The sequence below is a fragment of the Haliotis cracherodii genome, unplaced genomic scaffold (genome assembly GCF_022045235.1).
Source record: "Haliotis cracherodii isolate W230 unplaced genomic scaffold, xgHalCrac1.p SCAF_15, whole genome shotgun sequence".
NCBI lineage: Eukaryota > Metazoa > Mollusca > Gastropoda > Lepetellida > Haliotidae > Haliotis > Haliotis cracherodii.
Window position 1 is genome coordinate 1,591,629 of NW_027266270.1, and position 288,358 is coordinate 1,879,986.

General features: G+C 41.9%; 5 protein-coding genes across 8 annotated transcripts; 2 read left to right on the top strand and 3 right to left on the bottom strand.

Annotated features, from left to right (window-relative positions):
* Window positions 1-236: 236 nt before the first annotated feature.
* On the top strand, window positions 237-11,445 carry LOC139461700 (uncharacterized). The gene is made up of 9 exons (XM_071243160.1): window positions 237-595; window positions 1,486-2,206; window positions 3,034-3,080; window positions 3,533-3,600; window positions 4,482-4,596; window positions 4,811-4,940; window positions 6,993-7,118; window positions 8,268-8,401; window positions 9,069-11,445. The coding sequence occupies exons 1-9, from the start codon at window positions 237-239 to the stop codon at window positions 11,443-11,445; spliced, it is 4,077 nt and encodes a 1,358-aa protein (XP_071099261.1).
* Window positions 11,446-16,371: 4,926 nt separating this feature from the next.
* LOC139462611 (sperm-specific sodium:proton exchanger-like) lies at window positions 16,372-65,514 on the bottom strand. The gene is made up of 27 exons (XM_071244445.1): window positions 65,391-65,514; window positions 63,947-64,207; window positions 63,109-63,246; window positions 61,163-61,279; window positions 59,793-59,954; window positions 59,126-59,234; window positions 57,068-57,211; window positions 54,478-54,649; window positions 51,651-51,732; window positions 50,471-50,573; window positions 49,787-49,865; window positions 38,687-38,830; window positions 38,070-38,167; window positions 37,334-37,394; window positions 36,587-36,844; window positions 35,071-35,265; window positions 34,481-34,682; window positions 33,448-33,596; window positions 32,486-32,611; window positions 32,062-32,160; window positions 30,857-31,021; window positions 29,966-30,106; window positions 28,216-28,330; window positions 27,456-27,538; window positions 24,553-24,741; window positions 22,576-22,703; window positions 16,372-17,621 (listed from the first exon to the last, which is right to left on the bottom strand). Exons 1-27 carry the CDS (start codon window positions 65,512-65,514, stop codon window positions 16,814-16,816), a joined length of 4,452 nt encoding a protein of 1,483 aa, XP_071100546.1. The 3' UTR covers window positions 16,372-16,813.
* Window positions 65,515-95,603: 30,089 nt separating this feature from the next.
* On the bottom strand, window positions 95,604-236,168 carry LOC139462168 (myotubularin-related protein 13-like). The gene is made up of 41 exons (XM_071243703.1): window positions 236,056-236,168; window positions 165,194-165,279; window positions 159,523-159,780; window positions 158,221-158,323; window positions 157,236-157,352; window positions 156,415-156,547; window positions 155,824-155,941; window positions 152,058-152,171; window positions 151,117-151,194; window positions 149,977-150,090; window positions 149,153-149,281; window positions 148,047-148,145; window positions 146,899-147,053; window positions 146,318-146,483; window positions 145,226-145,444; window positions 144,057-144,257; window positions 143,621-143,737; window positions 140,093-140,289; window positions 139,274-139,440; window positions 138,569-138,642; window positions 137,754-137,949; window positions 136,344-136,477; window positions 135,286-135,461; window positions 134,883-135,064; window positions 134,276-134,465; window positions 130,252-130,332; window positions 128,855-128,964; window positions 128,043-128,297; window positions 126,504-126,521; window positions 125,111-125,224; window positions 119,778-119,947; window positions 118,663-118,833; window positions 117,972-118,076; window positions 116,226-116,411; window positions 115,355-115,669; window positions 114,353-114,580; window positions 113,108-113,411; window positions 112,206-112,361; window positions 111,504-111,661; window positions 105,571-105,702; window positions 95,604-104,155 (listed from the first exon to the last, which is right to left on the bottom strand). The coding sequence occupies exons 1-41, from the start codon at window positions 236,108-236,110 to the stop codon at window positions 104,063-104,065; spliced, it is 6,174 nt and encodes a 2,057-aa protein (XP_071099804.1). The 5' UTR covers window positions 236,111-236,168; the 3' UTR covers window positions 95,604-104,062.
* Window positions 236,169-244,948: 8,780 nt separating this feature from the next.
* On the top strand, window positions 244,949-261,502 carry LOC139462169 (uncharacterized). 4 transcript variants are annotated; one of them, XM_071243704.1, is made up of 10 exons: window positions 244,949-245,137; window positions 248,649-248,755; window positions 249,531-249,590; window positions 250,026-250,100; window positions 254,080-254,154; window positions 254,768-254,838; window positions 255,341-255,419; window positions 255,774-255,808; window positions 256,527-260,286; window positions 260,767-261,502. In XM_071243704.1, exons 2-10 carry the CDS (start codon window positions 248,689-248,691, stop codon window positions 260,772-260,774), a joined length of 4,230 nt encoding a protein of 1,409 aa, XP_071099805.1. In that variant the 5' UTR covers window positions 244,949-245,137; window positions 248,649-248,688; the 3' UTR covers window positions 260,775-261,502. The 4 variants fall into 4 exon arrangements, with proteins under 4 accessions (XP_071099805.1, XP_071099807.1, XP_071099806.1 ...); XM_071243706.1 differs by having other exon boundaries at window positions 255,344-255,419; XM_071243705.1 differs by having other exon boundaries at window positions 248,656-248,755.
* Window positions 261,503-264,927: 3,425 nt separating this feature from the next.
* On the bottom strand, window positions 264,928-274,232 carry LOC139461701 (uncharacterized). Its single transcript, XM_071243161.1, has 10 exons — window positions 274,202-274,232; window positions 273,092-273,153; window positions 270,027-270,102; window positions 269,600-269,671; window positions 269,082-269,141; window positions 268,605-268,660; window positions 267,765-268,130; window positions 267,113-267,325; window positions 266,544-266,685; window positions 264,928-265,205 (listed from the first exon to the last, which is right to left on the bottom strand). The coding sequence occupies exons 1-10, from the start codon at window positions 274,230-274,232 to the stop codon at window positions 264,928-264,930; spliced, it is 1,356 nt and encodes a 451-aa protein (XP_071099262.1).
* Window positions 274,233-288,358: the final 14,126 nt, after the last annotated feature.

Below are 288,358 nucleotides of genomic sequence, written 5' to 3' on the forward strand. Positions count from 1 at the left end.
AGTCTTCCCCCAAATTGTGTTGTTATTTTGACACGATTTTAAGACAATGTATACAGACACGATTATCATCATGTTTTGTGGCAAGAATTGTTCTCCTGAATCTCACGGAGGTGATCATCGAACTTGGGCTTCTACGTCAACGGGAACCTTACGAGTGTAGAATATGACGTCATAATCGTATGACGTCACAATCACAGTCCATCAATAATGATTCCGGTGAGGTGACAATGTATAGCATGACCTGTAGATTCAACAAATTTACAAACAACGCAACTTGGTTTATGAAACATCGCATCGGGGGACGCTCTAAAGCAGGGAAAGAAGACAGGACGGGCAGAGTAGCCAAACTACTCAAGCGTGGTGACTACCCGGGGATGTCCTCGGACATTGTCCTGGAAGCGCCCTGTTTCCAGCTGCGAGAGGACGGAGAGGTGGACCGCCACGTGTTTCTGGGACTGACCACAACAGATTGTGTTATGGCCGTACAGCGTCTTCCAGATTACAAGAAACATCCTGGCGTGAAGTACAGAGCGAATGTCGACCTGGATGTGGAGGGAATGGAACTCGTCAGCTCGGCTCCGCTGAGGTTTATCAGGTATGACACAATATGTCTGGTTAGTTTGTTTAACACCGCACTCAGCGATATTTCAGCTATATGATGGCGGTCTGTACATAAACGAGTCTGGACCAGAGGATCCAGCGGTTGACATAACGAGCATCGATACGATGGCATGCATCAACCAAGTCAAACAGTGTGATCCCGTTAGCCGCCTTTGCGACAAGCATACTCGCCTGTTTCGGCAAGCATTGGTTGCTGAAGACCTATTCTACCCCGGATCTTCACGGGTCATATGTTTGGTTGTCGTTGAATGTAGCAGTCACCAGTATCCCAGCTATATCACGGCGGTTTGTAAACAATCCAGTCTGGTAATCAAACAGTGGTCCTATGTCGGTCAGAAATCAGTTAAACAGCGCTGGTGGCGAGAGTAGTTGGATGGGGGACGTGTTTGGCAGCTTGACTCCCGAGTTTCTAGGGCTCTGACCATGCACCCCACTGACCCATTGACCGAGGTAATAATGTAGCGCCCTGAGCAAGCATGCTTAAGGGTGTGAATTTGGCGCATTGTAACATATACATCATTGATAATAAATGGAGATCTCAGCAGACGTTGTCTATAAATTATGTCTATTGTTTGTGTTTGTGTACACACTTGAAAGCAGTTCTTCTGATCATACACAGAGTTTCGTCCCTTATGTGTATCAGAAACCTGTGATACTGGGTTCGAATCTAGACTCGCCCCAATTATGAACCTAGGTTTATCCGCACCATACCCGTACTCGTGCTTTACCAATGTTACGTCTTAGACCGACGCAACATCACACAACAAGCTGACATAATAAGTGCTATAAGTGGAATACTGTTCAGAGCTGCGTACTCACTCACTCACTCTACTGATATATTTGTATATTTTCATATATTTCCAGGTTTTTCCTGATTGACACGCGGTCCCGGAAGTTCGCGATCTGCACAAGTCTCGGCAGTGTGTGGTACTTCGAGATGTGCAACTCGGCCGATGGCTCAGACGAACTGTGGACAAACTGGCTGGAAATGATCCACGCCCAAGACCATCCCGAGTGGTTCGGATACCGGACGTGGACAGTCGGTCGGAAGGATGCCATGGACGCCAGAAAATCAGCATTACCCAGAGGCACCAAGGGGGAAGACGGGATCCTTAGATTCGTCAAGAGACCATTTGCATTCTGTGCTGTAGATAGCGTTGGCACCCAGAGCTCCTTTGCGAGTCTCCATTCCAAACAGCCTGGAAGAGCATTCCGAACTTCAAACGCTGATCCTCATATGCAGAAGGATTCTCCTTTTAAACATGTCAAATTTGTAATCCCACAAGTCCGAAAGTCCCAAACAAGAACAAAGTGTGATGAGGTGCGGCAGTCTCAGTCTTCCACAGATCTTTCCGCACCATGCACGTGCAGAGGCAAGCGCCACGTGGTCAGGAAGAGCCAATCAGAGTGCATGCTGGGTGGCGGGTCAGGGTGCACCCCTGGCAGCGGCCTGTACTTCAAGTACACGACCCTGGCCTTCTTGAGCGAAGGCCTACGGGCGGAGCCTCACAGAGCCGTTGACATCGCCGCCATCCGTTATAACAAGTGGGGCATCACCAAGACCTGTCTCAACCAGCTGCAGAAAGTAAATACCGTATTTCCTCTATTTAGAAATCAGTGCTTTTAATAGAGGTCGACCTATATTTCACGACCATACCTCTAGATTCGACCTCTAAAGACCATACCTCCAGACCCAACCTCCAACAGAGAGAGATTGGCCCATACCAAAAGTCGTTAAAAGATGGTACTTGTTGTTACCCTGCCTGGCGCTCGGCATTAAGGGGCTAAAACAAAGACTGGTCGTTCCAGAGTCAGTATAGTGTGTCTGAGTGGGGTATTCATGTTAAACTGCAGCATGGTATCTCAGTGGGCTTGCACTATAAATCTGCATCAGAGTGGACTATTACACGGCCACACACACGTGCATGCACGTCGCTACAATTGCAATAATCTGGGACGCGACATTACACCCCATGTCACCTGACCTCAGTTCATATACCTGTTGAAACCTCACACTACTCAAAGAAATAAAAGCGACAAAACCCTTCCCGTAGTAATACATGTTTCGATTATCTGCAGAAACAGATTCCATTGAGCGTAAAAGGTAATATTGTAATACAAAGTTTATTAATGTATGTATTCTAACCCGGGTCGTCTCTGTTGTTTACATTATTTTTGTACTGTGACCTTTGGGTGTGTTGGTTTTATGAAGATCCACCTCGTCCATACACAAGGCACATTATAGTCTTCATGGAACGGACCTAGGTTAAATTGAACACAAATAATCGACTTGTAGGCTATGTATTAATTGTTCGAAATAACAAAGAATTGGTAGTGTTGCCTTTGTGTGCAATTCGTTGGAACTTGACTCTATTTTTATATACACTTGTCACTATGTGACTTTTGTTTCAGATTTGGAAAATGCGGAATGAAGAGAGATTAGCAAGAGAACGCGAGATGTAGGTAGAAGTATATCACAAACGGTCGTGTTTAAATACTAGTAATAAGAGAGATGTGACATCTTACAGATGCCTGGAATAAAAGGCATCGACAGTGTTTTGTTTGTTGTTTAACGCCGAACCCAGCAATATTCCAGCCATATGACGGAGCATGCTAATAATCGAGTTTGGGCGAGACCATCCAGTGATTGATATTGTGAGCAACGATTCACGTCGTCGGGGTACAATGACACGCAATCAACCAAGTCGCCGAGTCTGACCATCCGAGCCAGCATGGTTACTGGGGACCGATTCGAATGCAGAATCTAACAGGTGCAGGTTTACAATGAAACCTTACAACACATCACTCAATAACTCGACTCATCAGTTTGCGATGATGTAGCTTATAATTATACACCATGGCCTCGTATTGGCTGTGTTGAAGTGAGTAACTTTATTGACATTTTTTTCAGGGAGCTCAATCGTGACTATTCCGATGACAGCATAACGGATTTAGTCCAAGAATTCGCTCAACCAAAAAGTAGGTCTTATTTGTACTTGGCATACAGTCGAAAGGTTGTCTCTAAGTTCATTTTGATGTTTATTTAAGGAAGAGGCAGGATATGGGCCCTTTTGGGCCACTTGGAAAGTCTATTGTTATGTAACAGAATCTTATAAATGTTTTTGTCCTAGTTATCTGACTTTCTGCTAACTTACAATAACATGGTCAAGTTTATAAGTATGGCGAAGATGAGGCTGATTCTTTTTGTGAACATCAAATGATGGGCAAGTCCATGACCCAGGATGATTTTTTTCTGTCTTTATCTACATGTCCAACGAAGACGGATGGTCGGGTAGCCTAGTGGTTAAAACGATCCCTCGTCACGCCGAGGACCTGGGTTCGAGTCCCACTTGGGTACCATGTGTGAAACCCATTTGTGGTCGTCAAAGTCCCCGTTAAACATACACACGTATACTCTGATATTTTATTTGATAATTGCATCAAAATTCTTTTCCATTTTTTTATTGGGTATGTTTTAACGTAATCACCAGTACATTGGAAGAAAACATGTGTACAGCTGAATGCTATTTCTGGCTTAGTTTACTAGACAATCACACGGTAATCTTTATCCCTGCATACAAAACAATGCCTAGTATAACATGAAATACAATCAAAATGGCAAATCATCATGTCTAGTGATGTTTAATCGCAAATTTCACATTTCCATGGAACAAATTTGTTATAGCGTTGTTCATTCACCTGAAGCAATACGATGTTGTATTTTTGACCAACAGAAAAAGAGTTTGATTAAAGTGTAACCTTTACATAAGCCGACCCCTTTAAATATTTTTCTTGGGCGGTATTCAATTTATCTACGGTCATATACGGTACCTACACTGTCACTATAACACCTGTTGCAGGTAAGTCCGCGTCCACCAGATGGAGCAATCTGAAGAGTCTGGGAGTTGAGCGGACTCCAGCACGAGATGCCATGATCAGCTTAGCCGTGTTTGAAACCTATGGATCCCTCAAGAGGTATATCAGTGTTAGTTTTTGGCTGCCTTTGTCATTATCATAGGCGACACCGATACAGATGTCACACATTGTTCTATGTGGACATCAACCAGACGACCAAAGGCACTCACCACTGTACTACTCAAACGTCGCTGTAACGCTTGAGACGATGGCATAGTTACTTTGATTTGATTTTATGTGTAAAATTAATAAAATGTCAGTTCATGTTTTCCAGGAAGGCGAAGCGTTGGCTATATGGGGCGACGCCGGAGACCTTCGCCTCTCAGTTGACCCAGATTCACATCGACCTGTTCAATAAAATCACGGAACTGGAAATCGTCAACTTCTTTGATAAACGCAACGCAGTAAGTAAGGGGGCCTGTGGAAGGCTGGAGGGATGGGGTTAACGTCGCACTCAAGATCATTGTACTTATTTAGCGACGTTGACTTCTCTTTGCCGCTGTTTAACATGAATATCCTACTCAGACACTGTATACCGACTCCAAGTCCCTTTTGTATCCGACCCGTGAAGATACCAGGTAGAATAGGTCTTCAGCAACCCATGCTTGCCGTAAAAGGCGACAATGCTTGTCGTAAGAGGCGACTAACGGGATCGGGTGGTCAGGCTCGCTGACTTGGTTCATACATGCCATCAATCTCAATTGTGCGGGTCGATGCTCATGATATTAATCACTGGATTGTCTGGTCCAGACTCGATTATTTACAGACCGCCGTCAAATAGCTGGAATATTACTGAGTGTGGCGTTAAACAACAAACCAACCAACCTTTTTGTATCCCCCAATCCCGAGCGCCAGCCAGGACTTCCAACAAGTACAATCTTTTAACGTCTTTTGGTATGATGCGTCCATGGGATCGAACCTCTTATACCCCCGGGCTGAGACTCTATCCACTAGACCACAGAGACAGTCGTGTATAGCGTATTGCCACGATGATGGGTAGAACGACTTGAATTAACCCCCAAAGAGACACATACTGGCTTCCATCTGTCATATTGGTGTTTCCGCTCTCCTGAAATTATCTTCAGCAACCCATGCTTGTTGTACGAGATGACTAACGGGATCAGGTGATCAGGCTCGGTGACTTGGTTGATGCATGTCATTGTATCCCAATTGTGTAGCTCGATGCTCGTGATGTCAATCACTGGAGTGTTTGTCCCTGACTCGATTATTACAGACTGCCGTCATATAGCTGGAATATTGCTGAGTGTGGCGTTAAACAACAAACAAACAACACATAAATTGATAGTGCATGTAGACATAAATGTTAGGTTGCATTTTTACAATAATAGGTTGCACTGGTGCTGCAATAAACAAACAAACAAACAACACATAAATTAATAGTGCATGTAGACATAAATGTTAGGTTGCATTTTTACAATAATAGGTTGCACTGGTGCTGCGATAAACAAACAAACAAACAACACATAAATTAATAGTGCATGTAGACATAAATGTTAGGTTGCATTTTTACAATAATAGGTTGCACTGGTGCTGCGATAAACAAACAAACAAACAACACATAAATTAATAGTGCATGTAGACATAAATGTTAGGTTGCATTTTTACAATAATAGGTTGCACTGGTGCTGCGATAAACAAACAAACAAACAACACATAAATTAATAGTGCATGTAGACATAAATGTTAGGTTGCATTTTTTCAATAATAGGTTGCACTGGTGCAACGATAAACAAACAAATAACACATAAATTAACGGTGCATGTAAAATCTGATTTTTATCGTTGTCTACACTGTGTTTATGTTAATGATTAGATAAACAGACTGTGAAGTACTTATTGTTTTGTGTTTATGGAGGTAGAGAAACAAAACCCTTAGTGCAGGGTCTGCATCCTACACACAGAGTTGCATCCCTTGGGCGTGCCAGAAACCTATGATTGTGGGTTCAAATCCCAGTTCGCCCCGATTATGTTTGTTGGTTTGTCAGCACCATACCCGTGCTCGTGGGTTTCACCGAAGTGGTTAACCCCTAACCTGCATCACTTCGGGCTTTCCTTCCACATTAAGCTGACACGCTGCGATATAACTGGAAAACTGTTAAAAGCGGCGTTAAACCCAACTCACTCACTTTACTATCTCCCCTCCTGCCCATGCAGGAGTCTAGATTTTCCACAGATTCAGGTTCTGAATCCCCCATCTCACTGGGGCTCCTTTTCAGTTTAAATGGAGTTGTTTGTTTCTATAAAAATTATATATTTTTAGAGGCTAAGCGTTTGTTTAACAAGCAGTGTGCACAGCGCTGTTACGTTTATACTTCAATAAATACCAAACATATCAAAACCAATTCTTAATCACACATAGCATGTACTTAGAGCTTATTTTGAAAGACACGGTACAAGCTGGACATTGTAGCTACCTTGTTCACTATTTGCAACCAGGCCCGTCCTTCAAAGTTGATGAAGCTGCTAACCTTCTCCAACCATGCCAGCAATCTCGTTGCCATGGAGATAGTCAAGTCCAGCACGCACGCAAACAGGATCCATAGGGTCAAGTTCTTCATACAGGTGAATAGTACCAGTGACACCTTAACCTTTGTTTGTTTGTTATTTAACACTGCACTCATTTCAGCCATATGAGGACGGCCTGTAAATCCACTGGACCAGGCAATCCAGTGATTGGTATTGTCCCCAACAATCCACTCCATCGGGGCACCATGACGTGTATCAATCAAGTCACCGAGCCTGGCCACCCACTCATTCGGTCACCTCTTACACGGAACTCTCCAGGGGAACAATCGTAACTGCTCTTATATCTTTAGAATTACGAAAGCCTATAATGATTCCACTTTGGTAGCATATATGTGTTTACTTTTAAATCGAAATTTCTCGTTATTTCAATTATTTGTTTATATTATTTAAATTTCAAGTTTTTTATCTCGTAATTTCGATTATATTTTTGTAAGTTCAATTATTTTCTCGTCACTCCAAGGTTCTTTCTCGTAATTTAGATTATTTTCTCGCAATTTAGATTATTTCTCGTTACTTCAAGTTAATTTTTAAAAATCGAGAATTTGATGTTTTTCTCTCGTTATTTCAATTATTATCTTGAAATTTACGGGTTTTTCTTGTTACTTTCATTATTTCCAATAATCTTATTTAATAAACTCGAAATTTCCCCTTCTTTTTCGTAATTTCAATAACTTTTCTCGAAATTACAAGTTTTGCTCTCTTTATTTCGATTATTATCTCCTTATTTCAAGTTTATTCCAAAATTAAAAATTTTAAGAAAATAATTGTAATAAATAGAAAATAAACGAAGAAACAAAAAAAGAATCGAAGCAACTGGAAAATATTCATAGTAACGTTAAAAAAACACTCGAAATTTCGAGAAAGTAATTAAAATATCGAGAAATTTCGATTAAAAAGAGGAAGAATGCTACCATTAAGCTTTCACATAGAATATGGGTCGCATCGAAAGTTGCCATGATTCCTGGTGGTGAGCTCCAATCCCATATTTGCCCTCACTCTTACCATGTTTTTTCATCAACATGTCCTGGTTGTGGTTTTAACCAACTGACATGGTCTTGGATTATTTATTCCCAAATTGGCAGTACCGGTAATTATAAACCTTAGGCAACAGGACCACACATGCTCGCTGCAAGACGTACACGTACTCCCTACTGCGACTTACTTCCCCTTGTACTGTTGGTGCAGGTCAGTGAGGCGTGTCGAGAATCGGGTGACCTTCATTCCGCGTGGTCAGTGATAACTGGACTTCAGCTGTTTCCAGTAGCTAGGCTGACTGGCACATGGTCTGACGTTTGCAGGAAATTTCCCGTCATTTACAGGTACGAGCTCATACAAACCACAATAAGACAATTTGTGTTCCTGGAACTGGAAGACCAATAGTCATGGCTTACCTTGCAGATTTGTTGTGAAGAGAGTACGAAGACGCGTTAACGTAAATGATGTTTTTTTAACGAACCCATCAATCCTTTTTGTGAGTGAGTGAGTGAGTTGGGTTTAACGCCATCTTTAACAGTATTTCAGTTATATCGCGGCGTGTCAGCTTAATGTGTAAGGAAAGCCCAAAGTGATGCAGACATTTGCCACTTCTGTGAAACTCACGAGCACGGGTATGGTGCTGACAAACGTAGAAACATTGTCGGGGCAATCCTTTTCGATTCAAAGTATCGCAAATAGACACCGTATAGTGGAGGTACTCATAAAATGATGTATACAACAAACAGGAAGAGTGAGTGAGTATGGTTTTACACTGCATTTAGCAATATTCCGACAATATCAAGGCGGGGGACACCAGAAATTGGCTTCATACTTTGTACCCATGACGGGAATCGAACCCGGGTCTTCAGCGCAACGTGTGAATGCTTTAACCACTAGGCTACCCGACCACCCCACAAACAGGAAGAGGAAAGTTATATGATAACAGGTTATCCTGCTAGACATTTAGGTTGTTTTTTTCCTTTCTTGAATACATTTTGTCTAATTACGTAGGGACTACGAGAATCTCTGCAAGATGTTTGCCTGCTTGTCTTCACCCAAGTACAGAGATGAGCTTCAGAGGTCCTCACAGCACCCTCCATATCTCCCTTGGCTAAACCACTTCCTCTGGCATGTAATGAAGACACTGTGTCGAGATTTCTCCAGCCAGATTAACAGTGATCACAGGAAGGCAACAAGGTCTAGAAAAATATCTTTTGATTGGAAACTCTGTTGGAGGATGAATAGTTCGATTCAAGAGAAAATCTTAAAAATATTTGCGAAACCCGAGAAGGAAGGTGGCAGTAAGAGGGCTAAACTTCCCAGAGACCGTAGTTCTCGATCTGGGAAGGGGAAACAGAGGCCTGGTGGTAATCAGGGTGTCCAGCAGCAGCAGCTTGGTTCAGTCAGCAAGTCAGTTGACAGTATGGCAGATGACCTTGCGGCCCAGATAGTCACACAGGCCATTAGTGAACACTCCAGGGTTCACCAGTCACTTCCAGCACACAAACAGGCGGTGTCCTCTAACCATAGATCTGATTCTACTGTACACCGTAAACCAGGTACTTCCCAAGTAACTGAAACCAAAGATAAAATAGTCGAAATTGATGAAAGTCCTTCTATGCACGGCCACCATCCCATGTCTTCCTTTGGTACAGACCAACTCACAAAGGACATCCAACATGAAGACAGGACTGAGAGAGCGCCTGTGGATCGTCATCAGCAAGGCTCCTCTGATGTAGCCCGTGCAGTTCCAGAGCCAACTGATACCGTACATGTCCAGCATGATCTTACAACAGATGCTTCAAACTTAGAATCTTCAGGAATTGTTGGGCAGCATCAGGAACCACAGATCCCCAATCCTGTTTTCAGATCTGTAGATGGGACAGCTTCAAACAAGAACAAGAACGATCCTTCCCATTGCCACTTTGCGCAGCAAGATGAGGAATTCATGAGAGAGAAGGATAAAGTGATAGACAAAGCGATCAAATTCAAGTTGAGGCAAACCAAGCGAGGGGAGATGTTCAAGGACTGGACAGGGGTTGAGGAAGACGCGTCTGATGAGGAAGAAAAACAGGCATCCGAAAAACCAAACACTTTCTCAGGTAGGAAACAATCATCAAAAGATAGCATGGATACTAAAGAGGCAAAGGTTGTGAAAATGAGACCAGAAAGGATGTCTACAATGGCTAAATCACCCAAACAGGACCCTAAACGTGGCCTTGTAGCTGTGGGTGGAAAGAACAGTTTAAGTAAAGGCAATTCAAAAATATTGAAGCTTAAATCCACAAACACTACCAAAGGAACATCACCCATTTTGGATAATGTTTCTGGAAATTCCCAGGGACATTCAGATTACGGTAATGTGTCTCGAACAGAGGATCGACCACAGAAGGTAGTGCGGTTCCTAAATCATTCACAGAGCCATAATGAGGACGGGAACTTAAACTGGTCAAGTTGTAACCCTCATACCAGTCAATATGAATGTTCATCCTGTCACTGTGAGACTGGTGGGGAGGGCGATGGAATAGCTTGTGGTGGCATGATCATGAACATCGCCAATAGACAAGATCTTGACAGGCAAGACAAGTTGACATGCCAATGTGGACAGAGGCTGATGGACAATACGGAATCTGATTTGACAAAGTGCACATGTGGAGAAGCCACTTGTGGACATTGTACAAGAGATGAAAGGCCAGATGCTTGTCACTGTCACAGTAGGAAGCTGAACAATATTAGTTCTCCAGACATAAATTGCACACGACATCCTTTTGCCAGATGTGTTTTTTGTACAACTGCTGAAAGGCCAGAGAGAGATACCTGTCCAAACACAATGTCTCAAGAAACAGTCAGAATGAATCATGATTGCATGAAGACTAGATACAAACTAGATGACCAGAAGCTTCACCCTGATGTCAGGAATAAGGCGGATATGTTGTGCCATTGTGTAAAGTTCCTTGACAGCAGTCTGAGATATGCTGCTTCCTGTAAGAACCCTCAGATCAGTGGTGTTTCGTGTGCTGTTGCCGGAAGTCATGACCGGGCTTTAAACACTGGGTTAACATGGATGAACAGGAACCGGGAACACTGTCCTCACTGGAGCCCTTCTGGCACCATGTGTGATATTGATACATGTGCTCAAAGTCATGATGCATTAGACAGGAACTGGTCGAGTTCAGGTCGCCTGTCGTCATGGCAGTGTTGCTGGACGTGTGACATGGCTGACTGTGTCCTGCACAACTCCGGCCTGGAAACACTGGTCGAGCTGCAGCAGGGATGTCTGACCTTCCACCTAAAGTCCAACAGCAAACTGAAGACCTACATCACTAACCAGCATCAGCGTGTGACACAGTTTCAGATCCTGAGGGCCACTGTACCCATCACATCCTGATTAAAACAACAAATATTTGTAATTGTTATCATTTTTATACTTATCAGTAGTCTATATGGCTGAAATAATGCTGATGCAAAGTTGCTTTTTAACTCGCTCACTGTCAGTGTATGGCTGAAATAATGCTGATGCAACGTTAATTTTTAACTCACTCACTGTCAGTGTATGGCTGAAACAATGCTGATGCAACATTAATTTTTAACTCACTCACTGTCAGTGTATGGCTGAAATAATGCTGATGCAACGTTAATTTTTAACTCACTCACTGTCAGTGTATGGCTGAAATAATGCTGATGCAACATTAATTTTTAACTCACTGTCAGTGTATGGCTGAAATAATGCTGATGCAATGTTAATTTTTAACTCACTCACTGTCAGTGTATGGCTGAAACAATGCTGATGCAATGTTAATTTTTAACTCACTCACTGTCAGTGTATGGCTGAAATAATGCTGATGCAACATTAATTTTTAACTCCCTGTTAATATGATTGGCAGTTCAAACAGTTAACTGTTTTCTTCATCAATGACTGAATGAATGGGTTTTATTTCGTGTTGAGCAGTATTGCAGTCATATCACACCTTGTCAGCTTGATGTTTCTGGGCAGATCAAATGGGCCTTACTGTTGCGTTGTGTGCATGGACCTGTGTGTGTTGATCATACACCTGCCAGTAATATAGTGCTAGGCTACTAACATACCTAAGATAGCCCACTAAGATACCAGTTTAACATGGATACCCAACACAGACACAGTACACTGACTCCGAGCCGATCCGTCCTTGTTTTATTCCCTTAACTGAGTGCCAGGCAGGGTAACAACAAGTAATATGTTTGAACTTCTTATGGTACTATGCGGTCGGGGATAGAACAATGGACTTTCCAATCTCTGGGCTCTATACACTAGACCACATAGATGGTTTGTTTGTTTGTTTGTTGTTTAACGCCGCAGTCAGCAATATTCCAGCTACATGACGGCGGTACATAGATGGTGAAAAGCTCAAAGTGACATAGGTCATAGACGTGTGTGGATATCACTTTGGTGGACCCCACAATTTAAGGCGAGTGAGAGTGATTGAGCATGGTTTTACACGGCTTTTAGTAATATTCCAGCAATATCATGACACCAGAAATCGGCTTCACACACTGTACCCATTTTGGGAATCGAACCCGGGTCTTTGGCGTGACAAGAGAACACTTTAACAATTAGGCTACATCACTGCCCCCAGACTGACCAGACAGACAGGCTAAGGATTAGAATCTGGGATTCGAGTGAGTTTAGTCAAATCACTTTGAACCGAATTTTGCCACTTTGAAGAAACACACGAAGGCATGGTGTTAGATTAGATGTAATTTAAACCAAAGATAAGCAGATCCTGCCACTACTAAGGAGAGCAATTGAAGAATATCTGAATGGCGATACGCTTTCCTACACTGGAGATTATATGAACCAGTTTGTTAAAGTCCCAACATAAAGTATTGGTGATCATAACCACTTTTGATGCTTATTGCAAACGTGGTTCTAGTTTTGAAATATCAAAAACAACCCTTAACCAAGGCCCTAGAGATTTGGACTACCACTGTGAACATAGTCCCAGTTTGAAATCTTCTTCCGATTGGCCCAGTACCACAAAGCAATCTTGGCAAGAGTGGCAAAGACAATAATTAGTCACTGTTACAGAACGAGTTACCAATCTCAGCATTAAGATTGTTTTATGGAATGAGACCAAGGACATAATGCCCATACCAGGGCTTGATTTAAGAAACTTGATTTAACTTGCACAACGTTGACATGAAAACCTAGTAGCACCAGACAAAGCCAAAATGTAGCAATGTTGAAACGATGAATATGGCGTCACACCGCTTTTAGCAATATTCCTGCAATATCATGGCAGGGGACACCAGAAATAGGCTTCACACAATGTACCCATGTAGGGAATCAAACCTTGGTCTTCGGTGTGACAAGCGAACGTTTTAACCACTGGGCTACCCAAACGCCCCTGTTGAAACAGATGCATGTTGTCTAAAGGCTAAAATCTCCGATCTCTGATGACTGTATAATGATTTTACATAAATTAATGACGTATTGCTGTAAAACGCAATAGGAACATATGCACAGAATCTTTAAGTACCCACACTTTGATGACATCAAGCCCAAGAAAGTACACAAAATACACTGATAAGTGATAGTGTGTTCAGGGACAATCTCATTAAAATCAGATCTTATATTGAACAATGCAACCTAATATTTATGTCCACATGCTCCAAAGTGAATGTAAAACATTTTCAACTGTGTGTCTGACTGAGCCTTACTTTTACACAGAGCAACAATCTCTGAATCAATCTCATTAAAATCATATTTTAGTTCTCGCTATCGCTATACAAAGATTTGAGGACATCCCATTACGGGTCACGTCAGACCGACCTTTCGCAAACTTTGACCGACCAATGTAATGACTAGAAGTCAGACAGCAGCTTAAACAAACTATGCGGCACGAGTTTCAAACTGGCGACTACACTTCGAAAAATATTTTGAAATACACTTAATCAAAAAATTAAAAACTGAACAAAAGAACATTCTTGAATGGCTAATGGATGGTCTAGATTGTATGAATACAGACAAAGCCCAAAACTATCGTTCGGAATACCCTGTGTGTTTTTTTCGAGGTTAAACGATCAAAATTCACATTCCAACCGTCACTTTCATGATCTGATAAGCGATGCTCTGATTGGTCCTCAGATCTTTGGGTAGCGAGAACTAAAATATGATTTTAATGAGATTGATTCAGAGATTGTTGCTCTGTGTAAAAGTAAGGCTCAGTCAGACACACAATTGAAAATGTTTTACATTCACTTTGGAGCATGTGGACATAAATATTAGGTTGCATTGTTCAATAGGTTGCCCCGTGGCATGTTATATATAGTGAAATCGAGCCCTGCATATACATTCAAGAAATATTATTAGAAGATAGGTGGTGCCTTTGATGACTCCCGGATAGACTGCTATGAAGTCTTTGACAGGCGGGTAGAATAATGTGTGATTATGTTTTTCATTAAGTGATAAAATGTTTCACTTCACTCCCCGAATCAATCAAGGACTAAATCCATAAATACAAAAGTGGTTTATTGCAAACAAAGATGCATAAATAGTGTACAAGTATTTATAGGCTAACAGTTATATACAACTGACTGGTAGATACTAAACAAGGACAACAATATCAGGTAACTGTATAGAAGTAACAATGGTTACACATGCACACTACAAGCTAGCGACCCTGGAGGAACAGTGGGCGCCTTCAACCGACGAGCCATACACCTGGACACAAGTTAATCACCACTTTCTTCATATTTCAATATAAAAGTCATGTCTTAATATCCTAGCCTGTATTACTTTTCCCCACGAAACATTTGTTTTTGCTTCAAAATTGACACTTGGAAAATACAGAAATCAATTATCTGTTTACATTTTGTAGCTGTTCCCAGGAGTTGTTATTTGCCCACCCTTTCAATGGTCTGTATTCCGGTCTGCGATATCTCCAGGGATTGTAATTGTTGCCAATCACGTGACACAGGACACCTATCAGTGATCTAGAGATATTGCAACCCATCTCCAAATCACTACACTCCCATTATGTTGGTAATCGGAGGATGTAGACTTTGTGTACGTATCTAGACGTTGCCATTAGATGCACAACTGTGGGAACCTAGATCACTTGACTGTGACCTTGACACTCCCTTTTTGCGTGTCCTTGTCACGTGATCATCAAATCGAGAGGAAACGTGTTTCTCATCATATGATGTGACCATCCTGTGAATCCGTGTTCTCGTACTATCTTACACATTGAGATCAGTGGCATGAAGACGTCCCCAGACCCCCAGGATAGAGGAAAACAGAGGTGGTGCTTGACTTTTTTCCAGGTGTATAGTAAAGCCTCCTCTAGCACTTTCAAGAAATATGGTTATCATAATTGTAGGATAAAGGTTTGAGGCATGAAACGATTATTGACCCTGCAACAAACAAAAGCTCTACTCTATGATGAATACCCAAAGAAAAGCATCAGTACCCAATGTGCGCAAACACTGAATGGCTCAAGGCACTATCTTAAGCCCAGCTTTGGTTATACATTCAAATGGCATGGCATCATGGCATTCATTATTTGTCTCAAACAATGTTGAAACAAGGCTCTGTCACACAGCATTGCGTACACCCATTGGGAGACCTGCAGCACATTCAGCACTTGGATTACCACCATGTAAGTAAACCATTCTGATTAACGGGCAGCTTTAATCACAAGAGCATCTTGAGGAGTGTGTATACACTTATATTTCAGGAGTGGATGTAAAAATGAGTAAAACTTGAGAATTTTTCAGGAAACCTATTCAAAAGTTGACAGAAATGTATGGACAGAAATATATATTTTCAATGATGGAACATTTTTCAAATTAACTTGAAATGTATCACAATTTCTGTTATTCGTAAAGGATTGAAAATGAAAACAGCTGAAGTGTTGACATGATTCGCAAAATAACACATTCAAACAAGAAACTGATTCCTCCTGGTGTAGAATCCTCATTTCATACACTGTCTCACTACCAATAACAGAAACATTGGCTCGGAGGTGGAAATATATCCTGTATGTCCTATATATCCTCTAGCCGTTCCTGTGTATACACCTGGACACATGCTATATAGTGCCATATACAATAGCAATGTTTTAAAACTGTATCTTGTATTTAATATTTTGAAATATTCATTTTCAGTTATTTTGAAACACAGAAACCAAAGCTGAGTTTTGAAGGATTTTTTTTTGTATCTTCCGAAACCGATGCCACAGGGTGTACAATGTAAAAAAGTGATGTCAATTCTAAGAATGGATCACTGAAAAGGGTGTTCATGAAAAGGGTAAGCATGTCCTGCTCTACCAGTAGTATCTGCTACTCTGACAAATGTGAGCATTGTTTGGTTGCCTAACGCTGCATGCACCCTTTCAAAGTACTTGATATCGTATGAAGCTACATTGTTCTTGTACCAATTTTACATCAGGCATTGGTAACATCTGTCAAAACCACGTCAATGTCACATAAAGACATTTCTGAATAATCCATGGAAGATCAGAATATATGAAAACAAACAATGAATGGAGGTTATTTTTCATGATGTATACATGTTTCAGACTCCTTAAAAAGGCCAAGCATTGCAAGTATTTACAGTGCACCATGTACTAGCGAGTCATCCTCTAGTGTGTAATTACCCCGGTAGTATGATTACATTATTATTTGAAGTATGTATCCAGCATATTAATTTTGACCAAGTCTTGATGAAAAAGTCATGCTGCCTGACCTCTTTAACAGTTTCGACAAACATCTCCTTCCTACAGGTTTGTTTCCTCTGTGTGTGGTAGATCTAGCTGATGCACAATGATTTCAACTCCAGTGGAGCTCTGGGCTGGCCCCAACAGTTGACAGGAACCTTCACCATCTAGCTCCATCAGCTGACTGGAGCCAACACCATACCCAACAGCCACATCAACCTTCTTCACGGATCCGTTCTGCTTTACAATTCCATTCTTTCTCACAGGACCATTCCTCTTCAAAGATCCGTTATCCATCACAGGACCATTCTGCATGCGAGGAATATCGTCCTCCACCTCCTCGAACGCATCATCCGAGACATCCGTCGATACTGAGGCATCACACTGTTCAAAATGAGAGCCACTTCCGCCTCCAAGTGCCCGCTGTGGTCTCTCCTCTGTATCCACAGGCCTCTCAACTGAACATGTGTCACTCACATCGGATTCATTTTCTTCCATGGTTGTGGGAAGGGGACTCAGACGGTGGTCATGAAGAATATCCGAGCTCCTATGCTGCCCGAAGCCGGAGGTGTCATTGGGGTCGATGTCTGAACTCCTCCGAGGGCCAAGGGGGAGATGGTGCCCCCCATGGAGGATATCGGTAATAATAACTCCACTGGAACTGCGTCTCCGACCGATGTTGGGTGTGGAGGTGTCTTCATTTGTGATGGACCCGGCGGAGCCTGGAAGACTTATGGTGTCGTCTTCACTGAGGTAGTCTTGGCTGGAGTCCGGCAGCGGCATGGATGTGCTGGAGATGTTCAGGAGGGCTTTCCTCTGGTGGGTTTCAATACATGCCGGCGTCGACATTCGTTTCCCGAGCATTGATCTGGAATGCAAAGGATCAGACTGATGCCACAACTTGACTTACTGGTTTCCAGAAACATAAGGCCTGGGGACCCATTTTATTCAGTGTGAGAGAGAATGTCATTTTCACTATTTCAATTTTCTCCCTGTCGCTAGCATGTATATGTCTGGACACACCAGTGACTGAGAGCATGTGCATTATCCCACACCATCAGGGCTTCATGACATGCAATCAGTCACAGCCTGACCACCCATGCCTCTATAGTCCTGTCACCCATGCCTCTACAGTCGTCACCCATGCCTCTACAGTCCTGTCACCAATGCCTCTAAAGTCCTGTCACCCATGCCTCTAAAGTCCTGTCACCCATGCCCCTACAGTCCTGTCACCCATGCCTCTATAGTCCTGTCACCCATGCCTCTACAGTCCTGTCACCCATGCCTCTACAGTCCTGTCACCCATGCCTCTACAGTCCTGTCACCCATGCCTCTACAGTCCTGTCACCCATGCCTCTATAGTCCTGTCATCCATGCCCCTACAGTCCTGTCACCCATGCCCCTACAGTCCTGTCACCCATGCCTCTATAGTCCTGTCACCCATGCCTCTACAGTCCTGTCATCCATGCCTCTATAGTCCTGTCACCCATGCCTCTACAGTCCTGTCACCCATGCCTCTACAGTCCTGTCACCCATGCCTCTACAGTCCTGTCATCCATGCCTCTATAGTCCTGTCACCCATGCCTCTACAGTCCTGTCACCCATGCCTCTATAGTCCTGTCACCAGTCCCAGACCAGTTCTACGATTGCGCGATTGCAGAATTACACTGCAGAATTACAGAAAATTCTAAGAATTTACTTAATTTTATCAATCAGTGCACTTATTTTTATATTTTCAAGCTTTTCTATCATATTTTGCCTAAACATTGCTAAAACATTTAAAAAATGATTCAAACATACAAAATATGACTTCTGCAATAACACAAAAATTTTGAATAAATAATTCTCACTTTTATATGTTCTTGTTGTGTTATGACATAAACCATGTTGGAATCTTACCAGATATTGGTGACTCTATGCGTATGTCTTTTCCAATTTGTATGTCTTTTCTTTTTCCTCTTTATAGTTATAGTTTGGGGAATTTGGTTTCGAGTTTTCGAAAATGTACTTTATATCAGTATTTGAAGAGGAAATAGTTAAATTTAACCACAGAATCTACCACAGAATTTTGTAATTTTAGCAGAAGAATTTTGGTAATATTACTGCATAATGTTGATATTTTACCACAGAATTCTTCTTGGACTGATCCGGGCAAGCATGGGAGACTTTGGGAGTTATTTCCCCCCTGAAAACCTTACAGGACTCATACTGCTCAGGAAACTAAATGGGGTTAGTTCATGGCTGCTTGATTTATAGTGCAAGCCCACTGAGATACCATGCTGCAGTTAACATGGATACCCCACTCAGACACTGTACACTGACTCCGAGCTGACCAGGCCTTGTTTAGTCCCATTAATGCCGTGTGCCAGGCAGGGTAGCAACAAGTACCATCTTTTAATGTCATTTGTTATGACTTGTCCGGTGTTTGATCCACAAACCTTCCACTCACCACCAGTCCATGGAGTTGGTCACCTTTGAATTGGGACAAAAGCCCAAAGTGATGCAGGTTAGAGACGTCTACCACTTGGATGAGTGGTTGAGTAGGTTGGGTTTTATCCCACTGTCAGCAATATTCCAACAATACATGGCTGGACACCAGAAATAGGCTTCACACATTGTACATCTGTTGGAAATCAAAACCAGGGCTTTGGCGTGACGAGCAAGCGCTTTAACCGCTAGCCTACCCAACTGCCCCTTACCACTTGAAGAAACCCATGATATGGTGCTGACAAATAATGAAACATAATCATGGTGAACCACAATTCTGTGACACAACAGACATGATGACACACAACAGATAATTTTACACACAACAGACAACATGACACACAACAGACAATATGGTGCACAATAGACAAGATGACTCACAACAGAATGTAACACACAACAGACAATATGATATGATGTACAACAGACAAAATGTCACAACAGACAATATGACACACAGCAGACAATATGACACAACATACAATGTGACACATTGACAACAGACATGATGACACACAACAGACAATATGACACACAACAGACAATATGACACACAACAGACAATATGACACATTGACAACAGACAATATGACACACAACAGACAATATGACACATTGACAACAGACAAAATGACACACAACAGACAATATGACACACAACAGACAATATGACACACAACAGACAATATGACACATTGACAACAGACATGATGACACACAACAGACAAGATGACACACAACAGACAATATGACACACAACAGACAATATGACACACAACAGACAATATGACACATTGACAACAGACATGATGACACACAACAGACAAGATGACACACAACAGACATTATGACACACAACAGACAAGATAACACACAACAGACAAGATGACACATTGACAACAGACAACATGACACACAACAGACAATATGACACACAACTGACAATACGACACACAAACGATACGACACACAACAGACAATATGACGCACAACAGACAATATGGTGCGCAATAGACAAGATGACTCACAACAGAATGTAACGCACAACAGACAATATGACACATAACAGACAAAATGACACAACAGACAATATGACACACAACAGACAATATGACACACAACAGACAATATGATACACAACAGACAATATGACACACAACAGACAATATGACACACAACAGACAATATGATACACAACAGACAATATGACACACAACAGACAATATGACACACAACAGACAATATGATACACAACAGACAATATGACACACAACAGACAATATGACACACAACAGACTATATGATACACAACAGACAATATGACACACAACAGACAATATGATACACAACAGACAATATGACACAACAGACAATATGACACACAACAGACAATATGACACACAACAGACAATATGATACACAACAGACAATATGACACACAACAGACAATATGACACACAACAGACAATATGACACACAACAGACAATATGACACAACAGACAATATGACACATAACAGACAAAATGATACAACAGACAATATGACACACAACAGACAATATGACACACAACAGACAATATGATACACAACAGACAATATGACACACAACAGACAATATGACACACAACAGACAATATGACACACAACTGACAATACGACACACAAACGATACGACACACAACAGACAATATGACACACAACAGACAATATGGTGCGCAATAGACAAGATGACTCACAACAGAATGTAACGCACAACAGACAATATGACACATAACAGACAAAATGACACAACAGACAATAAGACACACAACAGACACTATGACACACAACAGACAATATGACACACAACAGACAATATGACACACAACAGACAATATGACACACAACAGACAATATGACACACAACAGACAATATGACACACAACAGACAGTATGACACATTGACAACAGACAACATGACACACAACAGACAATATGACACACAACAGACAATACGACACACAAACGATACGACACACAACAGACAATATGACACACAACAGACAAAATGACACAACAGACAATATGACACACAACAGACAGTATGACACACAACAGACAATATGACACACAACAGACAATATGACACACAACAGACAATATGACACACAACAGACACTATGACACACAACAGACAATATGACACACAACAGACAATATGACACACAACAGACACTATGACACACAACAGACAATATGACACACAACAGACACTATGACACAACAGACAATATGACACACAACAGACAATATGACACACAACAGACAATATGACACACAACAGACAATATGACAGATGCTTGCTGTAGCGGGATGGTCACACTTACTTCCTCCTCTGACTGGCTTGAAACATAAGAAGTGAACTTCTATATAGACACCATTAATAATGAAGGATGAGTGAGTGAGTGGGGTTTAACACAGCTTTGAACAGTATGCCAGTTATATTATGGCGTGAAGTGATGCCGGTCTAACACATTTACCACTTAGGTGAAATCCACAAGCATGGTTAAGATGCTGAAAAAAAACTAAAAACATAATCTGGGCAAACCAGAACATAAACCGTTGATCATAAGTTTCTGGCATGCCAAGGGAGAAAACTCTGAAGAGCAAATTGTGGCGCCTTAGACAACTGGGCCCCCCTTACCCCCTAATGAAGGCTGACCTACACACACCTCACCTATTGCAAAACATGAAGGCTCCAGCTGTAATACTTATTTGCTTTTTGACATTACTGCCAAAACACATTCCATGACATACTAAAATACTTCAAAAACGAATATCCACATTTTTTAAATATATATTTGGCAAAATGACCACAAAAATCAAAGAACGTTGCTCTGCGTATTTGGGCATGAAGGCATCAAACACAACAATGTCATCATTCATATTCAAATTTTGTTTGATGTGTTTGGAGATGGACTTGAGCACATGGACACATCATGTCTGATGCTTGAAAACATGATGATGAGTTTCATTGTGTGTCAGTGAGTGAGTGAGTATGGTTTTATGCCGCTTTTAGCAATATTCCAGCAATATCACAGCAGGGACACCAGAAATGGGCTTCACACATTGTACTTATGTGGGGAATCAAACCCAGTCTTCGGTGAGACGAGGCTACCCCAACCCCCATTGTCTGTCAGTGTAGATCCACTTGGCTTACAGTTCTGGTGAGCTACAATTAATAACCATGAAAATTAAATAATTTCTTACTTCAAACCCACATAAAATTTACAGCTGAAAAAAGTTTGAGCTAAGAACATTAACAACAAAGATTGCATTCTCTGCTTGAACCCACCTGCATGGAGTCTCGCCTTGACTATAACCATTAGCCAGCACATTGACGCGGTTGTCTCCCTTGCTTGAGTCACGTGATAACCGTCGGGACAGGAATTGCGTCACGCTGTGTCTGTGACCAAGAGGACCCTAGGAAATGAAACCAATGACATCCATTTAGTCCTTGATGTATGGAGAGGCCATGAGGGATTGATTTGAACAAGTATGCTCTCCATGAGGTTGCTGTTGCTGTGAGAGTGTGATCAGGTTGGGGACTCAGCATGACTCTAACAGTACTTCAGGGCTTGGCAGCTTAATGTGGGCTCAAAGCATCTTTTATGCACAATTGTTTGTGACTTTAAACCATATACTTTTAGCTGTCAGTCATTATGTATTTAAAAAATTTCTTTTATATTTTTCAGCTACAGCTACAAAAACAGATATTGTTTTTGTTTAAAACTTCAAGCCAGATCTAAAAAAAAACAACCTTGAAAAAATGTTATTTTTGTGGCAGGCAATTCAGTTTTTTACAACAGTCCTCATTGACCTCATTGGCCTTTAAGTCTGAACCAGCTCTCAATGCTTCAATTCTGCTATAAAATGGAACTTAATTTAACTTACAGAAAATGTAAACATAGAGCGCGTTGCAAAAAGCCAATCACTTGCAAGCAATGAACAGCAATCTGCCTGACAACAGGACGCTATCTGTCAGCCGCACCAGTCACTGGCTGAGGTTGCATCATTCTCAAACCAAAATGGCAAATGAGGGAAATTTGAATTTGACAGCAGGACAAGAAATTCTTGACTGGATCGACTGGGAAGTGGGCAAAGGCAGCTAACATCCCATTCTGTGACTTTCTACATTAGGGCAAGGCAACCAAGCGGTAGTACGCAAGTGCTTCAAGGTGATGCAGGCACCGGGATCAGCAATTAATTTGCTTACTCTAAGTGATTCGTGGCTTGCAACGTGCCCATAGTAAACATTTCTGTCAGCATGGCTAATTAAATATTTTCTGTATATGAATATAAATATGAATAAGAATATGAATATGAAGACTTCATGTTTACACTGACAGCCATGCAACAACCAACTGTATCGCGGAATAAAATAGTTCCTCAAAAAGAGATCGCCGCGAATAGTTGCAAAATTGCTGATGCGGCGTTAAGCAATATTCACTAACTCACTCACTCAAAAAGAGAGTAGACATGTATGCAAAACTTGTTCTTAAAAAATAATCTTTTTTTTCGACAATTGTTGTATATAATTGTTTCACATAAAACACGTAAAAATATCAACGATTTGAACAAAATATGATGTCAGCTTCCTGAGTCTGGCAATTTTAGGAAAGATATTCAAAGCGCCATAAATGCACTTTGAGAGAGTTAATGAGGACTACAGAACATTTTTTAGCAGAAATGGCTGAGCTGTGGCCATAAACAATTCTTCACTGTAGATGCTGTTGAGGCCATATGGAATGTGTCTCAGTCAAAACTCGTGAACAAATTCGAGTGTCGTCATTGGTGTTACCGAGCATGTGAAGTTAACGACAGCTTCACTGGTCAAGTGGATGCCGAGTTTATGACGGGTGACTCATGATTTGTGCTTGCAACATGCACGCTGGCAGCCATTATTTATTCCTGACGATGTCTTGAACAAACTACAGAAGGTGACCATCTCACCCACCAAGTTTCAGGCCTCTCGCCCTTTAAGTTTCTGAGAAGAGTATATATTTTTTCTTGTCCGAAATGAAAGAGAAGTACCTGTCAGCCATATTGAAATTCCAATTTTGATGCTGAAGCCCTCTATAGTTCAAACCAACCACACAAAATTTCACCTGAATCTGTCCAGGTCATTTCAGCGAAGAAATGTAAAATGTAAAATGTTTATGGATGTTGATAGTCTTGTGGTGACATAATTAAACTCACATGGATTTTCAGGCTAGATGTGCTAAAAATAGTAACTGCTCCTCCTGAGCAGGAATAGTGGAGAGAGTATCACCTTTTTATCCATTTCCATGATGTTGCGCTGGACGGAGGCGTGTCTCAGGCAGAGGCGGGAGAGGGACGAAAGGTAAGCCCCATGTTCGCTGCGGATGTCGTGCGCTGACAGGCGCCGCTCTGCTACTGGGGCGACTTGGCCAAGCTCACTTGGCACCACCAGGACAATGGGAGACGGACCTTTCTCCGGCTGTAAACACATCCATCTTGTAATCATTCAGAACAAGTGACCAGAAAAACTGATGGAGTTGTGCTTAACTGGTTATTAATCACAGTTTGATTTTCAACCAAGGAAATCATAATTCTGTGATTGATTATTTTCCAGTCATACTACTACTACTACTCAACTTTTGATAGGGATATATCCTGAGATTGAGGGATCCTGGAGATGTAAAATGGTGTGAGATATTGCCATGGCAATGATACACTTTCAGCTTCTTTCCAATTAAGATTTAACTATTTTATGGGTGTGTGTGTGTGTGCATACCGGTTTCTACATTAATACCTCTATAAAAGCAAAATCATCTTGAAATTAATTCTTCTAAATATGTGAACCATGAGAGTAGTGTGTGGTCCACCGAGTGTCGTAGTAGTGTGTGTGGTCTACCGAGTGTCATAATAGTGTGTGGTCTACCGACTGTCGTAATAGTGTGTGGTCTACCTGAGTGTCGTAATAGTGTGTGGTCTACCTGAGTGTCATAATAGTGTGTGGTCTACCTGAGAGTCATAATAGTGTGTGGTCTACCGAGTGTCATAATAGTGTGTGGTCTACCTGAGTGTCGTAATAGTGTGTGGTCTACCTGAGTGTCATAATAGTGTGTGGTCTACCGAGTGTCATAATAGTGTGTGGTCGACCGAGTGTCATAATAGTGTGTGGTCTACCGAGTGTCGTAATAGTGTGTGTGGTCCACCGAGTGTCATAATAGTGAGTGGTCTACCGAGTGTCATAATAGTGTGTGGTCTACCGAGTGTCATAATAGTGTGTGGTCTACCGAGTGTCGTAATAGTGTATGGTCTACCTGAGAGTCATAATAGTGTGTGGTCTACCTGAGAGTCATAATAGTGTGTGGTCTACCGAGTGTCATAATAGTGTGTGGTCTACCTGAGTGTTGTAATAGTGTGTGGTCTACCTGAGTGTCATAATAGTGTGTGGTCTACCGAGTGTCGTAATAGTGTGTGGTCTACCGAGTGTCGTAATAGTGTGTGGTCTACCTGAGTGTTGTAATAGTGTGTGGTCTACCGAGTGTCATAGTAGTGTGTGTGGTCTACCGAGTGTCATAATAGTGTGTGGTCTACCGACTGTCGTAATAGTGTGTGGTCTACCTGAGTGTCGTAATAGTGTGTGGTCTACCTGAGTGTCATAATAGTGTGTGTGGTCTACCTGAGAGTCATAATAGTGTGTGGTCTACCGAGTGTCGTAATAGTGTGTGGTCTACCGAGTGTCGTAATAGTGTGTGTGGTCCACCGAGTGTCATAATAGTGTGTGGTCCACCGAGTGTCATAATAGTGTGTGGTCCACCAAGTATCGTAATAGGGTGTGTGGTCCACCGAGTGTCATAGTAATGTGTGTGGTCCACCGAGTGTCAGAACAGTGTGTGTGTGTGATCTACTGAGTGTCGTAATAGTGTGTGGTCCACCAAGTATCGTAATAGTGTGTGTGGTCCACCGAGTGTCATAGTAGTGTGTGTGGTCCACCGAGTGTCGGAACAGTGTCTGTGTGTGATCTACTGAATGTCGTTATAGTGTGTGGTCCACCGAGTATCGTAATAGTGTGTGTGGTCCACCGAGTGTCGTAATAGTGTGTGGTCCACCGAGGGTCGTAATAGTGTGTGTGGTCCACCAAGTGTTGTTATGGTGTGTGTGGTCCACCAATTGTCGGAACAGTGTGTGTGGTCCACCGAGTGTTGTAATAGTGTGTGGTCCACCGAGATTCATAATAGTGTGTGTGGTCCACCGAGTGTTGTAATAGTGTGTGTGGCCCACCGAGTGTCGTAATAGTGTGTGGTCCACCGAGATTCATAATAGTGTGTGTGGTCCACCGAGTGTTGTAATAGTCTTTGTGGTCCACCGAGAGTCGTAGTAGTGTGTGTGGTCCATCTGAGTGTCGTAATAGTGTGTTGCCCACCGAGAGTCGGAACAGTGTGTGTGGTCCACCGAGTGTCATAATAGTGTGTGGTCTACCGAGTGTCGTAATAGTGTGTGTGGTCCACCGAGTGTCATAGTAGTGTGTGTGGTCCACCGAGAGTCGGAACAGTGTGTGTGGTCCACTGAGTGTCATAATAGTGTGTGGTCTACCGAGTGTCGTAGTAGTGTGTGTGGTCCACCGAGTGTCATAATAGTGTGTGGTCCACCGAGTGTCATAGTAATGTGTGTGTGGTCCACCGAGTGTCAGAACAGTGTGTGTGTGATCTACTGAGTGTCGTAATAGTGTGTGGTCCACCGAGTATCGTAATAGTGTGTGTGGTCCACCGATTGTCGTAACAGTGTGTGTGGTCTACCACACTCGGTGGAATACAGATTTGAAACGCAAAGACCTTCCATAGCCCTTGGGAATTACTGCCATACAATATCAACCTTCTATTAGACATTCCAGAACTTGTTTTGTTCAGTTTTCAAATTTTGAATCAATATTTTTCAAAGTGTTGCACGGAATGGAACTCGCCAGTTTGAAACAAGCGCCGCAAAGCTTGAGAATGCTGCTTTCTGACTGGCTAATGTCGACTTCTTGTTAGTCATTCTGTTCTGATGTGACCCATAATAGGATGTTCTCAGGTCTTTCTTTAGCTGTAGCAAGAACTAAGATCTAATTTTAATGAAATTGATAATAATATGTTTTGACCTCATGTAGTCTATAACTAAATAATGTCTCCGAAGGTTTGCTGTGGTGGAAAGGCGAATACTGACCTGTAAGTTGAGCTTGAGCACTGTCCAGGGGATGTAGCATGGCCCCAGGAACTGCTCCCGCGTGTAGGCGTTCTGGGCAAAGCCTGCAACCAGAACTCACCCAATTTGTTTGTTGTATAATGTCGCACTCTGCAGTATTCAAGCTGAATGACAACAGCCTGAAACTAATCGAGTCTTGACCAGAATGACAAGGGGGTCGACATGATATGTCACACGCTGTCTGGGTACAATAAATAGCCCTGCTTCAATAAGCGCCCCCTGACCAAATTCTAGACCAAAATTTATAAGCATCCCTACCAAAACAGAAAATTTACACGACAGTCTGTTTCTAAAAACAGTAGCAAAGAAGGGGTAAATAACTGCCTAATAACTATTATCAAAAGGATTTTAATTAAAAAAAAAGGGTTTAAGTAAGTTTGTTCACCTCTGCTCAATCTCTGCAAACAAATTTAACTCGGGTTTGATCTTAATAACTTTCTAAGCACATGGGGTGCTTATGGTATATAATTTACAGTTAATATGGTTTATAGTCTAATACAGGCTTGTAGTATCACTGCAAACGCTTTAGGCTACTACAGCCAGGGGCTGAGGACACCTGGCCGTCTCCTGCCATCACACAACACCAGGAAGCAGGACTTCACAAACTCTCGACATGAGCTATATATCTGAAACTTGTTATTCTCTTTCTTGTATTAAAGACAAGCTGGCCCACAATCTAAAGGGTCATGTCCTAACTCCTGTTGTTGGACACCGGGTTTACCATTGATAAGCAACACATCAGCCATGGAGGAGTCGATGGAGAAGGTGATGCCGTCTCGGATGTCGGTCAGGTATGCGTTCTCCAGTCTCAGTTTGATCTTCTCCTTCGTCAGACCCTGCAACAGATGCCAGATAGTCAGCACTCATAAAAAGGTCATTTGTTTGTTGTTCTTGACCGCAGTCAGGAATCTTCCACTTATATCACTATTGTTAAGATGCTTCTCTAAGGCCCTGACTTCATTCTGCGATAATACTTCACGATGGGCTGACGTCATGAGCCTGTTCAAAATACCTCCCCGTGATCTAAAGTATCCACAGTAACACTGTTCTATCATTAATGTCAATCTGTGACGTTAGCCACTAGTCTGAAGCCCAAGTCTAGTAATACTTTGTTTGGTCTAGTAAGCTCAGGTAATAATAGTCCATACAATACGGCTAACTTCTCCAGGAATCTATGCTAAGAGCAATGTTAAGGCTGGTAGTCTCAAAAGGTTTTAGACACATCAAGGTAACACATCCAGATCAAATATTGATGAATAGTTTCTTTAAACTTAAACAAATAATTGAAATTATTCTCTGGGAAGAAATATGGCAAGACGATGACAACTAAACAAGCGTCCTTGTGCTTTAACTAGAATAGGTCAGGGCTAAACTATATTTCATTACTCTATACATGGGGCTAGAGAAAACTTTATGTCTTATATAGAATATGTAGAATCTTTGCCAGGCAAACAATTGGTGTACGATCCATATCCAACACAATCAGGATACGACGACCAACAATCAGCAGAGTGGGACCACCCAATCCTCATTTTATCTGGCTCTCACAGCCAGCAGCGGTATTACGTTTTGAAGTCAGTAAATTTGGGTAGTCAGCTTTATGTAGTACATAATATTAGAAGGCAATAATATTTCACTTTAGCCAGAGCATCATGACGTTCCGCATCATGACGTTCCCCATCAAGACATTCCCCATCAAGACATTCCCCATCATGACATTCCCCATCAAGACATTCCCCATCATGACATTCCCCATCAAGACATTCCCCATCATGACATTCCCCATCATGACGTTCCCCATCATGACGTTCCCCATCATGAACTTCCCCATCAAGACCTTCCCCATCATGACGTTCCCCATCATGACCTTCCCCATCAAGACCTTCCCCATCATGACGTTCCCCATCATGACGTTCCCCATCATGACATTCCCCATCAAGACATTCCCCATCATGACATTCCCCATCAAGACATTCCCCATCAAGAGGTTCCCCATCAAGACATTCCCCATCAAGACATTCACCATCATGACATTCACCATCATGACATTCACCATCAAGATGTTCCCCATCATGATGTCTGCATCGTGATGTTGCCCCTCACAAAGCTGTCCCATATGACAGCCGATATATAAATAGGAAACTCTAATGAAAACAATGCTAAAGGCCATGTTCTTGCCACAGACCGTCCATCACTACTTTGTTTTACGAATTATCCCCTTATCGTCACAGATGGCAGAGTAATGATGTACTTCCTGCAATCCCCGCACTGTGTCCAAACAGTCATGGTCCATTGTCGAAACATACAAGATCGGACATTAGGTATCCTTGAAGCACTTAACGAGCTGACATTGTGTTTTTAAGGCCCTGCATCACAACACAATCCCTGATCTGACACTAAGGAGAGTCCATGTTATGGGAGTGACAGCAGTGAGGAGAAGACAACTCTTGGAGTCCTGGCGGACATCTCACCTGATACCCGGGCTGGTCCATGAGAACACCGGTAGCAAGACGGATTGCACAGACCTTCCACAGACGGTACTCCAGCGACGGCTCGGAGTCGGCAAACTCTATAATCCCCTGTTCCATGTCCTCCGAGCTGATAAACAGGAGCTGGGAAAACAACATGTCAGTCTTGTTACTGTAGAGTAAAGACACAATCAGAAATGTGAGTGAGAGTTGATTCATGCCACCAACAGCAACATTCCTACGATATCACTGCAAAACAACTAAAAGAAACGCGAACCCGAAACATATAGAGAAGTATGTACGTTAAGAAGAGGTGTTCCCAATGTGAACCAATTAATGACAAAACTAAAAATCAGCCAAGTGTTACCACAGAGTGTCTTTATTCTTATAATGATATGCTGCACATGATTTCCAAACTCTGCACGCTCATCCTGCACGAGACAAATGGTGCATGTCAAGTCATTGTTCTACGACATCACATGTGATGAGTTCATGAGCGTTGGTTCACACAACATACCAGTATATTTGTTTGTGCATCGAACCAATCGAATACCTCTTGTATATGAGTAATTCTTCATATATTAGACAAAATGTATGGTATTTGTGTTTCTTTTGATGCTGAGTATATTTCAAGTTTTAGGAACTTATCATCTCAACTGATACCAAAATGTTTCGGTAAAATAAGGGTAAACCTAGTGTGTCACATGCATCTGTTTCCCAGCATTAGTTTACATTTGGAATCTCACGCTTCACAGTCAGTTCCCGATTCAGTTCAGCACCACCCATCTACAGGTAACATAGCTCTACATTGAAACAGTATGTTTACCTGATACATGACTCGCACCGGTTTTAACTGTAAGTTGACTTTGGTGAATACAGTAAGTAATATCTCACCTGCACAGCTGTGTCACATCGGACTGTTGCCACTCTCTGTCTCTGTGTCAGGAGGCCCATCTCTCCGATGATGTTGCCGGTGGTCATGAAGTCTATGATCTTCGTCTCAGAAACGGGGTGTATCTTGTGTGAAGATGTGGCCTTCTGCTTGATGCTGGTCTCAAGCTGCAGGCAACAACACATGCCAAAGTGTGAAATCAGTAACTTGCAGCCCTCACTACCCTCATGCCTCCACAATCCACACAGTACTTCATACGATCATAAACTGTGAGGAACATGCTGAACCCCTCGAGATTGAATTTGGCTGGGACGATACATCGATGCATCGGTGCATCGCGAATGTTTACTTCTCGATGATCAGTCTCACACATCAGGTATTTGGCATCCTGTCTATGAAAAAGATGGCCTAGGGACTACAGATAAGAGCACACGCATGGATCATGATACATATCAGATCGTAAGTAAGGTATTGTTATACGTATTGGATCACACATTTGGTGTGTCGTCCCAGCCCTAGTTACCACAGATACCTAATCAGATGCAGGTGTCCAGGGTGCAATTACCGAGTAAGTGAGGGAGTGAGTGAGTATGGTTTTACGCTGCTTTTAGCAATATTCCAGCAATGTCACGGCGGGGGACACCAGAAATGGGCTTCACACATTGTACCCATGTCGGGAATCGAACCCGGGTCTTTGGCGTGACGAGCGAACGCTTTAACCACTAGACTAACCGACTGCCCCATTAACAAGTAAGAAGGATGTGTGTGTGAGAATGTGCACCCCCTCCAGCCTGGATCCAGGGGAAATGAGTGAACATTGGCCACAAGAAGCTCAAGCCAAGCATTCTCTTTGTTGGTGAAAGCTCAGCTAATAATAATCAACATAATAACACAATCTACTGAAAATGTTGCTGAGAGCCAAGTTCAGGCAAGTTGATTCAAAAGGCTTTGGCACCGACTGATATTGTGCAACTTAGTCAGCAATTTTTAAGCTATACCAAATAATCAAACAAACCAGTGCTTGATAGCATGAGCATCCATGGAGCCAGAGAACCATGACACCAGTCAGGTCACATAATGTAACATTCCAATCCTCAACAAGCATGTAGCACGTGGCATGTATGGCTTATCTGGCCTTGAATCACCACGGGCAGGTATATGATGAACCAGACAAAAAATAAAAACTATAATTGTGTTTACCACTCACCCTGACCATTCCCGACACAATGATGAAGATGCCACTGGTGGGGTCTCCCTGCTTCAGAATGATGTCACCATAATCGTAGGACACCAGCTTGGCTCGACTCTGTCAATTGTATATAACAGAATGATATAATTGTAGGACACCAGCTTGGCTCGACTCTGCCAATTGTATATAACAGAATGATATAATCGTAGGACACCAGCTTGGCTCGACTCTGTCAATTGTATGTAACAGAATGATATAATTGTAGGACACCAGCTTGGCTCGACTCTGCCAATTGTATATAACAGAATGATATAATCGTAGGACACCAGCTTGGCTCGACTCTGTCAATTGCATGTAACAGAATTTTGGTCAAAGGACACCAATCAGGCTCAAGTCATTGTAGTGGAGTGGTTTATGTTGTCAATGTTGCTGCCAGACTCACCTTCATATAGTCGATGAGTTTCTCATCGTTATGCATCCAGGTGACGTTGTTGAGCATCTTCTCGGGTTCAGGGAGCGGGATGGTTGGCGGGGCATTCAGCAGCCTCTTCATCTTTATCTCCACCATCTTCAGCAATACACACATGTCATGGGAGTGCACTTTCTTACAACAATGTTATATTTAACAGAGTTTTGTTTAAAGTTCATTTTCTATATTTTGGTAATGGTTTAAGTTTCATTTATTTAAAAAAACCCAAAGTTTTTCTAAGTTAAATATTTGGTCCACTTATTAAAGTCATCTTCATTTGAACCTCCTCACTTTGGCTCAGTGGATAAAGTGTTTCGTCCTAATATGTCACATGGAACCTATATATTTTGAGTTCAAATCACCATTTCTCAAGAAATTTTTGCGGATAAAATATTAACTTGTTTACAGCCTCAATTTCATTAGAAGTCACATGATCTAAAAAACACATGTTCCCCACACAATCAGTCAAATCTCAACTTGTTAGGACCACGGTTGCATTCTCAACAGTATAAAGCAACACAAATTTTATTTATCAAGTGTTCAATGCACGTATAACGTCAATTCAGTAATTATTTTGCAGTTGTAAGTTGTATTTTGAAGTCAGAGATTGGCTTCACACATTGTACCCATGTGGGGAATCAAACCCGGGTCTTCGGTGTGACGAGCCAACACTTTAACCACAAGGCTACCCCTCCACCAACAACATTTTAGATAACAGTTATCACACAGTTATTTACCCCCTCTAAGACTTTGTTTTCTGAAATAAAATCTGTAATGAACACAAGAAAATTTGGACTGTTTATGTACCTAGTGTTCTGATATAAACAAGAACTAACATAAAACTATAACGATTTGAAAAGCTAATCCCACTACAATAGTACAATGAAACACAACAACACTACAACAACAGTAAAAACAACAGTAACAACAACCACCTTCTTGAGTTTCTCCCCCTCTGCTTCCTGCAGGATGCCGTCCTCCCACAGCTCATGGATGCCGTCACGCAGGTTGTTGAGGACGCTGCGGATAGCCTGCCGTGTCTTGGCCGACAGCGCTATGTCTGGGTGCTGCTTTTGCAGATGCCCTGAAAGATTCCATAATAACTGAATGAGGGGCTGCAAGGATAATGTGAGGACAAGTTTGCTATTGAACACAAAACTACATGCTTTAACAAACCTACCATGCATTAGAATACTCTAATTTTCTATTGGGATTTTGTTTGACAAATAGTTTTTTTCCAGATTGTCCGGCATGCAATATTATCTCAGGTCATAGTTAGGACATGCTGGATGTTTTGTGAAAAGAAAGATCATTTGGTTCCTCATTTCAGAGACAAGATGACACGCCAAGCTGGTGTCCAATGACAATATTGTACAATGTTGTACAAAACTGTCGTACTGAGATACTGCACAAACAGGAACCAATCAACTAGTGAACATACTGCTTTGGTTTTGGCTGCATTCAGCAATGTTCCAGCTTTACCACGGTGGCCTGTAAGTAACCCACTTTGGGTGCGGCAACCAACAATCCACACCTCCAGGGCTCAATGACACACGGGCCCATTGCACAGTATGACAACACCAACCTTATTAGTTTTGGCTTTTACAGGCATGGCTTATTGTGATACAGAACCCATACAAGAAAACACTACAAAATTAGCTTCCCACATTGTATTTGTCACGAATTGACCTGGGTCTTTGGCATGAAGAGTCAACATGTTTGTTTGTTGTTTTACGCCGCACTCAGCAAAATTCCCGCTATATGATGGCAGTCTATACATTATCAGGTCTGGAACAGACAATCCAATGATTGATATCATGAGCATCGATCCACGCAATTGAGATACAATGACATGCATCAACCAAGTCAGCGAGCCTTTCACGGCAAAACTAGGCTCCAGCAGTGTTTCCAGGGATGGAATCTACTTGGTCAAGGCATCAGCCTCCAATGCCTGGAGAAGACACTGACCGAGACACCTGATGACCTCCAGCCTGCAGTCATCCACATGTCCCTTCAGCTGCTTGGCGATGTCCTTGCTGTCTACCATGTGGTCTATCAGCTTCCGGACCTCGTCCTCCCCCGCCACAAACCCCCGTCCCAGGTCATAGCCATAGCTCAGATGCAAGCTGATCCTCGTCTTGACCATCATCAGAAGCAAAGGCAGCAGCGGCTGGACATAGGGCAACCAGAGATTACCAAAAGGTGGGGACTAGAAGCACAAGGTTATCAACACAAGCTGCAAAATACAAGTTTGGGAACATATGTTGTGGAAGTTTGGGAGAAAAAGATGCGGAATGCAAGCTGTCGAATACAAATTGCGGAACACAAGTTGCAGAATACATGTTGCAACAAGTTGTGGAATGAAAGTTGTGGAGCAAGACCATAACAAAAGAACAAATAGTTTTAAATGAAGGGATGGTTATTAAATGTAACAATTAGTCGGTGCGTCCTCAGCAACCACCTTCTTGTAATCGTATCGTGTGAACCTAAGTATCAATGATATTGTATGTATCGGTGAACCGTTATAGCCCTACTGCTCCTGATGTTGCCCGTCCTACCTCTACAAGTCGCAGCAGCCTGACAGCCCGGAGGATGATGAAGACAACCAGTGTATTCCGCACGGGCTTGTTGTGGCCCGTGTCCAGTGATGCTAGGGAAAACTGCAGGACGGCATCGATGATACCATGGCCAATGATGAAGAGACTGAGCACCTGCCAGATGATGCTGAGGAAGGATCTCCCCTGTGGTATCAGCTGAAACGGGGAGGAGTGAGATTGCGTTACTGCTGTCTGTGAAATAGCCTTAACTTCCTGCATTAGTTCAGTCAGCACTGGGCCGTAACATCACTTCCTGCATTAGTTCAGTCAGCATTGGGCCTTATCATCACTTCCTGCATTAGTTCATTCAGCATTGGGCCCTCACATCACTTCCTGCATTAGTTCAGTCAGCATTGGGCCTTATCATCACTTCCTGCATTAGTTCAGTCAGCATTGGGCCTTATCATCACTTCCTGCATTAGTTCAGTCAGCATTGGGCCTTATCATCACTTCCTGCATTAGTTCAGTCAGCATTGGGCCGTAACATCACTTCTTGCATTAGTTCAGTCAGCATTGGGCCTTATCATCACTTCCTGCATTAGTTCAGTCAGCATTGGGCCCTCACATCACTTCCTGCATTAGTTCAGTCAGCATTGGGCCTTATCATCACTTCCTGCATTAGTTCAGTCAGCATTGGGCCTTATCATCACTTCCTGCATTAGTTCAGTCAGCATTGGGCCTTATCATCACTTCCTGCATTAGTTTAGTCAGCATTGGGCCTTATCATCACTTCCTGCATTAGTTCAGTCAGCATTGGGCCTTATCATCACTTCCTGCATTAGTTCAGTCAGCATTGGGCCTTATCATCACTTCCTGCATTAGTTCAGTCAGCATTGGGCCTTATCATCACTTCCTGCAAAATTTCACCCACAGAACTAGGCCTTCACATTACTTTCTGCAGTATTTTAGATACAGAATTAGGCCTTAATATCACTTCCTGTAATATATTGGACACAGCATTAGGCCTTCACAACACTTCCTGCAATATTTCAGACACAGAATTAGTCCTTCACATCACTTCCTGAAATATTTCAGACACAGAATTAGGCCTTAAAATCACTTCCTGTAATATATTAGATACAGCATTCGCCCTTCACATCACTTCCTGCAATATTTTAGATACAGCATTGGGCAGTACCATCACTTCCTGCAATATTTGAGATACAAATATTGACCTTAACATCACTTCCTGGAATATTTCAGATACAGACATGGGCCTTTACATCACTTCCTGCAATATTTCAGATACAAATATTGACCTTAACATCACTTCCTGCAATATTTCAGATACAAATATTGACCTTAACATCACTTCCTGTAATATATTGGACACAGCATTAGGCCTTCACATCACTTCCTGCAATATTCAGGTACAGATATTGGCCTTAACATCACTTCCTGCAAACTCTCCGTCATGGCAATAGACCTCACATCACTGCCTGCCATACTTCTTTCCCAGTCTGACACAAGCACTCACCTTCAATATGACCTCAGTAATGTACACAAGGACCAAGAATACATTAAAAAGCTGTAGAATAATCTTGTAATCTGCGAAGAGGAGGACGTATTCGGCCACGATGGCAAGCGTGGAGCTGATGGTGTCGAAGCCGATGAGGACATAGATGACTACGTTGAACACCCAGTGTGTGGTAATCTTGTGCAGCACCTGCGTGTGGGGAACGTCGCCTCGGATGTTTACTGGGCGCTTCCGGATCACCTCCTTCAGTTTACGTTTCTGACAAGGTATTACAGCATTCAGTATTTTATGAAATGAAGAATACTTGAAACAAGCTATTATAAAAAAAACCCATTTCCTCTACATTTGTTAATTGAAATATGATGCCTTACGCCAAAAGCAAATAATTCTTTTTACATATTCCACCGGATGAGTGTAAACATAAGATCTTTTAAGATTAAATTATTTTTTTTGTTATAACTGTGTAGGTATCTGAAGAAATTTGTGAAATAGTGCTTGACTGGGATGGGATCACACTGTTTGTTTGTTTGTTTAACGCTGTACTCAGCAATATTCCAGTAAATGAGGCCTGTCTGGATATAATAGAGTCTGGACCAGACAATCCAGTAGAACATCAATCTACGCAATTGGGATACGATGACATGCATCCCACCCGGTCCCTTTAGTCGCCTCGTACGACAAGCATTGCCGGGGATCAAACTGTAACAATACACAACTGGACAGGAACCAGCTGACAGCGGTACGTACAACTCGGATGAGAAGGGACGGTACTTCCCACGACTTCTTCACCTCATCCACGTCAATGAACCTGAAACATAACATGGTGTACGTCACACAATACATGAAATACATCTTAATTAACAGATTAACAATTAATGTGAGTGTCGACCCTCAGCCTGAAATGCATCATGAAAGTAATGTGACTGGCCCTGCCTTTGAACTTTAATTAAAAAACTAATCAGCAAATGATAGCTCCCAGACTGTAGACTTAGAATTCCTTGATATCGTATGGGATGACAGCAGTTCAATGAATAATATCATTTGCTAACTGAATTTCAACTGCTTGACATGTGATCCATGAAATCAAAAGCAGGAACTTCAAATAATGCATATTCAAATGACATAGGTCGGGTCACATACAAGAATATCCAGGTTTCAAGTGATTTTACACAATTTAGCCTAACCTTTTGAAAGACTACTACTCCAGAATAATGCCGGTTTTATAACCACTGAGACAACATGCCACAGTTTAACATGAATACCCCACTCTGACACTGTATACTGACTCTGAGCTGACCAGTCCTTGTTTTAGCTCCTTAAAGCCAAGCACCAGGCAGGGTAACAACAAGTACCATCTTTTAACGTCTGTTGGTATGACGGGACGGTGATTGCACAACCGACCTGCTGCTCTCCAACCAGACACTATTGGCACTTGACCACGGCAGTTCAAACTAAACGGTAAGCAAATGATGGTGCCACCTACATCCCCTTCCCATCGGCGGCACACTCCGCACACTCCTGCAACTTCTGCACCGCCTCCCGAGACAGCATGCCCTGCTCAAACTGCCTCCAGTAGCTCAGCTGGGGATCAGACAGACACACAGACAGGAGTCAAAATCAAGGGCCGGTCCTATCTCTTGAGAACTACCAGTATGTGTTTGCTGTGTTGGATCGGATAGTCGGATCAAGGATTTTTAAAAATTCTCAAATCGTTTGGGTGGGGGTTCAAATGTTGACAGTTAACCTTCACCGAGTTTTGGGGAAGTTTACTGACAAACAACAAATCCTAACTGGCACAACCTGTGACCTTTGGATCGGTGCTTGAAGGGAAGACAAACTGGGCAGAAGAACTGACCATTTGATAATCTCTTTCTCCTCCCCAAGTGACTCTCCTCATGCTTGTTAATTGTTGCTAGTTAGATGCCACACTCAGCAATATTCCAGCTATATCACAGCAGCCTGTAAATAATTGAGTCTTGGCCAAACAAACCAGAGGCCGATATTATGAGTAATACCCCTCCCTATCAGGGTAGAATGAAACACAATCAGCCAAATTACAGAGAGAACACCATGAGAATAGGACAGGTATTGTTAGCTAACCTTTTCTGCTTTTAACATTCTGAGTATTGCCTCGTTGGTCATGTCGCGAAGCTCCTTCTGTGTGGGTTGACTGGGCAGGGAGCACTCACACTCCGGACACACCGAGTTGGGGCGGATCTCCAGCAGGGACTCGTCAAGGTCAGCCTGCAACAGGGGAGATAACTCTCATAACACTTGCCCAAACAGCCATTAGAGGAATCAGGCCCTCTGTGGTCCAAGTTACTGCAAACCGAAACTGGTCAAACTTGTTTCACTATTAAGTGGCATCATTTTTCCTAAAGACAAGTAAAGGATTTTCAGACAACAATCAATTTCATTAACATTCTCAATAACAGTTCCACTTTGAGAAACATTTTAACCAAAGAAAATACCTCTCACTGCAAAATTTCTATAAGTAAATGTATAAAGGTCTTTGAAAGGCATTTAGAAGTGATTCACATAAGGAAGAGAATATATGGATGTCAACTTCGAATTCTTTATACTCCGGAAGCATTTACTCCGAAACGTTGTGTTCCTCATACTAAAGAAGTTGACATCCATATATTCTCTTCCTTAAATGTGTAAAGACTAAGCATAACGGCATATTCCTATATTTAAATCAACAGAACATGACATATTCAGAATTGCATAAAACATCGGAGGAAATGTAATACATCTTCAAAAACAGCTGAGAGAAAATGTTAATTATTCAAAAGGATCAAATGAGCTTAACTGTCGACAGATACATCTTATAATGGCCAGCAGTGAACTGGTGCCATTATTCTATCACGTATAAATATTTTAAAGAATACCCTGATGAAAATGAATTTCAGTGTAAGATTCAGCAGGCAGACGATATATATTTCAAATTTCAGTGATGTGGCATCAGTAACACTTATTTGGGTCAGTATAGAAAAAAGTGTGAGTGAGGTGCTCATCCTGAACGTTGAATGTCATCTTGAGGTCTGTCTTCGTCTCACAGTTGAACGGAGCAAACAATACATGGTACTCGGAGCATTGCAGAAGTTTCATGCCGGATAAAAAATATGGGGCTGGGTATTTATTGAATGAGTAAACATTATGTTGTACCAGCATTTTGTTTTGTTCCATTTATGAACTACAATTCATACCTCAATGTATCAGATTGCTTCTGAATTAAAAATTTAGAATTCTACAATATATGTTGATACGTATCGCAATACAGCCTTGTGCATCGCAAAATATTGTGATACACTTTAAACCTCCAATACCCATCCCTAATAGTAATATGGAAGAATTGGGCGATTCTTAACTTTTTGTCAGTACATGTAGTATATGACAATAAGCAGTCATATTTATTAATTTAACTGTAAATTCCCTGAGAAGTTGATTTTGTGTTGACTAGGTTACTGGCAGATCTGTTGATGACTTATGTATGTGAATGTAAGGGTTGTGTTTAGATATATACACGAGGCAGTGAAGAGACGGAATGTCAGCATGAATAGATCATGAGAGACAAGAGACAAGTGACTTTCACATTGTGTGAGTTAGCTGGACTGAGGACTTGAACTAACAGTACATTACAACCAACAGTGCAGTCGTTTCAGGAAAATGTGCATTTTGTGATAAAAGCATGAAACTTGGCACAGAGGTACGCAATGACATTTCAAATATTTTCAGATATGCGGCCGCCAAAACATATCCAACAGAGGAGTGAAATTCTTGTATGTTACATTTGAACATGACCCACAATCTTAATATAAGAAACACGTCATCGGGAAAGTAAATAGCTATAGCTAGTAATAGACTATTTAACTTGACTTAGGTATCTGTCACTATAGTACAGATGTACAAGGAGAAGGGACATTTTCCCTGTCAGTTAGGGGGTCGCTCGAGGACCCTTATACCATGTGAATCTAGGGACACTGTGTATCACTGAGCTGTTAACATTAGGGCTCGGACCCCTTGACTCTCAGTGAGGGAGGGTGTTTGGTTTAAATTTGTTTTGAATGGTATTATAGCTGTATCCCAGCGTGACAGCTTGATGTGACCTCACACAGCCGGACCAACTGTCCCAACTAAGCCTCCTCATACTTGAATGTCCGAGTTTGCACCAGACATTAAGCATACCAACGTAACAGGGAAATATTCAACCATTTATATGTTTGTACTACTTAGTTTTATTATGGCATTGTATATAGGTACATGTGCTTGTTTAACAGACAACTGCTTGTTTACAACAAGGGTTATAATCAGTTGTCTGTCTATCTTAGTCAGATTATAGGGTCAGTTCATTTTTGTTTTAAGGGTAGTCAGGTTATTCTGTTTTAGTATCATTGTTTCACAGTAAATACTCCCTCGTCAACAGAAGGCATGTCCCGGGGCTGGATAGAAGGGTATGGAGACTTATTTTGCTCAAATTTGATATGAACGTGCTCAGCCTCACGTTGGTGCTAATGTAATTTCCAAGTACCGGGATGGGATTTGAACCACGGACCTTCTGATCCGAGGTTGGATGCCTTGTCCACATGACCAAAGAGATTAACCCCTCCAGCAACCTGACAAGGTAAGGATATCATCTGTGGGATGACTCCAAGCCCTGCTACAGCAGTCACAGAAACCAACTACGGAATCCATTGACCACAAATATTGCCATCAGACAAGAATATACCCAAACTCCCTCCCACTGAAAAGAAAGTGATTGTGGAAACTGGTGTTCCCTCTCCCAGCATGAGCCACTGCAACGGGTGCCACAGAGCAGCATCCTCCTGTGTTGGAAGAGGAAAGGAAGCTCCTAGAACAAGTCGACGTTGAAGAAGGTCATTCTGGAAGGGAACTGGAGTCAGGACTGAACATCATCACTGAGTTTTCCAAAGGGGATGATGATTTCGGCCACAGTACTGCAGTACAACATCAGACCGCATCAACGTCGTCAATGATATCCCATTCAAGCAGCCTCCAGCGATGCATGATGATGAGTCTACAGTGACCTTCAGCAACTGCTGGAGTGATAAGACCATCATATAGTCCTTGGGCATCTAATGTCATCTAAGAACACAAACACAGTGGAGATTTGAGAGTATGCGTGGATTAGCGCCAGCCAAAATACCGCCCCTGGTGGAATAATTGTCAGACTGTTGGGCGGCATGAAATACTTCTCTTTGGACTTTGCAATGCCCCTGCAACTTACTAGCGCTTAATGGAAAACTGCCCCTCAGGATTACATCTGGAAATCTGCCTTGTCCACATTCAAGATTTGATTATTTTCTCCAAGACTTACGAGGAACATCTGGAACGCTTGGAATGTTGGAAAATGGAATTGAGGCAGAATAAGACAAAATAGAAAAGATCCAAAATTGTCCCACATCAACAAATCAAGAGGAAGTGAGAAAGTTTTTACTATTTGCCGGATATTATAGAAAATTTGTAAAAAGACTTCTTCAAAATTGCTTGACCTCTTTTGAAATTGATGCCAAAGACAAATTCAAAGAAATCAAGATCATGGAAAGACAAAATAAACAGAGTACAGTGGATATGAGGACCTCTTCAGGAAACAGCCTTTCAAGAATTGCAAGATTGTCTGACACCACCTCATATTCTGGCTATGTTGCATACTGTGTCTGTGACATCCCCTGTGGTCTGAAAATGTCTGCTACACCAAGGTAAGCATAAACCCTGAAAACAATTTGAAGATAAAAAGGGTCTAGGTGATCACAAGAAAGGGATAACCCAGGGCTGTCAGTATTTACGTCATTTTTAGAATACAGTTTCGTGAAAAACTTCAAAATATGTCATTTCTTCGCTTATGAAAGTCAATTTCACGGTCATGTGACAAGCCTCTCATCCACTTAGAAATCTTGATATTGCGTATACTTCATGTTCAGAAATTATGATACTTTGGTTTGAATGACACAAGATGTATGCCAGTTACTTCAAATCAAACTGTTTTATTACATCACCGATAAAATCTTCCCACTGCAGTTTGTTTGTCATTTATGAATGACTTTCAGTGTAGATTTTAGGTTAAATGATACAATAAATAACAAAACTTGTCCTATATTTTTGTACCCAATATACAAGAACACAAAAAAATTGCAATATGTAATGTTTGAATTGCAAAGCTGTATAGCGGTGAACAGGCAACAACATGCTGTCCTATGAGTGACATGGTACACAGCCGAGGCCATGTTTGTTTCATGGACTCTCTTGCCCAGTGTGCCAAGATGCAGGAGGCAAAGACTATGTGAGAAGTGTCTATCAAGCTTAACACATGCATCAAGTCAAAACAAAATACACATTAATAACCAGAGAAAACATGATATTATTTTGAAGTTCATGAAGTAAACTGAACATAAAATTATTAGACAGTTAAATTGAACAAGGCAAAAAGTACCCCTTTTTTTCACTCTGGACTTCGACATATTTCAAAGTTCAAAACATGAAAAAAGCAATATTTTCACAGAATATACACATATCAAAATCAAACTTTGCACTGCACTTATCCTATTCTCCGATTAGTAAAGAAAATGTTCTATAAATTTGAAAGGAATCCATGAAGTAGTTTTCAAGTTATAGGTCACAAAAATGTTTAAGTAAAAACATTCTGAGCACCAAAATGAAAAATAGCTGTATTTCTTTTTGAAAATCCAAATATTGAAATCTTTGCACTGCACCTCTCAGTCTTCACCAAGTGTGAAAAAAATCTATGCAGTAGTTTTCAAGTTAGGTCCCAGAATAAAATGTCCTCGGAAGAATGGATGGATGGATGGATGGATGGATGGATGGAAGGAATTCCTTGGTAAAACTATATAACCCCACCCTTTCAGGTCAGGGGTAAAATGAAACCTGTGCTAACCTAAGTGGTCGTGTCTGCACACTAAGCATGTCTTCTGCCTGTGCCAAGCAAGCCATTAGGGGTGACTATTGGTCTGGAAAGCACTATTGCGTAACTATTAATATTGAAAGAAACTATTACTGAAGTTACTTATTTGTTTTTTCTTTACCCTAATAATTTAAGAAAAAGAAAGTTCCACATTACAATGTGTAAAATACTACCACTCATGACCAACAGAAAAACAAATTTGAACAGCATTGCATGTACTTTATTGATATGGTAAATATAATCAAAACTATCAATATTCCTAACTGAAATCGATACTATTGATCTGAAACTGATTTAATCATCAATTTATTGATTTTAAGTGCTTACCAATAGCACTATATACATATTTCGATTTATCGAGACACCCTTACAAGCCATGCTGGAGAAAGCACTTGCCATGTTTATAACAGTAAGCAAAATAATGATATTTAATATTGAGGTGTGTAATCTGAAACAATTTCTGATGTGTAATAATAAGTATAAAGTGTACAATGTGTTGAGGTGAGGTAAAACGGGGTTGAATGTCGTGTTCAGGATTATTGCAGGCTGCTTGTACCACTCCAGACATGTGTTAGTACACTGAGATACCATGCCGCAGTTTAACATGAATACCCCACTCAGACACAGTATACTGACTCCGAGCCGACCAGTCCTTGTTTTAGCCCCTTAATATCGAGCGCCAGACAGGACAACAAGAAGAAACATCTAAAGACGTCTTTTGGTATGACGCGGACGGGAATGGAACCCAGACCTTTCGCTCTCCAGGCAGATGCTCTATCCACTAGACCATTGAAGCGATCACAATGTGTAGTAATAAGTACGATATGTAGTAATAAGTGCCATGTGTAGGAATAAGTGAGTGAGTGAGTGAGTTGGGTTTTACGCCGATTTTAACAGTTTTCCAGTTATATCACGGCGTGTCAGCTTAATGTGGGAGGAAAGCCCGAAGTGATGCAGGTCTAAGCCGTTTACCACTTCAGTGAAACCCACGAGCATGGGTATGGTGCTGACAAACCCAGAAACATAATCAGGGCGAACCGGGATTCGAAAACACAATCATAGGTTTCTGGCGTGCCCAAGTGACGCAACTCTGCACAGCGAATCGTGGCGCCTTAGACGACTGGGCCACCCGTGTCCCCCGTAGGAATAAGGACAATATGTAGGAATAAGGACAATATGTAGGAATAAGTACAATATGTAGTAATAAGTGCAATGTGTAGGAATAAGTGCAATGTGTAGGAATAAGTGCAATGTGTAGGAATAAGTGCAATGTGTAGGAATAAGTTTGTTTGTTTTTTGTTTAATGCCGCATTTAGCAATATTCCAGCTACATGACGGTGGTCTGTTAATAATTGATTCTGCATCAGACAATCCAGTGATTGACATCACGAACATCGATCCATGCAATTGGGATATGATGACATGCATCATCCAAGTCAGCGAGCCTGACCACCCCATCCCGTTAGTCGCCTATTATGACAAGCATTGTCACCTTCACAAGCATGGGTTGCTGAAGACCTGTTCTAACTCGGATGTTCACGGGTATGTCGGAATAAGTATAAAGTGTACAAATGTGCACAACATGTATTAATACGTACAATGTGTCGGAATAAGTATAATGTGTAGGAATAAGTACAAGCGAGTGAGTGAGTGAGTAAGTGTTGCTTTAAGCTGCATCAGCAATATTCCAGCTATTTACGGCTAGAAAACAAAATTTCCTTTAGACAACATTATATAAAATGCTGACAAAGATCACTAAAACTTTAGTCCCTTATCACAGTAAATAGTAAAAACTGACATTCAAAATTTAAAATCTACATCTTTTCATACAGTTTAATTTCTTTCAAATAGGCTAAAACTAAGTGGTTAAAATGGTATTGAAAAGTTCAGAAATAGTTTGAACAGTATAAAAGCGTTGCAGAATAAGTGCAAAATCCACACATTCCAACAAAAGGTGCTTGATAGTCAAAGGACTATGGCAAGGAACACATTGAGGGGGATCCCTTCAATAAAAAAGAGTGAGTCAAATCACTGTGTCCAATACGACATCGTCGGATAACAACTTCATCTTGACAACTTAATCCAGTCGGTGCATGATTTCCAATCAAGGGTTGTATTGCATGAAGCTTATTCAATACTTATTTATTCCAGTTTTGCTGCCACATATTTCCAACATATTGGCAACTAGCAGGTTTTAGGTCAGTGTATGGGAAAATACCCATTGAGAACGATTTCCCAAGAGCAGCTTTAGCTGCAGAATCTGCTTTAGCATTTCCACTGATGCCGACATGACTGGGGAGCCAACAAAAGACTATGTCATTATTTGCCACGGACAAATTCAAGTGACATTTCAAAATTTCAACTAAAAAGGGATGGTCAGTTTTACGGTTGTTGATTGCTTGTAAACAGGATAAACTATCAGAAAAAATAATAAAACTGGACTCTTTTGAACATTCAATAAGTTGCAAGGCTAATAGTATAGCCTTAGCCTCCGCAGTAAAAACTGACCTTCCATCAGTTAATCATAATGATAGAGTGCCATCATTTGTAACAGCTGCAGCTGACACCTTATCACCATTTTTGGTTCTGTCAGTGTATATGCTTGTATACCCTGCATATTGATCACAAGATTCTGGCATGCCTAAGGGAGGCAACTCTACTGGCCCTAAAGACAAAAGGGCATGAATAGCTACTAATTATCCATCAATATATGTTGTTTGGACAAAAAAGAGACCAATTTCATCTCCACATGCATATCATATTACTGCCAGGATACCAAACAGATATTACAATTAGATTAGGTTTTTATGAATGTTTAGGAAACAAATTTCAGGATAGTATATTTACATTTAGTACTAACTACTAAATGACTTTATCGCGCGTATCCAAACCGTTGGCTAATTACGTCTGTAACCCAATCACCCCTCGTAACTCAATCACCCCCGGGTCACCACTCTGCACCGTGCCCGGGGAATAATCCCGTGCAAGCATCATCCCGCCTTTTGTTAAAGTCCATCATTCGCGGACAGTCCTTCTTCAAGTACACACGCGTGTGACTGTATCTAATCGCTTTCCCACCCACCCACCCAGCTTGCCACTCCTTTTCTTTCCTTTTCAGCCTGACGTGTCCTCTTCACCTGGAATGCTCATCACTTCTTTTCGTCAGCGTTTATTCTTTTATAGGTACCAGCAGAGCAGATTGTATATATGTAAATAAACCTGTACATATGTAAAATAGGTTTTCAGGGTGCTTGTATATATGTACATACCTTTTAAACGATTCTGATATATGTAAATAAACATGACTTCTTAATAGCTGTATATATGTATACATGCCAATACCTGTCTCAACAATAAACTGTCGAGGTGTGCGGGGTTCTTGTGGGCTACACTGCTAGTAACAAATTAACTTGCTTCCAAATTAATACTCGTGCTTAAGGCTACCTGCTTTTTAGCGGGAACCTTTCCGGGGTTACCTGCTTCTCAGTGGGAACCTTGTCTTTCCCGACTTTTCAGCCAGGGAATCGTAAAATAACATACGTTGGGGCAAACAATTGCCACGTATATGGGCCCGGCGTCGGAAGTCGTCTTGTCAAGCGGTAGCTGACAGTTGGGTCCGCGGCGGTAGTCGCATGATGGTTTTGCTAATGGGGCCAGGCAGTGGGATCTGCTTTGGCCGGCTACCTGGGGCCGGGCAGCGGTAGTCTGACTTAGACCAGCAGCGGGAGCTGCTTTTGGCAGCCTGGGAGTTGCCAAGCAATGGTAGCGTTTAAATATGCTACCGTGGGGGCCGGACAGCGGTAGCATTTTGGTATACACAATTAGCAGCTTAGTAGCCCACTAGTACCTGCACACCCTCGGCCATTGAACCCAATCTCATCTTCCGTTTTTATTATAGGCACGGGCATCCACGGCTCGGTGGCCCGTGCCTCTCCTTGGCATATCGCGGGATAATGACAACAGACGCTGTGCCATTGTATAAGCTCTATTGATATTTTACCACTTGAGCTCAAATTTAACCTTGCTGTGATTTTCTGTTGATAAGCAACAGTTGCATCCCAGTGATGTGTAAAGCAAACGTTATTCATAATCACGTGATGGACATATTCCCTGTGATGACAGATCTGGCCTACAGTTGTACAGCAGGTGTACATTATACATAAAGAGATCGACATATCTGATGTATATCGGGCCTACAGTTGTACAGCAGGTGTACATTATACATAAAGAGATCGACATATCTGATGTATATCGGGCCTACAGTTGTACAGCAGGTGTACATTATACATAAAGAGATCGACATATCTGATGTATATCGGGCCTACAGTTGTACAGCAGGTGTACATTATACATAAAGAGATCGACATATCTGATGTATATCAGGCCTACAGTTGTACAGCAGGTGTACATTATACATAAAGAGATCGACATATCTGATGTATATCGGGCCTACAGTTGTACAGCAGGTGTACATTATACATAAATAGATCGACATATCTGATGTATATCAGGCCTACAGTTGTACAGCAGGTGTACATTATACATAAAGAGATCGACATATCTGATGTATATCGGGCCTACAGTTGTACAGCAGGTGTACATTATACATAAATAGATCGACATATCTGATGTATATCGGGCCTACAGTTGTACAGCAGGTGTACATTATACATAAAGAGATTGACATATCTGATGTATATCAGGCCTACAGTTGTACAGCAGGTGTACATTATACATAAAGAGATCGACGTATCTGATGTATATCGGGCCTACAGTTGTACAGCAGGTGTACATTATACATAAAGAGATCGACATATCTGATGTATATCAGGCCTACAGTTGTACAGCAGGTGTACATTATACATAAAGAGATCGACATATCTGATGTATATCTGGCCTACAGTTGTACAGCAGGTGTACATTATACATAAAGAGATCGACATATCTGATGTATATCAGGCCTACAGTTGTACAGCAGGTGTACATTATACATAAAGAGATCGACATATCTGATGTATATCGGGCCTACAGTTGTACAGCAGGTGTACATTATACATAAAGAGATCGACATATCTGATGTATATCTGGCCTACAGTTGTACAGCAGGTGTACATTATACGTAAAGAGATCGACATATCTGATGTATATCGGGCCTACAGTTGTACAGCAGGTGTACATTATACATAAAGAGATCGACATATCTGATGTATATCTGGCCTACAAGCGTACAGCAGTGTGGTTTGCATGTGCATTAACATAGTGATGGAGAAACAGTCATGGGACATAAGTCTTCATCAGTTTGTCCTCCCTCCGCCCCCAACAACATGTATTTTTTAAGTTGCTAGAGGTATTCTTATTTCATTCGTACAAACCATACTATTTGGTCACATTCCCTTTCATCCTAATCACTTCCTGTAATGACCTCTATCAGCTCTCTTTCAGGAAGCGAAAATTGTGCACTATCGTCTCTGCCATGAACAGATTCTTTCTTCCCCTTCATAATGCATTTTCAACAAAACCCTAGAATTTCATCATACTGTCAGTGGTTTTCCATGTAAGACTCAGCCAATTCAAACTTATTATTCATCTCTCTGGAAGTTTTTACAACCATTTCTTGGACATCCACACTAAAAACTAAACTTTTCCAATCCATGATTTCTAAAGAGTAGACAAGAACCTGCAGATGACAACTTGGCGAAGATCAAGTGACCGTCACATGCACAGCATATCTTGACATTATTAGTTACCTCTGTGGCAGTGTGCAGCTAATGATCGCACCGCATCATCCTACATCCTACATCCTACAGTAACTGATGACTACTTGTGCCCCCTGACTGTCCATCCGGTGCTCATGTGCTTCGTACCCACACCTCTGTGCAACCTCCTCACAAACATACCTGTTTCTCTAGGCATGAAAACTGCACAGGGAAAAACTGAATATCATGAAAAATAACATGTTTTATGTAAAAAAACATATCACAGCTACATAACAATGAGTGCTTATCACTTAAAGTGCATCACCAATTTTGCATCTATTTGTGGATAAGTGAAAAGAAAATCTAAATGTAAAACCATCTCTTCTAGTATAACCATCTTTGAAACCAACTTCATTACCCACAAATTGTATCATGACAAAATATTTTTCGAAAAAATCCTTGAACCCAAAAGTGGAAAGTTTTGAATGTCTTAAAACGCAGATGGACAAACTCCACAATGGCAGCAAGTCGAGAGTGAAATGTTTGTGAGGGCCGTGTGCCTACCTCCTCCCTTGTTGTTTTGTAAGGGTCCTCAATCTCACACGCCTTCTCCACCATCTCCCAGTCAGCGTCCGCCAGAAACCTACACACACAACACACGAGTCATAGGCCAGCAGGCTACACTTCCCTGCTAATTGTTCTAAATATGCACACAAAACCTGCATTGCTTGTCATGATACATTTTCCCTTTTTCTTAAATCTCACTTACCATATTTTCTTGAGTCTAGTGAGCACCCAAGTATAATGCGCAACCCCCTCTAGTGGATTCGGTATTTTGGATAAAAAGATTCCAATATTAAGCGAAGAAATAAATTACACCGTACCCCTTCAGCGAATTACGGTAAATGAACGGTAGATGAACGGTCTTTTACTCTTAGACAGCAGACCGAGTCTTATCCGACCAGTCCTTGCTTTATCCCTTAACGCCAGGCAGGGTAACAACAAATGCCATCTTTTGATACGATGGGAATCGAACATCTCAAATTCTACTCACTGACTCTCAAGACGCTCTATCCGCTAGACCACGGCGATGTGCCAGCTATAAATACTCGTGCAGAGCACTGACACATGGTAGTGTCAAGACCATCACATACATGTAGAGTTATCTGTCCTTTGACCCTAGTGCTGATACTCTATTGACTGAAGCTCTATTGGAGTATTGCACTGAGGTTGTCTATGTATACAGACCTGTCAGTTTTCAGCATGTTCAGTGTCTTCTGTCTGAGGTCCTGTATAAAGCGCAGAGCACTCGCCATGGCCATCCTTTTGGCTGCCGACACGTCACTCATGCCTGCAACAGTTTACACATTTATTTGTCTGAAAACATAACAATATGAGAGAGTGCAGGATGTTCTAGGCCTGCCCTGAGGCTGATATTCAGCACAAATCTGAAGCAATCAGCAGCAGAAATCCCAAACTGGAACTAAATACCTTCCCAATTCATGTTATGTTCCTGTAGGGGCTTGTACTTCACTGATAACGTGGCCAATTGACACTTGTCAGAGGGGTACACAAAGTTTGTGATCAAGACTACCAGATGTCAGACTTTCATTTTTGTTGAAATCTCGGTGGCTGAGTGGGTTAGATTGCTGACTTTGTGTGCTGGCGATAAGTAGGCGCCTCACTCTGAGAGCGTGGGTTTGAGTTCCAGATTGGACTCAACCCCAAAAGTACGAGAATTTGTACTTTACAAAGAAAATGTTATCAAAATTATAAGATTTGTTACATGATTAGTTGTTGATTACTGCATTGAATGCTGAGAATACATTTCAAATACATCTGAATTAAAGAAAGGAAGATCTTTAAAAAGAGTGAGTGAGTTGGGTTTAACGCCACTTTTAACATTATTCCAGTTATATCACGGCATGTCAGCTTAATGTGGGAGTAAAGCCTGAAGTGATGCAGGTCTAAGCCGTTTACCACTTCAGTGAAACCCACGAGCATGGGTATGGTGCTGACAAACCTAGAAACATAATTGGGGCGAACCGGGATTCGAACCCACAGCCATAGGTTTCTGGCGTGCCCAAGGGACGCAACTCTGCACAGCGAAACGCGGCGCCTTAGACAACTGGGCCACTCGTGCCCCCCTCTTTAAAAAGAAATAATAATGAACAAATTAAGGATGTTATCCAAATTTGCCTGCCAAGTGCATATTGTTTGGAATTCTATACAACACACTGTCTCGTTATTTACGCTGAACACAACATAGGCTACATCAAGTCGGAGAGAGGAGAGGCGCAGGTCTCCAGATTGGCAAATTTGTGCTTCTGTTACTAGTCAAATGTCTTGTCACTGATTCCATGGCCATTACCCTTTGGGCCCAGCTTACTCAGGCAGTGTATCTCCCCTCATCACAGATGTCACTTACCCAGGAGGCGGAGGAGAGGGTGGATGGTCGTAGCGTTGATGAGCAGCGTGAGAAACACAACCCCAGCCACATGGATCAGCACCTGAAACACCATCACAATACACACTGACCGGAGTATCACATATTGGATGGCATCACCTCAGTTATTACCGACAAACTAATCTCTCAATGAAACCGTAAATCAGGATGTCCACTTCTCCATGGTAACTCAGGGAGCAGGGAGTGTTCTGGATCTAGAGACTGACTGGCCATGATACTTCTGGCAAGTAAAAGTTACCGAAACCACACACTTTGAAAACATAATGCAGAAAAGAACAGGTTATAAATCTCTTAACCTTCCTCTAGAATGGGGGCGGTCGGGTAGCCTAGCGGTTAAAGCGTTCGCTCGTCACGCCGAACACACGGGTTCGATTCCCGACATGGGTACAATGTGTGAAGCCCATTTCTGGTGTCCCCCGCCGTGATATTGCTGGAATATTGCTAAAAGCGGCGTAAAACCAAACTCACTCACTCCTCTAGAATGAAATTTACACAGCTGGATCGCTATGATAGGGAGCCCATGCAAAAGTGGAAACAAATTCAGTGTATGTTTGTTTTATTTGGGTAAACTGTCCATGGCCAATGCTTGAAATATCTCTGACTGCATAAACGAATCAGAGCATTAACTGCAGCATTCTAGGCCATATTGACACCATGATTCAGCTTGCCTTGCAATAAATCAATGTAAAACATGAGATGTTGCCTGATCTGCTCCACCCACCTTGCGTCTGAGTGATATCTGCTCCACCCACCTTGTGTCTGAGTGATATCTGCTCCACCCACCTTGCGTCTGAGTGATATCTGCTCCACCCACCTTGTGACTGACTGGTATCTGCTCCACCCACCTTGTGTCTGACTGGTATCTGTCGCACCCACCTTGTGTCTGACTGGTATCTTCTCTACCCACCTTGTGTCTGACTGATGTCTGCTCCACCCTCCTTGTGTCTGACTGATGTCTGCTCCACCCACCTTGTGTCTGACTGGTATCTGCTCCACCCACCTTGTGTCTGACTGGTATCTGCTCCACCCACCTTGTGTCTGACTGGTATCTGCTCCACCCACCTTGTGTCTGACTGGTATCTGTCGCACCCACCTTGTGTCTGACTGGTATCTTCTCTACCCACCTTGTGTCTGACTGATGTCTGCTCCACCCTCCTTGTGTCTGACTGATGTCTGCTCCACCCACCTTGTGTCTGACTGGTATCTGTCGCACCCACCTTGTGTCTGACTGGTATCTGCTCCACCCACCTTGTGTCTGACTGGTATCTGTCGCACCCACCTTGTGTCTGACTGGTATCTGCTCCACCCACCTTGTGTCTGACTGGTATCTGTCGCACCCACCTTGTGTCTGACTGGTATCTTCTCTACCCACCTTGTGTCTGACTGATGTCTGCTCCACCCTCCTTGTGTCTGACTGATGTCTGCTCCACCCACCTTGTGTCTGACTGGTATCTGCTCCACCCACCTTGTGTCTGACTGATGTCTGCTCCACCCACCTTGTGTCTGACTGGTATCTGTCGCACCCACCTTGTGTCTGACTGGTATCTGCTCCACCCACCTTGTGTCTGACTGGTATCTGTCGCACCCACCTTGTGTCTGACTGGTATCTTCTCTACCCACCTTGTGTCTGACTGGTATCTGTCGCACCCACCTTGTGTCTGACTGGTATCTGCTCTACCCACCTTGTGTCTGACTGGTATCTGTCGCACCCACCTTGTGTCTGACTGGTATCTGCTCCACCCACCTTGTGTCTGACTGATGTCTGCTCCACCCTCCTTGTGTCTGACTGATGTCTGCTCCACCCACCTTGTGTCTGACTGATGTCTGCTCCACCCACCTTGTGTCTGACTGGTATCTGTCGCACCCACCCTGTGTCTGACTGGTATCTGCTCCACCCACCTTGTGTCTGACTGATGTCTGCTCTACCCACCTTGTGTCTGACTGGTATCTGTCGCACCCACCTTGTGTCTGACTGATGTCTGCTCCACCCACCTTGTGTCTGACTGGTATCTGTCGCACCCACCTTGTGTCTGACTGGTATCTGCTCCACCCACCTTGTGTCTGACTGGTATCTGTCGCACCCACCTTGTGTTTGACTGGTATCTTCTCTACCCACCTTGTGTCTGAGTGATAACTGCTCCACCCACCTTGTGTCTGACTGGTATCTGTCGCACCCACCTTGTGTCTGACTGGTATCTGCTCTACCCACCTTGTGTCTGACTGGTATCCACCCACCTTGTGTCTGACTGGTATCTGTCGCACCCACCTTGTGTCTGACTGGTATCTGCTCTACCCACCTTGTGTCTGACTGGTATCTGCTCCACCCACCTTGTGTCTGACTGATGTCTGCTCCACCCACCTTGTGTCTGACTGGTATCTGTCGCACCCACCTTGTGTCTGACTGGTATCTTCTCTACCCACCTTGTGTCTGACTGGTATCTGTCGCACCCACCTTGTGTCTGACTGATGTCTGCTCCACCCACCTTGTGTCTGACTGGTATCTGTCGCACCCACCTTGTGTCTGACTGGTATCTTCTCTACCCACCTTGTGTCTGAGTGATAACTGCTCCACCCACCTTGTGTCTGACTGGTATCTGTCGCACCCACCTTGTGTCTGACTGGTATCTGCTCTACCCACCTTGTGCCTGACTGGTATCTTCTCTACCCACCTTGTGCCTGACTGGTATCCACCCACCTTGTGTCTGACTGGTATCTGCCCCACCCACCTTGTGTCTGACTGGTATCTGCCCCACCCACCTTGTGTCTGACTGGTATCTGTCGCACCCACCTTGTGTCTGACTGTGTCTTGATTCAACCTAGGGTCCTCCCACACCAGCAGAGCTAGGGTGAGTCCTATTGCCCCTCGCAGCCCGCTCCATGTCAACACCAGCCCGTCCTGCCATGTCATCCCGTAACCGATGTGTTGCAGTAGAGGACACATCAGACCTATCACCAGACCTCTGTAATATACACACAAATACATGTCAACACCAGCCCGTCCTGCCACGTCATCCCGTAACCAATGTGTTGCAGTAGAGGACACATCAGACCTATCACCAGACCTCTGTAATATACACACACATACACGTCAACACCAGCCCGTCCTGCCATGTCATCCCGTAACCGATGTGTTGGAGTAGAGGACACATCAGACCTATCACCAGACCTCTGTAATATACACACACATAGACGTCAACACCAGCCCGTCCTGCCATGTCATCCCGTAACCGATGTGTTGCATATTAAATGGCCCGTAATGTCAAAGAATATGATTGCCAGGAATAGGTCAGCATTTTTGTTACTGTATCAAACATTATGCAATCCTATTCCCATTTGGATGATAACTAAGATTCATGAGAAAACTAGCTGGTGCATGCTTAGTGCAGTGCTACTGGACACTGGTCTGGCCTGATCAGCTTCAGTTGCCAACTGAAGCTGATCAGGCCAGACTGGTATCGGATTATGACTTCAAAACAAGCATTTTCCCCACTATTTTTTTTACAGCCACAACACTTTTAATTCCTAGTATTGTCATATGACAGTGTATTTTACTGTGTTACATTGATTCTGTTGAGATTTGGTAGATGCTCATTGCATTGTATTTGGGCAGAGATTAGTCGTCAGGAATGTAGTGCAATTTAGTCGAAGCAGTCATCAAGAAGTTACTATATTTAGATGCTAGTGTGGTGTGTAATTTACCTCCGGAAATGGCAAGACTGATCCAACATTGTATAGAGCCATACAGTATTGTCTGGAAAGTTCTGGAAGCTGGTTAGACTGCATATATAGTGGGACAAGAGTGAGCCTGCCTCATCTTTCGCACACATTTTGTCTTGCACGCATTTCATCGCTTAGGAACCAGCTGGCACATGAGGATCCCTCATTATCCCTGATTCCCTGCCAAGGCCCATCTCGGAAGCCTGACCACTGTCTCCGCTTGGTGACTATACATTATTATCGCTGACTTTTGCCATCACCACTATATTTTTGTATTTTATTTATTTGATTTTCATATTATTTCAAATACCACTGAATATTGTACTACCTTTCTATTGTTTACTGCCACTGTAAGTGCTGCGCAGTAATTTGTACTGACTTGTAAACTTAGTGAATTTTGTAATTGTTGATTGTATACCATTTGTTGGTTTCACACTAGGTTCTTTTACGTACAGATTTCTTGATTAATATATTGTTTCAATTTGGGAATCCACACATAACAGTATCTATCATAGCGACCAATTTGAGACAACCTTTGTCTGAATTAACATTTAATTCCAAAGGCCTATTTTCCTGTAGCCATATATTCCTACAATCACTTAACTGCCATTACTTCTAAGATGCTTATCCCAATTGCTAATCCCCATTGTACTGTACAAGGAATGTCAGCTGTCATTCTTGTTGTTACTGTTGCTTATATTAATGACGTAATCTGTGTCAAATGGCTTTGGATATATAAGCCTTGGTTCAGAGAAGAGAGAATAGGAAGGCCTCACCCTTGGCCTAGCTTTGGCTCGGTGAGGTGAGGTGAGGTGAGGTGAGGTGCTCCATAGCAACACCAACACAACAACCACGATGTACTGACCTGACACATGGTGACTACTTGTGTAAAGTAAACTTGTCTATACCACAAGCCATCGACTCAATGTTGTCACTTCCTACTGAGATCCAGACACACCCCCTTTGCATATGGGAATATGCAGATAATCTCATCAATGTCACGTGGGACTGCAATGCATGCTCTTTGCCCGTTGTTATATCACCTGCAGTTTATTCATTGTGGAGCACAACTAATTCTTTAACTATTTACCCATGTAACCCAGATAATGCTCACTCCTTGTAATAAACAATGTATAAGCATTCATCAAAAGAAGGAGACAAAAGGTTTGGTGATGATAGAATGTATTTACACTTTCTTCCTGTCTGAAAGAACCTGAATATACAATCAATAAACAGATCTCATCAGCCTTTAATGGACTTCAAACATCAACCAAAGGAAAATGTCAGACAGTGTCTGGCAAATATCAAACTGATTTCAGGTCAAGATAGGATCCTGTGTATCGTATTTCTGTGATTGTTGTAGAATACATCCTTTGTCTCTTTGTTACAGTGAATACCCAGCAACGTGATGTTAAAAGGCAGTCAAAATAGTCATGTGACCACAGAAAATGTGTGTGTGTGTTGTGTGTGTGTTGTGTGTGTGTTGTGTGCGTGCGTGCGTGCGTGTATAGAAGTATGTCCAATTAATAGTTTATAAAATTACGACAAAGTCTTATTGCCATGGGTCCCTAGAAGAATTACTGCATTAGGGTCATATCAAGGTCACAGGTCACCTCATCGGTGGTGTGTGTCTACAGTGTGATGCTGTGTAGGTTGTTTACCTGATGACGTTGAGGCCGAAGTAGAGAGCGAACATGAAGAACCAGTCAGTGCCGTGTATCTTGTAGATGACCTTCTCCGAGATGATCACACCCACCAGGATGAAGATCAGAGTGTTGGCCAAATAGGCCAGAGTCTCCCAGAACCTAAGATAGAGATGGTAAGTAGCAGTAGAAACTAACAGTTTGAGTCCACTAGTCCTTATAATGATACTATATAGCAAAACCCTTAAAAATGGCATATTTCTACTAGTCCTTAGGATACCTTACTATTGGGCAATTTGGCAAGGACTATAGGACTAGTGCCAATTTCTAATGTAGTAAGTGAGTGAGTAAGTACATGTTGTCTTATCCCCTAGTCAGCAATATTCCAGCAAAGACTCCTGTAATAATAAGTCAAGTCTGGACCAGGCAAACCAGTGGTTGATAGCAAGAGCATTCCAAAACCTGAAATTATTTACAGAGTGAGTGCATGTGTTAATGTTGTCTTATCCCTTAGTCAGCAGTATTCCAGCAGACACCCTGTAGATAAGTCTGGATTAGTAAAACCAAAAGTTGACAGCATGTGTGAGCTGGGCTGTATTTTCAAGTACTAATTATTTTGTTTATATATGGAGTTTGGTAGCACAGAATAACTTTATGACAGACATATACTTTGTTGTTTAAACCACAGTCAGCAGTACTGCAGCTACATCATGGTGTCCAGTCATTAACAGAGTCTGGACCAGACAAACCAGTAGTGGACATGATGTCCAGTGTCCCCCACAATGTATACAGTCACATCAACAGCAGCCCAAAGGAGGTTCAAGTCAGGAACATAATAGGAACAAGTCCTTCCTTCTCCCCTTCTCAAAACAACAAAGTGAGATATCTATCCTACAGCAGTAGAAACTCACATTTCTAGTGCACTAGTCATTATGATGATAACATATATAATAGCAAAAACCTTAAAAATGGTAAATTTCTACTAGTCCTTATGATGATAACATATATGAAAACCTTTTAAAATGGCATATTTCCACTATTCCTTATAACAAAAAGCAAAATCCTTTAAAATGGCAAATGTCCACTAGTCCTTATGATAACATATAGCAAAATCCTTTAAAATGGCAAATTTCCACTAGTCCTTATGATAACATATAGCAAAATCCTTTAAAATGGCAAATTTCCGCTTATAAGTCCTATTGAGCAGTTACTCAAGGACTATAGGATGAGAGCCAATTTCTAATGCTGTACTGTTATTGCCAGAAGCAGTATGATGAAATTAATCTAGTTCCCTCATGATTTTATTGTTTGTATATCTATCACAGAAAGTGCCCGATACCCTTGCATGTCAGTGTGGAAACAAACAACAAAAATTGCTAAGGCAGCCAATTACATGTCATGTAATCTTTTCAATTTATTTATACTCACCTCATTGTTTTATCTAACATATGTATGTACAACTGGTGTCACTGCATCAACTAAAACAAGTATTTGTCACAAAGTGACGAAATGTCCCCCGCCTGTATATACACCATAGTACCAAATATGAAGACAATCCAGCGATTAGTTCTTGAGATATTGCGGCAACACCATTTTCCAACTCCAAAAGCAGATTTGCCTGCTGTGACCTTGAAAATGAGGTCAAGGTCACCAAAACCGACTGGTGTGTGCGGTGTCTGTATATACACCATACTTCCAAATATGAAGACAATCCAGCGATTAGTTCTTGAGATATCACGGCAACACCGTTTTCCAACTACAAAAGCGGATTTGCCTGCTGTGACCTTGAAAATAGGGTCAAGGTCACCAAAACCGACTGGTGTCTGCGGAGTCTGTATATACACCATAGTTCCAAATATGAAGACAATCCAGTGTTTAGTTCTTGAGATATCGCGGCAACAAACGGACCGTCGTGAATACTATATCCCCCGCTTCGCGCTTTCGCGCGGCGGGGGACAATAAATAAAACACAATTACAGGGTCTGGCCACCCGATCGATGTAGGTTGCCCTTAAGATGAAAAGGCTGGGACCTATTGTGACCCAGGTTCCCGTGGGGTACTGACGAACACACTTACCGATGAAGGAAAGTTTCCACCTCGGGGCTGATACTGGTTCTCTTGCTGCTCATCACAACTCCCAACACCACTACAGACAGAACTCCAGACACACCTAGGAACTCCTCACCTACATACAGACCAACATGGCATCAATACCACTCACCTTCATCTACGGCAATATTGATGTGTCTTTTTTAACTGTATATTGTTTGTTTGTTTGTTTGTTTGTTGTTTAACGCCACACTCAGCAATATTCCAGCTATATGACGGTGGTCTGTACATAATTGAGTCTGGACCAGACAATCCAGTGGTTGATCTCATGAGCATCGTTCCAGACAATTGGGATACATTGTGATGCATCAACCAAGTCAGCAAGCCTGACCACCCGATCCTGCTAGTCACCTTTTACGACAAACATGGGTTGCTGAAGACCTATTCTACTCTGGATCTTCAGACTTACTCCTGAACCTGATCATGTTTCCCAAATTTGCAAGAGTACAGACTGCGTCCTCATCCACAAATGACAACATTTTATTTAACACGAAGAGTGAGTGAGTGATTTTAAGGCTGCTTTGCAACTTATGTAAAACCCAGGAGCATGGGTATGGTGCCGGCAAACCTAGAAACATAATCGGGGTAAATCGCAATTTAAACAAGAAGACCTTCATTTTTCAGCACAACTCACCAACGTAGAATGTGATGTACGTTGATGCAAGTGTAATGGTGATCTCGGCCAGAGCATCATTGAAGATCCGAGACAGCCAGAACAGGGTGAGTTTGGCCATGAGTAAGCCGAACGCTGGACCTCCCAGTGCCACTTGCAGAAAGGACAGGACTATCTGCCCACCTGCAGGCAGAAACAACACACAGCTTCAAACTCATGGCAATAAGTTCAGGGCAAGACACCCGTCATCTGTCAAACCGACGACCAGTACTAGATACAAGGGAAACGTAGGGACATGTTGGGAGAAATAGGGAATGCTGGGAAATAGAAGCGAAATTAGAGTACAGGGGAACATAGAGAAATTTGGGGGAATATAGAAAATATAGGGGACACCATCTTTGCATGGATGGCTTTTGGGGATGGCCCTCTCAGTTGCAGATACTTGATGACATTGCGGTAGCCAATTATGTCTATTTTCATCAACAGGGAATAAATCATTTTGATGCCTGCAGATGTATGCTGCCTGGTTGTGAATTTGGTTTAAATGCAGCCTGCAATCAAAAATAGTGTATATATGCAAACTGTTAACCGGTACTTATAATACATCCTTTATAGTTTGGCTCAGAATATTTCAAACACCCCTCGTATCCCAGGTCAGCCAATACCAAATAAACGGAAGTCGTAAGTACCGGATGGACACCAAAATTAATCTAAATATTATTGAATCAAAGATTGATTAAAATGAATAAAATAGATTACGAAGATTACAAACATGAGTCGAGATATACAACTAAACCCTTTATATAACCAGGGTGTAACAACACAATTAACTTGTGTAATTCAATACGGACTTGTTGATTTTCTATTCTTATGACAAATCATGACGAGACATAGTTTTCGGTTGGAGGTCCGGCTTATCTACCGCACATAATATACTGACACAGATTTCAAGGACCAAGTTAATACCTCGGCTTATCTATGAGATCGGCTTATCTATGAGATCGGCTTATCTTCATTCATATACGTAGTATTTGAAAAATATTGTTCATGCGTTCTAAAATCTAAATTTTCTGGAAACTTGAGTAAATCTTAATTGCTACAGTAACCTTTCAATCTTCATTTATAATTAACAAGTCGCACTGCTGGTGGCACACAGACAATTACAGAGTATTAAGTAAGAACTGGAACAACTGATTGCATTAACTAACTAAAACACCATGCATTTCACATGGTACTCCATAGTCGTGAAAATATCAGCTGTATTTCCCCTGATCTCTGTAAAACAAGTAAATGAGAATGTTTGGGAAGTATAATAAAGGTAAATCTGTCACTCCATCACAGGCCTTTTTCCATCTTTACCTGGGAGTATTGAGAGCAGTAAATACTTTTACCGTTACTAGGTGTGGTTGATGTAGCCAGGTTGAGGAATACTTTGAAAAGGACGATGGCAGCGCCATCATTCAGAAGAGACTCCCCTTCAGTCACCATGGCCAGCTTCTTGGAGGCACCTGCAGTGAGTGAGTGAGTGAGTGAGGGGGTGAGTGGACGGCTTGGTGAGTTGATTGAGTGAGGGGGTGAGTGGGTGGGAGAGTGAGTAAGTGAGTGAGTGAGGGGGTGCGTGGCTGGGTGAGTGAGTGAGTGAATGAGTGGGTGGGTGAGTGAGTGAGTGGGTGAGTGAGTGGGTGAGTGAGTGATTGAGTGAGTGAGTGAGTGTTTGGTGAGTGAGTGTTTGGTGAGTGAGTGTTTGAGTGAGTGAGTGAGTGAGTGAGCGGGACTTCTAGATTCATCCTGAATTTTCTTGGTTTGTCAGCACCATACCTTTGCAGTTGTAAGCATCTAAGACCTGCATTATTATACAGCTTTCATCACATTAAGTTTAGACGATAGTTATATAACTGATAAAGCGGTGTTAAACCCACTCACTCACTCACTCACTCAAAATGACATGTAAATAATACAGCCCGGAGGAACATGTACATTAAGTGAATCAGGTACATAAAGCTGCAGTCATAATAAATCAAATATAGGGATTATTGGGTTTTGGGAGATCAGTGAGTGGCTGAAGGAGACTGAGATGAGTGAGTGAGTTAGATCAGTTCTTTTAGCAGTACTTTCATTTACATCAGCATCTCACTGCAATGTAGGAGGATTACCCAAAACTGTAGTTTGTTACTTCTGGAAAACCAATGAGCATGGATAAGGTGCTGACAATATGTTATCTATCAGGACATGGCCATGGTACTGACAATATGTTATCTAACAGGACATGGCCATGGTACTGACAATATGTTATCTAACAGGACATGGCCATGGTACTGACAATATGTTATCTATCAGGACATGGCCATGGTACTGACAATATTAAAACCAAACTCTCTCATCATGTATTCCATGACACAGAAATGTGACAATTAGAACATAACTAATTATGTTAATATCAGACATGTTATTATTTGAAGAGATAAGGAGGGGTTATTTGTATTACTTGTTTGAAAGATTTATTTGTTTGTTTGTTGTTTAACGCCGCAGTCAGCAATATTTCAGCTATATGATGGCGGTCTGTACATAATCGAGTCTGGACCAGACAGTCCAGTGATTGACATCATGAGCATTGATCTATACAATTGGGATACGATGACATCCATGAACCAAGTCAGTGAGCCTGACCACTAGGGCTGCAACGAATACACTATGAGGCTAATGCGATTCGTATCACGAATATAGAGTAACGAATACGAATATTAATTCACAAATACAATAACAAGTCAGAAGTTGATGTATTATTTGTTATATTCAGTGAAACAAAAGCAACACAAATTATTTGACATGGTTTGTTAATTATTAACATATTATACATTCATATACTGCACTTATCCAGGTGCTAGTATCTGCTCAAATGCAACAATGACCAGTGACCACATTACTGTCAAATGAAATGTTATAAGAGTGTTGTCTTTCACGAAATCTATGAATATAATATGTTCTTATGGATATGTTTAGATACAGGGTATGTAAATGAACATGACTGTATATTTATGAATATTCAATTCTATTGGTCACAAATAACGAATTCAATTCATGAATGGATACGGTTCAATTCACCGAAAACGCGAGTGAATCGTAACAGCCCTACTGACCACCTAATGCCGTTAGCCGCCTCTTACGACACACATGGATTGCTGAAGACCTATTCTACCCAGATCTTCATGGGTAAGTTTGAAAGAAAGAAACATGATGACTAAATTCACTTCAGATGGAAGCGTGTGTCTTTGGAACAGTGTTAAACTAAATGACCTATTCCTACTGGCCTTATGAATCCTTCAAGAAACCTACAAACCAATGTCTCGGAGAATGGCTACGACTGCGATAGGGTCTGTTGCGCTGAGGATGGAGCCAAACATCATGCCGATGTTCCAGTCCCAGCCGTAGGTGAATAGGTACAGCGCCAAGATGCAGGTCAGCAGGGCCATCAGGGCTGCAGGGCAACCAGGGCAGGCAGAGGGTTACATTGAAAACACAAGGTCTTTGCACTTACCATAATGTTAAAGTTTTAGGGTGTTCCCCAGACTGAATACAATAGCAACAAACCTGATGGACCCAAGAATGCCCTTTGATTATACTATACACTGTGTCTACAATGAGAAGCCACAATCACAGACTACATAAAATAAGGTCAGCAATGTTCATTGTGACACACAAGGGACAACATGAACTATTGCATACACTATTTATGAATCTTTCTCCTTTTTAATGTTATGAAATCGATATTATACTTATAAATACTAAATAGACTTATTGATTTCGTTTATACTCGGGTATATGAACTTCAAATGTCATGTGACACTTACTGTTGCTCAATATTACTGATGATACAATGAAGCATACAAAATTTGGGTCAAATAATATGCTAAAAGTTTGTATTAGTAAAACTGAAACACATTTGTGATAATCCCATTAAAGAGTAATCAAAGCATGATGTTGTGATTTTACATTTGTGGATGGTAAGAATTTGTCTGTAAACTACGGAACATTATATCATCTTTTCCCCTTATTTCGGGTTGTCCAGAATGTATGAAAAGCAAATTTAAAGAAAAAAGGAACGTATATATATATATATTTATTCCTGACAATTTGTCTGCAAAGTAGCTGAATTATGTAAATGTTGGTGTACTCACCAAGCCCTGGCACTGCCAACAGCAGCACTTGGAAGAAACATTTCTTGAATGTGTGCACCTCCATGGCGAAGGCCGACTCAAAGATAAGCACAGGCAGAAAGACGAAGAGAATGACATGGGGGTTTGTATCCACAATGGCCACATAGCGTTGCAATACGGGAACCTTTTTGGACACAAGGCCAAACAACATGCCCAACAGCAACAGCACCACGGTGTATGGAAGAGCAATCTTTATGCTCCGTATAATCTGACGGACAAGTGCTGTTGTGAGAAAGAAATATTTTTTGTTATTATGGGTTTTTTATGAGCTCTTAAGGTTTCTTCCTATAGTATCTAATTGTTTATCTAGGGACACTTCAAATTAAGTGACTGTTAACATTAGGGCTATGACCCCTTCACTCTCAGTGAGTGAGTTAATGCTGCTTTAAACAGTATTTCAGTTTTTTTCACTCATGTTTGGTTCAAGTGGGATGAAATCCCAAAGAGATGCAGGGCTTAGATGTTTACAGAGCACACAAATTGATGACATTTTTTAAAATTAATCACTTCTTACAACGAGCATGAAGTGCTGGGAACCATTCTAAGCCAGGTCTCCATGGTGACACACAAGCATTCAGGCATCCAGGTCCCATACACCCCATTCTTAGTCCTCTTTCAACACAATACTGTGCTGGAATCACCAAAGATTTAAGAATCAGGAACAGTCTGGAAAGGAGTGATATTTTTTCCTGCAGCAATCAGCAACATAATAACTGTATCACTGTATCCTGTAAATAAGGGACCTGTGAAGATCCGGGGTTGAATAGGTCTTCAGCAACCCATGCTTGCCGTAAAAGGCGACTATGATTGTCGTGAGAGGCGACTAACTGGATCGGGTGGTCAGGCTCGCTGACTTGGTTGATGCATGTCATCATATCCCAATTGCCTGAATCGATGCTCATGATGCCAATCATTGGTTTATCTGGTCCAGACTCAATTATTTACAGACCACCGTCATATAGCTGGAATATTGCTAGGTGCGGGGTTAAACAACAAACAAACAAAACAAAACAAATGTAAATATGGACGAGCATGGGGTAATGAGTCACTGACTGCCGCTTCATGTCCACAGCAGTTCATATTTTGACAGAACTACAGCTATAGGTCTAGTGTCATGAGCCCACAACACAGTTTCGTTTTGGCATCAGCCTAATATAGACCCAGTGTTAAGTTCTTTCGATCAAATGATTATCAAATTTCTAAAATATAACTTTCAACAGAGACCATTAAATAGATCGTCCAAAGACGTATCCGTGGATCGTCTTTGCTTTCAGTAATTTTACATTTTACATGAAGATCACAGTGCATATGGTAAAATCCATAAGATCAAACAAAAATGCCTACTAGGGCCCCTACCATATTTAGCTGTTGCAATAGCATGAATACTCAGAATAGTAGATCTTACCTCCAAGTGCACAACTGGCAAAAATAAAAAGTATAACGTCTGCGCTTCCACCGTTGTCATAATTGGCCCTGTGGTCCGTAACATTGGCCACTGGGTCGCTAATGTTGTCGCTGGAAACATTCATGGCCCATTCCTGCAAAATTAGAATCCCACAGACAAATCAATATATTGAATGCGACGTTCAGTCGCCATTTGTTTCATAACCGGAAGTGCATACGTGACGTAATAAGATAACACGATGACGTCAGAAGAGTTTCCCGTGGAACAACGTAGCTGTGTTTGATACTCACTTGATAAGAGTGTCAAGAGATTGAAATTGTTCACCAAATTGTTAATGTTTACAGTAGTTTCAAGTTAATATAGTCGGGAAATAAGTATCTTCAAAATATATAAGTTGGTTATCTGAACCAAGTCGATGAGTTAGTTGTGTGTTATACGTACTCCACCTTGAACAGTATTCCGGTATAATATCACGTCACTCTGGGCCTACACCTGCATTACTTTGAGGAAAGTTGGAAATTTTGAAAAAAGTTTTTCATATGTAAATCAAAACTTTTAATGTCCTAGGTGAAGCAAATTTATTCAATATTATTAAAAAATATATAATTTTCTTAAAATCGGACTAAGTGTCTGTATCCCCACCTATTCTATTATTAAGTGAGTCGGGTTCGGACAGCTATAGGAGACTACAAGTAGCATTATCACTAGGGCGATCTGGGATTCGAACCCCTGGCCAGTTGATGACGTCGCTTTAGGCGACAGAACCACCCAAGTCCCATTGATAAGGAAAATCCGTTAAAGAAATAACTAAAAAGGTTGCATGCCTTCTACAAGACGCGATTCTGAAGGGAGTGTACCACTGATGTAAACCCACATCACGTATTTGCCCACGTTAGGGAAACACGGCCCGGGGCAACGCTTTACAACAAGTCTTCAAAGAAATAGCTCTTGGACAAAAAAATTCACCTTTCTGTACGACTTGTTTACTGTTTTACTTGCGTAACCCATGGTAACATTGCAACGCCTTCCAGACCATGGACTGGTCGGTCCACCAGGCGGCGCAAACTACAGATACTCACTCCTACACTGTGTGGTAGCTCTGAAGCTTCATCAAATAAGTTAGACTAACATTTAGTCTCTGAAATCTTATATTACACAATATCCTTCTTGACTCTAAAAATAAAAAAATTCCCTATGCTGATTTCAGAGTGGAATAGAGCTAGTTTGAGCTGGCTAGAATTGCTTTTGTATGCATTTCTAGATTATTATTTTTTCATAAAATAAATATATTCCACGGTCATGGTGCAGGACTACAAATAAGTTAGCACGACCGGTTGTGAATATATTACTGGAATAAGGAAACTGACCCCAACAACTAGTCAAATACTATTCGTTGATGGTATAAAAAATATTTAAAACGCCTCTTACTTACGTAAGCATGGTCCGTAGGTTACTGAAGACGGATCTTCGCGGGTCCTTTAGAAATGAGCTCGGAACACAGGAAGGACCTTACAAAAGTTGAGTATGTGTTTGCTGACTGTCCACATGGTTGTTAATATTCAAGTGTCGCAGCCAGATTGTCGGGAAAAAACAGTAGGAATGTATTTAAAGCGTCAGGTAACCTGCAAAAACCTTCATTCCCGTCGCCCAATATGACGGGTACACCTGTTTTGACGGCTTTATCCCGAATAATGAGTTCCAAACCTCGCCAGAGGCGTGTTTAGCGGGTTCCAGTCGGGGGCAGATTTTGAAAATTTTAGGAGGTGATGTGAAACGGGGTCACCCGCGGAGTTCAAGATGTGAGAATGGGGTGAGACGGGGTCACCCGCGGAGTTCAAGATGTGAGAATGGGGTGAGACGGAGGCGAGTTCAAGACAACTGCATGCACTATTTTAGCGTGTGTCTGTTTGTACTAGTCCGATCTAATGCAGGTACTATAGTGCTAGTCCACTGAGATACCATGTCACAGTTTAACAAGGATACCTCACTTACACGCAATATACCGAGTCTGACCCGACCAGTCTTTGCTTTATCCCTTAACGCCAGCTAGGCAGGGTAACAACAAGTGCCATCTTTTAAAGTCGGGTTTTATAGTGGTGGCCCAGGGAGATACCATGCTGCAGTTTAACATGGACACACCACTCGGGCACAAGACTCCGAGCCGACCAGTCCTTGATATGGCGCCTTCATACCGAGCGCCAGGCAGGGTAACAACAAGTACCATCGTTTAAAGTCGTTTGGTATGACGAGGCCGAGGATCGAGCAGACACTATCCAGTAAGCCACGGAGGCTGTCCTCAACGTTATGACAACATGACTACAAGTCCATGTGGCTCCAAATGTCTCTGTAGGGTTCAGATCGCAGTGGTAAGGGGTAAGTCGTAAGACGGTGTGACCTTGACCTTTGACGTGATTGTCAACCATTTACACCGGGATCAGGTTTGTTAGATTCAATGATTTCATAGAGTTGTGATTTTTTAGCCCTGGAAGAAGGTCATATTCATCCGTTGTTGCCACGTCACCATATCTCCTTTAAGGACATCAAACGTCGGGTCCTTGGCGTCTGGGTCCTGCATACTGTGATACGTAGCTTTGTCCATGATAAGAAGGGACTTGGCAGGCAAAGCAGGGACCAATTTACTTTTCACCCATTCCAGAAATACATTGCCGTTCATATCTGTGTGGTACTCCTGTTGTCCTTGGCTTTGGCTCGAGGTCACATCCGGGAGTAAAAGCCTGAATAGCACAGCCAGCATGGAGAACGATAAGTCCTCTACTTTTTCCCATTGTTAACTTTCTCCCAGACTCCTTACAGTCCCCACCGGGTACCCACTGACTGCTGGCTGTGTGAGAGGAATTTACCCACGTTTCATCAAGGAAAACAGGCTCATATATACTTCTTCACGTTTCTGCTTAATGGTTCGAAGATAATGATTTCGGAGACGAAGGATGTCAGATCGTTCACATAACACAGCCCTATGTTCACTACTTATCTTTTTGTTTCTGTATCCAAATGTACGCAAAAATTGCCATAGCTTTTTTTGTTGAATCATGTTAAGTTTCAAGGTATTTCTTCAAGAGTCTAATACCCCGTTCACATACACAACATTTACTCACGTAAGTAATTTTACACATGTGTCACTATACATTCGTGTGTATATGTAAATTTACTATGCGTTCACATGAAAAGTATCTTAGGTGTGTAAATAAAGTATGTAAATTGTGTAAGGCACACATATTCGACAATCTGTTCACGACTTTCGACACAAAACAGGTTGTTTTCAAATCACAGTTGAATGAGAAGAGAGTTACTTCACCGAAAAGCACCGACTTCGCGTGAAGCAACATGTGTTTGATTTAATTTGTACACAAAGTTTTGACTCCTTGAAAATAAAAGAAAACACCGTCCGCTCAACTCTGAATACCGGGTTATACGCATAAAAGTTGGCAACTGTTGACAATTTGTTTGGTGTTGGCAAAAGAATAGATTTTAATTAGATCATCCTCTTACGTTGACATAAACGTTCGCATTGCAACATATACACACAGTGCAAAATTATCTTTACATTTGCACCTGCTCCAGACATGATGCAAATTTGCTCCTGGTGTAAATATACACACATGAGCAAACATGACAAGTATACTCACGTATGTATTTCTACACACGCATGCACATACATATACACACATGTGTATAGAGGCGCGCGTGAACGGGGTATTAGAGACATGTACTTATTTTCTGAATACAGTTTAGCTGACTTATTTTTCTGAAAACTGTCTAATTTATCAACACTACGTGATTTTGATATGCTCCCCACCTCGACCTGTCCAGTCGACGGACAACATTTTTCAGCTTGTTAGGGGGCACACCAAGATCTTTAGAAGTTCCTTTCAAGTATTTAGTAATGGTATAAAATGGTTTCCTCTCTTCTGCTTCACATTGAAAGAAATAATACGCCTTAAAAATCAGCTGTTGCACATCAGCTGAGTAGAGCATCTCGTCAGTCAACAACGAAGTATACCACATGTAGCACGTGCAGTACGTGTTTGCGCTGTTCCCCTTAACGTTGTGCCCCCTCTGTTCAAGATGTCAACTAGTACACATAAAAACGTGATCTAGTTTCTTGAACAACATTTTTCGAGTGATGGGAATATAGATTAATATTGTTGGGTACAGGGTATTCATTGCCGTGAACAGTATTGACATTTAATAGAGTGTTCCCGATTCTGAGTTATTGTGCACACCGTTCTCATTTGGAGCTAAACGCATGTACAAGGTGTTGAACGCCGTCATGGTATATAAGCTGGACACACCACGCCCAGATTCCTGCAATACGTAGAGTGAGTGAGTTGGGTTTAACGCCGCTTTTAACAGTATTCCAGTTATATCGCGGCGTGTCAGCTTAATGTAGAAGGAGTGAGTGAGTGAGTTCGGTTTAACGCCGATTTTAACAGTATTCCAGTTATATCGCGGCGTGCCAGCTTAATGTGGGAGGAAAGCCCGAAGTGATGCAGGTCTCAGACGTTTACCACTTCGGTGAAACCCACGAGCACGGGTATGGTGCTGACAAACCTAGAAACATAACTGGGGCGAACCGGAATTCGAACCCACGATCATAGGTTTCTGGCGTGCCCAAGAGACGCAACTCTGCACAGCGAATCGCGGCGCCTTAGACGACTGGGCCACCCGTGCCCCCTAATGTGGGAGGAAAGACCGAAGTGATGCAGGTCTTAGACGTTCACAACTTCGGTGAAACCTACGTGCACGGGTATGGTGCTGACAAAACTAGAAACATAATCGGGGCGAACCGGGATTCATCATAGGTTTCTAGCGTGCCCAAGGGGCGCAGCTCTGCACAGCGAATCGCGGCGCCTTAGACGACTTAGATAGAGTTGGAGTGAGTGAGTATAGTTTTACGCCGCTTGAAGTAATATTCCAGCAATCTCACGACTGGGGATGTCAGGAATGGGCTTCACACATTGTACCAATGGGGAAACAACCCCGGGTAGGGGTGCTATGACCCCAAATAAGCTTATATATATTTTCCATAATGACAAGGTTCATACAGGCTTGGAAATGCCTTCGATATTAAGGTCCCTCAAGAAAAGCCTTGACTCTTAGTAACAACCTTGAAAAACCTTAAAAATCGCCAAAAAAGTTTGAAAAGCCTTGAATTTGTACAAAATGACATATAAAGGTACTTGTTCACAACAGTTTAATATTTATCATAGTGAAAGATGTGTGTGGCTGTGACCACGAAGAATTCATGACAAGACTCAATTTAATTTATTTGTCGGTGGTGAAAATAAAGTTTTGATAATTTACACTGCTTTCAGGTCTAAAGACTGATATATAGTGTGCTGGATTGAACATTGACAGACTGAGGCTAATAACCCAACTAAAGAAGCTTTGACAACGACAGATGGAAGCCTTGACAACGACAGATGGAAGCCTTGACAAATTTAGTGTTCATGTATGTATGATCTTTGTTTAACCATAAGGCCTCCCTACCATTCCGGGGATGAAGGGAAGGGCCGATAGGACTGACCAGCAAACCATCCATTTAATTTCGTGGGAACTAGAGTGACCAGCCTTTACGAGACACCAGTCTGCTTGATGACGTCACGGGCCGCCATGCCGCATTCTAATGCGGGGGATCAGCTTGATGGAGTGGAGTCCACCACACACGCCGGCCCTGGCGACGTGAACACAGCGCTGGCACGATGTGAAGGACATTAGTTTTAAATCTGGAATCACGCATACACTAAACTGACACATCTAACAATATATCATGTAAGTAATGGCATGTTGAGATGAGTATATGGGTATCATATGCAGACCATTTTACACCCATCTTCCTGAGTCAAGGGAATTAACTGACGATAAAAATCCAGTTTCCGCTTGCCTCGGGAAGATGTTTTACGCCAATTCAAGAAGATGGATATCAAGATAAGCTGAATTGTTTGAACGGCAACAATTGAAACTGCTTCTCGGTCACGACGAGTGACAACTTTGTCCACTAAGCTACCACACACCTTGACATGACCTTTGGTACACCTCGGGGCTTTACTAAAAGCTCAGACCAGCAGGCGCCCTAAAGACTCACTTACATACTTGATACTAAGACCCGTGAAGGTCCGACTTAGAATAGGTCTTCAGCAACACATGCTTGTCGAAAGAGGCGACTCTGCTTGTGGTAAGAGGCGACTAATGGGATCGGGTGGTCAGGAAGTCATCTTATCCCAATTACGTGGAACGATACTCATGGTGGCAATCACTGGATTGTCTGGTCCAGACACGATTATTTACAGACCGCCGTCATATAGCTGGCATATTGCCGAGTGCGGCGTTAAACTACAATCAAGCAAACAAACAAGCTTAATACTAAACACAGAAACAGAAATCATGCCTTTCACCGAACACCGAACTGAGGTATCTTCTGTCGAAGTGGCCACTGTCTGTAAATAATCGAGGATGGAATAGACAATCCAGTGATTGATGTAATGAGCATCGATCTAAATGATACTATGACAAGGGTCAAACAAGTCAGCGAATCTGACCACTCGATCCCGTTAGTCGCCTCTAAGACAAGCACAAACTCGGGCTTTGACTTGACAAACGAACGTTTTAACCACTGGGCTATCCATTCACCCATATAATTTACATGGCAATTGGCGAACTGGGCAGTTGTTAATATGACGTGGCGGTAAATTAATCTCGACAAGTGCGTGAGTGAGTTAGTTGGATTTTACGCCGCTTTTAGCAATATTCCAGCCATATCACGGCGGGGAACACCAGAATCGGCAATGTTAACATAATTTAATGCCTCGAGGGGTCGTTTTTGTGCTCGACGCTCTCATAAAACACAAAACAGATAATGAAAGCCACGAGGACCACAATAAAGGCGAGATATATTGGTTGTGTAAAGTTCCCTGGATGATTAACTTACATTATAAAGACATGCATGTACGTGTCATGTGCCTTGATAGGTCCTGTCATCCCCATACACGATGACTGATGAGAAAGATTTAAAGGGGGACTTTGTTTAATGGACGTTCTACACCTGCAGTTAGTGCCTTGAGTGAGTGAGAGTGCGACAGTTGTACTGAAGGCGGCTGGTGTATTGTCTAAGGCGCTGCAAGTCGCCATCACTCACTCACTCTCACAATCTCAGCTGTACCATGGCGGTCTATAAATAATCCAGCTCGAGTGAACACGTGAGAGAATGTTGTTTCATGCCGCAATCACAATCCAACACATCAAGGGGTCGATAAGTATACAGCCTGCGCATCAGCTTCCTATCCGCATGTTATACAGACACAGGCGACTGTAGGCGACTGCAGGCACCAGAGGATCGTGTCTATCAAATGCGGGGGACATCAAAGGACTGAAGCTGCTTGTGATGTTGACGCTCCCCTGGAACATGCCCAGTGCACGCGTGATGCCCGGATGGTGCAGCAGGATGGAGTATGCGCCAGTGAATGATCCTGTTGCGTGTCCTACTTCCCTGTATGACCGCACCCCCGGGGCGACACCTGTTTCCCGTCACACTCTCGTTAATTATGTCTTGTGTATTGCCGCTAGAATATCGGTGTGTGTGTGTGTGTGTGTGTGTGTGTGTGTGTGTGTGTGTGTGTGTGTGTGTGTGTCTACTATGGAGAGTGTGTCTACTATGGAGGTTGTGTCTACTTTGGAGGATGTGTCTACTATGGTGGGTGTGTCTACTATAGAGAGAGTGTCTGCTATGGAGAGTGTGTCTGCTATGGAGGGTGTGTCTGCTATGGAGAGTGTGTCTACTATGGAGGGTGTGTCTACTATGGTGGGTGTGTCTACTATAGTGGGTTTGTCTACTATGGAGGGTCCGTCTATTATGGTGGGTGTGTCTAATATGGAGAGTGTGTCTACTATGGATAGTGTGTCTACTATGGAGAGTGTGTCTACTATGGAGGGTGTGTCTACTATGGTGGGTGTGTCTACTATGGTGGGTGTGTCTACTATGGAGGGTCCGTCTATTATGGTGGGTGTGTCTACTATGGAGAGTGTCTACTATGGTGGGTGTGTCTACTATGGAGGGTGCGTCTACTATGGAGGGTGTGTCTACTATGGAGGGTGCGTCTACTATGGAGAGTGCGTCTACTATGGAGGGTGTGTCTACTATGGTGGGTGTGTCTACTTTGGAGAGTGTGTCTACTATGGAGGGTGTGTCTACTATGGAGGGTGTGTCTACTATGGAGAGTGTGTCTACTATGGAGAGTGTGTCTACTATGGAGGGTGTGTCTACTATGGTGGGTGTGTCTACTATGGTGGGTGTGTCTACTATGGAGGGTGCGTCTACTATGGAGGGTGTGTCTACTATGGTGGGTGTGTCTACTATGGTGGGTGTGTCTACTATGGTGGGTGTGTCTACTATGGAGGGTGTGTCTACTATGGTGGGTGTGACTGCTATGGAGAGTGTGTCTACTATGGAGGGTGCGTCTACTATGGAGAGTGTGTCTACTATGGAAGGTGTGTCTACTATGGTGGATGTGTCTACTTTGGAGAGTGTGTCTACTATGGAGGGTGTGTCTACTATGGAGGGTGTGTCTACTATGGTGGGTGTGTCTTCTATTGGGTGTGTGTCTACTATGGAGGGTGTGTCTACTATGGAGGGTCTATCTAATACGGAGGTTGTGTCTACTATGGTGGGTGTGTCTACTATGGTGAGTTTGTCTACTATGGGGGTGCGTCTACTACGGAGGTTGTGTCTACTATGGTGGGTGTGTCTACTATGGTGGGTGTGTCTACCACGGTGGGTGTGTCTACTTTGGAGGTTGTGTCTACTATGGTGGGTGTGTCTACTACGGTGGGTGTGTCTACTACAAAGGTTGTGTCTACTATGGAAGGTCCGTCTACTACGGAGAGTATATTTGGGTTCTGTTGAGATGTACGTCTGCCAAGATGACATTTTCCCGAATCGAGTCGGTAGAAAAATGAAGCCGAGGTTTTTTAGAAAGCCGTCATCTGATTGGCTCAAAAACTCACGCATCATTTATTTTAATTGTGCGGTCAAAGTTCGCCCAGGGTTCAGCTGACGCGCCCTAAAATTCTCTGGATGTGTCATGTCTTGACGCAGAGATGTCACTATAAAACCCCACATATATTACCTCACATGTATTTTTCACACACAAAAAAACCCAACAACATATTTTAAATCACACACGTATTGTTCCAGGTAGAGTACGCCCGTGCAGGAACGTATGTATTCTGTTTTAATTGAAATGAGGGACTGATGTGTAAGCTAGGTATTAACGCCGACGAACATTGAGTGAATATGGTTTTACGCCGCCTTTAGCACATGATTCCAGCAATAGCACGGCGGCGGATGCCAGAAATAAGCTTCACATTTTGTCGTCGAACTAGAGCTTCCGACCTGATAAGAAACCACTTTTACCCCTCGGCTACCATAGAGGAATCCCTGGAACCGGTCCACGATCGTTTAAGTACAGAGAGCGATCCCTAACGCTATCTATTCCTAACGCTATCTATTCCGGAGCCAAGTTTGAACACGTTTATCTAAAGGACGGTAATAAATTCATATTATAAAATTTGTTTTTCAAATACCAAACAGAACAGATGGAATAAATTAAAAAAAAACGATCAAATATGAGCTCGCCCCTTTGATGTGTATTTTTAGATGATTTACAATCACCTATTACTCCTCGGTGAGCGTCCGGTGTGAATATATACTCTTCAAAAAAAGAAACTTGACATAGATGTAAAACCACTTTTTGCCAAATATCTAAAATAATTACATAATATCGGTGGGCACAACCGATACTGACATTTCCTGTACCCCTGTGACATTACCTGTATCGTATACGTGTGTCTAGGTGACACGATTAATGTTGTGAACATTTTGTACATTGATCTTCAAACAGTGTTTCAATTATGGTTTCTGTGTTCTATTTTGAAACAATCGCATTATATATATTACATTTTGAAAGTCAGTGTCAAGTTTCTTTTTTTGAAGAGTATATATCATGATGATGGGGCAAAGTGGGCAAACAATCGTCGTCATGACGAAGTACCGGGTTTGATTCCACACATGGGTACGGTGTATGGAACCCTTTGCTGATAAAGTGAGTGAGTGTGGTTTTTAGGCCGCTTTCAGCAATATTCCAGCAACATCACGGCACGAGACACCACACAGCTTCACACATTGTATCCATGTGGGGAATCGATCCCGGGTCTTCCGCGTGACGAGCGAACGCTTTAACCACAAGGCTACCCGACCGCCCTGGTGCCATATATATCACTACAGGCGTTGTACAACCCAACCCATTCTGTCATCTGGTCGTCACGTCATCATGGATACCAATCCGTATAGCAAAAGGTATTAAAATGGTGATGTTATTAGATTTCATGGTAGAATTTAGAAATAACTCGATTCTAAATGGCCAATTAAATCACAATAAACCCCTCCGGTTGAAACAACTGGTTTGGGGCCTCATCACCGCGGAAGGTATACGTAATATTCATAGAATAGGACTTTTTTCATTTAATGTCGGTAGGCATATCTAAATAATTAGATCTATATCTACAATTACAAGTTATGAAATGCAAAATTGCGGTTACTACAATATTCAAAGGATATGTGGCAATACATTTCGTGCAGAAAACAGGATAGAAATCAACAAAGATAATGTATTTAAGTTTTAGGGACAACAGAGAACTTGGAATTTGGCGATTTTTTTTTAATACGACATATCTTTTGCGTCACAATAAGCGATATGACGTCATAATGGTGACGCGCGGTGTAGAACGAAAGCTTTGCCAAGTTTTCTTTGACCAAGTTTTTTATCAATGTTTTTGAGAGTGTAACGGAGGCTTTAGTTTTCTTTAGGGGTGCCGACCTCATGTTAGCTCTCCAAGTTGCCGTGCTTATATGCTTTCAATGCCTGTCATATGTTCGAGTGACGTATTACGCTGTAAACAAACTGTTTGAGAATATACAGCGCCATATTTTTTTTACAGGCTGTTGTCGGTGAATCCTAGATTCACTTAAGGATTGAAGTTGTATTTGTTGACGTTCATCAGCTGATGAAGACAGTGCCTCACGTGAGCAAATTCCATGATGCGCGAAGCAAGCCCTATGCATTTCACTACCCAAGAATGGGTATAAAAACATGTGCTTTAACGTGATTCCATATATGCATTGTTTAGCATCGTGCTGACAACAACCACTCAGAAAAACAATGATTATGATGGGTACGGTTTAACTGAAATAAGAAACTCTGGCCCTCGATTGGCGATATGAGGCGTACATGTCCACAGATGTAATTTTAAATGATAGAATGGGAACTTAAAGACACGCGGAGAAGCTAACTAAAAACTAAAACATTCTGGTGTGGCCCAGAAGAAAATATAGTTGGTAGTCACGTGACTGACATGACATTTGCTAAATTAACAACTTAGAAACCTTATAGAAAACGTTTGATAAAGATGGCTACTGACTTAATAGTCATTTGAGGTATTTGACACATCATTTGAGGTAATTAATTGTACATTACATGGTGCTTTACGTACGTGTATGTATTTTCTAAATGTGGCAAATATTTATTTCTTTGGGAAGCAAAGGGATCGCAGATAAACAGAACATGGAAGTCGTGTACAGTGGACCCAGATTTACAATATGTACAGTAGTATTTGAATGGTCCATGTCTCTGTTCTTCCTAATATATGTATCTTGCGTTTAGAAGTGTAAAGCGACATATTCGTAAACTCCTCCAGCCGTCTACCGGGGGATATATTTCACCCGCTATGACAAGAAGTGCTACAATTTAGACCCCCCCCCCCCCCCCCCCCCCCCCGATCTCAATGGGAGCACTCAGACGCTCTAAACTACAGGAACCCGACCACTGATATGAAACATTAACTTAACTACACATAGAAAGTTATAAACGTGTCAAAAAATAAAAAAAACCCCGCTGCTTATATACGACTTAAATACAGATGCCACTTTTGTGCAAGTAATGATGGCAGGCTAAGGATAACAACTGTGGCTAATGTTGGTTAGAAAATACACCGGATCCTGGCATCCAGGGGAAGCAACTCTGAATAGTGCTTAGAAGTAGTGAACAACACGTGATATGATATAACAGAGTGAGTGAGTTATGTTTAACGCCACTCACCAACATCTCATATGTATTCCAACTTTGTATAAATAATCTGGACCAGACAATCTAGTGATTGGAAACCTGAGAATCGATTGACAAGACATGAAGGTACATTTTCTCCCCCGGGGAGTTACAGATACTACGTTTGCCACTTGTCAACTGGAGTGAGGATGGTTTAACGCCGCGTTTAGCAATATTCCAGCAATATCACGGCGGGGAACTCCAGTTACCGGCTTCACACATGGTACCCATGTGGGGAAACGAACCTGGATATTGGGTGTGACAAGCGAACGCTTGAGCCATTAGGCTACCCGACCTCCTACTTATCAGATGGAAGTCACTTATAAATCATGAACCAGTTGTTTCAAAATGTATCGGACCCGTAAAGATCCGGGGTGGAATAGGTCTTCGGCAACCCATGCTTGCTGTAAAAGGCGACTATGGTTGTCGTAAGAGGCAATTAACGGGTGGTTAGGTTCACTGACTCGGTTGATGCATGTCTTCGTATCCAAATTTCGTAGATCGATGCTCATGATGTCAATCACTGGATTGTCTGGTCCAGACTCGATTATTACAGACCGCCGTCATATAGCTACAGCAATATAATAGCGTCTTCACAAATTGTACCCATCTGGGGAATCGAACCCAGACATTAGACGTGACTCACGAACTCTTTCAACACGATAGGCTACCCACCACCCCGGAAATATAGAATTATTGTGATAATAAACGTGGTACTAAAGTAACGATGAAGTCCGGCTTCAAACATATTTATGCAGACATTGATGCACTTTGTGTTTCGTCCCAACAAATGACTTTATGTCATCTCAAAGGCTTGTATTGTGCATGTGAAGGTCTGACTTAATCAAACCAACATTTGATGGTGTACATAAACGCAGTTTACTGCGCAATTTGTGCATCATCATACACGGGTCAGATTGCAGTCTCTATGGGGTGGTTTTGGTTAGTTGTATGGCAGTATTTAATGCAGACAGTTTTAATGCTCAGACAAAGGCTGGTTTGTCCCATATGCGGTTTATAAAGTCTATAAAGAAAACAGACCTTGAGATCTACACATTGAACATGTTTATGGTGTGTTTTTCTAGCTTATCTTTGTTGTTCGATTCGTTACAAAGGTCAGATCACTGCTGGACGGTGTGTACGGGATGCGTGGCTGACTTGCGGTTGGGGATACAGTCAGCCATCGCCACGAGAAACAGCATCACGAAATATTGCTGTTATAATTAATGGAGATAGCTACATGTGTTCTGATACTTATAAAGAGAAAACATTACAGTGGATGCGTGTCTCTCTCTGTCTGTGTGTGTGTGTGCATGTGTGTCTGTGGTGGTGTTTGTGTGTGTGCATGTGCATGTGTCTGTGGTGGTGGTGGTGGTGTGTGTGTGTGAGAGAGAGAGAGACTTTGTGTCTGCCTCATAATGTATATGTGTGTTCCTGTGTGTGTGTCTGTACGTGTGGGTGCGTGCGTGTGTCTGTGTTGGTGTGGGGGTGTGGGGGTGAGTGTGTGTGTGTTTGTGTGTGTATCTGTGTTTGTGACTGTGTTCGCGTGTGTGTGTCTGGGTGCGTGTCTGTATCTGTGTCTGTGCGTGCATGCGTGCGTGCGTGCGTGTCTGTGTTGGTGTGGAGGGTGTTTGTGTGAGTGGGTGTGTTGGGTGTTTTTGTGTGTCTGTGTCTGTGCGTCAGTTCCTATGTCTGTGTGTCTGCGTATGTGTGTCTGTGTGTGGGTGTGTGGATGTGTGTGTCTCATTCTTTTTGATTGAAAGGAGGAAGACAATCTATTCTTTGAGCCCACAACGTGCGAGTCTTTAGAACCTCCAGCATGTGTAGTGGTCGACTGTGGGGACACCTGTGGACATTTATTTCCACCATTTTTGGTAACAAATGAGTTTCTTCTAGTAAGGCAGTTTTATTGATGGAGACATTTAATCCAAGTCTCCATCATTAAAGCTCTCTTATTGTTCGAGACAACGGTGGAGTTGACTGTAGGACGCGGACGGGTAACTCGGGTACTCGGGTCGGGTAGGTCCTGATTAGGACCGAGTCCCCACAGGACTACCCGGACCCGTGGTTAGTCACGTGATATATTGTTTAATGACAAAAACTCACTACAGCTCAGTGGTTACACCTCAAGTCGCTAATGTTTGCATTTCTTTCTGACGATGCACACATTCCTTTTGACTGGTATATGTTTGAGTAAAGATTAAACTTCAGTCAACTTCAGTGTATGCATGATCTGATTGTTTGATACATGAATCTAAATGGTTTTGGCCAGGGCTGCGATAAAACATTTCCCAATCAGACATTTTGTTCCCAACACTAGAGACCTGCAGTGGGTACCCAGATAGGGCCGGGTAATAGGGGATCGGGTATCCGGGTATTCGGGTAGTCAATTAGGAGTCGTCCCAGCCCTAGTGGACTGCAGCATCTTTGTCGTGAATGCCGTATGCATGTTCATAGTCACAAATGACCGCACCTTACCCTCAGGCTCGCCTGACATTAACCCACGTCATTCTCAGTGAAATATGTGTTTACATCGCCATTTTGTACTCTTGAGTGTTTGCATCTGTTTGTTTGTTGTTTGACGCCGAACTCAGCAATATGACCACCCAATCCCGTTAGTCGCCTCTTATGACAAGCATAGTCGCCTGTTACTGCAAACGTGGGTTGCGTAAGAACTATTCTCTACCCGGATCTTCACGGGTCGTGCTCCCGAGTGAGTGAGTGAGTTGGGCTTAAAGCTGCTTTTAATCGCGAAACCACGAGCTGTTATGGTGCTGAAGAAAAAAAGTCATAATCAGAGCGAATCTTGGAATATTAAACACGAGTGAATTTGACGACTGAGCTACCCGTTACCCCTGTGGTTCCTGAGGCCTTTGAAGGTCAAAGCAGTGGTACGAAATAGTCGGAAAACGCAAATACATTCCTACTTCATGACGCATTGGGCGCGGTGAAATTAGGTTCAGTGCCGATGTGTGTTTGTTGTTTAATAACGTCTAACCTTTGCTTCAATGCTGAAACTGAATTATTGAAATGTTGAAATGACGAATCGAATTTTCATGAGGCAAAACCTGTGGATTTATGATTGGATTGTAAGCCATGACAATATATACACCTGCTGAGACGAATATAAACATCTTACTGCGTGATATAGAGATTGAAACAGCCATCTGCATCTGAATAAAAAAATCTGTGTATTTAGCTATTACTATTTCATCAACAACCAGACCTGTTCATCACGGGTGGAACGAGCATTCATTGAAACAGCCATCTGCATAATTCTACCCCTGCGTCACAGGGCCATATGACACAGTTGAACCAATCAACTCAACTCGAAAGGGTGCACGGGAATCACGCACGCACGAATACGGTGTTAGCGTTGGGCGTCTCAACGTGCGTGATTCCCGTGCACCCTTTCGGGTTGAGTTGATTGAGTCAACTGTGTCATATGGCCCTTTGACGCAGGGGTAGAATAATGCAGATGGCTGTTTCAATGAATGCTCGTTCCACCCGTGATGAACAGGTCTGGTTGTTGATGAAATAGTGATAGCTAAATAGACAGATTTTTTTATTCATGCACCGATTGTCTTTAAATGTAATATCCAGTTATGTATGACTGTTTACTTATCTCATACCAACTTTGACTGGAGTAGGTCCTATAGTTTTTCAGATATTGTAGTAAACGTCGGTAGCTTAAATTACCTTCCAGATTATTATACTCCCGGTGAGATGGATATAAGGTGAGGTGAAATGGGATTTAACGTGGCGTCCAAGATTATTGCACTTATAAAGCGACGTGCATGCACGTATGTGTGTGTGGCTGCTTGTACTAGTCCGGACTGATGCCGATTTATAGTGCTAGCTCACCGAGATACCATGCCGCAGTTTAACATGAATACCCCATTCAGACACAGTATACTGACTCCGAGCCGACCAGTCCTTGTTTTAGCCCTTTAATGCCGAGCGCCAGACAGGGTAACAACAAGTACTATCTTTTAACGTTTTATGGTATGACGCGATCGGGGATCGAACCCCGGGCCTTCCGCTCTCCGGGCGGACGCTCTACCACTAGACCACGGAGACGGTCCGAGATGGAAATAAAACTTCTTTCAGCGAAATATAAACTGAACCGCAAAAGAAACGTCACCATGGATAGATAAATGAGAAACATCATTTGCTCAAACACATTAAACATACTTTGAGACATACTAAAAAGATGACACTTGGCAAAACTGATCATCAATGTTGAAATTAGTGTCAAATGTTTCTTAAAGTGAAACACAGCACTAGTCTCTGAGAAAATGGCATCACAAGTCAGTGTCTCGTGTGTCCGGCATGTGCATTGATGACTGCCGTCCAACGTCGATACATGGAATGAATGAAGCGGTTGTTGAAGGCCATAGACACTTGAGCCCGCACTCTCAGGAACGCCTGATGCAGTTCAGCTGCACTTGTCGGCCTTCGTCGGACGCCATTCAGCCGTCTTTGAATCTCGTCCCACAGGTGCTCAGTGGGATTTAAATCGGGACTGAGGGCAGGCCACTGCATGGTTCTGATGCCATTCTGCTAGAGGAAGTCTCTTGTTGCTCTCGCAGTGTGGGCACTGACGTTATCATGCTGAAACTCGTGGTTGCGGCGACGTGCCAAATGAGGTATGGCGTGTGGACTTGATCAATGTACTGAGCTGCTGTGACACCATTGCCTCTCCCTGGACCGATGTTGTGGAAGACCACAGGGTCGACCATCTGTGCAAGACCAATTTCATCCCACACCATGATGCTCGGATCACCCCACGAGTCTCTCTCAACAACACAAGCATCCGAATAACGTTTCCTAGGGCGTCGCCAGACTCTCTGCCATCTGCTGTTGAGATATAGTAACGGCTCTCATAGGAGAAGAGGACCATTCTCTCCTGCTTGTGGCACCAATGCTGGTGCTGTGTTGCCCACTGAAGACGGTCCCGGTCTGTGTTGTCAGAATCGGTCCTCGGTATGGCCTGTGGCAATGGAGGTGTCTGCTCGTCAATCGTTGACGCACGGTGTCCGCACTAATGTGTCGCTGGTGTGACCCCATCGTCTGTCGAGAAGTTTCCGCAGCAGTATCAAAGAGATCTTGAAGATGCTGTCGCACAATCTGACGATCCTGACGTCGGGTGGTGACCCTTGGTCTTTCACTACGTGGTCGGTCATCTGTAGTATTGGTGGTCTGGTACCGTTGCTGGAGCCTGTATATGGTCCTTACGTGGACTTCAAATGCATTGGCAACTTGCCGGGCGGTTTGTCCAGCTTGCAATCGCCCAAAGGCTTGGTGGCGCTGATTTCTTGTCAATCTTCACATGTGGTAGCAATTCAATAACGAATGAATGTTATGTGGTCTGTGTAGATTTTTATAGGGCAAGAAATCGGGGAACGCATGTGCTTTTCAATTTGCACGGAATTCACGTGAATCGGGTTACCGTGGCCGTTGCCGTGATTGTCATCGGTTTTATTGTCATCTGCTTTGTTTTTTATCATCAAATTTCATTTTTCCGGACAAGGTAAAGTTAATTTTGAGAAACTTTCACAAACATTACCCAGATATTTAAATGACTTTTCATGCAATGTTACTTAGGGTGAAGTTTCTTTTGCGGTTCAGTATATATCAATCTTTGAGGTAGATATCTATACTCCCGGTGAGATGAATATATAACGTCTTACAGCGTAATATATCGCAATACTTGAGGTAGATATATATACATCTGGTGAGACGAATATAAAATATTTTACAGCGTAATATAGATCAACACTTGAGGTAGATATATATAAACCTGTTGAGGCGAATATAAAGCATAATATACACATCAATCTTTAAGATATATATACACCTGGTGGGAAGACTATAATACTTCTTACAGCGTAATATATACCGAATATAAACAATTAGGGATCATGAATTTATTGGAAGACAGTATTATATGGTGCAGACTGAGCACATCATCCCATGAATATATCCCCCCAAATAGTCATGATTCCTAACTTCGTTGAGGTAGAATAGGGCAATGTTTGGACATTTGAAATGCCAAATTTCAAAGGTACGGAAAACGTTCAGTGTTGGTATGGACAATATCAGATGCTCAGATGTCTCACGTCAAGGGACAATCTGACGACGAAACAAGTCCGCGAGGAAATATGAATGCTCCTACCATATATTGTGTTGTTTGAGACTACGTTTGAGAAACTTAGCTTACGTCGTCGACAATGACAATGATGTTCAAATACAAGAACAAATTATTCCTGGAAACCTTTACAATAATCATCCACATTTAGCCTTACCTCTACGTTTAGCTGTTTAGTCCCAAACATAGTGAGCGAGTGAGTGAGTATGGTTTTACGCCACCTTTAGCAATATTCCAGCAATATCACGACGGGGGGACACCAGAAATGGGCTTCACACATTGTACCCATGTCGAGAGCGTGACGAGCGAACGTTTAAACCACCTGGACACTCGACAGCTCCGCGAACATAAAAGTGGTGAAATCAACAAGTCCTAATCAGCATTCATGTGAAACTATTTGACAAATTTCATAATCTTTCGAAAACGGTTTACTCAATTCTTAAATTATGTAGATTCCGTGGGCTACAAACGGCCCTTACCATACCCGGTCTCTTGAAGCCTACAGTTACACGAAATCGTTTATACAGTGACAAACTAGAAGTTAAATCAAAAGAAGTTCAACCTTGATATGTCCTGGTAATGTACAGCATGGCTGTAAAGTGATTATTTAGGTTCTGTGTAACCGTTACCTAATCAGACTTGCCCCGTGGACAGGTAAGAGGTGGCTAAAGATCCGGCTTACCTTGCTTGCCCGACCGGTAGGTATGCTGTGTTCTCCGTTCAGGTGAGATCAGCGTTCTGACGGAAATACAGCAAGACACTCGGTCTACAATCCTTGCACCATGGACCGTCTCAAAACTCTCATACTGATTTAATGTACGAAATGTTGAGAAAAGCACTTTCATTGCGCCATCTAAGTAATGTGAATTGTCAGCAAACCATTTGCTTAAGGGTTAAAAAACATTAGAAGTGTTTCTTGTACAATGGAATAACTGAAATTAAAAAGCGGTAATGTTTAAAGTCGATATTATTACGAGATGACATAATTTTAATTAATTTGTATTTCAGACTTTCCATTCTCACGGGTGTCACGCTTGACATCACATGTTTTTCACGTGCTGAGCAACTCGCCTTGCACGTGCTGTACGGACTGAGTTTCGAATCAGTTACTCGGCCACGTGATGCACCTGCAGAACGTGCTTACTCCCGCTGTCATTGATTTTTGGACACGTCCCCTCATGGGGTGAGTGAGTATGGTTTTACGCCGGAAACGTCTCTGTATATCCTAATTGGTAACGTTTCTGTATGTCCTAATGGGAAACGTCCCCTCATGTCCAAATTGGAAACATTTCCGTATGTCCTATTGGGAAACGTTTCCGTATGTCCTAATGGGAAACGTTTCTGTATGTCCTAATGGGAAACGTTTCTGTATATCCTAATTGGAAACGTTTCTGTATGTCCTAATGGGAAACGTTTCCTCGTGTCCAAATTGGAAACATTTCCGTATGTCCTTATGGGAAACGTTTCCGTATGTCCAAATAGGAAACGTTTCTGTATGTCCTTATGGGAAACGTTTCTGTATGTCCTAATGGGAAACGTTTCTGTATGTCCTAATGGGAAACGTTTCTGTATGTCCTAATTGGAAACGTTTCTGTATGTCCTAATGGGAAACGTTTCTGTATGTCCTAATTGGAAACGTTTCTGTATGTCCTAATGGGAAACGTTTCCGTATGTCCTAATGGGAAACGTTTCCGTATGTCCTAATGGGAAACGTTGCTGTATGTCCTAATGGGAAACGTTTCTGTATGTCCTAATTGGAAACGTTTCTTATGTGCTAATGGGAAACGTTTCTGTATGTCCTAATTGGAAACGTTTCTGTATGTCCTAATTGGAAACGTTTCTGTATGTCCTAATGGGAAACGTTTCTGTATGTCCAAATTGGAAACGTTTCTGTATGTCCAAATCGGAAAAGTTTCCACATGTCCTAATGGGAAACGTTTCCGTATGTCCTAATGGAAAACGTTCCCGTATGTCCTATGAAATAAATCACGCAGCGATAGTTACAGATGATTCAGTTAATACATATCCTACAGATAGGTCAGTTTGTATCATTCACACTGGTCATATGGATCACAGAATCAAAACCCTCATGTATCAAATACGATTCATTTCCCTTCTTGACACCCAGTCTACATGTTCCCCACCTTGACACACCCTCTCCGCATGTTCCCCACCTTGACACACCCTCTCTACACCTTAACACACCCTCTACATGTTCCCTACCTTGAAACACCCTCTCCGCATGTTCCCTACCTTGACACACCCTCTCCGCATGTTCCCTACCTTGACACACCCTCTCCGCATGTTCCCCACCTTGACACACCCTCTCAGCATATTCCACACCTTGAAACACCCTCTCTACATGTTTCCCACCTTGACATACCCTCTCCGCATGTTCCACACCTTGACACACCCTCTCTACATGTTCCCCACCTTGACACGTCCTCTACATGTTCCCCACCTTGACACACCCTCTCCGCATGTTCCCCACCTTGACACACCCTCTCTACATGTTCCACACCTTAACACACCCTCTACATGTTCACTACCTTGACACACCCTCTCCGCATGTTCCCTACCTTGCCACACCCTCTCTACATGTTCCCCACCTTGACACACCCTCTCAGCATATTCCACACCTTGAAACACCCTCTCTCCATGTTTCCCACCTTGACACACCCTCTCCGCATGTTCCCTACCTTGACACACCCTCTACATGTTCCCCACCTTGACACACCCTCTCCGCATGTTCCATACCTTGACACACCCTCTACATGTTCCCCACCTTGACACACCCTCTCCGCATGTTCCCCACCTTGAAACACCCTCTCCGCATGTTCCCCACCTTGACACACCCTCTCAGCATATTCCACACCTTGAAACACCCTCTCTACATGTTTCCCACCTTGACACACCCTCTCCGCATGTTCCACACCTTGACACACCCTCTACATGTTCCCCACCTTGACACACCCTCTCCGCATGTTCCCCACCTTGACACTCCGTCTACATGTTCCCCACCTTGACACCCCCTCTCTACATGTTCCCTACCTTGACACCCTCACTAAGAACGTTAATATTCAATTCACTAAAACATCAGTTGTTTATTTAACCCTAAAAAAATAAGATACCATGGGTAATGATTTAATAACCCGGAAGTCCGTACACAGACACCCTCGCTCCCGAACCGTCATCGGAAGAAGCAACCTGCCCTGTACTGAACCATGGCCTTCACTTCAACCTCTGGGCCACCCATCGCCTACATTATATTGTTTGTTCGTTCGTTTGTTGTTTAACGTCGCACTCGGCAATATTCCATCCATTTGACGGCGGTCTGGAGATTATCGAGTGTAGACCATACAAATTTAGTGATTAAAATGAGCATCGATCCACGCAATTGTGATCGATGACATGCATCAACCAAGTCAGCGAACCTGACCACCCGATCCCGTCAGTCACCTCTTACAACAAACATAGGTTGCTGAAGATCAATTCTGCCCCGGCTCTTCACGGGTGGCCTTCATTATGTGAACAGGCTCAATATAAAGAGTGTGTCCTTCATCGTCCGTACTGGCATTACTGTAACAAGGACTTTGTTTCCAGATGAACCTACGTCTGTTTTTCTTTGCATTTCAGCTACATGACGTCATCTTATAGCTAACTGAGTCTGGACAAACGAACCAGTGGTTGATATCAGGAGGAATGCCCCATCGTCGGGGTGTGATGAAACACAAGTCACCCAGTCTGACCATGCGATTCATTAAGTGACCTCTCACGACAAACATGGGACCTTTTCTATCCCCACAATACACGCGATCAACCAATGACAGAGCCCGAACCACCTGTTACAGACAAAGGTTCGTGGGGACCTTTTCTAACCCGGATATCTCAAGACAGTACTCAAAAATGAACTAATATCAAGGCAGAGTGTCACAACTCATTGAACTGGGGAAGTGTGTGTGGGCTTTACGCTACACTTAGCAATATTCCATCAATATCACGGCGGGGGGACGCCATTATTGGCTCCACACAATGGACCCATGTGGGGAATCGAAAGCGGGGCTTCGACGTGACGAAAGAGCCCTTTAAATGGTGAGGAGGGGCATATTATCACGTTCAAGATTATTGCACGTATATATAGCGACGTGCAAGTGTGCGTGTGAATGCGTGAGTGTGCGTGCGTGCGTGCTTGCCACGAACCTTCCGTTCTCCCAGACGCTATATCAACTAGACTAAGCAGGCCATCTTTCAACCACCACCCTACCGGTCACTATTAGCAGTGTCAGAAGGTTACATGAGTAGAAAGGGGTTACGGCTACAGTAACGTCGCCTGGTACTCCGTGACGACGTTCACCTCAGTCAGCCCCGTGTGTACAGCATGGGAGATAACATGAAGGTACATGTAGCGGGATAAAGTCCGGTACAAGCTGGTCTAATTAGAAACAGTTGTTCACAGAGCCCAAATAAAAACAAGCATTAGCGTTGTCAGCGACATATCCCGCTGGTACCGATATAGCAGCCACAGTTGACCATTTGAACTCCGGGGAGCTGGCATTCAACATCAGAACACGCTGCTCCTTCAACCGTGTTACTCATTGTACTACTACTACTACTACTACTACTACTACTACTACTACTACTTTTTCTACCACCATAACTACTACTACCACTACCAGTACTACTACTACTACTACTACTACTACTACTACTACTACCACTTCTACCACTACTACTACTACTACTACTACTACTCCTTTGCCCGGGTTCATAACTTTAACATAACTACGACTACAACTACCACCACCTTCACCACGACCACTAGTACTGCTACCATCACCACCACCTCCACCACGACCACTACTACTGCTACCATCACCACCACCTCCACCACGACCAATAGCAACCGTCGTTATTACCTTCATTATTGTTATTGTTATCTATTGTTAAATTGTTATCACATACCTGGGTAGTGTTAATATCTAGTTTTACACGGGCATGTGACTTGGTGCCTGAAGAGTATTGTCTTGAAAAGCATGAAATACTAAACCTACTCACCAGTGATGTGGCACCTATATTGTCCCAGGAATGCCGGAGACGCCCAGATATCACATATCTAGTCCGGAACTATACTGTTGGTTCGTCCAGTACAAGAACAAAAATTGTCGAAACCAAATATTCAAGCGAGGACATCTGACTTTACGAGACAATGAAATAACATGTCGACAGCGGCACCATCAAATCGGAAACCTCGGTGGATTAATATTTAATAGATTATAACCTCCAAGATGGATCCCCTCTGTAACGTCATCTGTAGGTCGGGTTTGTGTAAGTGAGTGTTGTTTGTTACATTGAGGAAATGTCAATGTGGTTTCAATGCGTATGTAAATATGCAAAGTGTACGGCTATGTTTCTTGAAATAATATAGGTCCCCGGTAACCTCTGCTTGTAGGAGGCGACTAACGGGATCGGCTGGTCAGGCTCGGCGACGTGGTTGATGCATGTCATCGTATCCCAACTGCGTGGATCGATGCTCATGATGTCAATCACTGGATGGTGTGGTCCAGATTCGATTATTTACAAACCCCCAAACCCAAATTATAAAAGATTATGTTGCTTGATTGTTTCATGTTCCATGCATTTATGTGACTTGGAAATAATCCGTTAATTAATAAGGAGATAGATCCGTGAATATCCCGGGTTAGAATAGGTCTTAAGCAACCCATGCTGGTCGTAAAAGGCGACTATAGTGTCGTAAGAGGCGACTAACGGGATCGGATGGTCAGGCTCGTTGACATTGTTGATTCTTGTCATCGTACTCCAGTTGCGTGGATCGATGCTCATGATGTCAATCACTGGACTGTCTGGTCTAGACTCGATTAATTACAGACCGCTGTCATATGGCATTTATATTGCTGAGTGCAGCGTTAAACAAAAAAACAAATTATTATGTGGAGTCTCGCATGTGTTGTGATATAGATTATAAAAGGTGAGGTGAGGTGAAATTGGGTTTAACGTCGCGTCCAATATTATTGCACTTATATAGCGACGTGCATATACGTGTGTGTGTTTGTGTGGCTGCTTGTACTAGTCCGGACTGATGCCTGATAACATGAATACCCCACTCAGACACAGTATACTGACTCCGAGCCGACCAGTCCTTGTTTTAGCCCCTGAATGCCGAGCGCCAGACAGAGTTACAACAAGTACCATCTTTAAACGTCTTTTGGTATGACGCGGCCGGGGATCGAACCCCGGACCTTCCGCTCTCCGGGCGGACGCTCTACCACAAGACCACGAGATTATAAAAGATTATGTTGCTTGATTGAGGGTTCAAATGTGTTTGCTTGACGGGTGGGTATGGAGTCTAACTAGTATGATTGACGGGTGGATATGGAGCCTAACTAGTATGATTGACGGACGGATATGGAGCCTCACTAGTATGATTGACGGGTGGATATGGAGTCTCACTAGTATGATTGACGGGTGGATATGGAGTCTAACTAGTATGATTGACGGGTAGATATGGAGCCTAACTAGTATGATTGACGGGTGGATATGGAGCCTAACTAGTATGATTGACGGGTAGATATGGAGCCTAACTAGTATGATTGACGGACGGATATGGAGCCTCACTAGTATGATTGACGGGTGGATATGGAGTCTCACTAGTATGATTGACGGGTGGATATGGAGTCTAACTAGTATGATTGACGGGTAGATATGGAGCCTAACTAGTATGATTGACGGGTGGATATGGAGCCTAACTAGTATGATTGACGGGTAGATATGGAGCCTAACTAGTATGATTGACGGGTGGATATGGAGTCTCACTAGTTTGCTTGACGGGTCGGTCGGTCGGGTAGTAACAAAACCGAAAATGATAAAATGGCGACGTTCTAGTAGAAGCAAACGCCAACCGTGAAATGAATTTCAAGTCAATCTTCCGTTATTATTTTAAATTATATTCTACCTTTTTCTCTCATCATAGGCGGAACGGGTGACCCAGTCGTCGAAGGCACCGCAATTCGCTGTGCAGAGTTGCGTCCCTTGGGCACAACAGAAACTTATGATCGCTGTTTCTAGGTTTCACAGCACCACATCCATGCTTGTGGGTTTCTGTAAAGTGGTAAAATGTCTGAGACCTGCACACTCCGGGTTTCCACATTAAGCTGACACGCCGGGATATCACTCGAAAAAAAATTCAAAGCGGCGTTCAACCCAACTCAAAAACTAACTAATTCTAAACACATGAATAGATGTGTATTTTTTTTATATCCATACCAGAAATACCTATACTTCTCAACGTTAGATAGGGATATTGAGATTATTCTTACTGTACGAGAAATACCTATACTACTCAACTTTATATAGAGATGTTGGGATAGTTCATCCTGTAACCCCTGGTGAACGACGGGTGGACGTGTGTGTCGTGGAGTCCGCCCCACAACAGCCACTACTGTTGGTGCAGATGCACCTGGTTACTCTGAATCTCCCTACCAAAATATGAGTAGCATGTGTCCACGCATCTTCCCGAGGCAAGAGAGTCAACTGACTTTAAAAGTCCAGTATCCACCCTTGCCGAACTAGGCTGGAATTACTGGGCTCGATCGTAGCGCCACCAGTGTCTATTACCAGTTATGGCCCTTCTAAGTCTCTCCTATGGACCAATCAGATTCCACTTCTCGTATCACTTGTGTTTGCTTCACACAAAATGGTGGCGCCCAGTCAGGACGATCTGATCGATAATCAAGATGTATATTGTGATAAAACGGGTCTTACATCGCGAAATGCCTCAAATCACGTGAGCTCCTTGATTAAAACCATGAAAAGATTTGGAAAATATCTGTTGACAACGAGTTGGCGGTGCACATGCTTTGCAAATCCTGCAATCAACCGAAATCTGTACGACAGTTTACGAACCGGATTTCGATTTCGGTGCGCGATTTTGATTGGACTATGAATAGACTCGTTAGCCCAACCAAAATGTAACTCCATAATACCAGCCTAGTTCGGCAAGGGTGGAAACTGGACTTTTATAGTCAGTTAACTCTCTTGCTTCGGGAAGATGGTGTCCACGGGTATTGTTCCACTGTTGCCATCATCTCTTCTGCTGCTATGCATAATAGAATACCTTTTTCGACCAATGTATTATGGATAGTAATTGCCTTTGTTAAATAATTGTGTTATCTTTCCCATGAGTATCGACTTTCGACCTTGTTCCGTTTATGTCTGTCACATGACCCTTGATGGTTCTGCGTTCTTACTTCAGTTAAAAGTGAGCGAGTTTATAGCTCAGTTTAAAGAGCCATCTTGAGTCAACGTTTATAGCTCAGTTTAAAGGACAACTATATTAACAACGTTTATATCTCAATTTAAAGGACCACTATATAACAACGTTTATATCTCAGTTTAAAGAGCCACTATATAACAACGTTTATATCTCAGTTTAAAGAGCCACTATATAACAACGTTTATATCTCAGTTTAAAGAGCCACTATATAACAACGTTTATATTTCAGTTTAAAGAGCCACTATATAACAACATTTATATCTCAGTTTAAAGAGCCACTATATAACAACGTTTATATCTCAGTTTAAAGAGCCACTATATAACAACGTTTATATCTCAGTTTAAAGAGCCACTATATAACAACGTTTATATCTCAATTTAAAGGACCACTATATAACAACGTTTATATCTCAGTCTAAAGAGCCACTATATAACATTTATATCTCAGTTTAAAGAGCCACTATATAACAACGTTTATATCTCAGTTTAAAGAGCCACTATATAACAACGTTTATATCTCAGTTTAAAGAGCCACTATATAACAACGTTAATATCGCAGTTTAAAGAGGCACTACATAACAACGTTAATATCTCAGTTTAGGGAGCCACAATAAATCAACGTCTGTTTCTCAGTTGAAAGGGGCAATTTGTAGTTTATAGCAGTGTGAGTGAGTGAGTGAGTGAGTTAGGTTTAACACCGCTTTTAACAGTATTCCAGTTATATCGCGGCGTGTCAGCCTAATGTTGGAGGAAAGCCCGAAGTGATGCAGGTCTCAAACGTTTACCACTTCGGTGAAACCCACGAGCACTGGTATGGTGCTGACAAACCTAGAAACATAATCGGGGCGAACCGGGATTCGAACCCACAATCATAAGTTTCTGGCGTGCCCAAGGGACGCAACTCTGCACAGCGAATTGCGGCTCCTCAGACGACTGGGTCACCCGTGCCCCCCAGTGTGGGTGAGGATTCTTTCAGCACCACAACTTTACGTTGTTCGACTGTAATCTTCGAATCACATTTTTGAAAATTGTTACAAAAACAGAGCTCGACATCCACCTCACGATTCTCGCACGAAACATCGAGCAGTAGATGGACACCTTTCACGGGTTGACGGGCGTGATATAGAATTACATATTTAAAGTAATAAAGGCGAAATAAACCTCTTATTTCATTTCAAGAATAAAGCATAATATCATTTAATTATGGATGATGAATTAGCGAATACCACGTGAGATAGTATCTTGGACTGATATAGCTACTTTGATGACGCTCTGGTGAACAAAGGTTTGAGAAGAACTGTCCTTATCTCGTCGAAGTTATGATCCAAGGACGATCTGTCGTCTCTCATGAATAAGAGACGAACCCCTCACATATCCTATATAGATATGACCTGAGAGTGAAGTAGCGGTATAACTAGTACATGGCATCTGTAATCCAGGTTAGAATTGTTCGTCGGCACACTATACTTGTTGGAAGACGCGACTAACGGGATCGGGTTGTCAGGCTCGCTGACTTGGTTCATGCATGTCATCGTATCCCATTTGCCTGCATGGATGCTCTTGATGTCAATCGCTGGATTGTCTGGTCCAGATTCGATTATTTACAGACCGACGTCATATATATGTAGATATCGCTGAATGCGGCGTTAAACAAACAAACACATTGGATGGTGGGTTCGAATTTAAAATATTCGCCCTGTTAATGTTTCTTGTTTTTCGGCACCTCACTGTGCTCTTTCAAGTAGCCTAGGACTTCTTTCATTTCCGTCTAGTGGTAGAGCGGCCGCCCGGAGAGCGTAAGGTCCGGGGTTCGATCCCTGGCCGCGTCATACCAAAAGACGTTAAAAAGATGGTATTTGTTACCCTGACTGGCGCTCGGCATTAAGGGGCTAAAACAAGGACTGGTCGGCTTGGAGTCCGTAAACTGTGTCTGGATGGGGTATTTGTGTTGAACTGCGTCATGGTTTCTCAATGGGCAAGCACTAAAAATCGGCATCAGTCCGGACTAGTACAAGCAGACACACACACACGCACACGCACACGCACACGCACACACGCGCTATAAAATTGCAATAATCTTGGACACGACGTAAATCGCCATTTCACCTCCCCTCCCCTTCCCCCATCCGCACTGGATTATCTGGTTCTTGCAGGTCTCAGTCATATAGATATGTTTGAGGCGAGGCGAAATGTAGTTTTGTCTCACTTATTTAGCGACGTGTCTGCAGTGTGTGTTTTGGCTGCTTGTTCCAAGTTCTGACTTGTGTCAACTTATATAGTGCCAGCCCATTATGACACCATTCTGCATGGAATGTCCACTCAAGGCACATAATACGGACTCTGGCCTTATCTATCCCTTTAATGCCGAGCGCCAACAAATAATCTTTTAACGTCTTGTAGTATAACACGACCTGGGGATCGAACCACCGACCTTCCGCTCTCAGGACAGACACTCTCTCCATTACATCGTACAGGCGGCCACAGGAAAACCACCGACCTTCCTCTCTCGGGACAGACGCTCTATCCGTTACATCGTAGAGGCGGCCACAGGACAACCACCGACCTTCCCCTCTCGGGACAGACACTCTATCCACTATGCCATGTAGGCGGTTTCGGGATCTAACCATGGTCAAGCAAAGACTGGCCCAGTTGTGATTTAGTGTGACAACTCTGCTTTGAACAGTATTTCGTGTCAGGGGGCGGTCGGGTAGCCTATAGGTTAAAGCGTTCGCTCGTCACGCCGATGACCCGGTTCGATTCCCGACATGGGTACAATGTATGAAGCCCATTTCTGGTGTCCCCCGCCGTAATATTGCTGGATTATTGCTAGATGCAGCGTAAAATCAAACTCGCTCACTAGTCTGTCAGCTTGAGGCAAGAAGCAGGCTGGAAGTGATGCAGGTCTTTGACCTTGAAACCAACGCAATGATGCTGGCAAACCTAGAAACATAATCAAGACGCCAGGATTCGAACCCAGATCATATGTTTCTGGTACTCATAAGAGATGCTACTCTGCACAGCAAAATGCAGCACTTTAGATCTATACTGATTTCATTCGCAAGAATAACAGTGTCACCCCAAGTTTGTAAGCTGATGTAAGCTGATGTCCCAATGATTTTTCAAGGCCTTAGAACATGAATTAAATATCATTGTTTCAGATCTTGATTTTCAAATAATCCTGCCATATAATGTCTTCTACTGAATACATGCAACCTAGATTTGTCAGTTTGTTGTTTAATACAACATTCTGCAATATTCCAGCTATCTGATGGCTGCCTGTACATAATCAAATGTAGACCTGAAAAAAACCCCAGTGATTGAAACCATGAGCAAACCCCTGCTGTCAGTATATGTTGACACACAATCAACCAAGTCACCCAGCCTGACCACCCCATTCCAAATCCTAGTGTTTGGGGCCTTCTGTAACCCAGAATCAATCCACGCAGAGTCATTGAATTAGACAGACAGGAATATATATGATGCAGATTTCAAATAAAGCTATCATCTTTCTTCCAGGGAATCTATAGAAGTCTCATATAGACGACTTGACTTGATAAAAACAAACCACGCGTTTCTTATATTTAATATTTTATTCCACTTTCCTGGCTTGCAAAAGAAAAAAAAATATGATGAAGACATGACGGGCGAGTATCGCCAGTATGAAATCCACTGAACACTGTCAATATTAAAATGTTAAAACCAGTAAAATATCTACTACCTGTACAATGACTGCTGTACTACACATAGGACTCACAGAACATATGACAGACCACAGACAGGGGGATAACAGTCATATACCACTGATGATAACACTGTTATACACTTGTCATACATCCAGCCCGGCAACATGTCACACACCTTGGAGGAAAACACTGTTACACACCTAGGGCAATGACACGTCACATACTTTGGATGATAACACAGTTATAACCTAGGATAACAGTTGCACAAGTCAGCAATAACACTGTTACACACCTTGGATGATGCCACTGCTATACAATTCAACTGGGATAAGAGTCAGTAACAATATGTATGATCAAGAGTTCTATGGTAAAGTATTTGTACCACAATAACAGTTGGATGACTGACTACATGAGGATAACAGGTTGAATAACATGGTTGATCAGGATGTGTTGAATGATAACTTAGATGAGGTTGTCATCATGAGGTGTATGATGTTGATGTGAAATTATGATGAACATGACCAGATATGGAGTGGGATGGCGATGACATGACAATTAGCTTGATAAATGAGAGGTGAAAACACAAAGTCCATGGTCTATTTTCATGCCTCCTCAGGAACAGATTTAACACAAGATATACACTGAAACCTTGTTAATCCGACCAATATAAACAAGATATTTCCATACCAAATGATGAGGATGGAGTCCCCTGTATATGTAGACATTCCCCACAGTACATGTCTGGAACAGCAGGTTTCTGGACTAATGAGGTTTCACTGTATTATCTCCCATGGTTTGAAACTGAGAGAGATTACAAACATAGGACAATACCTGCATTTCTGCTGCCCTGACAAAGGCCGTTGGCATTCATCAATGTTAACACATGTTCCATTTTGTGTTTTGTGATGGTAACTTTGCCATCAAAAAACAATTTCATTGAGTGGCCAAGAAAACACTGTTCATCAAATATTACTTAAAGAAGCCCCTACTGCTGCACTGTTTTGCCTATGTAAGAAATGACACCATTTAGTTGAAATCTTTAGTTTAATTGATTGTGTTTCTACTGTATAATTTTTCATACTCTGCTAAATCTACCTTTCCTGTTCCCCTTTTTACCCTCAACTATATCTACATTATTCTTATGCAAGATAAGAAAGAATTTCTACAAATGCCCAAGTAACTCAGCCCTTAAGTGTGGACAATGTGTGACTGTAGACAATGTGTAAGTGCCTGCAGCCTGACCTGTGATAAAGGTCGTGGGGGTTGGTGATGGACTGTACACTTAACACGGACATCACATATACAACAACCTGCCTGTCAGGCCAAGTGGGCAGCCGGTCAGCAGCCAAACACAAACATCTACAATGCACTTGATTATCTACATGGCTTGGAAGGGTACATATGTGAGGGTTTCTTCTTGACTGTAAAGGTACACATGTGAGGGTTTCTTCTTGACTGTAAAGGTACACATGTGAGGGTTTCTTCTTGACTGTAAAGGTACACATGTGAGGGTTTCTTCTTGACTGTAAAGGTACATATGTGAGGGTTTCTTCTTGACTGTAAAGGTACACATGTGAGGGTTTCTTCTTGACTGTAAAGGTACACATGTGAGGGTTTCTTCTTGACTGTAAAGGTACATATGTTAGGGTTTCTTCTTGACTGTGAAGGTACATATGTTGGGGTTTCTTCTTGACGGTAAATGTACACATGTGAGGGTGTCATCTAGTATGTAAAGGTACATATTGAGGTTTTCTTCATGATGGGGAAGGTATAGGGAGACATAATGATAGTTTTCAATAAAGTAATTGCCATCATGTACAGATGAGATGTGACTTTATGTAATGATTGTCATGTCCTACAGACGAGAAAAGGTTTGATGTAGTGATCTTCATGGTCTAAAGACGAGAAGAGGTTAGATGTAGTGATCTTCAAGTCCTACAGACGAGAAAAGGTTTGGTGTAGTGATCTTCATGGTCTACAGACGAGAAAAGGTTTGATGTAGCGATCTTCATGGTCTACAGACGAGAAAAGGTTTGATGTAGTGACCTTCATGGGGGTGGGGTGGGGTGGGTATTGGAACTGTTGCAGTGCTGTTCTTCACACACAATACAGCTTTCAGCCCCATTTCACCTCACCTCACCTCATCTTCCCATGGGGGCAAAGTCTCTAAAAGCATGTGACTAGTGTATTGAATGCAATAGTTTACACAGAAGACTAAGGGCTGGTGGGATCAGAAAAGAATGATTGGCAGACAAGTTGACATGGGCTTGACATAAGAATGGTGGAGTGGGGTAGGTTGAGGAGTAAGTGGTAATGGGAGAGGGTTTGAACCTGGAGGGTTTGTAGAGTTGTAGAGGATCCTGCTCCCACGACCATGGTTTGTTGTTGTCAATTTTCACTGAAACCTGTCACAGTTTTACCTGTGCTCATGCCAAACAATATTACAGATTTGTAATAAACTTTCAAAATTCTTGATCAATATGGCTCGAAAACAGAATTAAGCTATACCACATGATTTAAGGAGTGGAATTCCAACACTGGCTGTAATAGAGAGCAGGCACGTCCTAAACATGAATTTGTAAAACAATCACAAATAGTTCAACTGAACAGCTATATTAGTTCTTGCACAAATCTATAAAAACAATCATGGCATCTCAGTTCTGGGTAAACATAGCCTTATCAATATATTTCCCCAAACAAAAAATTGTCATAAGCTTTTAGAGCATCCTGAGAGAGGGATGTGACTGTGTTGGATGCCAGGAACAGACTTCATACCCATCATATCAATGTATATATCCTAGCTTGCAGAGTCACCATGGATCACGGTTTATATCTCTGCCTAAAGGACAGCACACACTGAAACCATGTGGGGAGTTGAACCAATTGCTTAGGCTTGATGAGCTAACACTTTAACCACTAGGCTACATCACAGCACTCGAGTGAGCAGTGTGAGAGACATTTACTGGATTGTTCTTCTTGTATCTGTTGTGCCTTGATCCAAGTCAATCTGTTATTTAGATATATAATTCTCACTTTCCCACTGATCCAAGTCAATCTGTTATTTAGATATATAATTCTCACTTTCCCATTGTCGCGTTTTCTAAGGGTACCATCTAAGTATACCTTGTAATGCTAAACGTTTACGTTACACATACAAAATTTGATTTCTTAACATTAATATGTCCTGTCTGTGATCATAGGTATTAGATATTCCTGCCTCTATCAATGCCTGAAGCATGCTACAAACAATGTGGAAACGGAGGAGCACATCTATATAAACAAAAGTATTGGAAGGAAAAGGTATCTAGAACAGCATTGCAGATAGGCAGATAAAACTAATTTGACCTCCTGTAATCAAATAACAACTGCCGACAGAGACAAATGACTGTACAAGATAAAATAACATCAATGTTGTTGATAAAAGCAGCCTAAATGTACAAATTATCGAATCCATCTTAAAATTTCCCACAAAAACAAGTACATATACAACTAGGACAAAATTCAACAAATGAAAGACAACAGTTTTGCCACAAAGCCTCTGACATTCATTGGGTTCTTGCAAAATAAGTTCATCTTAGGAACCCTTTAAATATCGACTGAATTAAAAAATAGGGTAATAATAAAATCTTTATACCAAAATACTTGATCCTGAGTTTCAAGTTTAAAATGTAGTAAAGAATGGACATTGTTATCAAATCATGATGTAAATAAGTTATCGAGCTAGTGTGTAATATGATATATGTTATTATTAGGAGTTTAGGAAATTGATTTCACATTAAAGTTGACAAAGATTTACTTAGTTCTATAAATATAGCATACACTGTGTACAAACGGGATGAACTGTCGACACATTGAAATGTGAACTTCATTCTATGAAAATATTCATTCACAGAAATGAACGGTTCAGCAGATTCTGGGATGACAACAGACTTATCTCCCTTGATCTCCATGGCCGTACTGTGGCCTCCAGTGGCGTGTGAAGCATTATGCAATACTGATGAAGAATGCGCTGCTGTGTGGAGGACAACAGTCTGAGATCAGATGGAGGAGTATGTGAGTTCAGTGTTCAACAGTATCTCATATCCCCAAGTGTCAGCTATAGATGAAAGCAAAGCTAAGTGATGAGGCTGCAGATGTTGGCAACTTCAGTAAAACTGACGAGTACGGGTATGAATGATGACTAAGGATAGGGGACAGTGGGACTAGAGTCTGTTCCCACTAAATAGAGATTGCATTAACACTATCAAGTCAGTACCAAATTCACATTATGCTTATATATCAACAGATAACAGAAAACTCATTTAAGTCTTTGATGATACACCCTCCTGATAATGTAAATATTGTCTTGGAGAAATGAAGGTTACGTTGTAATGTTGCCATTTGAAACTTCTTCAAATTCAGAGTTCTTATATAAGACACTGCGGTCTGCTAGTTAGGGAGGCAGGATAGTCTTTCCAACATTAAATGTCTTTACCAAAGTGTTTCAGATGGCTGTGAAAGAAAAAACATGAAATACACAATAATCTAGCTAATTTCCTACACTGACACATCTCAAACAATACAAAAATATTTCGGTCTAATTCTCATGTTGTGTATATTTGTCCAATGAGTTACACAGATTCAAACTGAGCATGTCCTAAAGGGAGACAAGTCAGCAGTATTCCCGGACAAACGGTAAAGTAAGGCTTTGTGGCAAAGCGCTGCATCTCCACGCCAACAATGCAGTTCACAGACTGTGGCACATATAATACTGAAAAACATACCTATAAAAATATAAAGAAGAAACTATGCAAGGATGTCGTACCAAAAAAACTATATGAGCAAATAAATACCTAGCCTGCCCCAATGGTCTTGAGTCTAGTGATGCATTATGCATAGAGCACGACAACCATTGTTGAGCAGCCATATTGCACTGATAGTGACAGTGGTTGAGAGAACCAAGTCTATATACACAGATACCATACACCGTCATCATCACTACCCTGTGTGGCAGGGCTGCTGCTGTTTCACTGTTGAGCACTGATTCATCATAGCTAATACCTGCATCGGAGGTACCTGAATTTCTCAGGATTCATCCTTAACTACAAATTCACATATAACGTAGGGTCAGATCTAGATTTAACATAGTACAATTCACATATAATTTTGAGTCAAATCTAGATTTAACAAAGTCAAATTCAGACACAACAGTCAATTCCAGGACTAACTGTCAATTGTAGACATAACAGAGTGGAGAATCATGGTCAAATCCATATAGGAAAATGTCCGAGGGAAAAAGTTAAATTTCACCAGTCAAGTGCCAAAATCCTGGATTGACAATAAATTGACAATTGTGAGTAACACACATGAATAACATACTGGTTTTAGTGGTCCCTAGAAACCTGCCATATGGTGACTGAAATCACAACTGTTTTGTTATATGTGAAGTTGTCCGTAATCAACTTTATAGGTTATTCATATCTGATTCATTTCCAATTCTAAAATTAATTTTAAAGTATTGAATTATAGATTAATGTTTCATTTGCTACCTTCAACGTGATGCCACACAAGGTAATAAAGGACTGGTTGCCTGCCATCCATGACAGCACATGCAGATTGTCTGTCATGGAGAAATAGTTGTATGGATACAAGCACTAAGTCAAACAATGATGAAGTACGACACACTGATCCCACAAGTCAACATCTCTAGAATACATCTGTACAGACGACTACCGGTACTCAATATACATACACACACAGTTTTATACAGATACTAAAACTTGTGTTTCTGATATGGAAACACGACAATGACAAACGCACTGAAATTCGAAGCATGTACAGCGGCAGTTGTCACATTGTCACATGTATAAATAAGCCCTGTCATTCACACCCACTCACAGCACACACAACTCAGCAAACTGCTCTCGCGTTTCTTCTATAAATGCAGATAAACTCATCCAGATCGGTCTCTTGACAACAAGACCCTCGCATATTTGAAGAGAATGTAATTCAATTCTGCAAGTCCAGTGACTGTGACATCATCATCAAGGACTCCCCTGATGAAGGTCTAACGCAGATCAAATCGGCACTTAGTTCCATGAATGCATGCTTGACGCCTGAAGTGAAACACAAACATGACTTAACAGTAAAAAGATAATATGTTGACGATATTCCATTGACTCCACAGCTGCTGTCTGACAACAAACATCATCGTTCTCCAGCAGCCATGTTGCAGTGCCTCAAAACACACTGATTGACATTATCTCAGAACATGGACAAGCAATGTCAGCAGTGCCCCGACCAAGGATTTACTCCTCCTGTTGATCTTGTTTCTGTAGAGGGCTAGCTAATTTCCCATGAATAGGCTTCCCTCATACATTATCAGTCTGTGCCTAAACCTTTTGAGACTAGCCTGAAGGTGGTCCCCAGCATCAATTTCAGGAGAATTTAGTGTTTTTATGGGTTGTTATTATTACTGAGCTTGCTAGACCAAACAGATTTAGTATTATTATAGGTTGTTATTATTACTGAGCTTGCTAGACCAAACAGACTTTTACTAGACTTGGGCTTCGAAGTAGTGGCCAAGGTTGCAGACTGTGGGGCTATTTGGGCTGATAGGCATTTCAGGTACAGATGGAGCCCTGCTTGACTTTTGTGAAGTCAAACATTTTATCATCTTTCACAAACAACTACCAGTGGCTTGATGACTTCAGTGATGAACACACTGCAGGTTCCGTATGCCATCTCAAGAGATGCTGACTGCTGATGACTCTTCACTGTATCTCGCACACAGATATCACACAGACACTTACAAGACATTATGGAACTACGGCATCGCCATGACTACTAACAGTATCCTTCACAGCATCAGCAGGTGACAGACTTCGCATCTTGATGCAGGTGATTGATTGTAACTTGATGAACAAACCTTTTCCTGGAGATGATGGTTATAGTATGGATTGTAATGCCTAAGTGAGGAGTGAGGAGCGAGGAGTGAGGAAGGTTTGACTCCATTCATGGCAATATTCCAGCAATAGGTCAAATGTAGACTTAGCAATCAGAGAGTTATCAAGACTTTGTGTCCTTTTTATAAGGTTGTCATGGGAATATATATGGTAAATATTTCTGAGAGAAAGACAAAAGTATTCCTGTGATGACAAAAAATGGTTTTGATGGAGATTTTCAACAAAATGATATTTCTGTGATGATAAAGACAGCAATATTCCTGCGATGACAACAGCAATATTCTTGTGATGTTTAAACTACCGTATTCTTGCGATGACAACAGCAATATTCTTGTGATGTTGAAAACTACCGTATTCTTGCGATGACAACAGCAATATTCTTGTCATGTTGAAGACTACCGTATTCCTGCAATGACAACAGTATTCTGGTGATGATGAAGTCTACTGTATTCTTGCGATGACAACAGTATTCTGGTGATGATGAAGTCTACCGTATTCTTGCGATGACAACAGTATTCTGGTGATGATGAAGTCTACCGTATTCTTGCGATGACAACAGTATTCTGGTGACGTTGAAGACTTCCGTATTCCTGCGACAACAACGGCAACAGTATGCTTGTGATGTTGAAGACTACCGTATGAAGACGATGCTGCTGCTGTGGATGAGGCCAGAAAGATACATTATTACAGAATCTTCAGGTCTGTGTCCACATCCTCTACTCCCATAGCTCCAGGACAGCAGCTATTCAGGGCGACCACCAGCTCTGTGCACAACCTCTACATCTAATGCTGTTAAGTTATGACTACTGGACCTAGAGATCGACTCCTACAACAACCTAGAGAAGAAGGCTAGTACTCCCTTCCTATGATTGTCAGGGGTCAGACAGCGTAGCAGAGATCGGATTCACGTATTCCCAGGACACTGTGTCATGTGAACAGCTACATGTGGTTTACAGGCTTACATGGGTGCAAATTCAAACACTGGTATTGCAAATACTCCCAAAGTTGAGTATTACAAATCGAATAGTTCCATTGTGGTTTAGCTGTGCACCACAGGGCTCGTCTTCCATTCACATGACCATGGCGAAAAATATAGCTTGACTCCATGTAAGTTGCATCTGAGAGAGCCAAGTACTCTTGGGGGTAGATCATACGATGAGGCCAAGTTTGACCCTGGTGAACGATTCAGTGCTGGTTGAGATCTGCAGTCTTGACTATCACCCTCACTCACGTACACGCTCAAAACTTGGTCATGCTTGCTCAAAATACAAACTCCTGTACAATCTGGTCCAATCTAGTTTAAGCCGGCTTCAATCTGTTCCCTTTAAAAGTGTACCACTCTAGCCAGTATAAACTGGTCCAGCATCTTTCCAGCCACACTGTTGTCATGGAAACATAGCACTTAAAGTCTTGGCTTGCTATCTTCCACTACTGTATACAACTTTGAAGTTTGTCTATCCACTCCTGGGCCATAACAGGGTTGGCAGCCATGAAGTTGTACTGCCTCCTAACTGTGCGGATCTGCAATATCAACAAAAACATCATCAACACATTCCACAGATCTGTTTGTTTGTTGTTTAACGCTGCACTCAGCAATATTCCAGCTATATGACGTCAGCGTGTAAATTATCAAGTCTCTATCAGACAATCCAGTCATTATGAGCAACGATCCACGCCATCTGGGTACAGTGACACAGAATCAACCAAGTCACTGAGCCGGACCACCTGATCCATTTAGCTGGCCTCTTATGACGAGCATATTCTACCCCAGAATCCCCATAAGGAAGATGGAATACATATATAGCTGTAGACATTCTTAATTACATAGCATATCATGTCATTATTTCGTTATATTTACCCTGGACCTACAAACATACATCTTTCCGAGGCAAGAGAGTTAACTGACTTTAAAAGTCCAGTTTCCACCCTTGGCGAACTAGGCTGGAATTACTGGGCTCGATCGTAGCACCACCAGTGTCTATTGCCCATTATGTCCTGTCTAAGCGTCTTCTCCTATGGACCAATCAGATCCTCTCGTATCACTTGCGTTTGCTTCACACAAAATGGTGGTGCCCGGTCAGGACGATCTTATTGATCAAGATCTATAGTGTGATAAAACGGGTCTTACATCCCGAAACGCATCAAATCACGTGAGCACCTTGATTATAAACATGAAAAGAATTGAAAAATATCTGTGGACAACGAGTTGGCGGTGCACATGCTTTGCAAATCCTGCAATCGACTGAAATTTGCACAGTTTACTAACCAGATTTCTATTTCGGTGCGCGATTTTGATTGGATTACGCAAAGACTCGTTAGTCCAGCCAAATTGTAACTCCATAATACCAGCCTAGTTCGGCAAGGGGGGAAACTGGACTTTTATAGTCAGTTAACTCTCTTGCCTCGGGGAGATGACAAACATACCATTGTTTGGAGTTTGAATGACATTATAACCAATCAAATTGTACTGTTCTTTTACGATTGAAACTAGTACCACTAGTACTTGACTAGACTTGTGAGTGCCCTCAATGACAACCAGAACATCTTGGACTTGTAGATTATACATTGATTCAAAGGATGAATTTAATTTTTTTGCTGTGACAATTTATATAACGTCATGGCCATTGATAACTGGCCCCTCAATGGTTCATCCTCCATTCAATGTCACTGTGGGGTATACTTCAACTTATTGCGGTGAATAGGACACAAATAACCAAACAAAGATGAGTGAGTGAGTATGGTTTTACGCCGCTTTTAGCAATATTCCAGCAATATCACGGCAGGGGACACCGGAAATGGGCTTCACATGTTGTACCCATGTCAGGAATCGAACCCGGGTCTTCGGTGTGACGAGCGAAAGCTTAAAGAGTAACAGAGTCATTAGAAGAGTAGACAGGTTGACTGAACCTCTTGTCCTGGGTTGTGGTTACTCCTACCTCAAATATAGAGTTTTCTTCTGATTTCTTGGACGCGCCCGGGTGGTTCTTGACAGGCTGCACCGACTCCACCTCAGCCAGATCAATGAAGCCTTTACAGTTTCCGTCCTGTATAGCATCGTAGTAGCGCAACTAAACACAAAAAAACATTACATCAGATCGGACATGGCACCAGGTGTTCGAAGTGTAAGAAAATTGACCCAAAGATACATGCGACTGGGCCTGGGATTTGATACACAATTTTTTGGTCACAGCTTCTTGGAAGGGAGATGAACTTTTATTTTTATTATTAATATTTTCATTCAAGACAGTAACCAAGTATTTTGTTTGTAAAACATTCACCCGTATCCCTACACCCTCACTCACTCACTCACCTGGAGCTGGACAGTCAACAGAGACAACCCACACTCACTCACTCACTCACTCACCTGGAGCTGGACAGTCAACAAAGACAATCCACACTCACTCACTCACTCACTCACCTGGAGCTGGACAGTCAACAAAGACAATCCACACTCACTCACTCACTCACCTGGAGCTGGACAGTCAACAAAGACAAGCCACACTCACTCACTCACTCACCTGGAGCTGGACAGTCAACAAAGACAATCCCCAGTCACTCACTCACTCACTCACCTGGAGCTGGACAGTCAACAAAGACAATCCACACTCACTCACTCACTCACTCACTCACCTGGAGCTGGACAGTCAACTAAGACAACCCACACCCACTCACTCACCTGGAGCTGGACAGTCAACTAAGACAACCCACACTCACTCACTCACTCACTCACTCACCTGGAGCTGGACAGTCAACAAAGACAATCCACACTCACTCACTCACCTGGAGCTGGACAGTCAACAAAGACAACCCACACTCACTCACTCACTACACCTGGAGCTGGACAGTCAACAAAGACAATCCACACTCACTCACTCACTCGCTCTCCAGGAGCTGGACAGTCAACAAAGACAATCCACACTCACTCACTCACTCACCTGGAGCTGGACAGTCAACAAAGACAACCCACACCCACTCACTCACCTGGAGCTGGACAGTCAACTAAGACAACCCACACTCACTCACTCACTCACCTGGAGCTGGACAGTCAACAAAGACAATCCACACTCACTCACTCACTCACCTGGAGCTGGACAGTCAACAAAGACAACCCACACTCACTCACTCACTACACCTGGAGCTGGACAGTCAACAAAGACAATCCACACTCACTCACTCACTCGCTCTCCAGGAGCTGGACAGTCAACAAAGACAATCCACACTCACTCACTCACTCACCTGGAGCTGGACAGTCAACAAAGACAACCCACACTCACTCACTCACTACACCTGGAGCTGGACAGTCAACAAAGACAATCCACACTCACTCACTCACTCACCTGGAGCTGGACAGTCAACAAAGACAATCCACACTCACTCACTCACTCACCTGGAGCTGGACAGTCAACAAAGACAACCCACACTCACTCACTCACTACACCTGGAGCTGGACAGTCAACAAAGACAATCCACACTCACTCACTCACTCGCTCTCCAGGAGCTGGACAGTCAACTAAGACAACCCACACTCACTCACTCACTCGCTCTCCAGGAGCTGGACAGTCAACTAAGACAACCCACACTCACTCACTCACTCACTCACCTGGAGCTGGACAGTCAACAAAGACAATCCACACTCACTCACTCACTCACCTGGAGCTGGACAGTCAACAAAGACAATCCACACTCACTCACTCACTCACCTGGAGCTGGACAGTCAACAAAGACAACCCACACCCACTCACTCACCTGGAGCTGGACAGTCAACTAAGACAACCCACACTCACTCACTCACTCACCTGGAGCTGGACAGTCAACAAAGACAATCCACACTCACTCACTCACTCACCTGGAGCTGGACAGTCAACAAAGACAATCCACACTCACTCACTCACTCACCTGGAGCTGGACAGTCAACAAAGACAACCCACACTCACTCACTCACTACACCTGGAGCTGGACAGTCAACAAAGACAATCCACACTCACTCACTCACTCGCTCTCCAGGAGCTGGACAGTCAACTAAGACAACCCACACTCACTCACTCACTCGCTCTCCAGGAGCTGGACAGTCAACTAAGACAACCCACACTCACTCACTCACTCACTCACCTGGAGCTGGACAGTCAACAAAGACAATCCACACTCACTCACTCACTCACCTGGAGCTGGACAGTCAACAAAGACAACCCACACTCACTCACTCACTACACCTGGAGCTGGACAGTCAACAAAGACAATCCACACTCACTCACTCACTCGCTCTCCAGGAGCTGGACAGTCAACTAAGACAACCCACACTCACTCACTCACTCACTCACCTGGAGCTGGACAGTCAACAAAGACAATCCACACTCACTCACTCACTACACCTGGAGCTGGACAGTCAACAAAGACAATCCACACTCACTCACTCACCTGGTGCTGGACAGTCAACAAAGACAATCCACACTCACTCACTCACCTGGTGCTGGACAGTCAACAAAGACAATCCACACTCACTCACTCACCTGGTGCTGGACAGTCAACAAAGACAATCCACACTCACTCACTCACCTGGAGCTGGACAGTCAACAAAGACAATCCACACTCACTCACCTGGAGCTGGACAATCAACAGAGACAATCCCATCTCACTCACTCACCTGGAGCTGGACAGTCAAGAGAGACAATCCCCACTCACTCACTCACTCACTATCTCACCTGGAGCTGGACAGTCAACAAAGACAATCCACACTCACTCACCTGGAGCTGGACAGTCAACAAAGACAATCCACACTCACTCACCTGGAGCTGGACAGTCAACAAAGACAATCCACACTCACTCACTCACTACCTCACTCACTCACTCACCTGGAGCTGGACAGTCAACAGAGACAATCCCCACTCACTATCTCACCTGGAGCTGGACAGTCAACAAAGACAATCCACACTCACTCACTCACTCACCTGGAGCTGGACAATCAACAAAGACAATCCCATCTCACTCACTCACCTGGAGCTGGACAGTCAAGAGAGACAATCCCCACTCACTCACTCACTCACTATCTCACCTGGAGCTGGACAGTCAACAGAGACAATCCACACTCACTCACCTGGAGCTGGACAGTCAACAAAGACAATCCACACTCACTCACCTGGAGCTGGACAGTCAACAAATACAATCCACACTCACTCACTCACTACCTCACTCACTCACTCACCTGGAGCTGGACAGTCAACAGAGACAATCCCCACTCACTATCTCACCTGGAGCTGGACAGTCAAGAGAGACAATCCCCACTCACTCACTCACCTGGAGCTGGACAGTCAAGAGAGACAATCCCAACTCACTCACTCACCTGGAGCTGGACAGTCAACAGGGACAATACACACTCACTATCTCACCTGGAGCTGGACAGTCAACAAAGACAATCCCCACTCACTCACTCACCTGGAGCTGGACAGTCAAGAGAGACAATCCCCACTCACTATCTCACCTGGAGCTGGACAGTCAAGAGAGACAATCCCCACTCACTCACTCACCTGGAGCTGGACAGTCAAGAGAGACAATCCCCACTCACTCACTCACCTAGAGCTGGACAGTCAACAGAGACAATCCCCATTCACTCACTCACCTGGAGCTGGACAGTCAACAGGGACAATACACACTCACTATCTCACCTGGAGCTGGACAGTCAAACAAGACAATCCACACTCACTCACTCACTCACCTGGAGCTGGACAGTCAACAAAGACAACCCACACTCACTCACTCACTACACCTGGAGCTGGACAGTCAACAAAGACAATCCACACTCACTCACTCACTCGCTCTCCAGGAGCTGGACAGTCAACAAAGACAATCCACACTCACTCACTCACTCACCTGGAGCTGGACAGTCAACAAAGACAACCCACACTCACTCACTCACTACACCTGGAGCTGGACAGTCAACAAAGACAATCCACACTCACTCACTCACTCGCTCTCCAGGAGCTGGACAGTCAACTAAGACAACCCACACTCACTCACTCACTCGCTCTCCAGGAGCTGGACAGTCAACTAAGACAACCCACACTCACTCACTCACTCACTCACCTGGAGCTGGACAGTCAACAAAGACAATCCACACTCACTCACTCACTCACCTGGAGCTGGACAGTCAACAAAGACAACCCACACTCACTCACTCACTACACCTGGAGCTGGACAGTCAACAAAGACAATCCACACTCACTCACTCACTCGCTCTCCAGGAGCTGGACAGTCAACTAAGACAACCCACACTCACTCACTCACTCACTCACCTGGAGCTGGACAGTCAACAAAGACAATCCACACTCACTCACTCACTACACCTGGAGCTGGACAGTCAACAAAGACAATCCACACTCACTCACTCACCTGGTGCTGGACAGTCAACAAAGACAATCCACACTCACTCACTCACCTGGTGCTGGACAGTCAACAAAGACAATCCACACTCACTCACTCACCTGGTGCTGGACAGTCAACAAAGACAATCCACACTCACTCACTCACCTGGAGCTGGACAGTCAACAAAGACAATCCACACTCACTCACCTGGAGCTGGACAATCAACAGAGACAATCCCATCTCACTCACTCACCTGGAGCTGGACAGTCAAGAGAGACAATCCCCACTCACTCACTCACTCACTATCTCACCTGGAGCTGGACAGTCAACAAAGACAATCCACACTCACTCACCTGGAGCTGGACAGTCAACAAAGACAATCCACACTCACTCACCTGGAGCTGGACAGTCAACAAAGACAATCCACACTCACTCACTCACTACCTCACTCACTCACTCACCTGGAGCTGGACAGTCAACAGAGACAATCCCCACTCACTATCTCACCTGGAGCTGGACAGTCAACAAAGACAATCCACACTCACTCACTCACTCACCTGGAGCTGGACAATCAACAAAGACAATCCCATCTCACTCACTCACCTGGAGCTGGACAGTCAAGAGAGACAATCCCCACTCACTCACTCACTCACTATCTCACCTGGAGCTGGACAGTCAACAGAGACAATCCACACTCACTCACCTGGAGCTGGACAGTCAACAAAGACAATCCACACTCACTCACCTGGAGCTGGACAGTCAACAAATACAATCCACACTCACTCACTCACTACCTCACTCACTCACTCACCTGGAGCTGGACAGTCAACAGAGACAATCCCCACTCACTATCTCACCTGGAGCTGGACAGTCAAGAGAGACAATCCCCACTCACTCACTCACCTGGAGCTGGACAGTCAAGAGAGACAATCCCAACTCACTCACTCACCTGGAGCTGGACAGTCAACAGGGACAATACACACTCACTATCTCACCTGGAGCTGGACAGTCAACAAAGACAATCCCCACTCACTCACTCACCTGGAGCTGGACAGTCAAGAGAGACAATCCCCACTCACTATCTCACCTGGAGCTGGACAGTCAAGAGAGACAATCCCCACTCACTCACTCACCTGGAGCTGGACAGTCAAGAGAGACAATCCCCACTCACTCACTCACCTAGAGCTGGACAGTCAACAGAGACAATCCCCATTCACTCACTCACCTGGAGCTGGACAGTCAACAGGGACAATACACACTCACTATCTCACCTGGAGCTGGACAGTCAAACAAGACAATCCACACTCACTCACTCACTCACCTGGAGCTGGAAAGTCAACAAAGACAATCCACACTCACTCACTCACTCACCTGGAGCTGGACAGTCAACAGAGACAATCCCCACTCACTATCTCACCTGGAGCTGGACAGTCAACAAAGACAATCCACACTCACTCACTCACTCACTTGGAGCAGGACAGTCAACAGGGACAATCCCCACTCACTCACTCACCTGATGTTTCATGGAGTCCAGCACAAACCAGCGCTGTTTCCACCCCTTGAGCAGCGCCCCCTGTTTGTACAGAAATCCCTCGTGGGTGCTGTGACTGCAGTCGCCCAGACTGGAGGGGAAGTTCTCGAAGGCTTGTGTGGTGGCTGAGGACAGAGTGTCTACAGTACAGAAACACCATCATATAATTTGTATCTTTCTTGATTGAGGCACACAAATGAGTGACTGATCTAATGTGTGCACAACGCCCCCCGTCATCGGAATATGATTCCATGCAAGCCCAAGTTGCAGGGAAGAATTCAAACCTGGAGTGGAGAGGGCATAGAGGGGGGCGCTCTATCAACGCTAGATAGGTAAATACAACATCAGGCAGTGTATGAAAACATTCAGGTGTTTTCCAAGTGTGTCAAATACAACATCCCATTTGTCTGGAACTTCTACTAAGAGATTGTCCTGTTCCAACAATGTTAGTAACTATGGTGTCTGGAACATATAGTTTATTCATAGACTGACACAAGCACCTTGCAATGGCTAAAAGCAGAAGTTCAACTGTCTTTTTGGCTGTTTTGGTACAGATTCCTACTCAGGTTATGTGAGTCTGTGGCATCTTCCTGACACTAACAAGTCCTGTCCATGTACTCAGGAATCACTGCATTAGCCCACATGCACCACTGCTACTAATATACTCTTCCATACATCACTTACCAACAGAGCTAGAGCTGGCGTCGGAGCCTCCTGTCCGTGATATACTGGAGCTGCTAGCACTGGCATCGGACATCGTCTTCAGCTTGGTGCAGTTCTTGGGGACTGATGGCTGACACTTGTCGTGGCAGTTGTAGCCACAGTCGACACAGCGCATTCCTGAAAACAGTACACAGATGAGTGAGTGAGTACAACACCGCTTTGAACACTAGTTCAGTATATGGCATGCTAGCTTTGGGAGAAAAGACAGTTGAGATCCTGTCTTGAACAGCCCTAGAGCACATGGTCTAACAACACAAGCACCCACCTGTCTTGCACAGCCCCCAGAGCACATGGTCTCACAACACAAGCACCCACATGTCTTGAACAGCCCCCAGAGCACATGGTCTCACAACACAAGCACCCACCTGTCTTGGACAGCCCCCAGAGCACATGGTCTGACAATACAAACACCCACCTGTCTTGGACAGCCCCCAGAGCACATGGTCTCACAATACAAGCATCCACCTGTCTTGAACAGCCCCGGAGCACATGGTCTCACAATACAAGCACCAACCTGTCTTGAACAACCCCCAGAGCACATGGTCTAACAACACAAGCACCCACCTGTCTTGAACAGCCCCCAGAGCACATGGTCTCACAACACAAGCACCCACCTGTCTTGAACAGCCCCCAGAGCACATGGTCTCACAACACAAGCACCCACCTGTCTTGGACAGCCCCCAGAGCACATGGTCTCACAACACAAGCACCCACCTGTCTTGGACAACCCCCAGAGCACATGGTCTCACAACACAAGCACCCACCTGTCTTGGACAACCCCCAGAGCACATGGTCTCACAATACAAACACCTATCTATCTTGGACAGAACTGGAGCACATGGTCTCACAACACAAGCACCCACCTGTCTTGGACAGCCCCCAGAGCACGTGGGTGCAGTAGTCACAGTACATGGGAGTGGTGAAGGTGGTCTTCTCGAAGTGATGGGGCTGGGTGAACATCCTGGCCGCCTCCCCCAGCATTTTGCCCCGCACTAGTATCTCCAGGGTGGAGCGCTTGTGTATGGAGCGGCCATGAGACCGAACCATCTGGGTGTTGAACGACACCTGGCGCTGGACGTGGTCGCGGTGCGGAGACTCCAGCTTGTCCCATTGTACCTTCCACTTCTGGGGCAGATGACCCAGGTCCGTCTCCAGCCGGTGAATTTCCTGCAACACACAGCGCTCAGGTCTCAGGTTGTGATTGAGTGCATAACAGTCAGTACTATTCCAGTGGCTTGTAAATAATAGAGCCTGGGCCAAACCAACCAGTGACTGAGAACATGAGCACCATGCCATGGAGCATGCCAGGCAATCAGAGGAGTACTACTGAGTCTTACCATCCTAGCCTTTCAATAATATGTATCTACTGTCATCATACATAATCAGAGAAAGGAAGACTGTAAACTAGTTAAATGCAAATGTAATCCAGTTCTAAGGCCTCTACATGGCTCGGCTGCTACAATCAAAGCCTTCAAGACTGTTTGAACACTGCATGATAAATGACGTGTCATACTGGAAATATATGCAAGGCATATTGACACTTCAGCAATACTAAATTATTGAGTAATTGTGTTATGAGGGTTGCTTGATTTGTTCTGCACCCCACGTAAAATGAATGGCATAATAGCAAAATTTTTTGTTGCGGGCATTACATGATGTCCTAGTGGTATATCAACAAACAGCAAATTGTTTCGCATGACAAGTCAGTAAAGCAAGCAGTGGTATGTGGCCTTTTGAAGCTTGAGGAACATACAGCGATCAAATATTGTACATTGTTTGGGGCAGGTGAACCCAGAGTCTTGAATAATACTCACATTTTTCAGACAGAAAATAGTTGTTTTTAATCTGAAGGTCCTTACATTTTCAGACCCCTTCCCTTCATCCCTCATACATCCCCATCCTCCACAGTGTTTGTTTGTTGTTTAATACTGCAATCAGCTAATTCCAGCTGTATGATAGTGACCTGTAGTAATCAAGTCTTGAACTGCCCGCATCGATCTACGCCATCGGGGTAAAGTGTCACACAATCAACCAAGTAAACGAGCCGGACATTTCATCACAGCTTCAGACCAGCATCCCACAGGACCCTCATCAGCTGACATGCTCACCTGGAACTGTCCATGGAAATAGTTGGGTTCCTGCAGCATGACGCTGTCGTAGCAGGCGTTGAGGATCTTCCTCCGAGAGATGCCCATAGCCTCCGCTTCCTGGTCCTCGTTCTGCCGGATCTCCTTGGATACGACCTCCATGTCAAAGGTCGGGCCGTGTGCAAGGTCCTCGGCCAGGTAGTAGTCCCAGATGCGGAGGTTGGAGATGTTGGAGTAGGGACGTAGTACCTGGGTGGGGCAACCATGTGTTTCATGAAAACGTAACATCGTAAAGAAAACCACACAAATGCCAGGAATGCTTTCAAAATACCGTATTTGCCTTAAGATGCAAGCCAAGCACTTAGGAAATTGACAAAGGGGGTGCTTATTAAAACCATAAACTTGCTAAACTTGCCATCAGATATCGCACTATAGAGAATAAACAATGTTCAGATATCGATGAAACTTAAAATTTTATACCCCATTTACACAGCTGTAAACATAAACCTATGATATGCACAAGAAAATACGGACTGTCATACAAGTTTTGGGGCTTAGTACTGGGTGCTTAAAACGATTACTTGATGATGGAGTAAATCTGATGTACATCTCTCTCCTGAATGTTTAAACAGAGCTTGTCCCCTACATTCCATCAGTGTGTATTCATCGCAGGCGACCTGGTCACATGACAAGCATGTGATAATTGACACTACAGTTCAGTCACAAACTCTTTAATGAGAGCACCTCTTTAATCCAGAAGATACTACCTATGCCTAACAACTCCTTAACAAATACATGTATTCCCTCAGTGAAGCACCTCATTAACCTCTACATCAAGTCACAAAGATGAGAAACCCTCAACGAATACATCTACCCCCCAAATCTAGCACCTCTTTAACCCACACATCTACTCCCTAAACCTAGCACCTCTTTAAATCACACATCTACTCTTCAAACCTAGCACCTCTTTAATTCACACATCTACTCCCCAAACCTAGCATCTCTCACCTAAAAGCTACTTACCGTGTCTCCATCCTCGGGGCTGTACATGAAGTTGTAGAACATGGCCGATCGCCTGTGCTGCTTCTCGATGTAGTCCCAGATGGACCCGCCAACGCTCGTGTTGGTTGTGTGTTTAGGTGAAAACCCCCCCAGGGGGTCTTCCTCCCCGTCATCCAGCTTGGAGGGACGTTTATCTTCATGCAGCCAGCCTGCCTCCACACGCTCGAACTCGTTGTCCAACATGAATGTCCGGAATCGGTTGGAGACATAATGGTAGGCCACGACCTTGAGGAGGTGCTGGTTGAACTCGAAGGACAGGGGGAACTGGCGGTGAATCTGGAAGGGACAGTTTGTATTGGAGTGAGGGAGTGAGGGAGTGAGTGAGTGAGTGCACATTATTTCAGTTATACCCAAGGCTTGTCAGTTTGTGCCAGGGCAGTCCAAGGTGATGCAGGTCCTAGGCGGTTACCACTTCTGTGAAACCCGCTATCACAGGTACAGTGCTGACAAACCTCGAAACAAAATCAAGGTGATTTATCATAAGGGAGACAACTCTGTACAGTTGCAGCCCCTTAGCTGACTGGGCCATCCATGCACCTTCTGTTCTCTCATAGGAGTACTAAAGTGTCATGTAAGGAAAAGCCGTAGGTAACATTAGCCTAAGTATTGACAGCACAGGTGTTTTACTTGTTAACCTACCTGTCGGCACAGGTGTTGTACTTGTTAACCTGCCTAGAACAAGTGTCTTACTCGTTAACCTACCTGTCAGAACAATGTGTTTTACTTGTTAACCTACCTGTCGGCACAGGTATATTACTCGTTAACCTGCCTAGAACAAGTGTCTTACTCATTAACCTACCTGTCGGCACAGGTGTTACACTCATTAACTTACCTGATGCACTGTGTCCAGGAATTGCAGGAAGACTGGTGCGAAGCCGCTGGCCTGGTTGGCAGCTGTCTGGTTGCTGCGGTGTGTGAAGCGATGTCCGAAAGAGAGCCACTCCTTCTCCACCAGCGCCTTGAAGCCCTCAATTGTCCGGTAGTAGGGGTCCAGCAGAATCTCCGCCACCGCCACCACCTGGTAATTCAAATGAAAGCTTGTATGATACACCTAATTCAAACTACAGCTTGTAGGATAAACCTGATTCAAACTACAGCTTGTAGGATACACCTGATTCACACTACAGCTTGAAGGATACACCTGATTCACACTACAGCTTGTAGGATACACCTGATTCACACTACAGCTTGTAGGATACACCATATTCACACTACAGCTTGAAGGATACACCTTATTCACACTACAGCTTGAAGGATACACCATATTCACACTACAGCTGGTAGGATACACCTTATTCACACTACAGCTTGAAGGATACACCATATTCACACTACAGCTTGTAGGATACACCATATTCACACTACAGCTTGAAGGATACACCTTATTCACACTACAGCTTGCAGGATACACCTGATTCACACTACAGCTTGAAGGATACACCTTATTCACACTACAGCTTGCAGGATACACCTGATTCAAACTACAGCTTGTAGGATACACCTCATTCACACTACAGCTTGTAGGATACACCATATTCACACTACAGCTGGTAGGATACACCTTATTCACACTACAGCTGGTAGGATACACCTTATTCACACTACAGCTGGTAGGATACACCTTATTCACACTACAGCTTGTAGGATACACCTTATTCACACTAAAGCTTTTAGGATACACCTGATTCACACTACAGCTTGTAGGATACACCTTATTCACACTACAGCTTGTAGGATACACCATATTCACACTACAGCTTGTAGGATACACCATATTCACACTACAGCTTGTAGGATACACCTTATTCACACTACAGCTTGTAGGATACACCTAATTCACACTACAGCTTGTAGGATACACCTTATTGACACTACAGCTGGTAGGATACACCTTATTCACACTACAGCTTGTAGGATACACCTTATTCACACTACAGCTTGTAGGATACACCTTATTCACACTACAGCTGGTAGGATACACCTTATTCACACTACAGCTTGTAGGATACACCATATTCACACTACAGCTTGTAGGATACACCTTATTGACACTACAGCTGGTAGGATACACCTTATTCACACTACAGCTTGTAGGATACACCATATTCACACTACAGCTTGTAGGATACACCTTATTCACACTACAGCTTGTAGGATACACCTTATTCACACTACAGCTTGCAGGATACACCTGATTCACACTACAGCTTGTAGGATACACCTAATTCACAATACAGCTTGGAGGATACAACTCATTCATACTACAGCTTGTAGGATACACCTCATTCACACTACAGTTTGCAGGATATTCATAATTCACACTACAGTTTGCGGGATACTCCTAACTAACACTATTGTTTGCAGGACACACCTAACTCCTAGGCCAAAGTATGTGAGTTAAAATTGGGTTAGAGCCCAGATGCCCTCTCTGGAGTGGGGCCCTGTGTACATGGATATCATATGGTGATATTAGCAATATAAGTATGGTTTGTCTATAAAAAGTAAAGTTCCCACAGTTATTGAATGGGGCACTAGCGTGTAGCCACCACATATTCCTACTGTGCTGTTGCGAACGTACCTGTGAAGTGACGTCCCAGCCGTCCTCCAGACAGATCATGACAGAGGATCCCTGGACGTCCAGCAGGTCCACTGTGGCCCCCGCCAACTGCAGCACGTTCTGGATCTGACCACAGGAACAGATGGGTCAGTAGGGGCACCAGGGGATACATGGAGTTATTTCAAAGATGGCTATCATCATCAGGACAAAGTCATGGAGTATAGTATGATGTTGAATGAGTTATTTATGCTGCTTAACACCACAGTCTACAAATGTCTACATCACGGTAGCCCTGATCAAGTGTGGACCATGCAAACCACTTACGGAAGCATGGACAATGATTCACACCATCAGGGTACAATGACATGCAATCAGACAAATCACAGAGCACAGAGCCTGCCCACTTGATCCTCTTTCGTCGGCTCTCGTCACAAGAACAGGATACCAGAGACTAGTTCTACCTTGGAAAATACAAGGGTTGATTGCTTGTTGTTGAACAATACACTCAGCAATATTCAAGCCATATGAAGGCAGTCTGGAAATGATCGACCAGATAATCCACTGATGCTTCCTGCTAGATCAGAGTAAAGAAATATATCACTAGAAAAAGTAACATTTTCCAATTCCTATCTGTCCTAACATCAGATTCTGAGGTCTGAGTGGACCAAGAAAAACAAAATGGCCGTCAGATAGAGGCGACAATGTTCCATACCTGCAGCAGCCACTCGGACTCCTCCACAGCTTTGTAGAAGTTGGCCTCTGGAGACAGGCTGCTCGGGACGCACGCACGCATCAGCTTCTTGAAGCTGGCCTTGACATGGCGCACCTCGAAGAAGTCCACCGGGATAAAGTCACACTTCTGAAACGACTCCATCTTGATGCCCTGTGGTCAGAAACGCATTTCACTGACTCCCTAATGTTGAAACAGATTGATGCACGGGGCGTCTCCACTGCCTGACAGTTTGCTAATTAGCCTTGACTCCCATAGCGCTGGTTTTATTTTATGGATTTGTTTGTTTGCTGTTTTACACCAACATTCAGCCTTATCATGGCAAACTGTAAATAATTGGGTCTGGCAGACCAGAGGCTGAAAGCATGACCAATGTTCCATGCAATCGGGGCACGATGGTTGGTTGGTTTGTTGTTTAACGCCGCACTCAGCAATTTTCCAGCTACATGAGGGCAGTCTGTAAATAATCGAGTCTGGACCAGACAATCCAGTGATTGAATAATGAGCATCGATCCACGCAATTGGGATCGATGACATGCATCAACCAAGTCAGCAGGCCTGACCACCCGATCCCGTTAGTCGCCTTTTACAACAAGCATAGTCACCTTTTATGGCAAGCATGGGTTGCTGAAGACCTATTCTACCCCGGAATCTTCACGGGTCCGGGGCACGATGACACACATTAGTCAAATCCCTGAGACAAGCAATAGAGTGCTGGGGACCTATTAACTTAGTATCCATGGGAATTATACATAGGGAAAACAGTGTCCAAAATAACTGCCAGCCAGCCTGTCCGTGGCTGGCAACTTTTCTGTCGGGTTGCAGGAAATTTTCCTCCACCTGCCTGACTGTCTGGCAGATAATTTTTAGCCTACTTTTACATCCAGTTTTATCAGACCTCCTTTTAGATTCTCAAGTAATTGTTTGCATTATCACAACTGAATCAAGACGCAATTTGTCTGTTACTTTTGTGTGTGATTTTTCAATATTTATAATGTCTGAATGTGGGCAGGTAACACTTATGGGAGTGAAAATAGTTCTGAGATCTATTTCAACTATGTTTTTTCATAGACAGAAAAAGACTCATAGACTCCCACCTTCATCTGTGTCTTCTCTCCCAGCACATAGAGGGACACTCGGTGAAGACCCTGCACGGAGCTGTTGATCAGATCACCACGGTGGTCTAAGCTGCCATTTTGTGCACGTGACCGTGTGTCTGGAGAACTGTAACGGGATTTCTCCCGCAGACTTCCAATCCTATTCAGAGCTGAAAAATCAAGAATAAACATAACAAAATGTTTAAAGCAGTGTTTAATTAACCTGGAATAAGATATTTGAAATACATGAATAACACTGTGCAAAATACTTTCTACACTTTCCTCAAACAGAATTTGTTATAGGTCCATGAGACAATCTATGTGCATTAAAATGAATAATTAATTTCAGAATTGAGTAAAATTACAAAACCATATGCTATTATTCATGAACTTAGTATGAACAACATCTTACAAGAATAGAAAGGTTAAATGAAAACATCCTGTTTTTCATTAAACAACCAAATGTAAACACACATTGGCCACAAAGCAATCAGTTTTAATTTTAGGTTAGCACAATAAACACAAACAAGCAAACACTGATTAAACCTGAACAAATTTCAAACAGACAGCTATCAAAGAAAATCAGAAAAAAGGTATAAAATATCAATACAAAATCTAAAAATTCTGTAATAACATAAACCAAAGAACAACGATGTGGCAAACAAAGGAAGTAATTAATATTATGTTTCACAAAAATATCATTTTATTTAGTCTCAATATAACTAGCACATGTTACAGCATACAGGTTAAATTGATAAACCAAACAATAAACAACAATATCCCAATATTTAATCTACCAAAACAGATGCAAAGCTGCACAAAGCAAAGGACAAGGTATGGACGACACCTTCAATTTGGAGCCAAACACAAACACAATTACTGATGTTTGTTTGTGAACACATATAATATTTTGGACATGGACAAAGACAATAATTAAAACAAAAACAACCCTGACACATGAAGGCCAGTTTGTACATATATCAACATAGATGTGAAGCCAGCAGAGCTGATCAATAGAAGTATCAAATTATTTGATCATTTCAATTATCCCACAGGGTTGGTTATGAATTGGTGTTGGATATACTCTGTGCAGCCATCTAAGGAAATCTCACCACAGTGCAACTACAGGACTAACTTGACCCAAGTCTAATCTAGTGCCCTCTCTCTCATCTAGGGTGTCAAAAGCAGTGTGATACCTAAGTTACATCTCTGACAATAACATCTTATCCAACAACCTACTATTCTATATAAGACGTAAAATCACATTTTGTCAGCCAAATATAGACAACATCATATTTTTACAGAAGACTGACTGAATAGGTACACAAAGTTTTAAACATAAAAGAAATGAAATAAGTGATAAGATGAAATTAAATTCTTTAAGGACAGCTCATTTGAGATACTGCAGATTGGAAGACGGTCAGTAGAAGCACATTCCTTGTTGTGGGTTGCCATGCCTGGATGTAACCCCCGTATCAAGCTCCTCATGCTGCCCATGGTATAACATGGTGCCTGGTGTACAGGGAACCCTGCTTCATTCATGTTCTGTTAGTATTCTCCGTACAGCTTGTTAGAACACGCAACTACTGTCACAGTTGTGTTGGGAGTTGGACCAAAGTTTTAAGTTCTATCATGGGATGTCGGTTGACAGTATTATGAATGGGACCACAGTATTTTAGGTCTATCATGGGATGTCGGTTGACAGTATCATGAGTGGGACCACAGCATTTTAGTATTTTGGTTCATGTGAGGGGTCCAGAGTGGTGCAGGTCTGACAGTTTACTACTTTGGAGAAAGTCTGAGCACTGAAATTGTTGACTTACAATATCATAAGAGGCAATTTGGGTTTGGATCCACAGTGTGGGGATCCTGGCATGGCTAAAGGACACAGCCTGATGAGTTGCAGCAGCTTGGCACTGGGCACCCATCAGGTCTACGGACAGATGCTGATCGTGGAGCTCAGATCATATGAGGACATATTAGGGCAGGGTCATGGTGTCAAATCTTTATGTGAGTTTCAGATATTTTAATATTAAACTATCAGAATTATAAATAATTTTGTACACCCTCTTTCTAACTGTCCTTATGGTATGAAATCTCTATGTATGTCAAAGTACTGGAGTTTGCAGTTAAATAACTTTTTGACAGTTAACCCTGGTTACCTTCCTTAAAGTTTGAAATCAAGACTAAAAAGGAAATCTGAAAAGGCCATGAGGAGATATTTTGAAACTGAAGTATTCTAGTTTTAGCAATAAGTGTTGGTGTGAATAACCAAATCATACTCAGAGCAAATATGGTATTGGAACCAACGATCATCAAATCCTGGCAAGACTAAGGGATGCAACTATTAACAATGAACTGTGGCACTTTTAATGACTGGGTCCCCTCAACAACAGAAACTTGCTTAATTTGCAGCTTCAGTGTTTGACTGCACTCAGTAGTGGATAAGTAAGTTTATCATACCTACATGTCAGAATGAAGAGATCTGATTGGTCCACATGATATTGATAAAATACTATGTATCCCGCCTTGGAGTGAAATAATTTTCTCAGCGGAGGATTAAATCCCTTATACCGCACCACGACCAGGACAGGCTGCGTGTGGATTTCTGAGGGGCAGAGTAAATCACTTATACCCGCTTTGAAGCAAAAAGCTGAATACTTTTTCCGAGTCAATGAAAGTCACGTGACAAAGCACAAGTTAACCTCAGCTGAATCGAACAGCTGTTTTCCATCAATTTTGAATTTGTTTTATTTTGTTTACAACGTAATATTAAAACAAGTGGGTGAGATAGATTTGTTGTAGCAGGATCACTCTGGGTTCATGTGTCTCTCCTTGGTCTTATACCACACGACTCGTGGCATAAAACCTAAAGAGGGAAGCACAAAACCCCATGTACCCCAACTGATCCTGCTACAACTTGTAATATATTGGCTAGTACTGGCAACTGTGACAATAGTTGTGTGTGACTAGTACCTCCTGTATCACATGTTATTCAATGTCAGTATCATGATGAGTTATACATGACCAGAGGGATGTGCAGATTTCAAGAGTTATATGATCCGAAAATCAAGGACTCTGTATATATGTTCGTCTCATAAAATCTTGTACACCCAGTTAATGACACATACAATAAACATTTATCATTACTCACAAGTTACATAGAAAACTTTTCAGTGAAATAGTTATTTTTGACAAGCCGCCTCTTTGCACATAACAGACACAAACGTGAAATGAAAAGTGACGTCTGATCAATCATAACAACAAAATGGCAATACAATCAGCTGACTATAGCCAATCAATCGCCTGAGACTGTAACGAGTAATGATAAACATGTACATATATATAAATCTGCTGTGAGATGCAGTATCGTGATGGAGATACATTGTTGACTGTCTCGAGGTGGAGAAGCAGACAGCTAGCTATCAAAACAGTGACATACGCCAAACAGAAAATAAAGGGGGACGACTCATGCTATACACAAGGGAAATGGTAGATTACTTTGCCAGCCTTTCCGCGGTCTCCTCGGCATTGTCAGAACTGCAAAGTCAAAATTTATACTCCCTCGTTGAAACGTGTTCCTGTCTAGGTGTTTGAAAACACTTGCGGTGTGGATAATGAACATGGCTTCACATTGTTACAGATCTTCCTAGTCAATAGTCTCTTGGTAGTTTGTAGGATGTAACCATTTCCATTTTATAGATTTTAACTAATTAATATAATTTTGTTACAGATCGTACCTTGGGATGCCTCTGTCATGAAACTTGACGAGTGTTCATGTCAAATCTTTACATGACAGAAATATTCTATAAATAGTTTACATGACCTCATTACTTGTAGGCCTGTAATGGAAGGGTCTAAATGTATTGAAAATCACATGGGTACACACCAGGGTAGTATCTAAATTCAGAACAGGTTAATATAATATAGCGGTAAATTATTTGACACATTTCTTGTGTACTATGAGCAGACAAAATACAACTTTGAAATCATTTCACTCCTATTTTCACTAATAGTGATGGACTTTGCAGATCTGTTCACAAGAAACAAAGCATATATTTTCATTCCAAAACAAAGATATGATGTTGAAGCACATGTTCCAGCCATACTAAAGACAGGACAGGAAGGTTTGAATCATCGCCCTATCTTACCTCAGCTAACGTTTCCCACCAGACATACATCAATCAAAAGATACTGGACTCACAACTAATTAAAAGTGTTTTGACTTATTAATTTCTACAGCTAAAAAAGGGCAAGAATGACTTTTTGTTGTTGGACATAGACATGAGAGAAAAACAAAATAGAAGAACAGACAGAAGACCTGGAATGAATAGAAAATGAATTATAACACCACTTGTTAGCAGCTAGCTGGGTTGTGAAGCAATTCGTTAATAAGGAAGCATGGCAAGTGAGGCAGTCAGTGGAAGCAAGATGATGTTAATGTACATATACTGTCGAACTGTCACCATCCAGGACAATCGTGCAATCACTGGAACCCTTACAATGGTTCTTGCATGAAATAATGGGACTGTATCAATTACGACATCACCAACGTGTTCAGCTGAAACATGTTTCTCTTAACACAAGGTGAAATCTCAAGTATTTAAGTTTTGTAATAAAATACTTACAAGGTTAAGGAAAAAGAATTGTTTTAAAATATTTCAGCTATGTTGAAGTATGTAAATAACATAGGTCTTACTGCGGGATAGAAATTATACACGTTTTGGTCTTCCACTTAAAACTGATTGTGCAGCAATATTTATCCACCTTTAGTTCACGCCACAACGCTTTGTTTATTTGATACATTTTGTATTATTGGGGTGCGTTTTGTTAGGTGATAAACATATCTCTTCATAAGCAACTCTCTTGTATCTCACCAAAAAACGGTTTGTAAATATTTGTTGGGATCAAATTAACTTACAAGCAGAGCTGCTTAGGGAACAACAATAGTCTCTACTTTAGGACATTATGACAAGTGATCCCTAAATACATTGAGGGAGGCTTAGACACAGACAGATGTGTTACAGGGTTTAGGATTAATAAGGACAAATGGCTTAGTACCAACAGTATCTCCAATGATTGATTTTACAAGATTCATAACCCTGACTTTCACCGAGGACTCCAAATTAACTCCTGAGCTGGGCATCTGTAGAGAAGTCTGACAGTAACTCAATGTCTCTAGAAGAGTGGATATGATTGGCATGCACATGCTGGCATCAGGAACTGGCCTGTGTAATTTCCTGGAGGTTCTCAAGTGAGACCCTTGACCAGGCAAGTGAGGACGTTATGTAGGGACAGCAGACATTACGTACAGAGGTGACAGTTAGACCTACACGTGCTACTACTTCCGAAACCAATGCCGCCTTTGCCGATGCTAGCTCGCAGGCGATTCACAGTCTGCACAAACGACCCACGTCTAGCGACCCTCATCGGCTGATCTTGTGCTGCTAGGCAACCAATTCAAAAAAGCAAATGAAAGAAAATAAATATCAACCATGCAGCTAAAACAATCTATGTGTGTTATTTGTAGCCAAATGGAGAAATAATGTTGAAGGCTGCCACAATTCATCTGTGAACCACAGTGACAACACAACGATCTGACACATGAAAGGCTTCTTTGAATGGTTTTGTGCCAATACAAGTATGCTATTCAAAAGAAGTTAAAGAAAGATTCTTTGATATGACATTAACTATAACATGAAAGAATTGGGTGTTTTTGAACTTCGTTTGAGTAGTATACATTGTTTCACAAATAGATAATGAACAATCTCTTATCTTGATTATGGCTGAGTCCATCATTTGATCTCACCATGCCAAGGAGCTGTCTCAAGATTTGACATCAAATAGATCACTGTGACCCAGTTTGTTATTTTTCAAAATCAATAATACACTGAATTTAACCCAAAAAGTGTGAAGCGATACATCATGTCACTGTATTGTTCCAGCTCTACCAGACAGCTGGCGACACCTCTGTGACCTGGGTATATTTTCAAGTTACACCATTTCTACTGAGGGAGTGAGTTGGGTTTAACACCGCTTTGAACAGTATTCCACTTATATCATGGCGTGTCAGCTTGATGTCTGCGGAAAGACCAAATTGATGCACATCTCAGATGTTAACCACTGGTGAAACCGACGAGCACAGGTACAGTGCTGACTAACCGACGAGCACAGGTATGGTGCTGATAAACCCAGGAACGTAATCGGAACCACAGTCACAGGTTTCCACTGATGCTGAATCAGCACTTTCCCCAGAATCAATGACGAGATTACACATTCCAAATCAAACTGCACTTTTGTAACCATGGTAATAGGATTCTTAATAAAGCCTACAGCCAAATTATATGGGGCAGGAAATAACACACAGAGATTTCTTGTGATTACTAAAATAAAATTATGATATAATCCAACGATAAAACATGAAAAGCATCTCCATTTGTTTGCGGCTGATGACATGGTATTGGTTTGGGTAGCAATGCTATGGTACAAGCCACTCTTACGAAGACAATAGATGTCTCATGTCTTATAAACCAAAGCTGGTCCTTAGGACAGTAAATAATGCAATATTTCCTGAAATTTGTTATGTCATATATCAATAATTAAAAACAATCTTTCTCCAGACAATTCAACCACACACCAAACACCAGCATCTGTTTCAATTTGAAGCTTAGGCATTAGAGACTTGGCTGCATTCATAGTTAATTGAGAAAAATGGTAATAGCTTACAGTCAAATTCATCTTCCACTGAAAAGCAACAACATATTCAAAATGAAAATCTACAAATGAAAAAAGAAAGAAGCAAAAAGTTCTAATGATGTGGGGTTGGTAGTGACAACAGCTGAATGTGCAACACATACAACACACTATAACATTAGTGCAGGACGCTAAACTACTCAACAACAATCTTCACAAAAACGGTGCGACATTCCATGGGATGCGTGAGGGTAAACAGCACAACCCATAATCAGGGCTGTTAATGGGAAAAGCGTAGCCCTGATTGAGGATATGAATACATATGAAGGTTCAGTTATCTACGACTCATGTCATACATGCTTCTCACTAATATTCATTTCCAATGCACATGCCATCAAGCCTGTATATCGCAGTGGAAATTCATGGACCGTTTTCATGAAGCCATTCTAGCGCTACAGATGTTGTGAGTCTAGATCATCAGTTACAGCAATCAGATCGCTACAAACTCTTTCAGGGTCCTAGGTACCCCAAAATGACCTCAGCACTAAGATGATCCTATTTTCCATACTTAAACATGACGTATGAAAGTCGTAGTACTAAGATCACTTGGTGAAAAAGAACCCTTAGTCTGCAAAACAACCACTGTGCCACGACTGAAGTTACCTGCATTGTTTAACCTTACAACAGATTGCTGTAGGTAATGGATGAGACCCTGAACTTTTGTCAAACTCTGATACAATGTAAACTACCCGACTGTGACAGGGATTGAGATATTTCCCACTATTTACATAAAGATAATATGTCATTTTAGTAATTAGAACATCCGTATCAAACGTTAAGTAGAGGTTAAGGCATTGATGTGTGCATGTCAGGAGACATGCATGCATGTATGCATGCATGCATGCATGCATACTGGAATACATAGGTGCATGTGTGAGTGTGTCAGACAAGGGCGTGGCATACAAACTCCATCATGCGGGATGGGTGCTGGCAGTAACAGGGGACATCATAATAATTGTTGGGAAAAGTGGTGTCATAATTTTATAAGAAGTAAACTACACCACCAACAACAACAACAGTAATTTGAACAATAGGAAGAGATGTGGAAGAAACCTCTCCGAACCCAATAATGAATAACACAAAAATGTCCTCACACAGAACCGAAGATGACACTGAAAAAACATGAAACTGTTACATTTGAAAAAACTGGGCCACGGCAACTTGGCAGAAATCATATACACTTCACTCCATCATTGTAGTGTTTTCCCAAAGTGCATTGTCCTCACACCCCATCGTTTGATATACTTCTACACTTACAACTAGTTACAACAGCTAAAAACAAATCAGCAAAATAGTCTAACTTTTTTTAACTTTACTATAGTTATAATCACTACAATGTTAATCCAACCAGGATTGAATTAATATTTTCTAACAAAAAAGAAGTTACATATTCACCTCCCTTACACAATGAATTCATATTCTTACATAACTATGTTTTAGGAAAACACTACTCAGCAATGAAACATAATCCACACACATAACAAGATGGCGGTTGAAAGGGAAACAACTCACATGTTGGTTTGGGTTTGCCGCTTGTGCTTCCCCTGTTGGCCGTGCTGCCCTTGCTGAAGATACTACGCCGCAAGGGGTCGGGTGTTTCTGGAATCGTCAGCGTGTCGGTGCCGACCATCATCAGGGAGTCAAGGCTGGTGAGGGAGTCGCTGTATGATGAGTGGTAGGATCGGTTACTGCTCGGTGTGGCGGCCACGAGAGCCGAAAAATATTTTTCTTGTTCTAAACTTGATGAGGTTTCCCCGCTTGAAGTACCTGGAAACAATTCATTCTTATGAAACAAGGCCAGTGTTAGCGATAGTTTGGATAGGTTGATAAGTTTAGGTGATGAACAATTCATTGACACATTGAAAACTGTTCCATGTTGTCATTTTAGCAAATTGGAGAACATATCAAGAATCAAGAATCAAGAATTTATTTTTGTACAGAACACCCTCGTAGGGCAGGGTACAAACTAACTACATATGGAATAAATATAACATATGCTGCATTTAGCATGGACGTTTCTAATTCCATTGATGAGTGAGTGTGTGAAGAGAGTACGCTTTACTGAAGGATGTCAGCCTAATGGTGGCGTAAGGCCCAAGGTACTGCAGGTTATTTAGTGATGAGTGAGTGTGTCTGACTTACTTGATGTTTGGTTGTGTCTGACCTACCTGATGTTTGGTTGTGTCTGACCTACCTGATGTTTGGTTGTGTCTGACCTACCTGATGTTTGGTTGTGTCTGACTGACCTGATGTTTGGTTGTGTCTGACCTATCTGATGTTTGGTTGTGTCTGACCTACCTAATGTTTGGTTGTGTGTGACCTACCTGATGTTTGGTTGTGTCTGAGCATGCCCATGAGGCCCCGACTATGTAGACCAGATGCACGCAGCAGTAATGCTTTCGTTCGCGGGTGCCGCCATGTTATCACAGGAAACCTGGGTGAATGAGACAGCGGAGAACATTCAGCTGATGACTGAAACATGGATACTGGTGAAGCAGATGATTGAAGATCACTTTGTCACTTAGAGGAATGAAATACAGTACAATGTTTTGTTTGTTTGTTGTTTAATGCCACACTCAGCAACATTCCAGCTATATGACGGCGGTCTGTAAATAATCAAGTCTGGACCAGGCAATCCAGTGGTTTGACATCATGAGCATCTATCTACGCATGGGTTGCTGAAGACTTTTCTGACCCGGATCTTGACCACCTGGTCCTGTTAGTCGCCTCTTACGCCAAGCAAAGGTTGCTGAAGACCTATTCTACCCCGGATCCTCACGGGGGACAAGCATGAGTTCCTGAAGACCTATTCTACCCCGGATCCTCACGGGGGACAAGCATGGGTTCCTGAAGATCTATTCTACCCCGGATCCTCACGGGGGACAAGCATGGGTTCCTGAAGATCTATTCTACCCCGGATCCTCACGGGGGACAAGCATGGGTTCCTGAAAATCTATCCTACCCCGGATCTTCACGGGTTAGTGCAACAATGTAAGAACCTCTTCTGTACGTGTATCGTCAGCAAACAAAGATCTTTGGAAAACCTGATTGATCTGGATGGTGTACCATCTAGACATTAATAACATCAACCACAACACCAAAATACAGGAAATTTGATATCTAAGGAAGAGGAGGAATACATTTTCGGAAATTTCTTAAGATAAAACAACTATGAAGAACAATTATTAAGAAGAATTCAAATGAGTGAGTGAGTTTGGTTTTATGCCGCTTTTAGCAATATTCCAGCAATATCACGGCGAGGGACACCAGAAATGGGCTTCACACCTTTTACCCATGTCAGGAATAGAACCTGGGTCCTCGGCGTGACTAGCAAATGCTTTAACCACTTGGCCACCCGGCCGCCCCAGAAGATTTCAAAACCTGTTTTTCCTACATAATCAGCTAATCAGGGCAGAAGCAACCTGCTATTTGGTATCAATTGTTGTTTATGTTAATCTGCTGCTTATCACAACGTATCAAGTACAGAAACCTTTCATCACTTGGTTGTTCTCTTTCCAGCTTGAGAATGGTGTGAGAATCTACATGGAAATGTCGTTTATGCAAAAGAAACCCAAGTTGTTATCATTAAAGTCATACTTTTTCTTATAGATTCATGAAGCAGTAATTCTGAGGAGGAAGAAGGCACCCAACATCCTTCAGTAATTTCCTTCAGACAAAACAATTTTAAGAAACTAATTTTCCCCAACAGCATGAGACTTACCTAGACTGACGATGACAGCGGGCAAACTTTCGTATACTTTCATCAGCAACAACTTGAGGTACAACCAGTAAGGCAGGGTAACTGTTGGACAGAGAGTACACACATCAGCCACAGATACATCACTCAACAGAGATACAATAACACACATCAGCCACAGATACATCACTCAACAGAGATACTATAACACACATCAGCCACAGATACATCACTCAACAGAGATACTATAACACACATCAGCCACAGATACATCACTCAACAAAGATACAATAACACACATCAGCCACAGATACATCACTCAACAGAGATACTATAACACACATCAGCCACAGATACATCACTCAACAGAGATACAATAACACACATCAGCCACAGATACATCACTCAACAGAGATACTATAACACACATCAGCCACAGATACATCACTCAACAGAGATACAATAACACACATCAGCCACAGATACATCACTCAACAGAGATACAATAACACACATCAGCCACAGATACATCACTCAACAGAGATACTATAACACACATCAGCCACAGATACATCACTCAACAGAGATATTATAACACACATCAGCCACAGATACATCACTCAACAGAGATACTATAACACACATCAGCCACAGATACATCACTCAACAGAGATACTATAACACACATCAGCCACAGATACATCACTCAACAGAGATACTATAACACACATCAGCCACAGATACATCACTCAACAGAGATACTATAAGACACATCAGCCACAGATACATCACTCAACAGAGATACAATAACACACATCAGCCACAGATACATCACTCAACAGAGATACTATAAGACACATCAGCCACAGATACATCACTCAACAGAGATACAATAACACACATCAGCCACAGATACATCACTCAACAGAGATACTATAACACACATCAGCCACAGATACATCACTCAACAGAGATACAATAACACACATCAGCCACAGATACATCACTCAACAGAGATACAATAACACACATCAGCCACAGATACATCACTCAACAGAGATACTATAACACACAATTTGCCAAGTCACCAAGGCTGACCACCGTATAGTCACTGAAGAAAAATTGAGGCAATAGGAACCTATTTTGACCCAGGAATCCCCACAATGACTCAGACAAAGGTATTGGGAACCTATTTTGACCCAGGAATCCCCACAATGACTCAGACAAAGGTATTGGGAACCTATTTTGACCCAGGAATCCCCGCAATGAGAAAGACAAAGGTATTTGGAGCCTATTTTGACCCAAGAATCCCCGCAATGAGAAAGACAAAGGTATTTGGAGCCTATTTTGACCCAAGAATCCCCGCAATGAGAAAGACAAAGGTATTGGGAACCAATTTTGACCCAGGAATCCCCACAATGAGAAAGACAAAGGTATTGGAAACCAATTTTGACCCAGGAATCCCCACAATGAGAAAGACAAAGGTTTTGGAAACCAATTTTGACCCAGGAATCCCCACAATGAGTCAGACAAAGGTATTGAGAACCTATTTTGACCCACCAGGAATCCCCACAATGAGTCAGACAAAGGTACTGGGAACCTATTTTGACCCAGGAATCCCCACAATGAGTCAGACAAAGGTATTGGGAACCTATTTTGACCCACCAGGAATCCCCACAATGAGTCGGACAAAGGCATTGGGAACCTATTTTGACCCAGGAATCCCCACAATGAGTCAGACAAAGGTATTGGGAACCTATTTTGACCCAGGAATCCCCACAATGAGTCAGACAAAGGTATTGGGAACCTATTTTGACCCACCAGGAATCCCCACAATGAGTCAGACAAAGGTACTGGGAACCTATTTTGACCCAGGAATCCCCACAATGAGTCAGACAAAGGTATTGGGAACCTATTTTGACCCACCAGGAATCCCCACAATGACTCAGACAAAGGTATTGGGAACCTATTTTGACCCAGGAATCCCCACAATGAGTCAGACAAAGGTATTGGGAACCTATTTTGACCCAGGAATCCCCACAATGAGTCAGACAAAGGTATTGGGAACCTATTTTGACCCAGGAATCCCCACAATGAGAAAGACAAAGGTATTGGAAACCTATTTTGACCCAGGAATCCCCACAATGAGTCAGACAAAGGTACTGGGAACCTATTTTGACCCAGGAATCCCCACAATGAGTCAGACAAAGGTATTGAGAACCTATTTTGACCCACCAGGAATCCCCACAATGAGTCAGACAAAGGTATTGGGAACCTATTTTGACCCAGGAATCCCCACAATGAGTCAGACAAAGGTACTGGGAACCTATTTTGACCCAGGAATCCCCACAATGACTCAGACAAAGGTATTGGGAACCTATTTTGACCCACCAGGAATCCCCACAATGAGTCAGACAAAGGTACTGGGAACCTATTTTGACCCAGGAATCCCCACAATGAGTCAGACAAAGGTACTGGGAACCTATTTTGACCCAGGAATCCCCACAATGAGTCAGACAAAGGTATTGAGAACCTATTTTGACCCACCAGGAATCCCCACAATGAGTCGGACAAAGGTATTGGGAACCTATTTTGACCCAGGAATCCCCACAATGAGTCGGACAAAGGTATTGGGAACCTATTTTGACCCAGGAATCCCCACAATGACTCAGACAAAGGTATTGGGAACCTATTTTGACCCAGGAATCCCCACAATGAGTCAGACAAAGGTATTGGGAACCTATTTTGACCCAGGAATCCCCACAATGAGTCAGACAAAGGTATTGGGAACCTATTTTGACCCAGGAATCCCCACAATGAGAAAGACAAAGGTATTGGAAACCTATTTTGACCCAGGAATCCCCACAATGAGTCAGACAAAGGTACTGGGAACCTATTTTGACCCAGGAATCCCCACAATGAGTCAGACAAAGGTATTGGGAACCTATTTTGACCCAGGAATCCCCACAATGAGTCAGACAAAGGTATTGGGAACCTATTTTGACCCAGGAATCCCCACAATGAGTCAGACAAAGGTATTGGGAACCTATTTTGACCCAGGAATCCCCACAATGAGTCGGACAAAGGTATTGGGAACCTATTTTGACCCAGGAATCCCCACAATGAGTCAGACAAAGGTATTGGGAACCTATTTTGACCCAGGAATCCCCACAATAAGTCGGACAAAGGTATTGGGAACCTATTTTGACCCAGGAATCCCCACAATGAGTCAGACAAAGGTACTGGGAACCTATTTTGACCCAGGAATCCCCACAATGAGTCAGACAAAGGTACTGGGAACCTATTTTGACCCACCAGGAATCCCCACAATGAGTCGGACAAAGGTATTGGGAACCTATTTTGACCCAGGAATCCCCACAATGAGTCAGACAAAGGTATTGGGAACCTATTTTGACCCACCAGGAATCCCCACAATGAGTCAGACAAAGGTATTGGGAACCTATTTTGACCCACCAGGAATCCCCACAATGAGTCAGACAAAGGTATTGGGAACCTATTTTGACCCACCAGGAATCCCCACAATGAGTCAGACAAAGGTATTGAGAACCTATTTTGACCCACCAGGAATCCCCACAATGAGTCAGACAAAGGTATTGGGAACCTATTTTGACCCAGGAATCCCCACAATGAGTCGGACAAAGGTACTGGGAACCTATTTTGACCCAAGAACCCCCTGATAATGTGAGTTGTTTGTTAATGAATGTAGTTTTATGCAGCAGTAAGCAATATTTCGGTTAAAGTTTGACAGATTACAAATGATGAAATACGGGCAAAGGAAATCAGTAAACTACGGTTATAACGAACACGCTTATAACGAACTGACGGATATAACAAACTTATTTTTTAGTCCCGACCATTTCCCGTATATATGCTGTTTATACGCTTATAACGAAGTACGGTTATTACGAACTAAAATTAATGGTCCCTTTGAGTTCCTTATAACCGTAGTTTACTTTATTGTCAGCATGACCATTGCCCCGTGTGGTCAGGATGCAGTGGAGTTGTAGTGCCAGGCTGTGCCTCTCACCTTCTACACACGGAGTAGTTGGCATTAACAACGGAGATCCTGAATGGTTCTGAGCGGGACTTCTGTCCAATAGTCGACAGGTTGCCGAGCCCCAGACGCTGGTAGTCCTGGTAACCAGTCTTCTCCACCAGACGCTCCAGGTTCTTCGGATCACTTGAGAGCGATGTGGCGAACTCTCCCTCATCAATTACTGCAGGTACAGGAACAGATCCATGGTTAGAGGTCCCACTGTCCCACAATGTTGACAGATCCTCTCTCACTAAATACAACTGCAGTACTTCTACAAACTCACTATTGCCATTCTTGTTAAACCCACAACTGATGTCACAACTTAAATATCCAAACGGGTTTCTAACAATTAGTAATGTCATTACTAACGATATATGTTACTAAAGATCTACCTGTAAGTAAAATCTCAATTTGTCTAAGTTAAGAGGGATTATTAGAAAATATACTTCCAAAAAGAAGTGAAAGAACACCTGATTTTTTCCTATGACATGGTAAGTCTGTCATGTAACGTTCCTTAACTCTTATGAGTAGTATATTTAGAGGTTTAGAGATTAAGGTTAAAGATGTTCTGATTGAGTTGTCAGAATTGTGTTCCTACTGGAGAGATCATCGAATGCTTCACTGTTGGGGCGCTCTGACTCGCTGTCCGATGACCGTGGCGATATGTTCCGTCTCTGCATTGGTGGGGTCGGCAACACATACTTCGTCTTTCTGTTTGACTGCTTGGATTTCAGCCCAGCTTTTCTTGCAGTCTTCAGAAGGGTTCTCTTGGCAAATTGCCTGCAAATAATTACACATGAACCTTTGAATAAGAAAGTAAACTGCAAAACTCCACTAAATTAGAATCTACCAAACGCCACACAAAACACAAGTTGGAAAACAACCCACATATGATCCATCCACATTGTGACCACCCAATTCCTGTTTTGTCACCCTCTACAAGAAGGAACTTGGTGGCGAGATGTTGCCCCAGAAGGGGTTGAGAAGATCATGACCGTTACCTGAGTGAGGCGTTCTTCTCCTTCTGTTTACGAAGAGGCGTGGCTTGCTGGATCAAGTGACCAGTGAACGCAAAGGTGTTGAACACACTTGGTGGGTTGCGGATCTTAATCACCAGCTTCCTGAAAGTCTCGACGTTATCGGACCCGACCTCCTCATCAAATGCTACCTTCAGCAACTGCAAGATGCAAGAGATGGGCATATAATAATCAAATCATTCACATATAGTTGTTACACAATTCACCGTCATCATCACCGTCATCATCACCGTCATCATCACCATCATCATCATCATCATCATATAATCAAATCATTCACATATAGTTGTTACACAATTCACCGTCTTCCTCACCATCATCACCATCATCATATAATCAAATCATTCACATACAATTCACCATAGTCGTCATCATCATCATCATCATCATCATGTAAACATTATAAACGATCATGACTATTCCATGGTAACTGCAAAATTCATAATATATTCCCATTGTCAGTCGAGACTATCACATAGATTGTGACTACAACTACAACTACAACTGCTTGTACAACTACAACTACCGACTGCATACCTGGAACACAATGGACTACAACTACGACTACGACTGCGTCTATGACTAAGACTGCGTTTACAACTACGACTGCGTACCTTGAACACATTGAGTTACAACTACGACTACGACTGCAACTACAACAACGACTGCGTACTTGGAACACGTTGGGCTACAACTACAACTGCACCTACAACTACAATTACAATTACAACTGCATCTACAACTACAACTACAACTATGACTGCGTCTATAACTACGACTGCATACCTGGAATACATTTAATTACAACTACGACTGCATCTAAAACTACAACTATGACTGCGTACCTGGAACACATTTAATTACAACTACGACTGCATCTAAAACTACAACTATGACTGCGTACCTGGAACACATTTAATTACAACGACGACTGCATCTAAAACTACAACTATGACTGCGTACCTGGAACACATTTAATTACAACTACGACTGCATCTAAAACTACAACTATGACTGCGTACCTGGAACACATTGGACCTGAGCTGAAGTCCCTCCTGCAGCCACTGGTCCAGGTGAGGCAGGTACTGCACACTGATCTTCTTCTCCTTCGTTAACGTGGCCACCGGGAACGACCGGATCACGATCTGCTCGCACGCTGGAACATCAACAGAGGCATCAACAGTGTATACAGAGGTGTAATTAGAGCTGGAACATCAACAGAGGCATCAACAGTGTATACAGAGGTGTAATTAGAGCTGGAACATCAACAGAGGCATCAACAGTGTATACAGAGGTGTAATTAGAGCTGGAACATCAACAGAGGCATCAACAGTGTATACAGAGGTGTAATTAGAGCTGGAACATCAACAGAGGCATCAACAGTGTATACAGAGGTGTAATTAGAGCTGGAACATCAACAGAGGCATCAACAGTGTATACAGAGGTGTAATTAGAGCTGGAACATCAACAGAGGCATCAACAGTGTATACAGAGGTGTAATTAGAGCTGGAACATCAACAGAGGCATCAACAGTGTATACAGAGGTGTAATTAGAGCTGGAACATCAACAGAGGCATCAACAGTGTATACAGAGGTGTAATTAGAGCTGGAACATCAACAGAGGCATCAACAGTGTATACAGAGGTGTAGTTAGAGCCAGGCATAAATGCAGTGAAGGGGAACAATGGTCCTCAATTTACAAAAATAACACTGGACAAGGATCACATTCATACCGCCACAATACCGTTTCTCTATTAACGTTGTATATATGTTTACAATAAGGTTCTACCAATGCAGAAGGACAAATATACTTGTAGAGACAATGTCATGTTACAATCTTTGTATGATATTATAGGCACCAGCCTTGTTGTCAGGGTGTGAATAAAACTTTTCTGCAAGCTAGCCTCCATGAATAATGTTCAAAAGATTTTACACATGGACAGTTATTAGTTAACCAGCCCACAAGAGATTCTGGTGGAGCTCCTAAAACCTTCTAGCAGTGGACTCTACACAACAAATTATTATTGGTTACATGTATCATGAAATGCACACAAATCTCAATATATCAGCTCATTAAACTGCAGTAGTAATTTGCACTAGTCCTGTAGGCATTGCCACCTTCTAAATAGTTAAGGTGTCATAAGGACTAGCAGAAATTTGCCATTTTTAAGGGTTTTGCTATATGTTATCATTATAAGGGCTAGACAATAAAAACTGTTATTTTCTACCGCTGATTAAACCATCTATTGGTACCTGTATAAAAAAAATGGAACATTTTTCATATTCATTATGAAATGCATACAATGTCGAAAATATGATATGATGAGGCTCTGCACTAAAGCCGTCTGTATACTCTAAGGTGAGACTATATAACATGAGAGTGGGTCACAGCATTAACATGCTCCCAGCTATGGCTTTAGGATACAACTTACACAGAGGATCACACGGCGTGCCCTTGAAGATGATCCTGTAGGTGGTGAGGAAGACAGCGCCCTCTGCTGGCAGCAGCGTGGGTCCTCCCATGTACGCCCCGAGCCCCTCTTCGCGCCCGTCCGGAAGGAGATACACCCGCAGTCCTTCCATCACAACCTCCTCTCCCGGGAGTAGGGACGGAGTGAGGATCTTCGGCTGGAATAACAGGAATATATAACACATTGGTACATTTTCCAAACATTTCAATAACAAAGGTAATGCACAGTTACTGATTGCTGATTTCATCCAGACAGTTATGTCTACTGAGTAGAGCACATCAAAGTGCCAAGTAAGCTGAAGGTGGCCCCCATACAGGTCAGCAGCCAGTTCAATCATGTGGCTCCCACTATGGCCGTCTGTAACAACAAGCATAGGGGATCAGGCACCTGCTGTGTCCATAATCCCAGACTCTGGGTATGGTTCTGACAGACAAGGTATCATAATTGGGGGGATTTTTGGATTCAAACCCAGGGTCAGCATATCCTGGAATCCAAGGGACACAACTCTCCATGGTAGGACTTAGTGTGTTGTCTTTAACTTGTGTTATCTCAACAAAGGCCAAGGATCATAAATGGGTAAATCTGAACTTCAAATCCAAGATCAGCAGATCCTGGAATCCAAGGGACACAACTCTCCATGGTAGGAATTACTGTGTTGTCTTTAACTTGTGTTATCTCTACAAAAGGCAAGCATCATAAGCGGGCAAATCTGGGAATCAAATCCAAGATCTGTGGATCCTGCAATCCAAGGAACACTACTCCCCATCACCTCTCACCTTCTGTATTGGTGGCAGCCTCTTGCTCTCCTTGTGGACGTTCTCCAGGGTCTCGATATGCATGGCCACCACACCTACGGGAGACAACCACATGGCACTCACAGTGACAACTCCAGGGTTGGACCTAAGTGAGCCACTGGCCCATTGTCTATGTTGTAAATTGACCCAAATGATGGCCACATGTCTACAGATAATGCTGACAGAAAGAACCTGATATATATATGAGAAGCTCAAAAATAAAAAAGGAAGGACATAATTTGTTCAATGGACTGAAAGTTTAACAGAGAGACATGACGTAACACCAGGAAATCACCACGACTCATTTGGTCTGACTTTCGCATCACAATTTATTGAAGTAATGGTTCATGTATTGCAATACGAACCACAACATATTCCAATGTAATTTGTTATGAACCTTTTACAGAACAAGTTTGTTGGATGTTGCTATGGTCACGATGCACGTGTACAGACGTTGGTCGCAAATAGTTTTCCATTACAGGAAAGTTCAAGTTCTGAATTAACTTGTCACTTATGTAAACTTTGCCAATAAGACGAAAAATGTGCATGATATTGAAAAAAATGAAATATGCAGGTATTTACCAAATGTATTGTGATACCTATTCATTAGCATTTCAAACCCTGGTATATTGGTATACGGGCAAACCTTGTACCTGCTGTGTCACATGTGTGTCACCTGTAACTCACCTGGAATCATCTGATGGAGGGACTTGATGTGCTCCTGTGTGACTCCTCCCTCGGAGCAGACCTTGTCCACAAACCTGGTCACGAACCTCACAACTGTCGACCCCACGTCTACTGTCTCGGTCTCATCAAACCCACTCTCAGCATCAAAGCTGTCACTTTCAGCAATACTGAAAACATCAAGAAATACTGACAGATACACACACCATTATGTTTGTCTGTTTGTTTGTTGTTTAATGCCGCGCTCAGCAATATTCCAGCTATATATGACGGCGGTCTGTAAACAATCTAGTCTGGACCAGAGAATCCTGTGATTGACATCACGAGCATCGATCTACGCAATTGTTTGTTTGTCATTAAATGCCATACTCGACAATACTCTAGCTATATGACAGCGGTCTGTAAATAACTGAGTCTGGTTCAGACAATCCAGTGATTGACATCATAAGCATCGATCCACACAACTGGTATACAATGACATGCATCAACCAAGTCATTGAGCCTGACCACCCAATCCCGTTAGTCACCTCTTACGACAAGCATAGTTGCCTTTTACGGCAGTTGTTCAGTTTTTAATTTTTTAATCGAGTAAATGTCAAGATATGTTTCGAAGTGTAGTCGCAAGTTTGAAACTCATGCCGTAAAGCTCGATTAAGCTGCCTTCTGATTGGCTATTGCCGACTTCTTGTTAGTTATTCCATTGGTCGGTCAAACTTCGCGAAAGTTCGGTCTGACGTGACCTGTAATGGGATGTCCTCAGATCTTTGCGAGAATTATGATCTGATTTTAATGAGATTGTTGGGTTACTGCAAAGACACTGACCTGGCTGTGATGTTGCTGTTGCTGTTGCTCTCGCCGTCCAGGCCCTGGGTGTTTTTCAGTGACCGACTGACGTCGAGCGGCACCCGCAGGAACACCATCCTGTTGGCGTAGTGGATGGCCTGGCTGTACACCGTGGACTCCTCGTTGTTAATCAGCTCCTGCTGGGTCATCTTGTTCAGCGTTGTGTAGATGCGCAGCTGCAACACCACGGACATAGTGTATAGAGTCATTAGAGCTGAGTATCGCCTGGTATCTTGTGATACGATGGGTGTCACGATACAAACTGACAATACCACTGGTATCACGATACACCAGAACAAATAATTAAGAAATCATGAAATCACTGAAATACAACTCTAAAACCTCTTACTTCACACATATTTATTATCATCTCAAAAACAAACACTTTTTATCAACAAAAACAAGAACAAAACAGTTTGAAGTGAAGGGATGGTTATCAAATGTAATATTTAGTGGGCGCGTCCTCTATCCCCACCACCTCATGTTCTGCCATTCTAACAAGTTGCCCTATGGCTACTTCTGCCATTACAAGAGGTAACTCTATCAATTCCTGTTCAATTGTTAGAGAATCGCGAACTCACAAACCAATGATTCGTGTATCGTCTGTACCTAAGTATTGATGATATCATGGGTATTGGTTGATTGTTACAACCCTAATAGTCATTGTGTGTAGTCATTGTGTGCAGTCATTGTATGCAGTCATTGTAAGCAGTCGTTGTGTGCAGTCGTTGTGTGCAGTCGTTGTGTGCAGTCATTGTGTGCAGTCGTTGTGTGCAGTCGTTGTATGCAGTCATTGTGTGCAGTCATTGTGTGCAGTCATTGTAAGCAGTCATTGTATGCAGTCATTGTATGCAGTCATTGTAAGCAGTCATTGTATGCAGTCATTGTATGCAGTCATTGTGTGCAGTCATTGTGTGCAGTCATTGTAAGCAGTCGTTGTATGCAGTCATTGTATGCAGTCATTGTGTGCAGTCATTGTGTGCAGTCGTTGTATGCAGTCATTGTGTGCAGTCATTGTGTGCAGTCATTGTGTGCAGTCATTGTAAGCAGTCATTGTATGCAGTCATTGTAAGCAGTCATTGTATGCAGTCATTGTATGCAGTCATTGTGTGCAGTCGTATGCAGTCATTGTGTGCATTCATTGTGTGCAGTCATTGTATGCAGTCATTGTAAGCAGTCATTGTAAGCAGTCGTTGTGTGCAGTCATTGTGTGCAGTCATTGTGTGCAGCCATTGTGTGCAGTCATTTTATGCAGTAATTGCATGCAGTCATTGTATGCAGTCATTGTGTGCAGTCATTGTAAGCAGTCGTTGTGTGCAGTCATTGTGTGCAGTCATTTTATGCAGTAATTGTATGCAGCCATTGTATGCAGTCATTGTAAGCAGTCGTTGTGTGCAGTCGTATGCAGTCATTGTGTGCAGCCATTGTGTGCAGTCATTTTATGCAGTAATTGTATGCAGTCATTGTATGCAGTCATTGTATGCACTCATCGTTTATAGTCATTGTGTGCAGTCATTGTGTGCAGTCATTGTATGCAGTCATTGTGTGCAGTCATTGTGTGCAGTCATTGTGTGCAGTTATCGTTTATAGTAATTGTATGCAGTCATTGTATGCAGTCATCGTTTATAGTCATTGTGTGCAGTCGTTGTGTGCAGTCATTGTGTGCAGTCATCGTTTATAGTAATTGTATGCAGTCATTGTATGCAGTCATCGTTTATAGTCATTGTGTGCAGTCGTTGTGTGCAGTCATTGTGTGCAGTCATTGTGTGCAGTCATTGTGTGCAGTCGTTGTGTGCAGTCATTGTGTGCAGTCATTGTAAGCAGTCGTTGTATGCAGTCATTGTATGCAGTCATTGTGTGCAGTCGTTGTATGCAGTCGTTGTATGCAGTCATTGTGTGCAGTCATTGTGTGCAGTCATTGTGTGCAGTCATTGTAAGCAGTCGTTGTGTGCAGTCATTGTGTGCAGTCATTTTATGCAGTAATTGTATGCAGCCATTGTATGCAGTCATTGTAAGCAGTCATTGTGTGCAGTCATTTTATGCAGTAATTGTATGCAGTCATTGTATGCAGTCATTGTGTGCAGTCATCGTTTATAGTAATTGTATGCAGTCATTGTATGCAGTCATCGTTTATAGTCATTGTGTGCAGTCGTTGTGTGCAGTCATTGTGTGCAGTCATTGTGTGCAGTCGTTGTGTGCAGTCATTGTATGCAGTCATTGTGTGCAGTCGTTGTATGCAGTCATTGTGTGCAGTCATTGTATGCAGTCATCGTTTACAGTCATTGTGTGCAGTCGTTGTGTGCAGTCATTGTATGCAGTCATTGTGTGCAGTCATCGTTTATAGTAATTGTATGCAGTCATTGTATGCAGTCATCGTTTATAGTCATTGTGTGCAGTCGTTGTGTGCAGTCATTGTGTGCAGTCATTGTGTGCAGTCATTGTATGCAGTCATTGTATGCAGTCATTGTATGCAGTCATTGTGTGCAGTCATTGTGTGCAGTCATTGTGTGCAGTCCTTGTCTGCAGTCATTGTGTGTAGTCATTGTGTATAGTGAACATGTATTGTAAAGATTGCTTCACTTGTTTTACATCCAGTGTTTGCTAACAAAATACAAATGTGTCAGCACTCTCTCAGCCATTTTGTGAGTTATGTCATGGTGTTCCAGGGTTTTGTTTGTTGTTTGTTTGTTGTTTAACACCACACTCAGCAATATTCCAGCTATATGTAAATATATTCAGTCTGTAAATAATCATTTCTGGACAAGACAATCCAGTGATTGGCAATTGGGATACGATGGCATGCATCAACCAAGTCAGCCAGCCAGAAATGGGCTTCACACATTGTACCCATGTGGGGCAGTCGACCTGGATCTTCTGTGAGTGAATGCTTAAACCACTAGGCCACCTGACCACACCTCCAGTGATTGAAAGGAGTGAGTGAGTGAATATTGTTTCACACTGCAGTCAGTGATACCCCAACGCTATAACAAGCAGTCTGTGCTAGAGAAACCAGTGGTTGATAGCATGAACCCTTAGCAAGGCTCTTATCTTGGAGCACAGTGGTTCATACTCACAATCATGATTACGTTGTGCCCAGAGACTGAATTGGGAGTGAGTTGTGTCATGCTGCCAGGTGCCACATTGTAACAACCTGACCCTTTCAGTCAACTCTCGGATCAAGCAGGAGATGCTATGATTCTATTCTAAATCCAGTTGATCTCTACCCTATCCATGAACATCTGGGTTAGAATAGGTCTTCAGCACCCCATGCTTGTCGTAAGAGGTAATTAACTGGATCGGGTTGTCAGGATTACTGACTTGGTGGATGCATGTCATCATATCCCAATTGGATGGATCAATGTTCATGATATCAATCACTGGATTGTCTGGGATAGACCTAATTATTTACAGATTGCCATTATGTAGCTGGAATATTGCTGGGTGCAGCTTCAAGAAAAACCAAGACACACAACAAACAAACAAACAAACAAATAGTCTCCACTCTACCTGTTCAGCTGCTATCTCCAGAGCACCAATCTCCCGAGTCTTGTATGCAGAACCCGACCGCCGAGAGTCTGACGTCGTTGATGACGATCTACTCCAACTGCTAATGGAGTCCCCAGTCTGGCAGAAGAAAAAGAAAAACATATTACACCTCATGGACAGTAAAGACTTTTGAACTGGCATTTCCCAAGGGTAATATGGGCACAAGGGGCACTAGACTCAAGCTGTTTGACAGTCCCATCAACTATGACTGAAACACCAGGAAACTCCGCTTGTGTGCAAGTTAAACTTTCCTAATAAATATTGATCGAGCAGTTAATTATTCCCCTAATTACACTGAGACAATGTTGAGGTTTCACACAAGGCACTAACTACAATATCTAGCCTGGCAGGAAATAGGCACCAGACCGTGGAACACATTGCCCCTATGGTGTTGTACCTCTCTGGGTGTTGACGGACTGCGGGACCCCTCCCGGCTGACGTTGACCACCAGGTGTTCCTCGTACTGCGGCAGGTAGAGCTGCCGGATCTGCTTCTGTACGTCCTGGTAGAAGGCCTGCTCCCAGAACTGCAGGTTGGCCCACACGGCATGGTCCTGGACACAGGTGTAGGCGAACTGCAGCACTCCCGTACACAGTTTCTGCACAACAAATATACTAGGGTTAGCAATTAGCAATATATGAAGAATTACTCCTACCCCAGAGATAGTAGATTAGCTTGACACACAAATGAACATACTGTTATGTTGTGGGAACTAACTGGTACACAGTGGAAACATCTCTTCATAATGACATACTTCTGTATATTTTTCTATAGTTTGCATTTCTTGTAGCAGTGAGTATATTATCAGTGAGTGAGTGAGTGAGTGAGTGAGTGAGTGAGTGAGTGAGTGAGTGAGTGAGTGAGTGAGTGAGTGAGTGAGTGAGTGAGTGAGTTTGGTTTAAAGCTGCTCTGAACAGTACTTCAGTTATTGTGTCAGGTTCATGTTGGAAGGAAAGCCCTAAGTGATGCATGCCTTCATGATTACCACTGTGCAAACTTTTACAATAATTTACACATAATCTGGGGCGAATGGGGATTCAAACTGATAGGTTTTCCGGCACAGCTAAGGGATGCAACTCTGCATTGTAAATAGTAGCACCTAGACGACTGTGCCATCCTTGTCCGACCTACTGTCATCAAAAGACATGTCATTCAGTAATATATCAATAGTTCGTAGTGGATGAATTTATCCTTTAGTTTCATATTTTTCTCCTTGAGATCATTTTACAGCCTGTGGTAAAATGTTCGAGTCCACTTGACCGAACAGGGGACAGATTTATATTGAGTATGGTTTTACGCTGCTTTTAGCAACACTCCAGCAATATCACGACGGGGGACACCAGAAACAGGCTTCACACATTGTATGCATGTTGGGAATCGAACTGGGGTCTTTGGCGTGATGAGCGAATGCTTTATCCACTAGGCTACCCGACCTCCCCAGATTCATATTGAGTACTTTTTAGTGTAATTAATAGGCTGAAAAAGCATTTGACAAAATTCGTGCATCAGACCAGTGGCCAAAGTTGCCAACTGGTCTTACAACTTGGGAAATTGGGAAATACTTACTCGACAGAATGCAGTGACAAGAGGCACCATGGCAGCGGCCACCCCACTTTCATCCAGGTTCGAGTCGTTCTGTAGAGCACAGTTGAGAAGCTTAACGACCAGGTCGAACTGCTGATTCTCCAGCATAGCCCGGTTAGACTGCACATGGTAGTTCAACTCTTGCGTCAGTGCCAGCCGTGCCACACGACTCTTCAGAGCTCGCAGCACCGCGGGGAATATCTGAAGGAGACAGTCACATGATATACGTGTGATCCAGGTACTCAATATTTACCCATCCTGTAACACACCTGTTTCCTGGGCTTTGAATCACCTTGGAAACAAGTCTGTCATTTTTTCTTAGGTTTTCAAAAACAGAATATGAATCAAAAGAAGAGAAATATATTGCAGAGTTCTAACTTAACCTGGGTCCTAGGCTACATGAAGTCCTAGCTCCAGCGGTGTTTACAGCTAGGCACTCCCTAAATCTTTCAATCTTTACACTTGTGACATGACATGGACACCTTGACTTGCATGGTTAATTGTGAACACTGTATTGGTGGAGTGAGTAGGACGGAGGAGTCCCACAATATCCCTGTAGAGTGGGCTTCACATAGTGTACCTTCATAGGAATCCAACAAACATAGCAGCCCCTTACAGGGTCCACTCTAGGAATTCTGACATGGGCCCTTTATGTCGACATTTCAAATATTCCATGGGTATGCCCATGCAGCACAATGTTAAAATGCCCCTTTGTATTTGAAAATGTGGGCCTTTTTTCAAATTTAGGGTCTGAAAGTGCAAGGCCCTACTCTAGAATTATCCCTGCCTCTAAGTTCTTTTTCTTGTTGGGGATCCAAGCAGCTCCTAACATGAATACATTAGGAGCCAAACTTTATATTTGATAAAACAGATACTGTCGCCAGTTACGTTGACTTTTGGGTAGCCAAGTGACAAGCAGTAGACAAATGTAGGTCGCCAATCATAGATTTAAGCCGCATTGGCCACCAAAATAGTCGCTACTTAGAGGGCTGCATAGGCTTGACCAACTTCTTAACCATAGGGTACCCAGACTTCTAAATCTAATGATTAATTTTGGTTGTCATAGAAACTTACAATTCTTGCATCTGAGATCTTGTTTTCGAAGATGAAGTTGACACAGTTCCTGAGCACCTCCAGCCTGCGCGCGTTGTTCTCCACCATCCTCTGCTTGTCTGCGAGAGCCGTGATCGGCATGCCCATCGGCACGATCCGACACTGGTGTGGACGAACGTTGGCCAACCTGCAGGACCAATGTGGGGGAAGTGAGTTGGGTTACGTCACGACACTGGGCAGTGACATGGGGGAGGCAAACCCAAAGTGATGCGAGTCTCAGATGTATACTTCTTTGGTGAAATAAGTTTGAGTGAGTGAGTGAATGAATGAGCAGCATTAGAAATTGGCACTAGTCCTGTAGTCCTTGCCAAATTGCCCAATAGCTAAGGTATCATAAGGACTAGAAGAAATTTGCCATTTTTAAGGGTTTTGTTATATGTTATCCTTATAAGGACTAGTGGACTAAATATGTTAGTTTCTACCCCTGGTGAGTGATTAGCTTTTTATGCCACTCTCAGTAATTAACCACTAAGCTACCCACCAGACTGGAACAAGTTTGAAACAGTTAATGGGTTTTCCCATCACATGACCACGGCACTCACTTAGACTTAATACTGTGTTTGGCGAGGCCCTCGTCGATGATGTCCTGCACTGTGTTGGCGTTCAACATCTGGAATGGTGGCTGGTGGATGCGGGCGTACGCTCCTTCTGTTGGCTTGGGGACCTTCTGGACGTACGGCTGGGGGTTGGGATTCTCCTGCATCAGCAACATGTACACAGGCTTACATACATCCCACCCCTGTCAGCAGACTGACACCTAAACCTTGTGAACTGCAGTGAGTGCACAGGAATAACAAGTTCTGATAATAAATACATCATACATTAAATGTTTACGACAAAGTTGAACACAACCGATATCAGTTGGGTGCACATTCTGGGTGAAAGCATTTCATTCCAGGGCCCCATTCCACAAAGAAATCTAAGATGATCTTAACACCGATACTTGACCATGGACCAAACATAAAAGTAGCAATCAGATCCCTTTGTGAAACATAGACCTGGTTCTTGTATACAGTGATGGGCGTTTGAGAGTTAACAAGGATTAGGATTCCTGTGGTGGTGAGTGGGTTGGGTGAGTGCTTGTTGGGACATTCCAGCCATAGCAAGGAGGGAACATCAAAGAAGGGCGTCACACATGGGTGGGTTGGGGCGAGGTTGTGAGTTTAGGACGGGAGAGATTGGGGGTGAGGATGTGGTTTAGGATGGGGAGAGGTTGGGGGTGAGGTTGTTGTTAAGGATTGGGAGAGGTTGGGGGCGATGTTGTGGTTAAGGATGGGGAGAGTTTGGGGTGAGGATGTGGTTTAGGATGGGGACAGGTTGCGGGTGAGGATGTGGTTTAAGATGGGGAGAGGTTGGGGGTGAGGTTGTGGTTAAGGATGGGGAGAGTTACGGGGCGAGGATGTGGTTTGAAAATTGTGTCATCCATCTCACATAAACAATTGTGATGAAATAAAGTCTTAATTTACCAAAACAGACTTATTATTATCAATCATGTCAATTGCCAAACACAGAGTAATCCATGCATAAACGTGTCCCCACTCACCAGTGGCATGAAGTGTGTGGATTTCTTTGGGACTTTTTTTGCCTATTTGCTCAAAGTTACTTCTCTGATATTTATCGATAATTGATCTGTATTGATAGCCAGCCCTTGTAAATATAGAGATCGCGGGACACTGTTGTGAGTTCTTACATGGAGATGCAGCTGGTGAGCCAGGTCCTTCACATGTTCCATCATCTTGTCGGGGTTCAGCCGCTCTTCCCGCAGGTGGTCTTGCATAGTGGCATACACCTGCACAGACACACACATCAGCTCAGGGAGAAACATGGTCATACTTATCATGCTGCACGTGGTCCTGGATACTGGTCTTGTCACTCTCAGCATTATTGGGTATGCTTTATCTGAGCAGCATTATTACACCAGTATGTTGCCTCTCTAAGCATTATTACACAGGTATGTTGCCTGCCTAAACATTATTACACAGGTATGTTGCCTCTCTAAGCATTATTACACCGGTATGTTGCCTCTCTAAGCATTATTTACACAGGTATATTGCCTTTCTAAGCATTATTACACCGGTATGTTGCCTCTCAGCATTATTACACAGGTATGTTGCTTCTCTGAGCATTATTACATAGGTATGTTGCCTCTCTGAGCATTATTACATAGGTATGTTACCTCTCTAAGCATTTTTACACCGGTATGTTGCCTCTCTAAGCATTATTACACTGGTATGTTGCCTCTCTCAGCATTATTACAAAGGCATGTTGCCTCTCTAAGCATTATTAAACAGGTATGTTACCTCTCTAAGCATTATTACACCGGTATGTTGCCTCTTTAAGCATTATTACACAGGCATGTTGCCTCTCTAAGCATTATAACACCTGTATGTTGCCTCTCTAAGCATTATTACACCGGTATCTTTCCTCTCTAAGCATTATTATACCGGTATGTTGCTTCATTATTACACCGGTATGTTGCCTTGTAAAGCAGTATTACACCAGCATGTTGCCTCGCTAAGCATTATTACACAGGTATGTTGCCTCGCAAAGCAGTATTACACCGGTATGTTGCCTCGCTAAGCATTATTACACCGGTATGTTGCTTCATTATTACACCAGTGTTACAACATTAACAACATGCTTTCTGTTCTGCAATTCTTGAAGCTACCTACAATCCACATAGGAACAGTATAATGCATTATTTCAGATTCTCAATCTCACTCTGAAGGTTCAATTTCTTGGAAATAAAAACTCTGTGAGGCTAGGATTTGACAAAATGATTCCAAACTGACGTACCTCATCAAAAATATCACAGACTCTGTATGGCGGCCCCCTCTCAGCCACGAACGCACCGAAGCCCATCCCGTCCAGCACACGAAGGACAAAATCATCATCAACCATACCTCGCTGACCTAAAAAACTGGCCTGGAAAACACAACACACTTGTTAATGTGGGCATCATTAGTTGTTGGTCACGAAAAGACGTTTTTGCTGCTTTACATCACAGTCAGAGTTAGATATAATGAACTGTCCCCTGCCTTCAGAGTACAGCCAAGTGACATAGCCTGACCACCGGGCTCCCATAGTGGTGAGTCATGCAACTGAACAGACACTCCAAGCATGTATTGAGTGACTCCATGTTGTTTTACATTCAGTCTGCACTGTTCCAGCTGTGCCTCAGTGAGCTGACAAGGCAAACCAGTGGTTGACAGCGAGGTACAATGACGTGCAAGTAACTAGGTTAAACATTGTAACCATCCAAATCCCATTAATCAAGCACCCATTGGGTGAGGTGAACCTATTCTGTACCCTCTACCCCCAGGGATTAATTTAACACCACACTCTGCAATATTCCAGCTATATGATGGCAGCCTGTCAATAATCGACTCTGGCCCGGACTATCCAGTGATTGAAATCACAAGCATCATTCCACGCAATTGGGATACGATGACATGCATCTACCAAGTCAGTAAGCCTGACCACCCGATCCCGTTAGTCGCCTCTTACAACAAGCAGGGATCTTTACGGGTACCAAGGGATTAGTGATTGGTAAGGCCTCTTCATATTGTTTTTTTTTCACCATCAATATCTGTAACGAATGTACATGACACGTCGCTTACCTTATGAAATGTGATGAAAGGTTCGGGATGGATACGGATGATGGTGAGACAAGAACGATAACCAGTGAAGATATCGGCAAACATGCGGATGAACACAGCCCGGATCTCCTTGTCCTGAAGGCAGAGTGGTCACAGAGTGAGTGAAGGGGTTTGGTCTGAACAGTATTTCAGATATATCTGTCACAGCCTGTCTGTTGTCTTCAGTGGTTGGCGCCATAACGGGCTTCCTAATGTTACATGAGCAGCAGCCACCAGGCAGCTCAACTTCTACAACTCAACAAGTCACTTACCAAGAATGGCTAACACTTATATCTATAAAACCCTGATAAATATACATCAGGAAGAGGAAGTGAAACTGTTGATGCTTATTTGTCTGTGCCTGATATACGTTTCTTGATGCATGTCACTGTTTTCTTTTAATGCCAAATCCTGATATTCTTCTATCAAGTCAACATTGTTCTTGTGTATAACTGTGTCAGTATTGAGTACAATACACTGTCAACATTGTTCTTGTGTATAACTGTGTCAGTATTGAGTACAATACACTGTCAACATTGTTCTTGTGTATAACTGTGTCAGTATTGAGTACAATACACTGTCAACATTGTTCTTGTGTATAACTGTGTCAGTATAAAGTACAACACACCGTCAACATTGTTCTTGTGTATAACTGTGTCAGTATTGAGTACAATACACTGTCAACATTGTTCTTGTGTACAACTGTGTCAGTATTGAGTACAACACACCGTCAACATTGTTCTTGTGTATAACTGTGTCAGTATTGAGTACAATACACTGTCAACATTGTTCTTGTGTATAACTGTGTCAGTATAAAGTACAACACACCGTCAACATTGTTCTTGTGTATAACTGTGTCAGTATTGAGTACAATACACTGTCAACATTGTTCTTGTGTACAACTGTGTCAGTATTGAGTACAACACACCGTCAACATTGTTCTTGTGTACAACTGTGTCAGTATAAAGTACAACACACCGTCAACATTGTTCTTGTGTATAACTGTGTCAGTATTGAGTACAATACACTGTCAACATTGTTCTTGTGTACAACTGTGTCAGTATCAAGTACAACACACTGTCAACATTGTTCTTGTGTACAACTGTGTCAGTAGATACTTACTCTCTGAGTAGCAGGGGAGGGTTTCCGTGGTGATGGAGGAAATGCATAGTCAGCACTCAGTAATTCTGTATTTTGAATCTACAACATGGAGATTATCAACATCAAAACAACACAGTCAACAAACACAGTCAGCATTCAGCAGTAGCCCAACAACATGATGAAGGCCTGTAAATAATCAAGTCTGGGCCAGACAATCCAGTGACTGGTATAATGAGCAATGACTATGACAGTTAAAGGGGTACTCACCATGGTTAAAACTCTCATGGTCCTGTTCAGTAGGGGATCAGAGAGACAGTTAAAGGGGTACTCACAACGGTTAAAGCTCTCATGGTCCTGTTCACTAGGGGGTCAGACAGACAGTTAAAGCTCTCATAGTCCTGTTCAGTAGGGGATCAGAGACACAGTTAAAGGGGTACTCACAACGGTTAAAGCTCTCATGGTCCTGTTCAGTGAAGGGATCAGAGAGATAGTTAAAGGGGTACTCACCACGGTTAAAGCTTTCATGGTCCTGTTCAGTGAGGGATCAGAGAGATAGTTAAAGGGGTACTCACCACGGTTAAAGCTTTCATGGTCCTGTTCAGTGAGGGATCAGAGAGATAGTTAAAGGGGTACTCACCACGGTTAAAGCTTTCATGGTCCTGTTTACTTAGGGATCAGAGAGATAGTTAAAGGGGTACTCACCATGATTAAAGCTCTCATGGTCCTGTTCACTAGGGGATCAGAGAGATAGTTAAAGGGGTACTCACCATGGTTAAACCTCTCATGGTCCTGTTCACTAGGGGATCAGAGAGATAGTTAAAGGGGTACTCACCATGGTTAAAGCTCTCATGGTCCTGTTCACTAGGGGATCAGAGAGATAGTTAAAGGGGTACTCACCATGGTTAAAGCTCTCACGGTCCTGTTCACTAGGGGATCAGAGAGATAGTTAAAGGGGTACTCACCATGGTTAAAGCTCTCATGGTCCTGTTCAGTATGGGGTCCGGGATGCTGGGGATGCTGACACACTCTGGTATCCTCACACTGCCTCCGTCTAGGTCAACAATTATCACATCCAACTGAAAGAATCCAAAATAAGTCATCAGTACTGTAAAGATAATTACAGAATAACACCAACAATAACAATAACTATCTGCTGCCTCAAATGACTTTGGCATTGAGCAAAAATCAAAACAGCAGCCTCAAACAAATAAGGAGACTTTTCTAAATGATCCTAAAGCATGCAGAGATGTATTCCTGAGTATGAAACTGTATTTGGGAGTCCTCATGATATATAAGTCAAGTTGAGTAATGGCCATTCTACTGCTCGTTTCAATCAGGAAAGAAAAGAGAAACTGATAGCACAGATATACCCGACTGAAACAAAGCTTTGGTGGCTTTTGGATCTACTTTATTTATGATAACAGAACAAAGATTTAATAAACTTCATAACCGATTCACTAAGAAGCAAAGGCATACACAACCTCATTAAAACAAGATCCTCCAATATAAAGCAAAGATATACACAACCTCAATAAAACAAGATCCTCCACTATGATTGGTTGGTTGGTTGGTTGGTTTGTTGTTAAATGCAACACTCAGCAATATTTCAGCTATATGACGGCAGTCTGTAAATAATTGAGTCTGGACCAGACAATCCAGTGATTGACATCATGAGCATCGATCCACGCAATTTGGAACGATGACATGCATCAACCAAGTCAGCGAGCCTGACCACCTGATCCCGTTAGTCGCCTTTTACGACAAGCAGTCACCTTTTACGGCAAGCATGGGTTGCTGAAGACCTATTCGACCCCGGAATCTTCACGGGTCTCTCCAATATGAAGCAAAGATATACACAACCTCATTAAAACAAGATACTCCAATATGAAGCAAAGATATACACAACCTCATTAAAACAAGATACTCCAATATAAAGCAAAGGTATACACAACCTCATTAAAATAAGATACTCCAATATGAAGCAAAGATATACACAACCTCATTAAAACAAGATACTCCAATATAAAGCAAAGGTATACACAACCTCATTAAAACAAGATACTCCAATATAAAGCAAAGGTATACACAACCTCATTAAAATAAGATACTCCAATATGAAGCAAAGATATACACAACCTCATTAAAACAAGATCCTCCAATATGAAGCAAAGGTATACACAACCTCATTAAACTTAGATACTCCAATGTGATACCTCTCTGCATGAAGATCTGAGGACGATTCCTTTGGGGGGCGTGTCAGGTGAGTTTTCTAATCAGATTGTCAGTGTTGAGGCTTTTAAATTCTTTGTGTCTGATTCCTGTATCTTGCAAAAGAGCCAAATTGACCAGCTCATAATGAGTGGATATTCTTTTGTACACATTAAAACTTCCAAATCGAGGTGCTAAAGAAATGAAGCCAAATGGTCTTAGAAAGCTGATATAAAGAGCCAACACATCCTTCATTTAAACTGGGCAGTAAAAGAAAGTTAATCTGACACAACTCCCAGGGAGGGTCCTGAGATCTTCAAGCAGAGAGGTATGGTATTAGAGTAACAGGTCTGATTATAGTGACATTGTACATAATCAAAACAAAGCCACTAAAAAATGACACAAAATATTAGTTACTTGAAAACAAAAGCATAATATCATCATTCAGTCAAGTGAACCCTTCACAACTCCACAGGAAGCAATAATTCCTCATTCACTCAGGGGAACCCTTAACAACTTCACAGGAAGCAATGATTCATCGGTCAGTCAGTCAAGGGAACCCTTCACAACTCCACAGGAAGCAATGATTCATCATTCAGTCAGTCAGTCAGTCAAGTGAACCCTTCACAACTGCACAGGAAGCAATGATTCATCATTCACTAAGGGGAACCCTTCACAACTCCACAGGAAGCAATGATTCATCATTCAGTGAAGTGAACCCTTCACAACTCCACAGGAAGCAATGATTCATCATTCAGTCAGTCAGTCATCAAGTGAACCCTTCACAACTGCACAGGAAGCAATGATTCATCATTCACTAAGGGGAACCCTTCACAACTCCACAGGAAGCAATGATTCATCATTCAGTCAAGTGAACCCTTCACAACTCCACAGGAAGCAATGATTCATCATTCAGTCAAGTGAACCCTTCACACCTGCACAGGAAGCAATGATTCATCATTCACTCAGGGGAACCCTTCACAACCCCACAGGAAGCAATGATTCATCTTTCAGTCAAGGGAACCCTTCACAACTTCACAGGCAGCAATGATTCATCATTCACTCAGGGGAACCCTTCACAACTCCACAGGAAGCAGTGATTCATCATTCACTCAGGGGAACCCTTCACAACTCCACAGGAAGCAATGATTCATCATTCAGTCAAGGGAAACCTTCACAACTCCACAGGGAGCAATGATTCATCATTCAGTCAGGGGAACCCTTCACAACTCCACAGGAAGCAGTGATTCATCATTCACTCAGGGGAACCCTTCACAACGCCACAGGAAGCAATGATTCATCATTCACTCAGGGGAACCCTTCACAACTCCACAGGAAGCAGTGATTCATCATTCAGTCAAGGGACCCCTTCACAACTTCACAGGCAACAATGATTCATCATTCAGTCTAGGGAAACCTTCACAACTCCACAGGGAGCAATGATTCATCATTCACTCAGGGGAACCCTTCACAACTCCACAGGAAGCAGTGATTCATTATTTGACCAAGTCTTGAACTCATGCATAATATTTGGAAATTGTTTTGTGGGGTTGCAGGCACTGTCTGAAAACAGCATCTGTTATGCACGTGCAGTGACCAGTACTGAAGCCGCAAATTAAACAGAGCAACAAGTCATGGAGGAGAGGAACTCATCAAAATTTGGGTGATCATAATCAGAAGCATTGTAAATAAAGTCAAGAAACATCCGTGTAATGACAAAGAGTGGTGCAAATAATTTTGATAACATTACAAATGATACTTGGTAAGACTTTGAAAAAAAAAAAAAAAATATAAAATGATAATAAAAAATCAGAAATGATATCATAATTCATCCATTAATAAGATTATCAATATCATATTAATCATATTTGAAAAAAAAACAACCATTAAATAAAAACTGTGTGTGTGTGTGTGTGTGTGTGTGTGTGTTTTTGTGTGTGTGTGTGTGTTTTTGTGTGTTCGTAGAGAAAACTATGTACCTATGTAGAAGAGTTAGTGAGAGAGTTCGGTGCCTAGATATTGAATGATTTCACATCACATGCTGATGAAGGACTGTGTGAGTGAGGTTGGCTTTTCCAGCAATATCATGTAGCTGACACCAAGCGATATTCCAGCCCACTTTAAACACTAGGCTACCCCAACATGATTATCTACATTTAACAGATGTGAATACTAAGCTGATTTTTTTCGACAATGCGAGACAACGCAATAACAACAATTCCAACACCCCTAAACATGATTATTAATCTATGCAGGCAGGGCCCTGTTCCACAAAGTGATTGTAGCCCTGAGACGATCGTAACTCCCATACTTTAACTTAGACCTACGACAGTCTTAGCGCTAAGATCACTTTGTGGAACGGTGCCCAGGATAGTAAGTGGATTTCTTGGAGGCACTAGCCGGGTAAAGGTGACTTCGTGTGATGCTGCTGGTTGAAGCACCAACTCTAGAAACATACCAGTGGAAGGCAGCAAAGCATGCGACCCAGGATCATCACAGAGGCGGCAAATAGATACGTACGTGACCTACCAAATCAACCACGTCATTGCGCAGGGAGGCGTGCACACCCGCAATAAAAGGTGTGGGCGTGTTGAGTACCTCCAGCAGGGAGGCTGGGAGGATAGGGATGTACACGTAGCTGAAACACAAACGCTGCATCGTCAGACAAGGGCTGCTCTGTTACATTCACTGCAGTGGACATGGTCGTATTTAACTTTTAACATTTTAACTGAAGAATGTTCTTGTCTTTAGCCTAAGAACTATTTCAGCGAGCCCTCAGTTGAAATTACTAAAGAGAAATTATCAAGGATCAGTGGACTTCGCATTTTTCTGTTAATATTGCAGAGACACAGTGGGTAGAAGACTCTTCTATCTTTGACTGGGAACAAGACTCCCCTATATTTGAGAGGGTACAAAACTCACCTATATTTGAGTGGGTACATGACTCCCCTATATTTGAGAGGGTACAAAACTCACCTATATTTGAGAGGGTACAAAACTCACCTATATTTGAGAGGGTACAAAACTCACCTATATTTGAGAGGGTACAAAACTCACCTATATTTGAGAGGGTACAAAACTCACCTATATTTGAGAGGGTACAAAACTCACCTATATTTGAGAGGGTACATGAGAGACACAAAGGCATGGGCTGTTGCCGTCAACCGTGAGTAGCTGAATGAGTGGAACAGGATCTTGTGATCAGTCAAGGCTGCTGTGAACACGGTCATTGCGTTGTTGATCCCTGCAACCCCACAAAACAATTTCCAAATATTATCTTGTTTGGCTCGGTCTCCAATATCACCGATGACAATTACAGCCCTACTACATTACCATTGACTTCCACAGTCCCAGGTCTATTTGTCCAAAATCTATAATCAACATGTACTAGTACAATTGAGTGAGTCAGTATGGTTTTATGCCGCTTTTACCAATATTCAATATCATGGCGGGGGTCACCAGAAATGGGCTTCACACATTGTGCCCATGTCGGAAATCAAACCCGGGTCTTTGGAGTGATGAGCGAATGCTTTAACCACAAGGCTACCCGACTGCCCCTGTACTATTACAAGATATGCAATACAAGATAGGGTCTTTGTAAGTGTAACAAAGGGGTTCTACTTACTTTTTCATAAAAGTTATTGGTGTATTCAAATTTAACATTTACATTGTTGATTTCAAAGAAATCACAGGAAAGACAGCATTATAAATTTCCACTAATCCTGTAGTCCTTGCCAAAGTGCCCAATATTTAAGGGATCATAAGGACGAGTAGAAATTTAAAAGGATTTTGCTATTAGGACTAGTGGACTAAAATTTACTGTTAGTTTCTACAGCTGAAAGATACATTTTTTTTAGTCATCCCTTTATCACATGTACAAAGGCCATGTCTCAATACAATAAACCATATCCGTATGTCAGCTAAGAGCTCACCTAGCTGGTCAAATACGAGGGCTACGTTGTATTTTGTTACTGGGAGTGTTGAACTTAGAGGGGGCTGGAGTGCCTGCCGATCACCCGCTCCTATAGAGAACCGCACCTGGGGCCCACCTGCAACAGCAACAACACCATCAGAATCCAATAAGTGCAGCAACAACAACAACAACAACAACAACACTGTCAGCATCATCCAGGTGCAACAGCAAGAACATTGTCATCATACACAAGGTGCACCAGCAACAGCATCACCATACACCAACAACAGCATCACCATACACCAGCAACAGCATCACCATACACCAACAACAGCATCACCATACACCAACAACAGCATCACCAAACACCAGCAACAGCATCCCCATACACCAGATGCACAAGCAACAGCATCACCATACACCAGCAACAGCATCACCATACACCAGCAACAGCATCACCATACACCAGCAACAGCATCACCATACACCAGCAACAGCATCACCATACACCAGCAACAGCATCACCATACACCAGCAACAGCATCAACATACACCAGCAACAGTGTCACCATAAACCAGCAACAGCATCACCATACACCAGCAACAGCATCACCATACACCAGCAACAGCATCAACATACACCAGCAACAGCATCAACATACACCAGCAACAGTGTCACCATAAACCAGCAACGGCGTCAACATACACCAGCAACAGCGTCTACATACACCAGATACATCAGCAACAGTGTCAACATACACCAGCAACAGCATCACCATACACCAGCAACAGCATCAACATACACCAGCAACAATGTCACCATACACCAGCAACGGCGTCACCATACATCAGCAACAGCATCTACATAGTGTCACCATACACCAGCAACAGTGTCACCATACACCTCAACGGCGACACCATACACCAGATGCATCAGCAACAACACTCACGCTGCTGCTGTAGTGGGGATCTGCTGTGGCCCTGGACTCCCTACTGCTACATACCTGGAGGGGGCACCTGCACACAGCCCAGGATGTTGCCCACGATGGTCTCCATCTGCACCTGCAGGTTCTCCGTGTACACTGTGTAGATGAGCCCCAGGCAGTTCTGTAACAGTCAGTCACTCACTCACATCACACGCTTCCAGCTTAAGGTGGACAGCAAGGCCAACATGACACTTCTTAAGATGTTTAGTATTTTGTTGAAAGCCACAAGCTGGAGCATACTGATTGAGGATCATATAAAGGCCAGTAGGTAATGATGGAGAATAAATTTCCCTATGGTAACAAATTAAAATCTTATGTAATTTATCTTGTGATAAACTAGTAGTAGGTTCAGTTTCTAAAGCAGAGCTCAACTTCAGATTGGCTAGCTAAAGTAACAAGCTTGTGGCTCCCAAAACAACACACCTAGTTGATCTGACTATCTACTTATGTTGAAATTTATATTTGAGCCTTACTGATCATTTTCAAGATGTAATAGGGACTGATAACAGGTTTTTTTCATTGTGTAGCTTGTATATATATATACATTCCAATGATTCAAATACAAACACTCCGATGAAGCTGGCAGTGCAGTCCCAATATAAGAACATCAGAATTTCTTGAAACAATACCAGAAAAACACATGTTCTGTGTCCTTAGAATTTCAATTACTACTTTCAAAATCTAATCAACAGTAAATCTTAGTTTTAAACATTTTACTGGCACTTCTTGCATTGGGCTTAAAGGGAGATAACTCTTATGACCATGTATTCCTGATCACTCTGGCCCTGATGGAGGGAGGAGGATGTTTTGAGAGTAAACCCTGGTACAATTTCCATACAGCAAGCTGTGGCTGCAGCAGAGCTGGATCATTCAATTCAGAGTCAAACTAGCACTTTTTGGAATTTCACAATAACTGAACTGTTCATTGTTGTGCCTTAACGTCAACCTGCAAAACTGCGGGGTTGCCTCATGCTTGAGTGAGTGAGTATGGTTTTACGCCGCTTTTAGCAATATTCCAGCAATATCACGGTGGAGGACACTAGAAATGGGCTTCACACATTGTACCCATGTTGGGAATCAAACCAGGGTCTTCGGCGTGACGAGCGAACGCTTTAACCACAAGGCTACCCGACCGCCCCCCTCATGCTTAAACATGGGCCTATGCCTGCTGCACTAAAGTGTCCTAAGAGTTTGATTTTCATAATCTCTGTGTTTTACTCATGAATATTGCATGAGATAAAGAAGAAACACGAGGTACTAATCCTAGTTTATTTCAGCTGAGGGGTCCGTCCCTCCAGGGGATCCCAGTTCAGTTCTCACCCTGAAAGCCTCGAAGTAGTCGAGCCTGGACATGAGCACGAGACTTTTGGGAGCAAACATGAGGGAATGATGAACCATGTTGGGTTCTTGGTCGTCCCCGTCTTGGTCGTCGGGGTGGGTGGGCGTCATGGCGATGGTCTCGTAGAAAGTGAAGGATGCACAGTAGTGGCGGTCTGCATCGATGTCGGTCAAAACAGCGACGTAGAAGGAAGGCTGTTGTCTCTGAGTGGAGAGAGTCCATCCTGTTGGCTGACAAAACTGAAACACCCAATACATCCAATAGCCAGATGAACTTGGAAAAGATACCATAGTACTCTATTACTGCAGAGATACCTTCAAGAAACAATACATAAATGGTTGAATGTTCGTCAACTGAATGTTCATGGATTGAAGGTGGTGAAGGTTCATGTGGTTAATGTTCATGAATGTCCATCGATTGACTGTGGGCCACTAGCCCACCCTAAATTTTGCTATTCTAAGAGTAACTAATTTCAAACCCTGATTCACATACAAACATGTTAGAACTGTTAATCAATCACCAGATTGTTTGTCCCTGTTTGAAATCAAGCATGAATGTCCTTGTCAAAATCAGTAATGGAGGAAGAGTAAACATACAATAGGAGAAACACTCAAAGACCCAGGACCTGACCTCTTAATTTTAGACCCCAAGAATGCTTCTACCAGTTGGCCTGGACTAGTCTGTCTCAAGGTTGCTGAACCATAATATTTTCCCCTACTACCCAGCCCCTAGTCCTGCACCATGACCGTGGAATATATTTATTTTACGAAAAAACAAAAACAATCTAGAAACGCATACAAAAGCAAGTCTACCCAGCCCTAGCTAGCTCTAAGAAATCAGCATATGGAATTTTTATTTTATTTTTAGAGTCAAGAAGGATATTGTGTAATATAATTTTTCAGAGAATTGCTGCAAAGTTGCGGACGCAGCATGATCTTCACTCTTTCACACATCAACCGCTAAAATATTAATATCACCTGACAACTACAAGATACATTTGTCCATAGCATTTAATACATCTAAACGATAACACTTGTTCCTAATAACGGCGCCTGCCCTGTTGCTAAGTATGTCACATGCGTGTCCCATGAGGATGCTGTCCGCATGTTAATTACCTGACATTAGCCAGTCAATACAGTGAATCAGACAGATCAATGTTGACTTGAATGTGTATCGACCAGTTACAAACACCACAAACGTCCCTTGCTTACAGCCTGTGCACATCTGTCCCCCTCAACACACAGGCCTCCCATCACAGAGGAATGTGAGATCAATTCCCATAGATACATACACACTTACATGTTTAGTGGCCCAGCCCTACAGAGTATGGCCAGAATATACATCTGCTGTTACTGTATTCTACGTAATAAGCATCTCAAAATTAGAAATAGGGGGTTCTTATTAGAATAATATTTTGGTGAAAAAAAAACATAGTTGAAAGATAAGTATAATGGTTTGTGCTGACAGCCTGAAATGTTTATGTCCGACAGATATATTTTTCCAAAATTTAATTGCCCATAATTAAGGGTGCATATAACACACGAGTGCGTTTTATACAGGAATAAATAAGTCTTGTGTACATTGATCAGTCGGAAGAGGTGCTAATTGGGATTGTTCACTTGCCAATATGTTAGCAAATATCTCCGTGGGCGCTTATTAGAGCGGGGCGCTAATTATGTCGAATACGGTATATCAGTTTGTAGGAGGGTATTGATGGAGAGATTTGAGAAACAGATTCCTTTAAACTGGACTGCATACAGAAGTCCACTATGCAGATTGCAAGAAAAACGAGGAAATAACTGAGTGGTGAGAGTGAATCAGTTTCAGCATGGGAGGGCCGTGGGAGGAATGTGTCATAGGTTGTGACACACACACTCATTGAGAAGCACAATCAATGCTTGGGAAAAGGGGTGGCTGGAGCTTTGCAATGGTTCTAATGATGTTATAATATTAGTCTCCTACTGTGGCCTCTAGTCTGAACTTTAATTTCACTAAAGTCCGCTTCTCTCTGGTAAATATGATTTTTGTTTTGTTTTGCTGTTTAACACTGCACTCAGCAATATTCCAGCAACATGACAGTGGTCTGTAAAATAACCCAGTCTGGACCAGACAATCCAGTGATTGACATCATGAGCATCAATCCACGCAACTGGGACATAATGACTTGCATCAACCAAGTCAGCGAGTCTGACCATCTGGTCTCATTAGTCACCTGTAAGGATGACAAGACTACCAACACCTTTTAAGGCAAGACCTTCACAAGGAGGGCTTATGACAACATGTAGGGAATTGATCTACTCTTGTTTTACACCTCAGTCAGCAATATTCATGCCACATCACGCTGGCCTGAAAATCATCAAACCTGGACCAGACGAACCAGGGATTGACATGAGCAACGATCCATATTGTCGGGGTACTTGCACACAGCTATAATGATGGCAACCTGTAAATACTGGAGTCTGGACCAGACAAACCTGTGACTGACATGAGCAATGATCCATGTTGTCGGGGTACTTGCACACAGCTATAATGATGGCAACCTGTAAATACTGGAGTCTGGACCAGACAAACCTGTGACTGACATGAGCAATGATCCATGTTGTCGGGGTACTTGCACACAGCTATAATGATGGCAACCTGTTAATACTGGAGTCTGGACCAGTTGAACCCGTGATTGACATGAGCAACAACCCATGTTGTCGGGGTACTTGCACACAGCTATAATGATGGCAACCTGCCAATACTGGAGTCTGGACCAGACAAACCTGTGACTGACATGAGCAACGATCCATGTTGTCGGGGTACTTGCACACAGCTATAATGATGGCAACCTGTTAATACTGGAGTCTGTACCAGACAAACCAGTGACTGATATATTGAGCAACGTTTAACGCCATTGGGGCAACAGAGACATGCAATCAAGCCAGTCAGTAAGTCTGACCATCTCATCAAATCTAGATGCCTCTAACCCACACTGAGCCAGGTCCCAACAGGGTGGATAGAGCGAGGGTAATATATCTTTGACTTAAATCTGAGTCTGGGAAACTTCTGATTGGTCTACTAAGCTCAGCAAATACTTTTCCATATTATAACAGAGTATATATTTCTGTAACCTGGGCCTATGACCTATATTACGTGATGAATATACACATTTGTAATAGTGTAGTTAATTTGTCTCACAGTCCCCAAACTTTATTATTTTCCCTTCCACCAAACCCTTACTAAAATGCTAAAGAATTCATGAAGCAAGTTGATGTTTTCCACAGGTTCAGGTTCTGAATCTCCCAGCTCACTGGTGCTCCTTTTAAATTTATATGGGAGTTGTTTGTGTCTACTAAATTTTTTAAATATTTTTAGAGACTAAGCATTGGTCTTTTGTGTGGACAGAGAACACTAAAATCTACTGAAAGTTATCGGAGAGCCAAGTTTGGTTCTAGTGGACTCTGAAGTTTTGGGCACAGACTGAGTCATCTATAAATGACTGATCATGGAGAGAGTGCAATAGATGGACGGTAAGGCACAAACCTCGACATTATACAAGGAATCTTTTGGTTCTAAACATCCCATCCAGAAAGTATTAGGATCACACAACATTCCTTGGAGCCAGGTTTTAACATTCCAGGGCATGTTATGGCACACGTGACTGCACTGATAACAAGCCCTTGTTCAGGGGGCACCTGCTCAATGTTGATCCCAAAAATGTGCACCTATTTTCACAAGCCTTCTCCTGTGACTTCATATTTCCCACTGACCTTCCGGACCTTATATGTCTTCTCTGAACCACCCTCTGTCTACATCAGTTAATTCTATTCAGTTTCAATAAAAAAAGGTATGGAATAACCAAACACTATCTCCAAAGTTCAATTTAATCAGTGATTTATAATTCCACGTTGATTAGGTTTTTTTAGTTTTTCATGGCATGTCTGCTTCATGTGGGAGTAGTGTCAAAGTGATGGAAGTCGTTGGCATGTAATCACCTTGCAGAGACACACGAGCAAACAAACCAAACTGCTAATCTGGGATTCAAAACCATGGCAAGCAGGAAGAATTATCTTGTTTACAGATAACATTTTTTTCATTATTTGTAACAACCTTCAGGGCTACGTCTTGCTCCTTCATTATATGATTACTGATGAAGGAATAGACGGAAATGACACACAGGTTTCGTAATGTACTCCTGAATGCCCGTCAAAGACTTCATGGAAAGCAGATTCTAGCATGGCTAAGGGACCTAGACTAAATCCTAATCTCTGAAAATATACAAGTTTAACAGAAACAAGCAACTACATACTAATTGATAAGGATTGTGAGTTGTTTAACGCCACACTCAGCACTATTCCATCTATAAGACAGTGTCTGTAAACAACTGAGTCCTGACCTGACAATCAAGTGACTGACATCATGAGCATCGATCCACGCACTTGGGATACGACGACATGCATCAACCAAAGTCAGCAAGCCTGACCACCCGATCCTGTTAGTTGCCTCTTACAACAAGCATGGGTTGCTGAAGACCTTTTCTAGCCTGGATTTTCATTGGGAGAAAAGCATGGGTTGCTGAGAACCTATTTTATCCCGTATCTTCATGGGGGGAAAAGCATGGTTTACTGAAGACCTGTTCTTACTCAAATCTTGATGGGTCGTCAAAGCTATGATGATCAATGAGTCCTCTGGGCATATAACCTAACAGAATGGAGATATTATTCACTGGATAATCAAAATGACGAAACAATCCTGAGATAAACATACATACATGCAAGACAAACTTGCATAAACATCAACAGCAACTGACATTGTGGAAGTCAGATATGTGTGCTCAGTTATGGACATATCACCAGTAACAATTCTGTCTGTCAGTTCCCCGCGGGGAGAGCAGAGGTTCCTGGCTCACTATTAACACTGCTGTAATAACCTACATCGATCAATGCACACGTCCCCATTTAAGTCCCACAGGGGGAACTGAGCAAATCAAGTCGCCAGACTTCGATTGACACATTTGCTATTCAGCTAAAGATTTTCAATGATGGAAAAAGTGATGTACTTTGAACATCGCAAATAGCGATGATGTCTTTATGAAAATGAAATAAATTAAATCTTGTCCGATACAATCATCTTTGCAAGATTGGGCGGAAGGTAACAAATTAGTTTCCATCCGAAAGGTTTCGATGCACCTGCAAGAAAATGTTTGAATCATCTGTAGAAAGCCAGGAAACATTTCAATATTGAGTCTGACACATGCCTTGGTTGAAACTGCATTGCACAGTGAGTGAGTGAGTGAACATAGCTTTACACGGCAGCCAGCAATATTCCGGATACTCTTGGTGGCCCACAAATACATGACCTCCGATCATACAGACCAATGGTCAATAGCATGAGCATAGGTTGACTGTCAGGGAACACACAATAAGCCCTGTTCCCTAAAAAGCAATCTTAGTGCTATGACTGTTGTATGTCAAACTATGTCAGTTAATGCCCAATAGTTAAATTATCATAAGGACTAGTTATCATGGTAAGGGCTAGTGGACTAAAGTGTTAGTTTCTAACACTTGTTAGGATCTACTTAGGACTAAGAACACACGATAACTGCACTGTGAGGGAAATATGGATTTATTCCACCCTGGACTCCCAGGGGTGAATATAGTAGATACTGACCAGTTCTATGCCCTGTGTGAATGGACAGTCGTCCCAGTCCTTCTCCGGGAATCTCTGGATCACCTTGCCACAGCTGCTGCCACTTCCTGCAACACCAATAGGAGACAATCAGCATGACACAATATGGGAGGAAATGTTCATTGGTTGTTAAATGCTGCACTCAACAATATTCCAGACACATGACGGCTATCTGAAAATATATTCAAGTCTGGACCTGACAAACCAGTCACATTATTACAAGTACTTACATCACATCAGTAATTTTAGAGGCAATGTTTTAAACAGTTTTATGGTTGTATCATGGCGTGTCAGCTTGGAGTGGTAGGAAAGCACAAAGTGCTGCACCTGGTTTTAAGATGTTTATCACTTTGGTGAACCCACAAGGATTATATGGAGTCACAAGCCCGGAAACATTGCCGGCAAATCTGATTCAAACCCATGATCATTGGTTTCTTTTATACCTAAGGGACATAACTCTGCAAGTAAATGCATAGATGACAGAGACACCCAATAAAACACACCCATCTAGCATAACTGCTGCCCTATCAGTATCAGGTAATACGGTGCAAGCAAGTATCTGCACAAAATGAAGGCAGGAGGAGTATGCTGGTAGGGTACAGTTGAAATCCTTCAAACAATCTCACACACATACATTGATGAGAATTAAATGGACAACTGCCTGTTGAGTAAGTTCCAGGAACACGAGGCAGAAAACCTGCTCCTTCACTGGCACTAACGGACACAGACACCATGATGGTACAAGATGAGGAGATCAGAGGGCAGAAAACCTCCTCCTTCACTGGCACTAACGGACCCAGGCACCATGATGGTACAAGATGAGGAGATCAGAGGGCAGAAAACCTCCTCCTTCACTGGCACTAACGGACACCATGATGGTACAAGACGAGGAGATCAAAGGGTAGAAAACCTCCTCCTTCACTGGCACTAACGGACACAGGCACCATGATGGTGCAAGACGAGGAGATCAAAGGGCAGAAAACCTCCTCCTTCACTGGCACTAACGGACCCAGGCACCATGACGGTACAAGATGAGGAGATCAAAGGGCAGAAAACCTCCTCCTTCACTGGCACTAAAGGACCCAGGCACCATGATGGTGCAAGACGAGGAGATCAAAGGGCAGAAAACCTCCTCCTTCACTGGCACTAACGGACCCAGGCACCATGATGGTGCAAGACGAGGAGATCAAAGGGCAGAAAACCTCCTCCTTCACTGGCACTAACGGACCCAGGCACCATGATGGTTCAAGATGAGGAGATCAAAGGGCAGAAAACCTCCTCCTTCACTGGCACTAACGGACACAGGCACCATGATGGTACAAGACGAGGAGATCAAAGGGCAGAAAACGCTGTGTGTGACTTCACGTTTGATGGAATCACATTGTCACAGAATTCACCCTCGTTATTAACGTCAAAGCACCTTGAATGCAGCATGGGTTTACACTGTTTTCAGCAACATTCATGCTGCATCACGCTGGGCCCAACAAGAGAAGGTCTTCTTCCACTTCAGAGCAGCCAATGCTTCTTTACCCACAAGGCCAACTCACCTCATTCACATCAAGTTAATGTTTGAACAATAAACTTGTTCCACAGCCTGGAATCAGGGAGAAGGTTTATGCCTTATGTGGCAGTATTGCAGCCGTTTGATGGTGGGGAACATTAAGGATGGCGGCTGCAAGTCACATCAACAACATTAAAAGCTAATGCTTTAACTACTAGCTTTTCCACCTTGCAAAGCCTGTAGCCTGTGCAGTTGTCTCCAGGACAAATGGCAGTTAGGTAAGGAAAACAGCCATTTGAACAATTACACAAATCCAAGGTATTTGGGACATTGAAAATCAAGTATAGAACAGCCTTACATTGACAATCAGGAAAATCTAAAAGTTTTGCACATCTAATGGTGTCAGTGGTGGGGGCAAAATTGTGCGATAAGTAAGCAGGAAGCTGGATGTCCGGTTGCGGGAATTAGCATCATGACACAGCCACTGCACAAATCAAACAAGAAAATAATCATTTTGGGGAAATATAGATAACAGTGCCAAGAGAAAGAAAACTCTAAATGGGACAATGACACACCCATTATGGATGTATCTAACAAGGAGGAGGAGGAAGGTGGGATGCCAACTGTTACAAATATTCAATCGATCACTGATGAAGAGTGTATACTAAAGAGAGTCAGGTTAAGCATGTATGTTTGGAGTTATTTGTAACTCATCAGCTTTAATAGCGTGACTCCAGCAATATAGCTTTCCTTGACCCAAAGTGAGTGAATCACGGTTGGCTGAAGTTTCAGTCAGTTGTATCAACCCTCTGACTTTGATGGTTAGATTAAAATGGACTTGAGTACCTGTTTATCAAAACCTAACAAACTCGTTTAAGGTAAATTGACTAGGCACGATGAGCTTTTCAATTTGAATCTATCGGTATTCAAGTTAGTTTTTCACACCATCCCCACTGTGGACTGTTATCTCAAGACATGATTTGTTTGTTTGTTGCTTAATACTGCACACAGCAATATTCCAGCTAATATGATGGTGGCCTGTAAATAATGGAGTCTGGACAAAGGTACCGTGATACGTATCGGATCACACAGTTGGTGTATCGGCCCAGCCTAAGACCTCACCCTGGAATCTCACTTGACATAGCTTCTAGATGTAGGTGTTGAGTACACACTGGTGAACAAGTAATTTACCTGTTTTGAGCAAAAGGTTTTGACACACTTTCACACATCCACCAATTAACATCCTTTAATCTTATCTCTTTGTGAAAACAAAACTTCAGCATTCCACAGGAATGTGTCATGTTTCATAGTGGAGGTGCAATATGCACTATATTCACATGCTATCATGCTGACTTCCTGGCACAGAGTTTATGAACATGTGATACTGGAAAAGATGAAAACCATTTTGTGACACTGATGCTTAGTTGGTAAACACAGTCCATGAACTGTTTTACACAACACTCTTCTATCTCCTAAAGAAGAAGGGGGCGGTCGGGTAGCCCAGTGGTTAAAGTGTTCGCTCGTCACGCCGAAGACCCGGGTTCGATTCCCGACATGGGTACAATGTGTGAAGCCCATTTCTGGTGTCCCCCACCGTGATATTGCTGGAATATTGCTAAAAGCGGCGTAAAACCATACTCACTCACTCACTCTAAAGAAGAAGAAAGACTTATTTCTGTCATCCTGTCTTTTGACGTGCTCTTTGCATACTACTCAAAAAATGTTAAGGATCTTTCATATTACTATAGTTAGTCTGCCATGTCATGACAGAATCGGGGGTCCTTAACATTTTTCAGTAGTATATAATCCAGATAATTTTTTATTAAATTAAATGCATTAAGAAAACAACCAGCAGCCATAGATTTTCACTAGTCTTGGACTAATGGACTATTGGCCACGTCTAACCCTGGCTTAGACACTGTTAGTTTCTGGTGGCCCAGCTCAAAGAATCATTCGTTTATCAGCCATTCTGACCCTCCAATCAAACATGGAGATTTATTCTGACTTTTTTGTAAAATCGGATTGTAAATATTGAAACCAACAGTCACAGGACTGGCAAAGAACTACAAATCAGAGCAATCCTTAAAAAAAAAAATGCGCATAAAATCAATATTTTCTCTCTTCAGTAGGAAAACACAAGAAACATTCTGCAGTTTCAAGTAGACATCTTTCAAGCTTAACAGACTGAATCAAAGAAATCCCCTACGGTGCTCCAGAGCAAGACAATTAACTTTCATGCCACAAGGGTATATACACAGACTGAGTGGGGTCTAGAGTTTAAATGCTGTACCTGAAACAGTCCCATGTAGCTGAAGGAAGATTAATAGAATCCAAGCATGAACTGTGGATCTGCATGCAAAAGAGGAATGGCCACATGACCATGGGCACTCCAAAAAAGTGAGTCTGGTCTGGAGGTTAAAGCCTTCTCCAAACTTCAAACAATGGGGATAAATGGAAGGTGAGTTGAATTTTCAACAGTATTTCTATTACATCAAGCGTGTCAGCTTCATGGTTGGGGGGACAATCGGAAGTGTGCCATGTCTTTGATGAATCCCATGAACATGGGTATGGTGCTGACAAACCAAGAATCAAAGATAAACAGGGCAAATCTGGGATTCAAACCCATGACAGGATTCCGTAGTGCCCAAGTGACGCAACTCATCACAGAGGCAGCTGCGATGACTCAGGGAAGCCTGTGCCCTCGGAAAATGGAAAGACTCAAAGGCATCAAACTGTGGCTCTGAGGCATTTAATCCAGCAATCGGAACACTGGAGGCTGAACCAACAGCGCTAACCTGTACTGCAAGTATGTGGTTTGCCTGGCAGGAACCTGATTAGGCATTGCCAGCAGAGTAGGTGAAGGCAGCTCGCAGGTTGAAATTGGAAGGTGTGAGTGGTAAATGGATTGGCAACATGGCCTGTGTGGCTTGTATCTGGTCAGTGTAGACGGCTGTGATGGAGATGGAGGGAGGGTGGAAGGAGGGGAAGCGGTGTGGGTGGCGGGGGGGGGGGGCACGGGGAGGGGTTGAGGAGATTTGACAGAGAGTAAAGTTAACAGATATGTGATGATCTGTGCTAGGGAGCTGCCAGGCAGAGAAAATCAATGTACTTTCCATGCTGTGTTTGCTCATTGAAGTCTCCTTGTTCAATCTGAATATTGCCCTGGTCTATAGCGCTTGCGTGAGGTAAGATTGCAAGAGCGTTTGGAACTGAATGTATAGAACAGACAACAAAGAGGAGGACTCTGGTGATTTGTTTATCACGAAGGTTTTACATTCTTTACATCTTAGCTGAAATTAATCATGAACAATAAGGACTGACATATTGTTTGTCAGACTGGAAATTTATCATCTTGTAAATACACATTTCGATAACACAGAGCTCCAGATAAGCTTTTGGTGTTGTGGATATTTTACCCATGCATTTTAAATCATTGGGTATCAGTAATTTTATTTTTATTTTATTTCTGTTACCCACTAGTTTTTACACATGTGGGTATTTAAGTAAAGTATTTGAAAACACTATTCATCTAGTCCCTGCAAACTGGTGTCATGTGGGTTCGAGAGCTTTATAGGACGATACCACGATACTTCCACTAGAAAGTGTGATGGCAAATGATCATGATGTAATTATCATCGTGGAGTTTGGCAAGGTTGACGGAATGCCTGTTTATGATTTCAAAATAAGTTGCTGATTTGCTAATTGAATACGCAGGGTTACTTCACAATATTTTGATGATACTCACAAGTTTTATTTTTGTAGCGTATCTGTAATGTTCGTTGCGTATTTGATACGCTTGGATTTTATTTTACTGCGTATTTCTGCATTTCTGATGCTTATTTTACGCAGATACGAAGCTTATCTGGAGCTCTGTTAACATACAAGGTTTCAAGCTTGTATGATTGGTTGATATGGGACTGGTTTGACACTACAGCTTCAGTGAGTGGACAGTACTGATATTAGCAGTCAGAGCCAAAACGTTTGAGTCTACCAGCCTGAAAGTGTATTCTGACACAAGTTTCAGTATATTTTAGTGTCAGCTTATGTACAAGAATAATCTGATCTTACTAGACCAGAAGAAATTGTTCTAGACTCAGGCTTTATAATAGTGGGTGTGTGGGTGTGTGGGTGTGTGGATGCTTTGGTGAGTGGGTGACTGGGTGGGTGACTGGGTGGGTGACTGGGTGGGTGACTGGGTGCTTGAGTGAGTGCTGTCCGTAGCAATGCTTTAGCAATTTCACTTGAGGAAGAATGAACCTAGATATTCAGCGTTTTGCTATCGCACAACTTGGTTGGAAGGAGGGGGGGGTATGGAGTTACGCTGCTTTTAGCAATATTACAGCAATAACATTACAGAGGACCCCAAACAAATTTCACACATTGTGTTCATGTTGGTAATCAAACCTGACCCATTGCCTTGACGAGCAAGTGCTTCACCCACTAGGCTATTCCACTGCCCGTATGGATATGGATTGAGTGTGGAATGGACTGGGGCTTACTTCCAACATTGGTGTGGATCATTGGTTACATGATCTGCAATGGCTTGTCCGACCCCAGACAAGTTGTATAATGTCGGGATCCAGCCAAGATATTGCCGACCACATCATAAAACACAGATAGCAGCTATTTCCGATGCAATGTTTGATTCTCTCAAGCAAACAAAAAACTGATAAAAGGAACAATTATGAAAGCTATCTTTCTGATTATGCAGTCGCTGAAAACTCATGAATTTGATTGATACTCTGAAGACCCACAGACACACACTGCTTAAAGTGCTTTTGAAATTATTGACATCTGTCATGTCCGCTCAAACCGATGAGGAAAGATCAGGAAATGGTGGGGAATGAAAGGGATGCGAGAGGATGGATTGGCCAGAACTGGGCAAAATCACATGTATGTGTGGGTGTTTGGAGGGGGTCAGTGGGAGGACGTCAGGCGTCAGGGGGAGAGGAATATCTTCGTCTGATCTCATAGCAAAATCAATGGATGCTCTCTTCTGTTGGTGTTTACTGAAGAAAAGGGCAAACTGTTAAGTGTCTCAACCAATACTTGCAAGACAAAAATCTGAGGTCCCAAGTCTGCTGTTTAAATGTGGTTCAATTCTATGCATGTCGATCTTTATTGATGTAAAAGGAACAAATAACATTGCTACTGGTCTTCAAACAAATATAAATCAAAATCAAAGAGCATAGATTTTTGGGAATCAGAAAATCAATTTGGAAGTTCAATTTCATAGAAGCATTGTTTTTCAATACTTTTTAACCTTTCAGAAGCATCTTCGAACACTCTGCCTAATTTATTTGACGAGATGTGAAGAGAAGAAACCTATTAAGTAGCAAAAGTTCAGCGATGGAAGATGTATGGAATGGAGAGACAATATGAAGATATGAGAAAAGTCTTCAATAATAAATAACCCATTGATTCTCAAAGCATAATGAAACACCGGCAACTTCCAATTCTACCTACAAAGTGTTTGTTGTTTATCCAGCACTCAGCAATATTCCCATTACATGTATATGGTGGCGGCCTGTAAATAACCAAGAACCAGACAATCCAGTGATTGATATTAGGAGGAACGTTGTCAGCATAGGATGATGATATGCAGTCCACCAAATCACCTAGACTTGAGCACCTGACTTGATTCCTTCCTCCAACAATAAGAAGCTGGTACCTAATCTAACCTACAACATGAAATCAATGCTAAACCTATCCTTCGAAAGACATACTTAGAATACTTAGAAATACCCTGTCTCCAATGGTCATGCTGATCATGCAACTTGCCGACAACAAATACTCACAAAGTCACACAGCGTGTGTCCTGTTTTAATATCCAGTTTAATATACAGTACTTTTGCCTTTCACTTCACAAGCTAATGTACACAACTACTCCATGAAGTTTCAGTAAAACAAATCATCAGACTCTGGGCATATCACTTCGATGCAAAACAATATTCCCAAACTGCAAAAACCCAAATTCAAGCACCTGCCATGTAACCTCCCAGAAGACAGAGAATACAAATCTTGCTAATTCACTACACCCTTTCACCAACCCGCCCCCCCCCCCCCCCCCCCCCCCCTGATACCCACACCATGCTCCATCTGATCAATAGTACAAAGTCTCCCAGGCAGTAAACAGGAATAAACCATAGCAGGATTATCACCCAGATAGGCCAACAAACCACAGAATAAGTACAACACTGTTCAACAGTAACACTACCAAGTTAATCTGTGTAAACCCAGATTTAGAGCAAGTCACTATCTGGTTGGAACATTGCCCTCTGCCCTCCATAGTAAACAGGCGTTGATACAATCTACCCTGATCCCACAAATACACACACAAGCCTTTGTACAGGTTATTAGCCAATGTTGATATAATTTCCCAGGCGGTTCATAAAACAGGTATATACCACAGATGAGGCTTGGCATCAAATAGAATCATTAAGGTCTGTCAATGACATAGAGCGGTCTTTCCTCAGTGCTTTCTCGTTACATGGACGGTTGTGATTCAAGGAGTTCCTGAAAGTTAATGCTACTGATGGACTGAGGAGCTGTCAGATGCCGTTGAGGACATCTGTTTGTTATGTAACCTATCTGTCCATGCAACTCTTGCAAGATTATTGTGAGTGAGTAAGTGAGTATGGTTTTATACTGCTTTTAGCAATATTCCAGCAATATCATGGCGGGGGACACCGGAAATGGGCTTCACACATTGTACCCATGTCGGGAATCGAACCTGGGTCTTCGGCGTGACGAGCGAATGCTTTAACCCCTAGGCTACCCGACCGCCCCCTTTCATTAATTGGTCATCAGAGCAACTGTATTCTAAAATCACTGAAACCGATACAGCTTGATTTGGGCACATTTGACAGTAATCTAGGATAACCTTGCCATCCCTATTTATCTACAAAGAAACACTATACAATGTGATTATCAACAGTTCCTCCTGTAGACATAATAGGAGTTTAAAATATTCAACTTCTTGCAGTTCAATGAGGGAATAAGGTTTGGTATCAGTTTCAGCTAAATCACTGCAATATCACTTCAGGACACTGCAATTGATTTAATAAGTTTACCCAAATTCTGTAACTTGAACCCAGATCTTCTACATAATGAGCAACACTTTAACAAGGGCTTCACCTTACTGACCTACTGAACCTTTAATAGATTCAAATTACCAGGGCATATCAGATATGGCAAATCAGGAGTGAAATCATACCGCAAAGTGGTGTTGATCTAGAATACAAATACATGCTAAAAGCGGCATAGCTCTATCATCTGTTTGTTCATGAACTACTTAAGGACTATTTTAAGCCACACATTTCCTGGTGCACGTTAAAACTGCAGTCATTAACACAATACAAGGAAATCACAAGCTAAACCTGGATCAGTGCAATGCTCTTGTGTTAAGATTTAACCTGATTACATAATGGCAGTGTGGGAGACCAGGGCCAGTGGCTATGGGGGTCAGGGAGGTCAGACTGACTGTACAAGGCTTGAGATTAGGGCTATCAGTGCTGCGAGGGCTCCCTTGGAAGGGCCAGCAGTGGTGTGAGGGCTTCCTTGGAAGGGCCAGCAGTGGTGTGAGGGCCCCCTGGGTAGGGCTATCAGTGCTGCGAGGGCTCCCTTGGAAGGGCCAGCAGTGGGGTGAGGGCTCCCTTGGAAGGGCCAGCAGTGGTGTGAGGGCTCCCTGGGTAGGGCCAGCAGTGGTGTGAGGGCCCCCTTGGAAGGGCCAGCAGTGGTGTGAGGGCTCCCTTGGAAGGGCCAGCAGTGGTGTGAGGGCCCCTGGGTAGGGCTATCAGTGCTGCGAGGGCTCCCTTGGAAGGGCCAGCAGTGCTGTGAGGGCTCCCTGGGTAGGACCAGCAGTGGTGTGAGGGCCCCCTTGGAAGGGCCAGCAGTGGTGTGAGGGCCCCCTGGGTAGGGCCAGCAGTGGTGTGAGGGCCCCCTGGGTAGGGCCAGCAGTGGTGTGAGGGCTCCCTTGGAAGGGCCAGCAGTGGTGTGAGGGCCCCCTTGGTAGGGCCAGCAGTGGTGTGAGGGCCCCCTGGGTAGGGCCAGCAGTGGTGTGAGGGCTCCCTTGGAAGGGCCAGCAGTGGTGTGAGGGCCCCCTGGGTAGGGCCAGCAGTGCTGTGAGGGCTCCCTGGGTAGGGCCAGCAGTGGTGTGAGGGCCCCTGGGTAGGGCCAGCAGTGGTGTGAGGGCCCCTGGGTAGGGCCAGCAGTGGTGTGAGGGCTCCCTGGGTAGGGCCAGCAGTGGTGTGAGGGCCCCTGAGTAGGGCCAGCAGTGGTGTGAGGGCCCCCTGGGTAGGGCCAGCAATGTTGAATGTCAGCATCTCCAGCATGTTTACTCTCCGATTAGCTGCATTATCCTGTGACCCAGTGATCCCGTAATGGATCGGGATTAACCTTCAACCACTCAATTATATTTTGTCTGAGTCCGTAGTGCTTGTTTTTACAGACTTCGGACACAGAACTCATCCAACAGACATAACAAAGGGTTTTCTTGTGTGGACAGCCACTAATGAATTAACAGTATCAATGAGCCATGTTCTTAGGATATACTTAATCATGTTTGTGAGCACTACAAGAGTGTGAGGATTAATCCTGGCAAGTCAGCAAATACCTGACTCCTTCTTGGAGGCCTGTAGTGTTTACATAGGTACAAGCATAGCATCGCCTGGTAGTCTTACGATCAATCTATCTTAATGGGCAGGATAGGCTTGTTGAGGGTTTGAATCCGACCACTGCTCTGACAATGGTTCTTGCTCTGTCAGATTTCACCCATACCGCAGATTTCACCACATAGTCACACATCTGGGTTTTTATCTCACACTGAACTGGCATGCTATAAACTGTTCAAAGCACCCTAATCACCCACTCTTATCTTGCTCACAGACCCTAGAGCATAGCTTCAATAAAACGATCATCCCCTTTCCTCTCAGCCTCTACTTATCTCCTTCTCTTCTCTATAAGCTCATTCTCATCCCCTTCTCATCTCTAGCAGCCTAATACTCATCCCCTTTTCAGCTGAAGAAAATAAGAGACTTGCCTCAGGGTTCCATGATACATAAGGTGCACTGGTTCAATTCTTTAATTTGTTATGCAATGTCAGCTATCGGCCATGATCACAATGAAGCTTACAGTGCAGTACCTATTCAAAAAGATCACTTGCAATGTCGGCCATCGGCCATGATCACAATGAAGCTTACAGTGCAGTACCTATTCAAAAAGATCACTTGCAGTGGAGGCCATCGGCCATGATCACAATGAAGCTTACAGTGCAGTACCTACTCATAAAGATCACTTGCAGTGGAGGCCATCGGCCGGGATCACAATGAAGCTTACAGTGCAGTACCTACTCATAAAGATCACTTGCAGTGTAGGCCATCGGCCATGATCACAATGAAGCTTACAGTGCAGTACCTACTCATAAAGATCACTTGCAGTGGAGGCCATGATCACAATGAAGCTTACAGTGCAGTACCTACTCATAAAGATCACTTGCAGTGTAGGCTATCGGCCATGATCACAATGAAGCTTACAGTGCAGTACCTACTCATAAAGATCACTTGCAGTGGAGGCTATCGGCCATGATCACAATGAAGCTTACAGTGCAGTACCTACTCATAAAGATCACTTGCAGTGGAGGCCATCGGCCATGATCACAATGAAGCTTACAGTGCAGTACCTACTCATAAAGATCACTTGCAGTGGAGGCCATTGGCCATGATCACAATGAAGCTTACAGTGCAGTACCTACTCATAAAGATCACTTGCAGTGGAGGCCATCGGCCATGATCACAATGAAGCTTACAGTGCAGTACCTACTCATAAAGATCACTTGCAGTGGAGGCTATCGGCCATGATCACAATAAAGCTTACAGTGCAGTACCTACTCATAAAGATCACTTGCAATGTCGGCCATCGGCCATGATCACAATGAAGCTTACAGTGCAGTACCTACTCATAAAGATCACTTGCAGTGGAGGCCATGATCACAATGAAGCTTACAGTGCAGTACCTATTCAAAAAGATCACTTGCAATGTAGGCCATCGGCCATGATCACAATGAAGCTTACAGTGCAGTACCTACTCATAAAGATCACTTGCAGTGGAGGCCATCGGCCATGATCACAATGAAGCTTACAGTGCAGTACCTACTCATAAAGATCACTTGCAGTGGAGGCCATGATCACAATGAAGCTTACAGTGCAGTACCTATTCAAAAAGATCACTTGCAATGTAGGCCATCAGCCATGATCACAATGAAGCTTACAGTGCAGTACCTACTCATAAAGATCACTTGCAGTGGAGGCCATCGGCCATGATCACAATGAAGCTTACAGTGCAGTACCTACTCATAAAGATCACTTGCAGTGGAGGCCATCGGCCATGATCACAATGAAGCTTACAGTGCAGTACCTACTCATAAAGATCACTTGCAGTGGAGGCCATCGGCCATGATCACAATGAAGCTTACAGTGCAGTACCTACTCATAAAGATCACTTGCAGTGGAGGCCATCGGCCATGATCACAATGAAGCTTACAGTGCAGTACCTACTCATAAAGATCACTTGCAGTGGAGGCTATCGGCCATGATCACAATAAAGCTTACAGTGCTGTACCTACTCATAAAGATCACTTGCAATGTCGGCCATCGGCCATGATCACAATGAAGCTTATAGTGCTGTACCTACTCATAAAGATCACTTGCAGTGGAGGCCATGATCACAATGAAGCTTACAGTGCAGTACCTATTCAAAAAGATCACTTGCAATGTAGGCCATCGGCCATGATCACAATGAAGCTTACAGTGCAGTACCTACTCATAAAGATCACTTGCAGTGGAGGCCATGATCACAATGAAGCTTACAGTGCAGTACCTATTCAAAAAGATCACTTGCAATGTAGGCCATCGGCCATGATCACAATGAAGCTTACAGTGCAGTACCTACTCATAAAGATCACTTGCAGTGGAGGCCATCGGCCATGATCACAATGAAGCTTACAGTGCAGTACCTACTCATAAAGATCACTTGCAGTGGAGGCCATCGGCCATGATCACAATGAAGCTTACAGTGCAGTACCTACTCATAAAGATCACTTGCAGTGGAGGCCATCGGCCATGATCACAATGAAGCTTACAGTGCAGTACCTACTCATAAAGATCACTTGCAGTGGAGGCCTAAACTGCTGCTCCCAATGCAGGCGTGGAAATGATTAATATTTTAACTACTTTGCAAAAAATAATAGTCTAGAGTTGCATTTATTTCTTCCAAGTGGTAACATTTTGAGAAGACTTCACTAGTCCTTCCTTGGTTAACTTGGTTGACTTGGTCCCTGGTGGACTTCTGTTAGCTTTAAACCCTGGAGAGATAATGATCTTCCCATGTAGTTACACGGAATTCAAAACCCACACACAATCAGAAGTCAGCCCTGCTTCCATCCACCAGGAACCAGCATGCCTCCCTTGCCCATTCCCCTGTACAAGTGATATTACTTCAATATAAACAGAAACCAGGAACCAGCATGCCTCCCTAGCCCATTCCCCTGTACAGGGGATATTACTTCAATATAAACAGAAACCAGGAACCGCCAATTAATTTGTATATGCGAGACTCGAGATCACCTGGATTACATGCTCCTCAAGCAGCATGGAGTATGAAGGTTGGCATGTACAACTGATCCCTAACCCTCCCATGTTCTTCTATGTACTGAAGGAGGCGTATAAATCAAGGTAAGTCGCCCACAATTAGAGCAGCAGTCTGATACCCCTAGTGCGCCTGCACCAGGCATTACAACACAATCAATAGTTCATCGTGCATCTAGACAACAGGCGTGGAGCCATCTCAATCCATTAAAATAACTTGCTTATCCTGCAATGTCTGAGATCCATGTCACGAGGAAGATCTATGTTTCTCATATGATTAGTTCAGATGAACTACTTTTCTAAAGAGCAAATCTATGATGAGACACACTCTTGGGCACATTTCTAAGTATTTAGTAAACATTTCTGAAATTCTAAACAAAGTTTGATACTATTTTTAAATTATCAACAGTATTTGAAATGAATCATACAAGTGAGAGGTTCCTTGTCATACTGTTGAAGATTACATGACAGTGATCATTAAGTGCAGCATTGATTGAGCTGCACAGGTGCTTGTCTAAAGGTAGTGCACCAACTGCGCTATCATGCACCAGCACCAACACATCCGCCAACACATCACCAGCACAGATGACAGACAACCTATACTTAGCAGCATCTTGTTGCTATTGAGACCGTGGGCTAGCTCTGCATTCTGTATTTCTAGAGAGTCAGCACTGTTAATTGTTGGAGTATAAACATAATAAGTCAATTTATTAATTGCCATCAGTAAAAACTTGTCAGTTGTACCGGTAGTCATGTGAGGAATTTGATGTGGGATAAGGAAGAATGTAGTCAGTTATGTAAGATCAGCATTAGAAATTGGCACAAGTCCTGTAGTCCTCGCCAAACTGCCCAATAGTAAAGTTATCGTAAGGACCAGTAGAAATTTGTCATTTTCAAGGATTTTGCTATGTTATCATTATGAGGACTAGTGGACTAAAAATGTTGGATTCTACCACTGATGATGATAACAGTGTCAACAAGATGAAAGAGCGAGGATGAGAGCGAGGCTTGACGAATAATACTGCTGTACAGCACAGGAAAAAGGGTTCACACTGAGGAGCCTGCTTAACTTGAACAGACCACTTCAGAGACAAGAAGACTTAGTACAATGGCTTGCAATACATATACTTCATAATTACATGTAAAAATAACCTGGGATGTTCTCGGGTCCTTGAGATGTGTAATGACATTATGCATCCTTATGTTTTCATACCAGGCAAGTCAAAGGGCGAGTTGTGTGAAATGCAGCTTGGAACAGCTTTTCAATTGGACTAAGATAATCCAGGGTTGGTTGGTTTATCGTTTAACGCTGCACTCAGCATAGTCTGTCTTACAGACCCTGATACAAATATATATCAAATACAGCCCATGAAAGTCTATAATGTTTGGCAAGTCTAGATCACTGCAGTGAGAGTCACTGGGCTCCTTTTTATTATATTTTTATTAAGATAACTGAACAACTGTTTTTATGTACGATATGTTCATTTCAGAGACTAGATTTTAGTCTACACTCAGCAATATTCCAGCTATATGACGGAGGTCTGTAAATAATCGAGTCTGGACCAGACAATCCAGTGATTGATATCATGAGCATCGATCCACGCAATTGGGATTGATGACATGCATCAACCAAGTCAGTGAGCCTGACCACCAGATCCTGTTGGTCGCCTTTTATGACAAGCATAGTCGCCTTTTACGGCAAGCATGGGTCGCTGAAGACCTATTCTACTCCGGAATCTTCACTGGTCACATAGTCCAGGGCGACACAGCATGTAGACTGTGTGTGCTGCGCCTGTCTGCCATCCTGTGTGCTTGCAAGTGTTTGATATTTGTCTAGCAAAATGATGGTGCTCTAAAAATAATGACGTCTGGATTGGACAATCCAGTGATATTATGAGCAACGATCCATGCCGTCGCAGTACGATGACATGCAACAAACCCAGTCACTGTGCCTTACCTATCAAGTTGCCTCTGTGACCACCAGTATGGGTTGCTGGGGACCAATTCTAACACAGAATCTCCCGGGGACATGGCTATCTTGCTGACCAATTAGTGTTTGTAGTTAATGGGTGCTTGAGGATTGCTGCTAGGGCTGGGACCCCCGAATCATTAACTTTCATTGGGGTTATGACAAGGACTTCTCAAGTTCAAACAGTGCCAAGGATCATAATCTGGCTAACTCAAGGATTCAAACCCATTGCGAAAGGAAGGGAACTGCACATCAATTATAGCACCTTACGCTACTGGTGTTCCCACTGGGCAACTTACACCTTCCAGATATGACACACTCATCAAAGGTCTTGGCTTCTGCCCTGAAGCAGATATAGATGTATTTTAAGCTTGATGGATTTCATTATTGTCAGGTCAACCTAACCAAATTGTTTAGCTCCATACAGCAGTTTAACACTTTCAAAACACAGTCTGTCACTGATATTCCAAATACCATATGCAAAGCAAGCACTTTAAGAGTGATCCTATTTCCTGTTTGTTACATTCACAAGTGTATAGCTATCATGTAGTTGGCTGTATAAGCCAATCAAGGTTCTGTACACCTAGCTCATCATGCTGGGGTGTTGAGAGAGTGAACTAGTTTGGTTTTACACCACTTTCAACAGTATTCCAGTTATATCACAGCTTGTCAGCTTAATACGCAAGGAAAGCCCAAAGTGATGCAGGTCTCAGACGTTTACCACATTGGTAAAACCGGCACAAGCACGGGCTGCTGACAAACCTAGAAACCTCGAAACTGGGATACGCACCCACTGTCACAGGTTCCTGGCGTGCCTAAGCAGGGGTAGAAACGAACATATTCAGTCCACTAGTCCTTATAATGATGACATTTAGCAAAACCCTTTAAAATGGCAAATATCTACTAGTCCTTATGATACCTTCACTATTGGGCAGTTTGGCAAGGACTACAGGACTAGTGCCAATTTCTAACCCTGTTAAGGGACGCAACTAGATGAGAGGAAGAGCCCATTGAGAAGCATGACATTGCAGTGCTAGAAACTAACATATTAACAGAAACTAACATACTAACGCTGCACTGAGTGTTGGAAATAAAGGGGGATCCTGGAATCATTTGTTCCTGAAGTGTTGGAATCCTCATGTAACATGATGAAAACATACTCCTCCACTGCAATGTACAGTGCTTGTTTGGAGTTTAATGTCACACCAAACAAATGTCAAGCTATATCACCAAGCCTGTAAGTAACCAAGCCTGGACCAGACAATCCAGTGACTGATACTAGAAGCAATGTCTGACTGTGTCATTTGTTTTTGTTTGTTTGTTGTTTAACACTGCACTAATCCAAATTCCAGCAATATGACAGTGGTCTGTAAATAATCAAGTTTGGACCAGACAATCCAGTGGTCGATATCATGAGCAGCGTTTGTTTGTTTGTAACGCCGCACTCAGCAATATTCCAGCTATATGACGGCGGTCTGTAAAATAATCGAGTCTGGACCAGACAATCCAGTGATTGACATCATGAGCATCGATCCACGCAATTGGGGTTGATGACATGTATCAACCAAGTCATGCAATTGAAATGTGATGACATGCATCAACCAAGTCAGCAAGACTGACAACCTGATCCCGATAGTCACCTCTTACGACAAGCATAGTCGCCTTTTATGGCAAGTATGAGTTGCTGAAGGCCTTTTCTAAACCGGACTGCCGACAGTGTCCGAGTAAGAGAACCTGTCAAGCAAGTCACAGAGTCTGACATCCAACTGTGTTGCCTCTTTCAACAAGTAATAGTCACGATAGCTGTTTGTTTGTTGTTTAACTCTGCACTCCACAATATCCCAGCATTATGATGATGGCTTGTAAATAATCCAGAATAGACGAGAAAAAACAATGATTGATATTCAAGCAACATCACCTGTCGTGACATGAAATCAACAAAATCAGCTTGTTGACAAGTGCAGCACAAGCGTAGGTTACAGAGTGTATTGTAAAGGCACCACGTTAAACTCCATTTATTTACTAATCACTTAATTTCACTTAACGAATCATGGTCGACATACTTGTCCTACATAACCCGACGAGCTACCCGTGACCATGACAACCAATATCAACAATGCCTCCCCTCACAGCAGCAAGTTAATTGCTAAATTAACAAGCCCTGTCCTACAGCTAATTGTGTGTAATCCAGGTGGGTGTGTCTACTGTGACACAAGACCCATGCCTCAAGACCGTGTACCGTCACCCACGTTTATACTGTACATGGGTCATGTACACTTAATTGAGTGGAATGAGGTCTTAATCACTGGGATACAAATTAAGTAAGATTAACTATACTTGAATTCTACAGAGTATTTCCTTAGACCCTGTTGTAAACAGTGTAGTTAACACAACGGAAATACAAAACTGTTTCTGGGTTGCTGGCGATCTATTAGCCGGAGGTTTATATAATTATATATAGTTTTAAATATTCTTTCAAACCAGTCTTAATTCCAAATCTGTGATGTTACTAGTTATTTTACTGTCCTTTGATGACAGGGTTTTAGAAAAAATATATATGCATTACTCAGTCTGGTAAAAATATGGCTGAAATTTTGCCGATGCAGCTTAAAAACTCCCTCACCGACTGGCTTGTGTTGGGAGTCAGTTGAGACTTACCACATGGGAAGAAGTGTCCCAAGTAACCCAGTCTAGGGAGTCAAGAGTCTAACAAACTTCTTCTTGTCTCATGTATCTGCTAAAGGTATGTTACCTGAAGCAAGTATTTTGGGGAGGGCCTTACCAGTGTTCCCAGGGCTACTGAAGCTCTGTTGACATGGAGTGTTGAAAGCTTTCCGCAATGTTTTCCAACACAAGTATGTACCTCATTTACAAAAGATAATTGTAGGTTGTTTCTGTACCGGGAATAAGAAGTTAATAGGGAACTCAGTATGATGTTGGGTGATGACAAAACAAAGTGGACAAACGCAGCATAACTGTTCAGATGTCCTCGTTGGTTTGTTCACCCATTGGTAATAATATCCATTAAGGTCAATAGATGGATGGATTGGTGGATGGGGGGTGCATGGGTGCATGGATGGATGGGAGGCTGCATGGGTAGATGGATGGATAGATAGATGGTACTGGATGGGTGGATGGATTGGGGGTACATGGATGGATGGGTGGATGGATGGATGTATATATGGAAGGATGCATGAATGGATGGGAGGGTGCATGCATGGATGAATGGATAGATAGATGGTACTAGATGGGTGGATGGATTGGGGGTACATGGATGGATGGGTGGATGGATGGATGTATATATGGAAGGATGCATGAATGGATGGACGGTGCATTGCATGGATGGGAGGGTGCATGCATGGATGAATGGATAGATGGATGGTACTACATGGGTGGATGGATGGATGGATTAGGGGTACATAGATGGATGGGTGGATGGATGGATGGATATATGGAAGGATGCATGAATGGATGGACGGTGCATTGCATAGATGGGAGGGTGCATGCATGGATGAATGGATAGATGGATGGTACTACATGGGTGGATGGATGGATGGATGGATGGATTAGGGGTACATAGATGGATGGGTGGATGGATGGATGGATATATGGAAGGATGCATGAATGGATGGGAGGGTGCATTGCATAGATTGGTGGGTGGATAGATAGATGGGAGTGTGGATGGGTGTGTGGATGGGTGTGTGGATTGATGGGTGGATGGATGGGAGGGTGGATGGGAGGGTGCATGGGCTGGAGGTTGGAGGGTGGGTGGATGAATGATAGATAGATGGACAGGAGGGTGGATAGATGGATGGATGGAAGGATGGATGGATGACAGATGGATAGTGAACAGCAAGGGTTACAGTTTTTATCACTGAGTCCGACAAGACAATGACCAGTGACCACATTACTGTAAAATTAAATATATAAGAGTGTTGTTGTTGAAGAAATCTATGCACAAAATAAGTTCTTATGGATATTTTTAGGTACAGGGTATGTAAATGAACAGGACTGCGTATTCATGGTGGTAAAAAAATAAAGTGATCTCTCACTACAGTGATCCCTCGCAACAACGATGACGACGACACCTTTGGGGTCCCAATAATTGATGAGTGTTTACATAAAGAGACGATGAACCGAGTGGTGGAGTTGCAGGGGGTAGATGACCAACAACAGTACATAGCCTCACCTCACACCCTGCATTTCAGTGTTTGAAAAGGGATTACGATACTGTAGTTGTTTGTTATTCAATGGTAAATAAAAATTATCGAGTATTAGGCGCAGTAAAAAAGCTGGATTAACACAACTAGTTCTAATAAATTCTAGGGAGAATTAGACAGTCATCCACTCAACTGAAGCAATGCTGTATTTAAAATGATGTCTCTCGGCAAGTGGACAGTCATTGTTGTTCAATAGTATGCCTGTATGTAATTTCTAACCTACAGATTGATTGCAAGTCATCAATATTCTGGCAAGTCCAGATTTCTTCAGTTTCCGTTTGAAAATGACGGGATTCCATTCATATGTATATTTAAAGACAATTTAACAAAATTATTTTTAAATATTTATTAAAAGAAAAAATGTAAGTCTATTGTCCACATTACCATTAATCAGCAGTGTCTGAAGTAAAGCAAGAAGGTCACAGGGTCCTGATGTTGGACATTGCAGATTTAGGGGCTGGAGGTCAATTAAGATTCAAATAATACAAACTTCAAGGACCTAAGAACCCCTATTAATTTCAAACAGTATTACTGATTATTAATAAGGAACAGAAAGATCAAGTCATTTTCCTCGCAGCACAAGTAACCAACCCTAATGTTATCTTGTAATACATGTAGCTACACATTACTGAGGTAATATTATCATCCCAAATATTAACATGCTAGATCATCACATGCAGCAATACAATATTGCAAATCAAAAATAATTCCATGTTGCCCTTTACATGATATTCAGTGATTGCCTGAGCGTACGCTCATTACAATATCCATAGTGCTATGATTAATCAATGCTCATATTCTGTTCACTTCAAAGGTCACACCAACCTTCTGTACCCAAATTAACAGTATAACATGGATGACTTTTGACACTGAGTGTTCAACACGGCATCACAACCTGTCTCAATCACAGCTAACCATCTGTAAACACATTAAACACGGGTCAGGTCATCTCTGACATAAGGTGCACAACGCAATTGCTGCTGCTATCACAAGCACTTTGACTGTGTACTTCCTGAACCTGGTAATATGCCTGCAAACATGGAGGGCTGGGGAAAAACCCGTGTTAAACACTGCGATGTGCAGCAAGTTCAAGTGTGTGATAAAAGCCATATTGCAAACTGGGATTACATATACAGGCATTCTGGAGACAGATGGTATTAGAATAGTTTCATAATTTTATCAAGTTTTGATGTAACATTTTTCTGTATGATTACCAAATTTGTAAAAGATCTTAACATGCTTAAGGACATTTTGGAAGATATCATCAATCAACGTCCTAGCAAATGACCTAATTTGAAACCTGATGATCTATATAGCTTGGTCTGAACTGAAATTAAGGTCACTGTGAGATTCAAGTACTATAGAAGGCTTTGAGGATCTGCTAAGTGTGGACCACAATGGGTTAGGGCTGGGACGATACACCAACTGAGAGATCACGATTTCTTGCTCACGATCCAATACATCATGATACTTGCACATGCTCTTATCGCTGAGGCATAAGCCACCTTTATCATAGACAGGATGGCCAAATACCTGGCACACTAACAATTTACTATTGGCAATGTCAATTATGGCGCAATGGATGTAAATATTTACTATTTTCACAAGTAATTAGTGTTTGGTGTAACATTTATTATAAAATACATTTAAGGTTAGAATCAATACTTTTTACTTAGTGTGCAATTGTGAATGATACTTGTATCGAGAAGTGAAAAATCGCGATCCATCGACGCATCGTCCCACTACTTCTATGGGTTCTTGTTTGCAGCATATTGATATCAACCGGAGTGCTTCACTCATTGATCCTGTATCAGCCTGTGAGATACACACAATGTGACACATGTGACCAGGGAGAACAGCGGGACTTTATGCCTCATTGTCTACGACTGTTATAGACCACTATCCCATCTCCAGCATTGAAGTAAATCTTATTTCACCATCCTAAGGGAAGCACTGAACAGTTGGACTTTCAGCCTGAGAGGGGTCCTTGTACACTGATGTGAAAAAGCTGAAGAATAAGAGGGGTCCCTGAAATCAGACACTCAGAAGCAAACATGGCCCCTTTAACATGTGTAAGTCCACTGAACATACATCTACTGGTAGACGAAATACGATCATACACCCTTAATGTTTTGATGAGTTTAATACATAAGTGGTTTATACGAAATACGATGACACATCCTTATTGTTTCAATGGGCAAAATACATAAGTAGTTAATACTATAAGAGGGCACATCTTTAATGTTTCAATGTGCTTAATACATATGATTCATATTACAAAAACATATCACTGAGTGAAGTTATCTTACTTTCACTCCAATGGTAAACAAATGGTTATCTGATGGGCTCACAAAAAAAGCATGAAATACATGCTTCCAATTGTAACTATTCTTTTATTTATTTCCATCAGTATATAAACATCCAGAGTGCTACAGCTGTTGATAATACATAAAGATAATATTTCACAGATGAATTAAAGTTCCACAAACACTATCAATACAACACATTTGTTCCTCCCACCCCTGCCAGAGATGAGTGAGTGAGTGAGTGTGGTTTTATGCCGCTTAAAGCAATATTCCAAGAATATCACAGCAGGGGGAAAAGACAGAACATGTAATGCTGAGTGACATACCATGCTCTCTCGAGACATGAGTGAACAGTGTGTGTAGTCAGTTTGGTGTTGAACGCCACACTCGGCAATAATGGAATCTGGATCAGGAATCCAGTGTTTAATATTGTGAGCAATGTTCCACACTATTGGGCAAAGACTGGCATGGTGCTGATGAATGAACACTTACAACAACTATAAGGAATGACTAAAACAAAGTGCTTCAAGACACAGATTGACTGAAGAGAACATATGTGAGTGAGTGAGCGAGTGGTTGCTGAGTAAGTGGTTGGGGGTTGAGTGAGCGGTTGAGTGAGCGGTTGTGTGAGTGAGTGAGTGAGCCCTGCCATATGACGTTAGAACATATATGAGCGTGCTAGGTAATAACCAACAAACATCTATCAGCCTTAATAGAGATAAGATACAAAGACAACCAGGCTTCTGAGGATACCAACACCTAATTGGACTTGTAGCCTAGTGCACATTTCCATCCCTGAGAGTCGATGCTCCTCCACCACCCCCCCGACACACACACACACACACACACACACACAACACACACACACACACACACACACACACACACACACACACACACACACACACACACACACACACACACACACACACACACACACACACACACACACACACACACACACACACACACACTGCCCACCTCCATCCACATCACTGCAAATGTAGACATGGTGTGAAGCTATCTCCCAGGACAGATCATTATCTCATTGGCAGGCCGATCAATGCCACTTTTCTTCTGTCAGAATCAGTTCTGGATCTATCCATCACCTCAACTACTTCTAGTTCTATGCAGAACAGTGGGCTGGAGTGAGGAACTATACACTGGCAAACATGTCAGACTTGGTCCCTTCCTATGTTCATTTCAAACATGGTTTTCACAACAACAAAACATCCTTAAATGATGAGTTTATCATAGTAATACCTTTTCCAGAAATTTATCAAACACTAGTCACCTGAGAACATCTGAAAGGAGAACAGATTACTAAATCATCAGAGTATGTTTGTGTAATTTCACTGGTATCCATACTTATAAGTTATAAATAAAGAATGCACTATTCAAACCCTAACAAGAACCAAGTCATTTAAAGTCTTTTACATCACCATTTCTGGATTTTGCAAGATTATGTCCAATCTAAAGCCTTTTCAAGGCATCCAAATGGAAGGCCCTTCCATCCTGAAAGTCCATACCCTGACAGGAACCTGTCAATGTATGGTAAGTAATGAATTCGGAGAATGCAGTTCCACCCTCACGTGCCTTCCTCCCCTTGTCCAGCCCTGCTATAAATCTACTGTGTAAATTGCCTACACAGTTCCACGGCCCAATCAATTAACGGCCCCTGGTGTGTCAGCTGATGAATTGAAGGGCAACCAGAGATGGCCAGCCATTCATCTCAAGTGACCAGTTCCTGTTCCAGAAGGGGAAGAGTTCAAACACAACACCCTCCTGACAGTGCTCATCATCACGTTTTATGTAACTACGTATGACATCCAGTCACATACTTGAAAACAATGACATAATCATGTGTTGAAGACAGCATTCAGTGATGATTAATTGATCTATTTGAAACTGGTTCAAAGCTTTGAACACTTGAGTGATCGTGGAAGCCAATTTTTCAATGATCAGATACAATGAATTATCATACCCCATCATCTATTAATATAAGGCTTGCTCCTTGTACATATAACATCTCACACCATATTTGATCTAATAAGAGTGCTCTCCAGTGTGATGTATTATTATACTAGGTGTATGTTATGCTAAGCATAGTGAGATTTGAGGTCCACTTCCTCCTATACACTCATCATGCTAATGTCCGCCTATGACTGCCTACCACTGCTAATGTCCGCCTATGACTGCCTACCACTGCTAATGTCCGCCTTTGACTGCCTACCACTGCTAATGTCCGCCTTTGACTGCCTACCACTGCTAATGTCCGCCTTTGACTGCCTACCACTGCTAATGTCCGCCTTTGACTGCTTACCACTGCTTATGTCCGCCTTTGACTGCCTACCACTGCTAATGTCCGCCTATGACTGCCTACCACTGCTAATGTCCACCTATGACTGCCTACTGCTGCTAATGTCCGCCTATGACTGCCTACCACTGCTTATGTCCGCCTATGACTGCTCATGTCTGCCTACCACTGCTCCTGACTGTCTATGACTGTTTTTGTCTGCTATCCCTGCTAATATCCGCCTACGACTGTTCATGTAGGCCTACGACTGATTATGTCCGCCTACGACTGCTCATGTCTGTTTACAACTGCTAATGTCTGCCTATGACTGCTTATGTCTGCCTATGACCGCTCACGTCGGCCTACAACTGCTTATGTCCGCCTACGACTGCTCAGGTCTGTTTACAACTGCTAATGTCTGTCTATGACTGCTTATGTCTGCCTATGACTGCTCATGTCTGTTTACAACTGCTAATGTCTGTCTATGACAGTTTTCATCCGCTATCCCTGCTAATGTCCGCCTACGACTGCTAATGTCAGACAGACTGTTCATGTCGGCCTACCACTGCTTATGTCTGTCTGACTGCTAATGTCTGCCTACCACTGTTCATGTCTGCCTATCACTGTTTATGTCTGCCTGACTGCTAATGTCTGCCTACCACTGTTCATATATGTCTGTCTGTGACTGCTTATAACTGCTGATCACTGCTTACAACGAAGACATTTGTCTTCCAATACATTCTCTAGTCAATCTACTTTCAATTGGTTCCAGCAAAACAGAGGCCGTAGAATACGGACCATGTGCTCTACTGGAAGGTGTCATTTGTTCTGGAACAGGCAGCGCTGTGGTAAATATTACCGGTAATCACATCAGGCTAACATTATTACATGTATTAGCTACCCAGTATGGTATGAAAGGGTGACAAATACAAGAATCTTTTCATGATGTCAGAATTCTGAATAATGTTGGCTGCATTTCTTTCATTAATTGGTCATCAGGACAACTGTATTCTAAAATCACTGAAACCGATACAGCTTGATTTGGGCACATTTGACAGTAATCTAAGATAACATATTTCTACAGTTGGCCGCCTTGCTCTAAGGGTGTAAATCACCACTTAAATCAGAGACATTTCTGATTCGAAGGCAATTCAATAACTACAAAACAAAAACTGGGGACATTTGTTCAACATCTTATTTGAACTATAGTACCTAGTGTGATGATTCAGCCATAAAACCTTTACAACCTGAAGTGATGATCAAATTAAAATACTTTCAGTTGATCCCTTGAGTGTTCTCCTAGAATAACACCATCAAATCAATGTTAGAGTCATGAGGTGTGCTCGGCCATTCAGAGAAATCTGTAATATTCAGCTGATCAATAATACTGCCAGCGGAACATAAGAGTGGATGGGGGTATTGGAGGGAGGATGGGTATGAGTGTTGGTGGGAGCGTGGGTGGGTGGGTGGGTGGGTGGGTGAGTGAGTGAATAAGCTGATGAAGTGGTCGAGTTTAGGTTGTTAGGCGGTTAGTGAGTGAGTGAGTTGGTAAACATGGTTTTACACATGCAATCAGGGATTTGTGTCACACGTCTGAGATGAACTTCAAAAGCGCCAAGGAATAAATTTCTAGATTCTCAAATTTCAGACTGAGTTACACCTTCTAATCCATTCACGGTAGCATTCTTTCCATGATACGGAGTTGCTTGAAATCAGAGTGATTAGGGTCTACACTGCCCTAAACAGCATTATATCACAGTGTGTCAGCAGACTGTCAGAGGAAAGCCCACAGTGACACCTGTAATGCAGTGTGAATATGGTACAGTTGGTAGGGACCGGGATTCAAACACACAATCATAGGTTTCTGGTGTGCCCAAGGGACGCAACTCTGCACAGCGAATCGTGGCGCCTTAAACGACTGGGCCCCCCGTGCCCCCTGAAAGGAGCTTAGAGACTTTCTTCACATTTTCAGATACTGCAGTATAACAGACTAGTAGTCATACTCATCGGGTATTAATACTTTTTCTTTGGATACTCAATATATGTTTACCCCTTGGAATATTTTAAACCAATGATCCATATGTTTAAAAATTCAGCATAAAGTGTTCGGTGCTGCCCCATACTGAAGCACATGTACCACATGTGGTGTCTCCTTCTGCAAGTGACTTTGTTCGAAATGTGCATCTGTTCACCCAGCAGTGAATGGGTACCTGGTAGGATGAGATGGTAATGTGACTATTTTACCTTCTACTAGCGCCTCACGGGCAACTTGGGTTGTACACTCCCCAGGGAGCTGAGAATGAAAATCGAGTGCTCACTAATCCATTGACTTGGTGAATGAAATCTGGCGCATTAGAAATGCACTTATTATTATTATTATTTGTTTCATGTGACTTCTCATTTGCATCTATATTCATGTACTGCCCCAAGTGTATCACCTCGTAAGTTAACAACAGCGACACCTAATTCATACAAAAAGAGCAGGACTTATTTCACACCTGTGTTTGAGCAGCAAATAACGATTGTAAGGACATACAGGCATGCAAGCCGAAAAGGAAAGATTAGGTAAGTAACTCCAAAGTAATTGGGTAATGGTGATTTTTTTGCGTATTTTACGTAGATACGCAGCTTATCAGGGGCTCTCAAGATCACCATGGCCCAACATCCAGACACAATGAAACAGTCGCAATGTTCAGGTCGACTAAAGCTACCTTCGAGAGTGGATTCCAGTCTGTGACTTAGTCACTAGTCAGAAGGCCGAGTCCCGTAATGTTTCTTTCTGCCTCACAAGCTCTGCTAATAAATAGTCCATATATTAACACTAAAATCTACTGAAAAAGATGCCAAAAGACAAGTTCGGGTTAGTAGATTCGAAACCTTTTGGCAAAGACTGTGATACACATTTGCTATTTCTGTGCGAACCTACTCGTGCTCGAGATCGAGTGTTTACACACTTACCATCAAATATGTGTGGAGATGCAAGTTTCATAAGTACAGCAGGAGTCAGGCTCTTATGGTAACATTCTAAGGAAAGGGAAAGTGTTTGATACTTCAAGTAGTTATCCAGACAGATGGCAAGAAATACAGATGTAAGAGAAACACGGAGACGGTTTCCACCAAGTTCTCTCATGGTCTCAAATAAACCACAAACTGTCTCATATACTCGAACATTTATGCAGCCTGTGACTTCAGCCTCTCTTAGTCTGAAGCCCAGGATTAATACCCCGTTTTTGGTCAGCTGCACTCAGCTTATATTAGTTCAAAAGACACTAAAACCTGAAGAAAATGATGCAAAGAGACAATTTTGGGTTGAGACTAAAGAGGGTTTTAGCACCGATTGTTTAGATAAATAGTGTGGAGAGCCACTTAACCAAGATCATGTCTGCAAATAAAGATTCATTATTCAAACAAAAGTCTACAAACATCAATATTTGTTTGTGTACAGAATTGACCTAGTTGAAGGTGAGAATGGCATGTGGTCCGCATCTAGGGCTCTTGCTCCACCGAGCAGGAGGAAGCTGGCAAACACAACATGCAGCCATCTATCTTGTAATGACAGCTCATACCAGGGTTATCTCCTGGCCATGATAATCTCACTACAGGTTGTCCACAACCTTGTACTCTTCAATACAGTAGCCAAACCTGTGCATCAAGTATGGCCTTGGGAGGGAGAGATACAGAAGCATGGCCTTGGTAGGGAGAGATACAGAAGTATGGCCTTGGTAGGGAGAGATACAGAAGTATGGCCTTGGCAGGGAGAGATACAGAGATATGGCCTTGGCAGGGAGAGATACAGAAGTATGGCCTTGGCAGGGAGAGATACAGAGGCATGGCCTTGGCGGGGAGAGATACAGAGGCATGGCCTTGGCGGGGAGAGATACAGAGGCATGGCCTTGGTAGGGAGAGATACAGAGGCATGGCCTTGGTAGGGAGAGATACAGAGGCATGGCCTTGGTAGGGAGAGATACAGAGGCATGGCCTTGGTAGGGAGAGATACAGAGGCATGGCCTTGGTAGGGAGATATACAGAGGCATGGCCTTGGTAGGGAGAGTTACAGAAGTATGGCCTTGGGAGGGAGAGATACAGAGGCATGGCCTTGGTAGGGAAAGATACAGAGGCATGGCCTTGGTAGGGAGATATACAGAGGCATGGCCTTGGTAGGAAGAGTTACAGAAGTATGGCCTTGGTAGGGAGAGATACAGAGGCATGGCCTTGGTAGGGAGAGTTACAGAAGTATGGCCTTGGGAGGGAGAGATACAGAGGCATGGCCTTGGTAGGGAAAGATACAGAGGCATGGCCTTGGTAGGGAGAGTTACAGAAGTATGGCCTTGGTAGGGAGAGATACAGAGGCATGGCCTTGGCAGGGAGAGATACAGAGGCATGGCCTTGGTAGGGAGAGATACAGTAGAATGACCTCTCTACATGCTGTTGTGACACCTGCCTTCAGAAGAATTGAAAGAATTGAATAGGTACACATATAACTGACGTAAGCAAAATCTAATGTCTTTCTTAACTGAATTTAAGCTTTATTCGTTGTCACAAGGTGTTTGTTTCAAAAGCCAGACAAACCATTTCTGGTTTTGACACCATGAAAGAGATGATTTTCCATTTATTTCAAGTTTCCAGCTCCCTGAAATTGGCCAACAGTGGCAGTGTTTGATTTGGATTGTGGAGAGGGAAGATCAACATGCAGCCAGCATTCTTCAATCTGCAGTCAGTGGCAACAAACAGATCATGGTTTACACATTTAACTGACTCTATGACTCACAAAGCGCATGCACAAACATGGAGCAGCACAAACCTTTGTGAGGGCAAGTTTCAATAGGGGCATGCTGCCTCAGTGTTGACCAACTCACATGTAACAAGTAGACACAATGCTGAATTAAAGTGGCTACAAAACATTCAAATTGTTAATTATCCAACTTCTATCATAACTTTGGAGAATGGTAGAATTGGAATGATCGATCAGGCTTCAAATCACAATAACATGCCTGACTGTCACAACTGTCAAACCACAAAAGAACACATTTTAGAAAGCACTTCTACCTTTGCAAGAGGGAGGAAAGCCCGAAGTGATGCAGGTCTCAGACATTTACCACTTTGATGAAACCCACATGTGTATGATGCCTAAAAACCTAGAAACATAATTGGTCCCCCATGTTAAAAGTAAAAACTTTAAGGGGTCCCCTTGATTCAAATATGATAGAACAAATCCTCAAAGGCACAAGGATCCCTTTTAATTTCAAACACTGCTAAAATCCCAGTACAATCAACACCCACTTCTGTTTGTTTGTTGTTAATGCTGCACTCAGCAATATTCCAGTCATTTGACTGAGATCTGTAAATAATGGAATCTGGATCAGACAATCTAGTGATTGACATCATGAGCATCAGTCTATGCAATTTAGAGACGATGACATGCAACAACCAAGTCAGAGAGCCTCATCACCTGATCACGTTAGTCGCATCTTACGACAAGTTGCTAAAGACCAATTCTAACCAGGAATCTTCCAAATGTTAATAGATAGGGAAGGAGGCTTGAATCTACCAGTCTCGCTACCACTTACAAACAAACATAGAGAAAGGCATGGCATATTTTAAATGACAATGTTGATCACATGAATGACAATGTTGATCTTGAATCTATACCAGAACTCCAACAAATGAGTAAATTAAGAATGAAAGTCAAATGGTCCTTCCCATAGCCCTAATGTTTAAATATAAATTTAAGGAGTCCATATATTCCAATACTATAGCAGCATACCTAAAGAACCCCTTGTGGAACCCCCTAGTTTCAAATACTCATATTTCATTCATCCCAAATGTTTCGAATATTTGTTACTATCATTGCATATAGTGACATGCAGAAAGACTTGATTGTGTGTATTTACTAATCTCATACAGTTTGTGTAAATCATGTAAACTAGCCCTGGCATCAAGTAATCACAGCATATTTCTGTCCTGTTTACAGCAGGTGCCTGTCACAGTCCATTAGACAGCAGGTCCATTTAGTTCAGATGGAAGATTTTTCAAGGAAATACAATATGTTCGTCTACTACCGTGACTACTGGCTAAGCACCAGATTGTTTATAGCTATATGATACTGCTTTGTGTCAAGCTTGGCAATGTCTCCTGACAGTTTTATTAATAGAACAAGATCCTTTCAGATGCTTTTCACTGAACTGCACTGGAGGAGAAGCGTGTGATGATGCCCCAGGATGCCAGAGACTCCTTCCAACCAATATGTCTCCAGCATCCTGTCACTACACCACTCACACCACCACCCAAGGCCAGCACATACAACTAGGCTCGTATTTTAGGGTGACTACGGCAGGACTTCAGAGAGCTGGCAACTTGTTACTGACCCTGCTCAGTGTAGCTGCAATCTTGCTTCCTCAAATCAAGAATCATTCATGGCCATGTGCAAGGAATTAGCAGTCGACATGTTCTTGTGTGAAACAGGACTCAAAGAGCCAGTTTTGTGCATGTCTTATAAACAATCCTCTACAGTATCTCAAAGCATTCTTGTACAAGTTTTCATGTTGAAATACACACACATGCTTTAAAAAGAGTTAGATGATAATGATGAAAATGTGGCTACCATTATCTGAGAACATACTCCTACTGGAGGCTACAGGAGGTCGGCCAATATTTGTTTAGTGATTCGCTGGAGATCTTGAAAACATTCTAAAACTCTTAATCTGTTTTGAAGCAGGGACTTGTAATAAGCAGTATACAAGCCCCTGAATCCTTTCAACATGTACTGTTGTCTCATTAGGTACTAGAAATTCCCAAACCATAATCGGCCTACAGAAATCACTTTCTGTCTACAACAACTGTTTGACAGCATCAGTCCCACAACCAACTCTACTGAGAGGACTAGGGTTCTGCTTGATGGATTTAATCTATCAATCCATAGATCTCCAAGATTGATTCATTATTCAAATTGTTAAAACATCAGTCTTGGCCACTAGTCTTAGGTAAGTGAAACGTTTTAAGGAGATAAGTGAAAACTTTCAAGGAGATGTGAAGTGAAAAGTGTTAAGGACCTGTAAACAGTTTTCTCCCAGAATGCTATACAGTTACATAAACCACTGGTGTCTAACCCTATCTAGAACATGAAGAATACACTGTCCAGGTGACAGATCAGGTATGTGTCCTTAAAACAATGATCAACCTCTTAGTTTCTCTTGTAGATTCCACAGTATACGTTTAAAAAACACAATCACTCGATCTCTTCAATACTCATCCCCTTCTCAGCTCCAGCAGCCAATACTGAGGCATCCTGTTTTCAAATCCAAATAAAGATATTTGAGGTTTCCTTAACAATCTAGGGTTTCTTTGTAGAACTATTCTTAATTAACCTCATCCATAATATTATTTCAGGGGCTATGTACTATCACTTCACAAGACTTGCCCTGTTGGGAAGAATGGCCATGATATTCTCAATGATTCCAAGCCAGCTAAGAGTGTGTTACACTCTCACATCTTTGTAAGTCTCACATTTCAGACAAGCAGGTAACGGTGTAAGTAAAACAATGTTACAACTCTTGATACCAGTGTACTGCTTGTGGGCATGTGTATCTCATCATGTCCATCCTCTTCCAGTCTCCCAGCTACCCTTGTCTCCCCTACATTCAACACTACAGTAGACTAGTGTTTATTATGCTAGCAAAGCCGTACATCTGTAAAGCAAGCCGACCCTGAAGCTACACATACAGCCCTGTTTGTGCTGGGACCCTTGGAGGTCATTTATTACATGGTTGGAGATCCCTGCATCACCATCAGTGGAAACATTACGTCATTCAACAAACTGCTAACTGACCTATGACAGCTCCCAACAACAGGTGCTTGGTATTTGTACATGTGCAAATTGGTACAGATTTATTCAGACAGAATACAGGTGGATATTAGTGGTGGGATGATACACTGATGCATCGTTGGATCTCGATATTTTACTTCCCGATACAAGTATCGATCACAGTTGCACACAAAGTAAAAAATATCAATTCAAACCTTAAATGTTTACTTTAATGGTTGTTACACCAAACTTTAATTAATGGTGTAATTAATAGTGAAAATTAGTAGTGAAGAGGTAAATATTTTTATCTATAGCGCCATACTTGATACTGCCAACTATCAATCGTTCAGTGTGCCAGGTAATTGACTATCCTCATGATCCTGTCTATGAAAAATATGGGTTACACACTGCAGATACGAGCACCTATCAGATCGTGAACAAGGTATAGTGATACGTATCGGATTGCACAGTTGGTGTATCGTCCCAGCCCTAGTCGATATGTTCCAAATATATCTTAACAGTTGAATACATACTCCAACCAGACACCTATGGTTAACAGAGAATAATCACTGTATGAGCATGATCATGTTTGTCAAAAACAATATGAAACTCTATTGCATGTTTGTTTGTTTGTTGTTTAATGCCACACTCAGCAATATTCCAGCAATATGATGGCAGTCTGTAAATAATTGAGTCTGGTCGAGACAATCCAGTGATTGACATCATGAGCATCTGGAAGTCTGTATATGCCAGTACCAGTGATACACCAATAACAACAGTGCTTTAGTTACAGCCTGAGATGGGATTTATCTACAAGGGAACAAGCAAATTGGTGGTTTTGCTTTACTTTCAGCAGCTTTCCATCTGTTACCTCGCTACTATCACCAACAAACACACTTCAAGAAACTCAACAATCAACTTTCCAAATACTCTCAAATAATAAAACCATGTAGGCAAACTCCCAAAAACAAAATCTTAATATCACATGCAGCACCACATTAGCCAAGGACTGCCAAGGAGTCCGAGAGCATGTTTTCCTGATGATAAAAGCAATCTTGAAGCTAGAAGAACTGTGAACTGTTGACAATGTAGAGATCTCTCGTTCTACATTACCACAATTTATCCCAACCTTCCAGGTTAATTTTCTATCCATCAAAACTTTCTTTGTTTGTTGTTTAGTGTCCCACTCAGCAATATTCCAGTGATATGACAGTGGGTGGTAAGTAATCAAGTGGGGACCAGACAAACCAGTTATTGATATTATGAGCAACATACCAAGCCAAGTCACAGACTCTAACCATTGCTCTATCAAGCCCCAACTTACAACCAGCACAAGTAGCTTGGGATGTATTCTAACCCCGGTATCAACAGGCGTCAGAACCAGTGGTCTCTTCATCACAGAACCAGCAAATGTTACAGCTATCATGACCCCCCCCCTCCCCTGCATCATCAGCTGATGCCAATCAAAGGATAAGGTATTGACCATACTTCTGGACACACCAAGACTATCTCTTCTGACAGAGGTACACAAGTCAGTACAGATCGAGTTAGGGTGGAGAAAGGATGAAAAGTAGCATCCAGGCTGTCTCTATTACTGAGGAGGCTAAGGTTATATCTCATTATGTTGGGAATAATTCACCTTCACACTTCACTTGAAGCAGTTTTAGACAGATGTTCATCAAGCACAGCTATACATCTACATCACTTGTGAAGGGAACCTTCGGGAGTAAAATGTTGGGGATGTAGGGTTGCTTTGGGGGCACAGTATGTTAATTATTTCCATCCAATAGTTTTTGTTTTATTTCAGTGTTCAAAATGAATAAAATCATGGTCCTTGAGGTTTGCCCCCAGTATCTGAATCCTATGAGGGAACCCTCAATCTTTCATTTTAAACATTTTGAAAACTGTAATATATTTTTTTTATTTTTCAAAAAACTGTTCAAGGCATCTGTGTGCGTGAGCTGTTGATGGAGGCGATACACATGAAGAATGCAGGTCATAATGGTTGGTCTGTATCTGGTGTACTTCATCAATAAAGTGAGTGAGTTTGGTTTTACTCCACTTTTAGCAATATTCCATCAATATCACGACATAGGCCACAGAAAAACCTGGACCTTAGGTGTGATGAGCCAACACTTTAACCACCAGGCTACCCAAAGCCCTCCTCAAGTAATGAAAGAAAGGAACACTCAGACTGCTATTCTTTGTCAAGAGGTACTTGGGGACAACACAATGATGTGAGGCGGGTTGTTTGTTTACATTGCGTGTTAGTTTAATGAGGGAGGCAAGTGAAGCAACAACATCCATTTAATGTGACATCTGCCATACCAGCTAAACATCATGCACCCAAGATACTTCTTTTTATACACAAACCCTGACACACTGACACACTTCACAGATACAAACTTAAGGTCACTGTTCACGCTCCTATAAATGATCTTATTGCTACTGTAAATATTATAGAAATATTAAAAAACAAAATGATCAGATGATGAAGCTCTTTAACGAAAACTGCTTTTTGATCTGAAGTTAATTATAAGCCTCTAACACCACCATTAAGTGTCATCTAAAGATATTTACGAAGATGTAAAGTATTAAATTAATTCAATCCTAGAGAATAAAATTGTCATTTAAAAGCAAAATTCACTTATAGTGATGAAACTTGTACACTCTCCTGGCAAAGTGCCATTTGTTCTTGTAAAACTGTCCTGGAATCCCACAGTTCTCCTTGTTGCTAGGCAACCCCTAACCACCATATTTTCACACAAAGCGCACCACGGTTCCCACTGCTAAGATATTACGATAAGCAAAACACAGTTCCTGAGAGGATGATGGAAAGAGAGAAACCCCGTATCTGAGTGGGACAAGTATGATGAGTGCGCCCATCACAGGTGAGGACTACAGAGGCTGACGACCTGTCCAGCATCTGCTGGGGGCCAGGTAATACAGGTGTAACAACCTCCTGATCAGCTTTCTGTAAACGGGGATGACACCAACTGAAATCCTTCATGAATGAAAGAACTGTGAATATCACTTACTGGCAGAAAAAACTAAGGATGAAAGCTCTTGTGGTAAAAGAGTGAGTTTGGTTTTACGCCGCTTTTAGCAATATTCCAGCAATATCACGGTGCCAGGAATCGAACCCGGGTCTTAGGCGAAAGCTCTTCTAACCCTATGTAATGACCAATGAGTAGTTCCACACTACACTACGGACACAATCTTGAAGGGCTGTCTTTATTCATGCACCGATTCGTAAAGATATAAATTTGAATGCTGCATTCAGCTCAGCTTCAGCTCAGTACCAATCACACTGCACATTTTCGTAAAACAAATGGCATTAGACATGTTTGGACATTTTCATGAATTATTCTTATGAGGCCATTATGTTCTATTTTATGACCAAATTCGCTAACAGAAATTGACCATATCTTAGATGACAATCCCCAGTAAAAACACACTGTCAACAGGTTTGCCATCTCCTTTCTTGAACAGATATTTGTGAAACACTGACACTGTAGTCAATGTTCTGTAAGCACTCAACTCTGGACTATTCTGTAAGTGCAAGACTCCTGACTTCCATTCAGTCTGAGACTTGCTTTTCTTATCAAAGGCTGGAAAGCTGGCAGCACGATTTAAAGTGAATCCAATAAGAGGGACAAAAATTCTGCAGAAAAACAAACGTGCCATATTAGCCTAAAGATGATCACCTGAGTCTAAAAACTGTAGATTTTTAGGTCTGTGGAATAAAAAACACCTGTTCTGACTAGAAAGGTACTACGCTCTATTCCTGAAATAAATCAAGACTCCATTAGTCCTGTCTGAACCGCTAATGAATCTATCCGCCATGTTAATCATGTCCACATTGTGATATCATCAACGCAAGGATGGAAATTGCTTTTGATATCATCCTAGAATGGCAAGGCAATTACCAAGTCATCACGGCAGCTATAACGTGTAATGTACAATTACTTACTTAATAGAAACTTTTTCTACAACAGCATGGATATGGGGTAATTTTATCCCCTTGATAGGCAAGTCTAGATATGTGGACAGTACTAAGTCTTTTATAGGGGGAACTTGTTCTTATTATTTACATAATCTAAAACTTATGATTTAAACTCAAAAACTAATAATTAACGGGTGTTCTTTCGAGTAGTATATTTGTTCAAAAGTGTCACAGGGCCTCCCAAAGATGTTCGGAATTTATGTGTACTGAGTTCCTTCAGATTCTTTGAACGTCACTTAACCATGTCCTAGGCGATAAACAGTTGTAATTTAGAAAGGAAAGTTATCACTAGCTTTGTATAATGGACTTTATCATAAGGTAAAGATATTTGTAAGTTATTTTTGCATGTTACTCTCAGAGTAACTACCAAACAGAACTCAGATCAAACACTGCAAAATGTTAATTCTAAGCACATTCTTTGGAGTTGCAGAAGAAGAAGGAGAAAAATATTCATTGTACATAAACACCCACAGGGGGCAGGGTACAAAACATGAACTGAAATTCCAACATTCCTTCACAAAGTATAACAGATATATTGTACCCCACCCATACGGAGACACCACCCAAATGGATTTAACAGTAACTTAACACTTGCTTCACCACCCTGCTGGCTGGTACAGAGAAAAGAAAAACTGGACTTTTAGAAGTTCACAACGTTGGAACATTTCTTCACTCAGAATCAGGTAAATCTATATCAAACTGTGTATTTGGAGAATTCCTATAACAGATGACTGTGTATGGGCAGATGGAGGTCACCACTGTAACAAGAATCATGAGTCTCATTAAATCTCTCAAGTTGAAAGCAAAGGTTGTATTTCCACCCCCTTCTTCAATCCACACATTTCTTCTCACCGTGTATCTCCATCCATTGGGACCACATAATCCCCATCTTACATGTCTTAGGCAACAACCAACTGGCTTGAGACAACACATTCCCCATCTTAGGCAACAACCAACTGGCTTGAGACAACACATTCCCCATCTTAGGCAACAACCAACTGGCTTGAGACAACACATTCCCCATCTTAGGCAACAACCAATTGGCTTGAGACAACACATTCCCCATCTTAGGCAACAACCAATTGGCTTGAGACAACACATTCCCCATCTTAGGCAACAACCAATTGGCTTGAACAACACATTCCCCATCTTAGGCAACAACCAATTGGCTTGAGACAACACATTCCCCATCACAGGCAACAACCGATTGGCTTGAGAAAACACAGTCCCCATCTCAGGCAACAACCAATTGGCTTGAGACAACACATTCCCCATCTCAGGCAACAACCAATTGGCTTGAGACAAAACATTCCCCATCTCAGGCAACAACCAATTGGCTTGAGACAACACATTCCCCATCTCAGGCAACAACCAATTGGCTTGAGACAACACATTCCCCATCTTAGGCAACAACCAATTGGCTTGAGACAACATATTCCCCATCTTAGGCAACAACCAAATGGCTTGAGACAACACATTCCCCATCTTAGGCAACAACCAATTTACTTGAGACAACACATTCCCCATCTTAGGCAACAACAAGTTGGCTTGAGACAACACATTCCCCATCTTAGGCAACAACCAATTGGCTTGAGACAACACATTCCCCATCTTAGGCAACAACCAATTGGCTTGAGACAACATATTCCCCATCTTAGGCAACAACCAATTGGCTTGAGACAACACATTGCCCATCTTAGGCAACAACCAATTGGCTTGAGACAACACATTGCCCATCTTAGGCAACAACCAATTGGCTTGAGACAACATATTCTCCATCTTAGGCAACAACCAACTGGCTTGAGACGACACATTCCCCATCTTAGGCAACAACCAATTGGCTTGAGACAACACATTCCCCATCTTAGGCAACAACCAATTGGCTTGAGACAACATATTCCCCATCTTAGGCAACAACCAATTGGCTTGAGACAACACATTCCCCATCTTAGGCAACAACCAATTGGCTTGAGACAACATATTCCCCATCTTAGGCAACAACCAATTGGCTTGAGACAACATATTCCCTATCTTAGGCAACAACCAATTGTCTTGAGACAACATATTCCCCATCTTAGGAATCTCTTACTCACCACTCAACTGGCATTGGGAGCACCAACACCCTATCATAGAAATCTCTTAGTCACCAACCAGTGGGCATTGGGAGCACCTATTTTCCATCTTAGTATGATCTTTTACTCACGACTCAGTTGGCATTGGGAGCACTTGCACCCCATCCTAGAAATATCTTAGATACCTAACCAATTGACATTAGGAGCATGTATTCTTCATCATAGGCACCACTAAGGAGAAAACAACAACTATGCTTATTGTGCTGACAAACCTTGATATTTAATTAAGAGCAAATCTGAGATTCTTAGGATCATGGCACACTTAAGAGACTAATTCAGCCAAGAGAACTGCTGCTAGTGTCTTAGATGACTGGGCCACCCGTGCCTGACTGAGCAGGTAGGAGGTGCCATCATGAGACTTCTACAAGAGAGCAGATTGAGACATATTGACAGCAGGGCTGTTCCCCTCCACCGACAAACCAACAATCAACAACACATACAGGCTGCTTCAAGTGATCTGTCTAGACAACTCCCCTACTTTATAGAGCTCCGACTTTTTTGTCTCTGGAAACAAGAATAGAAACATTAGATAGTTTCAGATTTGTTTCAATTCCGACTAATGTTACCATAATAATGGGAGAGCTGGTGCCAGTGGAGAATACAAAAGTAGTTCTGTCTGTGTAAGCCTAAATGTTGGGTTACTGCTTACCAAAAATGGTTTGAGAGGTAACCAACTGTTCCAGAGCTAACCAACTGTTCCAGAGCTAACCAACTGTTCCAGAGCTAACCAACTATTCCAGAGCTAACCAACTGTTCCAGAGCTAACCAACTGTTCCAGAGCTAACCAACTGTTACAGAGCTAACCAACTGTTCCAGAGCTAACCAACTATTCCAGAGCTAACTAACTGTTCCAGAATTAAACAACCAACTGCTATTACAGAGCATATACATCAAGGCTGTCAAATGCTGGTGATGAACGTTTTCTCATCATCCCAACCTGCCCTGTTAACCACTGGTACAAAGACCTAATCCAGAATTTGGCCAGTTGGGCTTGCAAAACTAAAGCATGTGTATCCTGAATACTAGTCCTGGCTAATACGAAAGAAAGGTTTGAGACCATAACCACCAAAAGCCACAACCGCCTCCATCAGCAGGGACTACTAACACCAGTTATACAGCCCAATATATCACCCTATTTGAACAAGCAGTTATTTCTCCTTGTGGTTCAATTCGTCAACTCCGACCTCGTTTGTACACAGAATCCTCCTCTAAGGAATGCCACATTGATCTATTTTCTCCCTACATTTGATTGACGGTAACAAAGACATATATCAAAAAGAGCAAAGTTACCCAATGAAGCTTACATCACCATTTATCAAGGGAGCAAGCCTGCAGCACTAATAAAATATTCACAGTCATCATTGTTAACATCCAGCCCAAATCAATTTCCTTTTATGACTTGAATCACAACATCAACGCCTTGCACTCAACAACTTGATAGCAGTAAGTCCCTTATAAGCATGAGTGATCTCCTACCACATGGCCCCTCTGTTAGCCTCACAGCAGGAAAAGGTTCTATTTTTACCGAGGGTCAACTCTGCTTTACTACAGAGCAAACAAAACAAAAAGACCTGGGCAAATTTCTGTTCTCTGTGAGTACAGGTATGCCACGATATATATATGATTTCAGTTCTCTGTGAGTACATGGAATGCCACGATATACAATTTCTCCATCCCAGCTGGCCACAAATGTCATGGATTGTTATTGTGCTTTCACACACTGTTAATCGTTGGAAAGCTGATGAATAAACTACAGCGCCAGCAGGCCATGTGATGATACACGGGAGCAGTGTACTAGAAGCCCTTGATTCTGTGTCACTGTAATCATCAGGTGCATGTGTAGAATGGATGCAATACAGCATTACACTAAGTGGGTAATCAGTTTTAGGGAGAACCCCATTGTAGGACGTATTTCTTGACACTTTAGTAAATGGAAAATGTCAAACATTATATGCAGTTGTGTTGATACATTCAAGAAAGTGATTACACACCAAAGCTCTTTTGAAATTATTTTTCCTTTAAGGAAATTGGTCTACTTGGCAAATCATCAATAAGAAACAAAATCTGCATGAACATGCAATGGGTTGCAACACAGAGTCATAAATCTGTGAGATGACAAAGCGTAGTAGCAATAGCTGCCTGTATGCCACTGGGCTACGCGTGCTCCTGGTGTCATTGTCAAACGCACACTCTCTTGTTGGAATACAGGATTTAGTGAGTCAGATGAAGTGAGATAATATTAGAGTTGTGACGATTAATCGATATGTACACGATCTCTAGGTATCCAATACGATATATCGATATGGTTTCTGTGTATAGATACAATAACGATACATTTCATTGAATAAATTAATCTGTTCTGAAACAAAATATTTACTCGTACAGTGGTCCCTCGCTACAACGCTACCAATGGGGTCCAAATAATTGGTAGGCGTTATAGACGAAGAGCCGTTTGACCAAGGCGGAGGCGGGGGAGCGCACTCGGCCAATCTCACGATCTTCGCCTTGTCTCGCACATTGCAATGATACAAGTTGTTTACGGTTCATAGTGTAAAAAATATATCCATAATGTTTTTGCCGTTTGTTATTATTTACAAGCCTTAACTGCCACATTCAATGTGAAGGTACTCTACTTACATGAAAATATCTATCGATAATGGTAGTAACAGACGCTATGAGTGAAGAGCCAATCACAATTCATTACGCAAGTACAGAGTGTTTTAGTGGCATTGATTGGTCATGTTGCTTAAAATACGGAAAACAAGAGTTTTGACCAGCACTAGAATTTATTACATGTGCGCATTCATACACATTCATACAAATATAGATACACATTCATTGGATTGCCCACTAATTAAGAATATAAACTTCGCTTGTGGTTCTCTTTTATTGCATGCATGCGCTTCTAAGATCAAAGGATGTTTAGTGTGAAAAGTTAACTAGCAGAACAATCGTATTTCCGGGACTTGCCGCGGATGTGTTCAAACAGATTATTAGAACTCCATTCAGCGATAAACAGTTGATTATGCAATGAGAAGCGTTATGTGCAAATAGACACCGAACAACAATACAATCATGTCTGTGTGAAACTTTCATTATAAAAAGTGTACATAAATTCAGTGTGATGAAAATTATTTGAGTTTTACCCAATCATGGTTTAATGGCCAAGAAATATTTATTTTAATATGTGTGCCAAATTAGTAATTACACTGTGTGCCCAATTGATTTTTATTTTGTATTTTCCTAATTAAAAGTTTCAAATACAAAGTTTTTGAGATCTTTCTTTCATCTAACTTCTTGAATTTAAGAACAAAATTACATGGATTACACAAAACGAAACTGCAGAATTTAGTTTAAAGATTTGATTTTCTTAAAAACAGGCATGTTCAGCAGTAAATTGTGTATCGTGATACATATCGAATCGAATCTAATTGAATCGTAAAGCAAATATCGCGATACGTATCGTATCGGTTTCAATGTGTATCGTCACAACTCTAGATACTATAATAAACATTTACTTCTATTTTCAAAGAATAACATAAGAATCCAACATTGGAAATTTTACCAAAAACTGCACTCAAACCATTTGGAAAAGAAAGAAACTATAGTGGAATAAGTAGGGTGTCACAGTTTACCAATATTAATTAATGCATCAATAAGATTCTCCAATGACACAATAGGCAATACACTTCCGGGTTCCCTGTATTGATTCAATATTCAATCCTGTATCAAATCCTATTTTGACCCTGTATAGTTCCACACATGGACCCATTCATATTTAATTCATTAAATGTGGAGGGACACATCTAAGATATATCGCAAACATGGAATTTGCCATTTTACCTAAAAATACAAAATACTTATGACATTCAAGTTTTATCTGAAATAAAATATTCATTGAAATTAGACACTTTTATTTCAAATATGAGACAAGATTTCAGGAAGTCTCATGCCTTTTTAAGAGTGTTTATGCCCAAGGAAATACAAAGATTTACGCAAAATTTCCAGGAATTAAGTATCACAATACCTATCAAATCAGGAGAAAGTTTTTTCATGACATCCCAAGGATTAAGTTTCAATTGGTCATGTGTTGTTTTATAGTCTTCAATGTTGATTTGTTACCATGGTTACAGGACGACTTACGGTAACCACATTTCTACATGAATAGGTCTCTTTCCAACCCTCACCTACTGTCACACAAAAATATGTCTAGCAGGAGATTGCCAACATTTGTGAGGAACTTCAACATTATCAGTCTGTAAAGTGAGTTTCCTCCTGGGAAATCATCTGAAAGTTCTTCGTAATATCTTGTTGAAACTTTCTTGTTGAAACTTTCATACTGAAATTTCTCTTTCCATTTGATTTTTTTATTTTTACAACAAAACAATCACTGCTCCTTACCATCATCAAGTATTTTTCCATTGAGAGTGTAGTGCTGATCACTTGGTTTGTGTTTGCCTTGTACAAGAGATTCCTTACATTGCCCACTAATTGCAAACACTTGCAGCAATACGTTGTAGCTGCAAGCTACTGCTGGATGCTTTGTGGTTTCACCAGGCCCTGAATGTTGGAGCTCCATTCATCTGTCAAGTTTGCACATTGTGGGGGGTAGACCACAGCAGCCGGAGGTGGTTGGAGGCATGCTCCATTGCTTTGTTTGTTTGTTTGTTGTTGTTGTTTAACGGCGCACTCAGCAATATTCCAGCTATATGATGGCGGTCTATAAATAATCGAGTCTGGACCAGACAATCCAGTGATTAATATCATGAGCATCGATCCACGCAAATGGGATCGATGACATGCATCAACAAAGGCAGCGAGCCTGACCACCCGACAACCCGATTCCATTAGTCACCTCTTACGACAAGCATAGTCACTTTTTACGGCAAGCATGAGTTGCTGAAGACCTATTCTACCCCGGAATCTTCACGGGTGTGCACCATTGCCCTACATCACCTTCCTCACTTCACCAGCACAAATAGCAGGGAAATAACTAGTTTGTCCAGCACACAGCAGGGAAATAATTAGTTTATTCAGCACACAGCAGGGAAATAATAAGTCTAACCAGCACACATCTGTATAATCACAACTTTCACTAAACACTGAAAGTGAGAGAGAGTAGGTTTAACTCTGCAATGAACAGTATTTCAGTTACTGTCATGGCAGGTCAAAGAGGCTTCAAAAGCATGAAGTGATGAATGTGATTTTTAATACTATTCTCAAATGCACAGTTTTTAAATTCAAATCAGTTAATTTTCTAGGATGCTGAATGATCATCAACCAAAAATGTCCAATTTTTTTTCCTAATGTGGTAACAATATTGAAGAATGTCCTATCAAAAGTGGATAACATCAAGAAAATGTGCAAATTCCATTAGTCTCCAGCAACATCACATCAAATGTGAACATTATTCAGGAAAATCTGACAAAAACAACTTAACAACTTCTTCAGTAATCTTAAAAGTATTATTACATTGAATAATCCTACCTTAGTGAGACTATTCCGTAATCGTAAAAATGTTGAGCAACAAGTTGTTCTGAATTGTAAGAATAAACTATTAACAAGATAAATAGATAAATAATATTGCAAAAAAAGAAGACATAAAATACAAGTTACAAAGGTTAGTTCATGGATGATACAATACACGGACCTGAAATGACCTGAAATGTGACCTTTGTGAAAAAGTCCTTCAACTGCCTTGAGACCAGGGCAGCACTCCATAAATCAATTAAGACCACGGTCACACCTCCAGGCTTAGATACCTAGTTCGCCCACAAAGGAGTCCGGAGATATTTGCTGAGGATGCTGTTGCTCCTCTCTGCAGATCAGTGGCAATTGTCATTCAGGTGGCATATTTACAGGTGGTCACATAGCCTGGACAATCAGACACACCAGTCTCTCCAGTAAATTTGCTAAACATGTGATAGGTGGGCTGTCAACATATTACTGCTTGGCTGTTGAGGGCTGTGACAGTCAGGCTGTGAAGGTATTACTGCTAGAACATGCAGGGTTGTGACAGTCAGGCTGTGAAGGTATTACTGCTAGAACATGCAGGGTTGTGACAGTCAGGCTGTGATGGTATTACAGCTAGAACATGCAGGGTTGTGACAGTCAGGCTGTGATGGTATTACTGCTAGAACATGCAGGGTTGTGACTGTCAGGCTGGGAAGGTATTACTGCTAGAGCATGCAGGGTTGTGACAGTCAGGCTGTGAAGGTATTACTGCTAGAACATGCAGGGTTGTGACAGTCAGGCTGTGATGGTATTACACAGTGATAATTCTTGGGTGGGGACTTGTGCTTTTTGCTCCTAATTTTGAAAAAAGGCCCATATTTTCAAATACAATGGGGCATTTTAACATTGTGTTGTATCTGCTTGTGTGGGTGCACCCCTGGAATATTTGAAGTTTTCACATCAAGGGCCCATGTCAAGGTTTGTTGTTTATTCCAGCTATATGACGGTGGTCTGTAAATCATCGAGTCTGGACCAGACAATCCAGTGATCGATATCATGAGCATCGATCCACGCAAGTGGAATCAATGACATGCATCAACAAAGTCAGTGAGTCTGACCACCCGATCCCGTTGTCGCCTCTTACGACAAGCATAGTCACCTTTTACGGCAAGCATGGGTTGCTGAAGACCTATTCTACCCCAGATCTTAAGATGTCAGAGTGAACCCTGTTTACTGAACATGCAACAGGGTGGCTGTCAAGGTATTACTGCTAGAACTGCTAGACAATTGGACCCACCATATTGAGTATTGAATTTGAGTGAGTGACTGTAGCAGTAACCAATATATAGAGGTTATAATACGAGCATGTGTGTCATACTGATTTTACGAAAAGAGTGTCAGAATTCTTGTATTTCCCAAGTGAGGATGTCAACATCGTTGTCCGAATTGCGGAAACAATACACTGGTACTTGGGCACATACAATTTTTATGAATTTGGTTATTTCTAACCCTGTGGGTAAAAACCATTATATCACTGTAATTAATAAAGGACCATGCAAACCAGTGGTTGATTGCAGTTTAGTGATCTCTTACCATATGACATTCAATGACCATGGCAACAAAGCTATATTATTTGTTTTCTCATTACCTAACTAAGTCAACTATTCTGTGAAAACACTTCTTGGCCTCAAAACAAAGACATCTTTTCAACGTATGGGAGGCACAATTACGCCTACCATAACAAGAAATACAACTGAAACGATAAATCATAGAAATAGAAAACTAGCTTCCTGAAAGTGTAACCTTTACTTAGTCCAACCCCTTTCTACAGAATCTTTTTTCTCAAAGCTTGGCTTATCTTATAATGGTCATATACAGTAAGTGTGCTTTTAGTTCAAGACCAGAAATTTCAGGAATGAAAAGTGGCATTTCCTTGTGGACTACCCTAACCCTTTTACCAATGGGTACTCCAATCTGTGCCAAGCACTTTTAAGGCTACTGGCACGAAATTACTAAGGCTCTTAACATCATTTTCATTTGATTTTAGTCGTTATTACATGGACTGAGCTTACTAGACACACCGTCACGGTCTTTGGAGTAGTGTCTAAAGCTGCAGACTGGTACTCCATGGCAATACTTGAGCAAATATTTTTTTCAGACTAGTGATTAATTTCTTATCCTGAAATCCAGGAAAAAGAGAAATGAAACAAATCTACAGCTCAAAAAATGCCCAAACGGACGGTGTAACAGACTTGGGCAGTCCAGCTGTAGGGAGCTTTGTAGTGTTGAACTAGACATGGGGTGTGTTTGCATACCTCACACAAAAACGTGAAGACCCCTCAGATAGCAAGGATCCATTGGAGTGTACGGCTGAGTGCTTCCCACAACAACCACATAGATCACTGGTAGAACCACTGGTGTTCCCTTGAAACACTGAGTCTCAAGTTGACAGTTGTTGACACTGTCAGACTTGCAAAGATGCACCAGCAATAGGCCCACCATTGTATGACTCATCGAGGTTTTCATCAAACATGTTCAGTTGGGAATGTGTTATCTTTTTTCTACACAAATTTTCACAAATATTTCAAATTTTTTTTATTAGCATTTAACAATGTTTGAAGAAAATAATATTGCTGAAAAGGTCCAAAGCCTCAGTCCACTCAATACCGAGTACTCAAGCATGGTAACTGTTTCAAACAGTTTCCTTAAAGAACCTCTTAAACTTATCAACTTTCTTTGCCAATTATTGAAGATGTACTTAATCAAATTTTTCTACCCATTTTCATATGTCATGCATAATATTTCTGAGGTATAATATTTCTAATGCTGTCATGAACATTTAAAGAAATGTAACTGAAAATGTGATGTCAACCTCTCTCACTCACTCATTCCACAGCAGCACATGGACTAAAACAGTTTGCAACTACTCACATCTTCCCGAGTCAAGGGCGTTAACTGACTATAGAGTCCAGTTTCCACCCTTGCCGAGCTAGGCTAGTATCATGGAGCAACAGTCTGTCTGGACTAACGTGTCTGTAAATAGTCCAATAAAATCGCATAACAAAATCAACATCTGGATTTCAACGTGTAGATTTCAGTCGGCTGCAGGATTTGAAAGGATGTGTACCGTCAACTGGGCATTTAATGATATTTTCCAAACCTTTTAATGTTTTTAATCAAAGTGCTCACGTGATTTTTAAGAACATAGATCTTGATCATCGATCATATTGTCTTGACTGGGTGCCACCATTTTTTTAAAGCAAATGCAAGTGATATGACAGGTGGAATCTGATTGGTCAATAGGAAGGGCATAGAAGGGATTTAACTCGTAATAGCCACTGGTGGTGCTATGATCAAGCCTGTAAATTCCTGCCTAGTTTGGCAGTCAGTTAACTCCCTTGCCTTGGGAATACGAGAACCTCACTTGTAGAGCACTTTACATGTGCAAATTGAATTCTATGATTTATCTACCATACAGTAATATTCCATTTGGCCTGAGGGAACATTGCAGTATAAGTATCTATCAGTCATGATGAATTGTAATCTCGTATCAGCAATAGGCATACTTCACTGTAGGAATAATTCACACTATTTCCAATAAACTAGCCTAGTTGTCATTAAAAATCGATAACACAGACATAAAATCGGGTGGGTAATATTTCAAAACTCAAACTATATTCCAAATATGGATATCATAGATATCATGAATGGTGCAGTGAAATATATGGATTACTGGACGGGATGTATCCCTGGTATCACATATCACTATGGCTGCCACTCAGACAGTCCAAGGTGTATTGTTACCAGCACTCATGTGTTTCACTTACATTATGTATTGCTAGCTTATGAAATTAATGATGAAATTCCTTTTGATAGTCCTTATATTAAAAATGAAAGATTTAGGGGGCTGTCAAATCCAAAGACTTCTGAAATCCTCAATGAGCCAAAGCCCCTTTAATTTCTAACACTAACAGCAGATCACATGGACAATAACTGATACAACAATGTCGTTACTTAATAGCCGATAAATCCATTTGTATTGCTAACAATAAAATGATCTGAAATATTCATGACAAAAAAAACCACACTAACAAATCAATTATGAAGGCGAATGTGACGTGATGTACAGGAACCACCACCAAACCAATTACTTGGGCCTTTTTTTTTTCAAGTCAGATCCTTTTATCTGTCCATTTATATCTGGTTTATTTCCCCACAAATACACGTAGCTCATCACCCTGCAGTCCGACATTGTCAGCTGGGGTAAGGCCGAGCCTGCTAGGTCACCAGGTTTATTACCCATAAACTAGGAGATATGTCCCACAACCCTCCCCCTGGATGTACTTTATATATAGACATGTAATGGTCAGGCCAATGGGTCTCTCAAATTACTTCTTTCAGCATGGAGGTATCAGGAGTGTATTTTGGATTCCAAACCAGGTGCCCTGAGCAGGCAAATTGTGGATTTTTTGTTTATTTTGTTAAAATAAATGTTTTCATTTTCTTAAATTCAGATGTATGTTACATTGGATTCTTCCCTTTTAGTTGTCCTGTTATCATTGCATTATGCATCACCACTGGGGAATTATTACAGTTATTACTGCTGTTTAAGGTCTGAATATTGGCTTGTGAGCAGGTCCAGATATATCCTAGGCACCGATTGGTCTGAGCTTGATGTCACTGTACATTAAAACATCTTTCCTGAAAACTGAATACGTTAAAGCTAATTGATGATCTAAAAATATACGCTGATTTTAAGATTCCAGTGTCAATGTCTACCTTACACCTGAAATTAACAAGAAACGTATATAAGCCTGAACAGTTAAAACATAAGGACACCCCTTTACAAGCCTGAAATTCAACTAGGCCAAGAACACTCACTCGGGCTAGCAGTCTAATGCAAATATCTAATACAACCACCATACCACATCCAACCCTCCCCTCCCCTACACACACTGATAATGCTTCAAAATGTTATACTAATGTTTGCTTCATCAGCCATTAAAAAATGTTTCAAAGACAGCTATATCAGTCCTTCAGATTGCCACCGAGCCCAGGTCAGTGACCCTCAAGACATCACCATGTAAACTGTCAGTGCAATATGAACAAAACCTATTTCCACCTAGCCTTGCTCTAAGGCTGTACTAAGAGAAAACACATGTCATTCAGGTTCTAGTATCTTGGTAATAAGCAAATGACTTTAGTCTGCATCAGCAGAAAGTCAGTGATTGATAGGAACAAAATAAGTCGGTTACATTAAAAAGAAATTGACAGTTTTTCTTTTGAAATAATTAACCGTTAACTTTTTTTGGAAAAAAAATGAATTTCCTTAAAAACCGTTTGCAAGTCTCATCTTAACCAATCACTTCCACATGTTTCATAAACTGCTATAAAAACAGCACCAGCTCCATCATCTTGTTATTTGGCCAGATTAACAGCAAATGGTTTGCATGCCACAGCCTAGTGAATTGAATTATTTCACAGATAACAGGTGGCAGTGAAACAGGAACACCTTCACTGCAGCTGACTCGCTGGCTCATACATTCCTAACCTGCCCTGCTGAAATACCCATCGGGTGAAGTTACTGAACACAACTTGTTCTGTGATTGGCACAGATCAGTGAGGACAGTACCATCGGGTGAAGTTACTGAACACAACTTGTTCCGTGATGGGCACAGATCAGTGAGGACAGTACCATCGGGTGAAGTTACTGAACACAACTTGTTCTGTGATTGGCACAGATCAGTGAGGACAGTACCATCGGGTGAAGTTACTGAACACAACTTGTTCTGTGATTGGCACAGATCAGTGAGGACAGTACCATCGGGTGAAGTTATTGAACACAACTTGTTCCGTGATGGGCACAGATCAGTGAGGACAGTACCATCGGGTGAAGTTATTGAACACAACTTGTTCCGTGATGGGCACAGATCAGTGAGGACAGTACCATCGGGTGAAGTTATTGAACACAACTTGTTCCGTGATGGGCACAGATCAGTGAAGACAGTACCATCGGGTGAAGTTATTGAACACAACTTGTTCCGTGATGGGCACAGATCAGTGAGGACAGTACCATCGGGTGAAGTTATTGAACACAACTTGTTCCGTGATGGGCACAGATCAGTGAGGACAGTACCATCGGGTGAAGTTATTGAACACAACTTGTTCCGTGATGGGCACAGATCAGTGAAGACAGTACCATCGGGTGAAGTTATTGAACACAACTTGTTCCGTGATGGGCACAGATCAGTGTGGACAGTACCATCGGGTGAAGTTATTGAACATAACTTGTTCCGTGATGGGCACAGATCAGTGAGGACAGTACCATCGGGTGAAGTTATTGAACACAACTTGTTCCGTGATGGGCACAGATCAGTGAAGACAGTACCATCGGGTGAAGTTACTGAACACAACTTGTTCCGTGATGGGCACAGATCAGTGAGGACAGTACCATCGGGTGAAGTTATTGAACACAACTTGTTCCGTGATGGGCACAGATCAGTGAGGACAGTACCATCGGGTGAAGTTATTGAACACAACTTGTTCCGTGATGGGCACAGATCAGTGAGGACAGTACCATCGGGTGAAGTTATTGAACACAACTTGTTCTGTGATGGGCACAGATCAGTGAGGACAGTACCGTGCCATAAGTTAACGGTCACGAACCTATAGATGTAATTTGTTTTATTTGTTGTTGCTCGTAAAAAAAATAATATATATATAAAACTGACATACCTAATATTTTGTGATGATTGTCTGTTGACTTACACACTCATAATACGAATCAACACACCTCTGACACGGTTGTTCAGAATCTTAGGTCTACCAGTTCATGGCTGATTTTCCAAACTTTTTCTCTTGCTATAGCGATGAATCACACCATGCACTATGCCCTTGAGTAGATCTAGCAGTTGACTTATTTCTCGGCAGGACTTACCATTCAAATGCAGGTCTACGATAACTTCTTTCTCCATAAAATAAATTACTTCTCCATCATAAAGTCAGTTGAGAAACGGAGCAGACGACAACAAAGCATTTGGCACGCAATACGTAATGATGTCATCAATCTGTGGTCAAAATTTTGCATCATACCTTTTCAAGGGTCGATACTTAGACATGCTGAACCAAATGCGATGGTCTCTTGCCAAACTTACGACGTCTTAAGTCCCGCAACTTATGGCACGGTGGTGTACATTTTCACTATGATCAAGATAAATTATTTTTTAGAAATGGCATGGTTCGAATGGAAAGATTTACCTTGGCTAACATTGTAAAAAAAATGATGTCAATATGATCTTTGAGACAGATTTCAATACCCATATAGATATACCCTTTAAAGAAAACATTTCATGATGACCGGAAGAAGTCATCTTCAAATTAGATCAATTAGATTTATGCCCAGGGAAATTTTTTTGCATGAAGCTAATTCCAAGAAATCGGAGGACAAGTAAGTATACCTTATTTGCAACACAAGTTGTTGATAACATTATGGTGTTAATGAATTCTATTTTTGATATTGATAATGTACCTTAAAGTTGCATATACATAAATATTTTATCAACAGCTATAGTGTTATAATGTAACTCGCACGACTGAACTTGTCATTGAAAGCACAGCCCCGCCCACGTTTGTGTTGTTTGTTGTGACTTGCCATGTTGGCATCCATATTTGCATTTACACTAATTATGGTGTTGCATGATTAAAGCACACACATATAGAAAATACTAACATTGGAAGTCAGTGGAATTACGAATCTTCCTGCCTCAATGATCACTGTTATAAACAATGAACACTTCGACCAAGAACTGACTTCATATTTTTGGTCGGGCTATTCATTGCTCAATACAATGAGCACAAAGATTTGTAATTCCACTATAGTATTTTACTCTCGCCACAAACAATAACTTTCATCTTATTTAGATATATTCATATTAATATTGAAATATGCTTTTTGAAACGATTATCATTTCTGTATTCCTGACTCGTGTCATGCCGCCTGGGTATTGTACGTTACGGAAAGATGCGAGCGCATTTTAAACACGACCGATGCCATTGCTGCCATACTGCTGCCATCATTACGTAGACCTGTCACATACATGTGGTAACAATGTATAGATTTAAGTCGCATTTGGTTACCAAAATGGTCGCTACTAAAAGGGATAAATCATGGATTGTGGCTCATAATATCAACCACAAACCAGTTGTCTCAGCTGCCAAAAGTTGATATCACTTTTTGACGATCGCAAACCAGCAACACTTCAAAAAGATTCAAGAAATGTAAGAAAATAAAATAGACTGTTTCTTGATATTTACATACTCATTTTATTTAACGTTTTGTTACCTTAAGCCACAAATTGAACAACAAGGCAAACATATTTTTAATCCTATTATGCACTGCACGACACATGACCAGTTGTGTCAGTATTACAAATTATATCCTTTGCAAGATCTCTATCACTGGTAAGATAACTGGGACATTTGCAAAATCCATAATCAAATCAAAGATTTATTACCTCTAATTATCACTGCTGGCCAAAATTGAAAATGTCAGGACACAAATCAAAGTGCTTCCCTAGCTGTGACATGTACTAAATGAAAATATTATTTTGGCAATATATGCGATTAGATAGAAACGCATAGAATATTGCTCGTGACTTGGGTAACAATGAACAGTTCGTTACCCCACCGACTGCCTAAAGGTAGAAAGAACTATATTGATAAAGTAGAAACAAAATCTTGAGCTAACATCTTGACAATTTTCTATATAAACACATCGTGAAATGCCCATTATTTCATGTCTGCCAACTGATCAATAGTTGACCTGATGCCATACACCATGTACATGAAGACAGTCTCATCACAAACTACTCAACTCCACCTACCACCATCTCTAGCAAATTATATCCATGCTGCATCACAATTTTTGCTACAATTGAGCAAATGAGTCTATTCTGGTATGATAACAGACAGAGGAGACGGGGATTGAATCAGAGCTGGGGATAAACAAGGTGGGAGACAGAATCAAGTCCGGAGTATGGCAATGATCAAGTACATGCTTCCCACATGTGCTAGGCCACATAATATAGTATACAGACCTCGACACATTGATTATGCTGACTACCCAATGTCTTATCCCCTTTACAAGTAAATCTATCTAATAAATATCCTAAAACGCTGGAAGGCCTTTTTTCCCAATTGGAAGTGGATTAGTGTGGATGTGACCCTGTCATGAACTTTCCATATCAATAATGGAACAAGGTTGTATTTTAGCAAATGTAGCCAATCCTCTTGGTCTAACTGGGGGCTCTTTACTCAACTTGAGTTCAAAGCAGAGACTAATTGTACGTCTATTTTACCGTAATAGCAGTGTTTATAACGCGGAAGGATTTCAAAGGGTAGTTGCCATAGTCCAAATGTTAAAACTTTAAGATTTTGAGATCATTTAAGCTGTGTTAGAAAATTAAGGGTAGAGTTTCAGATTGTCCATCATGGAAGCTGTTGACATTTCACAGACCGTTACTTCTTTGTCAAAACAGAACCTAATTACAGAAGTGAACTGTTTTCCTGGCATCGTCTGGGAGGCACACAAATTCCCACCACAATACCTGAAACACCTGAAGCAATGCAGCTTTGCTACTGAGCAACTTGGTCTCTCATGAGCACTAGATGTGGCTACAGATAGTGTGGTTGTACCCTGATAATACAACATCAGTGTGGGAGTTTGGGGAGATTCCAGTGCACTGCACTGCACTCATCGCTTTGTAGCAGTACACCAACATCCGAGATTCTGGGGCTGTGTGACTTGCCATTCACCATAACCAGGGGTCCAATCTAACATACTGCTGCATGTCTGCTAGTCCAAGACAAGTAAAATTCAGGAAGGACTAGTGACATTTTCTAGTGGTCACCAATATTACTTTGTAGCAGATCTTCAGTACAGCCTAGTGACAATAAGATAATTTCCAAACCCTGACAACAAACACGGTTAAGAAAGTCATCTCCATTAAAACACTTTCTGGGTTCAAACTCTTATTAATGTTTCATTGTCACCATGGCAACTACTAGTTTTCAGACGCTTTACCCACAAGGATAACAGGTGCTTGTCTGCATAAGAAATTTTGTGACCACAGTAACAATCGCACATTGTACCCATTTGGGAAATCACTGGGCTTTCAGTGTCATGAACAAACACTTTGACCACTACTAAGGCTAGCATACAGCCCCACAAGCCGCCCCTGACACAGGACAGAGGACATCATAAGGCTTAGAAGGACCAGTAATGTAGCCAAGCATTGTTTCTACACTTTATCCTACACTGCTGAATCTTTTCTCAACAAGCCATCAGGCAGAAAATGATATGTGAATTGTCACTAAAGCGATTGGTCTGAAGCGGAGTCTAGTAAACTCTCCTCGCTCTAGTTAACCCAGCTGATAGATTCTATATGTGAGGACTGAAGACACCTGACCATGCTGACAGAGACAACAAGGGCTAGTAGACTAGGATGTGCCAAAACTAGAGCCTACCACCCCTAGCTAATGGACTCGGCGTTCTTAATTTTGCTGTATATTCTGCCTCCATAACTTGTTACTGAACAGATTAAATGTCTCATTTCTAATAGATTATCTGTCATTACTATTTGAGCAAGTGCCGAGTACTGACAAGCTAATAATTGAATATTTTATTTCTTGTCAACAGTGTTAATTTTACAATATCTTATAGAATACAGAGGTAGAAATTACCCTAAAACAGCCCATATAAATACATTATTTTATAGGAAACCTCCAGAAAGGTACGAGGGCTGGTCAAAAGGTTCTAAGCCTAACAAACAAAACCAACAATTGGGAAAGTGTTTTTCATTTGTTTTTCAACATAATCTCCCTGCGTTTCAATACACTTCTCATATTGATAGTGAAGCTTTTCAATTCCAGTTGATAAGAAGTTATCTGAAGCTACCCTGAAATACCAATTAATGGCAGCTTTGAGGCCATCGTTGTATGGATTGCGCTTTCCACGAGGGTGTTCCTTCAGTTTAGGAAACAGGTAGAAATCACTTGGTGCCAGGTCTGGGGAGTATGGAGAGTGAGGAAGCTCTACGATCCCACATTGTCGCACAGCAGCCTTTCCAAATCGGGAGGTGTGAGAAGAGCCATTGTCATGAAGTAGGTACAACTCCAGCAGTCAGCATTCCTCACCGCTTTTCTTTGATAGAATCTCTCAGGCAATGAAGCAAATCAGCATAGCAGGCACTGGTAATCATCTTTTGACTTTCTAAATAATCAACAAGGATCACACCCTTTGCATCCAAGAATACAGTGGCCATAACTAAATTCTTCACTGATCTTGAAGCCTTGAATTTCTTTGGTGCCGGAGAAATGGAATGGTGCCATCCCATGGATTGATGTTTGACTCGGGATCATAGTGGTAGACTTTCATCACCTGTTACTAACCTCTTAGTAGACGTCAAACACTAGGGTCATCATCAAGGCTTGTTCTCCCAGCCTTATCCATAGCTACCCAACGTACAGTGGAATAGCTAGGGCATTTATCCCCATAAACTTGTGACATGCGGTCTTGAATTACTTGGGGAGTACTTTTCACTAAAGTCTCTAAAGTCAAAAACTTGATGACTGCTCGGTACTCGATCTTTTCCATATCTGTGTCCTTTTCGACCCCTATCACATTCAACTGTCTGTCACTAATATACAAACGGCCTCAACAGACGAAATACACTTGCAATGAACTAGTCAAACAATGTACTTCATTGACTAGTTCACTTTGTAATGGCCCATAGTTGAAAGTTAGTCAGGCTTAGAACTTTTTGACCAGCCTCGTTCAGCAGCATGCCTGTATAGAAGTACACCTGGTTCAATATCTTGCATCCTTGAATGACTCCACTTTTAGAAAAAAGGTCACAACCATTATCTTATCTTATCCATTTACCATTGATGAAGTACATCTGCCCCAACCTGGCTCTCTCTATGAGCAAAGACAGACCAGAGTGACATACCCCATCATCTGCGAGTACTGCACCATACAATCATGTCAGACCAAGTTAATAATAGCATTAATACCTTCACTGCCGCAGCATCAATCACCACCAACAGCGACGAAGGTGGCATGCTCACTGCACTTGCATGCAAGTGAACATTTATAGCTAAAAGACCTATCCAAGCTATCAAGTGCAGCATCACAAAGGAAGGGAATCACCAGCTGAAACTGTCTGGCAATTATTGCAATACGCAGTGGCTGCACAGCGATACATACCGATACATTTTGCCAACAGATAACAGGTTCCTCCAACAGGGATAGCAACAGGCATTTCTAACCACAGGCATTTCTAGCAACAGGCATTTCTAACCACAGGCATTTCTAGCCACAGGCATTTGTCCAGGTATCCTGGGGGCCAGTAGAGGCATTTCATGGAGTGTCCTTCTATGTTATCACTTGGGGCTCATAACGATTCAGGTTAATTTCGGGGGCACGGGTGGCACAGTCGTCTAAGGCGCCGCGATTCGCTGTGCAGAGTTGCGTCCCTTGGGCATGCCAGAAACCTATGATTGTGGGTGCGAATCCCGGTTCGCCCCGATTATGTTTCTGGGTTTGTCAGCACCATACCCGTGCTCGTGGGTTAAAGTGGTGAACGTCTGAGACCTGCATCACTTCGGGCTTTCCTCACACATTAAACTGACACGCTGTGATATAACTGGAATACTGTTAAAAGCGGCATTAAACCCAACTCACTCACTCACTCAGGTTAATTTCACACGTTTAATTCTGCACATTGTTGAAATGTTCATGTTTTCCCCGCCTTTGACACATAGGAGAAGTTTAGTATAGCTATTTTTGGTTAGTTTGTGATGATATTGCAAAGCAATAAAAATTTGATTTCTTTTTACAAGATCTCATTACACTAGTGGTCAGAAATTTGTAGCTAGTTCTGCTTGGACGATATAAAAATGTTTACAACTTTCAATTTTATTTAGTTCCATTTTGTATGAAGAACCAGTTCCGAATTATAGCCGTCAAATGTGTTACCATCAATGGATTTTTACTTGTCTTCAGCACAATACAGAAGTCTCAGGTTATCAGACTAGCGTGAATTTCAAAGGCTTTTGCAGTAGTTAAAAACTAAGCATGTGAAACAAGGGGTCCTTGTTATCTGTATGGGGATATCTCAATTGGGGTCTGTGTTAAAAACTGAAGACAGAAGGGGTGCTTACAATCAAATACTATGACAGCTTCAAGGACCCCAGCACCTCACTTCATTGTATGTGCTGTATGAACTTATTGGACCTTCTTTGTACTCTTTCAAAAAAGGCTAGAATTTGACGGACACAAAATAACTGACAAATGTTTAAATTAAACATGTACATATCTTATCTAACAAACTACAACTCAAATCATGTGTTCAGACAGATCATCATATTTACATGCTTTGTAAACCAAAGTATAAGGAGACCTTCAAGTTCAGTCTCCACTAAACCTGGGCAGGCTTCAACTGTCGACATTAACCTCCACCAGCTGGTCTGGCTAGATAACCAACAGACCCACAGCTCCCTGATTCCAATCAATGCTGGAGTCATCAATGGTTAATTGGCTGTATCAACCATTTGGTTTATTTCACAGACAAGCAGCTCAAATCTCCACATTTGATCTACACTGTAATGTCTTATCTGGCTCATTTTTCCAAAAGAAATGTCTTCTCAATGTTGATATCTACCAAATGTCAAAGGAGTTTCAGTGGATCAATACACACTGACACATATCTCGTCTTCAGGTCAAGGTGACCTGGAGAACTGACTCTGGTGATTCATGTCCTGAAACTTAACTGTGCACTATCAATCAACCTTGTTTTCAGTATGTACCCGTGTGTTGTTATGTAGGCCATCACGATACAGCACTGATGAGGAACAGCTGTCATAGTAGGTCACAAGATTGATTTTCTAAATGTTTGATGCCAATTCATAAAAGGCATGATCAGTTGCCTTTACAAGCTTGTATTCAATCTTTTACTTTCAGTTTTCATATAAAACAAGGCAGTTACTTTGTATGTCTAGTTGTTAGTGAACTTGAGGAAGTATTTCATTTGCAATTTCTACTGACATCCAGAGCAAAAATAGTGACAGATGGGGAGTCTGTTACAATAGCAAAAGTCACAATAGAAGAAAGTAATACAATAACAATTACTTCCGAAAGGACACGACAAGTTCATTACTTGTTGTAAGAATTACTGAAACTTGCTTTACTGTGAAGCATCGATCTATGCAAAAGGACTGATCTAGCCACAAAACTTACCTAAATGTACGAAACATCTGGTCCACAGTCCTGACCGGTTTGGATGAGTGGACTGCAAACTTTTTTGCACATACTGTCAGCCAACTTAACCAAGGTTTTAGAAAATAAGAAATATGCCCACTCCATAAATGTAGCACAATGCCTATTAGGAAGAACAGAGTTGGTCTGTTTGTCTATGGTACATGACATATAGTCTGTGTCAAATACTTTGGAGAGTCCTAGTCCCAACTTGTATTGGTTTTCAGTGGATTTTTGTCTTACTATGTGGTACCCGTGAAGATCTAGGGTAGAATAGGTCTTCAGCAACAGGCTTGCTGCCTTGGTTGATGCATGCCATCGTATCCCAATTGCATAGATCGATGCTCATGATATCATTCACTGGATTGTCTGGTCCAGACTCGATTATTTACAGACCACCGTCATATAGCTGGAATATTGCTGAATGTGGAACAACAACCAACCAACTTACTATGTGGACTAAAAGAGGATAAGCTAATGGTACTAGACCAGAGGAAACCTGACTAGAATAGTGCTTAATGGAGTACTGGTGGTTAGACTGCATACAGCGAGAAATCATAAATTGATATTTCTTTATCACTGCTCATCAAACCTCGTAAATAGTGCTGCCAGTTCCATACAGTTGATGATAAAAACTCCAGTGACTACATGCTGAATTTGAGGTGGCTTAAGCTCAGAGGACACATGTGCAATTCCTTCAACCAGAGTCAAATAGATACAGTTACAGCACTTGCTGATGCAACAACCCACCATGTTGAAGGGAGGGACCGAAGCACCTGCTGATAGGGCCAGTACAGGGAAAGCCTGGACTAGATCAGATCACAGAGGCATGTGTTGGTGTGGTAGCTGGGGGTGTCAAGGGGCTTGTTGGGTAGCTGGGGCTTGTTGGGTAGCTGGGGGCTTGTGGGGAGCTGGGGGTTGGTGGGGTAGATGGGGGTGTCAAGCCCGGTTGGTGGGGAGCTGGGGGTGTCAAGGGCGTAGGTGTGGTAGCTTGTGGTTTGGGGGAGTGGCTGGTGGTACCTGTTGGTTGCAGGAGAATGGCGAATGGAGTTGGCTGTGGGGGTACCGTGGCTGTGGGAATAGCAGGGGGTATCTGTGGGTGGTTGGGGTGTTTCATGTAGGAGGTACTGGGTGTGTAGGGTGTGTGTTTTGGGAGTAGAGGCTGGATGATGGCAGGGGGTTGCAGGGGGTAGCTGAAGAGATAATATCAGAGGAACATCTTGAGATAAACACTGCTGATTATGTGTGTGGCTGTGAAGCCAGGGAGCAGTGTCTGGTACATTCCTGCAGAGCAGATCACATTACTGGACCCACATACCAACCACAACTTGGGAGTTAATTAAGAACTGACAGCACCTCATAACACTTCTGCCTTACAGACAGCAAGAACTAGCAGAAGTTGAGGGCAGGACAGCACCTCAAAACACTGCTAACTAGTAGAGGTTGAGGTCAGGTCAGCAACTGCTAACTAGTGGAGGTTGAGGTCAGGTCAGCAACTGCTAACTAGTGGAGGTTGAGGTCAGGACAGCAATTGCTAACTAGTGGAGGTTGAGGTCAGGACAGCAACTGCTAACTAGTGGACGTTGAGGTCAGGACAGCAATTGCTAACTTGTGGAGGTTGAGGTCAGGACAGCAATTGCTAACTTGTGGAGGTTGAGGTCAAGACAGCAACTGCTAACTAGTGGACGTTGAGGTCAGGACAGCAACTTCTAACTAGTGGAGTTTGAGGTCAGGACAGCAACTGCTAACTAGTGGAGGTTGAGGTCAGGACAGCAACTTCTAACTAGTGGAGGTTGAGGTCAGGACAGCAACTTCTAACTAATGGAGGTTGAGGTCAAGACAGCAATTGCTAACTTGTGGAGGTTGAGGTCAGGACAGCAACTGCTAACTAGTGGACGTTGAGGTCAGGACAGCAAGTGCTAACTTGTGGAGGTTGAGGTCAGGACAGCAACTGCTAACTAGTGGAGGTTGAGGTCAGGACAGCAACTTCTAACTAGTGGAGGTTGAGGTCAGGACAGCAATTGCTAACTAGTGGAGGTTGAGGTCAGGACAGCAACTTCTAACCAGTGGACGTTGAGGTCAGGACAGCAACTTCTAACTCATGGAGGTTGAGGTCAAGACAGAAATTGCTAACTAGTGGAGGTTGAGGTCAGGACAGCAACTTCTAACTAGTGGACGTTGAGGTCAGGACAGCAACTTCTAACTCATGGAGGTTGAGGTCAAGACAGAAATTGCTAACTTGTGGAGGTTGAGGTCAAGACAGAAATTGCTAACTTGTTGACGTCAAGACAGAAATTGCTAACTTGTTGACGTCAAGACAGAAATTGCTAACTTGTGCAGGTTGAGGTCAAGACAGAAATTGCTAACTAGTGGAGGTTGAGGTCAAGACAGAAATTGCTAACTTGTGGAGGTTGAGGTCAAGACAGACATTGCCAACTTGTGGAGGTTGAGGTCAAGACAGACATTGCTAACTAGTGGAGGTGGAGGTCAGGACAGCAACTTCTAACTCATGGAGGTGGAGGTCAAGACAGACATTGCTAACTAGTGGAGGTGGAGGTCAGGACAGCAACTTCTAACTCATGGAGGTGGAGGTCAAGACAGACATTGCTAACTAGTGGAGGTGGAGGTCAGGACAGCTACACTACAACTAAGGAGAAGCATACCTCTGATCTCGGTATAGAGAAGAGAGAATTACAGTCTCAGACCAGTGGAAACCACTTGATGGGATCATTCATCAAGTACTTCAACTGGTCTTGGTTTGAAGAATGAACAAACTGGTCTCATTTTGCAAAATGATTAAACCAGTTTGCCTTTGTTTGAAGAATGATGGGACTGTTGGGGTCACAGTCAAATAAAGAATACAGAAAACTGACCATACTTCGACCACTGAAGAATGAAAATACCTTTGGCAGCATTTGGTTTCAAAAAGTGTCAAAAGAACGAGTGAGTGAGTTGGGTTTTACTACGCTTTTAGCAATATTCCAGCAATATCATGGCAGGGGACACCAGAAATGGGCTTCACACACTGTGGGGAATCGAACCCGGGTCTTTGGCATGACGAGCGAACGCATAAACCACTAGGCTACCCATCGTCCCATTAAAAGAATGAATGAACTGGCTGGTTCTGAGAAGGAAGGAACCATTGACTTCTACTGAAGTACAGGCAAATCGTTGGCTATGCAGATTAGTAGCCATTGACCACCATCACACTAGAAACAATCAGATAGAGTTTTGTTTAGTGGATTCATTGCTTGATGAATGCCTGGAATAATCTGTTATTGACTAAGGAACAGCCTTTAGGACCGTAGCAACGTGAAACTACCAGCCATGTTTTACCAGCTATGAACGCTGCTAGTAATTATTACTGATCGACAAGGAGGTCATGCTCACACTGTATCTCGTATGTTGTCTCTGACACAAACTGAGTATCATGTTATGCGACACAAAACTTCTTGGCACAAGAACCATACGCCAACCACTAGTCTTGATGAATATCCATTCTAAACACCTAGAACTAGTAATCAAACGAATTTCAGGATAAACCCAAGTGAAAACATCTCTCTTCGATTGCATCTAGCTACAGGCTCATATTAGAACTATTTTCATAACCTTTGGAATGTTATGAAAACAACCATAAAAAACAGAAGGATATTTACAAGCGAAATCAACAACAGACTCCTCTGATGTATCACAGTTTACATACACTAGTTACTGGCTGATGTCCCAGGATACCCTCAAAACTGAGGGGTTAAACATGTGATATGGACCTCCAGGCTAAAACTTGTAGGGTGGAACAAATTATAGCCGAATTTGATCTTTGTTGACAGTAAATACTCAGATAGTATGTTCATTATGTTCAGGACTTGCTTCAGGTACTTATTCGGAAAATGTCAGAAATATTCATGAAATCCCCTATGCTCATATGCCACATTTGTTGGCCAGAAACTGTGTCAATATGTTCACTATGGAAGATCAAATGACTGCGTCTCTCCCCGTAAAAAGAAAAACAAGACCACAGAAGCAGTAACAAGAGTTTCAACAGCTGCACAAAATATGTAAATGTTACAGTAATGACAGTAAACACATCCAATGACACACTCGCTGTGCACACCACGACACAGGCTGGATCCTGTTGATCGATTAAAACAGTAGTTAATATCATTGCAATGTGATATCACTTCCTTCGTGGACAATCTGACAGGAATTATGTATTTAACCCCTGATTCAACATATGTGTTTATTAATAATACTGAGAGGCCATAGGCCTATATTGACTAACACTTAGTCAATGAAAACATGTCTTTAAAATATTTAAAAAAACGTCTTTGAAAGAACCTTTCCTCTTCTGCTGTTTTCATACGTGGAATCGAGCAAACTAGACTTTGCTGGTTTGATCTAGATTTGCCCAGGGTTTTAGTAAAAAAAATACATAAAAAATTTAAATTCCACAGTCATCGTGCAGGACTAAGGCCTATAGTACATGTTACACAGTAATCGGTGTATATACATTTATAACATAACACATGTTGCGGAACTTCTCAGCTTCATAGCATGCAATATGTACATTGACAGTTTCTTTCATTATTACTACATTCTTACTTGACATTAATGTAACAAATTTCTGTAAACGTGGATAACGGATATAATATTTATCAATGAACTGTTTTCTGAGTTCAGCATACAACGGACAAAGTAGTAAGAAATGGTTCTCACTTTCTACAGTGTTAAACTCACAAATTCTGTGTTCTCTTAAAAGATGGGATAACTTGATAGTTTTTTGGGTACTGATGAGGAAAAATGCCAATTTTGAATATGCAAATCTTTCAGGGTCTGAGTGAAAGCATCTAGGAAGTGATCTGGCATATACGTGTCCTGTTCATTCCATATGATTCAGAGTACACTGCATACCTGACATCATGTTCACATTTAACTGCATCCAGGCCTCAGTCATGAAACATGAAAAGGGGCACTGTCATTTGACATCATGATTCTTATATTAACATATTAGCGGTCTTTAGAGTAAACTACCTAGCCAAAATGCACATGGACCAGAGATAGAATTTCACAAAAGCCTGTAATATAAATGGTATCCCGTAGTATCCTGAAGCTACTAGTAACTGGCTATTACTAGACGTTGTTTTCCTATGTTGTCATCATTTGGATTCTTAAAGATATCAGGTTAAGTTCTTGGTATTCAGGGATGACCCTTCAGGACGCCCAATCAATTTATTTTCATATATGTCATATATGAATGTTTCAAATTTGGAAGAATGATAAAATCCTCAAAAGGTACGAAAGTCATTTGTCTAAATAAGACCCCAACCCTTGGGACCTCCCCAAATCTGTTCTCAACATTCAGGTAACAGTAGATCCTATGTCCATGTAGGTGAGATGAAATGGGGATAAATGTACAAGACTGTTGCACTTATATAGCCACGTTCATGCATGTGAGTGTCTGTCTGTCTGCTTGTACTAGTCCCGTTTTATAGCACTTGCCCACTGAGATACCATGCCACAGTTTAACAAGGATACCCCACTCAGACACAGTATACGGAGCTGACCAGTCCTTGTGTCATCCACTTTAAGCTGAGCACCAGGCAGGGTAACAACAAGTACAATCTTTAATGTCTTTTAGAATGACACAGGTTATAGAACCACCGACCTTCCGCTCTCCAGACAGATGCTCTACCCATGAGACAAAGGAGGCAGTGTGGGTTAACGTAGACTAACATTTAGTCTCTGAAATCTTATATTACACAATATCCTTCATGACTCGAAAAATAAAAAAAATTCCCTATGCTCATTCTGTGGAACAGAGCTTGCTTGAGCTGGCTAAACTTGCTTTTGTATGCATTTCTAGATTATTATTTTTTCATAAAATAAATATATTCCACGGTCATGGTGCAGGACTAGGGTTAACGCTAACACACAAGTTGAGCATACACTATACACCCTCCCTCTTGCTCTACATCCGAGGCACTGGGGTTATGACAGGGCGGTGATCAAAATCCATGCTATCCGATGAAGTACATGTAGCCATGTACGCAGTCACACTGCAGATGCACAGTCCATGACGGAAGGCACTACCCAGACCAGTGTCTGTAGTCTCTCCCAGGTAGCATCAATAATTGATTTGTTTGTCACAGAAGAGGCAGAGGCAGAGGTATTTAGCAGACGGATGTACGTGTGACATCTTGGTGCATAGTGTTAATGGGGGGACGACACATAGGGGATTTAACTACGAGCTGCTATTCCAGGTGATACTTGACCCAGGTCTGCAGCAAATGTCAGTAAAAATTCATGAGAGTGAGTGAGTGAGTGAGTGAGTGAGTGTATGGTTTTACTCCGCTTTTAGCAGGATTCGCGGAATCTCAGCAGGGGACACCAGAAATGGGCTTCACACATTGTACCCATGCAGGGAATTGATCCTGGGACTTTGGCATGACGATCGAATGCTTTAACCCCTGACTAATCCCACCCCATGCTTAAGCTAGAATAACTAAAGTTATGGCTATGTTGACATGATTTGTACTTTACTGATAACAGGACCAATGTAGAAGAAGAAGTCTTAATGCTTTGTCTTAAATTACAACACTGAATGCAGTCAGTGGTAATACCTCTAAGTCTAACTGTAACTAGGAAAATAGTAAATATAAGAAATACAAATATAGTCCCAATTTTGAACAAAATAATTACTTTCCCATTTGCATGAATTGGACTGTCCAGGGGACTTTTTTTTGCATCCTAGATTTGTTTGTTTGTTTGTTGTTTAATGCTGCATTCAGCAATATGGGGATGGATATAGGCTGTGGGAGCTGAGAATGGGTTGAGGGTGGAATGGGGGTGAATCCTATGTTCTGGGATCTGGGATCTGTAAGACTACTAAGAGAGACATATACTAGACAGCCTGTGTTCAGAGAGGGGTGACTGAGTAAGCTGGGGGGAGAGACAACTTGCCAGTGTGTCACACAGTCCCTGAACCATGTTATTTCCTCCTCCGCCCACGTCTTACTGTAATACTTATAATGGCTCAATGAAGTAAGCCTAGACTTTACACAGGTCTCACTGGGGCTCTTTTTTAATTTAAATGTAGTTTCTTGTCGCTATCCAAATTATGTTTATCAGAGACTAAGCGTTAGTCTAACACCATGCCACCAAGTCCTGTTGTGGGAGGGAAGCTACCTGACAGCTAGGGTTACTATCACAGGAGCCAGGGACGGGTGAGTGACAGGAAGGTGTGCAGGTTGTTTGGTCAGCATGCTAGACTGGACAGTCTGCCGACAGAAACCATCTATCAATGGTCATTAGTGTCATTCATCACAAGCTAACCCTATTTCATTACACTAAACATAACTATCCTAATAATACATTACTGAATGAATGCAAGCTTGCTGTCACTTATAAGACATGCAGGGCTGTAGTTACTTCTAGTCCTTTGGCCTGTGTGAGGTTACAAACATGGCCTTGGATTTTTCTACAGAAAAAAAATGGCATTAGTACATTTTCATCATTCTTTCAACTTCTGACTGGACATATTGACACACATTACATTAAGCCAGACTTCAACTGTGAACACACATCTGCCAACAAATATAAAACAAGTAGTATTTCAAACTTGAGGTTTCAGTATCGAAACAGACAAATCACAAACTAGTGCGTATTTCCCTGACTATGACAAACAAAAGTGAATTTCCTTGGCCGTGACAAACTAGAGCGTATTTCCTTGGCCGTGACAAACTAGAGGGTATTTCCTTGGCAGTGTTAAACTAGAGTGTATTTCCTTGGCAGTGACAAACTAGAGAGTATTTCCTTGGCTGTGTTAAACTAGAGTGTATTTCCTTGGCCGTGACAAACTAGAGAGTATTTCCTTGGCCGTGACAAACTAGAGAGTATTTCCTTGGCTGTGTTAAACTAGAGTGTATTTCCTTGGCAGTGACAAACTAGAGGGTATTTCCTTGGCCGTGACAAACTAGAGAGTATTTCCTTGGCAGTGACAAACTATAGTGTATTTCCTTGGCCGTGTTAAACTAGAGTGTATTTCCTTGGCAGTGACAAACTAGAGCGTATTTCCTTGGCAGTGACAAACTAGAGTGTATTTCCTTGGCAGTGACAAACTAGAGAGTATTTCCTTGGCAGTGACAAACTAGAGAGTATTTCCTTGGCCGTGACAAACTAGAGAGTATTTCCTTGGCAGTGACAAACTAGAGAGTATTTCCTTGGCCATGACAAACTAGAGAGTATTTCCTTGGCAGTGACAAACTAGAGAGTATTTCCTTGGCCGTGACAAACTAGAGCGTATTTCCTTGACAGTGACAAACTAGAGGGTATTTCCTTGGCCGTGACAAACTAGAGAGTATTTCCTTGGCCGTGACAAACTAGAGGGTATTTCCTTGGCCGTGACAAACTAGAGAGTATTTCCTTGGCCGTGACAAACTAGAGAGTATTTCCTTGGCAGTGACTAACTAGAGAGTATTTCCTTGGCAGTGACAAACTAGAGTGTATTTCCTTGGCCGTGACAAACTAGAGAGTATTTCCTTGGCCGTGACAAACTAGAGAGTATTTCCTTGGCCGTGACAAACTAGAGGGTATTTCCTTGGCCGTGACAAACTAGAGAGTATTTCCTTGGCTGTGACAAACTAGAGAGTATTTCCTTGGCAGTGACAAACTAGAGCGTATTTCCTTGACCATGACAAACTAGAGCGTATTTCCTTGGCCGTGACACCAAATAAAAAGAGACAAACATACAGTAATCATAAATGTTCCAAACAAGGAAAGGATATAAATTCAGGACCATGCAGCCCGCTAAGTTCTTTGTCTGTTTGTTAGGGAGCCAAGCAGCTCCTAACGTATATTTTAAGAATCAAACCAAAGTTTCTAGAAGCCAACAGACATCTGAAACAGATATTGTCACCAGTTACGTTGACTTTTAGGTAGCCAAGTGGTGAGTAGGAGATAGATTTAGGCCGCCAATCACAGATTAAAGATGTTGCATTTGGTCACCAAAATGTTTTCTACTTAGAGGGCGGCCATGCATACAGCCACAAGGCTAGCTAACACCTGTTTATAGGCATGTGACCTGTAGGCTGTCAACACCCAGCCAGATACAGTACTGGACTGTAACACAACACACAGTGCTAGTTGAGTGCTGCAGGTGTACTGCCTAAGTCAATCTCACAGTACTATTAGGCACTCACTACAATAGGGTATGGAGTGGTAGGCCATGACCGGTATCAACACATTCTTCAGTAATCTGGGTACACTGAGTGGCTGGTGTGAAATTGAGTTATTTCAAGAGGAGGATGTTTGATTTTCACTTGAAACCACCACCACAGCAATTGATTAAACATGACATATGGCAGTTCTATTTGATGCAGTTACCTACTTCATCAGTTGGAGGCCACTTCCATCCACCAACAATTGATCATTTCTAAAATTACTACAAATTACTGACAATGCTTCCACAGTAATATTGATGAGTAAATTATTAATTATTTAGATGCCAGTATAAGCCTAAGTTATTATTCATTACAAATTATTTTATGGTGAAATAAAAGATCTTTCCAAGAGACTAAGGGTTGCACTTCATATCACACATTTCACTACAAATCCTGATTAACCAAACACCCCCACATGTAGGAATCTGCTATACAACATAAACAGGATTAAATTATTACGTAATCTCATGAATAATACAACAGTAAGTATATATTACTTGCCCAGAGTGATTTACAACTTGCACTACTAAATCAGAGAACAATACAAAAAATTATTCTTAACAATAAAACTTTATCAACTGAAGCATTAGCATGATTAGCCCATGGAAGATGTGCAGAATTGTCAAATGAATAGTCCGGTACTTTATCTGCAGTTGACAAACACAGTTATTTTAACACACAATGCATCTACTACGTTTCAGAGTTAACATTGCCAATTTTCCAACTTGCCCGAGGGCAACTAAATTATATTTTCTCACTTGCCTGGCACTTTATTTCCATGGGTCGGGCAAGTGGGGCATACTAATTGAATACCCTTGTTATATATATATCGGAACATCTCTCTTTAAATATACTAATTGAACACTTGTATTATATTTGAAGAGAGATGTTCTGATAGCTCATTGATTTCTCTATGAATAATGGAACAAAAATATTATTAAAAGCATAAAGACCTGCACAAACTCCAATGAACATGATGAAAGACAATTGATGCTGACCACAATGAAGTACTGCTAAGCTGTGATGTGAGATCGGCTTCCATCAGCACTATGTAAACAAGTCCCTGTTGTATACTGAATAACCTTCCAATCCATGGTAATTTCATCAGAAGTAGTAGCGGTAATTGACAATCATTACTTGCCTATCAGCCTACTGTCCCACACTTGGCCGTCTCTGGGGAGTGTCAGCTGAGAATGGCCCCAAGAGCATCATGGTCGAGTTAGTGGGACTAGCAGGATTATTGTCAAATTTGATAGATATTAAGATTTATCTGTTCTGTGTACATGTGTTGCTATCACACTGTTACCTCATTGCCCTGGGGTAAACACCACAGAAACAGTACTTGAGTACTTTCAACACATATTCACATACAGAATTCTGACTACTAACGAAGAGCAGGCAGGTCTAATATCCTTACCCGGTACATGCCTTAGGGCTGGTGAGAGTGTAAGCTTGGAAAATTCCTATATTTATAGGTTGCCTTTCAAACCAGCAGAACATGAATACAGTTCTGTATTGATTTAATTTATGTCATATTACTGGTAATTTGTTAATTTTTACAAATTGAAATTACTACTATTATGGAATCTGTTAAAGAAATGACTTTGTATCATGACTGATAGCAAAGTGTAACTTGTCAGTATGCATGAACTCTGATGATATACAACCCGATAACTATTTACTCATATTAAGGATTCCATTTTGGTACAAGATCTGTAAATACTTCTTAATAAAACAGGGGCACGGGTGGCCCAGTCGTCTAAGGCGCCGTGATTCGCTGTGCTGAGCTGCGTCCCCAGGGCTTGTCAGAAACCTATGATTGTGGGTTCGAATCCAGATTCGCCCTGATTATGTTTCTACCCGTGCTCGTGGGTTTCACTGTTGTGGTATACGTCTGAGACCTGCATCACTTCGGGCTTTCCTCCCATATTAGCTGACACGCTGTGATATAACTGGAATACTGTTAAAAGCGGCGTTAAACCCAAATCACTCACTCTTAATAAAACAATGATGTGGTTTGAGAGTATGCAAAGCAAAAGATATCCCTGGAGGTTGCACCAATTCAAGCATTAAGGCATAGCGACCATGGCATTATGATTGCTTGGTACAGAAAAGTTTGGCTTCAAGTTTCATCCCTGCTTGCATTCTTAGGAATTTCTGGCTGCCTTCATCATGAATAAAGCTGCAGTGCAACAGTCCTTCCCTTCTATACCTGCTTGGTTTTTTCTCCAGTTGACGTACATGTATTGTGATCCTTTAGGAATGAAATGAAGCTCTCATAGCCACAAGTTCTTCACCTGCTTTTGGCTCATGCTAAACATATCTAAATGTCAACTCATCAAATTACCCAGACACCACATGCAGCATCGCAGAAAGGAATTAATGCCATATATCATATGTGTGAAAACAAGTGGAAATGAATAGCATTTGGACATGCTCAATTCAACAATATTGACATTCGTCAGATGCTTGCTCAAGCATTTTAGATAAAAGTGACAATATCTAATGTTCATTCAATACCTGACACAAGATAGAAAGAACCAACTCAGGTTGTATGTTTTTTCCTCGTATTGAATCAATCAATACCTTTATGATAGTCTACAGAATGTCAGAATAGACATATTATGGTAAATTACTGTAATAATGGTTCCTTGCCATATTTAATTAAATTCATAGAATTTCTCTACTGATTAACATGAAAAGTTTCAGAATCTTTTTTATCTCCTATGTTATCACTGATGATGATATCGATGTCAGTTTTCTTGACTTTTCCATGTTTAAACCTCCACACTTGCACTCGGTCTTAAAAATCTCCACGTTTCCAATTTTTAGTTCGAAGTAAATCAATTGGGGTATTTATGAAGAGCAATAGCATGGATAATCCCTTAATTACACCAATGGGTAGAAATGTGATCACAAAATAAGGAAATGACCTAGCTATAAAGGAAGTAAGACCTGTTTTAATGCATTTCTAAAAACTCCAAACCCTGGACACAAACCAGGAAATGAATACTTTTCAGGTTGCAAGGCGACCCATAGCAGGTGCACAGTATGTAAAAATAACTGCATTTGGTAGTTTAGACTCTGACCTTTACAAAGTCACACATTGATCTGTGGTATTTTTGTCAATGTCATAATCATATTAAACATATTGTGGTAACATGACAGTGAGAATCTGAAACAAACTTAGAAAATTATCTAAAGGATATAAAAGAATAATAATTAAGAAACATTAAGAAAAACTCATAATCATGTCATGTTATCATGGTCATAAATGGAAATGCTTTCCTAAGTACAGGGTGAATGAATGTATGTTATGTTAATACTGTAACCATACGTAACCAACAACCTCAACTTCAAGGCCTGAAATAGACCAGTGGTTGATGGCATAAGAAATGGTTTGTGTTATGTCCAGGGATCATGACACGCAGCCATAACCAATTGACCCCCCGAGTACGTTCATCTGACAGCATAGGTGGCTGATGGCTGAAGCTGCTCTGGAATCCCCTTGAGGACTATTGTGACAGACCCTGTGAATACTTCATCTTTGGTGTGGCGGTTGTAACACAGCAGAGCAGAGGGAAACATACACTTAAGCATGACAGCATCTCGTACATCGTAGACAGTGAAATGTGTTCTAAAGGCATGTTGTCAATGGTAACAGTTCTTAAACTGACATTAGGTACATATCACGAAGTAACATGCTCGTCTGCGTATCACCTGTCAACGATTAATGACATATTTAACGCAAATGCATCCCGTGCCTCCAAAATATTTGCTGAAATTGTTCAATCGGAATCAAAATACTCCATGTCGCATAGAAATGCGTCACGTGCGTCAAATCTGACACCTTTGCAGGTACCTGTGAGTCAGCGCTCGGAAGCAGACAACATCGCAAGATTCACTGCCTCCGTGTAGCACTTCCGATTGACCCCGATTTGGGTCCTGGGGACGCACAACGGACACACAGAGAGTGAAATGTACTTACGGTCTTTCTCGTGATCATATCCAATAATGGCGAAGTAGTCAGCCAACCGAGACATCGCACTATTTCCCAAATATTGCTATCCAGTAACCTCGTCCCATCTTTACGTCGCCATTTTGATTCCCGACTTGACGGCGCACGGCACTGAGCATTTCTTGCGTTTCCGGCATATCTCGGTGAAAGGGAAACAACTCTTGATTTCACTCGACTCATTCCTGGTATCGAAATAATGTTATACAATCCGATTTCAGTTTAAATCGAAGATATTTCTTTAAAATCCTGCCAAGGTTTCAACTTTATTGAACCGTAAACACTTTAATGTGACTTATTATATAGTATTTTTCGCAATATTATTATAGTTATATTATAAGAATTGATAAACATGTTCATGTACAGAATCAATTTCATTATATAAATCAAAAACTCGAAATGAATATGACTTAAATATGTTCATTTCTAAATTCAATATTTTAAACTATTTTAACTCAGCGTCTTATTCGTGCAGTGCCTGTGAACGAACAGACACCTCATGCTAAAGTCTAATTGATTTAAACGAACGATATCAGTGGTGTAAGTTGATTTGCAGCCACAGGCAAATTTGTGTGCTTCCGCAGGAATTCTGTCACGGAAGAGAGAGCAGGCACCTGTCAAAATACTCGCCGTTCGCGTGTGGTACGTCACGCATCAGGGCGAATCCACAGCTCACCTGATCCGAATAACATACCACGGTCGACTGCACAGCGTCGCGGATCACATGATGTGACGTACGTTCGAGCTGAATAGCGAATTATTTCGCGTTGCTCTAAATGTACACATTTGTATTAATTTACTCGGGAATAAAATTGGTGATGCAAATCTTTAAAGTAGTAATTTACTGACTTAACAAACATATTGTGATCATTATTTTCGTTCACGTCGAACGGATGCATTGTGAATTACTCGGGGAATCAAATTAGTGATGCAAATCTTTAGTGTATTAACGATGATGGTGCCATCATTGTCTTTATTTGATCATGGAGCTGGTTCCCTCCCATCAGTAAGAGGGGGCACGGGGGGCCCAGTCGTCTAAGGCGCCGCGATTCGCCTCGCAGAGTTGCGTCCCTAGGGCACGCCAGAAACCTATGACTGTGGGTTCGAATCCCGGTTCGCCCCGATTATGTTTCCAGGTTTGTCAGCACCATATCTGTGTCCATGGGCTTCACCTCATTGAAGTGGTAAACGTCTGAGACCTGCATCATTTAGGGTTTTCCTCCCACATTAAGCTGACACGCCGTGATATAACTGGAACAATGTTAAAGCGGCGTTAAACCAAACTCACTCACCATCACACAGACAGCTTGAAACAACAAACTACGTGGCTGATGGCACAGATAATCCACTAACTGTTACCTACATTAACACGGTTTGGTCTAACATTTGGGGACAGATAATCAGAGAGAGTATTCATTCCTTCACATTCTAATCCTCATTCTATAATGTACATTCTTTTAATGTACATTTTTTGGCACACATTGATATGAGCAATATTAAGAAAATGTACATATATTATCTCACAAATACATTAAACAAAATGTAGATATAATATGTAGCTAAATAATTTAACAAAATGTACAAATAAAATGTCATTAATACATTATAAAGAATGTACATTTAATATATTAAAAAGACTGTACATATAATATGTCATTAATACATTTAAAAGACTGTACATATAATATGTTATTAATACATTAAAAAGAATGTACATATAGTATTTTATTAATACATTAAAAAGAATGTACATATGATGTGTCATTAATACATAAAAAAGAATGTATATATATAATATGTCATTAATACATTAAACAGAATGTACATATAATATGTCAATACTACATTTAAAAGAATGTACATATAATGTGTCATTAATATATTAAACAGAATGTACATGAATTATGTCATTAATACATTAAAAAGAATGTGACTTGAGGTGAAATTGGGTTTAACGTCGCGTCCAAGTCTGTTGGTATGACGCGGCCGGGGATCGAACCTCGGACCTTCCGCTTCCCGGGCGGAAGCTCAACCACTAGACCACGGAGGCGGTCAAATAAAATGTACATATTATATGTCATTAATACATTAAAATGAATTTACATGTCATAGGTTATAGATACTAAATATGTCTGACTTTACGACCGTAATTTATTACAGGTGACACACATATATCGAATAATTCTGAAGTTGTTTTTTATATCTAATATATGCCTTCGTACCGACTTCAAAAGTGCATTACATGCTTCAAGGCTTTTCTCAGATTAAGGAATAAGTGTATTTATTATTCTAATAATTGACATTGGCCGATAATCAGTAGCTTCATATTTATAGATAAAATTATCTTTTACCGTACAATACATGTACTGACTTTTTAAATACAACCACTTTTTATATTTACCCTAAGACCCCATTTATCACAAAACTCTACTGGCCTGTAAATATAAATTGCCAATGCAAGAGAATAACAAGTCTAGATCCGCCGTAACAGATTTGTAATCCATTTGCAGAATCGTTAAATATAACCATATCATCTTCAAATAATAACAACGTTAATGGATAGATATTCCTTTAACTTATTATTTTGTAAATACGATTCAAGGCCCTCATATGAAAACATTAATAACAGAGGCGATCAAATGTCCCCTTGCATTAATCCATTGTTGTAGCAAAGTATGACACTATTTTACACAAGCCGTGATGTTGTCATACATAGATCTAAAAATATTCAAAAACTTCCCACCTATATTCAATATATTTTATTTAATGTCTGACTGATGGGGCAGTAAAAAAGGGGTTAGCTGACGAGCTCCACTGTGTATTTATATTCCAGTTCCTTATTATTTAAAAATGAAAACTACATCCACGAGAAGTACATCCAGCGGCCAAACGACTAATACAAATACAAACAGCTAAAATGTTCACTCTTTGAATTGTTTGATTGGCATTTCTCAGAAGTTGACGGTTGACATAACAGACATTTTTTTATATGGATAACAGCTTCTTTATTATGTCAAGCAAATACAACGGTATTAGAATCTAAATCGAAACATCGCTAGTACAGTACAATAAAGAAGTTGTGAAATTTAAATCGCGATCAAGATCATTGTTTATTCTAGCCCGGACCGATGCAGGTTTTGTACTGCTTGCCCTCTAAGATACCATGCCGCAGTTTAACATGAATTCCCCACTAAGACACAGTATACTGACTCCGAGCCGTCCAGTCCTTGTTTTAGCCCCTTAGTGCCGAGCGCTAGGCAGGGTAATAACAAGTACCATATTTTAACGTCTTTTGGTATAACCTAGACAGGGATCGAACGAACGAGGTTCCGCAATCCAGACAAGCGCTCTATCCACTAGACCACGGAGGAGATCTGGTTACACCCCACACCCCAGTCCATTTCTGTACTCCCCCGCACTGATCTTGCTGTGATATTTTGCTAAATGCGGCGTAAAACCATGCTCACTCTCTCCGATACATAGTCACGTGTGTCGACGTTATTCTCTGTTTATTCTTGAACACACTGACAAATACATAGTTATAGTTATATATCCATACATACGAATATAGCCATGCATTACCAGTCCTGGCATGGTTTCTTTTGTACAGTTTAAAACATCCGTTTAATGTAAGAAATATTTGAATAGTATTTTAAGGACCTCGGTGACTCGCTTTATGCTGTGGCCATTTTAATATAATACCTTGCGAAATTTGGAAATGTAAAGTGTCTGACGTGAACCAATTGAACAGTATTCTTTTTGTTACTTCTTTGAGAGGCATTTAGAAGTTGGGGTACTAAGAAAGGATAAGATATATGGATGAACAACGTCTTTACTACAATTAGGAGCAACGTTTCACTGCGCCCTGTCCTGTATATATACTTGTCAACCATACTCTGTACATGGGGGGGCGGTCGGGTAGCCTAGTGGTTAAAGAGTTCGCTCGTCACGTCGGAGACCCGGGTTCGAATCGCGACATGGGTACAATATGTGAAGCCCATTTCTGGTGTCCCCCACCGTGATGTTGCTGGAATATTGCTAAAAGCGGCGTAAAACCATATTCACTCACTGTAATTCACTTGCTTCATTACGGTGTCAAAACCTACACCGAAACGTCGCTCCTAATTGTACTAGAGAAGTTGTTCATCCATATATCTTATCCTTACTTCTTTTTGTTAATTTGTCCACCTTATATCGCTTTCAGATAAAGTTACATACAACCAAAAGTTACATGTTTCCAAATATTTTGAAACCTAATACGCTTCTGTCACCGAAATACCCTGTTATCAGTATCCACACAATAATATACACAAATACTCTAACTTAGATCACGTGTCATCAAAGGCCTGTAGACAATTCATTCTCGGGGTGATTACTATCGAAACATTGGTCTCCTTTCGTTGTACCTTAACGGGACGGTCGGGTAGCCTAGTGGTTAAAGCGTTCGCTCGTCACGCCGAAGACCCGGGTTCGATTCCCGACATGGGTACAATGAGTGAAGCCCATTTCTGGTGTCCCCCGCCGTGATATTGCTGGAATATTGCTAAAAGCGGCGTAAAAACATACTTACTCACTCACTCACTCACTTGTACCTTAAAACCCACACTATGTTCAGCACGGCACCAGCTTTTACACGTAGCTCGCGCATGTGCATCATTTGTTGGACTTTGGGACAGCCAAATGGAGATAATATGACTGCCAATTTTCAACATTAAAACACAGTATGTTTATCTCCATGACAGATTTCAGATGGAACTCTTTATTGACTCATCACGGTCAAGGATTCTTCACTGTCATTGTAGAATTGAGAATTGCATGTCAACAATTGACCACGCTTTTTTCTGGACAAGTTTTGAAGCGCCCGTATAATATGTGATTTGTTGTGGTCACGGATGGTATGCCCAGTGCAGTTATCGCCCTTTGTTTACAAGTCAAAACCGAAAGTTGCAGTTGCATTTGAAATACATCTCTGAAAGTAAAACTCCTTTCACAAGAACACACATTAATTCTCAAAACGTTTTGCATGCTATTGACACTGACGTGCTGTCTGGACTGCATCGGAATCATTGTTTAGGAACATTTTAGAAACATTTAAATAATACCAGACGATACACAACGAGCGGAGTATACCCGCTCTGTCACCACACGCGTAACTAACTACACGGTGAGGTGAGGTGAAATTGGGTTTAACGTCGCGTCCAAGATTATTGCACTTATATAGCGACGTGCATGCACGTATGTGTGTGTGTGTCTGCTTGTACTAGTCCGGACTGATGCCGATTTATAGTGCCCCGGACCTTCCGCTCTCCGGGCGGACGCTCTACCACTAGAACCACGGAGGGGTCACTAACTACACGGAGCGGAGCATCAGCCCAAACTCCAAGCAATATAAACATAGCGCACTTGGGGTGGTCTGAACGTTCACGTGTTACATTGTTACTGGATGGGCATTAACTTATATCAGTGGGAGGACTGTACACTTAACCTGTGTGATTGATAAACAAGTACACGATCACATGGTAAACAAGAACCGACATAACAGTGAGTGAGTGAGTTTGATTTTACGCCGCTTTTATCAATATTCCAGCAATATCACGGCGGGGGACTACAGAAATGGGCTTCACACATTGCACCCATGTCGGGAATCGAACCCGGGTCTTCGGCGTGACGAGCGAACGCTTAACCACTAGGCTACCCAACGGACCCCGATATAGCAGGACAAATAAATGAAACGAAGGACACATCTCATCTCTCGCCATTCTACAGGGAACATCACTCCACGTCTAAATTGTATGTCCGATTCATGATTCATCCTGGAATACTCACGGACATTAGAAGCCATAATGAGGTTGTTTACCCAACTAACCCGAGATACTTGATCTTGAAATGGCTGCCAGTACAACACATCCTGACTATAGCTGACTGTTTCGTTACTTTGTTGTCTTTTGTTGTTGTTGTTGTTTAATGCCGCACTCAGCAATATTCCAGCTATATGAGCATCGATGACATACATCAGCGAGTCAGCGAGCCTGACCACCCTATCATAGTCGCCTTTTACGACAAGCATGGTATCTTTACGGGTATGACAATTAGTCACTTTTTTCGTACTTGTGCATTATGAATATTTGTGCAGGAACTATTTGAATATCAATGCTGACATAAATTCATATGAAGTGTTTGTCCTTGGTGACATTTCGAGGTGTTGACATATGCGGGTGAGTTACACCATGTTGATGCGTCAACAGTGACCTCATTCACCACCAGTCGCCCCTTTCCGTGACTTGCAAGAAGACCAATGGCACTAGTTGGTCACGAATGCAGTGACCTGAATTCTTTAGAATAGACATTTTAAAGCGACCAAAGATCCGCGAGCCATGCATATGTTCGCGTGAATGCCCCAGAAATACTTCCGTGTACTGGGATACCAGAATACTAGGACCGGATATCACCACAAACGAGCGGAATGCAGTCCTAAACACGGCAAAAGTCACGCTATAGCGGGGAACAGATAACCACTGTTGATTTGAACTGAATGCAATGTACTGACTGTTGTCCTGCATTGACTGATGTGATGCTTGTTCTTACTGTTGTAATTGTTACCTGAACAAACTGTTGTGATTGTTACCTGTACTGACTGTTGTGATTGTTACCTGTACTGTCTGTTGTGATTGTTACCTGTACTGTCTGTTGTAATTGTTACCTGTACTGTCTGTTGTGAGTGTTACCTGTACTGACTGTTGTGATTGTTACCTGTACTGACCGTTGTGATTGTTACCTGTACTGTCTGTTGTGATTGTTACCTGTACTGACTGTTGTGATTGTTACCTGAACTGACCGTTGTCATTGTTACCTGTACTGACCGTTGTGATTTTTACCTCTACTGTCTGTTGTGATTTTTACCTGTACTGACTGTTGTGATTGTTACCTATCCTGATTGTTGTGATTGTTAACTGTACTGACTGTTGTGATTGTTACCTGTACTGACTGTTGTGATTGTTACCTGTACTGTTTGTTATGATTGTTACCTGTACTGATTGTTGTGATTGTTACCTGTACTGTCTGTTGTTATTGTTACCTGTACTGACTGTTTTGATTATTGCCTGTACTGTCTGTTGTGATTGTTACCTGTACTGACTGTTGTGATCGTTACCTGTACTGACTGTTGTGATTGTTACCTATCCTGATTGTTGTGATTGTTACCTGTACTGACTGTTGTGATTGTTACGTGTACTGACTGTTGTGATTGTTACCTGTACTGACTGTTGTGATTGTAACATGCACTGACTGTTATGATTGTTACCTGTACTGATTGTTGTGATCGTTACCTGTACTGTCTGTTGTTATTGTTACCTGTACTGACTGTTGTGATTGTTACCTGTACTGTCTGTTGTTATTGTTACCTGTACTGTCTGTTATGATTGTTACCTGTACTGGCTGTTGTGATCGTTACCTGTACTGTCTGTTGTTATTGTTACCTGTACTGACTGTTTTGATTATTGCCTGTACTGTCTGATGTGATTGTTACCTATCCTGACTGTTGTGATCGTTACCTGTACTGACTGTTGTGATTGTTACCTATCCTGATTGTTGTGATTGTTACCTGTACTGACTGTTGTGATTGTTACTTGTACTGACTGTTGTGATTGTTACCTGCACTGTCTGTTGTGATTGTTACCTGTACTGACTGTTGTGATTGTTACCTGCACTGTCTGTTATGATTGTTACCTGTACTGATTGTTGTGATTGTTACCTGTACTGACTGTTATGATTGTTACCTGCACTGTCTGTTATGATCGTTACCTGTACTGGTTGTTGTGATCGTTACCTGTACTGTCTGTTGTGATCGTTACCTGTACTGACTGTTGTGATTGTTACCTATCCTGATTGTTGTGATTGTTACTTGTACTGACTGTTGTGATTGTTACCTGCACTGTCTGTTATGATTGTTACGTGTACTGATTGTTGTGATTGTTACCTGTACTGACTGTTGTGATTGTTACCTGTACTGTCTGTTATGATTGTTACCTGTACTGATTGTTGTGATCGTTACCTGTACTGACTGTTGTGATTGTTACCTGCACTGTCTGTTGTGATTGTTACCTGTACTGACTGTTGTGATTGTTACCTGCACTGTCTGTTATGATTGTTACCTGTACTGATTGTTGTGATTGTTACCTGTACTGACTGTTATGATTGTTACCTGCACTGTCTGTTCTGATTGTTACCTGCACTGTCTGTTATGATTGTTACCTGTACTGATTGTTGTGATTGTTACCTGCACTGTCTGTTATGATTGTTACCTGTACTGATTGTTGTGATCATTACCTGTACTGACTATTGTGATTGTTACGTGTACTGACTGTTGTGATTGTTACCTGCACTGTCTGTTATCATTGTTACCTGTACTGATTGTTGTGATCATTACCTGTACTGACTATTGTGATTGTTACGTGTACCAACTGTTGTGATTGTTACCTGTACTGACTGTTGTGATTGTTACTTGTACTGAGTGTTGTGATTTTTACCTCTACCAACTGTTGTGATTGTTACCTGTACTGACTGCTAGGAAGTCTGCATAAGCTGTTTTTGGCGATTGTAAAACAGTAAACTGCAAAACTATAAAACTATGCCTGTATACATTCAACTGTCGGTAAAAACACGCAACATTCACACACATAGTTTTTCATCTAACTTTCGGAAAGAAAACCTTTCACTAAAATACCTATTGTAGCCAACTGTAGATTCGCGTGTCATATGTGTGTGTTGTGTTATATATGACATGTGCATACTAGCCTAATCTCGTGTTTACCGCTGTCTTATTTGAAGCTTTACATTTCAATCCTCGCGACCACTCCTTCCTATCGACTGCTATAGCGAGGAAATACCTTATCTGTTGCAATGTGTTATTTATAGCGCAAACGTGTGCAGGGGACCTCTTCGGGGAAGCACTCACAGCAAAGTCTCGTGCAAAGTAGGAGGACGGGGCGATCAGTCATGGCTTCTGTGCAGTGATGGAGTACCGTCTCTTTGGAACAATAGTTTGGGTGACACTTTGGTAGGTTTTTACTCGATTAAATTATGACCTGGCACGTGCCGACAGTCAGAGGAGCGTCGTGCATGGTGACACATTTATATCCTACGCCGGATCTAGTGTGTGTTTGAAGGAAGTAATGTTGTTATTCCTCCCCTGTTACCTAACCGCATCTAAACCCGGCGTCAGGCAGAACGTATATATGTTACAGTCAATGTGTAGAATCAGTCAGTGTGAAATGGCTGTAATTTTCACTAAGGCAAGTTACCAAACGCCAAAATATTTCAGTAATTTTACAACTATTTTTGCATTTAGTATATTATGATAACGAATTCCAAACATTTGTATATTTCGTCACCCAGCGACTGAAAATGATAGGATTGAAAAAAATAAAGTAAATTTATATTTTTAAAGACTTTTTGGCTTCTAATCCTTTTTGCTTTGTTTGTAATGGCGACGACGCAACAATACGACAATGCGACAACGCGACAATGTCCCATCTAGGCTTCCATAGTTATGATATGCACTGTGATAACCTCACAACAGAATAGGTACCCCTAGTAGTGTGGCCGCACGTCACGCAGATACCGCCGGTCGACTGACACGGAGGCCCTGTGTTGGTGACAGATAATAGGCCTTGATAATTATTTTTGTTGTATTTAATCTTTGTAAGGAAACGACGAAGTAGGATAAGCACCCTGTTGACCTACTAGATGTGCATAATTAAAGGGTGATCATGCTCGCTGATTTGGTTGATGCATGTCACTGTATCCCATGTGTAGATAGATGTTCATGATGTTGATCACTGGATTGTCTGGTCCACTCTCGGTTATCAACAGACCGACGTCATATAGCTGGAATATTGCTGAGCGCAGAGTGGAACAATGACACGGCTTTCCTAAAAGTGTTCACATGTACTTCAAGACACACCTGACAATCACAGTAAACTTTTGTCCTCTGCATATGTGGTATTTAGGGAATTTAAAAGTTTCTTTGAACAGTTCTGAATGTATAGAATATTCGCAATAATCTAAATTTAGGCCTGGTCTTAGATTAAATGAAGTTAGCTGATTGGCTGTTGATATTCCTTTAGAATATGCCCAATTTGTAAAAATGAAATAGAAGATGAATATTACTCTCTCAACGTATGTATATATTCGTGATAGAAAAATATAGTTTGTTGTAGCTTTTTTGACTCTGAGAATCTGGGGTTTTGAATAAACAAAACGGGCGATGGGGTAGCCTTATTGTTTAAGCAATCGCTCGTCACGCAGAAAACCCGGGTTCGATTCCACACAAGGGTACAATGCACTCACGAATGAACAAAAGAATTAATTTATCGATTAAATTTACTCTTCCCGAGAAACCTGAGCTACACATTGCGCGACAAACAACTCGAGCGTCACGATCTTTGTCAAGGCAATGGAAATCAGATCCCACCTTCAATGAGAGATACAGTAGCTCCGTGACAGAGTATTTCGGTCTCGGTAAAGAATGCTACGAACCATGGTCTAATTCGGTTAACAACTGAAGTCAGCTTTACAAGTGGTACCCCTGACACTGTACAGTCTACCCTGTTGTTGAAGGGCTACCCCCGACACGTAACAGTCCACCCTGTTGTAGAAGGGCTACCCCCGACACAGTGCAGTCTACCCTGTTGTAGAAGGGCTACCCCCGACACGTAACAGTCCACCTTGTTGTAGAAGGGCTACCCCCGACACGGTACAGTCCACCCTGTTGTAGAAGGACTACCCGACACGTAACAGTCCACCCTGTTGTAGAAGGGCTACCCCCGACACGGTAGAGTCTACCCTGTTGTAGAAGGGCTACCCCCGACACGGTACAGTCTACCCTGTTGTAGAAGGGCTACCCCCGACACGGTACAGTCTACCCTGTTGTAGAAGGGCTACCCCTGACACGGGACAGTCCACCCTGTTGTAGAAGGGCTACCCCTGACACGGTACAGTCTACCCTGTTGTAGAACGGCTACCCCCGACACGGTACAGTCCACCCTGTTGTAGAAGGGCTACCCCCGACACGGTACAGTCCACCCTGTTGTAGAAGGGCTACCCCTGACACTGTAAGTCCACCATGTTGTAGAAGGGCTACCCCTGACACTGTACAGTCTACCCTGTTGTAGAAGGGCTACCCCTGACACTGTACAGTCTACCCTGTTGTAGAAGGGCTACCCCTGACACGGTACAGTCTACCCTGTTGTAGAAGGGCTACCCCTGACACAGTACAGTCTACCCTGTTGTAGAAGGGCTACCCCTGACACGGTACAGTCTACCCTGTTGTAGAAGGGCTACCTCCGACACAGTACAGTCTACCCTGTTGTAGAAGGGCTACCCCTGACACAGTACAGTCTACCCTGTTGTAGAAGGGCTACCCCTGACACGGTACAGTCTACCCTGTTGTGAAAGGGCTACCCATGACATGGTACAGTCTACCCTGTTGTAGAAGGGCTACCCCTGACACGGTACAGTCTACCCTGTTGTAGAAGGGCTACCCATGACATGGTACAGTCCACCCTGTTGTAGAAGGGCTAACCCCGACACGGGACAGTCCACCCTGTTGTAGAAGGGCTACCCCTGACACGGTACAGTCTACCCTGTTGTAGAAGGACTACCCCTGACACGGTACAGTCTACCCTGTTGTAGAAGGGCTACCCCGACACGGTACAGTCCACCCTGTTGTAGAAGGGCTACCCCTGACACGGTACAGTCTACCCTGTTGTAGAAGGGCTACCCCGACACAGTACAGTCCACCCTGTTGTAAAAGGGCAACCCCTGACACGGTACAGTCCACCCTGTTGTAGAAGGGCTACCCCTGACACGGTACAGTCTACCCTGTTGTAGAAGGGCTACCCCTGACACGGTACAGTCCACCCTGTTGTAGAAGGGCTACCCCTGACACGGTACAGTCCACCCTGTTGTGAAAGGGCTACGCCCGACACGGTACAGTCTACCCTGTTGTAGAAGGGCTACCCCCGACACGGTACAGTCTACCCTGTTGTGAAAGGGCTACGCCCGACACGGTACAGTCTACCCTGTTGTAGAAGGGCTACCCCTGACACAGTACAGTCTACCCTGTTGTAGAAGGGCTACCCCCGACACGTTACAGTCTACCCTGTTGTAGAAGGGCTACCCCTGACACGGTACAGTCTACCCTGTTGTAGAAGGGCTACCCCCGACACGGTATAGTCTACCCTGTTGTAGAAGGGCTACCCCTGACACGGTACAGTCTACCCTGTTGTAGAAGGGCTACCCCCGACACGGTACAGTCTACCCTGTTGTAGAAGGGCTACTCCTGACACAGTACACTCCACCCAGGATACAAGGGGTACCCTGTCTTAGTGTGTCTACTCAGTTGTTTGTATATGTACCTTGAAAGATCATCGTTTATACTGTTTCAGCCATTTGATTTTATCAAAATCGTCAAAAATCACATTAAAAAAGTGGTAAAATCTGAAGTCGCGCTTATACCGTGTTTACCAGAATATTTTTGATAATGATAGGAATTTGTTATTTCTGAGGAAATAGGTCTTGTGTACGAGGATGAACTATTGAGGGACGATGGCGGATTCCAAGAGAAATGAGACGACAGGAGAGGCGACAGAAGAGAGTCTACAAACGGATGCAGGTTGGTGAAGATTATTTCACTCTCTGCTTCGTCCACTTCAATGTCACCTGGTCAATAACGGAAGGACGCTTCAACCAAAATCAGCGGAACCGGGTGAAGCAAAGGGACGCAACTCTGCATAGTTGAATTGTGACTCCTCCGACCACTAGCAAACTGTACACTGTAGAGTGGCATTATGTTGCGTGTTACTATCCATTAACAGTGAGGTGATGTTCTCCCGTTACAGAATGATACACAGTTTTTACGAAATGTTGCTTTTGTTCACGTGCATTCATAGAGCGAGCGGTAAAACACCGCTTTGAAACGATTTTTACTTACCGTTATTCCTCGATTAAACGCCCGGAAGTGTATTACGAGAGAACTCCGTGAATAATAAGTGTCCGGCGTTTAATCTACATCCAGCGTTTAATCGAGGAAATACGGTATGCATACGGCGTGACGGCGTGATGTAAAGTCTTAGATGTTTGCTAATTTGAGTGAAACCCATGACTTTGTTTCTGAAAAAAGCCAGGAAACATAGATTGGAACTCCCGATACTAGGTTCTGGCACACCCGAGGGATGCAGCCTGCACAGCGGATCATACAGCCTTCGAAGACTGGGTCACCAGTGTCCCAATCAAGTCAAAATACTCAATACCCATCACATATTATAATTGCTTAAATTTATGAGCAGATTCGTTTGGAAGTAAGGAAATGATGCAACTCCCTATACTTTGTCGGACGCGAAATCCCCATGAATTATGTGCACTACATTTTTATAAACATTCCTCCACAGTGATAGACTCTATGACTGTCGGCATATCCCCGACTGTTGTCCACCCTAGAGTCACGGCAGGTACGTGTGTGTGTTTGTGTGTGTTTGTGTGTTTGTGTGTGTGTGTGCCTCCTCGCGTGCCTTGTGTGTGTCCGTGTGTTTGTGCGTGAACGTGCGTGCGTGCTTTCCTTGAAACCTCTAAAAATGGGTTTATGCGTGCATGTGCATATGCATGTGCATATGAGTGTGCACGTGTGCGTTTGTGCATGCGTGCGTTCGTTCGTTCGTGCGTGCGTGCGTGCGTGCTCTTGCGTGTTTTCACCCTGAAGCCGCAAAAGTACAGGGACCTTATCAACCTGTACCCAACAGAGCTCCATTTTTCTGCAAGGTGCCAATTAAATTCCATTCCCTTACCACATTTAAACTGAGGTATTAAATTTGACAGTGATTATGTGTTACATCGTTTCGTTGACAGATCATTTTGGAAGGCAATTATTGTGAACGTAACGTTTTCAGTGGGAGAGCCGTGTGATGACTCCATAGTGTCACCTCCTGATGCGACCACACCGAAACAGGTTGTTGACAGCACTGGTAAGTGAAAGTGCAAATGTCGCCGTACAGTGGTACAGATTACATGATGCAGGTACCATTATCTATAACAATCATTTCAACTCACGCATTTGCGTCTGGTGATGTGTCATGGGAGTTGACGTGTTTCTGGTTGTTGGGTGATGTCATTGGAGCTGATGTGTATCTGGTTGTAGGGTGATGTCATTGGAGTTGATGTGTATCTGGTTGTTGGGTGATGTCATTGGAGCTGATGTGTATCTGGTTGTTGGGTGATGTCATTGGAGCTGACGTGTATCTGGTTGTAGGGTGATGTCATTGGAGCTGATGTGTATCTGGTTGTTGGGTGATGTCATTGGAGATGATGTGTTTCTGGTTGTTGGGTGATGTCATTGGAGCTGATGTGTATCTGGTTGTTGGGTGATGTCATTGGAGATGATGTGTATCTGGTTGTAGGGTGATGTCATTGGAGCTGATGTGTTTCTGGTTGTTGGGTGATGTCATTGGAGTTGATGTGTATCTGGTTGTTGGGTGATGTCATTGGAGCTGACGTGTATCTGGTTGTTGGGTGATGTCATGGGAGCTGACGTGTATCTGGTTGTTGGGTGATGTCATTGGAGCTGATGTGTATCTGGTTGTTGGGTGATGTCATTGGAGTTGACGTGTTTCTGGTTGTTGGGTGATGTCATTGGAGCTGATGTGTATCTGGTTGTTGGGTGATGTCATTGGAGTTGACGTGTATCTGGTTGTTGGGTGATGTCATTGGAGCTGATGTGTATCTGGTTGTTGGGTGATGTCATTGGAGTTGATGTGTTTCTGGTTGTTGTGTGATGTCATTGGAGCTGATGTGTATCTGGTTGTTGGGTGATGTCATTGGAGTTGACGTGTTTCTGGTTGTTGGGTGATGTCATTGGAGCTGATGTGTATCTGGTTGTTGGGTGATGTCATGGGAGTTGACGTGTATCTGGTTGTTGGGTGATGTCATTGGAGCTGATGTGTATCTGGTTGTTGGGTGATCTCATTGGAGCTGATGTGTTTCTGGTTGTTGGGTGATGTCATTGGAGCTGACGTGTGTCTGGTTGTAGGGTGATGTCATTGGAGCTGATGTGTATCTGGTTGTTGGGTGATATCATTGGAGTTGACGTGTTTCTGGTTGTTGGGTGATGTCATTGGAGCTGATGTGTATCTGGTTGTTGGGTGATGTCATGGGAGTTGACGTGTATCTGGTTGTTGGGTGATGTCATTGGAGCTGATGTGTATCTGGTTGTTGGGTGATGTCATTGGAGCTGATGTGTATCTGGTTGTTGGGTGATGTCATTGGAGATGATGTGTATCTGGTTGTTGGGTGATGTCATTGGAGCTGATGTGTATCTGGTTGTTGGGTGATGTCATTGGAGCTGATGTGTATCTGGTTGTTGGGTGATGTCGTTGGAGTTGACGTGTTTCTGGTTGTTGGGTGATGTCATTGGAGCTGATGTGTATCTGGTTGTTGGGTGATGTCATTGGAGCTGATGTGTATCTGGTTGTTGGGTGATGTCATTGGAGCTGATGTGTATCTGGTTGTTGGGTGATGTCATTGGAGCTGATGTGTATCTGGTTGTTGGGTGATGTCATTGGAGTTGATGTGTATCTGGTTGTAGGGTGATGTCATGGGAGGTGATGTGTATCTGGTTGTTGGGTGATGTCATTGGAGTTGATGTGTATCTGGTTGTTGGATGATGTCATTGGAGTTGATGTGTATCTGGTTGTTGGGTGATGTCATTGGAGCTGATGTGTATCTGGTTGTTGGGTGATGTCATTGGAGTTGATGTGTATCTGGTTGTTGGGTGATGTCATTGGAGCTGATGTGTATCTGGTTGTTGGGTGATGTCATTGGAGTTGATGTGTATCTGGTTGTTGGGTGATGTCATTGGAGCTGATGTGTATCTGGTTGTTGGGTGATGTCATTGGAATTGACGTGTTTCTGGTTGTTGGGTGATGTCATTGGAGCTGATGTGTATCTGGTTGTTGGGTGATCTCATTGGAGCTGATGTGTTTCTGGTTGTTGGGTGATGTCATTGGAGCTGACGTGTGTCTGGTTGTAGGGTGATGTCATTGGAGCAGATGTGTATCTGGTTGTTGGGTGATATCATTGGAGTTGACGTGTTTCTGGTTGTTGGGTGATGTCATTGGAGCTGATGTGTATCTGGTTGTTGGGTGATGTCATGGGAGTTGACGTGTATCTGGTTGTTGGGTGATGTCATTGGAGCTGATGTGTATCTGGTTGTTGGGTGATGTCATTGGAGTTGATGTGTATCTGGTTGTTGGGTGATGTCATTGGAGTTGATGTGTATCTGGTTGTTGGATGATGTCATTGGAGCTGATGTGTATCTGGTTGTTGGGTGATGTCATTGGAGCTGACGTGTATCTGGTTGTTGGGTGATGTCATTGGAGTTGACGTGTATCTTGTTGTTGGGTGATGTCATTGGAGCTGATGTGTATCTGGTTGTTGGGTGATGTCATTGGAGCTGATGTGTATCTGGTTGTTGGGTGATGTCATTGGAGCTGATGTGTATCTGGTTGTTGGGTGATGTCATTGGAGCTGACGTGTATCTGGTTGTTGGGTGATGTCATTGGAGCTGACGTATTTCTGGTTGGTGGGTGATGTCATTGGAGCTGACGTGTATCTGGTTGTTGGGTGATGTCATTGGAGATGATGTGTATCTGGTTGTTGGGTGATGTCATTGGAGCTGACGTGTATCTGGTTGTTGGGTGATGTCATTGGAGTTGATGTGTATCTGGTTGTTGGGTGATGTCATTGGAGTTGATGTGTATCTGGTTGTTGGGTGATGTCATTGGAGTTGATGTGTATCTGGTTGTTGGATGATGTCATTGGAGCTGATGTGTATCTGGTTGTTGGGTGATGTCATTGGAGCTGACGTGTATCTGGTTGTAGGGTGATGTCATTGGAGATGATGTGTATCTGGTTGTTGGGTGATGTCATTGGAGCTGACGTGTATCTGGTTGTTGGGTGATGTCATTGGAGCTGACGTGTTTCTGGTTGTTGGGTGATGTCATTGGAGCTGACGTGTATCTGGTTGTTGGGTGATGTCATTGGAGATGATGTGTATCTGGTTGTAGGGTGATGTCATTGGAGATGATGTGTATCTGGTTGTTGGGTGATGTCATTGGAGATGATGTGTATCTGGTTGTAGGGTGATGTCATTGGAGCTGATGTGTATCTGGTTGTTGGGTGATGTCATTGGAGCTGATGTGTATCTGGTTGTTGGGTGATGTCATTGGAGCTGATGTGTATCTGGTTGTTGGGTGATGTCATTGGAGCTGACGTGTATCTGGTTGTTGGGTGATGTCATTGGAGTTGATGTGTATCTGGTTGTTGGGTGATGTCATGGGAGCTGACGTGTATCTGGTTGTTGGGTGATGTCATTGGAGTTGATGTGTATCTGGTTGTTGGGTGATGTCATTGGAGCTGACGTGTATCTGGTTGTTGGGTGATGAGAGGAGGGAGATTGTCAGTCGGTCATGGGAGGGTTTGTGACAATACGTAATGTAGATTGATAAGAAGTTAACAGTATGTCGAACCAGAGTTAAGTAGATAGATAGATAAACTGCACCTCTCCCTTGACTATCACATATATGTATTTGAATAATAGGTAGGAATGGTAGAAGCTTGATGTTTGTCAAATTATCTGAATGTTCACCATCTAGTAACCTATATTACTTTCTAACATTATTAAACAGTTTTAGTGATATATTCCTTATCCTTGCCAACCGGTGTTGCACAGTTCACCTGAAACATATTGTTTGTTTCTCCAAAAGCTCAAGGAAAATTTGGCAGCACATTATTATTATTAAATGTCCACAAATGAATTTTCGAATACTGTACATTAAAACTATATCCATATATCTATAATGCTTGACATAATCGAAGTTCAGCACGTTCTCCTGAAGTGTTACTACATCCAGTGAGCTTCTGTACCTCTGTTGTTCCCACTTACTACAGAGGTCAAGGGATCGCTGAACGCCCCGTCAGTGCCAGCCGCCACGGAGGAGTCTACAGTCCCCAAACAGGTTGCAGGTAAATGTGGACCGATACATCTAGACTTGCTAAAGTGTGTGACTAAATGTGTGCCGATACATCTAGACTTGCTGAAGTGTGTGGCTAAATGTGTACCGATACATCTAGACTTACTGAAGTGTGTGACTTAATGTGTACCGATACATCTAGACTTACTGAAGTGTGTGACTAAATGTGTACCGATACATCTAGACTTACTGAAGTATGTGACTAAATGTGTACCGATACATCTAGACTTACTGAAGTGTGTGGCTAAATGTGTACCGATACATCTAGACTTACTGAAGTGTGTGACTAAATGTGTACCGATACATCTAGACTTACTGAAGTGTGTGACTTAATGTGTACCGATACATCTAGACTTACTGAAGTGTGTGACTAAATGTGTACCGATACATCTAGACTTACTGAAGTGTGTGACTGATTTGACGTTAATCTTGATTTGAAATGAATAATTCAGTCTTTTCTGATGACATAAAATACTCCACTGTTATTTATGTAGGATTCCTACAGATGTAACGCCAGTTTTCTTCTCCGAGTGATGGTGGAAGCATGAATTATTCACATGTCAAGTAATTCAGCATCTGTACGGGAACTATTTTTTTCTGTTTAGATAGTGGAGGGAGTATACGCAGTTCCAGGTGTGCTAGAGATGACATGAGTCAAACAACACCAAGGGCAACGGTAGAAGCTGTTTTACCATCATTTATCTGGCTGCTTCCATATTATTGTTGATAAAGAAATATTAATTATGATACTTTTCATTAAAATAAAAATGTTCATGCCTAAGCTTTAGGGTGTTTTTCTTTCTCTCGCAAGGAAAGAGGAAATGGAAACCACAACATGCAGAGGCTTTGTAGAACTCCAGTGATATCTCCTTTCGAGAAATATTTTAAAACGAACGGGAGTGTATTCTGTTAATTGATTGGTTGATTAACGTTGTTGAAATGGATTTGAAATTTTCGGTTATCCATTCACATGACACCGCATTCACTATATCCATTAATTTTGATCAGTATTTTATCAGAACAAATTCAATTCAGTTATTTGTCCTCCTTGAAAGTATGTATGTGCATGCCAATAAATATTTCTGACATTTGAATATTGAAGATGGACAACACGTTTAAATGTCTTTTCCTGAATATGTTCTGATATCCTAAACAATCTGAATCGTATTTGGTTTCAGCAGGTCTCCACGAATCCCCCAACTCCCATGACCATTTCCATGATTGGCTGTACAAACATACACCTTGAACTGGCCACAGGTTAGTACACACACAGCTTAACACGAACACGTCCGTGCGCATGAGGTTGGTTAATTTTTGTCGTATGACTCAGTGACAGCCAAATGCGGAAGGAAGACCCAAAGGGACGCAGGTCGTACACGTATGCCATTTTGGCAACCTTTGACATGGTTCTGACCGATCAAAGATGAAGGCCAATGAGGATTGGAACCCATGTTTAAAATCCTTGCACGACTAAAGACACAGCTCTACGTTCACATTAGCACAATCTAATATTCAAGGCCTATGTCAAGCTTTAAAGCTCGTTGATTATGTATTTCATCACGATCACTTATAATATCATTGTCTAATACTCATGTTTCTTTCTCATGTTAGGTACTGAAGGAAGGCAACTGCAAACCAAGGCAACAGTGAGTTGTATGATTATAACCTAATAAGTAGAATACCCATTGATCTGATTTATTTTGAAAACACGATAAGCATAGTGTCAAGAATTGGTAAATAAGTTTTAAACAGAATCAAATCGATGTGTGAGAGTAACACTTTGACTAGACTTTCCAAGAAAGATGCAAAGCTGTGCGTTCATTCATTACATTGTCTTATTTCAGCCTACCGATCGGATATAAGTTAAAGAGATCCTTCTAATTGTATGCATAAGTCGACTGCAAAGAAAGCAGAAAGGAAGGTTTTAGGGATATTCCGTATGCCATAGCGTATGCATATATTCAACAGCTGTTGACTTACGAATACCTAAGAATAATGTGTAGTGAGTGACCATGTGTGTGGATTCAAAACATGTGTGGTATTATCAGAAAAAGAAATGATGTGGTTATACCACAATCAATTTTTAAACAAAGCCAGCCTCATTCACAAAGAAAAATTATTTGGGAATACGATTTATTGATGTGAAAAACAAAACTTTAACCCATATCCTTAAAGATAATCTTGCAACATTGTGCAACTACACCCTTTCTATAATCATAGCACAATTCCAACTACATCATGAACACCCGTCACAAGCACATCCATAAAACCTAGAACCCAGCCTGAAACTAACTACTACAATCAGTTCTTTTAAAACTATATATCACTCTTCTGTGTAATGTTCCACTCCATATGTATTTTCAGCCCACCTTCAGACCAAATTGTCACCTGACTGAAGGGGAGCCGCTCAGCATTGTTCTTGTTGGCAAAACGGGTAATGGAAAAAGTGCAACAGGAAATACTATTTTCGGGAAAAATCAACTTTTCAAGTCTTCTCCTGGAACAAAATCTCTGACAAAGAAGTGCCAACTTGAACACGGACTTATAGCAGGACGAGAAATATACCTGGTTGATACACCTGGTAATATGGACACGAGACATCCGAAAGAATGCTTGCAGGAGATAGGATCTGCTATTTACCTGTGTCCGGATGGGTATGATGCTGTTTTACTCATTCTCAAATTTGGTAACCGTATGACAGAGGAAGAAAGAAAAGCTGTTCATGAAATACGGAAGCTCTTTGGACAGGACATATTCTCCAAACATGTTGTGATCGTGTTCACATATGGAGATAATTATGACAGTGAAGAACCATTTGAAGATTTCATTTTCGAAGATGCTGACGACTTCTTAAAGAATCTTATCACTGAATGCAAACATCGGGTTGTACTTTTCAACAACAAATTCAAATACTCGGAGGCTGAAGAGGAATCTTTCCATCAGGTATCAAAACTAATGGAAATCATTGACTACCTCAGGAGATGCAACAATGGTAGGAAGTACAATAATGATTATTTTAAAGATGCAAAGGAGTTGCATATGGGAATAGAGGAGACTGACAAGTCACTGCGCAAGCAGCTGTGTATAGAACAAGCAGAGCTTGACAAACAGTTACAGACTGATCAAATAGACAAACTGCAGAAAGAAAAGGCTGAGAGCTTAAGTAGAATGAGAGAGATAAAACAGCAACAGTTGTTAAAGGCTGAACACTTTGGGAGGAAGTTGAATGATATCGTGACGAAAGAAAGAAATGAATCTGAAACAAAGTTGAGGGAGTCATTGTCCATACACATGGAACAATGGCAAAAGGTTTGGGTCCAAGAAGTTGAAAACATTTGTGAAAACAACGAAAAACTGTTCTCTGCATCATTGGAGAAAGACCAGGAACTGAAGTTAGAACTGAATACAGACGATGACATGAGAACTTCAGAGAGTGACCTTGCAGAAATATTTGAATCTGATGCTGAGAATGATGGGAGTTTGAAGGAATGTTGGAATGAGTTCAAGGAGAAACTAAATGAAAAGAAGAAATCCAACATAATGATGTGGGAGAATAAGGTCTCTGAGGTGCTTTGCAAAAGGAATAAAACTCTGAGGGGTTTCACAAAGAATACAGTTTCAGAATTTGAGAACGAATGGTTACAGGATATGGAAGACAGAAGAGCTGAACATCTTTCAACCAGTGACAAGGTTATTTCTGAAATGAAAGAAGTTGCCATAGAGAAGGTGAAGGAAATGTTTGAGGCTAAAACACATCTGGATAACTGGAGGGACGAAATGGACACTGTTCAGGATAGCAAGGAGCTACTATGGAGAAACAGCATTACTGATATACTTTCTGAAAGAAAAAGGCAATTTGAAGAAATGATCCATAAAATAAGACAACAGAATGAGGAAGATTGGCAGAAGAAGCTTGATGCTAAATGGAATGAAAAATATGAAGAAACACACCAATCACTGGTTCTCGAGAAATCCTACCGAGAAAGGAAGTGGAAGCTTGACACCCAAAAAGAAATTGGATCACATGTTACTGAGATACAGGCTAAGTTCAAGAAAGAAGAGAAGATAAGACAGATTGATGACATCATGAAACTTGCCGAAAAAGAAATGTTGAATCATGGGACGTCTCTACTTCAGAGACTGTCAGAAACATTGACAAGAAGAGGCGCCACCAGTCAAGAAACATGGGATGAAAACATCGCAAACCTGACGCTTCGTTCGATGAATGTGATGAATGGGGATGTATGGCAGCGGTCAATGATGCAGAACATAGAGGAACAAAGACATACATCTATGAACAGATGGAGAAATACAACAAGGACCACTGTTGAAAGTCAGGCGAGAGATTTCAAACATCGTTTAAATAAAATTTACCTCGTCGCAAACGAAAAGTGGACACAAACATTGAAAGAAACAATGACGAAACAAAGTCATTCATGGGAACAAAAAGTGCATCAGTTAACTCAAGGATATGCTGAAGTTGTGGAAAGACAGATTGATGAAACACTCAAAAAGAACATTTCAAAGCGGAACACTTTGCTACATGACTGGACTGATTTTGAAGAGAAATGGAGTTCTAAAGTAGAAAATATCAGGTATAAATTTGAACTAAAGTGGAAAGAAATAATAAAGCCACTTTCCAGAAATGTTGATTTTAGGATCTGTGAGGAAGATATCATCAGAGTGAAACAGACTTTTGAGGAGACGATGTACATCAAGCGAAACGACCAAGAACATGCATGGCTGACAGAAGAACAAAAGCTGTTTGAGAGCATGACAGACAACTTTAGGAGGAATCTGTCACACAAACATTGCTCTCAGGAGGAGCAAAACGATAAACACATGGATGCTGAAGTTCTCAAGCACACAATAGCCTTTAGAAGAGAGATGGATATATATGTTGATGAAGTATACAAATACTGGCAAGACGTATTTGATGATGGAATGAAGAGGAAACTCAGGGACATTAGAGGTGTAGTTGGGAGGCACCAGGCAGCCAACATGCAGTCATGGAAAGAGGAAGCTCAAAGGGAAATCCTCGACATTATATCCAAGTGGGATCAGGAAATGACGGATATACTAACAAACAGGGAAAATGAGTGGAATAGGCCCATGAAACAGCTGAGGTTAGAGAAGGAATGGCAACTGATGATAGAGCTCAGGACCTTACAAGCCATCTTCAGAAGAGAGATGGAAACTATCACCCGGGAAGAGCTGATGGCATCACACCAGCAAGTTAATCAAATTCTTAAAACAAAACGCCACAGGTTGGAGGTGAATTGGAATGATGATAATATAATGGCTCTCACTTTGATGATGACGAATGCTCTTGACAGAGCCAAGTTCGCTTCAGAGGAGATGATGCAAGAGACTATGAATGAAATTATTCATCAAAGAAAACTTGAAGAACAGGGATGTGAACTGATGATAAAATCTGAACGGCTGACCAGTCAAAAGAAGCAGCTAGACGAGGCATGTCTTGTACATTTTGGCAAAAAGTTTGCAGAAATGAATGCTTGTTTCCCGGGCGAGTCTTTGGTCCAATTATTCACAGGACAAATTGTTTCCGTATCAGAAGTCAACATAGGTGACAAACTCCTTTGCTATGATCGAAATGGCATGCCTGTGTACAGCCCTGTGTATCGGTTTGGCCACAGACAGCAATACGGACACAACACGTTTGTGGAGATATCCACAAAATCAAGGATATTGAAAGTTTCTCCAAATCACCATGTCCACATTGGAAAATCTGTCTGCATGAAAAGCACTAAAGCTGCAATAGCTATAGAAACTGGTGAAACTGCGCTAGTGTTAGGGGAGGACGGCATTCTGGTACCAGAGGAGGTTCTTTCTGTCAGTTTGACAAGCGGAAGAGGTCTATATGCCCCCTATACACTGTGTGGTACCCTAGTGGTGGATGGTGTGCTTGCTTCCTGCTATGTGGATCGTGTTACACCTCTTCTAGCACATTGGCTACTGGCACCTGTTAGAGTTTGGTACAGGCTGTTTACTCCAGGCGTTTCTAATACTGCAACGAAGAAGAGTCCTGAAAAAATTCCATTCTTGAACCTGCTTGGACCCCAAGAGGCCTCTGCTCCATTGGAGAAGAGAGAATTTTCTGAAGGTAGATGAGTTTTTCACCTGAGATATTTATGTTTCTTTAATGAAATAAAGTGTTTTGTATGATTCTTTTTTTTACGACGATAATTTTCTGAAAAAAGAAAGATGAATATGATTTAGGTGATAGCTTGGGTAGATGAGTTTCCCCTCTAAGCTATTTACTTTTCTTTTATGAAATAAAATGTTTAGTGTGAACTTCTTTTACTTTTACGACTAATTGCATAAATATATGTTCTGTACTTGGATGGCTTTCCCAAATTATGCTTCAGTAGGAAAGGAAAATAACTAAATGCTTTGTACCATTGCATGTGTGCTCATTTGAAACATTTATCCGAGCAGAACATTTAATATTAATATTTGCCTTGCAGTGTATCTGTGGTATGCACAATGTTGCTTTATACTTTAAAGACATTCCAAAACATAAAAATATATTAATTTGAATTGTTTATAAAACTTTGATTTTTCCTTATTGTTTATATTTTAGATGCCTAATGATAGCAAGTCCTCTTGACATCTTGGAAGGTTCTGAGGGTTCTGTGTACTTGCCTGCATGTGAAATCCGTTTGTATTAAAATTGACACTGACACAAAACTGTGTCTAAGGCACGATTGTATTCCATTTCACGTGATCTCGTCGGTTTGATTGCAGTTGTACTGTTGTTATTACAATTTTAAGGGGTTATTATTTGTTTTAGTATTAATATAAAAAGTATTACTTTGTTAGTATTTTGCTCACAAAAAGTGTCGATATTCCCCGGTGTACACTAACACGGCAGCCAACAGATCACTAGCCAACATTGTTTAATCTGTCCGGTCAGAATTGTCTTGTCTTTATTTTACTTTATATGAAGATAAATCTTTTAAAACTATGTTACGTTAGTTTACTACTGGTAGCCCAACTTTGAAAAGTATGATAGCTGCCATGCAGTATATGCAGTTTCTTCATCAGCCTCACTGTGTCAGTGAAACTTAGGCTTCTTAAAAACTTAGGCTTCTTATTTTTTGTATTTCAATCAAATACGCATGTCACAGTTTAAGCTTCTGTACAGTGAAACTTATGTTCAACCTTGTGGGGCGTAATATCTGGAGTCAGCAATCATTTTCGTTTTATTAATTTTGAATATGACGTAACCTGTCTGTGAATGCACGTCAGTATTGTATTTCTCGAAACATACATCTTCATGTAGACCTGTGTAGTTAAAATAAACCATACCCAGTGTTCTTCCTTTGTGTATTGTCAGTACTCACTCTTTGAAGGGGCGGAGTGAGTGAGTGAGTGAGTGAGTGAGTGAGTGAGTTAAGATTTAAAGTCACATCGGCAATATTTCAGCCATATAGTGACTAAATCAAGTTATACAGTAATAATACATTCACATAGATATTAAAATCTGTCAACAAAGGACAGTAAAAGTACTAGTCTATCACAGATACAGATTTAAAACTAGCATGTTATCATAAAAATGTGACTACTCTGAACAATACATTATAAAAATGGGCTAGAGATCGTCAGTAACTAAAGGGAGAACACCATACCAGGGACCATGGGGACTTACAGTGCCTTTGCTTCCTGCATGGACACTGGCTGGATGTATAACATTCCTTGAAGGGGCGGAGTTGCCCTGATTACGATTCTTTGTTTGCTAGCTCTTTGTCCGTGCTCTGAAGTGGTAAACTCGAAGGCATTCACCACTTTAACGATAACCCTGATAAATCGGAAATCCTGTTTAATGTGGCGTTAACGTCATCGTGCATACTCACTCAGTCACGACTTGGGTGTTAACAACAAATTTGACCCTAAATTTGGTCTAACCTGTGCTGCATAAAAAATGATAATCAAATTATACCAGGGGTAAGTTCTGATTAAATAATCACTATGCATAAACTATATGTGTGTCTTTCAATGTGAAACTAGGCTGTGAAAATAGCAAGTCGGATTTTTAAAGGTATTTAAACCACGCACACGGGTATGGCAAACTGTGGATCGTATATAAGGACGAAGCAGAAACTTCGTTTGGAGGATTCTATCAGTAAAAGGACATGACCCATGGCCAACATCATTTCAGTTTTTGGTTTCTTTACATTACGTCTGTATATGTGGAGGAAATCCCAGATTTATCAATTGAAATCTCAAAGATTGGTTACAGACTAAGGATCATAATGTAAGGAAAATGTACACAAGGATCTTAATTGGGAATATATAGGTTACAGACCAATGATCCTAATTGGGAATATATAGGTCTAGACCAAGGATCCTAATTGGGAAAGTATAGGTTACAGACTAAGGATCCTAAATGGGAATATATAGATTACAGACCAAGGATCCTAATTGGGAATATATAGGTCTAGACCAAGGATCCTAATTGGGAATATATAGGTTACAGACCAAGGATCCTAATCGAGGAAATATGCGTTACAGACCAGAGATCCTAATCGGGAAAATATGGGAATAGAACTAACGTTTAGCGGATCCAGGTATATTCAAAGGACGCAATTCTACAACACTAAACACCTTTCAAATCATGCCACGAAGAAAAAATAAATTTTCGTCCTGAGTATGTGGATGCGTTAAACAGTTGTAAGATACTTCCTGTATAACTCTGACACTCAAACAAAATATGATGACGTTATGAATTCACTAATCAACAGGAAACACTCAAATCTATTTAACAGTTAAACATGAATAATTCGTTCGTCTTTATATCCAGCTAGATCTCCAGGGGGCCGTATTTTAAGTACACTTAATTAAATCTTGCTTCTACTTTCCAAGGGAGGGAACTTTTCAGGGCACCTTAGGTTTTGTGGCTTTTCTCATTGTATCCATATCCTCAGCCACATTTGCAAATACAATAATATCATATGGCAGTGTTTTTTATTGTCAAATAATGACCGGTAGAAATTCATTGCATTGTGTTTGGACAATAGTTAGTTGTCAGAACTGTAGTACTCTTTATTGTAAGCAGTGGTGAGGAAGTTACTATATTAAGATGCTAGTGTGATGTGTAAACTTCCGGAATACCGTGGAAACGTGTGGAATATTATGCGATGTGATGGCACTGTGTGGACTTTTTTCAGAAGCTAGTTAGACTCTAACTAAGGGGACAAGAGCGTATCTCATGTATCTCTCACCCATTATATCTCACGTTTCATTACATCAAAACCAGCCTTCGTGTGAAGATCAACCATCAACCTGATTCCCTGCCAAGGCCCACATCGGAAACTTTACCACTGTCGCCGTTGGGTGAAAATGATATCACTGACTTGTGCTATCACCACCGTATTTTTGTATTTGGTACTGACCACTGTCATCATTTTATATACTCTTATTGAATATCTACTACCACTTTATTGTGTACTGCCATTGTAACATGTTGTTTCAATTTGGGAATCCACACGCAACACATTGTACCCGTGTCGGGATTCGAAACCGGGTGCAAATACTTATGGGTAATCGTCCGTCGCACTCTCTTTCTACGTGTACGTAAGCAGTTGTGAGACTAACATGACGTCACTCTGGAATGCTACGCCGTCATGTCACAGTGGATGACGTCACATGCTCCCATGACAACTGAACCCACCATGAATAAGGAAATTTTGATTCCAAATTATGACTTTTTACTGACTTGTGGCCGAATAACGGCTCTGAGATTGGGAACCTGAATGAGTAACGCAACGACAGGAGAGACTACGGTATGGAACATGAAAATTACAATGTGTCAGCCAATAAAATAGTAAATCATGAATGTCATAACGTACACGAGATATTAAACAAGGAACTTTTTTACAACATACGTATAACGCATATTATAGTTTTAAGAGACACACCATGTACAGTCGTGGAGATAATATTTTATTACATAAGAAAATCATTACATTAGAAACCTACCAAAAGCAGACTCGATTGTCACGCCATTTATGATTCACTAAATGTACACAATCATACACAAATGGTTGGATATTCAAGTAAATAGCTAAATGTACAACCTACAATCATCCGGGTCACAACTGCCGTCTAAGTTGAAAAATAGTAATGAATTAAACATGGTACTCTCAGATATGCCATGGACAGTCTGTTGATAGTTTTGGTTAACAGGGATTACGCAGTCACTCTTATTCATCTACTAATTAGCATGTTTATCGCATTTCCATAACTATGCAGTAGCACAGTTACTCATGTTACATGAGGATTGCCTGTTATCATTGATTATTCTGATTGTGAACAAAATACATTAATAAATGGTTTCACAAATACCCGGCGAGGTAATGGTTCGATATATACATGTATTCATTATGCTACATATACATGTGGTAGATATTAGTATTTACATAACTTTCTTCAGAACGCAGGACTGATAACAAACGAACAGTTTAATGGAGAGAATTGTCACAAAGTACCCCATAGGGCAAACTACAATCATATCATTATACAGGATATATTTATCATCTATAATTGTCTAAAAGAAAGTTTCTATTTATAAACATGCCCAATCACTAATTGATGGTAAAACTTATGTCGGCAGCAGTCAAAGTCTGCCCAAACCCCAGATATCCAACTTTCTATTGGCATCCGTATGGACAGCCTGACAGCTGTATATGGAGGGATGCATGGGCAAGTCAGTATTCTACAACCAGAGCACGTTGGACACTAACTAAAGCGTTATGTTTCGGAAAATACCCTGTTCAATTGTACATGAAAATGTAAGAGGTAAATGATCAATTATTTGCTCAGTTAACTTCTCCTCAGATTCCATGTCACATTTCTTCCCCATCACATATTCCAGCCCGGTTTGGAATAGTGTAGCCTCTGATACGACACCATTATCCTCATAACGGAACATGACGTAGCATGCTTGCGGTCTGTGAGCATCAGCGTACGTCTCATTGCAGGTTGGACATTGGGAGTCCTGAAGCTTCTTCTTTTTGCACCCTGGATATCAAAGAAAACAAACATGTTATTCTCATCAACTCTATTGTAGTGTATTTAACTTTAGTGATAACTTGTCGGCATTTTCATACTTATAATCATCATGGTAAATTCAAAACGTCTACGCCACAGAGTAATCAGTCTCGATTACAACAAAAACAGCTTCCACTGTGCGCAAAAGGAAACACATGTTATGAAAATTGCTAGTATATGTATTGATCACTGAAAATCATCGATGACACCAGGTTTTCGCGAAAATGGTAAGCATGTCCTGCTCTACTGGCAACATCCGCCACTCAAATGTTTATTAGATAGTGTTCCTTTGTTGGCTAATTCTACGCCTATCAATACTACCATACGACGGCGGCCTTTAAACAAGACAGACCAGAACATCTAGTGATGGATTTCATGAGCACTGATCCACGTCTTCAGGGTACCAGTTCTTACCACCAATTTACCCTATGAATGTTTCTAATTTTGTAATGAAAAAGTGAAACTTGTTTTTTCGGAACATGATAAACGGTTGTCCAAGTTTTATGCTCGAGTGATGTCTGTATTGTTGACCCCAGTAACTTTAGATGATTTAATAAAATATGCTGTCTTTAAGACCAAAGTACACTTAGCTGAATATAAGCGACGGGACCATTTCAATAATCATTAGTTTGTTTATTTGCTGTTTAACGCCACACTCAGCAATATTCCAGCTATATGACGGCGGTCTGTAAATATTCGAGTCTGGACCAAACTATACAGTGATTGACATCATGAGCATCGATCGATGGGATACTATGACATACATGAACCACGTCAGCGAGCCTGACCACCCGATCCCGTTAGTCTCCTCTTACGACAAGCATGGAGACTTTTTTACGGCAAGCATGGGTTGCTGAAGACCTATTGTACACCGGATCATCACGGGTCTGTGTCTGGATTCACGAGGTTTAATATACTGCATTCAAGACCAAAGTAAACTTAGCTGAATATAAGCGACGGTACCCTTTCCATAATCATAAGACATCCATGGTACGGTTATTATCATGTGTTTAGGACTCACTAGGAAGCAGTATCGCGAATAACATGCTATCCCTTTGTGAGTATTAGAACGACAGTAAACTACGGTTATAACAAACTCAAGGGACCACTAAATTTAGTTCGTAATAACCACTGTTCGTTATAAGAACATACACAACATATACACAGCAAATGGTCGTGGTAAAAAAACAGTTCGTTATAAGCGTAGTTTACTGTACACGTAATAGTAGATCTTTGATGGATTTGTATCTAAACATATCCTTGTTCTACTGTTGTAAGAAGAAAGTTTCAAATCAACTATGGACTGACTTTGTTGTCTACAGCAGCTGTATATGGAAGCACTGAGGAGATCCTCCCGTTCCACCTTAATTGTTGCTGGCGAGTTGAAGTCTGGATCATCAACAAACTTGTCGCTCTCAGTCACTGTTATATCAGATGCATCGGGAATAACCTGCAAAAATGTATCAATACTCATCACATAAGACAGAATAAACAGTTAATAAACGATAACAAGAGAGGTTCCCACATCAATGTCCCTGTTTCACAGTGCTCTCGAAAAGCTGACTTCAATGGAGGGTCTTTAAATCCGTTGTATTGTATGTTTTCTTGTATCCCTATGATATGCCTGGTCTAGGTCTCATCAATTTTGCGCGCCAATCTCTAATCTATGTCAAATTTACTGTTTACAGAACTTCAAAGCCAGATAATGATCAGACTCGATTATCGAAAGAGATTCCATTGGGCGTAAAGGGGGGAAAAATTCGGAAATGTATATATCAAGAAAAGGATAAATAAACACTTTGGGATTTAAGGGTATCAACTAGTGTGAATAAATAACCCAAAAGATTGCATGGCGCCTTCCAATGTTATTTTATTACCTGACAGTTTGAGTCAGTTGTGGATTTCAGCTGATCCCGACCGTTGTAGATTGATGCATAAACTGCAGTGATTTGTAGAGTTTGATTTGTGATGAGCTCCACTTCAGCATTGTCACCGAAGAGAGCCACCTTAGCAACTGTTCCTTCGTGATCCTTTAATGCTATGATTTTAAGTGATAGAGTGCCCTCTCGTGTGTGTTTGAGAAGTGATACCTGATCGAAACACCATACATGTAAACTATTACTTCATATAGAATAGATGTTAACATCATCGGACACATCACGGGGATATGTCTTGTAAAATACACTTAATTTAATTATTGTAGCTTGTTTGTTGTTTAACGCCGCACTCAACAATATTCCAACTATATGACGGCGGTCTGCACATAATCGAATCTGGACCAGACAATCCAGTGATTGATATCATGACATCGATCTATGCAATTGGGATACGGTGACATGCATGAACCAAGTCAGTGAGCCTGACCTGCCGATCCCGTTAGTCGCCTCTGACGACACGCATAGTCACCTTTTACGACAATCATGGCCTGCTGAAGACCTATTCTACCACAGACCTGTTAGGAAGACACCCATTCGATCATACTGATATGCACCAGTTTACCCTTCAGAGTGACACAACCTGTATCCTCACCTGAACGATCTTTCCTTCAACGGTTGAAAAGACCGCCGATTGCAAAGCTTGTTGTAGAGTTCGTGCATCTTCTGGAAGTGGAGGTGCATTCTCTTCTATTCCCTCTGGTACACTGATGTGTTCTGTGACAGCCATATCATCAGCGTTGACGACTGAATAGTATTTCATTCTTTTAATGGGCTTATTGAATTTGTAGGTCTTACCAATATATACTGATTGTAGTTTATCTGGTAAATAAATCCTCAATATGACCGAGCCATCTTCTGTTGCTCCAACGACGTTGAAGTATTTATGGGTTTTCTTATCCTTCAACATTGTTTGAATGTCCTTAGATTTCTTGAGGACTTTTACAAGCAAGGGTGTAGGCTGTAAGAAAACAATGAGGAATGTGTGCAGGCATATACATGTATAGCATGTTTTGGGCGAACACCTGATCGTTGAGCTGTATCGACATGCCACTCTAACCCTGGTACATGTTCAAGTCTGTCATCCCCATTTGACAATTTACTTGTTAGTTGTTGTGAGTGTGCAGGGCCAACATAAGTGGATATATAATTCTTGTTAAACTTTTGAATGGAATAGTTAGGCAATTGATAAGCGTGGTTAGAAGGTAGTAGCTATACAAAGACGTCATCCTTCATATGTAAGTTGTCAATACCCTCTATACCATGTACGTCAGAGAACAATCAGCTGAAACAGATTCCATTGGCGTAAAGGGCAAAATAGCAGTGAAAATTATATGAAAATCACTGAAAATCCGTGATGACACCAGGTGTTTGCAAAAACGGTAAGCAGATCCTGCCCAAGCGAGATTCACCCCGATGCGCTTACACTTACGACGTCAGTTTTGCGTTTTTTTCCAGAAGTCTCTTGTCTTTCAGAACTGGCATTGGATCCTGCTGGACAAAATGTGTAAGTTAGTATAGGTATGACATGGGGTCCCATGTGAAGAAATAGCGGCTGTAACAACTATTAGAGAATCTCACCCGAGTGTCTCTTGATATCACATATATCTACCTGATAAAAATTGAATATATTTGATATCAAGAGACCAGGAGGGTGCGTTTCTTGTTCTCATTCAAATAATTCGTTCATGTTTTTCGGTAATAACCGATGTGTGGTGTGTACAAAAGTACAGCTAACTGGAATTTACTGTGTATTTTTTGTGTAAAAAAAATATGTAAGAAACGTACTTTACCATCCTGGTATCCAAAGTAAGAATGTCTGTTGCGACAAAATATTACACACAATGCGTCAAACGCCAAATGACACACCTCAGTCAGTACAATTCTTCCAATACTGATTGCTAGTACTTACCGCTGGTTTGCTTTCTTTTCTGAGTACCTGCATCACAAGGACGTCCTTCTCTTTCACCAGCTAATAGAAAACACTGTTTATACTGCTGCATTATTGTCACATAGAGGTTTATTCTACACCATAGCAACAATGATGTTGGTCATCAGAAACTGCTTACATCAGGAGTATTTGCCAGGGCGTAAGTATAGAATGTGTGTCTCCCTACTCAGGACAATATAATGTAGATTAGATCCCTACATACTGATGGTCAGAAAGACAGCTTGCATTGGTAGGTTATTGACACAGGCCTAGGCTGAGACAAATACAGATGACACATTAATTTATAAAAAAATCGTTTCTGATATGAGTTCTCATTTACATGGTGCAGAGGTTAGGTGAACAATTGGCTTATAATACAGTCGAATTGTACAATGTCTTTTTACGACAATGGAAAGAAATTTCAAATTATCAAACCGGGAATTATACATACTATTTCTCAGTCACAATATTTAGACTATTCAAATCAAATAATTACTCACGGGAAATGTGTTCCTCCATCACAGTGTCGACACTTCCCTTTCCGGCTTCAATTCCCTTTCCGGCTTCAATTTCCAAATACAATAGGTAAATGTGATTACACAGATATCAGTACTTTATACATACCTAATGGAAATATGAAATTTATGACAGAAACTCCAAATCGTTATAAACTTTAACACAAAATATTGATGCATATCAGGGTGCACGAGTGCTCAGTCGTCTAATACGCCTCTACCTGATATGCAGGTTTACGTCCAGAGTGTCAGAATCCTATGATCCTGGGTTCGAATCACATTATGATTATTTAAGGTTTAACAGCAACCTCCCCGCCCTGCTACATTGAAGTGACACGTCGTGACACACGTCACATACTCTTCAAAGTACATTTCTTTTCCCGCAATTGATGTTATCACTGTCGGAACTTACTTTTATCGTTGAAATAAATATAACTGATGCGGCAGTTGATGTTGGTGATATGTGATGACGATTGGGACGAGTTGTTCTGTCAAGGAAAACACCCGAAAGACTATTGGTCGTCACGCATCATTTGCTGAACATAATTCAAAGTATACAGCAATACTGAAATTTAAGCCATAGACAAACAATACAGTAATTAGGTGATCGTGTCACATACCATGTAACTATGGAACCATCGGATGGATACCATGATCAAGACATTGAGGCTATGTACAGACTATTGAGTTTTCAGACGCGTCATATATAGATTGTAAATAAACCCTATTTCACCTCGCCTTGCCTCAGTGAAGTGTTCATGCTTCCAGTTCACCCATGGCTTCAGATGGCTTTGTACATTAAAAGGCTATTTGGGGGCGTGGCCTAAAGGTGCCAGCGCAGCGAAGACAACTGTTTTCACTGGCTGTTTTTATAGGTTTGGCGTGTTTGTCTATCTTGTGATTCTCAGCCATAACACATGTACAGTGTATGCTATTTCTGTTAATCCTACAAAAATAACAACATTGCATACATTGTTCAATGTGTGAAACGACCTTTGATCTTGAAATTGTGAATAATCAAAATAACAAGTAACAATTGGTAACTAGCGTGTTATTACCAATTTCCTGTCTGGGTAATAAAACACCAGCTGCCCTCCGCCATATTTCACACAATAAATGCCTGTCTTCAGTGTTGTTACAAAGGTGTCATACGTTGTGGACCCAGTAGTGAAATTGATGAGCAGACAGATAAAGACATGTAATAAACAATTCAAAGTAGAAGAAGGCATAAAATACGAATTTCGTCGTTGAAATTGGGCAGCGTATCAAAGCTGCGGGACCCCGTTTTAAACTCTAAGGCGGGGATTACCCCTACTGGAGGAACATTTTCGTTTGGGGGACGGTTTCGCATGTCATGTTTTATCGTCTTTATTTACGCTCTTTCCGATTTTCAAATTTAATTTTGGTCAAGCATTTGTGATTAAGTATACTCTAAAGTATTACAATCTACAAAGTTGCTATTTTGACTTTACTTGCTCTTATATATGTATATATTATGTATATGTATTGAAATACTCTTATCAGATTGATACCAGCTGTATGGAGCTGTATGTGTTTCATATATCCGTGTGTCTGGATGTCTTGTATGGGATCTGCATAAAATGAAGAAAATTGATTGGTATAATATAATAAAATAAATATCAGGTGCAACTCTATGGAATGCACTGCCCATTGATGCCAGGGGATCTGAAGATGTCAACACCTTTAGATCAAAACTCAAGACCATCTTCTTCAAAAGAGCATACGACTGAGCGCTCTTAAGCAGGCAGTATGTCTGGATAAGTAGCGCTATATAAATGCGTAATTTAATTTTAATTTAATATCAGCCTTGAGCTTGCAGCGTCATCTAAGAGGTGGCTGAACAGTTCTGAGCATAACTATTATGGACTGTGTTGATGGATCTAACTATTTTACAACACCACCCCCCTGAGGTACACCCACTTCTGCCAATGATGCTGGCGTGTCTGGATCCCACTGGTGTAGGTATTTACAGTGTTGTCACTAACCCTGTGCACTCAAAGAACCAACTCGTCCGATGGTAGATGACCAGATGGTGGAAATACAAATACGTTCATACACCCGAAACATAAGTGTCAAAACGTGTTCTGTCACGCTTGGCAAGTGATTTAGTTCAAGTACGAAGTTGTCCGACTCCCCATTGTTCTCGGTGCCTAAGGTTTGGTACCTCTCAATCTGTTGACTGACATTGGGACCCGGGTTTGCTTCCAGGAATACAACCCTTTTGACAATCTGGGGTGCGTTCGAGTAGCCTAGTGGTTAAAGCGTTCGCTCGTCACGCCGAAGACCTGGGTTCGATTGCGGACATGGGTACAATGTGTGAAGGCCATTACTGGTGTCCCCAACCGTTATATTGCTGGAATATTGCTAACAGCGGCGTTTAACTATACTCACTCACTCACTCTGACAATCTGGATAATGCAGAAGGCTGCAGTGTTGAGGAGTCTTCACATTCTCCGAAAGGTTCTGGGTGTGTTTGACTAGGCAGCGCTTCTTGGGAGAAGTCCAATTCGCCGTCTGAGGGGGCAAGGGCCCTGACCTGATGATGAGCCTAACCAGCCTGACTGTGCCAGGATCACCAAAACCCTCTTTGCTGCCTTTTTTATTTTAACCTGTAAATAATAATAATAGAAGGCTTCCTCCTCGTGGGGTGAAAAGCTGCCAGCAGCAGAAATGACTTCATCATTTGATGACCTAACCTTTCGAGAGGCTGACCGCAAGAAGGATTTATTGGAAGGCCAAAGCCATCACCTTGATAGCAGATGGAGGAGGAGACGGCAGGGGTTTCCACTGCTTTGACTGTTTTTTAGTCTCTGGCTGATAGTGATCAACCCATGGTTACAAATTCCTTCGCAAATGCAGCTGGGTCTGCTTCAGAACGACGTATATTCTCTGGAAAGGTAACGGACCTGTAGCGTTTCTGATCAGGAGCCCAGCGTGCTAAAATCTTTGTCATGCTCAGTTCAATCCTCAGCATGGTGTCTACGAGATATGCCTACTGTATTAGCAATGGCCAAAAGTACATGGGACGTGTGGTGAGTCGTCGATCAGTTATAATCATATTTATTTAAATCAACATTTTGCGAAGTGGTAGCAGTTGAAGATCTTCCTGAACTTGGATTGTCTTCGAGGCTCTCCCTTGAAACCTTTAACTCCGCTTTCCACCCCTTTAACAGTGGCAAAGGAAAGATCCTCATCCCTTACATTTGACACCATGTTTGCATGGATAATTGCCTTTCAGTTGGAGGTATAAGACGATTTTGGCCATTTTAATCTAAAAGAGAATACCTAATTACTTACAGAAATATGCTATCTGGTTGTGCATTGGGTTCAAAGGCAGCCTTTTTGCTTGGAACGTACTGCATTTAACACATGCATACTGTCAGGGGTGTACTCAGAAATGTATAGCCACCTCGTATATATGATATGCTTGACATGATCGTTTCTAGACAAACTTACATATTCACTCTCTGTATTTGAAGAGCTTTGAGAACATAGTTCTTGTCCTCTGTCGGGGACGCCTGCAATGAACAAGAAATTCGTTATTGCAAAGTTTGTCTGCCCTCTGGAAATCGTTGATAACGTAATTAACATTTCATGTTAACATTGTACTAACTTTGTATGTAGAGAAACAGATTCTAAAGAGAATACGTCTTTTGGTGACCGTTGTATACTACCAGGGGAAAAAGGACACATATATTTGTATGGCGAGTCTAATTTAAAAAAATGCTTGATTACTCAATACAATACGACATGGTAACAATGACACAACTATGGTCAGTTTCGGCATTGAACAAGTGTATCTTTGTGAGCCATAATATCTGGTAGTTGTCATATACTGAACATTGCGCAATACTATCTGAATAATAAATGAAAGGAAGAACTTAATTTGCTCTGGACACATTATTCCAGACAAGTGTGATGTCTTTCGTTCTAACCATAAAGTTTACCGAGAGATATATGTTCACATTCCTTACTGGCATATGTCAGACACTGAAAGGAGGTAAAGGGGAGGTAATCTGTGGAGGTAAACTACTGTGTTGGACTCTCTGCTCCCATCATTCTGATAGGTCATGTGGAGCAACATATTGCACAATCTGGCAGAAGCCGTATCCCTCGTCTAAAATTGGCTGGATTTTAAATTGTCCATATCATATTCTTAACCTTAAAAAATGTTAATTTTGAAATGCGGTCGTCACACCAAACAAACTATGTGCAGAGGGATCGGTCAGTATGCAGTTGACAGGTAAACCATGAAATATCACTAGTCCATTGCTGCCCAGGGAAGTCTGCGAAATATCCGGAGTGGACCAGAATGTCGTCTTGTTTACAATGAGGAAAACATGTGGAGCCTCATTGAATGGATTGAGAAACAGGTGTACGTTTAATAGGACTGCGTTATAAAGTAGTATATATAGTAGTAAATATATTGATAACAGTTAAATAGTCACTAAAATTACTTAAACACAACACATGAAATGATAGCTTGCAGAAGAAACAACTAGATGCGTAATTGATCAAGACTGACATGGACGTCGCCTTATGAATATGTAGGTACAGAATGTTTACCTGTTTCACCAGTTGCGGCTGTTTTCTCCATCCTTGAGTGGAGACCAAATTCATAAAATTATCTGTAAATGTAAAACCAGTGTCAGTGCTATACAAATGGAAATGGACGGAATGAGGTCATCTCACCATGTTCGTTCGAGGACGAATTCAAGAATGATTTTGATCAAAACGAAATCAGTCAACCACTCACACAATAGGGGCGGTCGGGTAGCCTAGTGGTTAAAGCGTTCGCTCGTCACGCCGGAGACCAGGGTTCGATTCCCGACATGGGTATAATGTGTGAAGCCCATTTCTGGTGTCCCCCGCCGTGATTTTGCTGGAATATTGCTAAAAGCGGCGTAAAACCATACTCACTCACTCACTCACTCACACAATATTCAATTCTAGGTCCCTAAACATAATGAGTGCATTTGAAGGAGAATAAAATATGTCAAAAATTCAGTCGTTAGAATTAATTTCTTTGGTTGAAAAGGTGTGCACTTCATTTGAACACGGCGTCCAAAGGCAGAAGCAACATTTTTGGGATTAAGGAAGACATGATTTTGATCTGATGTAGCATAGGTGCGATTGATGGGCCGGGCCCATTTCAGGCTTTTGGATCCACCCGGTGTGTTTTAGTTAACTCAAAGTGAGTAATTTCAATAAACTCTATCGGCTGTTCATCAGCGAAAGTATGTGGACATTAATTTTTCTTCACCAAGACGGGCGAAACCAGGTGTGAAGTTGAAAGTTCAAGGTTGAAGTTATTCGCAGCAATCCAGAAAGAGTTTTCGCATAAAAACCTTTACGAATCATTTCCAAATCCTTTTTTGGGATAGCAGCATGATGTGTTGTGTCGTCAAGACGACGAACGCGCGAACCTTGGAAACAAGCCATCTCTGATATGGAAGTCAGGGAAAAATTCCATCTGAACCGCCTTGATGATGATTTTACAAAATAGCAAACATACTGATGAGGCCAAACATTTAAGTGATGTTATGCTCATTCGAAATCGACAACAGCCATTCAGATTATAGAACATACCTTATATAATATAATTATGTATAATATGACTACAACCTGTTGTGAAGATCTTTCTGTTGTTACAAAACCTATTTCTTTGAGTTCAAGGCAATGCCAATTTCCTCCGGGAAACAGGCTTTGTATTTTTGTGTGAAAACAGCTGAGATCTCTGTTTGTCATTTTGATCCTCAGAACAATGTTATTTCGTGCATTAAAATAACTATCATCCTGTAGATTATAGGGAAAACCTTCACATGAGGTAATGTTTTACTAACTGGCTCAGACAGTGACTGCCATTCATATGATATTGATAAGTGTTGGTTTAATGTCAATGTCAGTGTTGATTTTGTTGATGGTTCTGTACTGGAGGACGGTTCAGAAATGAGTGTCAACAAAGCGACGTGCCAGATCAAATTGGCCCAGTTTTTCAAGGAGAGGTTATCTGAACGACCACTGCGTCGAGTTAATGTGCAGTGTGTTTCCTGAAAACTGTCCTGAACTTGATCGCCTGTCATATCTGATATGGAATGGGAATACCGGCTCGATAGCATCGTTTTTTGATACATATTTCTTCTTTCCATTTTTCTTGATAGTCTATTTGGAACGATTATCTAAGATCAGACAAGCTCAGATCTAAACATCCAGTCAAACTTAGTCTCAACCTTTGATTTGACAGATGTGATTAATGTATAAAATCAGCTTTACAAACCTTCACAGCTTATCTAACCTAGCTAGACAGTCTAGCTATGTTACCTGGTTTTAAATTCTGTATACTCGAGCCTTAAACCGTGTAATCTCCTCGACGTGGCGTCACACATTCGTGGAACCTAGCACCTGGAACCTGGGGCAGAAACGTCCCTCTTGTTTCGTCAGTTTACAACTTTGGGGAAATCCACACGCACAAGTGTAGTGGTGACAAACCTAGAAACATAATCGGGGCGAACAGGGATTCGAACCCACGATCACGTGTTTCTGGAGTGCCAAGGAGACGCAACTCTAACCAGGGGGGGGGGGGGGGGGGGGCTCCTCATGTGTTGTTTGGACAGTGTGCAACCCCTAAAAGACGGTCCGATGGGTCATACTTTTTAGCGCAACACAACGTAAAATACGAGTCTTAAATGTAAAATGAGTGGTATGACGCTCTATGACTACATACTACAACTAATCGTAATCATGCTGAAGGTCATGCTAAAGGTCGAATCAAACTAGAGCCAGCGACACAACAAATGGTGTTTAAAAACGCGAATTGCAGTCATCGTCGAAAGCAGAACCGCTGTCCTGATGTTTTCCTATAGACAGACTTATAATCCGTATTCGCATAGAGCTTATTTCGCATTTTAGATTCAACGTGACATCTTGTCTGTCATTCGTGTGCTTTGTTAGCCGACGATATAATAACTACTGACCCTCCTAAAAACATCTTACCAACATGATGATTCTCAATCCTAATCCGCGACTCTCAAAGACGTCCTAAAGTAACTGTAGCATAAGACATGTAACATTCGACCCAATGGAGACTGATTTCAAACCTTACCTGTTTGTGTCAAAGTAGAAAACTAAGTGCTTAGCGCATGTTCGTACCTGCATGGGGCACGTGAGCCTTTATAGATAGGAACTGTGGCTTGGATAGCCCAGATAATATAAAAAATCAACTACTCTTGTTGAATCCACGAGGCCCTCAAATGAACTAGAAATGACACGTTTGAACACATCCGATAATTAGTCAGTACATTTTCCCTCTTAACACTTTTTTAGCTTCAGAAAATAAAAAAAAAAACTTTGGCAAAACTGTTCGCTAGACGTGACGGATGAGAATATGAATTGCATGTTTTGAAGCAGTGACAGAAAAAAAAGAAAGAATAAATTAAATATAAGAGGTTATAAGACATCACGTTGCTGCATCCAATCATTATGTTCTTTATTAAAATGCAAACATAAAACCCCAACAGTCTAACCTTTATTTTTCATTTCTGTTAAAATGTGTTTTCACGTAAAGTCTTCGTGACAAAATGAATCTTTTAATAACAAGACAAACGCGTGGTGTTGATAAACTTGCAAACATAACTCCTCAAGTTTTTTTTGTTCTATTGAAATACGACTGTCATAAGTAAGCACTATATATAGAACACACGCATAAGACTTTGCCCCTGCGGCAGTCGACAGGTTTGGTTATCGAACAGTATCGCCCAGGCGCAACCGTCTGTACGTCAGCAGTAGATAGTAGATAAAATAGAACGATCTCATTAGTATGTATTCATGTTTTATGTGCCCTATCACGCAATACCGGGTGTAGGACATATGGTTGTTTGGGTGTCAATATATACAACGTGGTCATGTCACCGTGACATTCAACATACCAACAGAGACCTGATTGAAAGAACACTGCAACTGATATCGATCCATTTCTCGTTTGTTTTGTTTTGTTAGTATGCTTGTTTTGTTAGTATGCCATGTTCATGTATTGGATTGACCTGACAATCCAGTGATTGACACCAAGAGCATCGATATAAACAGTTTGAACGACAACCTAGGCTGACACCCCCCACTCCCGATCCCATAAATCGCCTCTTCCAGACAATGTAAGGAAAATAATGTATAAAAGAAATATAAACATGACTGGAATATTTGTATGTTATTGTGCATTTCGATTGGAAGCCGCCAAAATATTAATTTAACTATTTCAACTTTCATCTGATCTGCAAAATAAAAACGAATAAAAAGTAAAGTACTATTGTTCAGATTAGTTCTCATGGTATCTAACCTGCATAACATGTTGGATGGGTGTGTCTATATTTGTGTATCGAGGAATAATAAACCACAAGTCTCACTTATCACTAAGAAGGGAGGTAAGTCGTATCGTATTGTTGAGCAACTATTTACTGTCCGTTCAACTGTTCCAAAGATTAAGTTTGCTGAAGCCGCTAAATCTATACCTTCGGCTCACTAACCAAAGCGACTTAGACACGTACGTATGCATCTATCTATAACTATTCTGAGTGACAACACACTTTCCATAAGACTGCATGACACGAGCGATGACTTCAACTTTCCAATAGTCAACTTTCCCTTTATGTCGAGCAATATTCCTGCAGCTCCAGCCTTGATGTCTACATTTCACAACTTTTGAGGTACAATCGAGCATAATCGTTTCACCAAGATTTCATAGAGCGTCATACCACTCATTCATTCTCTCAGAATTTGTTTGATCAAGGTCACAACTTTAAAGGCCTGAGTACCGTTATAAGAAAGCTTTATGGTCGACATGTGGAGCACATTTCCAAATTTGATGCATCAGTGACCAAAATTATGTCCGATACAATTCCCTATTTTGAGTTGTACCATATGTTCCCGTGTTGTTTAGGTGAACAATTGACTTGCCTTTGCGTGTGTGTGACAGGTGCTAACGTTGGGGAAGGATACGCACACCTTTTTGCGAACACCTGGTATCATCACTATTTTATGGTGATTCAAAGGTGACACTGCATATATTGCAAAATAATAATCAGACTCACTCTCATCTTGTGACCGAACGCATTTTTTCGCTTTTTCTCACAATGATCTCAGGTTTCTAGCCCGCCAAAGGGTCGCAACTCTACATAGCATATTCCGGAGCTTTAGACGACTGATCCCCCTCCCCAGCGTGCTCCTGTCCAATGGTATTTGGAGTTACATTGTTTTTGCTTCTGTCATATTGTGGCAGTGTTGTATTCATGTGTATTTTCTGTACTTTCTATATTTGTATACATGTAATGTTTTGTAATGAAATGATGTTTTGACCTTTTATTGTGTTCCATTAAATTAAATAAACCTGTGTAGCTGTTGTATTCTACAGCGCTGTAACAGAATAATGACTTTATCCCTGTGTAGTCGGGCGGCGGTGCAGCCTCTGTGATTTCTCCAGCTTCACCTGGACTTCCCCCATCTATTTTTGGATATGTCCACCACTTCATGTCACTGTATAGCATCTTGACTTATTTAATACCTGTCAAATGCCACCTTTCTTCTGATTGGCCCTTTGGTCCACTTCTTTTAACATCCTTTCTCCCGTGCCCTCCTCATGCATTCTGCATGAACTCTTTATGGAGGGAGGTCTTTTATTTCCAGGTGGGAAACATTTCAATATTCTTATCTTTTTCCATCCTTTTCTGGAAACAAATACATTCATAGCTAGGGTATCACAGCTAGGGTATCACAGCTTTTCATTAAATTAAATTATATATAATTACATTACTATTAAAATTTCTAATATCTACATATTTGCCACTTCACACATTTGTGTAACATTCATTGAGCACATGGTCTTCAACCATACTTCTTAACCATGTGCTACCCTATTACCCAATATGAATTAGACTATTTTCCTTTTGGCTTAAGTTAGATTGTCACGTTCTGCATGACCTCTTTATGTAGGAAGGTCTCTTATTTCCAGCTTCCCTCCCATCATCTGACGAAACATAACAAGTACATCATCTTCAAAGAACTGCCTCATATTATAACTAGCAACCCAGTGGCTGGACACATCACTCCACGCCCAGCAACATCTGTGTGGAGTTTTCTTTTATTTAACTTCTACTGGCTTTGCTTAATTCAGCTTACACATGATTGGCCTTGTTTAAAATACTAACACAACAGTCACTACACCTTGACCATGTTGACAACAAACAACAGTCATTTGCTTTGTGTCATATTTTCATCTCTTGAGATAGTCCTAACAGGTTAGTAATGTTTTTTATACGTATTGTTATAATAAATGTATTTGTTTCTATATGTGTAATCAGTTGTAGTGTTACAAAGTCTTAATACCTATTTAGATAAGTCATTACATATAGTCATAACAGTCACTACACCTTGACCATGTTGACAACAACAACAGTCATTTGCTTTGTGTCATATTTTCATCTCTTGAGATAGTCCTAACAGGTTAGTAATGTTTTTTATACGTATTGTTATAATACATGTATTTGTATCTATATGTGTAATCAGTTGTAGTGTTACAAAGTCTTAATACTCATTTAGATAAGTCATTACATATATTCATATAACTGAAGCCATTTTAATGTTTTAACTAGGTCAGGAAGTTCCGCGAGAAATCCAGTACTGTATATCTTCATCTTTCCTAAATGTTTCAATTGAGAATGAGTGAGCGAGAGCGTATGTATTTATCATGTATGTGTTTGCTTATAACTATGTTATTTATGTATAATGTAGAGCGTTCATAGGTATGTTATGTGTAACACCTAATTTATGTTTGCTATAATGAGCAGTTTTAACAAAGTGAGTATGTTTGTCTTTGTCTTTGTATTTAGATGCAAGCATCATAGTCTTGTCACTTCGTGTTTGGTGAACTCAGTTTGCGCCCCAGTTTCACCTACAGGGCATGCTTGTACTCTCTTGTGTATTAATGTAATCAATAATTATATTTATCGTTTCCTTACACATGTATAGGGATACAAATGTACATATAGTTTTTGTGACTTATAACACATCCTTGAATGTATTTGTTAAAAACATGAGTTCTGTTTAGTTCTATTATTTCGTCCGTGTGACGATGTGAATGGATATAACCTATATATATACCTACATAAATATTTATGTATGTTTATATACAGAAGATTCTCTGTATGTAAGTAAAATAGTATGCCACTTTTTTCGTCAGATTTATAACAACTGGTCTGATAGTATATTTATTATAAGTACCTCGCCATGTATTGAAAGTAAATATCTATTAATGTTATTTGTGGATATCAAAACCAGAATTAAGTACATGTCACAATGGCAAAGGGGCCTATATGGTGTCTTTATGAAAAGTTGTAAACGTATTCTGGTTGAATAGCGCACAAAAGCTTGAAAACTGGTATAGCGGTTAGAGTTATTTGCCCCTAATGTCTCTTAGCAACCATTCCATCATGGCGGCAGACAAAGTTGAATTTGTCACAAATTCGTCCGCAAAATCAAAAGTTTGGATGAACTTTGGCTTCGTTAAAGAAGACAACAATGTTGTCAAAAAGCGCATTAGTTGTTGGATTTGTGGAACAATTCTTAGCTATATTGGAGACACGACAAATTTGGTCGATCACATGCGAAGAAAGCACTGTTCCACTGGTGCAACAAGGGGTGCCAGCGCCAGCGGTGAACACGTGGTAAGACATCGCCACCGACGAAAAAGCAAATAAAATTGACATACACAATGAACTCTAAGACATTTCCTGTAAATTGACATCGTGCTATTGCAATATCCGATGCCATTCTTGATTTTATCCTCATGGATTTGCGACTCTTTAGTGTCGTCAGTTATCCAGGTTTCAGAAAACTTATTCAAGTGTTGGAGTAAGTGAGTGAGTGAGTGAGTTGGGTTTCACGCCGCTTTTAACAGTATTCCAGTTATATCACGGCGTGTCAGCTTAATGTGGGAGGAAAGCCCGAAGTGATGCAGGTCTCAGACGTTTACCACTTCGGCACGGGTATGGTGCTGACAAACCTTGAAACATAATCGGGGCGAACCGGGATTCGAACCCACAATCATAGGTTTCTGGCGTGCAAAAGAAACGCAACTCTGCACAGCGAATCGCGGCGCCTTAGACAACTGGGCCACCCGTGCCCTTCAAGTGTTGGAACCGACCTATACGATACCCTCAAGTCAGTATTTTTCTGACCACAGATGGCTGGCCATGGACCAGCCGTGCAACACAATCATACATAACCCTTGCAGGAACTCTGATTGATGCCAAATGGAACCTACAAAATTATGTTCTGCAGGTAATAGTAAACAAATATAAAAATAAAGTTTGAACAAAATATTTTAATTTACAAATGTTGTGATGATGTGTAATTTATCAAATTTTGGATAGATCTAATATATCTTTTATCAGATTTTAATAAATATAAATCAAAATGAATAATTTAGAAAACATTTTACACATTTTATTAATAATTTACTCAAAATTAACTTGAAAAAAACCAACAATTTTTTAAAGATAAATAGTTCGTATTGAAAATAAAATGCAAATAATTAAAAAAAATTTTGAAATCTATAATAAAATAATCTATAGTAAAAGATATAACATTTAGTGACACATGTCAATCAAATCTTTTCATCGATTGATTTGAAATATTAGTAAAAGTTTTTAATTTAAATGAAGTGATTTTGTAAATAGAAAATGAATTCATTAGGTATATTCATCATATTGCTAAATAAGACAATGTATACAATATAATGTTATCATTTGGGATGCTAAAATAGAATTATTTTATTCAATTTCAGTGACATGTTTCTTTGTTCTTTACTAATATGGTTGGTTGGTTGATGTGTCGTTTAACGCCGCACTCAGCTACATGACGGCGGTCTGCAAATAATGGACCAGACAATCCAGTGATTAATATCATGAGCATCAATCCATACAATTGGGATTGATGACATGCATCAACCAAGTCAGCGAGCCTGACCACCCGATCCCGTTAGTCGCCTTTTACGACAGGCATAGTCGCCTTTAACGGCAAGCATGGGTTGCTGAAGACCTATTCTACCACGGAATCTTCACGGGTCCTTTACTAATATGAGTTCCTTTAATCCTTTTAAACTGCCACTGAGTACTTAATCATTATATAATATAAATAATAATCAATGTGAAATCTTTGTTCAATATCTATGATAGATAGTATACATATGTGCATTAATGTAATGTAGATTGCTCTGACTTACCATTTAATTAATTGAATGAATATATATTTCAGACAAGAGCTTTGCCAAAGGCCCACACAGGACATAGCTGCCGTCCTGAAACAAGGGATAGAAGATTTGGACCTTGCTCGTAATTCTTCACCATCACTTGTAACTGATAATGCTGCGAACATGTACGTGGCGGCACGAGAGGGGGAGTTCAAGGACCACGTTGGCTGTTTTGCGCACACTCTGAACTTGTCATGTGGAAAAGCCTTGAAAATTCGCACAGTTTCAAAACTACTTGCCCGTATGAGAAAGATTGTTGGATTTTTTCACAGGAGCACAACAGCAGCCTACAGAAAAACAGCTCTCATTCAACCTTCCTAAGCATAAACTCATCATTGATTGTGCAACAGGATGGAACTCTGCAGTGGATATGCCAGATGGGTTCCTGTCGTCATTGCTACAATGACCTCCAAAGAGTTGAGAGGTAAATGAGATGAGTCCTATTTGTCCGACAAACACATCACTTCTGCTGAAAACTGCCACAGTAGCACTATGTGTGGAGAAGGTTCCTACCCTCTCAATCGTGCTACCTCTTCAACGGCAATTATTGAATAACACTCTTGCAGCAAACGATGATGACATCAAATACGTCAAAGATGTCAAGAAAGCCGTATCCCAAGGTTTGGGAAGACGCTATGTAGATGAAAAGTTCAAAAGCACTTTACTCACTGCAACACTTATGGATCCTAGGTTTATTGTTTTGTTGTTGGTTTGCTGTTTAACACCGCACTCAGCAATATTCCAATATATTCGGTAAATAATCGCGTCTAGACCAGACAATCCAGTGATTGATATCATAAGTATCGATCCACGCAATTGGGATCGATGACACGCATCAACCAAGTCAGCGAGCCTGAACACCCGATCCCGTTAGTCGCCTTTTACGACAAGCATAGTCACCTTTTACGGCAAGCATGGGTTGCTGAAGACCTATTCTACCCCGGAATCTTCACGGGTCGGATCCTAGGTTTAAGTCCGGACCATTCCTAAAGGATAACGAGAAGTTGGCAACATACCAGTCAATGACATTTGAAGCAGTCAAAATGCTATAACACTTTGAACAAAGGCCAAAGCACCTGCAGAAGTATAGAGTGAGCCATTACCTGATCTGCCCTCACATGAGAACATCAGACTGATAACATGGAGGTCGACCTTCCTCCTGTAGTCATGAAAATCGAATAATCAAACAGAAGTTCTGACGAAGAGCGTGCCTCAGTAACAAGTCACAAGTGTGATGACAGACCTACAGCCATGTCAAGTTTGTTTGGTGATGTGTTCATAGTGAAAACCGAAACTGCCAAACCCGCCCTTGCCAGAGTGGAGGAAGAAATCACTGAGTACAAGAAGGTAGAACCAATACCTTTGTCCATGAACCCACTCACATGGTGGCGCCCAAAGCAAGGAGAACATCCATCCTTGGCACTCCTAGCAAGGCAATATCTGGTATACTGGCCACATCAGTGCTCTCTGCTGGGGACATACACTCTTCAAAAAAGAAACGCACAGGTAGATTTTTAGTAAATATATTGTACCTAATAGAGTCGATATATTTAATTTAATATCATAGATAAATAGGAAATACTGGGCCTCAATAGTCCCAAGTTGTCGTTGTACAAAGGCATTGAAAACTGTTCATTGCCATTTCACATGACTCAGTGTCTGCAGCGTGTTCTGACGTTAACGTACACGTCGATCGAGCTAATCCCAGAGGTGTTCGATTTGGTTGAGATCTGGAGATCTCGACGGCCAGCGCTAAGCGTTGATGTAGGCATTATGAAGGTGAGCGTTGTCCTGTTGAAACAGCTCCATCTTGCAGTCAATGATTGGAAGAAGGTGAGGTTGAAGAAATTGATTCATGTAGCGATTTGCTGTCAAATTTCCCTGAACCCCAACCAAGTCAGATGTCGTGGTGTAAGATATGGCCCCCCACACCATGACACTACCGCCACCGAATTTGTCGAAAATTCACGTACACAATGTGGGGCAAAACGCTCATTTCGACGACAATAAACACGTTGTCTTCTATCTCGCCGGTGAAGAAGAAATCGTGATTCATCACTAAACGATACTCGTCTCCAGTTTCTCAAATTCCAACGCTGTAAGGTATGGCACCAACGCAAGCGTCGCTGTCGATGGATCTGTTGCAAAACAGGGACGATAACTGGTCTTCTGGGTCGGATTCCAGCCTCGCGAAGGTGATTCCTGACAGTCTGGTCCGATTTCCTCCTCAAACCAGTGATGCGTCCTGCAGTGTCGTAGCCGTGGCATTGCAATGACGTAGGTTGAACAGTCGAATGTTGTGAACCTGTGCAGGGGTGGTAACTCTTGGTCGGCCGGTTCTCGGGCGGTCTGCAGTAGAATTGAACTATGTGTACCGGACATAAAGGCGGCAAATGGCGCTGTGGTAGACGTTGAAGTGGCGTGCAACAGAAGACTGCGATTCCACTCTTTGGTTACGTCCTATGGCGATGTTCTGAAAGGAAGCGTCTCGGCATTTTCGAATGTTGACAATTGAATGACAAATTATTGGCTTATGCTTGCCTTTTTTATAGTCACTACCACGAGTTACGAATATCATAACATGCACGTGCATTTTGCTTACTGTTTTCCTCCATGACATTTTTGAACAAGTGTGAAAGCAATGCCGTTTAAGACATTGCAAATCGACAATGGTTGCGTTTTTACGCAGCATCAGACCACCAACATTTACCAATAAAACATATAGCAAATTTATATATACCGGATTTTGTGCAGTCAGGTTCAACTTACTACCTGTGCGTTCCCTTTTTGGAAGAGTGTATGTCTACAGAACTCAGAAGAGCTGTAATAGAATAAACTAACACTGTCTCTCTCTATTGTAACTAAATAGAGCCGAATTTGCTCAAGGTACGTCTTTTTCACAGTCTCCGGTACATGTTTTCCCCCTTATTACCGAGCCAAGTCACAAATTCTGTGCATCAAAGGGTTCTGCGTGGTCCTTTACCCTGTTCAAGCGCATGATGAATTTCGATCAAGTCACTGCCATTAAGAAGCATGATTTATGCTGATTCATCCAATGGATGTATTTCGTGTAATATATCTTCCAGGTGTGGGTAGTTCAGTGCTACTGCAGGGGGTGCAATGTCTTCTCAAATATCAGGTATTTCATCAGGTATTTCATCATAGGAAGTTTACAGGTGCAGGTTCCATCGAATGAACCGATCCGTGAAGATCCGGGGTAGAATAGGTCTTCAGCAACCCATGCTTGCCCTAAAAGGCGACTATGCTTGTCGTAAGAGGCGACTAATGGGATCGGGTGGTCAGGCTCGCTGACTTGGTTGATGCATGTCATCGATCCGCATTTCGTAGAGCGATGCTCTTGATGTCAATCATTGGATTGTCTGGTCAAGACTCGATTATTTACAGACCGCCGTCATATAGCCGGAATATTGCTGAATAAACAACAAACAAAAAAGCAAACCATGAAACCACTGGCCCTTCTGCCAGAGGTATTTACCAAACCTGCACACGAAGAGAGTGGGTTTTCATACTCTCAATTTCCATGAGTTAATGAGGACAAGAAAAATAATTTCCCAAAACAAAATAAACTGTTCAAATCTAATGAAAAACAGTTTTACAGTCATTTAAATGCAACCAATGGTAATGATGAGAAAAGACACACCTTGGATTCCAGTGAAAGGTTTTGGAAGCCCTATTACTTGTCTGAATACACAAAACAAAATATTTACAGGGTCTGTATACAGATCTTGTGTCATCAAACTGGGATTCCAATGGCATTATTTCCATGTAGCAGAAAGAGATGTTGGGGTAGTAAGTACCAATTGCTAGTTCAAAAAATGACCCTTGAAGATACCGTAACCTCTCAATGTGTTGGATAGACTGCAGAAAATCTTATGATTCTGCACCTCACGAATGGAATTTGAGGTCACTGACAACCCCGATTGAATACTTGTATTTAATCAATTGCTGGTCAGCTCGACTTGAGATGTATTCTCTGTGGCAGGTGGTGACTTCAGAATCCCTTCTACTGGAAGAGGAATATTTAAGTCTTTTTTAGTCTTTTGCTTTCCTGTTTGTCACTAAATCCATTAAGCTATTCGCTAAGCAAAGAGAAAGGTTATCATCCTGGACCCTACTCAACACAGATCCCCCACACCCCTTACTGACCTCCTTTACATGGATGACCTTGAACTTCTGGCCAAAGGAGAATCCACTCTAAAAAAACAGATTATCATTGTCGAGTCCTTTTCTAGTGACAATGCCATGTCCTCGACAAAATCAACATTCTTAATCTGAAACGTGGCAAGGTAGAAGAGGGAGGATCAGTCAGTTTACTTAGGGAGGAGTTATTGACCATCTTGTGGAGGGCCAGGCCTATACGTACTTAGGGACGCAGGTTAGGGACAAACTGCAAAAGGCCCATATCAAGGAAAAACTCGGGCAGTGTACAAATGTAGCCTTAAGAAAATCTGGAGTTCAGAGCTGAACGCTCGCAATGAAGTCACATCACAAATACTTATGCTGTACCCGTCATTTCATTTTCTTTTAGTGTTGTTGATTGGACGAAACAGGAAATTCAGGGTATTGACACCCTCACACGAAGAATTATGTCAGACAAGATATCACACCACCCTGGCTCTTCCATCAATCGCATATTTTCACCAATTATAATGGGAGGGCGTGTTTTGATTAACGTGGAGGCTCTTCATGCTAGAATTGCATTGTCCACTTTTGTACACATTTATTTGTCTGATTATACTCTTGTGAAGCATGTCAAGACTCATGATGAATACGAGGCATTCCATAGTTTTCTTAAACGGGCCAAAGATGTAGGACATAATCTCAATCTCAATGTTGATTTTGTTAATGGTTCTTTACTGCAGGACGGCACATAACTGAGTGTCTACCAAACTCTGCCATATCAAATCGGCCCCTTTTCAAGGAGAGGCTTTCTGACGTCGAGTTTATGTGCATAGTGCAGCCATGCAGAAGACTTTGTGTTTGCCGCTCAGGACCCGACACTTCCATCTTCCGATACCGCCAGTGTGTGATTGTGCATTAAACTGTAAATATAATATATAGATTATGCAATAAATTTAATGAGTCTGTCCAACACATTGTCAGTGGATGCCCAGCTTTGGCACGAACGCAGTATCTTAATCGACATTATGGAGTGTCTCTATCCTTTTAATACTGTGTTCGCGATGCTTGTGTTTTTGACACAGAGGTCCATCCATGATACGACCCGGAATATGAAGCGGACGTCATGGAAAATGATAAATAAAACATTCTTTGGAATTGGCCCGCATACAGCCTCAGACCAATCCAGGCCAACAAACCTGATCTTGTCCTTTTTGATAAATCCAATAAAACTATACTCAACAACAAAAGATCCTGTGACACCAATATTTTAGTGTATTTTTCAATAT

Coding starts and splice junctions, on each gene's coding strand:
- LOC139461700 (XM_071243160.1), top strand. CDS start 237: ATGACCTGTAGATTCAACAAATTTACAAACAACGCAACTTGGTTTATG. Junction 7,119..8,267: donor GGGTCAAGTTCTTCATACAG/GTGAATAGTACC, acceptor CTGTTGGTGCAG/GTCAGTGAGGCGTGTCGAGA. Junction 8,402..9,068: donor AAATTTCCCGTCATTTACAG/GTACGAGCTCAT, acceptor CTAATTACGTAG/GGACTACGAGAATCTCTGCA.
- LOC139462611 (XM_071244445.1), bottom strand. CDS start 65,514: ATGAATGTTTCCAGCGACAACATTAGCGACCCAGTGGCCAATGTTACG. Junction 50,574..51,650: donor CCCTCTCCTCCGCCTCCTGG/GTAAGTGACATC, acceptor AAACTGTTGCAG/GCATGAGTGACGTGTCGGCA. Junction 35,266..36,586: donor TTACTGAGGTCATATTGAAG/GTGAGTGCTTGT, acceptor TCCCCGTTTCAG/CTGATACCACAGGGGAGATC.
- LOC139462168 (XM_071243703.1), bottom strand. CDS start 236,110: ATGTCTCGGTTGGCTGACTACTTCGCCATTATTGGATATGATCACGAG. Junction 134,466..134,882: donor AGCATTCGATGATCTCTCCA/GTAGGAACACAA, acceptor CTGTACCTGCAG/TAATTGATGAGGGAGAGTTC. Junction 118,077..118,662: donor AGTCCGAGTGGCTGCTGCAG/GTATGGAACATT, acceptor TCCTGTGGTCAG/ATCCAGAACGTGCTGCAGTT.
- LOC139462169 (XM_071243704.1), top strand. CDS start 248,689: ATGGCGGATTCCAAGAGAAATGAGACGACAGGAGAGGCGACAGAAGAG. Junction 254,155..254,767: donor AGTCCCCAAACAGGTTGCAG/GTAAATGTGGAC, acceptor TTTTCTGTTTAG/ATAGTGGAGGGAGTATACGC. Junction 255,809..256,526: donor AACTGCAAACCAAGGCAACA/GTGAGTTGTATG, acceptor ATGTATTTTCAG/CCCACCTTCAGACCAAATTG.
- LOC139461701 (XM_071243161.1), bottom strand. CDS start 274,232: ATGGAGAAAACAGCCGCAACTGGTGAAACAG. Junction 273,154..274,201: donor AGCCGCAACTGGTGAAACAG/GTAAACATTCTG, acceptor TGTTCATTGCAG/GCGTCCCCGACAGAGGACAA. Junction 267,326..267,764: donor TTGAAGGAAAGATCGTTCAG/GTGAGGATACAG, acceptor TGTTTCGATCAG/GTATCACTTCTCAAACACAC.